This window comes from Lissotriton vulgaris, chromosome 10 (genome assembly GCF_964263255.1).
Source record: "Lissotriton vulgaris chromosome 10, aLisVul1.2, whole genome shotgun sequence".
NCBI classification, from domain to species: domain Eukaryota; kingdom Metazoa; phylum Chordata; class Amphibia; order Caudata; family Salamandridae; genus Lissotriton; species Lissotriton vulgaris.
Window position 1 is genome coordinate 13,281,059 of NC_141698.1, and position 288,358 is coordinate 13,569,416.

Sequence of the window (288,358 nt, forward strand, 5' to 3'; positions counted from 1 at the left end):
GGCTAAGGAGTGAATATATGACTGAGGCCTGGACTCACGCACTGGGGCTAAGGAGTGAATATATGAGTGAGGCCTGGACTCACCACAGGGGCTAAGGAGTGAATATATGACTGAGGCCTGGACTCACGCACAGGGGCTAAGGAGTGAATATATGAGTGTGGCCTGGACTCACGCACAGGGGCTAAGGAGTGAATATATGAGTGAGGCCTGGACTCACGCACAGGGGCTAAGGAGTGAATATATGACTGAGGCTTGGACTCACGCACAGGGGTAAGGAGTGAATATATAACTGAAGCCTGGACTCACGCACCAGGGCTAAGGAGTGAATATATGAGTGAGGCCTGGACTCACGCACAGGGGCTAAGGAGTGAATATATGAGTGAGACCTGGACTCACGCACAAGGGCCCGGTAGTGAATATATGATTGAGGCCTGGACTCACGCACAGGGGCTAAGGAGTGAATATATGACTGAGGCTTGGACTCACGCACAGGGGTAAGGAGTGAATATATGAATGAGGCCTGGACTCACGCACAGGGGCTAAGGAGTGAATATATGAGTGAGGCCTGGACTCACGCACAGGGGCTAAGGAGTGAATATATGAGTGAGGCCTGGACTAACGCACAAGGGCTAAGGAGTGAATATATGAGCGAGGCCTGGACTCACGCACAGGGGCTAAGGAGTGAATATATGACTGAGGCCTGGACTCACACACAGAGGCTAAGGAGTGAATATATGAGTGAGGCCTGGACTCACGCACAGGGGCTAAGGAGTGAATATATGACTGAGGCCTGGACTCACGCACAGGGGCTAAGGAGTGAATATATGAGTGAGGCCTGGACTCACGCACAGGGGCTAAGGAGTGAATATATGAGTGAGGCCTGGACTCACGCACAGGGGCTAAGGAGTGAATATATGACTGAGGCCTGGACTCACGCACAGGGGCTAAGGAGTGAATATATAACTGAAGCCTGGACTCACGCACCAGGGCTAAGGAGTGAATATATGAATGAGGCCTGGACTCACGCACAGGGGCTAAGGAGTGAATATATGAGTGAGGCCTGGACTCACGCACAGGGGCTAAGGAGTGAATATATGAGTGAGGCCTGGACTCACGCACAAGGGCTAAGGAGTGAATATATGAGTGAGGCCTGGACTCACGCACAGGGGCTAAGGAGTGAATATATGACGAGGCCTGGACTCACACACAGAGGCTAAGGAGTGAATATATGAGTGAGGCCTGGACTCACGCACAGGGGCTAAGGAGTGAATATATGACTGAGGCCTGGACTCACGCACAGGGGCTAAGGAGTGAATATATGAGTGAGGCCTGGACTCACGCACAGGGGCTAAGGAGTGAATATATGAGTGAGGCCTGGACTCACGCACAGGGGCTAAGGAGTGAATATATGACTGAGGCCAGGACTCACGCACAGGGGCTAAGGAGTGAATATATGACTGGAGCCTGGACTCACGCACAGGGGCTAAGGAGTGAATATATGAGTAAGGCCTGGACTCACGCACAGGGGCTAAGGAGTGAATATATGACTGAGGCCTGGACTCACGCACTGGGGCTAAGGAGTGAATATATGAGTGAGGCCTGGACTCACGCACAGGGGCTAAGGAGTGAATATATGACTGAGGCCTGGACTCACGCACAGGGGCTAAGGAGTGAATATATGAGTGTGGCCTGGACTCACGCACAGGGGCTAAGGAGTGAATATATGACTGAGGCTTGGACTCACGCACAGGGGTAAGGAGTGAATATATAACTGAAGCCTGGACTCACGCACCAGGGCTAAGGAGTGAATATATGAGTGAGGCCTGGACTCACGCACAGGGGCTAAGGAGTGAATATATGAGTGAGGCCTGGACTCACGCACAGGGGCTTAGGAGTGAATATATGAGTGAGGCCTGGGCTCACGCACAAGGGCCCGGTAGTGAATATATGAGTGAGGCCTGGACTCACGCACAGGGGCTAAGGAGTGAATATATGACTGAGGCTTGGACTCACGCACAGGGGTAAGGAGTGAATATATAACTGAAGCCTGGACTCACGCACCAGGGCTAAGGAGTGAATATATATGAGTGAGGCCTGGACTCACGCACAGGGGCTAAGGAGTGAATATATGAGTGAGGCCTGGACTCACGCACAAGGGCTAAGGAGTGAATATATGAGTGAGGCTTGGACTCACGCACAGGGGCTAAGGAGGGAATATATGACTGAGGCCTGGACTCACGCACAGAGGCTAAGGAGTGAATATATGACTGAGGCCTGGACTCACACACAGGGGCTAAGGAGTGAATATATGACTGAGGCCTGGACTCACGCACAGGGGCTAAGGAGTGAATATATGAGTGAGGCCTGGACTCACGCACAGGGGCTAAGGAGTGAATATATGAGTGAGGCCTGGACTCACGCACAGGGGCTAAGGAGTGAATATATGAGTGAGGCCTGGACTCACGCACAGGGGCTAAGGAGTGAATATATGACTGAGGCCTGGACTCACGCACAAGGGCCCGGTAGTGAATATATGAGTGAGGCCTGGACTCACGCACAGGGGCTAAGGAGTGAATATATGACTGAGGCTTGGACTCTCGCACAGGGGTAAGGAGTGAATATATAACTGAAGCCTGGACTCACGCACCAGGGCTAAGGAGTGAATATATGAGTGAGGCCTGGACTCACGCACAGGGGCTAAGGAGTGAATATATGAGTGAGGCCTGGACTTACGCACAAGGGCTAAGGAGTGAATATATGAGTGAGGCTTGGACTCACGCACAGGGGCTAAGGAGTGAATATATGAGTGAGGCCTGGACTCACGCACAAGGGCTAAGTAGTGAATATATGACTGAGGCCTGGACTCACGCACAGGGGCTAAGGAGTGAATATATGACTGGAGCCTGGACTCACGCACAGGGGCTAAGGAGTGAATATATGAGTGAGGCCTGGACTCACGCACAGGGGCTAAGGAGTGAATATATGACTGAGGCCTGGACTCACGCACAGGGGCTAAGGAGTGAATATATGAGTGAGGCCTGGAATCACGCACAGGGGCTAAGGAGTGAATATATGACTGAGGCCTGGACTCACGCACAGGGGCTAAGGAGTGAATATATGAGTGAGGCCTGGACTCACGCACAGGGGCTAAGGAGTGAATATATGACTGAGGCCTAGACTCATGCACAGGGGCTGAGGGGTGAATATGACTGAGGCCTGGACTCATGCACAGGGGCTAAGGAGTGAATATATGACTGAGGCCTGGACTCACGCACAGGGGTAAGGAGTGAATATATAACTGAAGCCTGGACTCACGCACCAGGGCTAAGGAGTGAATATATGAGTGAGGCCTGGACTCACGCACAGGGGCTAAGGAGTGAATATATGAGTGAGGCCTGGACTCACGCACAGGGGCTAAGGAGTGAATATATGAGTGAGGCCTGGACTCACGCACAGGGGCTAAGGAGTGAATATATGACTGAGGCCTGGACTCATGCACAGGGGCTGAGGGGTGAATATGACTGAGGCCTGGACTCATGCACAGGGGCTGAGGGGTGAATATATGAGTGAGGCCTGGACTCACGCACAGGGGCTAAGGAGTGAATATATGACTGAGGCCTGGACTCACGCACAGGGGCTAAGGAGTGAATATATGAGTGAGGCCTGGACTCACGCACAGGGGCTAAGGAGTGAATATATGACTGAGGCCTGGACTCACGCACAGGGGCTAAGGAGTGAATATATGAGTGAGGCCTGGACTCACGCACAGGGGCTAAGGAGTGAATATATGACTGAGGCCAGGACTCACGCACAGGGGCTAAGGAGTGAATATATGAGTGAGGCCTGGACTCACGCACAGGGGCTAAGGAGTGAATATATGACTGAGGCCTGGACTCACGCACAGGGGCTAAGGAGTGAATATATGAGTGAGGCCTGGACTCACGCACAGGGGCTAAGGAGTGAATATATGAGTGAGGCCTGGACTAACGCACAGGGGCTAAGGAGTGAATATGAGAGAGGACTGGACTCGCACAGGGGCCGGGGAGTGAATATGAGAGAGGACTGGACTCACGCACAGGGCCGGCGAGTGAATATGACTGATGCCTGGACTCACGCACAGGGCCGGTCCTGTCGAGGCGGGGTGTGCAGCTTAAGTGCTCCTCCGCTGCTAAGAGTTTCCACGAAGCAATAAACGCCATTAGCAGAGCGCGGAGGCGTGAGTGGAAGTGCCCTGGGGAGATGGGGTGGGGCGGGAGGGGGCAATCTTGGCAGGGAGGGGCAAGAGCGCTAAATTTAGGACATTACCTATGTCCTGGCAGAGTGATCTCACCTCTGAGAGCCCATCGATCGGCTTCTGAGAGGGACACGTCAGTGATGTCACCCTGAGTACGGGCGCATCCCCCCTCCCCCACCCCTGAGTAGGCCCCCCCCCCCCCCCCCCCCCCACACTCGACCCCCCTCCCCAGTACCTCGTGCCTGAGTCTTACATTAACTGTTTCAGAGATTGAAACATTGGCCCTGCAGGTCAGGAAATGTCGTATTTTACGAAAAGCGAAGCTAGGAATGCGTCTGTGTTTGACGTGTGCGTGAAGCGTCAGGGGTCAAGTGTCAGAGACTTCAGTGCACTGAAGAGGGGTCAAGGTTTAGGTCTCAGAGCTTTGGCAGGGGTCAGAGGTCAATGACCGGAGGCTACTGCGGCCAAAGAGTTAAAGATGACAGATAGAGGAAGGTACAGAGTGAAAGGCCAAGCGCCTCGAGACCCTCTCGGGTGACTTGCAGCGCTTTATAATTACCTGATTGATGGACATGCGCCAAATATTGGCGGCAGGGCTGTTACAGGGTGAGAGGTCAAATACAGCAGATTATGGCTGAAGATTCAGTAGTTCGCGCTATATAAAACTTTATAAATAAATAAATAAAACATAAAGGGTTTGGGGATTTTAGGGCTTCTCAAGGACCAGAGTTTAGGGCGGGTGAAAGGTCATTGGCCACGGATCAGAGACAGAGGAAGAGAAGAGGTCAGAGGGCAAGCACAAATACAGGTATATATTTGTATTACTGTTGTGAATAGGCCTCTTGGTGGCAGAAGAAGGGGCGTGCCCCCTCTATTGGGGGTCACTGTCAGTCAGAAAAGAATGAGCACTCCTTTTTCGTCAGCTGCTCTGAATGCCGCATGGCGAGCGCCTCGTGTTGAATGAATGGATAAATGGATCACGCATGCACAACTTCTAGGTATCCATGGGTCTTTGCCCTCAGCTGTGCCCTCAGGGCACCACTTTCTTCCATTCACAATTACTACCTTGCAACCCTTCTTAACAATACTTCGGGAATTTATAACTTTCACCAAAATATTCCAGGCTGCAGTTTGAACACAAAATAATTCTCCTGGAATATTTGAGGGTGAATTCCGCTTTCCCAGATAATCCAGGTCGGGACTAAGAATAGTAATCTTGACCTCCAGGTCCACCACGCCCACTGCTGCCCTGAGGGGGAGGTTCAGGGCAAGTAACCCAAACAAGCCGACTGCTATAGGGCCTTTGGGTTTCGGATAGATGGGTCGGTAGCATGGCAGTGCCCTCTGAAAGGGGCGGGGCAGGGTTTAGTGTGAATGGTCACTAGGACTCTGTTCCATAGGCGAGGGCCCCACTCTGAGATGGCTGCGCCTCCTTTTGAGTCTCACTGTGTGTAGTGGGGGAGGGGCAGGTGTTGATTGAAAACAGCAGGAGTCAAAGGGGTGGTCCTGGTACTGATGGAGGCTGAGCAGGAGGTCGGCAGGCACCCTCTTAGCGCCAAAGAGCGGGACTTCATTTATTTACCTGGAGTCTGAGCTGCTCCTCACCACCCATTGGTGGTAGATCCAGAGCGGCTCATGTCCACACCGCGGTGATGCGTCGTCATGGTGGATGCTGTCCGGCAAGGGGCGCACCCTCACCCGTCTCTTGGTGCTGGCGCCGGTGCTATTCTTACTCAAGGGATGGAGCCCCCTGGACCCTGAGGCTAGGATTGGTCGAGGAGCTTCTGCTCACACGACTGAAGAAGTCCTTCCCTGATGCTCTGGGCCGGTATCAGATGTTGAGATTGAAACAGACCTGGTCCTATTCCAGACCCCAGGGACAGCTGTCAGTGGGGGCCTGGTGATGTCACAGGCGGGCGTCCTTTTGCCTCTCCTTGCATCTCAGGGTCTACCCCGGGGGGGGGGGATGGATCTGCCATTCATCCTTAATTATTTATTTGATGTATTTATCTTATTTATAAAGACTTGTGTAGCGCGAACATGACCCAAGAGGGTATGAGAGCGCGTACAAGATGCCAGGAAGGAAGAAACAGTAAAACAAACAACAAAACCACGAGCTAAACAAGATGTGGGGGGTCCCAAAAAGAAGCCGGAGGCCTCCAACGGGACCAGTCACCACAGAATATGCAAGATGATAAGGGTCCAGAACTATACACGGGTATCACAAGTAGACCATTGTGTAAGGCTACCGAGGTGCAAGAACCTTGGAGCAAGGGCTGGTTCATTAGTATTGCTTTGACTTCCTTTTTGAAGGACACAGGCGAGGGGTTCAGTCTGATTTCAGGGGCAGGGAGTTCCAGATCTTGGCTTCAAATGGGATCCAGTTTAGGGCCAATCGATCAGGAGGGATGTGGTTGTGTCTTTTTGGTCCTGTGATGAGCCTAGCAGCAGAGTTAAAAGAGGCCCTTAAAGAGGCCAGCGTAGTTCCAGGTAGGCCACAGAGGGTTGAGCTTCCATAGTCCAACCTGGAAATCATTAGGGCTTGAACCACTGCTTGAAGTCGTCGAAGGGGAGGAAAGGTTTGATGTTCCTTCTGATTTTCACTTGGAAGTTGTCTCGTTTGGTGACGGAGTGATGTGCTCCTGCATGTTCAGGTTCTTGTCAGCGTTTATTCCAAGTGACCTTGCGGAATCTATGATGTGTGGCAAGTAGTGAAGAGCTGTTAGTTGCTTCATCCATTCTCTGAAATCAGTGGACGGTTAGGATAGGGCAATTAAGAGAAATTCCTTATTTAGTGCATTTAGTTTGAAGTGGATGCATGTAAGCCAGTTTTGAGTTTTTTTGGAGAGTAGAGTTAAGAGATCAGGGAACGAGATTTTCAAGTACAGTTGGGTGTCCTCGGAGTGCATGTGATAGTAAATGTTGGATTGCTTCAGGATTTCTGTTAGTGGCTCCATGAACAGGTTCAAGAGGGTGGGCACGAGCATTGGTCCCCCTGAAGGCAGAGTGCTTGGTTTTGTGTGAGAGGGTGCCCTAGCATGAGCTGAGCCCATCTGCAGCTTTCAGAACCATCTCCTTATAGTTGTTCTATGATATAGCCATACCATATACTCTTAAGTGCATTATAACTCTCGCTGTGAATGCTAACTTTGGTTTGGCTTTATCAAAACATGTCGTGTAAGGTGTCAAACACTTTGGAATACTACCCCCTCACCAGTTCTGGCGACGGGGGTAGCATTCCACCCTTCTAGAGGGAGAAGACATGTAGTTACTGGTACACCCAGTTAAAGTTAAACAGAGTCTCAGCATCACAAAATGGATGCTGCTGCCACAGACACGAGTCCGCCCTCCTGCAGTTGGATGAAGCTCCGGCATGGGAGGCCTGGACAATAGGTTTCCTGTGAAGGGAGGTGCTAGCACCTCCCCAGACAGGCTTTAGTGTATTGGGGCAGGGAGGGCTGGATTCAGTGAATGCTTCTAGACACTGCCTGGGGCACACAAGGTGCTCCATGCATAGCCCAGTTCAAACCGGTTGCTGAAGCACTCATCCCCAGCTCTGCCCCAAAACTGGACAAAGGGGAAGGGGTGTAACCACCCCCTCCCCAGGTCCACCCATAGGAGGGACCTTAAAGGTAGTCCAGCCCCTTAACTTAGTATAAGTATAGAACCCCAGTCCCTAGGACTTTAGATTACCCTGGACGAAACTCTGAAACATATATCCTGGACCTTCAACGTTCCATTTCGACTGGAAGATGGAAGACATTTCCCTTGTGGTCAAGGAGAGACCACCCTGTGCAAACAGGCACCACAAGCATCTTTGCTGGTCTGCATTGTTGAGGCTCTCGCTGGATCCCAATGACTCTGCGACACAGGACATGGACTTCCAGATATCTCTGATGCTGCTTAACGTTCCCAGCAAAGCTTTGTTGTGATGGAGTAATCTATTAAAAACTCCTTTTTGGAATAAATCCAGTTTTTCAGGTAGTTGCTTTATTGTATTTGAAAAATATATCTCACTGATTAATTCTACAGAGTAGATTAATTCAAAACACTCATTGAACAATGAAAAATTTATAACTGTGAGCGCATCATTTATTGATTTAATGAACAATTTCGGTTTGGACCATTGTTTTTTCTGATATTAACGTTCCCAGCAAAGCTGAGACCCGTGGTGGACACGAGAGACGTGGCACTGGAACTCCTGGACATCCTGTATTTTGCTAACTGCATTGATTCCCAAAGTTTCTCGCAGTTGTGCAATGGGGTGCTTGAAGCTCCAGCTCCAAGCCATACTTGCACTGAAGATCAGGCACCCACACTGCCCGAGTGTCCAGTGGGCCCCGCTTTTGCAGTTCAGCTTGATGTGTCTTCCCGGTTCCTTGCCCGTTGGCTAGAGAGCACCTGGAAGACTTCCTTTTGAATTTAACTTGCTTTCCTGGTTGCTCCAGGCTTCCTCCAGCTTCTCTACAAAGGAGAAGCACCACAGACCTTGCTGGTCTGCACCGAAGCCAATCTCGACATCTTGCGTGGATTGCGTTTGCCAAGGCTTGTTGGGTCCAATCCGGATACCAACACTGCAGCCAACTAGATCCTTTGTGAGAAAGCTGAAATCCAGCTCCTGGTTGTCGTCGACGCCTCCTGGACCTCGTAGCTGAAGAGACAAGCTTCACCTTCTTCACCTGAAATCACCCAACATCGCCTGGATCCTTCCTGGTTCCTTCCTGGTCACTGGCTAGTTACCCAGCCTCTGTCTCCTCTGCTTTCAGGTTCTTCAGTTCTTTGATCCATCCTTGGATCCACTCAGGCACTGTTCCTCTGGTCACCTGCAGCAGTTCTTCGCAGCCCTCCATTGGAATCGATGACGAAGCCCGACACGAAAAGACACCTAGGCACCCGACTTCCGTGGGTGAGGTAACTCGAGTACTCCAGTGCTCCCGTGGGTATTGACTCTCCAAGTGTCCTAGCATCACCACACCCCACCCAAAAGAATGACTTCGCTGCAGCTTTCCCAGAGCACCTGCCTATAGACACCGCAACGAGGGTGCGAGGGTCATGAGGAACTGAGTCTGACAGTCGATATTTATTTTTAAAATCTCTGCCAGAGAGAAATCAGTAACATGAAAAAATGTGATGGTAAAACTGTTCTGGCCTGCTTAATAATTCACAAACTGACTGCTTTTAAAAATATCTGAGGCAGAATCTCTGAGTACAAAGCATGTGCAGGTTGTAATAACAATAGAATAATCTGTATACAATCTAGACACAGGTTTGACTCATCATCCGAGGCAGAAAATAGTTAATAACAACTAGTAAAGGTTATATAAAGAGTTATTGATTTAATTACTTATATGGGTGGATATATATGTCTTTCGCACCCTGCATGCATATCTCTTAAATACAGAGCTTGGAAAACTCGAAAACCTGCCTCCAAGTCAAAGTTTGTGTCAGGTACTTGTGATGTAACACACGTTGGGTGTCAAAGTGTGAACGCTCCACCTAGCTGCCACCCATGATAATGCTGGAACAAAAGTGGTGCTGATTGTCCTTTAAGTGAGGCATTTGTGTTGGACCCAGCTGAACCTGAAGGCATCAGACCTCCCTCACCTCCTGTAGGTTGCTGCTCTGACCACAAGAGCTGGAAAGTGCAGGCGTTGCTGGCTTTGTCCCAGTGTCTGCTAATAATTTAACTGAGTCCGCACATTCCACTGAGGGCTACCGGATCCGGTGTATGGCTCATCGCTTCCCATTGGCTTTGTGGTTTGTAACTCACATTAGCTTGCATTCTATTTGCCTGCTATATTTGTTTTATTCTGTCCAGCTTGAGTTAGTCCCCCCATGGTGCTTATTCCTTCTCAAGTGCATGTTTCTGCATACAGGCCTTTCAATACTGCTCTTAACTTGTCTCACTTGCTGTGCATTCTGAGACAGAGGTCAAATGTCAGGCTCTGTCTTGCGAAGGAGCTTGGTGTTTACTTTTCTTTCTCAGACTTCAAAGTGAGGTTTTCTGTGATAATCTTGCTGTGAAAGGAAATACTTTTTTTTCTGATCACACAACCACATTTAAATGTCTGTAAATGAACTGTGCAGATATTTCAGAATATATTAGAATTAAAAAAGCACAAATGAAGCAATTTTTTTCTAATTCTGAAGTGTGGTGGAAACAAATGTTTTAATACGATCAAAACAAATCAATGCACTGGGTGATGACATTTCCACACATTAACACGTGTGCGCTGTGCACTTTCATCAGTAAAACTGTCTAGGAGCGCACATGTAATGGGCATTTCAATTGAAAATGTGTTGCCTGTAATAACAGTTTACTACTACACCATGCCAACTCCACACAACACCAGTCCACTCTACGCCTTTCCATTCTACAACACTCTACTACACACTACGCCCCTCCACTCTATGGCACTCTAATCCCCTCTACAACACTCCACAACACAACACTCCATTCTATGCCACTCCACTCTACAACACTCAACAACACACCACTCCATTCTATGCCACTCCACTCTACAACACTCAACAACACACCACTCCATTCAATGCCACTCCACTCTACAACACTCAACAACACACCACTCCATTCTATGCCACTCCACTCTACAACACTCAACAACACACCACTCCATTCTATGCCACTCCACTCTACAACACTCCACAACACACCACTCCATTCAATGCCACTCCACTCTACAACACTCAACAACACACCGCTCCATTCCATGCCACTCCACTCTACAACACTCAACAACACACCACTCCATTCTATGCCACTCCACTCTACAACACTCAACAACACACCACTCCATTCAATGCCACTCCACTCTACAACACTCAACAACACATAACTCCATTCAATGCCACTCCCCTCTACAATACTCAACAACACACCACTCCATTCAATGCCACTCCACTCTACAACACTCAACAACACATAACTCCATTCAATGCCACTCCCCTCTACAATACTCAACAACACACCACTCCATTCAATGCCACTCCACTCTACAACACTCAACAACACATAACTCCATTCAATGCCACTCCCCTCTACAATACTCAACAACACATAACTCCATTCAATGCCACTCCACTCTACAACACTCAACAACACACCACTCCATTCTATGCCACTCCACTCTACAACACTCAACAACACACCACTCCATTCAATGCCACTCCACTCTACAACACTCCACTCTAAGACTATCCACTCCCCAACACTCCAATCTACCCCACTCCACAACATGCCCCTCTATGACACACCATGCCCTTCCACAGGCCTGCTCCCATCTGCCAGGTACGCTTTCACCACACAGGCATTGGGTATCAGGGCTCCCACTTGCCCCCCTCCTTGCTAGGCCATCCGGACGGACCTCTAGAAGGAACCCTCTCAGTCTCACTAAGACCTGGGGGGTCTCTGACCCATGCAGGGCTCATAGCCTCTTTGGCGAGTATGGGCCCCACCCATAATCCCTGTTGGTGGGGAAGGATAGAAGCCACATGACCACGAGAAGTAACCACCCAGAGCATGGTCTATTCCCAACATGGATGTAGGAAACCACCATCCTGGAAGTGACAGAGACAGGCCTGACCCCCCCAGAAACACCCCACCCTATCTCCTCCCGCCCTGAAATCCCTCTCAACATGCAAAACATGGACATTTCTGGCTTTCCAATAAAGTAGTGAGATGGAAACAGAATGGTGCGCAACTGTCGTTTCCAAGTGCATGTGTCACTGAGCCGTGCTCGCTGAAGCCCACTTGCTATGTTCGCTCTCAGAAAACCCTCACCATGTACTCCAGATCCAATGGCCGAACACAGACAGTGCTTCATTTGAGACACTGGTTTCTGGTGCTCGGCACCGGCATTTAATTGTCAACACCGGTGCTTGTGACAGTCTGCCACAAGGTGGCGCTGTCTGGCTAATTTAGAGATGAACACAAAAGCCGTTAATTATTAATTCAATTGATATTAAAAATGACTACTATCTGCCGCCCAAGCCATTCTTATAGGTTTGGGGGCCTGAAATTGTCTGAATTGTCACACTTGTAGGAGTGTGACGGTTAGTAGCTGTGTTGTGGTAGGATGGAAGCTAGAATCTTGTAGGAGTCAGACAGGGTAACAGTGGAGAAGTGTGGCTCACTGGTCAGAGGAGGCAGACCTGGAAGCAGAGGTCAGCCCGGGACCAGGGTTCAATTCCAGGCTCGGCGGGGTCTTGAGTCCTAAAATGTCCATGGACTTGACAATTCTCGCTCCGGTGCCCACTCTAATCACGGGTTCACACTCTGCGACTCTGGGCAATAGCTTGCTTAATCTCCACAACGGCCCCTCGCGGCGGGATGCCTGGCTTTCACCTTGCGGATACCCTGCCGGGGTTATCTCACAGGGGAATACCAGGACGGGTTCCCTAAGCAAGTGCTTAGAAACTACTTGGTGATTTGCGCTATATAAATTCCTGTACATTTACATAACATGGCTTCGCTGATCCCCTTCCGTCTCCGATACTCGCCTTTTCTCCCAGCATGTCCGGAAGACAGGTTTCAAAGATCCCGAATGGCCCTGAAGAAGGACCTGTTTCGACCGATGTGCGGACACCATCCTTACCGGATGTTGTTCCATGGTCCGCCTGCTGCAATCTCGATGTTTTTGTCATTTGCATCACATTTACCTTTTCACTCCGGAAACCCTCCCCCTTTTCCCAGCACCCGCTGATAATGTACAAAAACATTTTAAAAAATCAATACAGATAAGGAAAGAAGAGAAGAGAACAGTCTTTCCAGAGAGTGCAAAGTACAGAGAGAAACTTTGAACTGCCTGATATGTGCAGACAAGTAATTTCAGTGTAGTTGATTCTCAAACTGTCTCTACCACGGTGTAATCACGCGGCAGGGTGTGAGCTATGTGTGAAGAAGCAAGCTGGAACATAAAGGAATACAGTCCCATGCATATTGATACATGCATTGCGGCTGGATAGGCCTTACATAGTAAAGTAAAGAGCATAGACTGAATCTGTACAGTAAGAACAAACCTCAGCGCAGAATCATAATATAGGTATTTTAAAATAGGTGAGAGCAGAATGTGCTTTTCACTGTCAGGATAAGTTGGAGTGAGGACAGTGTTCCTGCGGCTGTTCCAGAGGTTGGTGACCTACACTAAGTTTTGGGGGAGTGGTTCTGGTATAAGAACCGCCTGCAGATTTGCCAACTCACACGGTGCCACCGTGTGTCACACGATGCTGACTCCCTTCACATGGTCACCCGGCGAAGAGCTGATGACACACGCTGTTGACATAGAGAGCAGGTTTCCGGGTCACTGTGTGAAGGGTTGGTCAGCCGACATCCTCCAGGGGTTCAGGACCCCGGTCAGCCCTGGGAGCCTCTGTAGTCTGTGGTTTTTGGGAGGAGGGTCTCCTTGGGCAGCTCTGGGCTTGAAGTCCCACCGACTGCAGATTTTAAGTGAAGAGTTTTTACAGCAGACCCACGTGTGTCACACACTAGAGCTGTCAAACTAGTAAAAAAAGGTTAAAAAATGTGGCATTCTTCAGTTTTCTGGGCGCTCTCAGGAGCAAAAACTCTTTCACTTGGAGTGTAGTAAATATTTGCACCTTTCCTGAATGAAATTCAAAGGTCTATGCATGCGATGAAGACGAGATAAATAACCCCATTGGAGGACTACTGACCTTTAAATAGAGGATTGTAGAATAGTTTCTGTGAAACATCCTTGAAGTGATTATTCTCCATCTTGGATTGGGCAAAAAAAAAAAGTTAATAGTAGTTTAGAGTGAGCAAAAAGACTTCACAACAGTACCCACCTATGGCCACAAGATGTCCTCATTATTCTGAAAACACGTTTGGAAATAAAACACGAGCATGCCCTCTGGCGTCCAGGAAATACAATTCCAGGAAGGATGAGTGACGTGTCAAAAGAAAAAGCATCACATTTACCAAGAAACCAAGGACAAAGTGTGGGCAGAATCCTGCATTGATGTCTGTGCATCTGCATATTAGAGGTCAGAGGTGCAAGGAGAGACACATTTCGGAGGGGGTATGAAAAAATTAGGGGGAGGGGCTAATTCTTCAAGCAATATGCAGAGTGGAGATGTGGGGCTCTAAGAAGGGGTGAAAGAACAACAAAGCCTCATTAACAAGCAAATGGTCTTTCAAAGACCTGTGAAATGCTCGGGTGCGGCTGTGTGTGTGCCCGGGAAGCTGTTACAATCCGGGCTGCCACACACATGGGGGGGGGGGGGTGTGGAGGGGGGGCGGAAGCCCTTTGAGCCCAATGGGCGTTGCGCGCCTGTTACTGGCCAAGGTCTGAGAGCTGCCAAACAAAATCCGCCTGTGTATCTCGGAGATCTCGCCAAGGAGTGTTGCCACTTGCCTGTTTTTTACCAGCATGACCAGTAACTTAATGTCACAGCCAGAACGACAAGCATTGGCAAAGTAAATAGGTCTAGCTTATGTGAGAGCTATTGTCTTTGCCAATGTCTTTTAGCCATGTTCTACAGCAGCATGGCTTCCGTTCAGAAGGTCTAAAATTTAGTGGCGTGGTAGAGAGTGGAGTGACGTAGAGGAGAGTGGCGTGGAGTGAAGTGGCATAGGATGTGGAGTAGAGTGGAGTGGCATAGACTGGAGTGGGTGGAATTAAGTAGAGTGGTTGGAGTTCATTGGCATGAAGTAGAGTGGAGTGGCAAAAGTGGAGTGGCGAGAGTAGATTTGAGCAGAGTGGCATAGAATAGAGTGGGTGGAATTAAGTAGAGTGGTTGGAGTTCATTGGCACGAAGTAGAGTGGAGTGGCAAAGGTTAGAGTGGCATAGGGTGAAGTGGTGTAGAGGAGAGTGGCGTAGAGAGGCATAGAGAGGTGTAGAGTGGAGTGGCTTAGAGTAGAGTGGCGTAGCGTGGAATGGCGTGGTGTGGAGTGACGGACAGTGGAGACGAGCGGCGTAGAGTAGAGTGCTGTAGATTGGTCTAGAGTAGAGGGGTGCAGAGAGGAGTTGTCTGGCGTAGAGTGGAGTGGCTAAGAGTAAAGTAGAGCGGCGTAGAGTAGAGTGGCATAGCAAGGAGTGGTGTACAGTGGAGTGGCGTAGGATGGAGAAGAATGGAGTGGTGTAGAGTCTTGTGGCGTAGAGTGGGGTGAGGTAGAGTTGGGTGGAGTAGAGTGGGGTGGTGTTGGTTGGAGTGGCAGAGAGTACAGTGTCCTATAGTGAAGTGGGATGGCATAGAATGGTGTAGAGTGGAGTGACGTAGAGCGCTATAGAGTGGCACTGTGTGGAGTGGCATACAGTAGAGTGGTGTAGAGTAGAATGGCATAGAGTGCAGCGGTGAAGAGTGGTGAGTGGTGTGGAGAAGAGTTGCCTAGAGTAGAGTGGAGTGGTGTAGAATAGAATGGCATAGGGTGCAGTGGTGAAGAGTGGTGAGTGGTGTGGAGAAGAGTTGCCTAGAGTAGAGTGGAGTGGTGTAGAGTGGACTGACATAGGGTGGAGTGGCTTTGAGTGCTGTAGAGGGGAGTAAGGTGGAGTGGCATAGAGTAGAGTGGTGTAGGTTGGAAGGGCATAGAGTGGTGTAGAGTAGTGTTGAGTAGAGTGGAGTAGAGTAGTGTGGTGTAAAGTGGAGTGGTATAGTGTTGAGTAGCATAGAGTGGAGTGGCTTAAAATGGCATAGAGTACAGTGGAGTAGCGTAGAGTGGAGTACAGTGAGGCGGTGCAGATTAGAGTGGCATAGAGTGGGGTGAAGTTGCGTGGAGTAGAATCGAATGGCGTGGCGTGGAGTGGCATAGAGGAGAGTGGAGTGGCTCAGAGTGGAGTAGCCTAAAGTAGAGTGGTGTAGAATAGTACGGTTGTGCGTAAGTAACTAAAGGGTCAAAGAAGACTGCAGATTGTGTTGAAGCTAAATAAATAAGATATTGAATGCCAGTGTTAAAAGTAGAAAACCGCATTGCATGTCCAGGAATAATATCAAAATGCTTATTAAAAAAAGAGTGCATTGAAAAACAAAAGTGGAAGAACAAAGATGAGAAATAACATGTACTTGGTCCATGCTCCAGGGAGAAGCTAACGCAAGAAATGAAGGGAAGCTAAGCAATCAAAAGACCGCACATGAGAGCGACAATGAAAACAACTATTGGATGCTGTGGGCAGGTTTGAAACTCACTGAATTTTAAACAATACGTCTCATGGCACAGCACATGCGCTGCGCAGGCGAGACCAGACAATTAGGAAAATCACCTAAATCCTGTTGTTTTCCCTTTAATCAGTGCATTCGCACAACAGCACTTATACGAATTAGAAATATGTTCTAGAGCTGCAATAAAGACGCCTGACTAATGATTAAAGGAAAAAAGACAGAAAGGCTGTGTGAGAAATGGAAACAGACAACTTTATTTAAAGTTCTGACTAAGTATCTTGTCCGGGCCTTTGCTGTAACTTAATTTTTCTCTGGAAAAGCTGGCACCTCTAGGGCTGAGACAGACCTCTGAAGACCAGCTCCTGGCAGGAGTCAGGGGAAATAGATCCTAAAGGTTCCCACAAGACGAGGATAAGAAAGAGCGCTAGGTTTGCGTCTGGAGCTCACCGTAGAATACCAGAGCCAGCTATATTAGGGAAAAAAGAACACACGGGGGACCTTCAAAGATCTCTGGCTGGACTAAGTGTGTCTTTTTGGGAGCAGATTAAGGAGAGAGCTGGTGTTGACTGGAAAGCACCCTTCTGTCATACTAGACAGCACATCCCCAAAACCAGAACTGCTGGGATTCCTTTCCATATTAATTCTCTTATATGGCGAAATGTATAGAATATTTATTATGTTTACAGTCATTTCCCTGTGCTATAGTCAAGACCACTGGAATTATGCTGCATGGGAGGACCAAATTATGGATCAGGGTTGACTAAATTATGCGGCAAGAAGAGGCAAATTATTCGGCATAATGTGCCACATTTTGTGGTCGTTTTACTTCACTATGTTATTTTTTTTTCTCATGCTAACAAGATCTGGTATATGTTTCCCCTCATTGGTACCTTTTAACAACCAGATGCAGAAATAAGCAACTAAAGGACGACTAGTCAACTTTTGCGAACTTCCTTTGCAAAAGTTGACTAGCATTGTGTCAACTCCCTTGGATCTGTACAACAATGGTACATTCTGCCTCATACTAAACGGCCTGCTCGGGAAGACCTGTGGCCCCGTTTTTAGTAACTTTTTTATCCACTTGAGCTAAAAATATTTCAGGTTCAAATTTGCAGATTATGCGGCAGATGATGGATTATGTGGCAAATGCAGGAAATCCTTAATTATGTGGAAAACGTCACAGCAGCAGGACCACAGAAGTCCAGTGGCCCTGGGTATCGCCCCTCCATTCCACCCCATCCTTTGCCTTGGTTTACTCTGGCTTCCAGTATGCCCCCCCCCCCCACCAGTGGAATGCTGGTGTGCTTGTATGTGAAGAGTCTCCCACCTGCAGAGAGCCCGGGGCACACGCGTGGCATTGCATTGGCGGTGGTACCCACCAATCCACCTATCCAAGCTTTCCTTCGTGCTCACACTCTTTATTCATTATATGTAACACGAGCTGTTCAAGCCCCCCCCCACCCCCCTATTTTTAATTCACACCTTGATCTTCATTATGAGTTACCAGGACTTTGCTTTAAGGGTTCTGATATTTCTGGTTCTGAGTTGTTGCCGTGCACAACATCGAGCTCTTCTGATTTCCACCCTCTTAATAGGAAGCAGATATAACAGCTCAGAACTGACAATGCAGGGTCCTTTATGCAGTAGTTTATCTCCCAGACCGCCGGGGATGCCTGGTCTCACCCTGGAGATACCCATTAAGGGACCATCTCTCAGGGAAGCCAGGAAGGGTTTCGCAGCGGTCGAAGCGCCTTGGGACCCTACGGGTAAGTAGTGCGCTATATAAATGCCTATACATTACATTACATTACAGTTCAGGGTAAAAAGCATTGGTAAAGTCAATAGGTCGCATGTGAGACCTATTGGCTTTGTCAGCCTCTTTTAGCCATGTTTTCCCACCACTTGAGTGCTGTGAAGCATGGCTGAGAGTTAGAAAAAACCTAACTATGAAACGGCCAGCTTTATAGTGCTTGTTTTTTATGGCGGGACAGGCAGGAACATACAGCAACGTGGGAGAGGGGGGAGGCAAACAACAAAACAGGAGGGAGGTTGAGGAATGGAACCAGCAGCAACGCTGGAGGAGCGTGGGGGGACGGGGCAAGCAACATTGCAGGAGGAGCCGGGGGACGGGGCAAGCAACAATGCAGGAGGAGCGTGGGGGGACGGGGCAAACAACAATGCAGGAGGAGCCGGGGGACGGGGCAAGCAACAATGCAGGAGGAGCGTGGGGGGACGGGGCAAACAACAATGCAGGAGGAGCCGGGGGACGGGGCAAGCAACAATGGAGGAGGAGCGTGGGGGGGACGGGGCAAGCAACATTGCAGGAGGAGCCTGGAGGGACGGGGCAAACAACAATGCAGGAGGAGCCGGGGGACGGGGCAAGCAACAATGCAGGAGGAGCGTGGGGGGACGGGGCAAACAACAATGCAGGAGGAGCCGGGGGACGGGGCAAGCAACAATGCAGGAGGAGCGTGGGGGGACGGGGCAAACAACAATGCAGGAGGAGCCGGGGGACGGGGCAAGCAACAATGCAGGAGGAGCGTGGGGGGACGGGGCAAACAACAATGCAGGAGGAGCCGGGGGACGGGGCAAACAACAATGCAAGAGGAGACTGAGGGGGACAGGGCAAACAACAATGCAGGAGGAGCCGGGGGACGGGGCAAGCAACAATGCCGGAGGAGCGTGGGGAGACGGGGCAAACAACAATGCAGGAGGTGCCGGGGACGGGGCAAACAACAATGCAGGAGGAGCCGGGGGACGGGGCAAGCAACAATGCAGGAGAAGCCAGGGGATGGGGCAAGCAACAATGCAGGAGGAGCGAGGGGGGATGGGGCAAGCAACGATGCAGGAGGAGCGAGGGGGGATGGGGCAAGCAACAATGCAGGAGGAGCCGGGGGCGACGGGGCAAACAACAATGCAGGAGGAGCCTGGGGGGACGGGGCAAGCAGCAATGCAGGAGGAGCCGGGGATGGGGCAAGCAACAATGCAGGAGAAGCCGGGGATGGGGCAAGCAACAATGCAGGAGGAGCGTGGGGGGACGGGGCAAGCAACAATGCAGGAGGAGCGAGGGGGGACGGGGCAAACAACAATGCAGGAGGAGCCTGGGTGGGATGGGGCAAGCAACAATGCAGGAAGAGCCGGGGGATGGGGCAAACAACAATGCAGGAGGAGCCGGGGGATGGGGCAAACAACAAAGCAGGAGGAGCCGGGGACGGGGCAAACAACAATGCAGGAGGAGCCGGGGACGGGGAAAGCAATGATGCAGGAGCCAGGGGATGGGGCAAACAACAATGCAGGAGGAGCGTGGGGGGGACGGGGCAAACAACAATGCAGGAGGAGCCGGGGACAGGGCAAGCAACAATGCAGGAGGAGCCGGGGGACGGGGCAAACAACAATGCAGGAGGAGCCGGGGACAGGGCAAGCAACAATGTAGGAGGAGCCGGGGGACGGGGCAAACAACAATGGAGGAGGAGTGTGAGGGGACAGGGCAAGCAACAATGCTGGAGGAGCCGGGGGGACGGGGCAAACAACAATGGAGGAGGAGTGTGAGGGGACGGGGCAAGCAACAATGCAGGAGGAGCGTGGGGGGACGGGGCAAACAACAATACAGGAGGTGCCGGGGACGGGGCAAACAACAATTCAGGAGGAGCCGGGGGACGGGGCAAGCAACAATGCAGGAGAAGCCGGGGGTGGGGCAAGCAACAATGCAAGAGGAGCGATGGGGGATGGGGCAAGCAACGATGCAGGAGGAGCGAGGGGGGATGGGGCAAGCAACAATGCAGGAGGAGCCGGGGGCGATGGGGCAAACAACAATGCAGGAGGAGCCTAGGGGGAAGGGGCAAGCAACAATGCAGGAGGAGCCGGGGATGGGGCAAGCAACAATGCAGGAGAAGCTGGGGAAGGGGCAAGCAACAATGCAGGAGGAGCCGGGGACGGGGCAAACAACAATGCAGGAGGAGCTGGGGACGGGGCAAGCAACAATGCAGGAGGAGCCGGGTACGGGGCAAACAACAATGCAGGACGAGCCGGGGACGAGGCAAACAACAATGCAGGAGGTGCCGGGGACGGGGCAAACAACAATGCAGGAGGAGCGTGGGGGGACGGGGCAAGCAACAATGCAGGAGGAGCCAGGGGACTTGGCAAACAACAATGCAGGAGGAGCCGGGGACGGGGCAAGCAACAATGCAGGAGGAGCTTCGGGGGGACGGGCAAACAACAATGCAGGAGGAGCCGGGGACGGGGCAAATAACAATGCAGGAGGAGCCGGGGACGGGGCAAGCAACAATGCAGGAAGAGCCTGGGGGGACGGGGCAAACAACAATGCAGGAGGAGCGTGGGGGGACGGGGCAAACAACAATCCAGGAGGAGCGTGGGGGGACGGGGCAAACAACAATGCAGGAGGAGCCGGGGGACGGGGCAAGCAACAATGCAGGAGGAGCCGGGGGACGGGGCAAGCAACAATGCAGGAGGAGCGTGGGGGGACGGGGCAAACAACAATGCAGGAGGAGCCGGGGATGGGGCAAGCCACAATGCAGGAGAAGCTAGGGATAGGGCAAGCAACAATGCAGGAGGAGCCGGGGATGGGGCAAACAACAATGCAGGAGGAGCCGGGGATGGGGCAAACAACAATGCAGGAGGAGCCAAGGGACGGGGCAAACAACAATGCAGAGGAAGCCGGGGATGAGGCCAACAACAATGCAGGAGGAGCCTGGGGACGGGGCAAGCAACAATGCAGGAGAAGCCGGGGATGAGGCAAGCAACAATGCAGGAGAAGCACGGATGGGGCAAGCAACAATGCAGGAGAAGCCGGGGGGACAGGGCAAGCAACAATGCAGGAGGAGCAAGGGGGGACAGGGCAAGCAATAATGCAGGTGGAGCCGGGGGACGGGGCAAGCAACAATGCAGGAGAAGCCGGACGATGGGGCAAGCGACAATGCAGGAGGTGCGGCGGGGGATGGGGCAAGCAACAATGCAGGAGGAGCCAGGGATGGGGCAAGCAACAATGCAGGAGGAGCCAGGGATGGGGCAAGCAACAATGCAGGAGAAGCCGGGGATGGGGCAAGCAACAATGCAGGAGAAGCCGGGGGGGACAGGGCAAGCAACAATGCAGGAGGAGCAAGGGGGACAGGGCAAGCAATAATGCAGGAGGAGCCGGGGGACGGGGCAAGCAACAATGCAGGAGAAGCCGGGGGATGGGGCAAGTGACAATGCAGGAGGAGCGAGGGGGGATTGGGCAAGCAACAATGCAGGAGGAGCCGGGGGGGACGGGGCAAGCAACAATGCAGGAGGAGCGATGGGGGACAGGGGAAAGCAACAATGCAGAGGAGCCTGGGGGGGACGGGGCAAACAACAATGCAGGAGGTACCGGGGACGGGGCAAACAACAATGCAGGAGGATCGTGGGGGGACGGGGCAAGCAACAATGCAGGAGGAGCCGGGGACGAGGCAAACAACAATGCAGGAGGTACCGGGGACGGGGCAAACAACAATGCAGGAGGATCGTGGGGGGACGGGGCAAGCAACAATGCAGGAGGAGCCGGGGACGAGGCAAACAACAATGCAGGAGGTACCGGGGACGGGGCAAACAACAATGCAGGAGGATCGTGGGGGGACGGGGCAAGCAACAATGCAGGAGGAGCCGGGGACGAGGCAAACAACAATGCAGGAGGTACCGGGGACGGGGCAAACAACAATGCAGGAGGAGCGAGGGGGGACAGGACAAGCAACAATGCAGGAGGAGCCGGGGACGGGGCAAACAACAATGCAGGAGGAGCCGGGGACGAGGCAAACAACAATGCAGGAGGTACCGGGGACGGGGCAAACAACAATGCAGGAGGATCGTGGGGGGACGGGGCAAGCAACAATGCAGGAGGAGCCGGGGGTGACGGGGCAAACAACAATGCAGGAGGAGCCTGGGTGGACGGGGCAAGCAAAAATGCAGGAGGAGCCGGGGATGGGGCAAGCAACAATGCAGGAGAAGCTAGGGATGGGGCAAGCAACAATGCAGGAGGAGCCGGGGACGGGGCAAGCAACAATGCAGGAGGAGCCGGGGATGGGGCAAGCAACAATGCAGGAGGATCGTGGGGGGACGGGGCAAGCAACAATGCAGGAGGAGCTTCGGGGGGACGGGGCAAACAACAATGCAGGAGTTGCCGGGGACGGGGCAAACAACAATGCAGGAGGAGCCGGGGACGGGGCAAACAACAATGGAGGAGAAGTATGAGGGGACAGGGCAAGCAACAATGCAGGAGGAGCCGGGGAACGGGGCAAACAACAATGCAGGACGAGCCGGGGATGGGGCAAACAACAATGCAGGAGGAGCCAAGGGACGGGGCAAACAACAATGCAGGAGGAGCCGGGGGGACGGGGCAAGCAACAATGCAGGAGGAGCGAGGGGGGACAGGGGAAAGCAACAACGCAGAGAAGCCTGGAGGGGGACGGGGCAAGCAACAATGCAGGAGGAGCCGGGGGGACGGGGCAAGCAACAATGCAGGAGGAGCGAGGGGGGACAGGGGAAAGCAACAACGCAGAGGAGCCTGGAGGGGGACGGGGCAAGCAACAATGCAGGAGGAGCCTGGGGGGACGGGGCAAACAACAATGCAGGAGGAGCGTGGGGGGGGCGGGGCAAACAACAATGCAGGAGGAGCGTGGGGGGACGGGGCAAACAACAATGCAGGTGGAGCCGGGGGACGAGGCAAGGAACAATGCAGGAGGAGCGTGGGGGGATGGGGCAAACAACAATGCAGGAGGAGCCGGGGGACGGGGCAAGCAACAATGCAGGAGGAGCGTGGGGGGACGGGGCAAACAACAATGCAGGAGGAGCCGGGGGACGGGGCAAACAACAATGCAGGAGGAGCTGGGGGACGGGGCAAGCAACAATGCAGGAGGAGCGTGGGGGGACGGGGCAAACAACAATGCAGGAGGTGCCGGGGACGGGGCAAACAACAATGCAGGACTAGCCGGGGGATGGGGCAAGCAACAATGCAGGAGAAGCCGGGGGATGGGGCAAGCAACAATGCAGGAGGAGCGAGGGGGGATGGGGCAAGCAACGATGCAGGAGGAGCGAGGGGGGATGGGGCAAGCAACAATGCAGGAGGAGCCTGGGGGGACGGGGCAAACAACAATGCAGGAGGAGCGTGGGGGGGGCGGGGCAAACAACAATGCAGGAGGAGCGTGGGGGGACGGGGCAAACAACAATGCAGGTGGAGCCGGGGGACGAGGCAAGGAACAATGCAGGAGGAGCGTGGGGGGATGGGGCAAACAACAATGCAGGAGGAGCCGGGGGACGGGGCAAGCAACAATGCAGGAGGAGCGTGGGGGGACGGGGCAAACAACAATGCAGGAGGAGCCGGGGGACGGGGCAAACAACAATGCAGGAGGAGCTGGGGGACGGGGCAAGCAACAATGCAGGAGGAGCGTGGGGGGACGGGGCAAACAACAATGCAGGAGGTGCCGGGGACGGGGCAAACAACAATGCAGGACTAGCCGGGGGATGGGGCAAGCAACAATGCAGGAGAAGCCGGGGGATGGGGCAAGCAACAATGCAGGAGGAGCGAGGGGGGATGGGGCAAGCAACGATGCAGGAGGAGCGAGGGGGGATGGGGCAAGCAACAATGCAGGAGGAGCCGGGGGTGACGGGGCAAACAACAATGCAGGAGGAGCCTGGGGGGACGGGGCAAGCAACAATGCAGGAGGAGCCGGGGATGGGGCAAGCCACAATGCAGGAGAAGCTAGGGATAGGGCAAGCAACAATGCAGGAGGAGCCGGGGACGGGGCAAGCAACAATGCAGGAGGAGCCGGGGACGGGCAAACAACAATGCAGGAGGAGCCGGGGACGAGGCAAACAACAATGCAGGAGGTGCCGGGGACGGGGCAAACAACAATGCAGGGGAAGCGTGGGGGGACGGGGCAAGCAACAATGCAGGAGGAGCATCGGGGGGACGGGGCAAACAACAATGCAGGAGGAGCCGGGGACGGGGCAAACAACAATGCAGGAGGAGCCGGGGATGGGGCAAACAACAATGGAGGAGGAGCCGGGGACGGGGCAAACAACAATGGAGGAGGAGCGTGGGGGGGATGGGACAAGCAACAATGCAGGAGGAGCCGGGGACGGGGCAAACAACAATGCAGGAGGAGCCGGGGACGGGGCAAACAACAATGGAGGAGGAGTGTGAGGGGACGGGGCAAACAATAATGCTGGAGGAGCCGGCGGACGGGGCAAGCAACAATGCTGGAGGAGCCGGGGGATGGGGCAAACAACAATGGAGGAGGAGTGTGAGGGGACGGGGCAAGCAACAATGCAGGAGGAGCCGGGGACAGGGCTAACAACAATGGAGGAGGAGTGTGAGGGGACGGGGCAAACAACAGTGCTGGAGGAGCCGGCGGATGGGGCAAGCAACAATGCTGGAGGAGCCGGGGGATGGGGCAAACAACAATGGAGGAGGAGTGTGAGGGGACGTGGCAAGCAACAATGCAGGAGGAGCCGGGGGATGGGGCAAGCAACAATGCAGGAGGAGCGAGGGGGGACAGGGCAAGCAACAATGCAGGAGGAGCCTGGGGACGGGGCAAACAACAATGCAGGAGGAGCAGGGGACGGGGCAAACAACAATGCATGAGGTGCCGGGGATGGGACAAACAACAATGCAGGAGGAGCGTGGGGGCACGGGGCAAACAACAATGCAGGAGGAGCCGGGGGATGGGGCAAACAACAATGCAGGAAGGGCGAGGGGGGATGGGGCAAGCAACAATGCAGGAGGTGCCGGGGGATGGGACAAACAACAATGGAGGAGGAGCGTGGGGGGGATGGGGCAAGCAACAATGCAGGAGGAGCCGGGGACGGGGCAAACAACAATGCAGGAGGAGCCGGGGATGGGGCATAAAACAATGGAGGAGGAGTGTGAGGGGACGGGGCAAACAACAATGCTGGAGGAGCCGGCCGACGGGGCAAGCAACAATGCTGAAGGAGCCGGGGGATGGGGCAAACAACAATGGAGGAGAAGTGTGAGGGGACGGGGCAAGCAACAATGCAGGAGGAGCCGGGGACGGGGCAAACAACAATGGAGGAGGAGTGTGAGGGGACGGGGCAAACAACAATGCTGGAGGAGCCGGCGGACGGGGCAAGCAACAATGCTGGAGGAGCCGGAGGATGGGGCAAACAACAATGGAGGAGGAGTGTGAGGGGACGGGGCAGGCAACAATGCAGGAGGAGCAGGGGGATGGGGCAAGCAACAATGCAGGAGGAGCGAGGAGGGACAGGGCAAGCAACAATGCAGGAGGAGCCTGGGGACGGGGCAAACAACAATGCAGGAGGAGCAGGGGACGGGGCAAACTATAATGCAAGAGGTACCGGGGATGGGGCAAACAACAATGCAGGAGGAGCGTGGGGGGACGGGGCAAACAACAATGCAGGAGGAGCCGGGGATGGGGCAAACAACAATACAGGAAGGGCGAGGGGGGATGGGGCAAGCAACAATGCAGGAGGTGCCGGGGACGGCGCAAGAAACAATGCAGGAGGAGCCGAGGGACGGGCAAGCAACAATGCAGGAGGAGCGAGGGGGGATGGGGAAAGCAACAATGCAGGAGGAGGCGGGGGGACGGGGTAAGCAACAATGCAGGAGGAGCCGGGGGATGGGGCAAGCAACAATGCATGTCTGTTGCCTCTTTCTGCACCTCATGTGCTTCTTTCTGCACTCGTCTCCCCTCTTTCTGTACCTTTCCTGCCTGTTTTTGCATCTCACTTGCCTCTTTCTGCACTTTTCTTGCTTCTCTCTACACCTCTGTTGCTTCTTTCAGCAATTCTCTTGCCTTTTTCCACACTTCTCTTGCTTGTTTCTGCACCTCTTTTGCAAATTTCTGTATCCGTCTTGCCTCTATCTGCACCCACTTCCCTATTTATCCACCTCTTTTGCTTCTTTCTGCACTTCTCTTGCTTCTTTCAGCACTGCTCTTGCTTCTTTCTACACCTCTGTTCCTTCTTTCAACAATTCTCTTGCCTCTTTCTGCACTTGCCTTCCTTTTTTTTGCACCCCTCTTGCCTCTTTTTGCACCTCTGTTGGTTCATTCTGCACTGTTCTTGCTTCTTTCTGCACGTCAATTGCCTCTCTCTACACCTCTGTTGCTTCTTTCACAATTCTCATGCCTATTTCTGCACCTCTTTTGCAAATTTCTGTTTCCCTCTTTCCTATTTCTGCACCTTTGACTTAGAGGTAGTTTAAATCACCCTGCCCTATTATGTACTAGGGCCTTACAGGGGAGGTCAAGCCAATCACAGGGGTACCCCAACCCATATAATACCCTAGTGTATGTAGGTGTTTCTCTTTTACAAACGGCTAAGTTTACCTTTGTGAATTGTGTCAGGTTTGTCCTCCCAAAATGTCACAAAGGCTGCTTACTTGGCTGTGGCAAACATCACAGCACTTGTAATTGTGATCCCTGTGCAAACAGGTGTTTGTGAAAACATCACAATTTAATTGTTCACTTGTAAAAAAAACTGTTAGTCTGCTAGGAATGCACTACCAATTATGACTGCATTTTTTTGAGCAAAAGTACAAAGTGCAGTGAATTTGTTAATCACTGGAACTGCAATGTGTGTGCAAGCTTCCAGGACCTACACGTGAGATTTTGAAAAGTCAATCTGACTTTATGTAGATATGACTCAATGGAGAGTGTAGAGCACATTTTCAAAATGGAGGACTCTGAACACAAATGAGATGTTACAAGTACCTTTATTGTATGGCTGTAAACAAATATAGAGGTTTCACATCTCTTTACCTCCAGCAAACCCTTCACGGTATCACACACGCACGCGCACACACACACACAAACACTCACACACAAACACTCACACATGTGCACACACTCACAACATAGTAATATTGGCCCAAGCGATGCTAGAAGCGGAGGTGAACTTTGCACAGGGCGGCACATGTTCACAAGGAGGTGTACTTTTCACAAGATGGAGACTGGTGCTCCTTCAGCAGTGCACTTTCGTGTACACGCACTAGGAGATCCTCTTCCACAGATGGATACTATCACGAGGAAGAGCACTTGTTCACCAGAAGGGCTGTTCGCACACTTATGCGAGGGAAGGCACAGTTTTACACAGCGATACGCACACCTGCCCACCTTAACCCTGATTGGACAACCATACCTAGTCCTTCTACACACCACCAATATCCCTCAGGATGGCTATTGTGCAGCCAATCAGAACCCCCCTTTGTACCCATGCTTCCCACTGTGTGTGGTCTTCCAATGGATACTTCATGGGTCTTCCACTTGACGCAGATGTTCAAAAGGTGGAGATGGCCCAAACCAGTTCTAACAGGACAAGCTACTGCGAAGATCTGAATAAAAACATGGAGGCTGGTGTGTCAGTTCCTTAGAGCAGCTTATCACAAGCAGTTCCCTCTGAGTGACCTTTCACAGCATACAAGGACTGTTCATGCCATTCAGTATTGATCTTGCCAGTTGTGGGCCATGGGCCCCAAATTACATCTTACGTTCGAATCCTTTTGGCAGGAAAGGTGTGCATTTTATAAAACAAAAAGAACATGACATGGCTTGCTCTCCCACCCCACCTGCTTGGGCATCTGGTCCTTCTCTCCTAAAGATCCCCCAATATCTGAGAGGATGAGCGAGGGCTGCCGTCGGATGTCACCCCACAAGAAGCCCCTTCAGATGGAAGCCGTGGAGACGTTCTTCTGTGCAGTCTCTTTCATGCATCAGGACCTACACCTCTTAAAGAGGAACCCCACAAAGAGGGTGGGAGGCAGAGGTGGGGAGAGAAGCCACAGGTAGGGAGAGAAGAGCTGGTACACAGAATGGGAGCCAGTGAGGGCGGGGTTGGCCAAGCTTCGCCGGCCGTAGACAGCATGCAGACAGGTGTCACCACGAGCTCATGCATGAACATAGCGTCTGACAGGGAGCCCTCAAGGCAGGACTTCTCCATTGTCAAGTCTTCTTCTTCCTCCTGTCGGGGAAGACAAAAATAAGGATTAGCAAGTCCTTCCTGTGTTAGTTAATAAAGAACCAAGGTGGAACCCCACAAAGCCCCAAAACCACCCGTGCCCCTTAGGAACGGAGCAGGAATTGTACAATGACTCCACAGAATCACTAAATCTTAATACCACAAAGCGCCAAGCACCCTCCTCCAGCTGAAGCAAAATGAAAACACGCAGGGGAACCCGCGGCAAATAAAATCACAACTGCTTCCAGATGAGACTACATGTTGTATAGTACCAGCACAATCAAAACAAGCCTGAAAGCCCCCGCAGGAACAGTACGAAACACCCCACTAGTTTCAGCATGGAATGAACCAACACTTAACAAAGTGATCTCCCAACCGCTCCCCAGACAGTTAAACAATGAGATGCCCCATTGATGGCAACACTGAACACAGTAATTCCCCAACCCCTCCTCAGACAGGTAAACAATGGAATATTCCATTGATGTCATCATGGAATGTACCAACACTGATTGACATGACTGCTCAACCCCCATCAGAATGGCAAACAATGAGATACACAAGAGGTATCCTCATTGCATGAATCAAGACTGAACTGACTTGTCAACCTCCACAGCCCTTGAGAGAGGCAAACAATGAGATGCCCCATTGATGTCATCATGAAATGAACCAACACTGAACACAGAAATTCCCCAACCCCTCCTCAGACAGGTAAACAATGGAATATTCCATTGATGTCATCATGGAATGTACCAACACTGAGCCACATGATTCCTCAACTTCCCACAGAGAAGCAAACACTGCCATGCCCTAGACGTGTCCTCATGGACTGAACTAACACGGACCACCATGACTTCTCAACCTCTGCAGCACCCCAAAAAGGCGAACAGGGGAATGTTCCACTGGTGTCACCATAGACTGAACCAACACTGAATGACATGACTCCTCAACCTTCCCTAGAGAAGCAAACCATGAGATATCCTAGAGTTGTCATCATGGTATGAATTAATACTGAACAATATGACTTTTCAGCCCCCCAGACAGGTAAACAATGAGTCACCCATTGATGTTATGTCATGGAATACACCAACACTGAACATAGTGATTCCTCAACCTCACCCTAAGACAAGTACAAAATGGAACACCCCATTGATGTCATTATGGAATGTACCAACATTGAACACAGTGATTCCCCAACCTCTCCCCCAGACAGGAAAGCAGTGGAATGCCCCATTGATGTCATTATGGAATGCACCAACACTGAGCCACATAACTCCTCATACTCCTACAGAGGCACAACCAATGAAATGCCGTAGAAGAGTCATCATGGACTGTACTAACACTTGATGAAGGGAAACAATAGGAATACATTTTAAAGACAAATATCCACAAATATAAAATGTCAAACCCCAATACACACAATACACACATTTCCGATGAGAGATAGTTTTAAACCTATGTAAGTAGTGAACCGGCCTAGGCTAATGTCTGGATGTGCTGAGAAGATAACTGGGTTTTTCAGAAATACATAGGTCACAGTGTACATTAGTTTTGGGAAATACACATAAAATGTTGTACCGTCAATTTACTTGTGCTGAAACACATAAGTAGATTACATTTCTTTGCCGACTCAAACTTGACAGGACTTCAATAATCAAATCAGATGTCACAGAAAAGGTCACCACATCTCTATTTGTTAAAAAAACACCACGAGAGGCCGACAGTAGAAAATAGTTTTGCATTGTCATCGAGCATTGAGCACAGAGTGTAAACAAGGGTGGATTCTGCCTTAGCCAAGCCTGTCGAGAGTATGCTAAAGTCCGATAGGCTAAGCCCAATGACGTCAAACTCGTTTTGCAGAAAAACAAAAATGTGTTTCTATGTTATCACACCCTTATTCTGAGAACTAACCCACAAGAGGGGGCTCCTGCTAAACTTGGACACGTATACAATTCTTGGAAATATTTACAAGGGGCCCGATTCACAGAACTAACTTAAGGCAAAATCCTAAACTTACTACATTTGGTATTCACAGAAGTTAGGATTTTGTCTTAAGTTTGTTTTAAGACAGACTTAAGACAAAATCCTAACTTAAGTCTGTCTTAAGACAAACTTAAGACAAAATCCTAACTTCTGTGAATACCAAAAGTAGTAAGTTTAGTATTTTATCTTAAGTTAGTTCTATGAATCGGACCCTACGTATGTTGGCAAGATCATATCTGCCCAGCTTGCTATTTGCGTCATATAAAAATTTGTAAACCATGTTTTTGGGGCTTTTACAGTATATATACCACTTTGATCTCAGACTGTACCATTTTGTTCTTATTTCTTTTTAGCTTTATTTGCTAAGACACGTCTCCACATGGTCTCCATTGAGCTACTCTGGAGTTACCTGTCTTTAAACTGTACTGAGACCTCCTGCTAACTCAAGGGGGATGAAGCGGATAGAAGCAAGCCCATGCTAAATCCAATATGGAACTACCAAGACCCTGCCCTCATGGTCCCAGCACCTCCCATCACCGCCTGAAACATATCCCAAGATCCTATTAATACAACTCTTTACCACCAGTCAGTGCCAGGAACCCCAAGTCCAACCAATCACGTGTCAACGCAGCCGAGCCTTCTGTGCCACCCCTCCTGTCAACGAGGAAAGAGCATGTGACCCAACTGCGTGGCACAGACTGAGAACATCAACTTTAAATCGGAATTCACAGGCAACAATTTATGTGGAGGACTACAGGAGCAAAGAGCAGACCTATATGCAGCTGCAATGAGGAGGGGCCATCCAAAGAGGCCCCCTTTAGACTGATGCTCTCTGTGCCCCCTGACCTTGCTCCTGTAGTCTCCCTTGTTTCCTACCACCAGGTGACAAGTGTCAAACTCTCAAACTACCTTCACCTGGAGGTCACCCCACATTTGAGTCTCTTACTACTTGAAAGAAAATGACCATGTTGTTGATATGATCCATCCAGATGTGCATCCGGTGCAGGCTGAATTGCAGCAGAGTGTTCTAGCTGGAGGTACTTTCATGGAGAGGAGCCTCCTTAAACCTTTGATGTGTAGGGAGCAGTGCCAGAGACCAGCTCCGGACGAGCTCCCTGCGGCTACCTTCTCTGCCATCCCAGACCGGGGGTCACAGTGTTCTCACAGAGTGATGACGCGCACTCTTGTGAGAGAGTGAGGAAACTTTGTGGAATCACAACCCCCAGCATGTCTCTGCCTCACTGGTTGGTGTTTGTCTGCCATAGAGTATCCACATACCTCTCCTTCCACCAAGCAGACGGCTGCAGACTCTCCATCAGACGAGCACTTGTTTCTTCTCCAAAGCTGCTGCACCGCACATCTGAGGAGTCGCTCTGTGGGAGACGCTGAAGGGGAGATTCCACCCAATCCACCTGTTGGGTGATTGTTGTTCCACCACCAAAAATGGGCGCCCAGATTCTAGTGTCCCTTACACGTCTGAACTGTTTTGCAGCACTTTAGTGACTCTGCACTTTCCATGGTGATCTTTCACAGAGGGAGCTCTGCCACAGGAACCCGGCACCGGACCCCGCAGTGCGTAGAGGAGGCTCCCCTGTGGGTTGGCACAGCAGGTGGGTAGAGTGAGTTCTCCTGGAGGAAGATGCACCATCCATTTCACACTACACGGGGCATGTGCGTGGCCGGAGTCATGGATGGACAAGCAGACGCCCATCACCACATCCCACCATCCTCTAAAGCAGGTGATGAATGATTGAAGGAACGAAGCACAGTGAATGCCAGAGGCGTCTTGGCGCTGTCATCAGTTCCATCAAGGAACAATCCATCAATCAAGGGGCTTGTAAAGCGTGACTACTCACCCGCAAGGGTCTCAAGGCGCTGTGTCACTCCTTGCCAGCCAGAGCAGAGGGCACCTACAGCAATGCCAGTCCTCTTGCTGATAGTAACCTCCTCGTTGAGAGGCCAACAGAAGACTGAGTTCCACTCTGAGACCCCTTCGATGTTGACTCAGTTTGCGACAGGAGGGCATACGAACAAACACAGGAAGTACTCACCTCCCATCAACGTCTCGTGTGCTACTCTCCTGTAGACGCCTCCGCCGGCGCCTCCTCGACATCCGCGCTGTGGCCCATCTTGGAAATATGGCGTAAGAATGACGTGGCGTTGAAGGCGCGCTGCAACAAAGAAAGGAAAGATATTCAGGGGATTGTCCTTGTTACAGTTGGACTGACAGGCAGTGTGAGTACTTTGAGGTGGCTTTTGGGTTGCTGACCACCTTCCCAAGATTGCCTCTCCGACATAGGAATGTAGAAACATTGTGCATGCACTAGAGGGTGGAAGTCCTGGTGCAGGCGCCAAGTGTGACTATCTCTGTGCCGCTGCTAGGCAGCCAGGCTGTCTCTTTCTGCCCTTCCTGCTGAGGTCTGTGTTGCAGAAGTCTGTGTTCTAGTGTTGGGCTGACATCGCATAGAGAGGCGTCATCGAGCTATTGTGAGTTGGGGCTTCTTGAGCTGTGAGGTACAGTTTTATAAAGGGACGGGAGGGGGAGGAGTCTTCCTAAGTGACCTCTTGCGACAGAGACAGCGTCAGCCTTCCTTCCGTGAGACGTCTGAGAATACCCGTGCTCACTTTGCCACTGGATGCAAGCTAGCCTGGCTGATGAGGGGTGTTACCCTGAAACCGGTCCCAGGATGCTTATTTCTGGTCCAGGGAATACTTGGTTTGGCAGTTCGGGCTGGGCTGTTCCCATGAGACACGAGGTAAGACTAATTCGCATATGGCTGGGTCTGAACTGGGGTGGTAAAGTGGGCTAAAGAACGATGATGGATTCAACCCAGATCTGTGACTGGTGGTGAGTGTTTGCTACTTTCAACACTCCATCCATCATCTCCTTGTATTTGCTTTGTTCGCCCTAAGTTGGCAGGGTTTGCCCAGACGTGGGCCCCTTGCTCACTTTGCCACTGGATTCAAGCAAGCCGGGCTGATGAGGGTTGTTACCCCGAAACCAATCCCAGGATGGTTATTTCTAGTCCAGGGATGACTTGGCAGTTCGGACTCGACTAATCCCGTGAGACACAGGGTCATGACTGATTTGCATATTGCTGTGGCTGAACTTGGGTGGCAAAGTGAGCTAATGAACAATGACGTTTCAACCCAAATCTGTGACTCGGGTGAGTGTCTGAAAAGTTTCAGTGATCCGTCCGTCATCCCCTTGTGTTTGCTTAATACATAAATATATTCGTACCATCTCAATATGTTGGTTGTCAGTATTTTTGCGGTGTTATTATGGTAACATGATATTAAAGCCCGAGTGTTCTGTCATTTAATGATCCACAGGACAGGTTACCTTCCTTCCACCCTCTAAAGAGAGCAAACCTCCTTGGATCAATATTACACATTTTGGTCATATTTATCTGGAACATCATTGTTGTCTCCTAGAGCGCTTGGAAGCCTTCATTGCCTTCCTCTCTCATTTCAGGTCTCAGCTGACTTGGGATAAGGGCCCCTAGAATGCTCTGGGGACCCTAACTTTTCACATCTCCCTCCAACCAGGAGACTTTACTCAAAATAAGCGACAAACAGTCTTCAGCAATGGTCATCATTTGGCAATGGTTACAGAGACAGCGTGGCCATCACTCATTTTACACACAAGAGGGTAGGTGGCCCTTCCACCACCTCCACAACCTTCCGGATCCTTCAGTGGGTCATCAAGAGCAGACATAGAGCGTCCATTAGGGCCCCAGCCACGTATACCACTGGGGGTGATGTCCAGGAACCAAGAGATCACGGTACCCACGCCCCCTGGCACTTCTACGCTGCTCACCCACCTACCTTCCCCTGTCCCTCATGCAACTCCCTTTCACACTCACCTTCCACTGGGTCCGTGCGAAGTTCTTCTGGATCTGTTCACTGACGGATCCGTGGATGTCCCTCTCGAGAGCGGTGTCACCAGAGATCCTGTGGAGAGAGAGGTGAAAGGGCAGAATCATGCCAACCATTTGTGCCCAGGTGCAGGGCAGTGCCCTCTGCACCTGCAGGAGGACAACACCTGAATCCATCTCACCAAACTACCAGATCATAATGGATTATAAAAGGAAAGCGCATCCTGGAGCAAGATGCCTCCAGCGGCTGAGACTCCTCTTTTCCCATTAGCGATGCCTTTGAGGTCTCGCCTGTGATCACTTGGCGCTATCAATGCTTTTATGCCTCGGTCTTTAGTAATACTGTGTGTACTCCTATAAGAATCATGATTAGGGCTCCCGGTTTTATGGTGTTTTTTTCTTTTTTTTACATTTCCGTCTGTATTTATCCATATTTATTTTTTGACAATTTTATCTGTATTTCTCCATATTTATTATGGGTTTTGTGAAAAAAATAAAATTGAAACTGGTATATATTCCCATATTTATTTAACCAATAAATATGCAGTCAAGCTTGAATGCATGCCAGGTTTCAGTGATATGAACACCTGCAGAAGATAAATGAATGCACTTATATAAAAATATGGAAAATTTCGGTATCAGCCTTGCGCATATCTACTGCTGTTTAAACCTCTTTACTAAAATTCCTTTATTTTTTAACCCCCTTATCTATCAACTCCACACAGTTATTGACCTGGCAGCCAGGGCAAAGTGTATTTAGAATCACACAAAAATCACCCAATTTCCGTTTTTATCCACATTTAAAAAAAATACAGGCAAGAAAATAAATGGATTTCTGTCTGTATTTATCTGTAAAAATCACAGAAAACAGGAAGCCTTAATCATGATTAAGCCTGATTTGTGGTGCATGAGGCGTGATGGTAGAGGGGCGCTTATGGTATTATGGATTCAACAACATAAATTTAGAGACCCCTCTCCCCGGGTCTCGCATCTCAATTCTTTGGATGGACCAGGGGGCGTCCTCAATTGGAAGGAAGCGTGTATGATGGGGACACAGGTAGTGGAGAGAACCTGACCCCTGGTCCATCCATAGAGGTGAAATGCTAGACCCGAGAAAGATGGGTCTTCGGGCATGCAGATCTACACACCTGACCACTAGTTAGAAATCCAGTATATTTATAAGCTTCACACATCTCTGATCAATACTTTGCTGCCCCTTGGTATTAGAGAGGTCTATACAGTCCTGATGAATGTCAAAACGCTTCGATAGAGGGTGCTTGCTGGGCAGAAACGTGTCGAACTCTCTGCGAGGGTAGAATTAATCCCACCTTCCATTAACATACCAGTGGGGATGTAAGAAAACGTTTTCTTTGTCTTAAACTATATCCGCTCCCCTCCTCACTACACCCCCTAACAGAATACCCAGTATTGCTCTCCAGGAAGCACCCACTCTGCTACCACCCTTGATAAGTCCTCATATGCTCCCCTGCAGCTACTCTAACTCGCACCAGGATCGACCGGTGACAGGAGGGGCCCGATGACGAAGCACGCCACCAAAAGGTTACTGAGCACTTCTCGTCCTATAAATAAAAGTCCCTATATTTATTTTCATCTGCTGTCATGTCTCTGCGGACCCCCAAGTCCTGAGCAAGGGGTATTTTTCTGGTCACTTTCTAACCATTGAGACATTTGTATCCGCCGACCACTAACCACCTCTATTTGATTTTTTCAAATTTACTACTTTGAAGATGTCCTGTACTTCATAGTACCGACAACAGATTAATTCATTTTAGCACATTTATACAGGACCTATGTGCTGGTTTTTGGATCCTAAACTTTTTAAACCATATTTTGGATATGACACCAAACTGAAGGAGATTATAGAAAAGATAAACATGATACTCGACTATCTATAAAATGACTTCTTGTCTCTCTCTTTTGCAGTGTGAGACCCTCGCTTAGAAGAGTGTGGTAATGCGGCATCCACAGGAAGACGTCAGATTTCCTGTCTGTCTCCCTGTGTGTTCTCGAATCAATCTGAGAGTAGGGTCAAGGAGTGGTCCTGAAGGTAGAGTATTTACTGGCTCGGGCAGGGATGCAAAGCTGGTGAAAAAAGGTTGCATGCTAGGCTGCCACGTGGTGGTCTGTACACATGTTCAGGTCTCGCCTTTTCCATTGGAAAATGGCAAGAATTCAAGTGCTCAAAATACTCTTGAAACCAAGGGTTTTTTGGTGCGGTTTTCTTTGAGTTCACGTGAATCACGTGACCAAACAAGCACGCGCATCAGCCTCCCTCCCTCCCTCCTAATTGCATTTTTTCACGGCCGCCACCACATCAAAGGGCTTCTCCCAGTGCCTGCCAGGACACAGAGATAAGAAGCCCCGGGCAGCTGACAAAATGATTTCGCTTCGAACAAAGGACGACAGTCTGTAAACGTTTGTAAACCGAAATAAAACATTGCTGTTAATTCCTGTACAGAAAACAAGGTTTCACGCATCTCTTAAACACACTGAAGTACCACGGCAGACACTGACACGTGTAATGATGACATCAAGTTCCCCTCTGCGTATTCTAATTTCAACATTATAGTTTATTAGGCAGTTTAATACCACCACAACATCGGTATGCCCCTCTTAACATATAAAATTGTTATTAAACTTATATTCGTTAAAACATTCACTTTAATACATTCAATAACAAGAACCTTTTTTTTTATTTTACTTATTTTGTGTGGCTTTATTCTTTTTCTCATGCCTGTGAAAAAGACATAAAGTGATAAATAGAACAAACCAAACCGAGCGTATGCACACAAAAATACACTGAGCGCTGCAATTGTATATCTGGCTTAAGCAGGGGTTTCTACTATTTATTCTTAGGGAATTGGAAATGAGGACATTACAGGGAAGACAGATGCAAATATACAAGTTTAAAAGAAGGCGAAGGGGCGCCTGCGGTTGCGCATACACCCATATCGTTAGACCGGTGACGTAGGCACAAATAATCGAAGTGATGCCAAACTAAGTGCATGTAAACGGAAGCGGTTGCAATTTCAAAGAAGAGGCACTGAGAACATTTCAATGAAGTTCACCCAGGACTTCAAAGGAGCAGGCGCTTTCTACAAAAAAAAAAGCGTGCGTGGAGGGCACAGATAGGCAAATGTTTGATGCTGCTGAAAAGGGGTGCGGAGGGCGTCGTGCATTTGACAGGCATGTGCTCATTGTCATGCCCGTGCCTGCTGCCCCTGGATGCAGGTGAAGCGCCCCGGACTTCCTGTGATGTGGGGTCTTCCCGTGGGAGCGCGGGCCTTGCATGCGCTGCCCCTCCCCGGCAGCGCGCTGTATTGTCATGCTCTCCGCGCGCCTCCTGTGAGGAGGTGACACCTCTGATAGCGGCCGGGTGTGTAGGAGGGGAGGCGCCAGCGAGTCTCACCTGTATTGGCATGCAGCAGTCGGGCGCCTCCTACAGAAGCAGGGTTTGGCACCTCTGCGCCTGCTGGCAAACAGTGAGAAAGCGGGTGCGTTGAAACACCGGTGTGTGATACATTGTCATTTAGAAATCGAGGCTGACGTATCTCTGGAGCGCCTCCGTTGCATAACGAAGAGAAAGGCAACAGTGCCATCTAGCGGGCATGCATCTTATTAACTATTAACATGCAGGTAGAAAGCATCATTGTTTGGAGCGCACCTTTCAGTTGACAGCTTCTTTCGGGCATACATGACTTGCTGCACTTTTGGGGTAATTTGCAGGCCACAAGCGTGACATTCTGCAAATCCAGATCAGCCTTCAATACACTGGTCTACTCAGTACCATCACAACGACTAAAGCAAACTTCTAGTTGCAAAGCTCTCTGGTACTAAAAAGACAATTTGTTAATAAGTGAAGGAAGTGCCAAGGAGATTAAATGAATTCCCCATTTGTGACAGAGCAGATCGATATCTGAGGCGGCAGGATAGCTTACAGAGATGAATACCCTCTTCTGAAACACGCAGAAACGTTCAGGTTACAAGCTCGAATCCGGAGGGGAGTAGAGTAGCTGCCATTAAATTGGGGCGCGCTATAAACCAAGTTATTTTACCAGTAGCGAAGCGTGCTTGGTGGATGGCGCTGTTATAAGCCTGTAAGGACCACAGCCTCCTTGGATTTTAAGTGATCTTGAATGACAGCTCAGCGAGTTTACTCATTTAAATACAACCTGCAATCTTCGAGTGCTGGTTTTTAGGTCTCGCCTTTTCCATTCCGAAGGAATGGAAAATGGCGAGAATTCAAGTGCTCAAAATACTCATGAAACCAAGGGTTTTTTGGTGCGGTTTTCTTTGAGTTCACGTGAATCACGTGACCAAACAAGCACGCGCATCACCCTCCCTCCCTCCCTCCTAATTGCATTTTTTCACGGCCGCCACCACATCAAAGGGCTTCTCCCAGCGTGTGCTCTGCGGCTTCTCCTCCCCTAATTATTCATGGCTGGCCGGCTGTACTTTCAGTTTCCCGGCCGCTCTTGTTAAAAGTAGGAATGCAGGCTTTCTGCCCACCTTCCCTCTAAACCTTCTTTCTTAAGCTCTTGTTGTCTATCTTTATCAGTGCCTGTCAGTGTCCATGTTGTAGTTACCCACTCCATAAATAACTATTCTAGTAAGAACCTCCTCGATTACTGTGCCACTCCCGAGAATGTAAATTACAAAAGGCGAAAGCTCAGACTTCGTAGTTATATAATTTCCTGTATAGAGCACAAGTTCCGCATTCTTTTAAAAAACGCCCAAAACAAGCCGCTTCCCACATAACAACAAGGACTGATTAAACATGCTTTGCATAGTGTCCTGCCCGAAAAATGTGCTGCTTCTGTCATTGTATCTAGATAAATAATACAACGAGTAACAATCCACATACAACAAGCCTGGACTATTAGCTTTGGCATTTTTTCTTAGCTGCTTAAGCTAAATAAGCCACAACTGTGGCTTTGTTGTACATAACATTGAAAATGGTTCAGTTCTGGTTTTAATCTTTTAGGCACTTAACGTGGTGGCAGAACTTGTAAGTGCCAGAGGATCTGAAGGCGCACATAAAACAGAAATAAATACATGTAACTAAAAACATGTTTTCAAGCGTTTCCCAACATATATTATGATTCAGAACTCCTCTGAAGTCTGTGATGAGGTTATTACAGACTACGAGGATAGGTATAGAAAATAGATACCTCCCCTTCGGGGACAAGAATAAACAAAAGATTAATAAATACATTGTTCTATATTGCCCATTTAGTTATTGGATCTGACATGTCCAAGTAGATTTCAAATGAATAAGTGGCAATAGTAACATATTTGTTTAGTATGAACAATGTTTCAGATTGCCAAGTTATTGAGCATATTTATGGCCATAAGATACGGCCATTGGCTACATATTTTTTTGCGGCTTGCATTCTTTTTTTCTACTATTCAGGGGTGCTGTAATTGTATTAACTAGGGCTGTGAATCTGAATTCTGTCTACAGCTGAGCGATGATCATAACTTTGCAAACCTGGCAGAATTTTAAACACAGTTTGTGGAAACATTTCTAGCAAAATCTAGTTCTCCCTCAACAAATCTCTTCAGTGCTAATCTTTTCTCAAGCAAAGCTTGTGCTTTGCAAGTTTTTCACCTACTTTTGACTTTTATTAAGCCAAAAATACAATCCTGAAGAATGTGTAGGAAATGTTCCCTGACTTCCTCAGCCCCTCGTAAATGTTGCAAAACAAATGGGCCGGCCCACACTTCTGCTTCATTAAATATCTGAAGGCTGGCTGGTCTATTCGACGAAAGAGCTCCAGAGAATGCAATGCTCCCTGAGGGGTGGAGTAAAATAAACGGATTGGTTAGTGATGAAGAAGGTAATGGGTGCGCAGACGATGCATTTTGTGCAGCAACAAAAGCTACTCTCCAGACCAACGCGCTGTCAACATGCATAACAAAAGGAGCAGCTACTTCTAGGACCACTGTGTAAGTACGTTTAGGCCTTCGTGGAGGAAAGCACAATTCAAATGCTACAACACCCATTTTTTTTTTTTGCGGCTCGCTCGCTCCGTCCCCCTTTCCTCTTTTTGGCGGGATTTGAAGCTAGGGTAACGCCTCCCTGGGACACATGGGGTGGAAACGTGCCAGTGGGTCTGTTATTTGGTTTAAATACATATCCCCTGGATCGCCTTCATTTGCATCAAAAAGTAACAAGTGTGCAACGGGGGAGGGGTTAAGGTAAACCCCCACCGATATCTAGAGGGAGGGGAGTGAGGTTAGAAGAAGGGGAATGCCACTGCAGAAAGGTCTAACTGAAAATAAAGCATCAGACAGCTAGCGGCATTACCTCTGGACAGCCATTCCCACTTGTTTCTTTTTGGCTACTTTTGAACGGGGAAATATATATATATTTGACCCAGGTACTAAAAAAAATATATAGAGTTCTCTCTCTCCGTCCCCACACGTTTTCCATTGACAGTTGGCTGCTTCTCTTAAAGACCTGGGGGAGGGCAGACTGAAGTCGTTAAGCAAAGAAAACAAGCACTGGAGTTACCAATAGGTTTCGCATTTGGAAAGTTGGAGCTATTGGTTTTGTAAATGACATTTTATATTTATATATTGTTATTGACAATGCCAATAACGATATATAAATATAAAATGTCATTTACAAAACCAATAGCTCCAACTTTCCTACTGCGAGACCTATTGGCTACGCCAGTGCTTGTTTTTTTTATAACCTCTGTGACAGACCTCCATGTAATTCAGGGTGGTATCTGATGGCGCTGAAGAGAAGTGTCCCCACCAGGCTGGGTGGCCTCTCCTCCCAAGAACACTTGTAATCACATTTGATCTGGGGGCATTCAAGGCGATGAACCTAAGGGTGACAAGAAGAAGGGATGCTGTAATGGGGAGGAGAGATTGTGGCAAAGTGAATTGAAAAGGAGAAGGAGTCAAGGGGTTGGGGGCAAAGGTGAGGTAGGGGATGGGTCCTCGGCTACCAAAGAGAGCTTCTCATCTACCCAAGACATCCCTTGCTGTACTGGAAGAGAAGCACTGCTGTAACTGGGGTAAATGCAAAGGGATGTAGTCTGTCTGCCACTGCTGTAGCAGAAGTGGTTTCTCTCAACCTGTTCACATGGAATGCATCTCCCTAAGTTGCCTCCCCTATGTTTCTCATAAGGGACAACCCACCTTCCTAAATAATATACTCAGAAACGTGGCTAGGTTGCACTTTGCGCAAAACCAATATATAGATAACAGGAACTCTCTCAAAAGGTGCTCCAGGGAGCAATATAGGAACGGCCACCCACATCCCAAACAGCCTCTGAGATCAAGGGACACTGAGTATACACAATATAGAAGATTATCGCTTCCGAGCAAAAGACCATTTAACATTCACAAGTAAACCATATCAGGTCAGTCCAATAAATTCCCAAACACAAAATTTACTCAAGATAAGTGTTCCTCTTTATTTTCTTATTTTATTTTTTGGTTCTTGTCAACGCTGTAGTTACATTGTACAGGCATTCACAGTAAGTAATTTGTTGTAGGTGACATCGCCAAAAATAACCAGTAGCCGACACGTGTTTCGTCTCGGGGAAATTCACCCGACGACTTCCTCAGGGATAGCACAAAATCTCTGAAAGCAAGTGCACCACTTTCCAGGTAATACCTGTGTGTGGTCCCGTATAATATGGGTCTAAAAAAAAATGTAAACAGAACATATCCTGCAGCCTTCTGACGGTCTCCATAGCTGAGATATCTTGACCGGACTCGCAATATGGTCCAAATAGATATATGTAAAGTAATTTTCAGGAAAAGGAGAGTACTCCCGCCATCAGCGTGGGTTCTAATATCAGTGGGAAAAAAAGCCTCCTTCCTGTACGGAGCACCATCCAAACGCACCATGTCAGAGCCGTGACCTACTATGCTGCACCCACGTACTCTTAAAGCAGCCCGGACTCCCAATGAAGTTGGCTGCCCTTGAGATGATTCCATGTTGGGCCGTTAAACACTGCCCTGTTCATGTTGTTTTGATAGAACGCAAACACCTCCTCCAAGATGCCAATTTCTGGCAGTGAATCACCTGTTAGAGCAACACAAGTCTGAATGAGTCTGGACTCGCCATCTATGGAACCCCATATGGAGAAGAAGTCAGTATTTTGGAGGGAGAGAAGAATCCCCTATCTTTGAGTTGACCTTCCCCACCATGGTTACCCTGAAGCACTGGTCCTAATAACAGCCTCTGCCACAGTTACCCCGAAGCGCTGGTCTCAAGCACAGCATCCACCACGGTTACCCCGAAGTGCTGCTACTAAGGACAAGCACCTCACCAGCACTTCACCCGTGCTCGGCACCTCCCTGAGGTTCACTGGTTCTGGGGCTTCCTGGGAGGATGGGATTTGCACGTTGCTGCCATTTAAGATTAATTCTAGTTGCACTGACCCTAGGCTGCTAGCCATACTGTCCACACTCTGAGAGGGCCTATAGACACATGCATGTGTACAATGCCCAATGAGACCCACCACCATCAGCAGAGACATGCCCAGGCAGTTTTCCAAAGTTGCTTTGAACAATAGCTAGTCATGAGTCTAGAACTCTTAGGAAACAAGACCCAACATGTCCTCTCAGGCCGGTGACTCCTGAACAGCCATGCCAGTGTGACCAAGAGATGTCTATTCAGGACGCCCATGAGACAGCAGTGTGAACTCACCATGGGTGCTGTAAAGCTTGCTCGCACGTCAGCCTCTTCTCCGGGTCTCGCTCCAGTAGGTGTCGAATGAAATCTTTGGCTAGAAAAAGAAAGACAAAACTCATCTTAGGATGTTCTGATTTGGGGATAGAATATACCCTCTTCCCTCTGGAACTGCAGTAGAGTCAGCATCCTCCTCACTGCCTCCGAGGAGTGACCTCCCTCCAGCCTCCAGTACAGCTAGGATTCTCACCAGGGCAGGACTGGTCACCCAAAGCAGCCCTCGCAATTTTTTTCAGACCATCCCCTGTACGGTGTGTAGCGAGCGAGCGAGGCTGACCACTACAAGGACAGTCTTGAGGGGCTTTCCCCCTACAAGAATGTTTGAGAGAAAAATGGCGCATTCTACAGCACATTTTTCAGTATATATTCAATTGCATTAGCTTTTAAAGTGTAGTAAACAATGACCTTACAGTGCACCAGGATACCCAGTCATACCCACAGACATTCTTACAGAAAAAAATACATCAAGCATGAAACATGAATTTTAATATAACATAAGTGCACACATTCAAAGTTAAGCACAGCCAAGAAACTGAAATCACAATGAAAGACCATTTGGAGGGATATTAGCATCCATCCCCTGATAAGCGGCCCAGCAGGTCTGGCTTTAGCGTTCCTGGTGCACGGTGTGACAATATTTTTGGGGTGCCCCCCCATGACATCTTCTTCCACAGATTCCATCACTATCACTCTCCAGCAGTGCCCCTCATCACTCCATAGGGGAAATAACCTTTACAACGCAACTTTTACACCGCACTACCAAATACAACGAAACTTTTACAACACAACATCCATTACAACGCATGCATTTACAACGCAACCATTACAACGCATGACACTACAACGCACACCACTACAATGCATGCCATTACAACGCAGTCATTACAACGCATACCATTACAACGCATAGCATTACAACACATAGTACCCTTACACTATCCAACACTTACCCTACTGTTGCACCCCCTGGAGTTAAAATAGTAATTTTTACCCCTACACTATCCAACACTTACCCTACTGTTACACCCCTGGACTTAGAATAGTAATTTTTACCCCTACACTATCCAACACTTACCCTACTGTTACACCCACTGGAGTTAGAATAGTAATTGTAACCCTTACACTATCCAACACTTACCTTACATGCAATGTAATGTTATGCTTTGTAATGGTATGCGTTGTATATGTAGTATGCGTTGTAGAGGAATGCGTTGTAAAGGTAATTTCAAAGAATTTGTTGTAATGGCATGCATTGTAATGGTATGCGTTGTAATGGATGTTGCGGTGTAAAAATTGCGTTGTAAAGGTAGGCGTTGTAAAAGTATGCGTTGCAACGTCATACATCCCTCCATAGAGCCTCTCACATGTATTTAATTTGTTTTATAGCACCTCCCATATCAGTTTAGGGTGTCGGAGCACTTTACTTCACACACACAGAGGCAACGACTCCTACGTGTGTAAATCAGTGTATAGAAAATGCTACATACGGCACAGGGGACTACAAGGTGTAGGATTCAAATATCATCCACACTGATAGGCATTTAAGAGTGCTTGGTCTGGAGACGGAGAAACTCAGGATTCAAAACCTAACACAGTTTTAGGGTTGGCTTTACTAATAATAATGTATTTCTACCCAAACTCAAAACACAAAAAAAACTGTAGTAATCTCCTAGGGCCAGATGTACGACCCACCAATTTGCAATTTTCAAATTGCGCTGCATTTGCGACTCGCAAATTGGGATGCACAATAGTGTCTCAGACACTATTTGCAATTCCTAATGGGGTCGCAAATTGCATGCCTCATTAATGTTAATGAGACAGGTGCAATTTGCGACATCATAAGGAATGGCTAGCACTCACAGGGATGGTGGCCTGGTGGGGTCAGCAGACCATCATGTCTGTGACTGCTTTTTAGGTCTCGAGTATTCTATTACGTAATTGATTAATAGACGTGTGTATAGAGGGCAAACCGAGCTCTGAAACCACCAGGCGGATTACGCCGAGTGCATGTGCCCGTGCACGCGCTGCCGTTTGCTCCCCGAGCCGCCTCGCATCATCGCATTCATCAGCCCTCCTCCAAAGACTTGTTTACGGTGCTGCCAGCCTCTCGCGTGCCCGCTGCATCTGCCGCTTCCCCGCCCGCCGCATCAGTCGTCAAAGAAATGCTCCCCGCCCCCCACCACAGCAATGCCGAGAGCTTCTTTGGCGCTGCTCCACCACCCCCCCCCACAGCAATGCCGAGAGCTTGTTTAGTAACTCAACCGTCGTCTGCAATCTCGCCAGTCTCTCTCCTGTCTCCCAGACCATCAGTCCCTGGACTCTTTCCTTTCTAGTGTCCCAAATGTCTTCAGTCTCTTATCGCTCTCTCTCTGTCTTCTCAATGTTTCTCTCTTCTCTACCTCTGTGGTCTCTCGCTACTTCTCACCTCAAATGCCGCCCCCCCTGTGCGCCGGTCCCTCTTCACCCCTTCAACCTGAGTCTATTTCTAGTCAGGGTATTTTAACACTCTCCCGTCCCTCTGATCCCACCTCACGCTCTACTTTGCGACCAGCTTACCTGCACACGCACACGCACAAGCACGCAAAGCACAGCACTTTTTTCGTCACGCATGCACACAACACACGTTTTTTTTACAATTATTTTTTTTCGCGGCCCGGCCGCGCGGTTGATGCTTGTTAAATGCGCCATCAACATGTGAAAAGCGCGCGCTTAATATGGAGCTTCCTCTTCCGTGGCACGCGTTGCTTTCCTCTGCAGCTGTCGCGTCCGAGGCATCAGGCCGTTTATGTGCTGGCAGAGGTAAATATTTCTGAATATGGATGCACCCGTGAGTGTGTCTGGTATCCGCAGTGTCCCGGGACCGCTGCTGTGAAGCCGATGGTTGCCAGGTCTGATTCCGCTCTGTCCCTTCCTCTTAGCTTGTCTATCAGTAACTTGGCCCATGAGCTCGAGTGATTGGCAGTCAATATTAATCTTGACCTGTAAGGCCGTGTGAAGGCACGCAGTCTATTTTAGCTTCTGCCGCTCACAATTTCCTCGGCCAGGAGTGTACTGTCAATGTTTGCATTCCTTCACATCGAACACCAAAGATGACCATTAAAGCATTGAGCTAGACGGCAGTCGTTCGTTCCAATTATGTGTCACTCTTAAGGCTGAGACGCAATTTGTTCCGAACCTGTCTTGTTTCCTTTACGTTTGGTCTATGTTTCTTTAATTCTCAATTGGATTATTCTTATGGTGGGATTCAGCATGACTTTTATTGTTTATATGGGGTTAAAGGATATATATTTCAGCACGGACATTCCGGGCTCTGTTCCTTTCCATTGCTTTGATGTCTTCTTTTCCTCCGCCCGCCCTACCTCCCTCCCGTTGTCCTTGTCTTTCACTCCCCCCACCTCCTCTGTCCCTGCGTGTGTCCATGCCTTTCACTCCCCCATCCCTCCCGTTTCCGTCATTCCCCACACCCTCCAGTTCAAACACATACAGAATCACAGGAAGGATTAACACCACTCCAGACTTATTGTTTTTCTCGACTTATTTGCTAAATGTGATCCTTCCATTGATTTTCTTTGTTTTGCTAAGTTTAATCTTCTTCTTGCTTTTCTTTCTTTTTGTTTACCATCTTTCTGTTTCTACAAACTACGTGTCACTTGTTGCACTATTTTCTCATCTTCGGTGGAGAAATATGAACTCTTAAGTTCAGCGCTATCTGCTCCTTCTGCTGTTTTTATTTATATTTCTTGGACTTCTGTGATTAATCTTCTTCTGTATTCTGGAAGTGTTGCTGCCTCCCTTGATAGCACAAGTCATCTGTTCCTAACTGATGGACTAATACCTTTTGTAGGCCTCCTATGCTATCTCTTCTCTGCGTTTCAAATGCAGCTGGCATGCTCTCGGTGTCTGCTGTCAGACTGAAGCCAACCCATTCCATTTACCCGTCTCTGTTGACACTTCACTTAGAACCTGCGTCAAAACGATGGTTTTCCATCAGTAGCTGTGACCTACTTGTGGAAAGTCGGAGGCAATTAGGAAAGTGTTCCCTTTTTGAAGACAAAACATGTTAATTGGGCCCCTTCTACTACAGTCTTACGACTATGATTTATTTTACTGCAACAATTTCCATAACATCAACATAACCTGAAAATAGATTGTATTGTAATTGCATTTCTATAGCTATTGCTAGCCCTAATGAGGCATTGAAGTGATTGTTGTATAGAAAGCACACATTTATCTATCTATCTATCTATCTATCTATCTATCTATCTATCTATCTATCTATCTATCTATCTATCTATCTATCTATCTATCTGTCTGTCTGTCTGTCTGTCTGTCTGTCTGTCTGTCTGTCTGTCTGTCTGTCTGTCTGTCTGTCTGTCTGTCTGTCTGTCTGTCTATCTATCTATCTATCTATCTATCTATCTATCTATCTATCTAGCTATCTATCTATCTATCTATCTATCTATCTATCTAGCTATCTATCTATCTATCTATCTATCTATCTATCTATCTATCTATCTATCTATCTATCTAATTCTAAACAATTCCTAACCTGAGCAATTCTAGGTAAAAAGTACAAAAGTTCCAATCAAAATACTGATTCTTCAATTAAGTGATTTTCAAGATATTTTCTTCTTTATTTCTTCACAGTTCATATGCAGTCACAGTTCTTCCAATCATTTCCTTAACGTATAATTCATTGCCAACACGTGTTTCGTCCGGCTAATAAGCCTAAGGACTTCGTCAGGGCAATTGAGAAAGGTCTCTGTGGGGTAGTATCTAATGGGGTTGTTCTTTTAGTAACGAAAGAAACCTTCACTTTATTTAAGGAGTCACCAAAAAACGGGCACTCTCATTTATGGTCAAAAATGTCCTCTTCGGGGAGGAACTTCGCGGGCGAGCAAGATGGCCGCGTAAGCTCGGAGCTCCGCGGACCCTCCGACCCTCCGCAAATATCCTGCCGGCTATCCTGTTCCACGTTAGTGGATTTCGATTGGTGAGAGGTAGCGGACTCTGGAACTGCTTTCCGCTTTCAAATCTGTTGTTCCTAGACGAAGTTACGTCGAGCTGAACTTTGTGCCAGGGATGCGCCATTGTCCCATGAGTGGCTGATGATCGTGCCGACGCTCCGCATGATTGGAATGCGAAGTGGAGGTCTCCGATCCCTGCTTGCGGAGTGCCTGTAGCTGCGGAGTCGCCTGCTGTCGGCCTGGATTACTTGCTTGCTTCGCCTTTGCTTTGCACCTTTGCTTCCCTTGTCCGGGCTGTGTAGCCCTTTGTTCTCCTTGGGTTCATCATGGCCGGCAGAGGAGACCCCGACAATAGAGGCGTTCGGAGGACAACTCAGACACAGTTGAACAAGATCGACCGGTATGCCCAGCAACGGACCTCGCCCTCTGTGGTGGCCCCTTCTAAGGACTCGCAACGCGCGGGCTCGCCTGATGGCTCTGAGCCCACTTTGAGTGATATCATGGGGGCCATCGCGGGCATTAGGACTGACATGCAACAGCAACATGAGGTCCTGACTCATAAGGTGGACACCTTGGCCATTGATCTCAACTTGATCAGGGCCGACCTGGGAAAGACCAATGATAGGGTGAAATCCCTAGATATTAAGACCTCCAGCTTGACTACCGATGTCTCAGACCTGCAAGCGGAGGTCCGGACCCTACGATCGGTTAACGACCAATTCTCCAAACGGCTGGAGGATTTCGAAGGGCGTGCAAGGCGGCAGAACGTTCGCATCATCGGTATACCGGAGGGAGCGGAAGAGGCGGCTGTGGACCTTTTTGTGGAGGACTTGATACAGACACATCTCGCACCATCTGGACTGAGTAACTTCTTTTCCGTGGAACGGGCTCATAGGATACCTGGCGGCCCTCCGAAGTCGGGTGTTGCACCTTGACCCATCATGGCCCGGCTCTTCAACTTTAGGGACCGGGATGTGATCCTTCAAGCCTCCAGTAGACATGGGCCACTTAAATTTCAGAACTCAGAGGTGCACTTCTACCCGGACTTCACTAGGGCTGTTCAGAGACAACGTCAGAGCTTTGCGGGGGTGAAACGGCACCTTAGAGACATGGGGCCTGATTCACAGAACCAACTTAAGACAAAATCCTAAACTTACTACTTTTGATATTCACAGAAGTTAGGATTTTGTCTTAAGTTTGTTTTAAGACAGACTTAAGACAGACTTAAGACAAAATCCTAACTTAAGTCTGTCTTAAGACAAACTTAGGACAAAATCCTAACTTCTGTGAATACCAAAAGTAGTAAGTTTAGGATTTTGTCTTAAGTTAGTTCTGTGAATCGGGCCCATGGGTTTTAAGTACTCTATGCTGTTCCCTGCTAAATTACGGATTGAGTACGAGGGCCGAGGCCTGTTCTTCGATGTGCCAGAGAATGCGAGCGATTGGTTGGATACTTTGCCGCAACGTCGAGAGGAGCACGACGAGCGCTCCGGAGGCGCAACTGGTGGCCTTGATCTCCAGGACTAGGTTCTGCTGTGCCGATTATGGCGGTTGGTGTTCCTGACGTCTGTGACTGCTAATACCAAAGCTTTTCCGTTCTTGTTGTTTCTTCTGTTTTTTACAGGGAGGGTGGCGGGAGGGGGTTGCGGAGATTCCTCACTCCTCTAGGGTCTTTTTGTAGATTAGTTTATGGGTCGACAGGCACACTGCTGGTTGGGGGGCTTTTTAGTCTGCTGCAGGGGTGCAGGGTGGGGGGTGGTGGTGGGGAAGTTTGCTTGTTCTTTCTTTATTCTCTCTTTCTATCTCTTAGGCAATGGATTGTGTGTACTGATCTGTTTCACTTGTTGTTGAAGCTTTCTGGGGTGGGGCGGGGCCTGGGTCACGACGATGGGGGGTAGGAAACTGCGAGTTCTCAGTTGGAATGTTAACGGGTTGGGTGACCGTATTAAGAGAGGGGTTGTGCTTCAATTGATTAAACGACATATGCCGGATGTTGTTCTCCTGCAGGAGACACACCTGGTTGGCAACACATGTAAGGCGCTTAATAGTAAAGGGTACAAAATGGTGGCCCATTCAGGGTTCTCTTCAGGATCTCGGGGGGCGGGTGTCCTTGTTCGTACGTCCCTTCCGCTTGAGATTGACACTACTGTGATTGATGAGAGGGGGCGGTACGCTGCCGTGGCGGGACGATGGGAAGGGCGTGCCCTGACATTACTTTCAGTTTACGTCCCCCCGGGCCTACAGTCTAGCACCTTCCAGGACCTTGGTGGCGCCATTTTAAATTTGCCCGCTGGGTTGTTGATTGTGGGGGGTGATTTCAACTCGGTTTGCTCCGGCTCCTTGGACCGCCATCCGCCTAGAGACCTCCGTAGCTCCCAATTGTGGCTGCCAACTTTTCTTGAGACGCTGGGGTTGGTAGATAGTTGGCGGCTTTTGCATCCCACACAATGTCACTATTCCTTCCACTCTGGTGCCCACAGTAGTCTTTCTAGAATCGACTACGTCCTCACATTGGCGGCTCATGCACCTGCTGTTTCTGAGGCGCGTTTTATGGCACGGGGTGTTTCTGACCATTCCCCGCTGTGGGTCTCCTTTGACTTTGATATTGTTATGTCGGAACGGCCGGTGGTTGTTAACCCGTGGTACTTCCGAAATCCCAAAACTCGTAATCTCCTAGCCAAGGCCATCGATCTCTATTTCACTGAAAATGAGGGGTCGGTTAAGTCGGCCGCAACTTTATGGGAGGCATTTAAGACAGTTTTGAGGGGCGAGGCTTTTGCTCTTATAGCGGAAGCCCGTAGAGTTAGAGATGCTGATTTGGTACGCATTGAGGCGGAGATCATGGAGATGGACTCCCAGTTGGAGGCTGAGCCCGATCCCGCTCTCCTACATGATCTCTCACTCAAACAGTCGGAGTACCGTGATCTTGCTACTAACGCTGCCCTCGTCCTAGCTAAAGAGCAGCAGGGTCGGAGTTACGACGTCGGCGACAAGGCCGGGAAGTTGCTGGCCTGGCTGGATAGGAGAGAGAGGGCTAGCCGTGTTGTGCCTGAGATATTGGGGGAGGACGGAGTTGTTGTCACTGATCCAAGTGCCATTGCTGAGTCCTTTGCTGACTACTTCCGGGGCGTCTACACCTCTGTCTCGGACCGGTCTGAGACTGATTCGACAGTATTTCTCTCAACTGTCGATCTCCCGTGCCTGTCGGACGAAGAACGCAATGACCTGGACAGGGACGTCTCTGTAGATGAAGTCGCACTTGCGATCCGCTCACTGCGATCGGGCAAAGCACCTGGCCCCAATGGTATCCCAGTTGAGTTGTATAAGATCAGGCCGGATGTGGTATCCCCACACCTGCGCAACATGTTCCTGGAGGCACGGGAGAATGGCCTACTTCCCCTTGACCAGAGGTTGGCCACTGTCGTGGTCATCCATAAGGAAGGGAAGCCGAGGGATTTGTGCCGGTCATACTGTCCCATCTCCCTCCTGAATGCTGAGCCTAAGATTCTCGCCAAGGTACTCGCCAATCGTCTGGTTGGTGTTATCGGCGACTTAGTGCATCCGGACCAGTCAGGCTTTATTCCACACCGCAACACTGCCCTTAACTTGCGTAGACTTCACGGCGCCCTGGCTAGGGCCCATACCCTTGAGGAGCCGGCTGTCCTCGCGTCCTTAGACGCCACGATGGCTTTTGACTCTCTCGAATGGAGTTACCTGTGGGCAGTGTTGGCGAAGCTCGGTTTTGGCGCGGTGTTTGTGGGATGGGTTAAGCTCTTGTACGCTGATGGGCTGGCTAACGTTGCTGTTAATGGCCGTGTTTCGGCGACTTTTGCTCTTCATAGGGGCACCAGGCAGGGTTGCCCCTTGTCGCCTCTTTTGTTTGCGCTCGCACTCGAGCCACTCGCGGCCTTGTTGCGGACTCACCCGGATCTACATGGTATCAGCTGGGCCCCTGGTTTCGAGGACAGAGTCTCTCTCTACGCGGATGATATTCTGCTTTACCTCACTTCCCCCTGCACGTCACTTATTGTGGCGTGTGACGTACTGAGGCTTTTTGGCCGATACTCTGGCCTTGTTATTAACTGGGCCAAGTCTTCTCTGTACGTACTGAAAGGGGACACACCGCGCCTCCCCAGAGGCTGCGGCATCCAGGTAGCCAGCCAGGGCTTTAAGTACTTGGGGATCTATATTTCTTGCAATGCGAAGGCGCGCTATGAACACAATCTGCTTCCCCCTCTTCTCCGCCTCCGGCGAGACGTGGAGGGTTGGCGCAAACTTCCGCTTTCCTTACTTGGGCGCGCGGCATTATTTAAAATGATGTCCCTGCCCAGGTTCTTGTACGCCCTGCAGAATACTCAAGATCCGGTTCCCGCCCGATACTTTCGGGAGATCGAAGGCCTTCAACGTGCCCTGCTTTGGGATGGCCGGCCCCGCATCGCTGTCACGAAGCTTACGCTTCCGTGGTACGATGGGGGAATAGCGCTACCGGACGTGCGTAGATACTACTGGGCCTCCCAGTTGGCGGCCATCAACCACGGTTTCTATGGTCCGGAAAATAACCCTGGATACGTGATAGATAAGTGGCTCTTGAGTGGCGGTAATTATTACAGGGCGCTTTACTCGAGGTCTCTAGACAGGCGGATGTCGGGCCCAACGAAAACTGCGGTCCATATTTGGAGGGCTATCACCAAGGCGCAGGGCTGGCAAGGCAAGCTCATTAGATTTACCCCGCTATACGATTCAGACATCTTGGGCAAGTTGTGGCACACCAAAGGTTTCGACAAGTGGGACCTTATAGGTATCTCCAGGGTGGAGGATATGTTATTGAGGGGTGAGATTAAGACCTTTTCCCAGCTGTAGGATGGATATCAGCTGGGTACCTCGGAATTTTTCCGGTATGCCCAGTTGCGCCACGCATTGCTTTCTGCCAAACCGGAGGAGGGGGCGATCCCGGAAAGCTCCCCGTTGGAAGATAGAGTGCTGGACGGCCACATGCCGGACAGCGCCATTTCACTGTCCTATAAGAAGCTTATTAATGTTCGCACTGACCTCCTTCTGGGTGTACGGGATCAGTGGGCGCGAGATGGGTTGGAAATCGATGATGAGGACTGGCAAAATGCGGTGTCCTCCCCTAAGGAGGTTGCCATCTCTTCCCGTCTCAGGCTGGTGCAGCTTAAGATCCTGCATAGGGTGTACGTCACTGGCCCCCGGCTTGTGCATATGGGCTATTCGGCCGATGGACTTTGTCGCCGCGGCTGTGGTGCCCTTGCCACTTTTATGCACATCCTCTGGGAATGCCCCGCCATAGCCTCCTACTGGAGACGTGTGCACCGGATTATGGGTGAGGTGACTGGGGTAGTGGTGGATGCGGAAGCTAGGAGGTGCCTCCTCAACATATGGGGACCGACGGACCACAATGTGGCTCAGACGCAGTGGGTGACCCTTGGCAACATGGTGGCTAAACGTGATATTGCTCAGAAGTGGGGAGCTTCAGTGGCTCCCATGGTGGTGCAGTGGAAAGCCAACATGGATTGGTGTATGTTCAGGGAGAAGACGGTCTATGTTGCCAGGGGTAAGCCCAAAAAGTGGCTGAAATTGTGGGTGGCCTGGAATGCGTACAGGGGAGACATTTGTGTACCCCCGGAACCTGTCTCACTGGAGGAACATCTGTCGCCATAGCCTGTGACACCAACTGTACCATGTTGTAAACATTATCCTGTTTCTTCCTCTCTCCCCTCCTTTCTCCTGGCCTTCTCTCCTGTTTCCGTGCTTGTGCTCCCTATGCTCCCCCCTGCCCCTCTAACAACGCTTCGCTGGTTTCTTGTATTCCGTTGCCACTCTCTTTGCGCCTTTTCTGGCGCTCTTTTTCTTTTTCTTTCTCTATGTTCCTCTATGAAACGAAAAAATAAAATCAACCTTCACTGTACTGTGACATTGATTCTTGCACAATTGTTCTCCTGCTTAGTTATGCTGCCTTGCCTCCGGGATGTTAGGCTGAATAGCTGTGTGCATTTTTTTCAAATAAAGGTTTTAAAATTTAAAAAAATAAATAAATGTCCTCTTCTTATATGCCCGTTTTAGTATGTCTTGTGCGGTATCAGGGATCCATGGTAGCTAGGCGTCTAGCCTGACGCCGAGCTACCATGGATCCCTGATACGTCAGGCACAGGAAACACGAAGGTCACGGCGGAAGACTGGTTACCCACAAGACTGCCAGAGGAATGCACAGAACCCGAGTCCAGACAGTGAGGACACCCAGATAACGACACCACCCTCATAGGCTACATGAGCGACTTGGCTGTGAACCCATTGGCAGTTCCTCAGAGATGCCTTTGTGCTGCTCACGCGAAGCCCTGCACAGGCAAAAGGTCCCATGACAGCCAGCAAGGAAAGCCATCCAAGAGTCTCCAGTGGCAGAGGAGTCCAAGCGAGAGAGGCAAGTCGAACGTCGCTCAGCAGTCAGGAGTAAGGAGGGTCACCGAGCACGCCACCCTCACAGGAAGGCCTCCCTCTCAGAGATTGTCTCCGAATCCAAAGTGGATTTCACCACAGCTCCAAATGCATCGACACTGAACTTTTATACCTAAACTTCTACACCGTGAGACCAGGCCGGTCTAAAGAACATCGCCAAGGCGACTAAAGGCATCCTGACCATGCGGTCCGAAGCTCCAGCGCTGCCTGGCTGACGGCCTGTATAGACTCATTTGGTGCTACGTGTTATTTGTGTGTTTTATTCCAGGTTGGACTCTTGTTTTTTTTCATTAAAGTTTGGGAGGGATGTAGTATCCGGCTGGATACATTCTAGTGTTCCACCAGGATTTGACATACACTCTACACCCACCCACCACAGGCGTCACCAGTCAGGTGACCCTGTCAATAAAAGAGGGCGGGCACACGTGCCCTGGGCCAGACATCGCACCAAACTATGTAGTATCAGTGTTGTCATTTCTCAGCATGTGGCCGGAGGCCCAACATTACAGATGGCACACGTGTGCCTGTCTAGAGCATGGATATAATGCCATGGCTGGGCTGCTCCAAATAACAATCACCTCCTAGGTCATGGCTGCTTCTCAATATGTGAAAAAACAAGGAATCAGAACAAATGCCACCAATTTATAAGTGACCACAGCCATTCATTTTGCTCGCATTTCACAACTAAATATTCATATTTCATCTGAAAATGATCACTACATTGAATAAAGTCTACAATCACACCCAGGAACTTCTCTCCAAACCTCATCAGCAGTAGGGGTGGCTGGAGTTCGCTGAGTTGCTAAAAAACTCTGTGGAATACCGCAGAGTTCTGCTCCACCCTAGTAATATGGTCTCCAATGACGACTTAGAAAAAAACTAAAATAAAAGAGTTTCTCCAATACCTTCTATTTCGATGGCTAAGGCCAGGCTGGCTGAGGTATACTTGTTGGCAGTAGAGTCGCAGACCTGGCTGGTGGCGCACAGCGCGCTTGACAGGGAGGGTTCCTCCCCTTCCCCTGACCCCCTGACTGCCCCCACCTCTCCACCGGCGTACCTCCTGTCCTTCACCCACCCTCTTGGCCGGTCTAGGTGCTGCTCTGCGCCGGGCACGGTGCTGCCACCTCTCCTGCTTCGGAGGCGGTGATCTGATGTGTTTCTTCTGCAATTATGTAACTCCTTCAGGACTCGCAAGGACTGTGCATGCACGCGAATGGAGAGTGGCGGGTGGGTTGGTCTCCACTCTCCATGTTCGTGCATGCGCAGTCCTTGTGAGTCCTGCAGCAAAGAGGTTACATCATTACAAAAGAAACACTGCGGATCACTGCCACGGCAGCAGGAGGGGTGGCAGCACCGTGCCCGGTGTGCAGACAGAGCAGCACCAAGACCAGCCGAGAGACTGGGTTAAGGCAAGTAGGGGTGGGTGGAGGGGGCAAACTCCGCCACGTAGCGGAATCAGAGATTTTTGCCGAACTCCGCACTCCCAGCGAAGTGCAGAGTTGGGAAAACTCTGCAAACTCCGCTGGTGGGGTGGAGTTCGCCACCCACTCCTGATCAGCAGGACCGCTCAGTCAATATTGCCTAGTTACAGAACACACAATTGTTTTCACCAGCATCATTTTCAAAACTGGGCATTCAACGTTTGCACTGGTGATAGGGAGCATAGGGCCCGATTCACAGAACTAACTTAAGACAAAATCCTAACTTCTGTGAATACCAAAAGTAATAAGAATAGGATTTTGTCTTAAGTTAGTTCTGTGAATCGGGCCCATTGAAAGTAAAGCCATCCTTGAGTGTGTGTGTCTGTGCAACGGAAAGAGAGAGAAAGAGAAAGTGCTTGTGATAAAATTGGTGAGAAACAGAAGCATACGCACAAGAGAAGGCACAAATAAGGGAGGTGGCATGAGAAAAGGCGAAGTAAGTGGGGTTTGAGAGACAAATTGGGATTTGAAAGAGGAAATGTGTATGTGTGTTTGTGAGAGGAGAATTTCACTGAGAAGTGAGAGTTGCAGAGTACATATGAGTGAGAATGGGACAGTAACAGAAGCGCGTGGGACTGAAAGGATCATAAAGTAAAGGCGTGAGAAGGCAAGACTAGAAGACACCTGCTGTGTGGGAAAGCAGAACTTGCATGGCCACTACCTGTTTTTTTTAAATCTCCTGTAATGATAAAAGCTTGTGCAGCGGGTGACCCAACTGCACCTGTCCTCTGAAGGAGGGACGCGTGCGGTGTTTGTTTCTGCCCAGGGCTCACCTGTCCTCTGAAGGAGGGACGCGTGCAGTGTTTCTGCCCAGGGCTCACCTGTCCTCTGAAGGAGGGACGCGTGCAGTGTTTCTTCCCAGGGCTCACCTGTCCTCTGAAGGAGGGACACGTGCGGTGTTTGTTTCTGCCCAGGGCTCACCTGTCCTCTGAAGGAGGGACGCGTGCAGTGTTTCTGCCCAGGGCTCACCTGTCCTCTGAAGGAGGGACGCGTGCAGTGTTTCTTCCCAGGGCTCACCTGTCCTCTGAAGGAGGGACACGTGCGGTGTTTGTTTCTGCCCAGGGCTCACCTGTCCTCTGAAGGAGGGACGCGTGCAGAGTTTCTGCCCAGGGCTCACCTGTCCTCTGAAGGAGGTACGCGTGCAGTGTTTCTGCCCAGGGCTCACCTGTCCTCTGAAGGAGGGACGCGTGCAGAGTTTCTGCCCAGGGCTCACCTGTCCTCTGAAGGAGGGAAGCGTGCAGTGTTTCTGCCCAGGGCTCACCTGTCCTCCGAAGGAGGGACGCCTGCAGTGTTTCTGCCCAGGGCTCACCTGTCCTCTGAAGGAGGGACGCGTGCAGAGTTTCTGCCCAGGGCTCACCTGTCCTCTGAAGGAGGTACGCGTGCAGTGTTTCTGCCCAGGGCTCACCTGTCCTCTGAAGGAGGGACGCATGCAGAGTTTCTGCCCAGGGCTCACCTGTCCTCTGAAGGAGGGACGCGTGCAGAGTTTCTGCCCAGGGCTCACCTGTCCTCTGAAGGAGGTACGCGTGCAGTGTTTCTGCCCAGGGCTCACCTGTCCTCTGAAGGAGGGACGCGTGCAGAGTTTCTGCCCAGGGCTCACCTGTCCTCTGAAGGAGGGAAGCGTGCAGTGTTTCTGCCCAGGGCTCACCTGTCCTCTGAAGGAGGGACGCGTGCAGTGTTTCTGCCCAGGGCTCACCTGTCCTCTGAAGGAGGGAAGCGTGCAGTGTTTCTGCCCAGGGCTCACCTGTCCTCTGAAGGAGGGACGCGTGCAGTGTTTCTTCCCAGGGCTCACCTGTCCTCTGAAGGAGGGACACGTGCGGTGTTTGTTTCTGCCCAGGGCTCACCTGTCCTCTGAAGGAGGGGCGCGTGCAGTGTTTCTGCCCAGGGCTCACCTGTCCTCTGAAGGAGGGACGCGTGCAGTGTTTGTTTCTGCCCAGGGTGCACCTGTTCTATGAAGAAGGATTGTTTCCACTGCTGTTGGCTTGGCTTATTAAAACGAAGAACATTATGCCCTCTGAATCAGGGGCTATTTCACAATATTTGATGTGAGATAACGAGACGTATAATCCAGACGAAGGCACCTGCCCCCTCAGGCGCATTATTTGAGCGCAGAAAGATATAGACGGAAAAGATCAAATCAAAGGGGACTTATAACGAGCGCAGCTTCTGCAAGATTCTACAGGTTCGTTAACCGCTGCTTTCGCCAGAAGGGGATATAAATGATCTAAAAGGCAGAGTTAAAAAGCCAGGTTTTCAGACTATGCTTTAAAGAGCTTGCATCGTTAGTGGCCAAGAGGAAACAGCTATACATTGCGGGTCGAGCCTTGTGTGCCATATACCTGCAAGCTTAACTATGCATGCCTCCCTTTACCACGTATATGGCTTAACCAAGCATATGCGTGGTTAAGGCAGTGCATGGTCTAGATGCTGGGATGGGCGGGCCAAGGAACAGGAAGGATCGGGAGAGGACGCGGTGAGGTAAGTGGGGCTTGGGTATTGTTTTCGGGGGTAGTTTTTAAAGTTTTTAGAGCTCGGGGTTTGGGTAGCTTTTAGGGCTCAGGGGGATCCGGTACAGGTTAAGGCTCAGGCGATCGGGTAGTGTTTAGGGCACGGGGAGCAGGGTAGTATTTAGGGCTCAGGTCAGGAAGTCGGGTGTGACTTTACCACACACCCGTTTACCAGTCGTGCATTTACCATGAAATTGCGTGGTAAAGGCATGCGTGGTAAAGGAATGCGTTGTTCAGATGCATTCATTGTTGTGGACGCATGGTAGAGGTACACATGGTTTAGCCATGTGTACCTCTGTCATACATCTATCGCACAGAGGTACAGGGAAAGAGCATTCCAGCTAATTGCTGTTCGCGCAGAAAAGGAGGTACCTCCCCATTTCTTCCTCCTCGTCTGAGGCTCTACTACCAGCAGTGCCTGAGCAGAACGTAGAGTTCTAGATGGATGATAGTGAGGAAGTTGCTAAGTTAGATATTTAAGGCTTAGTCCATAGAAAGCTCTATGGGCTGGCAGCAGTCCCTTAAACTTCACTCTTGCCCAGACGGGACCGGAACTGAGGTATTCCTTGGGATATCCATTAGGAGCTGGGCTGCGGCATTGTGCACCACCTGGAGTCTCTTAAGTAGCTATAAAGAAAGACCCCGGTATAGCGCATTGCTGTAGTCCAGCCAAGATGTTATAAAGGCATACCTTTATAAGAGCATAGTTGGGACCTTTTTGGCCTTCTTCGGTTCTTGAGGAAGTTCTTGTTCCTTCTTCCGACTGCTTTACCGTCTTCTGGCAAAGTAGCCGGAAGAAGGAACAAGAACTTCCTCAAGAGCCGAAGAAGACCAAAAAGGTCCCAACTACGCTCTGCACTGGTGGTTTGAAGGACAAATTGTTGTCAAACTTCACTCCAAGGATCTTAGCCACTGCAATGGGGGATGGAGGAGATGGCACAGAGCCTAGGCCAAACCTCACCACCCCACAGAGGGGCGAGGGAACCAAAATGCAGTATCTCCGTCTTACTTATGTTGCACTGGAGGTTGTTCCAGCACATCCACTGGAACACTACTGACAGGCACGCTTCAAATCCACTTTGGGCACTAGAGATGTTTCTGTCCCAAGCTAGAATGATTTGTGTGCCGACAGCGCAAGAGACGACATGCACTCCAAAGGATTCCACAAGGATTGCCAAGGAAGACCTGTGGACAATAAACAATGTCGGGCTCAAGGCAGAACCTTGGGGAACCCTGTACTCAATGTATTTAGAGTGAAACGCAAATGGCTGCATCCACACCGACGGACATCTGTTCGATAGAAAGGAAGAGCGCCAAGTCAAGGTGGTCCCACCTATCCGGAAGTCCCGCAAGAGTTGGCAGCACGATAGGATGGGAAAATGTATCAAACGGCGTTGAGAGGTCCAGTAGCAGCAAGGCTGCTTTCCCCCGCTGTCCACAGCCATTTTAATAACATCAGAGACCTCTACCAGAGCAGATTCAGTACTGTATCCAGCGCGGAAGCCCGATTGCGAAGGAGGCAGCAACTGATTAGCATCAAGATAATTGGAAGGTAGGGAGTTGACTGATTTGTTGAGAATATTAGAAAATGCAGGAAGCAAGGAGATTGGCCTGTAATTGGCCAGGATGGTCTGGTCTGCTGAGGGTTTTTTAAGCGGAGGAATCGACCTATCGTTCTTCCAGCAGCGAGGAACAACGGCCTGACGCAAAGAGTTGCTCATTAGTGCATCCATGGGGGGGGGGGTTTATAGAGTTCGCTTTAGCGGCCAGAATATGGAGGGGGGTGGGCAGGGGTCGTCAGGGGAACCGGACCTACAGGCTCTACAGGCTTGCTCTGAATCCTCCAAAGAAATGGAGGAAAACTCTCCTAGAGAGCACAAATGTGAAGCAGATCTCCAGACTGGTTGAACTCAGTAGCAGTTGATGCCTTTAGGTCATCTTACCCATGAGAGTCAAAACTGTTAAGGACTCAACAATGCCCAGGATCTTGTTCTCAAAAAAATCAGAGAGTTGAGAACAGAGTTTTCAAGAGGCTTCCAGGGAGTGAGAGAGGGCAGACGGGTTGACAAACTTCTTATTGATTTTAAAAACCTCTTTAGGTTTGTTTTTGGACCCATTGATTTAATTAGCGAAGTCCTTTGCTTGGGCTTTTTTATACCTTGGTGATAGATGGATTGCTCCATTCTGTAGGGCTCTTTGTCCTTGGGCAGATAGAACTTACACCACACTTTTTTGAGCTTTTTACTCTTCTGCGGCATAGATTTAAGCTCCTCATCAAACCATGAAGCTGATAGTCGTCTCGGACCACCCGTACCTGATCTAATGGGTGCCACCTGGTCAGCCATGCTACGGTTTGCTACCTAACCAGGCATTAGCTGCCAGTACAGCTGCTACAGTGGTGCCAGAATACACCGGGACACTGCTATTCAGAAAAGCTGTCATTTCTTCTGTCTTAACCTTGGCCCAGTTACGGTGCGGGAGAGAAGAGTCCAGCCCTCTACACCTGGGGCCTTGCTCTAATATCCAGCAAATGTAGCCGGGCCAGGAGGGCGGTAGATCAAAAATCCAGGCATGGATTCTTTTGGCTGAAAGAGGAAGGCAGAAACCTGACAATTTAGTCCCATAAAGTGTTGGAATTTTAAAAGAAGTCCATTTCAAGGAGCGTTTTAAGATTACAGCAATGCTCCCACCTCTCTTTCCACTCAATCATGATGAACGATCGAGTATCTCACGGGGACAGCAAGCGCGTTATCTGGCGCCGAGCTGTCGCTCATCCATGTTTCAGTAAGAACCAGGATATCCAGGTTTTCCTCCCTAAGAAGCCCACGGATATGTAAATCATTTCTGTGAAGGGATCAGATGTTTATCAAAAGCTGCCTGAATCCTTGGCACGTTGGCGTGATGGTTACTAGCCTTCAGGAGTCAATTTACCCAGGGGACATTAGCCAACGACAGTTTAAAGGAGAACAAAGGACAAGTGAACGGTAAGGCTGGGATGGACAAGCCAAACTTCCCTGCACATGAGTCACCAGGATTCAAAGAAGGAATGCCAGAGGAAGAGTAACTTCAGCAAAGGCCCAGCTAAGTAGAAATTTGAGCAACGTGGCTGGCGCTGAGCGCAGAACGAGCACAGACGGGCTTACCTGAGGCATGCTGACTACGCACGTCCACGCACTGGTCCCACCTATGCCCTCACCCCATGTGACAACTAGGCCGCAACTACCAAAAATGGCGGCCCTAAGCAGCCCAAGCTGCAAGTATTGACCCAAACGCACTAGGCACGGCATTCTCAGGGTGCCAGGTGAGCCGTGAAAAGACAAGGCTCAGCATATTGAAAACAGTCATGGAAGTGTTATACAAAGCAGCCACACAATGAAATAAAGTCCTCCCCAGTAAAAACAGAATCAACAGACCAACGAGAAGCAGGGTCATTTGCTTGACCCCCTTGTTTCTAATCTTGTAGGAGGTGGACAACAGAAAAAAACATTTAGCTCACCCACACACAATTTTAATATAGGTCTGACAGTGCAGACAACGCAGAAGTATCCGGCAATCAAATGACCTGGGTTATTTCAAGACTTGGCCTCAGTTACCTCATAGAACCTGAAAACTGCCCCGGAATGGGATGTACTTACCAGACTCAGAGATGTCGTCCCAGTAGGGCGAGTCAAATTCATATTCTGCCTTCAGGATCTGGTTAAAGAGCTCTGAATCGTTCTCGTCGTAGAACGGCGGGTAACCGCAGAGCCTGCAAGGCGACCAAGAGTTAAAAGGGTGATGAGGGTGTGCACCATGCCAGATTGTGAAGACACAACCCCAAAAACTGACTAGCATTACAAACTCCCTGAAAATTGATCACACAGCGCAGTGGTGAGATACCCACAGAATGTAAGAGATGACGCCCAGTGCCCAGACATCCACAGCTTTACCGTAGGCCTTCTGTTCCAGGAGCTCAGGAGCTGAAAGAGGAAGAGATTGACACATGATGAAAGAGCAGGGCATGAAGGGCTGGGGAGCAGGGAGCAAGGAGGGAGAGACAAAGGGGTTTATAAGACATTATCTGCATGATCTTACAACACCACAGGGCCTCTTCTCAATTATTGAATTTATCCAACTCTTCTGACATGTCACTCATGCCACATAAAGGCTGCTCCTAAATGCATATATACAAAGGAGGGTGACGGGTTACAAAACATCATTTGTTTACTTAGCATCTGTACCTCATACCTTGTTATGTCTTATCATAAGCATAGTTTTAACTCCTAGATATATATACATTACTTCATTATCCTGTGGCTCGAGGGTACCAGCTTTAGAAATAGCAGCATGTGTATTTACACAAAGCTCTGGATTCTGCAAATTCATGCCACTGGTGGTGAACTGGTGACTGGTCACAGGTGTTCACTATTTCATAAAGTGTGTATGACAAAGCAGGTGAAGATGGAGGGATTTCTGCAGCTTGGGGCTTTGCAGAAAGAAGATTCTGTCACCCGCACATTCATGCTTCATGGGGAGATCCTTTTGGGTACCTGTCCAAGGCACTCAAGCTTCAGTTGTACAATTGATGGGGTCAAGCAAGGTCCTAATTCCACCATCAATCAGTTTCCTGTTGTGCGTCAGCACCCAGGATGTCTGGGACATACCATTAAGTGCCTGAAATTTCACCTGATGCTCATAGTTCATTTTCAAGGTGCCTTAGCTTACAGCATATAACAACGCTGGTCACATTTGGAAGAAACCTTCTGCAGTAGTCAAGTAGACCCAGATATGATGTGTATTGTATTACATTTATTTTTGTGGTTACCTAGGCCCGGATCTCGTCTTGTCTTTGACAGATATATATGAAAACAATTTTAGCATGAGCCGAAAAGTTGTATATTTTGAGAAAAGTGCATTCAAAATGTGATGCATATATTGTAGTTTATCTTGGAATTTGCCCTAAAATGTTTCAGATCGTGGACATGTCATCTAAGAAATACTGGGCAGGAGGAAGGCTAAATAATACTGAACCCATTGTGCGCAGCCATGGTGCATTTGGCGACCTAGTCCTGTGGCATTGGTATATCCCTTCCTAAAAATTCATCAGCAGTAGAGGTCGCTTATCAGAATTTACCACCAGCTGCATAGTTAATTCAGGTCAGTCTTAGAGAATGTCTTTCCATTGATAAAGATAAAAGCAATCTTTCCACCCTCACCAAGGAGTACTGATTGGTCTTTGCTGGATGTCTACATTCATTCCAAAATTGGCCCACACTCTATTGTACCCCAATTTTGTTTTTGCAACTACTATAGGTGAGGTCATATCAGTTAGGCCCGCCTTTAAGATGATCTTTAAATCGCTGTAATTTGGCCACAACTCTGTCATATAGCTAATTCTAACTGAGTTTCACAATTTCTTCTTTCTGCAGTCTGGGTAAACATATTTGCTAACTTTCTCTTTAGTTGCGACACCCACAGGTTGGGTGTTTGCCTTTGTCTGCACAGCAGGACGTCCTCTATGTCAATTCTACAAGGTCAAATTCAAATACTATGTAAGAGTGGTGGGCCCCCTATTCTACCATTTCCGTTTTTCCATGCTGCTCTTTTCTTGATATTATACTTCAATCCAAACACATTTTAGAGCCTAATGAAACAGCCAGTGTGGGTGATTAAAAAGATCACAGTCACTGAAATGATAATTTTCAGATTACCCTTTATAAACCATTGCAGTCTTCCTACTGATAATGTCAACTCTGTGAACACACCTACAATACCTATTGTTTTTGGTGAACTTCACGTATGACCACTTACTACGGTCTGAAGGAAAACAAATGGTAGAACAGCTGCATGTCATGTGATTTTGGTAGCCCACTCCATGTCCTCATTGTCTGCATAGTTTATGGATGAGTGGTCTCCATCCTTTGTGACCCCTCACTGGACACCCAATCCATGGCTACAACTCTTCATGATCCATCTGGGTGTGTGAATGAACCACATTTTAAACTTGTGCTTGCAGATTTATGTTCTGTGGTAAGTGGGATATTGACCCTGTTACCCCTGTTTGCTGAGGTGAAACATTGTGGTTGTTTTGTTCATTTGAATCTGCATTGTTTTTCCCTTAAGATGTTTCGGGAAGGCCCGCAGTGCCAACAAAACTGCCTTGAACGCCACTATGTTTATGGATTTTTACTGCCTCTTCCAGGTTTCACAGGCCCATGATTATTATTAAGTTTCCTCATGTGAGTCCTCCACCCGTTGTGGTATGCGTCTGTAGTGATGGCCACTGAGGGACGCGGATGCTTGAAAGGCCTGCCCAATCTTTTTTGAGCGCCTTCACCGTATCGCTCTCAGGGCCTTCTCTGTGACGACCACTAGACCTTCCCAACTCCTAGTTGACTGCGATGGATTAGGATCCTGCCCCAGCACACACCTGGCTCTGTCACCCCATTTAGAGATGGGGAGATCTCTGGTGGGCTCCTGCGGAGGGTTACACTCAGGCCCCTTAGGAGTCCCACAGCAGTGTCCTGTACCCTGAAAGTGCTAAAAACATAAAATACTGCTTCCCTTCAAACTGGGGCTTCCACAGGACAAGGGATGGAGCTTGTTATCAATATTATGTTACGGATTTATGGTCACTTTGAGAGGTAGTCTTTGGATCTGAAAAAAAATATACAAGTTGTTAAGTCAATGTTTTAGCGCTGCAGTGTCATGTCATGTAACCTTCTCAGCGCTATGGTAATGCCTGTCTGTAGTACTCTTGCCACCAGAGGTCCCACATTCAGAGACCTTTCTTCTCTTGCTTCCCCAAGATGCCCCTGGTCCCACCCTGGCGTGCACCAGGGCACACAGCGCCACAACAACTTACCCACATAGCCTGGGGTCCCACAGGCCGTGGCCATCACCCCGCCATCTTCAAACTTGGAGAGGCCAAAGTCACTGATCATGATTTTGGAGTCCTCGAAAGGGGTGGCGTAGAGGAGGTTCTCTGGCTGTGGGATGACAAGAAGGGGGAGGCTTAAAATGAGCATTACTTATCCCGCACACCTCACTTTTTAAACAGCACTTACAACCTTGAGGCTTCGTAACACTATAAAAGACTGTGTCCGTTGCTCGACTCCTTGTCCTTATTGGTGTCGAAAGGATGAAGGGGAATTACATTTTTTAAGAAATAACTGAAATTAACCAAAATTAACTGAAGTCAGCTCTGTCATTATAGGAACTTGGGACCTTCGCGTTGTGCACACATTTCTGCAACAGCCAGCCACCTAAGCAGTCTAACTGACTGATGCTGCACTAAATTCGATTTTGATTGGATACTGAAAACAGCCAATAAAGAATGAAAATGTTACAGGAACAATACAACGAGGCAGATAAGGGAAGGAAGGAAAGATTGTTTTGATTCAGAATGTTTGGGAGGGTCGCAGCTATGTCAGTGGGAGGCATGAAGGCATTTAGCGTTCAAAGGAAATTCCACTGACCGAGCTTGCAGTTCCCCTTGCCCATTCAGTTTGTGGCATCACTGCTGGGTTTATGATGATAGTGCCTCAAAACCACCCTCAGAAACCTTTGACCGGTGGCCCATACACCACAGGAATGCTGGTTCACAGGAGCATCAGCCTCGCCCTATTTCGTGCAGGGTAACCTCAATAGGGTAAGTGTTGGACTTGACCCTTTTTGCAGGGTCATCCCAGAACTTTTTGCCTTCCTCCTGTTTTTTTTCTGACCTGTTGTTGGTGGTTTTATGACTCTGATCACTTTATCACTGCTGATCGGTGCTAAAGTGCATGTGCTCTCTGTTATAAACTTGGTAAGATTGATTTACACCTGTTTGGCATATTTAATTTACCTGTAAGTCACTTGTACAGTGGTATCTCATATACCCAGGGTCTGTAAATGAAATGCTACTGGTGGGCTTGCGATGCTGCTTGCGCCACCCACCTAAGTAGCCTTTCAAACCTGTCTCAGGCCTCTGCCGCTACAGGGCCTGCACACACAGTTTACTGCTGCTGCGACGTGCCATATTAAATGGTTGCCACGTCTGCCAACATCCCCTTTTACTACATATCAGTCACCCCTAAGGTAGGCCCTAACTAGCTCTATGGGCAGGGTGCCGTGTAGGTAAAAGGTAGGACATGTGCCTTAACTGTGTGGAATGTTGTGGTAGTGACCAACAGCCTATTTGGTTTCTCACTGCTTTCAGGCTGCTCTCTAATAGGTTTTCATTGGGGATAACCTGATATGTGCTTTAGTGGCAATTCCGGACATAAGAGGGGTAGCGCAACCATGTCTGGTATGTTTGGAATAGTTGTGATAAATCCTGCTTATTGGTGAACGCGGATTTATTATTACTATTTTAGAAATGCCACTTTTAGAAGTGGGTATTTCTTTGTGCTGATGTGTCTGTGTGCCTGCCTGATGTTTATTGACCGCCTGGTTCTGAATGACAGGAGAGAGGGGATGTGCATTCACTCCAGCCAGTACCTGAGGGGGTTGAGGTGTGTCCTGCCCTTCCTGGGTGACTCAGTGCAAGGCTGAATAGACCTTGGCTGAATTCAGAGTAGTGGGAGGAGTTTCCCTTGCACCTGAATAGGCCCGGTCTGCATTTGGAGTGGTGGGAGGAGTAGCGCCTGCGCCTGGATAGGGCTGTGCCTGCCTTGCACAATGATGGCTCCACCCGCCTGTGGTGTCTGGGGCCAAGGCTGACCGTGTGAATGGGGGGGTTGTTGTGCACTTGTAAATGTGTTTTACAGTGCCCCCCAGAACAAAGACACTAGGACTATAAGTAAAGGGACTGTGACACCGTGTAAAGAAGAAGAAGACATGGGGTGGACTAGTACCCGGAAGGCTGCTGGACTGCCAGGAGGAACTGCCTGGGGACTTGATTATTCCGGGGTGCTGACCTGATGCCTGTTGGCTGTAATAAGGACTGCCACTTTGCACACAGGACCCTTGTGCTAGTCTGTCTGCCTGCACCGTTCTGGGGGCCCCAGTGCTCTCCCAAGGGTGCTGCTATGCCCCTGGTCTTTGAAACCCCGACCGCTTTAATTTCTTTGGGCTCTTGGCTCAGAAACCTACGTGGGGCGCGCTGCGCCCTGTGTATTTGAGCCCCAGGTGTGGGCTCATGCTACTGTAAAGCACCTGGTGAGCATTACCTCCGCGAAGTGTGTGTGAGGAGCAGCTACCTCTTTGGAATTCTAGGCCCGCTGCTGATTTGTCGGCAAGAGTGTGAGGATAAGCCGCAGCATAGCACCAGCAGGTCACTGCAGCGACGAGGGAGCCACGAAGGAGTCTGGTCCCGCCCCCGGGGTTGCCAGGGCGACCTTTGAGTCAGCCAAAGTTCATGCGCCAACCACTGGACTGCGCATCACTGCGAAGAGACGGCAACAGAGAGACCCTGCAAACCAGTGTGGGGAGTCGCCTGGAGTTACTCCAATGAACCATGCCAGCGAGGGTATACTCCGGACATTCCTCCTTGGTGGACCGGGCGGCTGAGGTCCTCTTGGCTGTTTTCCTTGGTTGGCTAGACCTGCAGGGGGGACCCAGGAAGGTCTCCCTGCTGCCCATTGCCGCTTGGGTGTCCCTATCCCAAGGGCAGAAAAGAGCAGGCCGGTCTGTTGCCTGCCAGCCGGATTAGATGGGCCCCGCAGGCAAGAGCAGGGAAAGTGGCATGAGTGCTTCCCTGAGCGGGAAACTGTGTCTCACCACAGCGCCTGGGGTCCGCACTCAGGAAGAATACTGCGACTGCTTCACCTAGAGTGAAGCCATGTGTGCCTACTCGGTGGCGTGAGTCATGCACAACGTTGCATGCTTTGGGAGCACCAAGAGGTGTTCACAATACGTGACGAGGGGCATCGTGACCTCTGCAGTGTGGTGATAAGGGCCCAGTGGCCCCGGGCACTTAGGAGATGGTGGCTTAATGTGTTTACAAATGACAAGGTGATGTCCTCATCCCATGTTGATAACATGTGCAATCCTACCAGTAATGTTAGGCCTCAAGTTTTCAGTGTGGTGTTCACTTATGAGTATTCACTCGAGTGCACTAACTGGGTGATTTATGGCAATTGTGCACTTGGCAAAAGTGATGTTATGACAAAGTGCCTGGTGGCACAGAGATGTATGTGATTATGGTGTAATGTGTGTTATGTGTAATATAAAGGTTATTTTGATACAACCTTGTGTGGAGTTTCATTTATGGTGTGCCTGGTGTGTCACTGGGTCACTGGTGTGTGTCTGTGATCAAATGGTCAGTTTTGTATCTGAAACTAGCCTGCCAGGGACAGTGATATTTAGTGTGCAGAGAGACCCCCCCCCCCCCGCCCCCCGAAATATGGGATGTGGGAGGGGCCGGGGGGGGGGCATTGAGTAGTTTCCGCCATGTCGGCGAAGCCACTTTGGATATAAAATAAACGCCCCGTGTGATGTTCGAAGATGAGTTTCAGTTCCCCCTCTGATCCTTGAATTTCACTTGGCTCCCCAAACATTCTAACAGACCAAATACTCGCGTTTTTTAAGATAAAATAGGCTTTATTTAGCGGCCTTTCCATCAATCTATGTCATTGGGGAAAATGTAGTCCCCAACTTTTTTTTCCAAACCTCCCTCTTTCGTGTATGCCGTCCACTCCTCTCACAACCTCTCCCCACTCATGAACTCTCACTTCCTCGCGGGAATTAAAGGGCGCGTGACACGGCCTGCACTGAACTGACACTTCCTTTGGTATCACAAGGAGCCTGTGAATGAGCTGCAGCAGCTTTCCCACACAACAGCAGTATTCAAAGAGCACCGCTAGAGGGCGCTGTCGGCCCATGGTATGCGGGATGTTTGTGACAACGCTGCCGTCATCTTGTTGGCGCCACCTGCTCGGGCAGATATTGTGTTCACAGCCATAGGAGGGGGGCAGGAACAATGTGTGTGTGTGTGTGTGTGAGGGGGCGGGGGCTTCAGGCAGTATTACATTTACATTTTTCAAAAACACAATGTGGACAGTGGACCACTTTTACCACCCTACAAGCACCAATCCAACTATTTCCAATATTTGCATTTAAATTGTTTTTCAAAATCGTGTGCAATATTCAGAATACTCCCTGTCCAGAGAGTATAACCCAGCAGCTTTGGGTAAACACGAGATTTGCAACAAGTTCCGAAATGCACCACTTTGACAGTCAAAATTACACCATATGTCGGTGAAAAAGTCTATATTTGAAAGAAGATAATCCAAATAAAGGAGCGCTGAGTCCAAAATTTACAAGCAAGTGTTCAGGATTCTTTTAATTATCAGATCGAAATGCCAGCCAACGCGTTTCGTTCCTTCAAAGGGAACTTCTTCAGGGCAGTATCGATTGGGACCCCCACAGGTAACTACCTGAATGTGACTACATCGCCAGAGTCGATTAGGGATTTCCAAATTGGAACAAGTGACAGTGAATAATACGAACTTTCAAAATATTTAAAGGTATAATTCAGCAAGAAACTTTACAGCTCATTGATACTAATGATGAAGAAATGAAAAATAAGAAACAATAGAGATAATTGAAATATCTGCAGGAAGGCTTTCACAAGGTGTATTCCTTTTGGAAGATATAAGGCAACTATCTTTCTGAAATTGATATCTGGTGACCCTACCTACTCGTCGACATTCAGACATAGGATATATATAACTATGGTTAATCTTTGATCTCGGCTCAGGAAATCCCCATACTTGTCATCTATCATTACTGCCCTGAAGAAGTTCCCTTTGAAGGAACGAAACGCGTTGGCTGGCATTTCGATCTGAAAATTAAAAGAATCCTGAACACTTGCTTGTAAATTTTGGACTCAGCGCTCCTTTATTTGGATTATCTTCTTTCAAATATAGACTTTTTCACCGACATATGGTGTAATTTTGACTGTCAAAGTATTACATTTACAGACAGAACATGCTCTGTTGAAATTCCCACTCTAGCCCCTCCTCATTTATGGGAATTTGGCGTGGGGCAGCAATTTGCAGCGCTGCCCGATGCCAAAGTGAGAGGGCAGGGATGCATCAATATATCCAATATGGTGCGTTCCTGTCCTTTCCCCTGCGCTGGCGCACTTTCGGCAGCCTAGCGCCAACGCTGGCGCCCTAGCACCCTAGTCGGCAGGAGTGTTTTTGTGCAGGATGGGGCACTCAACTGCACAAAACAATCCAGAAAGGTGTTTTTCTACACCAATGGAGGAATAAACAAGGAGAAATAAAATTCTTTCTCCTTGTTTTGCCTCACTTTGGGAGAACAGCAAAACACACAAGGTGATGGACGGAATGTTGCACATTGGCAAAACATTCACCCCCAGTCAACTGATCTGGGTTGAATCCATCACCGTTCTTTAGCTCACTCTGCCACCCCAGTTCAGACATGGCCATATGCAAATCAGCCTTGACCCTGTGCCTCATGGGAACAGTCCAGCCCGAACTGCCAAGCCATGTCTTCCCTGGACCGGAACAAGCTTCCGAGGACCGGTTTCTGGCATTTCAGCCGTCTTCAGCCCGGCTTGCTTGAATCCCTCGGCAAAGTGAGCAAGGGACTCACGTCTGAGCATACCCTGCCACACTTATGGCGGCCAAAAGCGGTACAAAAGGGGGTGGTGATGGACGGAGCATCTGAATCAATCAAACACTCACACCCAGTCAAAAGATTTGGGTTTAATCCATCACCGTTCTTTAGCCCACTCTGCCACCCCAGTTCAGACATGGCTATATGCAAATCAGTCTGACCCTGTGCCTCATGGGAACAGTCCAGCCCGAACTGCCAAGCCATGTCTTCCCTGGACCGGAAACAAGCTTCCGAGGACCGGTTTCTGGCATTCCACCCTTCATCAGCCAGGATAGCTTGACTCCAGTGGCGTGGAGAGCCTGGGACTCACGTCTAAGCATTCCCATCCCACTCGGGGTGAACAGCAAAACACACAAGATAATGGACGGAATGTTGCACATTGGCAAAACATTCACCCCCAGTCACAGATCTGTCCATCAATTGTTATTTTTGCATTTGTCACCTCAGGAGGCGTAAGACTATGGAGGAGCAAGGCGTTCATAAATGCGCCCCTACGTTTTCACAGAAATACAGATTTACTGATAAACGTAAACAGCGCATGTGACACCCACTCTAGTGGGACCCGCCCCTCTGCTTCGCAGGTCGCTCATTCTTTATGATGTGTCATTTTTAAGGACTGAAGAGAGTGCCAGGAGTGTAGAGTTCACTCCATAACCAACCTTGGACCCCAGATTGGTAGAAGTTCTGGAACCAGTTCTACTCAAAATCAGATAATAATTCTGGAGACTCAGCTGCTCTGGTAGAAAAGTTGCCTCTTACCACTGCTAGTCAACCTCCAGCTGCAGCTGGTCTCTGGAAGTAACTGGCAGAGGAGGTACCATTGCTGGCACCAATCTGGTCTGTCACTTTGGGTCAGAGGTGGACTGTCCTACACTGAGGAAAGGCAGACTAACCTTTAGAGGGCCGAGGCGGGTTGTCCCCCAGGAGCACAAAGAAACTGCATTCTGAGGGTAAGGACAAAGTGGCCTATAGGGGACCGGTATAGACTGTCCTGACTGGTGCAGGGTGCAACGGTTGGACTGGCCTTTAGCAAGGTCCAGTTACAGAAGGTCCACAAGGGTAGGCCTGGGCAGTGAACTTTGCTCCGTTCGCGGAGTTTTCTGCACTTTGCATTCAGTGAAGCTCGCGGAGTGCAGAAAACGCCGCTTCGCGATGTGCAGCAGAGTTTTTTCCCCGCTCGTGATCGCGAATGGTAAGTTTGCGATTGCGAGCTGCCGCTTGGGTCGAATTTCTACCCGAGAGGCAGAAATACCAGCAAAACTGCACTTCGCACTGCACTCCGCCACGCGCAGAACTTTGCAGAGCTTTTTTGTAACTGTGCGGAGTTCCGCATAGCCAAACTCTGTGAACTACGCCCAGGGTTACACAAGGGGCAGTGAATATAAGGTCAACAATATGTTTCTGTTTATGATTCTGTGTCTAGTGAATTCACAATGATTTTGAGGTGACTGACTTTCAAAGCACCAACCTTCAGATCTCTGTGTACGATACCCATGTTGTGCAGGTAGAGCACTGCGTCCAGCACCTGCTGGATGAGCTGGCTCGCGTCCTTCTCCGTATAGTAGCCGCGCTCAATGATCCGGTCGAAGAGCTCCCCTCCCGTCACCCTGTAGAGAGAGGGGTACATCAGGGTATCAATGACATCATCTATCAAGTACCCCAGAACCTCCCAAGCACGGTCAGACCGAGATCCCCGCACTATCTCACTCACGCTTTCACGAGACCTCTCCACCTCTCATCTTCAGGAAATAGGGGTACCTCCACCAGCACTGTCAAAAGTGACTCAGAACTCTCACTTACACCTTTATCTCCAACGTGTCTCACTCACTCTCGCGGCAGAGTGCTTTAGACACTATCTCACTCGCACTCCCTCCAGAGTGCATCAGACACTATCTCACTCACTCTCTCTTCAAAGTGCATCAAATACTATCTCACTCACACTCCGCAGAGACTGTAATACACTATCTCACTCGCACTCCCTCCAGAGTGCATCAGATACTATCTCACTCACTCTCTCTTCAAAGTGCATCAGATACTATCTCACTCACTCTCTCTTCAAAGTGCATCAAATACTATCTCACTCACACTCCGCAGAGACTGTAATACACTATCTCACTCGCACTCCCTCCAGAGTGCATCAGATACTATCTCACTCACTCTCTCTTCAAAGTGCATCAGATACTATCTCACTCACTCTCTCTTCAAAGTGCATCAAATACTATCTCACTCACACTCCGCAGAGACTGTAATACACTATCTCACTCGCACTCCCTCCAGAGTGCATCAGATACTATCTCACTCACTCTCTCTTCAAAGTGCATCAGATACTATCTCACTCACTCTCTCTTCAAAGTGCATCAAATACTATCTCACTCACATTCCCTCCAGAGTGCCTCATACAGTATTTCACTCATGCTCTCTCCAGAGTGCCTCATGCATGATTTCACTCGCTCTCTCTCCAGGGTGCATCAGATATTATCTCACTCACACCATTGTCTTATACATTATTGCACTCACTCTCTCTCCAGAGTGCATCAGATACTGTCTCACACTCCCTCCAGAGTGCCTCATAGAGTATTTCACTCATGCTCTCTCCAGAGTGCCTCATGCATGATTTCACTCGCTCTCTCTCCAGGGTGCATCAGATATTATCTCACTCACACCATTGTCTTATACATTATTGCACTCACTCTCTCTCCAGAGTGCATCAGATACTGTCTCACACTCCCTCCAGAGTGCCTCATAGAGTATTTCACTCATGCTCTCTCCAGAGTGCCTCATGCATGATTTCACTCGCTCTCTCTCCAGGGTGCATCAGATATTATCTCACTCACACCATTGTCTTATACATTATTGCACTCACTCTCTCTCCAGAGTGCATCAGATACTGTCTCACACTCCCTCCAGAGTGCCTCATAGAGTATTTCACTCATGCTCTCTCCAGAATGCCTCATGCATGATTTCACTCGCACTCCCTCCAGAGTGCATCAGATACTATCTCACTCACTCTCTCTTCAAAGTGCCTCAGATACGATCTCACTCACACTCCCTCCAGAGTGCCTGGGACACTATCTCACTCAAGCCCTGTTCAAACTTCCACAAGCAATGACATCCACACCAGCACACTCACTCACACACCCATCATTACACCAACCATGATATATTTGTCACCCTCCCTGAGCTCTCAAATGAGGTTTTGTTTACACTTCTATCATTACACCCAAATGAGTATTTTGCACTTTTGTAAACAAGCACTGAAAGGTGCATTACACAATCCTAAACATACACATGCTGCACTAATATAGCAATATGTAGGTCAGTACGATACACTGTCATGATACACACATGAATGTGCTACACTTTTAGAGCCATGCACAGGAGGGTGTGCTACACCTCTACAGGTTTCGAAGTGTACGTTTGTCACATTTCTAGAGCAATGCAGCAGTGGTCGTGTTACACCTCTACAGGTTTCGAAGTGTACGTTTGTCACATTTCTAAAGCAATGCAGCAGTGGTCGTGTCACACCTCTACAGGTTTCAACGTGTAAGATTGTTACACTTCTAGAGCCATGCAGCGGTGTGCGTGTTACACCTCTAAAGGTTTCCACATGTAAGTGTGCTGCACTTCTACAGCCGTGCAGCGGTGGGCATGTCACACCTCTACAGGTTTCGAAGTGTACGTTTGTCACATTTCTAAAGCAATGCAGCAGTGGTCGTGTTACACCTCTACAGGTTTCGAAGTGTACGTTTGTCACATTTCTAAAGCAATGCAGCAGTGGTCGTGTTACACCTCTACAGGTTTCGAAGTGTACGTTTGTCACATTTCTAGAGCAATGCAGCAGTGGTCGTGTCACACCTCTACAGGTTTCGAAGTGTACGTTTGTCACATTTCTAGAGCAATGCAGCAGTGGTCGTGTTACACCTCTACAGGTTTCGAAGTGTACATTTGTCACATTTCTAAAGCAATGCAGCAGTGGTCGTGTCACACCTCTACAGGTTTCAATGTGTAACATTGTTACACTTCTAGAGCCATGCAGCGGTGTGCGTGTTACACCTCTAAAGGTTTCCACATGTAAGTGGGTTTCGAAGTGTACGTTTGTCACATTTCTAGAGCAATGCAGTAGTGGTCGTGTTACACCTCTACAGGTTTCGAAGTGTACGTTTGTCACATTTCTAGAGCAATGCAGCAGTGGTCGTGTTACACCTCTACAGGTTTCAAAGTGTACGTTTGTCACATTTCTAAAGCAATGCAGCAGTGGTCGTGTCACACCTCTACAGGTTTCAACCTGTAAGATTGTTACACTTCTAGAGCCATGCAGCGGTGTGCGTGTTACACCTCTAAAGGTTTCCACATGTAAGTGTGCTGCACTTCTACAGCCGTGCAGCGGTGGGCATGTCACACCTCTACAGGTTTCAACGTGTACGTTTGTTACACTTCTAGAGCCATGCAGCGGAGGGCGCATTACACCTCTACAGGTTCCCACATGTAAGGGTGTTGCACTTCTAGAGCCATGCAGCGCTGGTCGCATTACACCTCTACAGGATTCCACATGTAAGTCTGTGAAACTTCTATGGTCATGCAGCGGTGGGCGTGTTACACCTCTACGGGTTTCTACAAGTTGTGTGTTACACTTCTACTGCTGTTCACAAGTCGGTGTGTTATTCTTCTATAGCAATGCACAAATGTGGGTATTACACTGCTATATGACTACACATAAAGGTGTGTTTCACATCTACAATCATACACAGATGGGTGTATTACACTTCCATATTAAGAGCAAATGTTACACTTATATATCCATGTACAGGTGTGTGTGACACTTCTATAGCGATACACACCTGACAGATGTGAGACTGCTGCACTTCTACAGACATGTGTCGGTGACTGTGACCGTTTTATGTGTAGTTTTGCACATGTGAGAGCATTACAGTGCATGCAGCACACCCAGGAGAGTGTGTTACACACCCACCACCATAGACACTATTACAACATACACAGTTGGCTCTGTCACGCCCTCGTATTCATGCAAGATGCTGCATCCTCCTCAACGTTCGCTCCTGACACAGACATGCAGTGGAAATCTGGGACCTCCTCAACACCCTCTCACCTGGCATCGCCTTCCTTACAGAGACCTGGAACAACGCCAGCTCTGCTCCCGACATCACAATCACTATCCCCAACGGTTACAAGATCCAGAGGAAAGAAAGCCCCAATCAACCTGGAGGCGGACTCGCCATCGCACACAAAAACTCCCTCAGACTCACAACGACCAGCTTCAACGAAGCCTGCCCCCATGGAACACCTCCACTTCCAGATCCAGACCAACCACAGACCGACTCTACACGGAACCCTCGCCTACAGATCTCCCAGACCCGCAACTTTTGCCAGTACCATCACAGACCTCATCGCACACCAAGCCCTCGCCTCCACAGACTACGCACTGCTTGGAGACCTGAATTTTCACCTCAACAACCTTAGAGACCCCAACTCCACCACCCTCCTAGACAACCTCGCCAACATTGGACTGCAGCAGCTCGTCACCGCCCCCACCCACTAGGCAGGACACAACCATGACCCCATCTTCACAGGAGGAAACAACATCTGCTTCAGCAACACCACGCAACCCCTCTGGACGGACCACCTCTGAGTCCACTTCTCCCTCTCAAAACCCACCGCACACAAGCCTACAGCATGCTCCCATGCAGAAACTGGAGCAAGACCACCAAAGAGCACCTCAACTCCGCCCTCAGCAGCACTCCTCCTCCCACCACAACCAATGCCAAATCTGCAGCCAACCAACTCCACAGATGGCGCACCAACTGCGCAAGCACGCTCGCCCCCCTCCAGAACTCCGACAGACAACACACATCGAAGGCCTCCTGGTTCCGAGAATCCAAGCACATGTGCCAACGACTGGAGAAAGCATAGAGGAACAGCTAAACTTCGAAAGCACGCACCACCTACAAGACAGCCATGACAGAACACCACCACCTCATCAGGTCCACGAAGAGGAACTTCATCCCGGACAAAATCCAATCCAACTCCCACAGCTCCAAGGAACTCTTCAGCATCATACAAGAATTCACCAAACCCCGCAGTGAAACCTCGGACGTCCCTTCCTCCCAGGATCTCTGCGACAAACTCGGCTCCTTCTTCCATCACAAGATCAAGAGTCTTTACGACAACTTAAACTAACAGAACTAAGACACAGACACCACCCCAGCCACCAGCAACGTCACCCAGCCGGCCATCACTACCTGGAACCCGGTCACCACAGAAGACACCGCAAAGACCATGAGGAGCATTAACTCAGGAGCCCCCACTGACCCCTGCCAGCAACACATCCTCTACAGAGCTGCCTCTTCCATAGCACCTGAACTACGATGTATGATCAACTGCTCCCTCGAAACTGGTGGTTGCCAATGGCTTTGCACGCTGGAGCTTCTGAGCCCAGACTTAGAACATTGAAAGGAACCAGGGGGCCCAGAATCAGACACGCCCTTAGATGGAAGGACCGGATTGGCTGATGGCGTCGCACAGGTCACGGGGTCACCCGAAAGCTCAGCGAGGTCATACTTACAGCTCCATGGACAGGTAGAGGTGGGTGGGGCTCTCGTGGATGTCCTCCAAGGCCACGATGTTTTTGTGTTTTATTCTAAAAAGTGAGGAAACGAGAAACACAAGGGTGAAAGAGAAGCGGCGCGAGAGCACAGTGCACATGTCTCAACAGTGACCTCTGAACCCCACTTCCGAGCTCCTGCGCTGCCCCCCTCAGGTGGGGGTGACTGCCCCCCCCCCCCCCCCCCCCCCCCCCCTGCTCTTTTGTGCTTTGCACTTTGGTACCTCAGGTCCGGCTTTCATTCCAGGGATCGTAAAGCGCCGTCACCAGGCCTCGGGAGCTGCCCACGTCTACTCAGGGTCCACGCATGCGAGTGGGAGGGTGTCCCCACAGATGCACTGGGCGGGCGCCCCCAGCCCCCGCCAGTGTGTGGCAAAGGGCATCTGTGCCAGCTTCGAAGGAATCACACTCCACCAGAAGGAGAAAAGTCTCCCGTGGCAGCCTGGGGGGTCGCCCCGCTCACCATCTCTGCAGTGCCAAAACCTACCCCCTTGAAGCCCCTGGCAGCCGTGCCAGGGGGGCCCCGCACCCCGCAGACGCGGTGCCACAAGCCCACCTCCTGGAGCGCAGGGCCTGCTCCGCGTCAGAGCCACAACGTGCGGTCCCTGGCGCTGATGACGCACGGAGAGTGCCCCCCTTTAAATCACCACCTTCCCGCTGCAGATGGCTGTGGAAAGAAGGCCACAGGGGGGGGGGGGGGGGGCGTTCACAATACAGATGTCTGTGGAAAGAGGGCCATCCGTGGAGAGGGGGGGGGGGGCGCGTTCACAATACACCTGGCTGTGAGCTTTGGAAAGGAGGCCATTGCTGGGGTGGTGGTGGTGGTGGGGGGGGGGTCGTTTGGAGGTGTAGGGGGCGCTGCTGCTTCCTTCTTGGGAGGTGGCAGGGAAGCAGAGATGGGCACGCCCGCCCTGCGGACACGTGCGCTGAGGGGCAGGGGGGGCAGAGGGCGCTGGGGGGCAGGAGGGGGCAGAGGGCGATGCATAGAGTGTGTGGGGTCACCTTTAGTTGGAGTGCGTGGCAGGGCTTTAAGTGGGCCGGGTCTGAGTTGGAGTCAAGCTATCCTTGCTGATGAGGGCTGAAAGCCCAAAACTGGTCCTAGGATGCTCGTTTCAGGTCCAGGGAAGGCATGGCTTAGCAGTTCGGGCTGGACTGCTCTCATGAGGCACAGGGTCAAGATTGATTTGCATATGGCCATGTCTGAACTGGGGTAGTGTGGAGTGAAAACAATGATGGATTTAGGCCCAGATCTCTGTACTGGGGTGAATGTATGACATTGTTCTGCAGTCTGTCCATCAACTGTACTTGTTGTATTTGTCACCCTGGCGCGCCACCAGCTCTAAAAAGCCGGCGGTCCTAGGATGCTCGTTTCCAGTCCAGGAAGGACCTGACCTGGCAGTTCGGGGTGGACTCCCTCTGGTGTATGGCTAGAGCTCCCGATGGGCGGTTTGCACTCCCTCTGGTGGCTAGAGCTCCCTGGTGGGTGGCATGATCACCCTCTGGTAGGTGGTCAGAGCACCTGGTGTGTGGTTTGACCCTCCTCTGGTGAGTGGTTAGAGCCCCCACTGGTGAGTGTGCACCCCCACTGGTGGGTGGTTAGAGCTCCCGATGGGCGGTTTGCACTGGTTAGAGCACCTGGTGGGGGTGTGCACTCCCTCTGGTGAGTGGTTAGAGCACCTGGTGGGTGGTGTGAACTCCCTCTGGTGGGTGGTTACAGCTCCTGATGGGTGGTTTGCACTCCCTCTGATGAGTGGTTAAAGCTCCCGATGGGTGGTGTGAACTCCCTCTGGTGGTTGGTTAGATCACCCCGGTGGGTGGTGTAAATGTCCTCTGGTGGGTGGTAAGAGCTCCCGCTGGGTGATGTTACTCCCTCTGTGGGTGGTTAGATCTCCCGCTGGGTGATGTTACTCCCTCTGTGGGTGTTTAGATCTCCCGTAGGGTGATGTTACTCCCTCTGGTGGGTGGTAAGATCTCCCGCTGGGTGATGTTATTCCCTCTGGTGGGTGGTAAGAGCTCTCGCTGGGTGATGTTACTCCCTCTGTGGGTGGTTAGAGCTCCCGCTGGGTGATGTTACTCCCTCTGTGGGTGGTAAGAGCTCCCGCTGGGTGATGTTACTCACTCTGTGGGTGGTAAGAGCTCCCTTAGGGTGATGTTACTCCCTCTGGTGGGTGGTTAGAGCTCGCTTAGGGTGATGTTACTCCCTCTGTGGGTGGTTAGAGCTCCCGCTGGGTGATGTTACTCCGTCTGTGGGAGTTAGAGCTCCCGCTGGGTGATGTTACTCCCTCTGGTGGGTGGTAAGAGCTCCCGCTGGGTGATGTTACTCCCTATGTGGGTGGTTAGAGCTCCCGCTGGGTGATGTTACTCCCTCTGTGGGTGGTAAGAGCTCCCGCTGGGTGATGTTACTCCCTCTGGTGGGTGGTAAGAGCTCCCGCTGGGTGATGTTACTCCCTCTGTGGGTGGTATGAGCTCCCGCTGGGTGATGTTACTCCCTCTGGTGGGTGGTAAGAGCTCCCGTTGGGTGATGTTACTCCCTCTGGTGGGTGGCAAGAGCTCCCGCTGAGTGATGTTACTCCCTCTGTGGGTGGTAAGAGCTCCCGCTGGGTGATGTTACTCCCTCTGTGCGTGGTAAGAGCTCTCGCTGGGTGATGTTACTCCCTCTGTGGGTGTTAAGAGCTCCCGCTGGGTGATGTTCCTCCCTCTGTGCGTGGTTAGAGCTCCCTGCCCTATCATTGTTGAGTCCCTGTCTGCTGTATGTTTAGAGTTCCCTGGTGGGTGGTTAAAGCCCCTTCTGGTGGGTGTTTAGAGATCTCCTCTGACGTGGCACCCCGCACTCTGTTATGCCACCCAACCTCAGCTGTTCCATCCACACCCTTTTGTGCTATCCCCATCCCCACCCCTGTTGCTCCACCCACGCTCCTTTGCCCCATCCCACATCCTGGCATCTAACACTGGTGTGCCACCCACCGTCTGCAGTGCCATCTCACACCCTGCTGTGCTGTCCCACATCCTGCTCAGCCACCCACACCCTCTGTGGCTTCTCATATCCCGCTGTGCCCTCCCACCCTCTGCCATGCCATCTCACACACTTCAGTGCTGTCCCACGTCCTGCTCCACCATCCTCCACTCTATTGAGTGTCACACACCCTGTCATGCCACCCTAAGCTGTGCCACTGTGCCCTCTGCTGTGCCATGCCACCCAGGCCCAACCGCCCCACTTACTTCTTCAGCACTGCGATCTCATTCTCCACCACCGCCTCCTTGCCTCGCAGCGCCTTCTTGGGGATGCACTTCAGCGCCACCAACCTCTTGGAGTTTCGTTCCTGTGCCAGCACCACCTCAGAGAATGCCCCCCTGAGAAGAAAGTAGAAAGAGGCACTCTGTTATTGTGGCACTCCTAAACAGATTTACACCAAATCACAAAAAGTAAGCTTTTAAGACCAATATCGCGCTCCTTGCCCCATTTGATGTGATATCGTGCAGCCGTTTTTGCGATAGCACTATTCAAAAAAGTCTAGGGAAAATGCTCTTTTACTTGGCCCCGCTTGATGCATCATCCCAAAACATTCCATGTACATACAACAGAAAAAGTAGCACTTTTTTTTTAAAGTTGTGTGAAGATTCACCAAAGGGCACCAAAGTTATTAGCAAAACAAAAAGGCATTTCCTAAGAAACACTGACCTAAGGGATGAGATATCTATCTATCTATCTATCTATCTATCTATCTATCTATCTATCTATCTATCTATCTATCTATCTATCTATCTATCTATCTATCTATCTATCTATCTGTCTGTCTGTCTGTCTGTCTGTCTGTCTGTCTGTCTGTCTGTCTGTCTTTCTATCTATATGTGTATATATATATTTTTTTAAATATATTTACATATATATATGTGTTGCAGCAACACAAACTTGAATAAAATGTTTTCAAATGTCTGCTGATACAGTCAGAGGGAACAAAGAGCAAAAAAAAATATTTGATGATGATACAGTAATTCTTCGCAAGGAAATGTGAGCACTGATAAAAAAATGTGTGCCAAGGATGTGATCTAATGGTTACATTGAGAAAGCTGGACAAATTATCCCAAAATGAGCTAACAAAATGGTGGGAAAGTAAATCCCTACACAGATATGTGGAAGTGGAGAGAATCCCAAGAGGGTTGCGGATACTAGTAGTGCCCAGTTTTGAAAATCTACATCCAGAGATTTTAAAGGAATGGGTGCAAAGCAATATGGAAGCATCCTAGCGGTTGGTACACATCTTAATAAACTATGCAGATATTGATAACAAACAATCATGGAAGAGGTAGAAAAAATAGTTGCTAAAATATTGAAGAATTAGATCAAGAAAAGGTAAATAAGTTTGTGACTGCAATGAAGGAGCGATTAAATAAACATAAATAAACTAATCAGCGGAAAAGAGCAGAAATTTCTACGTACCAAATTGGATTATGCGAAGAGGCAAATATTTACCTTTGCATGAAGGTTTGACACATCAGGAGGCAAAGATTATCTGATAGTAATAGACAGAGACAAGAATTTTTTCAAAGTGAAACAGGTTCGGAATTGAGCTCTGAAGTCGTGACGGATATGGAGGAGGAATAACCATAACCCGCCCTGTACCAGCAGTAGTTGACAAGTTACAGTTTTTATGGATTGAAAGAACTCAGAAATTGAGACCCAGAAAGAAAGGTGCCAAACCAAAAAGGAGGAGGAACAGAAAAAAAATCATGCACAGGAAATATAACTTACATGGAAAAACAAGAAATAAGTGGGGATACCAAAGCTGTTATCAACTTATCTGATATTAATCTGACCAAGGCTGAAGAACAAATCCGAACATTGGGCTTGTCCTTTTGGCCAGAAAGATCTATTAGCGAGACACAAACATGAGTGGGCGTCTATAAATTGATCAGAAAACTAAAATTTAAAAAATACTATGCAACAAAAGTAAGACGAGACACACATCAAGGAACGCTGTACGATAAATACAAAATTGAAAAAATATCTGACATGAAATTAATGATATAACTAAAGGGTGAAATACAGGAAGAAAGAAGTGAACAAGCAATAATCACAGAGATGGACTTAGACACATTTGGTGAAGCAGCAACCCTTATAAATCCAGATTCTACTTTTGTCCCCATATTACCAAGAGATGGTTTGGATATATATGCAGAGTTAATTACCCAGGAATTTAAATGTAAGTGGTAAACGAAGAGCATATCACAATCTGATAAGAAAATTAAATGCTAACAAGCATGTTGCAGTTAGAAATGCAGAGAAAGGAGGAAACATTATGTTCAGGCCTTTAAGAACATATATGGAAGAAGCATTGAAACAATTGAGAACAATGAATGCTACATGAAAACAACTGATCCGATCAAGCAGCAACTGCAGTTAAGATAGAGTGCCACAGTGAATTAACCGAATGGCGCAATGAAGGTCTTCTAAACCAGGAGGAATACATGTTTTTGTGAAACGATAATCGAAAGATGACAATCTTTTTCTCATTTTCTAAGATTCACAAAAAATTGTCAAAACCGCTTAGTCATCCTATATCAGCAATGGAAAGACTCTTTGAAAACACCCCAAAGTATAGAAATTATTTATTTAAAGGATTATGCGAAGAACTTACAGTTTTATATACAGGACACTGGTGATTTTTTTAAAGTGTGTATTACATCCCATGGGATGTGAAATATGTATTAAATTTAATGGATGTGACATCATTATATACAAGTAGAAGTCATAGTGATGGTTTGAGAGTTTTGTAACATGTTTTTAAGTGCAAGACATCTAGCATTGTTAAAACATACTCAAATGTTGATTAAGATGACTAAACTGAGGCTTGATGACAAGTATTTCATGTTTAATAATAAAGCATACAAACAACTTTGGGTACGGCGATGGGCACCTGCTTCGCCCCAGCTATGCAAATTAGTATATGGGCTGGTGGGAGGAATGGATGCTTCAAGCAGAATTTGAACAGACATAGAATGAACAGGAGATTTTGTGGGTCAGGTTTATAGATGACCTATTTATTATATGGAAATGCTCAGAAAAGAGTGCATAAAAGGTTGTTACATAACTCAGTAATAATAGTCTGAACCTAACTTCACTTGTTCCATCAGCAAAATGAAAGTGGCATTTTTAGATTTGACAATATACATCAGAAACAACAAGTTAGAGACATAAACATATAGAAAACCTACAACAGGCAGCATGATTCTGCATGGGATACCCACAGTGCTCTTTTTGCTTCTGGTGATGTGTCCAGACAGCTGCAGTGCTGCTGATGAGGCCTGCAGTCAGATGCAGTGTACCTGTTGAGGCCTCCAGGTGGCTGCAGTGTACCTGTTGAGGCCTCCAGATGGATGCAGTGCACCTGATGAACCCTCCAGTTAGCTGCAGTGCAACTGATGAGGCCTCTAGATGGCTGCAGTGCAGCTGGTGAGGCCTCTAGACGGCTGCAGTGTGCCTGATGAGGCCTCTTGGTGATTGTAGTGCACCTGATGAGGCCTCCAGTAAGCTGCAGTGCAGCTGATGAGGCCTCCGGACTGCTTCAATGCACCTGATGAGGCCTGCAGACAGATGCAGTGCACCTGATGAGGCCTCCAGACGGCTGCAATGCACCTGATGAGGCCTGCAGACAGCTGCAGTGCACCTGATGAGGCCTCCAGACGGCTGCAGTGCAGCTGATGAGGCCTGCAGAGAGATGCAGTGCACCTGATGAGGCCTTCAGATGGCTGCAGTGCAGCGGATGAGGCCTGCAGACAGCTGCAGTGCACCCAATGAGGCCTCCAGGCGGCTGCAATGCACCTGATGAGTCCTGCAGACAGATGCAGTGCAACTGATGAGGCCTCTAGATGGCAGCAGTGCAGCGGATGAGGCTCGCAGACAGCTGCAGTGCTGCTGATGAGGCCTCTAGATGGCTGCAGTGCAGCTGATGAGGCCCGTAGACAGCTGCAGTGCGCCTGATGAGACCACCAGACGGCTGCAATGCACCTGATGAGGCCTGCAGACAGATGCAGTGCACCTGATGAGGCCTCCAGACGGCTGCAATGCACCTGGTGAGGCCTGCAGACAGATGCAGTGCACCTGATGAGGCCTGCAGACAGATGCAGTGCACCTGATGAGGCCTCCAGACAGATGCAGTGCACTTGATGAGGCCTGCAGACAGATGCAGTGCACCTGATGATTCCTCCAGACAACTGCAATGCACCTGATGAGGCCTGTAGACAGATGCGGATGAGGCCTCCAGACTGCTGCAATGCAGCGGATGAGGCCTCCAGATGGCTGCAGTGCAGCGGATGAGGCACGCAGACAGCTGCAGTGCACCTGATGAGGCCTCTCAATGGCTGCAGTGCACCTGATGAGGCCTCCAGACGGCTCAGTGCACCTGATGAGGCCTCTAGATGGCTGCAGTGCAGCGGATGAGGCTCGCAGACAGCTGCAGTGCAGCTGATGAGGTCTCTAGATGGCTGCAAGTGCACCTGATGAGACCTCCAGACAGATGCAGTACACCTGATGAGGCCTCCAGACGGCTGCAGTGCAGCTGATGACGCCTGCAGAGAGATGCAGTGCACCTGATGAGGCCTTCAGATGGCTGCAGTGCAGCGGATGAGGCCCGCAGACAGCTGCAGTGCACCCGATGAGGCCTCCAGACGGCTGCAATGCACCTGATGAGGTGCAGTGCAACTGATGAGGCCTCTAGATGGCTGCAGTGCAGCGGATGAGGCTCGCAGACAGCTGCAGTGCAGCTGATGAGGCCTCTAGATGGCTGCAGTGCAGCTGATGAGGCCCGCAGACAGATGCAGTGCACCTGATGAGGCCTCCAGACGGCTGCAATGCACCTGATGAGGCCTGCAGACAGATGCAGTGCACCTGATGAGGCCTCCAGATGGCTACAATGCACCTGATGAGGCCTGCAGACAGATGCAATGCAGCGGATGAAGCCTACAGATGGCTGCAGTGCAGCGGATGAGGCCTCCAGATGGCTGCAATGCACCTGATGAGGCCTGCAGACAGATGCAGTGCACCTGATGAGGCCTGCAGACAGATGCAGTGCACCTGATGAGGCCTCCAGACGGCTGCAATGCACCTGATGAGGCCTGCAGACAGATGCAGTGCGCCTGATGAGACCTCCATACGGCTGCAATTCACCTGATGAGGCCTCCAGACGGCTGCAGTGCACCTGATGAGGCCTGCAGACAGATGCAGTGCACCTGATGAGACCTCCAGACGGCTGCAATGCACCTGATGAGGCCTGTAGACAGATGCAGTGCAGCGGATGGGCCTCCAAACTGCTGCAGTGCACCTGATGAGGCCTCCAGACAGCTGCAGTGCGCCTGATGTGACCTCCAGACTTCTGCAGTGCACCTGATGAGGCCTGTAGACAGATGCAGTGCAGCGGATGAGGCCTCCAGACTGCTGCAGTGCACCTGATGAGGCCTGTAGACAGATGCAGTGCAGAGGATGAGGCCTCCAGACTGCTGCAGTGCACCTGATGAGGCCTGTAGACAGATGCAGTGCAGTGGATGAGGCCTGCAGACAGATGCAGTGCACCTGATGAGACCTCCAGACTGCTGCAGTGCACCTGATGAGGCCTCCAGACGGCTGCAATGCACCTGATGAGGCCTCCAGACGGCTGCAATGCACCTGATGAGGTCTCCAGACGGCTGCAGTGCACCTGATGAGGCCTGTAGACAGATGCAGTGCGGCGGATGAGGCCTCCAGACTGCTGCAGTGCACCTGATGAGGCCTGTAGACAGATGCAGTGCACCTGATGAGACCTCCAGACTGCTGCAGTGCACCTGATGAGGCCTCCAGACGGCTGCAGTGCAGCTGATGAGGCCTCCAGACGGCTGCAATGCACCTGATGAGGCCTGCAGACAGCTGCAGTGCACCTGATGAGGCCTCTCAATGGCTGCAGTGCTCCTGGTGAGGCCTCCAGACGGCTGCAGTGCACCTGATGAGGCCTCCAGACGGCTGCAGCGCAGCGGATGAGGCCTCTAGATGGCTGCAGTGCTCCTGATGAGGCCTCTAGATGCCTGCAGAGCCCCTGATGAGGCCTCCAGATGGCTGCAGTGCCCCTGATGAGGCCTCTAGATGGCTGCAGTGCCCCTGATGAGGCCTCCAGATGGCTGCAGTGCCCCTGATGAGGCCTCTAGATGGCTGCAGTGCCCCTGATGAGGCCTCCAGATGGCTGCAGTGCCCCTCATGAGGCCTCTCAATGGCTGCAGTGCGCCTGATGAGGCCTCTTTGTGATAGCAGTGCAGCGGATGAGGCCTGCAGACAGATGCAGTGCCGCTGATGAGGCCTCTCCAGGGCGGGGTGGGGCGCTGGTGTAGTGTTAACACCGGCTCCCCCTCCTCTCTCTCTGTCTGCGCGGCGCGCGGGAGGAAGTCTCGCCTCTACGGTCTTTATTCCCTCCATGAAGATGAAAGCCCCCCCGCCTCGCGGCCCTCGTTACACGTGTTCACGTCTCTCTCGCTCTGACGCACCGTCTTCTCCTCGGCACGTCCCTCGCCCACGCAGCGGCCTCGGCACCGGCTCTAACGAGCCCGCACCGCACCTCGTTATCGGGCCCGAGGTGCCGTGTCAGGCCGCCCCCGGGGAGGAGGGCAGCGCCCCCGCCCCCGCACCTGCGCGCGGGCTGCCAGAGGAGGGGGGGGGGGGGGGGGGGGCACGGGGGGCAGGATAATGAGGGGCGGCAGGGGGACGGGGGCAGCGGAGCTGTACATAGAGAGATGAAGGGAGACTGGGGGGGGGGGGCTGTAGGGAGAGAGAGATGTAGAGGAGACTGCAGACAGGCTGATGGGGCTGCAGGGAGAGAGATGTAGTGGACACTAGACAGGCTGGGTGGGTGGGGGCCTATGATAGGGCTATTGGGGCAGACCTAAAAGGGACAGTGAGAGGGGGGTGACGCTGAAGACAGAAATAAGAGGCCACTGTGGATTGGCTGAGAGTGGAGGTTTAGGGGCAGAGATAAGGGGGCAGAAGCAGACAGGCGGGGTGTAGGGTCAATTTTCATTTAAGCTCACTCTCTGCTTGGGTTTCAGTGTAGTAGTGTGTGGCTCGTAACTGGACTGCACCGCAGCCACCCTTTTGTTATATTTTGTTGTGTGTGTAAGGGTCTACAGACTACAGCCACAGCAATATTAGATAGGACAAACATAATTGTCCTTTCAGTGTTTTTAACTCATATGTTTTATCTATAAAGAATATTTGTTTTATTGCATCAATTCATCTTGTATACAAAATTTAATTGTAAAAATTAATCCTTTTTAATTAAAACAAATCGTTTTTGATATCAAGTTCATTGTTGTGTTATAGTTTATGCTTATTTTGGAACAGAATTTTGTCTGGACATAGCTAGTGTTTTGCTTGCAAGATAGCCTGGGTTGATACCTTCACATTGTAAGGGTCTACAGACCTGGTGCACCATAACCCCCCCCCCCCACCCCCCACTCAGATCCCTTCACACACGGGTCCCAGTGAGTGGGTCACACGGTGCCCATTCGGCGCCAGATCTCAGGGTCTCTCGACCTGCCTTGGCTCTGAGAACCCAAGATGCCCCCGGCTCCATCCTCAGAGCAGGGATCCTTGATATTGGGGTAACAGTAATGGGGGGGACAATATCTGCCCTCCCCCTTCTCTGCTGCTTGGTAAACTCTCCAAGACTCTACCAGAGTAGAGAGCCTGGAAGGGGGGTCTGTGAGCCGCCATCCTGGACTTGAACCTCATTGGTAAGAAGGTGCTCCTTCCAGGGACACAGACTAACTCTGCTGTCCCTCAAAGGTTCAGCACTCCCCCACAATAAACAATAACAGTGATAATCAAAATAATGATTTAAGGAATCCGTTCAGTAGGACTTAAAACATTTTCTTTTATTCAAAATCTTCATACAGAGCGTAGCCAACGCGTTTCGTCCAGAGGACTTCTTCAGGGCGAAAAATATGGAGACTATGTCGAATATGTTCCGGAAATATATTATTCCAAACTTCCAGTAGGTGTGACAACAATCACCTTATTCATCCACAATTCGAAGCCGACATCGGGGTTGGGGTGACGCGCTGCTCAAATACAAGCGAATACAGACGCCACAGTGATTGGATGTGAATATTGGCACCATTCAAATTTATCCTTCCTGATTACTAACAAAGATGAATATTTACATTTGAAGGATTGGCCTGTTCTATTAAAATAAGGTGATTATTGTCACACATACTGGAAGTTTGGAATATTATATTTCCGGAACATATTCAACATAGTCTCCGTATTTTTCACCCTGAAGAAGTCTTCTGGACGAAACGCGTTGGCTACGCTCTGAATGAAGATTTTGAATAAAAGAAAATTTGAAGTCCTACTGAACGGATTCCTTAAATCATTATTTTGATTATCACTGTTATTGTTTATTGTGGGGGAGTGCTGAACCATTGTGTTTTGTTGTAAAGTTTTTGGGCGTTGCCCTTGGGAGTCTAGGGGTATGTGACTTCAGGTTCCTGGCACTCAAAACTCTCTAAAATAAGTAGACCATAAACATTGTATAAAGTGCAGCCCTTTTTTGCCCTATACCCCTGTTGCTTTAGTGTTGTTAGTTAACTCTGCTGTCCCTGTTTTACAGGTCAGCACCAAGCCCCGCCCTGGGCACTGTGAGCCCTTGCACTCGTGAGCTGCCTTCTCATATGCACACTCACTCACTATAGTGAACACAGAAAAAAGCACTGGCAGTTCTCGATTATCGTCTGAGAGGACAGGACCGCACATCCCAGCAGAGGACGTGCAAAGGTGCAAAGGTGTTTTTTTCAGCAACAGAGTTTCGTATAGTTCCAGATTTTCGCATTTTGCGAAAAATTCTGAAGTTTCACGTGTCACCTTCCTTGAACAAAGGTTTTTTTCTCCACAACGAGAGACAATTTCTACCACATAACAGATCATATTTACTCTAATCAAACCTAGCCAAGCTATAAACATTTCCCCGGCACTACTGCGTGTTTTACTTCGGTTTGAGACGCAAACTTGGAATATTGTTTTTTTTCACTTTGCAAACTTTGTGGGGTGAAAACCTCACAAATTTTGAGTGGGAAAACTGCCAGGTCTGCCCGGTAACGAAGCTCAGGTTTTAATCCTGATATGGGAGCAAACTCTCCTTGGCACCCAAGTCAAGATCACTGACACGGACTGCAGGATTTGTGTGGCAGACATTGCTGCAAAGTCATGGCTTTCACACACATGTAGAAGAGGGAAGAACTGCAATCCTGAGAATTCACAGAGATTTCCAAAGAACATTTCCAAGGTGTCAAACATACTTTGTTATTTCACATGCACAGAAAATCCTTGCACTGACTTCAGGACAAAGACTGTGTTCTCTTCAAGCCTACTATAGAGCTCTCCTGTTCACCACAAGGAATGAGATTTTGCTGGTGCATACATGCCTAAAACGTAGCCTACTGCAGTGCCTGAGCTTCAGAGAACCCTCTCTTCCTTCATTTCATGATTTTAAATTTACTTTTCTAATGGGTCGTTTTTTACTTATTCTTTTAGCCACCCTATATACCCATCTTCAGATGGCGGCACTTTTACTTTTTAGAACGTTTAAGCTTTTAACGTAAACTAACTACATAAGTAAATACAGTCAAGGTTTGCAAATACCAGATCTATTGGTGTTGCCAATGCTTGTTTTGATATGATGTGAATCTGTTTGTGTAGTGGATTCATTCATCAGTCCCACCGACCCCTATAGAATAGAGCTGAAGATGCAGCTCTTTAAACAAAATACCATCCCCATACAATAAAAGTCCATATCACCCTCAGGACCCAGCCCTTCCAGCCTCTCACTGGCTGCCTCCGCCTCTGACCCTGTACATCGCTGCGAGGCCCTCTGGCTTGGTTTGTGCTGCGCAAATAGCACATACATACATACATACATACATATATACATGCATACGTGCGTACATACATGTAGCGTGTACATCTTTGAAACTACATGAGAAGACAGCACATTCTGAAGGTAGCCCCCCTCCTCCCCTCTGCATCCCTGTCTTTAAAGAGGGTCGCCTTGTTCACTGGGCTCAAAAACACTTCTTTTCCTTGGAGACCTGCACCCCTCTCACATATGCTGCTTCCTGCAGGACCTGTGGGTCTGCTGCCTGGCCTGTGGGGCTGAATGCACGCACACCCCTCTCCACCCAGCTGGCGAGCAACTCGTTTTTGGCTTCCAAACTTAAGGGAAAAGGCAATGAATTTGGATAAAACCCAGGTTTATTCCAGACAAACTGTTGAAAGATGTACTAGCCCTGAATGAAAACTGCAACCCTGTCCAGCTTCCCAAAACCACGCGTGTGCTGAGCTCTCCCCAGCATGGTGCCAGGCAAACTCCTCCTGAGAGAGTGATGCTTCTGCGCAGTGGCCAGCTCTCCTCCAAGGGGGCCAAGTCGAGCAAAATGATGCCCAACAGACTGCCCGCTGCTGCCCGCCCTGGTGAAAGAAGCTGCATAAGACGCCTCAGCATCAGGACCCGGTCCGGTGCCCAGGACCCCTCCCCCCACCCCCTCTGCCCCAGACAGTGAGGATCACTGCTTAATTTGTAAAATATGAAGTGCCAGGGCTCTGACCAGGAGGCCACTGCAGCTTGCACCACCCATCACCCTTCACCCCTGTCATCACTGCCAAAACAACCACTAACCATCTCTTGTGCATGCAAATACAACAGTTCAGATTATTCCAGACCCCCAAAGGAATGGCTGGGGAGGCAGGGATTAGCACTATTTTAATGTATATTTTATTCCTAAACAACCGTTGTTCTGCTCATCATCTGCGCACACTTCTCAGTAAAAATTTTAGCAGCGGAGAACAAATCCAGGGAGATTTTCTCTATTGTTCAGGACCTGGCCTATTCTGACAGGGCCACCCTCAAGCCCCCCCCCTTCTCAGTCCCTTTGTGATTCTTTGAGTTTTTATTTTTTAGAAAAAATTGCCAACATTAAAGCTAACATTTCACTTCCTTCCCCTACCTTCACTGAGCCTTCACCCCCGACTGTTCACAGCCGTCTTTCTTCTATCCCGCCGCTCACTGAAGAAGTGTTCTGTACAATACTCCCCAAAGTTAAGTCTGGTTCTCCGGCGGACATCTGTCCAGCCCATATTTTGCAACAGATTTACTCTGCTTGTCCCAAACCCCCAATTTCCCTTCTCAACAACTCGCTGGCTCAGGGGGTGGTAATTCCAGCTCTTAAATCTGCCACCATAGTCCCCATCCTTATGAAGCCTGGCGCTGACCCCTCTGCTCCAGCTAATTATCGTCCCATCTCTCTCCTGCCCTACTTGGGCAAGGTGCGGGAGCGACATGTCACATCGGTCCTCAGTGCCCATGTGGAAGCCAATGGAGGCCTAGCGTCCCGCCAGGCAGGCTTCCGGCCCAGGCACTCCACCGAGTCTGTCGTGGTGTCGGTCCTGAATAATCTCAGGGAGGGCATGGACCAAAACAACCACCAGGCTCTGGTGCTCCTCGATCTCTCCGCCGCCTTCGACACGGTGCATCATTCCATCTTACTTTCCCGTGTCGGAGCGGCGGGGATCGAGGGTTCAGCCCTGGTCTGGCTTTCGTCCTTCCTGAGGGACCGCACCCAGGCGGTCCGGCTGGGAGACTTTTCGGCCACCCAACTCAAAGTCACTTGTGGTGTTCCTCAGGGTTCTTCTCTTTCCCCCCTTCTGTTTAATCTCTATATCTATCCTTTGATCTTTGCACTTCAGCAACTGGAGGTCACTGTTTTCAACTATGCAGATGACCTCCAGCTTATCTTTAATCTGTCTTTTTCCCCTCACTCTATTTCTAATTTTCAGTCTACTATGATTTTTATCAGGGACTGGATGAACCACAACCATCTGAAGTTGAACCCTGACAAAACAGAATTGGTCCTTACGGGTGGTTCCTCCAGTCCCTGGAACTCTTCCTTCTGGCCTTCTTCTTTAGGATCCCCCCCCACACCTTCTTCATCAGTTAAGACTTTGGGCATTAAACTCAATAATCATCTCACCCTTCACTCACAAATTAGTTCTGTCGTTTCTTCCTGTTTTCTTGTTCTTCGAACTATCCGCTCTGTTTCTCGTTTCTTTTCTCCCCTTGCACTTAAGTTAATCATGTCCGCACTGGTTGTCTCCCGGCTGGACTACGCCAATGCCCTTTACAACGGCATCCCAGCGTATTGCCTGCGTAAGCTCCAGCTGGTTCAAAACCAGGCGGCCAGATTGGTGTATGGCTTCCCCCGTTCCCATCATTCTACTCCCTTACTAAAGGAACTGCATTGGCTACCTGTCAGGGAGCGATCCCTGTTCAAAACCGGTTGCATGGTTTTTCAGGCGCGCCAGGGGACTGCCCCTGCTTTTATCTCTTCTTTGCTAAAAGAGTACATCCCTGCCCGTGAGCTTCGCTCATCCTCACAATCTCTCCTTCAGGTCCCCCGGTACAGACGCAAGAAATGGGGCGGAGTCAACTTCTCAGTCCTAGCACCATCTTTTTGGAACTCCCTCCCTGATCACTTGCGTCTGGCTAAACCTTACTCCCTTTTTCGTAAAGATCTTAAGACCTTTCTCTTTACCCAGGCTTTTTCTTAATGGGATCTGACCCTAATTTTCTTTTCTCCATTAGTTTTTTTGTTCTGCTACTAAATTTGCCTCCACAGCGCCAAGAAACCGTATGGTGAATGCTGCGCTATAGAAATATTTTAAATTCAAATTCAATTCATCTCTAAATTAGATGAGCAGCGCCACCATGGGGTAGACAGTCAACATCATTCTTAGAACAGTTAGGTGCCGGTGCCGAGCACTGGAAAGCACTGTTTCAAATTAAGCACTGGTGAGGATACTGGCCAATAAACAATGCCTGCATTAAAGCCTGATCAGATCGCTTCAAAATGACAACCATGTAAGTCCTAAAATAGGCAAATTCCAAATATTGCAATACGCAGATGACCGGGCAGTGATGGACCGTACCAAAATTGGCCTCCAAAGGGGACTAAATGGTCTTAAAACTTACAGCGAGACCAACAAGCTGGTCATAAATTCACACAAGACTAAAGTGATGATCTTTGGGCACTGTGCGAAAAAAGCATCACTCAAATGGAAGGTGGGCAACGAAACGATTTCCACCACAAGATCCTATAAGTAACTTGGAGCATGGCTTAGCGACTCTGGGAAAGCAACTTTACATTTACAATCCTACCCAGACACTGAACTGCCTCTCAACAATCCAAACCAGACACTGAACTACCTCTCAACAATCCAAACCAGACACTGAACTACCTCTCATCAATCCTAACCAGGCACTGAACTACCTCTCATCAATCCTAACCAGACACTGAACTACCTCTCATCAATCCTAACCAGACACTGAACTACCTCTTATCAATCCTAACCAGACACTGAACTACCTCTTATCAATCCTAACCAGACACAGAACTACCTCTCATCAATCCTAACCAGACACTGAACTACCTCTCAACAATCCTAACCAGACACTGAACTACCTCTTATCAATCCTAACCAGACACGGAACTACCTCTCATCAATCCTAACCAGACACTGAACTACCTCTTATCAATCCTAACCAGACACGGAACTACCTCTCATCAATCCTAACCAGACACTGAACTACCTCTCAACAATCCAAACCAGACACTGAACTACCTCTCAACAATCCAAACCAGACACTGAACTACCTCTCAACAATCCTAACCAGACACGGAACTACCTCTCATCAATCCTAACCAGACACTGAACTACCTCTTATCAATCCTAACCAGACACGGAACTACCTCTCATCAATCCTAACCAGACACTGAACTACCTCTCAACAATCCTAACCAGACACTGAACTACCTCTCATCAATCCTAACCAGACACTGAACTACCTCTTTTCAATCCTAACCAGACACTGAACTGCCTCTCATCAATCCTAACCAGACACTGAACTACCTCTCAACAATCCTAACCAGACACTGAACTACCTCTCATCAATCCCAACCAGACACTGAACTACCTCTCACCAATCCTAACCAGACACTGAACTACCTCTCAACAATCCTAACCAGACACTGAACTACCTCTTATCAATCCTAACCAGACACTGAACTACCTCTCATCAATCCTAACCAGACACTGAACTACCTCTTATCAATCCTAACCAGACACTGAACTGCCTCTCATCAATCCTAACCAGACACTGAACTACCTCTAAACAATCCTAACCAGACACTGAACTACCTCTCATCAATCCTAACCAGACACTGAACTACCTCTCACCAATCCTAACCAGAAACTGAACTACCTCTCACCAATCCTAACCAGACACTGAACTACCTCTTATCAATCCTAACCAGACACTGAACTACCTCTTATCAATCCTAACCAGACACTGAACTACCTCTCAACAATCCTAACCAGACACTGAACTACCTCTCATCAATCCTAACCAGACACTGAACTACCTCTTATCAATCCTAACCAGACGCTGAACTACCTCTTATCAATCCTAACCAGACACTGAACTACCTCTCAACAATCCTAACCAGACACTGAACTACCTCTCATCAATCCTAACCAGACACTGAACTACCTCTTATCAATCCTAACCAGACACTGAACTACCTCTCAACAATCCTAACCAGACACTGAACTACCTCTCATCAATCCTAACCAAATACTGAACAACCGCTCACCAATCCTAACCAAATACTGAACAACCGCTCACCAATCCTAACCAGACACTGAACTACCTCTCAACAATCCTAACCAGACACTGAACTGCCTCTCATCAATCCTAACCAGACACTGAACTACCTCTCAACAATCCTAACCAGACACTGAACTACCTCTTATCAATCCTAACCAGACACTGAACTACCTCTTAACAATCCTAACCAGACACTGAACTACCTCTTATCAATCCTAACCAGACACTGACCTACCTCTCAACAATCCTAACCAGACACTGAACTACCGCTCAACAATCATAAACAGACACTGAACTACCTCTCACCAATCCTAACCAGACACTGAACTACCTCTCAACAATCCTAACCAGACACTGAACTACCGCTCAACAATCATAAACAGACACTGAACTACCTCTTATCAATCCTAACCAGACACTGAACTACCTCTCATCAATCCTAACCAGACACTGAACTACCTCTCACCAATCCTAACTAGAAACTGAACTACCGATCACCAATCCTAACCAGAAACTGAACTACCTCCTATCAATCCTAACTAGACACTGAACTACCTCTCACCAATCCTAACCAGACACTGAACTACCTCTCACCAATCCTAACCAGAAACTGAACTACTGATCACCAATCCTAACCAGACACTGAACTACCTCTCACCAATCCTAACCAGACACTGAACTACCTCTCACCAATCCTAACCAGACACTGAACTACCTCTCACCAATCCTAACCAGACACTGAACTACCTCTCACCAATCCTAACCAGAAACTGAACTACCGATCACCAATCCTAACCAGACACTGAACTACCTCTCAACAATCCTAACCAGACACTGAAATACCACTCACCAATCCTAACCAGACACTGAACTACCTCTCACCAATCCTAACCAGACACTGAACTACCTCTTATCAATCCTAACCAGACACTGAACTACCTCTTATCAATCCTAACCAGACACTGAACTACCTCTTATCAATCCTAACCCAATACTGAACAACCGCTCACCAATCCTAACCAAATACTGAACAACCGCTCACCAATCCTAACCAGACACTGAACTACCTCTCAACAATCCTAACCAGACACTGAACTGCCTCTCATCAATCCTAACCAGACACTGAACTACCTCTCAACAATCCTAACCAGACACTGAACTACCTCTCATCAATCCTAACCAGACACTGAACTACCTCTTAACAATCCTAACCAGACACTGAACTACCTCTTATCAATCCTAACCAGACACTGACCTACCTCTCAACAATCCTAACCAGACACTGAACTACCTCTCATCAATCCTAACCAGACACTGAACTACCTTTCAACAATCGTAACCAGACACTGAACTACCTCTCAACAATCCTAACCAGACACTGAACTACCTCTTATCAATCCTAACCAGAAACTGAACTACCTCTTATCAATCCTAACCAGACACTGAACTACCTCTTATCAATCCTAACCAGACACTGAACTACCTCTTATCAATTCTAACCAGACACTGAACTACCTCTTATCAATCCTAACCAGACACTGAACTACCTCTTATCAATCCTAACCAGACACTGAACTACCTCTCAACAATCCTAACCAGACACTGAACTACCTCTCATCAATCCTAACTAGACACTGAACTACCTCTCAACAATCGTAACCAGACACTGAACTACCTCTTATCAATCCTAACCAGACACTGAACTACCTCTGATCAATCCTAACCAGACACTGAACTACCTCCTATCAATCCTAACCAGACACTGAACTACCTCTCAACAATCCTAACCAGACACTGAACTACCTCTTATCAATCCTAACCAGACACTGAACAACCTCTCATCAATCCTAACCAGACACTGAACTACCTCTCACCAATCCTAATCAGACACTGAACTACCTCTCACCAATCCTAACCAGACACTGAACTACCTCTCATCAATCCTAACCAGACACTGAACTACCTCTCAACAATCCTAACCTGACACTGAACTACCTCTTATCAATCCTAACCTGACACTGAACTACCTCTCAACAATCCTAACCAGACACTGAACTACCTCTCATCAATCCTAACCAGACACTGAACTACCTCTTATCAATCCCAACCAGACACCGAACTACCTCTCATCAATCCTAACCAGACACTGAACTACCTCTCATCAATCCTAACCAGACACTGAAATACCTCTTATCAATCCCAACCAGACACGGAACTACCTCTCATCAATCCTAACCAGACACTGAAATACCTCTTATCAATCCCAACCAGACACTGAACTACCTCTTATCAATCCTAACCAGACACTGAACTACCTCCCACCAATCCTAACCAGAAACTGAACTACCGATCACCAATCCTAACCAGACACTGAACTACCGATCACCAATCCTAACCAGACACTGAACTACCGATCACCAATCCGAACCAGAAACTGAACTACCTCTCACCAATCCTAACCAGACACTGAACTACCTCTCACCAATCCTAACCAGACACTGAACTACCTCTCATCATCCATGAAAAGACACTGAACTACCTCTCACCAATCCTAACCAGAAACTGAACTACCGATCACTAATCCTAACCAGACACTGAACTACCTCTCACCAATCCTAACCAGACACTGAACTACCTCTCATCATCCATGAAAAGACACTGAACTACCTCTCACCAGTCCTAACCAGACACTGAACTACCGCTCACCAATCCTAACCAGACACTGAACTACCTCTCATCATCCATGAAAAGACACTGAACTACCTCTCATGAATCCTAACCAGACACTGAACTACCTCTCATCAATAACGAACAGATCATGAAATACCTCTCATGAATCCTGAGCCGATCCCAGCAGTACACAGGCGACCCTTCCTTTAACGTACAAAGGCCAGCAGTACACAGGCGACCCTTACTTTAACTTACAAAGGCCAGCAGTACACAGGCGACCCTTACTTTAACGTACAAAGTACAGCAATGCAAAGGCTACCCTTACTTTAACATACAAAGCACAGCAGTATACAGGCGACCCTTACTTTAACGTACAAAGCACAGCAGTACACAGGCTACCTTTACTTAAACGTACAAAGCACAGCAGTACACAGGCTACCCTTACTTTAACGTACAAAGCACAGCAGTACACAGGCGACCCTTACTTTAACGTACAAAGCACAGCAGTACACAGGCTACCCTTACTTTAACGTACAAAGCACAGCAGTACACAGGCGACCCTTACTTTAATGTACAAAGGCCAGCAGTACACAGGCAACGCTTACTATATCGTACAAAGCACAGCAGTACGCGTTGTTGGTGTGCGCCAGAGCCTCTCTTTCACCCTGTTCTCCCTCTCTGAAATGGATGTTCTGAGAGTGGAGAGCAGGGCTCCCTCAAGAGAGTGTCTTGAAGAGTGAGTAAGTGGAAGCTCTTTCATGAATATAAATATTGCCATTATCCTCTGGAGGTAGAAGCATATATGCTCCAGGTGGTAGGCAGTGGTGTAACGAAAGTTGAGGCCCCCCGCAAGGTACACAGAGGGGCCCTTGCTCCAGGTTTAATCAGGAATTCTCTGCCATGAGTACAGGGCTGAGAGGCCCCTGCAGCTCGTCCCCTCCCCCTGCCGCACTGCTGGGGATGCTGGGGCCTGTGTTGTGCCCCTGGTGGTAGGAATTAGCAATCCTTTACGACGCCATGACCGTACCAGGTTATAACTGATGTTCAGGGGCAGTGGAAGAGGTGTGACAGACTGTTAGAGTCCAGAGAAGCTGGAAGGGCAGAGGGTGAGGTCTGACAGACTGTTAGAGTCCAGAGAAGCTGGAAGGGCAGAGGGTGAGGTGTGACAGACTGTTAGAGTCCTGGGAAGCTGGAAGGGCAGAGGATGAGGTGTGACAGACTGTTAGAGTCCTGGGAAGCTGGAAGGGCAGAGGGTGAGGTGTGACAGACTGTTAGAGTCCTGAGAAGCTGGAAGGGCAGAGGATGAGGTGTGACAGACTGTTAGAGTCCTGGGAAGCTGGAAGGGCAGAGGATGAGGTGTGACAGACTGTTAGAGTCCTGAGAAGCTGGAAGGGGAGAGGATGAGTGTGACAGACTGTTAGAGTCCTGAGAAGCTGGAAGGGCAGAGGATTAGGTGTGACAGACTGTTAGAGTCCTGAGAAGCTGGAAGGGCAGAGGATGAGGTGTGACAGACTGTTAGAGTCCTGGGAAGCTGGAAGGGCAGAGGATGAGGTGTGACAGACTGTTAGAGTCCTGAGAAGCTGGAAGGGGAGAGGATGAGGTGTGACAGACTGTTAGAGCCTGAGAAGCTGGAAGGGCAGAGGATGAGGTGTGACAGACTGTTAGAGTCCTGAGAAGCTGGAAGGGCAGAGGATGAGGTGTGACAGACTGTTAGACTCCTGCGAAGCTGGAGGGGCAGTGGATGAGGTGTGACGGACTGTTACAGTTCTGAGGAGCTGGAAGGGCAGAGGAGGAGGTGGGACAGACTGTTAGAGTCCAGAGAAGCTGGAAGGGCAGAGGATGGGGTGGGACAGACTGTTACAGTCCAGAGAAGCTGGAAGGGCAGAGGATGAGGTGTGACAGATTGTTACAATCCAGAGAAGCTGGAAGGGCAGAGGATGAGGTGTGACAGATTGTTAGAGTCCAGAGAAGCTGGAAGGGCAGAGGATGAGGTGTGACAGATTGTTAGAGTCCAGAGAAGCTGGAAGGGCAGAGGATGAGGTGTGACAGATTGTTACAGTCCAGGGAAGCTGGAAGGGCAGAGGATGAAGTGTGACAGATTGTTACAGTCCAGAGAAGCTGGAAGGGCAGAGGATGAGGTGTGACAGATAGTTAGAGTCTAGAGAAGCTGGAAGGGCAGAGGATGAGGTGTGACAGATTGTTAGAGTCCAGAGAAGCTGGAAGGACAGAGGATGAAGTGTGACAGATTGTTACAGTCCTGAGTAGCTGGAAGGGCAGAGGATGAAGTGTGACAGATTGTTACAGTCCTGAGAAGCTGGAAGGACAGAGGATGAAATGTGACAGACTGTTAGAGTCCTGAGAAGCTGGAAGGGCAGAGGATGAGGTGTGACAGATAGTTAGAGTCTAGAGAAGCTGGAAGGGCAGAGGATGAGGTGTGACAGATTGTTAGAGTCCAGAGAAGCTGGAAGGACAGAGGATGAAGTGTGACAGATTGTTACAGTCCTGAGTAGCTGGAAGGGCAGAGGATGAAGTGTGACAGATTGTTACAGTCCTGAGAAGCTGGAAGGACAGAGGATGAAATGTGACAGACTGTTAGAGTCCTGAGAAGCTGGAAGGGGATAACCCACTATGATTACATAACGTTGTATGTAATAAAATAAACCTGCAGCAGTTTCTTCCCAATCTAACACTGGTGTCTAATGTGTTATTTGCGGGATGCATGCTAAGTCTGGGGTGGGGGGTCCTGTTGCCATGATGTGTCTATGATCCGCATCCTTGGCTGCGAGGACCCAGCACCCTCTGAAGAGTCAGGGGGCACAGAGACTCCTTGGCATCTGTGCAACCACCTGTGCTCGGGGTCCTGGAGCTGGGAGAATCCACTCATGCACAATGCCACGGAAGCTGCTGGAAATCTCTGATGGTAGTAAGGAGATGTGAGGGCCTACAACCCCGACCCTGAAGCACAGTAGTAAGGGGGCATCTCACGAGACACCGAGTGCCCGATTACGATGCGGTTAGGGACATAGGCTCCCATTGAAGTCAATAGGAGTCCAACCAAATCGAATCTGGAAGCATCTGGATGCATCGTTCTCGGTCGGTCAGACTCTCCCGATCCGAGTGGGTCATAAACCATTCCCAAAAAGATTTCCTAACCGCATCGTAATCAGGCGCCAAGTTGTGGGCCCTGGCGAGTCGGTCCTCGAGGCCATGAGCACTGAGAAGTGAGAGAAGACAGTTGAGGTCAGGCTTCTGCTTCAGTGTCACTGGAAACACAAACTATGGGGCCGATTATGATGGCGGACGGACCAGAGTCTGGTCCGTCCGCCACCATGGAGTAGGAGGGACCGTTTGCAGGGGCTGCGGAGGTCCCTCCGTGCAGATTAGGATGTGACCGCCAGGGTGGCGGTCACATCCTCAATCTTTAACATTGCGGCGGGTGCAGCTTCAAGCTGCACCCGCCGCAATGTTAAAAAAGCATGCACGGCATTTGCGTGCACAAAGCAGCAGGCACCGCGCGGTGCCTGCCGCTTTGTCCACGCAAATGCAGGGGGGTACCATAGGTACCCCCCATGTGCACCCCCCCCCCCACCCCACCCCCCCCGTCACCAAGGAGGCCTGCAACGGGCCCCCGAAGGCAATCTCCGTATGCTTTTCCACAGCGGAAAAGCATATGTTTTCCGCTATCCTAATATGGCTGGCGGTGTCTGACAGACACCGCCAGCCATGTTAGAGCTTTTCCGCCCCGGTCGGAAGGCGACTGCGGCGGAAAAACAACGGACGGATTTTGAGACCCACCGCCATCCTAATTTGGCGGTGGGTCTTCTGTGCCTCCGCAGCGGTTTTCCCGCATCCTCTGGGCCGGCGGTGGCTTCCGCTGGCCCGCAGGATGCGGGAAAACAGCGATCCTAATCAAGCCCTATATGTGAAACTACCCCCGGCATGCAGAGGGTGGCAGAGTGAGGCAGGGCAGTGCCAACCAGCAGGAGCTGGGAAGAGAGGAGGATAGCACAAGCGCAAGAGAACAAAAGAGTCGAGGCGCTAGAAGAGAAGAAACAGACAGCCCTAGTGCGGATGAGGAGTGAGAGAGGACACTTGACAAAGGCAAGCACTGGCAAAGCCAATAGGTCTTTCCTTGCGTTTGTCAATGGCGTTAGCTGTGCAACATGGTTAATAAACTAGATACAAAGCCTACGCTGCCGGCTGCATCATTTTGTAGCGCTGCATCAAGTGTGCACGTACGTATAAAATAGTGCTTTTTTTTATTTTTCCTTAATAAGTAAAATGTAGCGCGGAATCACAGAGGGTGGGGGAGCTGAGTGTGGGGAAAGCAACCCAGGTGTGCGTAGGGGAAAGAACACCGAGGGCGCGGGTGTGGGAAAGCAACACCAAAGACACGGAGAGGGAAGCAAGTGGAGACAGACTGGCGTGGAAGGGGTTGGGGTGGAATCAAACGAGGAAGAAAGAGAGCAGAGCAGAGTTAAGTGCGTGGGAAAGTGCCTCGAAGGGCAGAGCTGTAGAAAAGGGAAAACAGATGTAGCAGCGGTTAGAAGGACCACGTCGTGGAAAATGAAATTTGATCTGAGATGCTTGAAGAAGTAAATGCAGTTCATATTGTTTGTTGTTTGCCCCACAATGTGGGTATTTTTATGACTCTGCGATTGACCTTTCAGTCTCGGATAACCACTGACTCGGCCTCCTGCCGCAGCTGACGTGACCCGGTTTGACTCGAGTCTTACCCGGGTCTCACCTGCCAGGTACAGCTCCTAGAAGGTGGTGCCTGTGTTCACGTCCCTCTTGATATGCGGATCACGTCACACTGACGCACACACATTCACACATTTTACCCCAGCTCGGTTCCATTTTAGCACACCTCAGAGGAGTTAGATACACACTTCCAGAGACATGACTCATAATATTTTATATTTTCACATTACTTTGAAAATTGACGCTTTTTCTTCCCACGGACGAGGCATCCTCTTGCTGAGCAAGAAAGCACCTGGGCTTGAAATTCAGAACATCCCGACACTGAACCCCGGTTATGAATATGATGTCTCTGTCTATGGATGGCGCGTGGGAGTCGAACGCGTCACTGCTGGGCGGTCGAACAGTCACTGCTGAAATGGGACAATGTCCCCAATCCAGCACTCATAAGCCAGGAGCCCCCAGTTAACTATTAAATCCAAGCCTCATTTTGGACGGACGTTTTGGAATGAATTCTGTTTTTTGGTATTTATTACCAGACTCCACCGAGGGCCCGCACTCTTTAATGTAATATTGAGAGCAGGAATCCCGCTGTATGGGAAGAATCCAGACAACAAGCAAACCCGCCCATCTTCATACTTAGGCAGGGCTTGAAGAGGGATAAAAAAAACTGGGGGGGTCTCTCATGGGGGCGTGGCCAATGAAATTAAGGGCGAGGTTTAAACCACGCAAGCTAAAAAGCTGTGCTTGGCAGTGTGTGCCGCCCGACTTGTATGTTGCTGTTTCTGTCATTGCATCCAGATATATGATAAAACAAGTAACTTCATACCTACAACAAGTCAGGACTATTGGCTTTGTCAATGGTTGTTAGTTGCATAAGATAAATAGGCATCAACTATGGCTTGTATATGATATTGGAAAAGCTTCCACTTAAAGCCCTGGTGACACCACGACAATGTTGCTGCTCCTGAGTTTAAAAAAGAGAAGGGAAATCCAGAGAGAAAACGAGTCTCTTTAAAGGATTTCCCTTCCCCTTCAACCCTCACCTGGCATGACGTCATGCCGTAACTTTTCCACTAGTGAGAAGTGAGCAGTGTAGGTAGCGCACACCGATGTGCCTGCTGTCACTGCAGTCTGGAAAAAACACGGACTGCCTGTGCCAGGGCAAAAAACAGAACCCGATAGAGACTTGTTTTGAGGCCCCATTTAAAAAACTGCCGGTGCTCAGACCCGGTGAGACCCGGTCCACTTAAAGCCCTGTACTTAGGCATTAAAAGTTGACTCTACATGGCTCGGTGAACCTTCAATTGACGTTCTAATTCCTCTTAGACCGTGGATTATGATGGACTCTAAGGTTGGGTGTATGTCTCAACTTTTAATTGTATAGGAATGTATGCTATTTGTGATAAATGTTGTATAATTTTATACTTATGATTTGCATATAATCATGTCTTATGCAGCCCTGAAGAAGGTCATTGAACAAAACACGTTGGCTGTATGCAGTTCTAAGTAGGGGTTGGTGGCACTCACAGAGTTTTACTCTGTGGATATCTGCGAAGTTACATAAAAGCTCAGCGAGATTCCACGGAGTTCTGCCCACCTTGCTGATCCCGTCAGACCTGTGATGTTCAGCTAGGCAGGGTGCGTACAAGGACAGAGTTGTGCTGCAAGAAAGCATAGTTACCGCATATTTGAAGAGCGGGGGCCTTCTGCCCTGTTTACGGGAGTGGGGTTGAGTTGGTGGGCAACTGCGGCATGGGCAAGGAACGAGATGGGTGCCGACTTCTCATTATCGGTCTGTGGTAAGTAGGTATGAGCGGATTTTGCGGATTGGCAATCCGCAAATTGGCGGATTTGCGAATTTGCGGATTGCCAAAATCCGCAAAATCCGCGAATCCGCGCAGATTTTTTTTTTTTATGTTCGCACGGGTTTCTGCAAGTTCGCGAGGGTTTTGTACAATTTCGCAAATTGCGAAATTGTACAAAACGCGTGCGAACTTGCAGCAACCCGTGCGAACACAATTATAAGAGAAAGAAGCTCCTGGTCACAGGAACAGCACAAGGATTGCGCTCATGAAAGGCAAGGATGCAAAGGCCTCTACTCAGCATCACAGCTGATTTTCCACAGTAGATTTGGGAAGAGGCACACCTGTCCAGCCTTGAAGACGCTCATGATTGTTTTTGGGCTAATGAATGAGTCACTGAATTTGAGCATCAACTAGTTCGAGTGACCATGTGTGTGTTACTATGCAATCGCCCAGAAGGGCGCAGGGGTCCCTTGAGTGACCTGTGTAAGGCTGCAACTATTTTACAATGGCGCCAGCAAGCTGCCAGCGCCGTTGTAAAATAGTTACAAAGTTAGCTTGCACAGGAAGCACTTAGATAAAATAAAGCAGCACCTGCTTCGTTTTATCTAGTGGTTCCTGTGCAAGCTAACTTTGTAACTATTTTACAACGGCGCTGGCAGCTTGCTGGCGCCATTGTAAAATAGTTGCATGAGTGGGGGTTCAACTTTTGAACCCGTTACGTTCGCAGATTTTTTTTGCGGATTTTGCGGGAAATCCGCAAAATTCGTGGATTGCGGATGTCCCAAAAATCCGCAAAATCCGCGAGCGTAACGGATTTCCCGCTCATGCTTAGTGGTAAGCAGATGCGTGCTCCCGGGTGTACGGTTTACGAGGTTTAGCAATAAGTAACTACTGAGGATGCATATTCAGAGCTCGTCTAACCCCCACTGTCTGTTCCAGCCTTGTCTTATCTTTAGTAGACTTTTGGAAAAACAGGGGACCCCTACTAATAATGCGTTCGCTACACATAGGGAGTAGTAATCATTTGAGAAAAGGGAACTGTAGCAAGCAAATTATGTCTTATACGCCATTTCCTATAAGGTGGACTTCTGTATCAACACAATGTACACAACAACATGAAAAAGCAGACAATAGCTAACTAGTTTTTATAAAAATATTTTCTGTTTATTTGTTTTTTCTTAATTTGCCTTCATTTAAATATATTTGATATCATTTTAAACTAAATGTGATCAACAATAAATAAAGAAAAACCATACAGAAAGAAACATAAATCAATATCAAATGACAAGTTGGTTAAAGGGCTATTGAAGCTGGCAATGCGGTGAGTTGGAACACTACACGCGTTTCGGCTACTGCCTTCATCAGGAGACCGTCATTTGCGACAAAACAAAACAAGGTCTGCTGAACCGAGAAGTGTGAAACCTGTGGGCGTGGCATGACATACTGATGGTAAAGCTAGGGAGGTTATGCTGTGGGCGAACAATCAACTGATGTGTAGTCTACTGTGTGGGAGAGGTGACTTATAAGACAAGACGGAGGGAAGAGAGAGAAGGGGAGGGGGGAGGAGAAATGCGACGCGGCAGGCAGGGGAGGGGGCGGAGCGGGGAGAGGGAACAGACGGCGGGAAGGCAGATAAGGGGAGGGGGGAGGAGAAATGCGACACGGCGGGCAGGGGAGGGGGCGGAGCGGGGGCCTGGAGTGCGGCTGAGGGAACTGATGTGCACGCGCTTTTAAGCTCAATGCGCATGCGCAATGAGCTTAAACGTCACGGGCACTGCAAGGAATCGCCACGATTCCTTGCAAGTCAGTTAAAGAGTGGTTAAGCCCCCATAGTCTCGCAAGCTCGATGCGCATGCGCATCGACAGGCGAGACCTAAAAAGGGAAACATTTATGTGTTTAGAGGGGAAGTCTTTGTATTCCTATGTATATTGAATATACATGTGACAAGTGTGGGGATAGTATATGCCCCATTAATATTGATATCAAAAAGGTTTTTTTTAATTAAAAAAAGAAGATGATTTTATATGTGTATCTTGTATACATGATGAATTGATGCAATAAAAAAGATATTTTTAAGAATAAAACATTTAGGTTAAAAACACTCAAGGGACAATATTGTTGTCCTATATATTATTGCTGCGGCTGTAGTCTGTCAACGCGTTTCAACACGTCGCGGTGTCTTCATCAGGACAATTTATTTTGCAGCCAATTTCTCTTTTTATCAAGATTTCACCGCTCTCTTCTCACTCTTTGTGTTTTGGATTTTGTGACTTCTACTTCTCTTAGGAGACCAGTACTCTCTGCGCTTTGTAATTTGTTTTCATTGTGAAGCGGTACAGGATGTGATGCCGGTAGTTGGTGATGATGGAAGCACTCAGAACGCTACGGTTTAAGCAGATATTCCTTTTCTATCCCTTTTGAGATTCTTCTACAGAAGGTGATTTGTCAGAGGTTGCGTTTCTAATGCGGGACTCTCGCGATGTAAAACAGTCCTTCTTTTCGCGTGTTGCTGTTTTAGCGTCACAGTGCATAGACGTTCCACAAAGCGTGGTTTTTTCTATAAAAATCTGCGAGGTATCTTCTGTTCTCGTATTTCCATCGAGTACCGGCTCGTTTGTAAAAAAGTAGGCGTTCTGAGTGCTTCCATCATCACCAACTACCGGCATCACATCCTGTACCGCTTCACAATGAAAACAGCCTCTTCGTACTGCAGTGAGGGACTAAAGAGCAGGGCGTGTCCACTCTGTGGGCACTGCGGCTCCATCCCTGCCTTGTGTGGATAATCTTCTTTCTCCAGATGGACCACAAACCTGCAGATCAACTGGCCACGAGAAGCATCACCCCACAGCTACTGACTACATCTCCTTGCACAGGTGGGATGCAGCTCTGAAAGACAGGGCTGGGATGTCCTATGTGACGCGGAGGGATCTGCAGACCCTCTCAAGCAGGGCCGGACTGGGAACCAGAACCGGCCCTGGCAAAGTGCTCGGCCGGCCCCCTCCCCCTCTCCGGGAGGAGGGGGAGGTGTGGCCGCGCTCTGTGCCAGGGCCGGTTTTCGGCCGTTTTTGTTACAGGGCCGTTTTTGCAGCATAACGGCCCTGTAACAAAAACGGCCCCCAGGAGGCCAAAACCGGCCCCCAACCATGCGGCCCACCGGGGGATTGCCCGGTGCCCGTAACGGCCAGTCCGGGCCTGCTCTCAAGCAGGGAGGAGCTGCTGCCACTCTGGAGTCTCATTTGAGGAGCTGAGCCGTGAGGATGGAAGTACAGTGTTCCTGTTGGAGCCAATAGAACTCTCTGACTTTCCCATTTTTAGGTCCAACCTAGCGATGCAGCGCATGCGCTGGACGCCTTGGCTAGACCTATAGTAGTCGGTTTTGCTAGTGAAGGGGGACAGGACATGGCACGCGCCTGGATAGGCGATGTGCACGCGCCTGGACTCCTCTTTGCTATGCCTTCACACACCCACAAAAGAGATATGCATGTGATTGCTGTGCGAGCACGGCACTTCGGCGCGCTTTCACTTTCTTTACGGCGTTTCCTAAGTTTCCTAGGCGTTGGCTAGTCCTGTCGGCCGCCGTTCCCTCGCACTGAATGGCCTGAAAGAGCCTGGTTTGCTTCTAGCCTGAGCAGCCTCCCATCCCTCATGCCTGCCTGAGTGAAAGGTTCACAGACCGTTTCAACCCCGCTCTTACGGTTGTAGCGCCCAGAAAGAGTATAATTGACGTACATAATTGAGACCTGGAAGGTGGCGTCAGTGTTCCTCCAGAAGTGTCAAAAATAACTTTTCACGAATGCTCTAGCATATTTTTTCTGCCATTTTTCCAAGTATGACAGAAATGTTACCTTTTTATATTTAACAAAGCTGCATCTGTGCTCTATTTTATTTTCGAGAATGACAATTATTTGAATGCACCGAATTGTGATTTCTTAGCTTACCATTTTTTCCCCATTCTTACGATGTCTGATTTTTAATTATATAATTGTTTCAGAAGTACGTTTTCTGTTTTTGATTTGGCACATACGAAATAAATAGCGATTTTACAAAGACCATCGATTCTTGTATTTTGTAACACGAGTGAAGGCATATTTTTTATGTGCAATATAAATATTTTGTGTCCCCGTCCACTTTACTTTAGCTTTTAGGAGGGGAACACATTTTGAAATCGATCGACCAGTAAAAATCTCTTCGAGTTACAGGCCTGAAATGGCCTTTCTCTTGTATGGCTTTTGAATTTTAAAGTCGGAAATCGTCAAATAAAGCAGTTAACTTGTTTACTTTCTAACCAAAATTAGAAAACACTTACAGAGTAATCACGTCTTAATCTGCACAAGAAGGATCACTGAAATAATATCGAGGGACAAAATATCGACTTGCAAAAATATCGTGGACAAAATATCGACAGTCAAAATATCGAGTTTGTATCTGCAAACAGGTAAGTACAAAAATATCGAGTACAAAATATCGTTTACAATAATATAGTTGTAAAAAATATCGACTTTATTAAAAAGAGTGTTAAATTAAATTAATATTAAAAGTTAATTACTAAAATATACTTAAAAATACTTAAATTAACTTATAATAATTAAATAATAAATGAAATTAATAAAAATAATATTTTACAATCATATTTGTTAAAACATATATATATAGTAACATACTATAATTAAATAAGATACTATTATATTACCGTACGATACCAGAAGTGTAAAAAATACTATTCCCACTCCAAAGAGTGCAACAGTAGGAAAAGCATTGGATAGCGTAGGGGTTAAAATTACTATTCCCACTCCAGAGAGTGCAACAGTAGGAAAAGCGTTGGATAGCGTAGGGGTTAAAATTACTATTCCCACTCCAGTGAGTGCAACAGTAGGGAAAGCGTTGGATAGCGTAGGGGTAAAAAATACTATTCCCACTCCAGAGAGTGCAACAGTAGGAAAAGCGTTGGATAGCGTAGGGGTAAAAATTACTGTTCCCACTCCAGAGAGTGCAACAGTAGGGAAAGCGTTGGATAGCGTAGGGGTTAAAATTACTATTCCCACTCCAGTGGGTGCAACAGTAGGGAAAGTGTTGGATAGCGTAGGGGTTAAAATTACTATTCCCACTCCAGTGGGTGCAACAGTAGTGAAAGCGTTGGAAAGCGTATTTTTAATAATTAAATTTGTAAAAATCACATATTAACAAATTAATCAATTAATATAAAATTATTAACAATTACTATTTAATTAATTAACACATATAAATTAATTTACAATTAATTTTAAATTAATATCAATTAATTAATTTACATATTTAATTAATTATAATTAAATTACTTCCCACCCTATTCCCCTATAAACCCACAACCCGCTACAGAATTCCATTACGCAATTATTATAAAAACAAAATTAATTTAATAAAATTATTTATAACATTAATACACACTTTTCACACATATTATTACATAAAAATACACTATAAAATATTATATATTAATAAAAATTCGATATTTTTGCTATCTATACTTTATACAGTCGATATTACTTCACTTACCTCGATATTTTGTCCAGTCTATATTTAAAAGTCGATATTATGTCCAGTCGATATTTTGGAGTCGATATTTTGTCTGTGCACCGCACAAGAACACCAATTTCTGCCATTATTGGTTTTGGAAATAGTGTGTTGCTTTCAGCATGGCGCATCTTTGAAGTGAAGATATAACGTGCTCTTTTTAGAGTTGCTTGGTTTTATAGTGGGAGGTGAAAACCTGGTAGCAATAGGAGTACAGTGAAATGAGCTTGCACTGATGTAGGAAGTTAATGACTTCTTTTTAATTTTTTTCCTCTTTGGCGAAACGTGTAGCGTTACCTTAGAATAAAATACTGTATGGCAAAGTTTAACCCCTGAGTGCGCATTTGTTTGCAAGCAACTTGTGGATTTGGAAAATATATATATATATATATATATATATATATATATATATATATATATATATATATATATATATATATATATATATATATCAGGCTGCCAGACAAACTCCCCATACATAGCCGACGCGTTTCGGATTTGACATCCTTCTTCATAGGCACTTCAGAAATGACAGCAGACCACACAAGCACTGGCGTAATTCCTCTTTTATTTCAAACCTGACTCCCAGGGCATTATGGGACCAGTAGTGCGTAATATACATCACCAATGTGTGCCGTCACTTTCCTTTTAAACAATCACCCGGCGTTACTTGTCAGCAAGTCTGTTAATTCATCAGGTCGTCTCCTGTTTCACTCAAGCTGTCACAATCCCGACAGCGAGTAAACCCACATTGCAGCAGCAGTGGGATTCCCCCGTAGTGTCCCAATCAATCCGTGGTGCACGGACTCCTGCAGCTTCGTGGTGGCGCCCACCGTGACCAAGGGCGGGCCACTAGTATGTCTCTCCAGGTTTCCCATATGAGGCAGGCACACCCAGGACTGCTCCTTTCCACTCAGGCTGCCAGACAAACTCCCCATACATAGCCGACGCGTTTCGGATTTGACATCCTTCTTCATAGGCACTTCAGAAATGACGGCAGACCACACAAGCACTGGCGTAATCCCTCTTTTATTTCAAACCTGACTCCCAGGGCATTATGGGACCAGTAGTGCGTAATATACATCACCAATGTGTGCCGTCACTTTCCTTTTAAACAATCACCCGGCGTTACTTGTCAGCAAGTCTGTTAATTCATCAGGTCGTCTCCTGTTTCACTCAAGCTGTCACAATCCCGACAGCGAGTAAACCCACATTGCAGCAGCAGTGGGATTCCCCCGTAGTGTCCCAATCAATCCGTGGTGCACGGACTCCTGCAGCTTCGTGGTGGCGCCCACCGTGACCAAGGGCGGGCCACTAGTATGTCTCTCCAGGTTTCCCATATGAGGCAGGCACACCCAGGACTGCTCCTTTCCACTCAGGCTGCCAGACAAACTCCCCATACATAGCCGACGCGTTTCGGATTTGACATCCTTCTTCATAGGCACTTCAGAAATGACGGCAGACCACACAAGCACTGGCGTAATCCCTCTTTTATTTCAAACCTGACTCCCAGGGCATTATGGGACCAGTAGTGCGTAATGTACATCACCAATGTGTGCCATCACTTTCCTTTTAAACAATCACCCGGGGTTACTTGTCAGCATTTTTTTCCTCTTTGGCGAAACGCGTAGCGTTACCTTAGAATAAAATACTGTATGGCAAAGTTTAACCCCTGAGTGCGCATTTGCTTGCAAGCAACTTGTGGATTTGGAAAATACATACATATATATATATATATATATATATATATATATATATATATATATATATATATATATATGATGATAAATGATTAAACTTTTGGTGTGAGCACTGCAATCTTTTGGTTTCCACGAGTGCGGTTCTTTGGAGAGTACAATTCCGAGGCTGAGCTGTATACTATTGCGGGTACCCATTACCGCAAACTGCACCCGCTCGCGAGTGCCCTGACTCTACAGTGGGACAGGGAGCATCATATATATATATATATATATATATATATATATATATATATATATATATAGCGAATGTGACCCGAAAGTATCACAGTTCTTTATATAAGCACCAGTTGCATTACAGAAGGACACATTCATTTTTGTCAGGCACGGGAGATGGTGATTGTCCCAGAATCACAGGGTGTTGAGCGTCCCTGCCAAGACTCGAACCCTGTTACCCAGCTCCGAGTTCGACGCTCTAGCCCTTTGGCCACATCCTCTCCTCAGGATGGAATCACAAAGTAACACTTTAGTAAGATTTGTTTGTCTATGATTTTTTGGGACGCGATTTTAATTTCGACCTTTACCGTCTTTATAACTCGTGTTTCACAATAAGTTTTTTAAAAAGTCTCATATTAGAGGAAGTAAAAGATGCCGCTGTAAACCAATTTACAAAGCAGTGCAGTGTGTTTGTTTGTGTTGTGGAACCAACATGGAGCTTCACACACCTGGCAAAGATCATGTAAAGCACCGATCAACCTTTTAGTGCCCGTCTAGAGCTCCTCTAAATATGGCCCATGTACAGCATTGGCTGATGGCTCTGGGGGAAAGCATGCGAGCCTCGCATTGCACTTCAGTTCTCAAATCAAACATGGGTTTGTGACTGACATGTCTTTGGCCAATTATCTGGCAGCAGGAGCCGCATTAGAAACTATATTCTACGGAAATAAAATGCTTTCTATATATATCCTGTTGGATATATAGCCTCAACAAAATGATGGTTTTATATTGAACCTGAGATGGCAGGGGCTCCTAAAAACACAAGCTTGTGCAATGCAATAGGTCTCGCATTTACGCAAGTTTAAGCTATTGGCATTGTAAAGGACAATGACTTTTATTTATGTTTTAAAAACCGATACCAAAATAAAAGGCAAAGCCATTTTCAATGCCAATAGCTCAAACTTGCGTAACTGCGAGAGCTATTGCATTGCAAATGCTTGTTATTTCCTGGATCAGTATTTTTCTGCTTTGCTCTGAGCAGAGGCTACACAGGAAGGAACCAGTTCTAAGATACCACTAGACCGTGGCTGGTCGGAGAGCTGCAGAAGTGCTCCACCTTTCAACGTCCTGGAGAGTAACTGCCTTAAGAGGTGTTGATGACACTCCCCCGGCACTGGTTGGAAATCTTTGGTGTTCACCCGTTTAGTCCAGGGGCGAGGTTTACCATCGCCGGAAACATCACACATTGTATAAACTCAATCTCCCTCCGCAGTGTGTGAGAGTGTCTGTGTGTATCCGGGTGTCTGGGAGTTATGCCTGGTTTGAACCCTGTATCCATTCTGTCCATCAACTGTGTTTTTTGCAATTTTCACCCCAAGCGTGCTGGGTATACTCAGACGTGAGTCCCAGGCTCTCCACACCACTGGAGTCAAGCTATCCAGGCTGATGAAGGCTGATAGCCAGAAACCGGTCCTTGGATGCTTGATTCCGGTCCAGGGAGGACCTGGCCTGGCAGTTCTGGTTGGACTGTTCCCGTGAGGCACAGGGTCAAGGCTGATTTGCCTATGGCCATGTCTGAACTGGGGTGGTGTGGAGTGCAAAAAAACGATGGATTTAGGCCCAGACCTTTGTACTGGGGTGAATGTATGACATTGTTCTGCAGTCTGCCCATCAACTGTTGTTTTGCATTTGCCACCCAGAAGTGCCACCCCCTCCCCTGTGTGTCCTTTCATAGAGTGGGCATCCATGGATGCGACTGGGATCACGAAAAGCCTGTCGGATCCTGGTGGCCCCCTCCCCTCCCCCACACCCTGCGCCATGATGGATCTGAAACCCTCCTGCCTGGCATGGAGGCTGAAACACACGCACAGCCCTGCAAGGATCGCAGTCATTTTTGGAGTTCAAGGGACAATCCATCATATGTGTGTTGACCCCCTAGTGACCTCCCTCAAGAATGTTAGAAAGCACAACAAACCTGTTTAAAATCCTAACCAGCCTCTGTAGTTTTCCCAGTTATTGTCAACATTGGTTTCTCAGGTTAAAATATTCTATTAGGCACAAGTGGCAAAGACGTTCACCAGCTGCATTTGAAGGTTATTGAATCACTGCAGAAGCGGCGCTAGTAAAGGAGCTGTGTTTGTGTGGATGTGGTACTGGTACAGAAGCGTTATTCGTGCATAAGCGGTACTCATGTAAAAGTGATGTTTGTACTGAAGCAGTACCTGTGCAGAAGTTGTATTAGTGTGTAAGTGGTACTAGTGCAGAAGCGGTATTTATATGGAAGTGGTACTAGTGAAGGAGCTGTATTTGAGCTGACGCGCTACTGGTGAGAAGTGTTATTCATGCACAAGCGGTACTAGTGTAAAAGTGATGTTTGTACTGAAGCAGTACCTGTGCAGAAGTTGTATTAGTGTGTAAGTGGTACTAGTGCAGAAGCAGTATTTATATGGAAGTGGTACTAGTAAAGGAGCTGTATTTGAGCTGACGCGCTACTGGTGAGAAGTGTTATTCATGCACAAGCGGTACTAGTATAAAAGTGATGTTTGTACTGAAGCAGGACCTGTGCAGAAGTTATATAGTGTGTAAATGGTACTAGTGCAGAAGTAGTATTTGAGCTGACGCGCTACGGGTGCAGAAGCGTTATTAATGCACAAGCAGTACTAGTGTAAAAGTGATGTTTGTACTGAAGCAGTACCTGTGCAGAAGTTGTATTAGTGTGTAAGTGGTACTAGTGCAGAAGCAGTATTTATATAGAAGTGGTACTAGTAAAGGAGCTGTATTTGAGCTGACGCGCTACTGGTGAGAAGCGTTATTCATGCATAAGCGGTACTAGTGTAAAAGTGATGTTTGTATTTATGCAGTACCAGTGCCCAGTGCAGAAGTTGTATTAGTGTGTAAGTGGTACTAGTGCAGAAGCAGTATTTATATGGAAGTGGTACTAGTGAAGGAGCTGTATTTGAGCTGACGCTCTACTGGTGAGAAGCGTTATTCATGCATAAGCGGTACTAGTGTAAAAGTGATGTTTGTACTGATACAGTACCAGTGCAAACGTTGTATTAGTGTGTAAGTGGTACTAGTGCAGACGCAGTATTTATATGGAAGTGGTACTAGTGAAGGAGCTGTATTTGAGCTGACGCGCTACTGGTGAGAAGCGTTATTCATGCACAAGCGGTACTAGTGTAAAAGTGATGTTTGTACTGAAGCAGTACCTGTGCAGAAGTTGTATTAGTGTGTAAGTGGTACTAGTGCAGAAGCAGTATTTATATGGAAGTGGTACTAGTAAAGGAGCTGTATATGAGCTGACGCGCTACTGGTGAGAAGCGTTATTCATGCATAAGCGGTATTAGTGTAAAAGTGATGTTTGTACTGATGCATTACCAGTGCAGAAGTTGTATTAGTGTGTAAGTGGTACTAGTGCAGAAGCAGTATTTATATGGAAGTGGTACTAGTAAAGGAGCTGTATATGAGCTGACGCGCTACTGGTGAGAAGCGTTATTCATGCATAAGCGGTATTAGTGTAAAAGTGATGTTTGTACTGATGCATTACCAGTGCAGAAGTTGTATTAGTGTGTAAGTGGTACTAGTGCAGTAGCAGTATTTATATGGAAGTGGTACTAGTGAAGGAGCTGTATTTGAGCTGACACTCTACTGGTGAGAAGCGTTATTCATGCATAAGCGGTACTAGTGTAAAAGTGATGTTTGTACTGATGCAGTACCAGTGCAAACGTTGTATTAGTGTGTAAGTGGTACTAGTGCAGACGCAGTATTTATATGGAAGTGGTACTAGTGAAGGAGCTGTATTTGAGCTGACGCGCTACTGGTGAGAAGCGTTATTCATGCACAAGCGGTACTAGTGTAAAAGTGATGTTTGTACTGAAGCAGGACCAGTGCAGAAGTTATATAGTGTGTAAGTGGTACTAGTGCAGAAGCAGTATTTATATGGAAGTGGTACTAGTAAAGGAGCTGTATTTGAACTGATGCGCTACTGGTGAGAAGGGTTATTCATGCACAAGCGGTACTAGTGTAAAAGTGATGTTTGTATTAAAGCAGTGAGAAACAAGAAGTACCGGGCTGTTCCTAAATGGAGTGAAGGTTGGATGTTGGTGACTACTTTATGTTGTGGATGAACGAGTGGGTATCCACTGTGTTGGATATAATGGCCTCACACACCCTTGCAGGTGTCATGCTTCATCATCGGCAATGCTCCTCGTTGGGTCGGCGGTGCAATACCCAACGGGCAACACCTCAAAGAGGGGGTCTTTGGCGGAGATCTTTTTCCAACTGCCGTATGGGTGAAGTGTGGGTGAGGGGCCAGTAGTGTGTAGACGTGGTGAAGAAGTTAAAATTGGAGTAAAGGGTACCAGGATCAGGTTTATTCTAGCGGTCTCTTATTCCAAATTAAAATTAGAGAAATAGAATAGGCTCGTAGGGAATTAATGTCCCCTAGTGCGAGACAAGACTACAGGGTGTATCAATCGGTCGACATGTTTCTCGCTATTCGTCCTCTGACAAGCGATTCCTCAGGATCAAGAAATACAAAAAGTTTTGTGATTTGTTAACTGTATACATGGTGCCCTTACCTAGCTAGAAGACTTTTTCTAATCAGTGTCAAGGGTCAAAAGTAATACCTGTGTTGTGCTGCAATTGCCTATCTTGGTTGGGTGAGCCACAACAACAGCACCCGGCAGGTAGAGCTGTGGGTATAACCTCTCAGTTTTCAGGTTGTATTTCGCCGCGCTCCCTCTCATAGACCTACCCCTCTCTGCCGGGACTGTATTAAAGCAGTACCTGTGCAGAAGTTGTATTAGTGTGTAAGTGGTACTAGTGCAGAAGCAGTATTTGAGCTGACGCGCTACAGGTGCAGAAGCGTTATTTATGCATAAGCGATACTAGTGTAAAAGTGATGTTTGTATTGAAGCAGTACCAGTGCAGAAGTTGTATTAGTGTGTAAGTGGTACTAGTGCAGACGCAGTATTTATATGGAAGTGGTACTAGTGAAGGAGCTGTATTTGAGCTGACGCGCTACTGGTGAGAAGCGTTATTCATGCACAAGCGGTACTAGTGTAAAAGTGATGTTTGTACTGAAGCAGTACCAGTGCAGAAGTTGTATTAGTGTGTAAGTGGTACTAGTGCAGAAGCAGTATTTGAGCGGACGCGCTACTGGTGCAGAAGCGTTTTTCATGCACAAGCAGTACTAGTGTAAAAGTGATGTTTGTACTGAAGCAGTACCTGTGCAGAAGTTGTATTAGTGTGTAAGTGGTACTAGTGCAGAAGCAGTATTTGAGATGACGCGCTACAGGTGCAGAAGCGTTATTTATGCATAAGCGATACTAGTGTAAAAGTGATGTTTGTACTGAAGCAGTACCAGTGCAGAAGTTGTATTAGTGTGTAAGTGGTACTAGTGCAGACGCAGTATTTATATGGAAGTGGTACTAGTGAAGGAGCTGTATTTGAGCTGACGCGCTACTGGTGAGAAGCGTTATTCATGCACAAGCGGTACTAGTGTAAAAGTGATGTTTGTACTGAAGCAGTACCAGTGCAGAAGTTGTATTAGTGTGTAAGTGGTACTAGTGCAGAAGCAGTATTTGAGCTGACGCGCTACTGGTGCAGAAGCGTTTTTCATGCACAAGCAGTACTAGTGTAAAAGTGATGTTTGTACTGAAGCAGGACCAGTGCAGAGTGATACTAGCGCAGAACTGTATTCACATGGAAGTGATACAAGTGCAGAACCGGTATTCATTTGGAAGTATTGTTAGTGCAGAAGTTATATTCATGTGGAAGCCGAACTAGTGCAGAGATAGTATTTGTGTAGAAGTGGTAGTAGTGTGTGGAAGAGGTACTAGTGAAGAAGTTAAGTTCACACTGAAGCGGTACTACTGCAGAGACAGTATTTGCATGGAAGTGGTACTAGTGCAGAAGTGGTATTTGAATGGAACCAGTTCTAGTGCAGAGATAGTATTCGTGTGGAAGCAGTATGAGTGAATAAGTGAAATTCGCATGGAAGCGGTACTAGTGCAGAGACAGTATTCACATGGAAATGGTACTAGTGCAGAGACCGTATTTGCATAGAAGTGGTACTAGTGCAGAGTTAGTATTTGCATAGAAGTTCTACTAGTGCAGAGATAGTATTTGCATAGAAGTGGTAATAGTGTGCAAAAGAGGTACTAGTGCAGAGGTTACGTTTGTATGGAAGTGGTATTATTGCAGACAGTATTTGCTTGGAAGTGGTGCTAGTGCAGAGACAGTATTTGCATAGAAGTGGTACTAGTGCAGAGACAGTATTTGCATAGAAGTGGTACTAGTGCAGAGACAGTATTTGCATGGAAGTGGTACTAGTGAAGAGGCTGTATTTGCATAGAAGTGGTACTAGTGCAGAGATAGTATTTGCATGGAAGGGGTACTAGTGAAGAGACTGTATTTGCATATAAGTGGTACTAGTGCAGAGATAGTATTTGCGTAGAAGTGGTAATAGTGTGCAGAAGAGGTACTAGTGCAGAGGTTACGTTCGTATGGAAGTGGTACTAGTGCAGACAGCATTTGCGTAGAAGTGGTGCTAGTGCAGAGACAGTATTTGCATAGAGGTGGTGCTAGTGCAGAGACAGTATTTGCATAGAAGTGGTACTAGTGCAGAGACAGTATTTGCATAGAAGTGGTACTAGTGCAGAGACAGTATTTGCATAGAAGTAGTACTAGTGCAGACAGTGTTTGCATGGAAGTGGTGCTAGTGCAGAGACAGTATTTGCATAGAAGTGGTACTAGTGCAGACAGTTTTTGCATGGAAGTGGTGCTAGTGCAGAGACAGTATTTGCATGGAAGTGGTACTAGTGCAGACAGTGTTTGCATGGAAGTGGTGCTAGTGCAGAGACAATATTCGCATGGAAGCGGTACTAGTGCAGACAGTGTTTGCATGGAAGTGGTACTAGTGCAGAGACAGTATTCGCATGGAAGCGGTACTAGTACAGAGATAGTATTCGTGTAGAAGTGTTACTAGTGTGCAGAAGCGGTACTAGTGCAGACGTTACGTTCATATGCAGTGATGTTACTTGATGCAGAAAAAGCATTTGATCGGGTCTCCTGGGGCTACCTTTGGTATGCCTTAGCAAGAACAGGTATTAAACAAGGTTATATTAAAGCCTTACAAACTCTCTATCTAAAACCGGTAGCAACTCTACGAGTGAATGGTGGAAATACGGGCCAATTCCAAATAAAAAGAGGGACTAGACAAGGGTGCCCTTGCTCACCGTTATTGTTTGCCATATATATGGACCCATTAATACGCAGAATAGAAACATCTGAGATGATAGCACCATTAACAACACTCATCGGGCAGTGCAAAATCTTAGCTTACGCAGATGACATTGCTGTAATCTCTCCAAATCCCTCTGAATCTATAGAACACCTTGAACTTGAGGCGATGAAATTTGGAAAGATATCGGGGTATAAATTAAATACATCTAAAACACAGATAATAAAAAATTCATTTACCCCGTGTATAGATAATCGAGTGGTGCAGGAAGGTACTTATTTAGGGGTCATCATAATGCCAGACCTGGATATCTTAGTAGAAAAGAATATCAATCCTCTGATTAAGAAAGTAGAAAAAGACTTAGATAGGTGGGATAAGTTGCATATGTCAATAGTGTGGCGGACGAATATAGTAAAAATGTTGATACTCCCAAAATTTGTATATTTATTTAGAGCAATACCTTTATTATTTGATGGAAAAAAATTTAAAAAACTGGAGTGTATAATAAATAGATTTATTTGGGCAAAGGGGAAAACGAGAAGAACCCTTAGATTCTTGACACTGCCGAGAGAAAGGGGAGGCTGGGGAGTTCCAGACTTAAAATCTTATTATTGGGCGGGGGCTCTACAGAATATGATTGGTATGTTGGGAGGGGAAGAATCAGAGGAGTGGAGCAAATTTGGATCACTAGCAATCTATGGATTAATTCTGGGAATGGAAGTGAAGGATGTTTTCCTAAAATTTACAGAGGCTAGCTATTATAAGAGGACAAAGTTTAAGACGCTTATAGCAGCATATGAAATCTGGAAAAGCTTTGCTAGAAAAATAGGCTTGGGGAAATATAACTCGTACACTAGACTCTCATATAATCTAAATCTCCCACAAGATATCTTCTCGGGACCTATATTTGCAGAGTGGGAAATCAGGGGAATTAGAACTATAGGGGATGTAAAGGGGGACCAGGGAATCCTTCAATTCTCAGATTTACAAGCTAGATTTAATCTAGAAACTAGGCAATTCTTCAAATATCTACAAGTCAGGAGTTTTCTTCTGAACAAAAAAGGAGGCGTTTTGGGATTTAGGCGCAACTCAATTATGGAGATAATTCAAGGGGGGCAAGATTTCACAAATAAAAGGCTATATGCTGAACTGATAAAATCAAAACGTGATGACTACCAAAAATGGAGCAAAAAATGGAAGGATAATCTTAATATCAGTTCCGAAAGCTTTGGTATCTCCCTAGAAAAGGGTTATTCTTTATTATGTTCAGCACCATTGCAGGCGCAACATTATAAAACGATATATCATTTGTACTTTACACCCGCTAAAATATCACAATGGGGAGGTACAGTGGGTATTAAGTGCTATAGGTGTGGAAGCTTAGATGCCGATTTAAAACATGTATTTGCTACGTGTCCTCATCTAGATTTACTAAAAAAAGACATTGAACGCTTCATAAACAATATTTTAGGAACTGACATTGTGTTAACTCCTGGAACTATATTATTAGGAGTCAATGTTGAGGATGTACGACCATTTCATGGGAGGGAATTTCTATTTGTTGCAATGTCTGTTATGAGATTATGTATAGCCTCTGCATGGATTGACCCCACACCACCTACCTTTCACAAATGGCTGGCTAAGTTATTAACAACGCATAATGTGGAGAAAGAGATTTACGCAAGGAAGGGAAAAAGGGGAAGGAAGCTGGGCAAGATAATATGGGATCCTATAACGCAGTGGAAAGATGATTTAACAGTTTAAAATTGAGGTTTGTCTGAAATTTGGTTAAATGAGCTTCATATATGAGATATAAATGGGTATGTTGGTTATAATGGGAGATATTTATTCGATTGTGTGGAAACATTAGGAAAGGATAATTCTGCTTGACTACACTCAGGTTATACAATTTGGAATAACATTTTGGATCAAACTATCTCACTCCTTTGCTTTAACTGGATGTTGATTTCTTTATTTCGCCTGTTGATGTTTTATTGGTTGTTTTTCCTCAATGTCATGCTCTTATTTTTCTTTTTCTCATTAATTTTGTCGTGCCCTGTATATAATGGCAAAATATCTTAATAAAAATATTAAAAAAAAAAAAAAAAAAACGTTCATATGGAAGCGGTACTAGCGCAGAAGCGGTATTTCAGCGGAAGTGGTACTAGTGCCGAGACAGTATTTGCATGGAAGTGGTAGTAGTGCAGACAGTGTTTGCATGGAAGTGGTACTAGTGCAGAGACAGTATTCGCATGGAAGCGGTACTAGTGCAGACAGTGTTTGCATGGAAGTGGTACTAGTGCAGAGACAGTATTCGCATGGAAGCGGTACTAGTGCAGACAGTGTTTGCATGGAAGTGGTACTAGTGCAGAGACAGTATTCGCATGGAAGCGGTACTAGTGCAGACAGTGTTTGCATGGAAGTGGTACTAGTGCAGAGACAGTATTCGCATGGAAGCGGTACTAGTGCAGAGATAGTATTCGTGTAGAAATGTTACTAGTGTGCAGAAGCGGTACTAGTGCAGACGTTACGTTCATATGGAAGTGGTACTAGCGCAGAAGCGGTATTTCAGCGGAAGTAATACTAGTGCAGAGACAGTATTTGTGTAGAAGTGTTACTAGTGTGCAGAAGCGGTACTAGTGCGGAAGTTACGTTCATATGGAAGCGGTACTAGCGCAGAAGCGGTATTTCAGCGGAAGTGGTACTCACGCGCCCAGTTTCTCCTTGATGTGATACACAGAAGAGATGTCCTCTATCCTCTTCTTCCAGTTCTTTCCAAGAGGCATGGTGGAGTCTGGGGGTGGGGGCTCCCCTGGGGTCCCGTGAGCAGTAGAGGTGGATCAGGGGAGCTTGTGAATCTTTGTGGTGCTGCTCAGGGGTCCTGATGCGACAGCTGAGGCGTGGAAGGAGTCCTCGTGGTAGCAAAGAGTCTGAGTAGGTGTCCTTGTGTTACGGCAGAGTCTGGCCAGGAGTCCTCGTGCTACAACAGACGCTGGTCAGTTGTCCTTGCGTTAGAGTAGGCGATGATCAGGGGTTCTCGGGGGTCCTCGTGGTACAGCAGAGTCTGCTCTGTGGTGGTACAGCAGAGTCTGCTAAGGGGCCCTCGGGGGTCCTCGTGGTACAGCAGAGTCTGGTCAGGGGCCCTCGGGGGTCCTCGTGGTACAGCAGAGTCTGGTCAGGGGCCCTCGGGGGTCCTGGTGGCACAGCAGAGTCTGTTCAGGGGGGTCCTGGTGGTAGAGCAGAGTCTGGTCAGGGGCCCTCGTGGTACAGCAGAGTCTGGTCAGGGGTCCTGGTGGCACAGCAGAGTCTGGTCAGGGGGTCCTTTTGGTGCTGTTGTCACAGGCCTGGCCTCACTGGCTGCAGTGCTGTCCCATCAGCAGTCTGTAAAGAGAGAAGAGGGGAGGAGAGAGCACAGATTATCTTGGGCTCCCAGGCTCCTGCAGGAAGTGGCCTCTTAGACACATTCTTCATCGCCCCCCAGGGGTGAGGGCCCAGTGCTGGGGGTGGGGTCTATCCAGACCAGTGGCGGCAGTGCATTAAAAGAAGTATGGGAACTGTTATGCTGCATGCAATGGGGCGGGGTCAGTGAGCGGGGGGGGGCGGGGTCAGTGAGCGTGGGGGCGGAGTAAAGCTGTGGATAAAAACAACAACAAAGTCTGTCTTTTTTTATCTTTCACCATCAGGTGACTACAAATAAAACAGCTCACCGCGTAAGCGAGAAATACCTTTAAAAAGTTCAGTTAATGAAGGGTTAATGCACCATAGCGCCTTATGAAACCTCTAGAAATGAATCCACTCCAGATGTCTGGGAGTCACCAGAGAGCAACAGAGTGCAATGTTGGTTGTTGCAGTGGCGAATAGTGAGCTTTGTATTTTTAGTGCTACGAGGTCACAGCCTGTGACAGAAAGCGCTGTGAATATGTAAGTAATTATTTTAGACTTGCTTTACACGCACTTTAAGATAGACTGCTACACAATGCGCAGAGGTTTAAGATGAAATGGTGCTTCCAAAATATAGATTGTAGTAATACCCAGACTGCATGTAATGCGTTTTGTTTATATATTTGTAGCTGAAAAGCAAGCACTTCACAGCTCAGCCGGTAACTTCCTTGCACTTTCACTCAAAAAGAACACATCTTTGTCATCACAAAGCTTCAAGTGCATCCATCCATTGACGCTGGTCTGACTCTCGAGCCCCTTTACATTGGCAGGTTAACAGTGGCGCACATTTGCATTGCGTCAGGCACGTGGGCACCCTGCAGAGAGGGCTTGCTTATGTTTAGCTGTCTGTCCGCCTTCGATTCCACAGCACAGAAGACTCGCTGCCCTACATTTCAGCTGAAGAGTTTAAACTATCAGAATTAACCATCCCAGGGCCTCGTCTTTTCACAAAAAGTAGAGGAAGGTTTCTCATGAATTAAAGTATGGGGACGTGGTTCTCCTCTGATCCCGCCCACTTCGACCACTGATTCAGACACATAACAAGTGGGGGGGGGGGGGGGGGGGGGGGCTCCTAAAGACAAAGCAGGAGGCCAGGCCCCCTCCGTCTGGCCCTATTCCGCCTACTATCCACTCACCCCTGCAGGGTGTCCAGCTGCACAACAAAGGAACCTCACGAAGACGCTGTAGGGGTCCACCCTGTCAGTGAGAGAAGCCCCCTGTCTCTGTTGTGTGCAGACACACTGAAGCACCCTCGGGAGCTGGGGGGGGGGGGTTGTTGATGAGAGAAGCCCCCTGTCTCTGAGTGGTTCTGTGCAGGTCCCAGCTCCTGCCTCTTTTGTGTGCGGACACTGCTCAGTAGGGTTTCGTTTCGTACCTGGTTGGTTTCTCGGCTTCCTGCCTCTCGGGTGCGGGCGTTGCACTGCCGCCCACCTCTGAGCTTGGAGAGGTGTTAGGGCAGTGCCCGTTCATTTATGGGCAGTGTCCTGGCCCGGAAACCCCCACCGGAATAAATAATAGTGAGCCGCTTTGTTTTGTAGCGCTTCTGTTGCACAGCTTTAGCTTCTAAGCTCTGTAATTACCTCAGAGTTGCTAATTTCATGGATTTTAGAAGGATGCCCGAGTGCATCTTCCCAGCGTGAGTTCTGTCCTGTGCCCTCACGTAGAGCCCTGCAGCAGGTTCATTAACCCACTCTTCCTTCCCACCTGGCTGACTCAGTGTGCTGGATGCCAGCCCGTGTTTATTGTGGGGGCTGGAAGGCGCGGCACGTGCGGGTGCGTGCTCCCGGACAGCGCCTCGGAGCCCTGCCGCAGTTACCCGGACTGCGGAGCTTCGCGGTTGCCATGGCGACGAGGATGGAGGCGCAAGGCGTTGCTGCATCCTTGAGAGATGCGAGGGACCAGCGTGCAGGCGCGCCTGGCTCGTCTCTTCGGGGCAGGGAGGGGATGTTACTGCTCACAGAGGGGGAGGCGGAAGGTACACAAGGGGTAGAGTACGCCCTCCCCCCGCCCTACGTCACCAGGGTAATGCAAAGCACCGCATCCATCTGGCAGCAGCAGGGAGCCCGGCTCATATCACTTCCAGGTGGCTTGAAAGAGAATATTCTGTCGTGAAGTTACGAAAAAAACTCCATTTACGCCTGCCAGGAATTCACAAGGTTATTCTTGGCAGGAGTAAATCCATTTACGCACGAGGATGCCTGCACTGCGAGTGCACGCACTTCTGCAGACTTTCTCCAAAGGGGAAAACAAATTCCCCCAACAAGAAAAAAATGTTTGTTTACACAGGAGGTCCAACCCCCGCGCGAACTTCTATTCTAATTGGCTCTCGACATAGCGGGGGAGGAGTCTGAGGGAACAGTCACGTGGAATTCACAGGAAACGCCTGGAAATGTGAGCTTCGCGGAGCTTTCGAGGGGCACGAACCGGGAATGTTGGTGAATGCAGGACGCAGGTCGCGGCCAACACACCTGGAAAGAGCTTCCTTTCTGGCACTCTTAAAGCAGCAGGACCAGAAACACTCTGGAAGCTCCAGGGCATCCAGGCCAGACGCGTCCTAGGTCTGGCCCGACAGCGCCTCTGCCTCCTGACCTCTTGTTATCAACAGAGCAAGGGCTTTGGGGGCTGCTGAGAGAGGGGCTTTGGCGGAGCGCAGTTTTTACTGGGCAGATGTTGTGTGCTTGAGGGCCTGTGTTTCACATTTACCTCGTGAGAAAACCCTTGCTTAACACACAATAACTGAGCTGGTTGTGGTGACAAACTAATCAAGAAGGTTATAGTCCTGATCTGTTTATTATGTAAAACTAACAGCAAAGATGCTAGGCCTGGCGTATTGCTTGTGAAAAGCACGCTAAAGACAATAGGCCTTGTCTCTGCACTGTGTTGAAGCTTGTAAGCAGGCATGGTGCTGCTGGGAATCTCACACTAAACCATAGTAAGCGAGGGTCTTGGTGTTTGTTACCACCTGTGACAAACAAGGTCTCCCCTGGAGGGTTCTGTTCTTGACTCAAGGTCTCAGCTGTTAGAATTTGGGCCATTTTAAAGACCTGGCCTGGAGTAATTTGTAAATTTCTCATAGTCTAACTGGAGTCTTTTGTCAGGTTCTCTGGTTCTCACATGTAGTATTTTTTCCATTTCTTGGGGTCTGACACTGAGTATTTTTTCCATTTCACAAGGTCTCACATTGAGTATTTTGGCAATTCCTCAGGTGGCACATTGAGTATTCCGGCCATTCCTAAGGAGTCACATTGAGTATTTCGGCCATTCCTAAGGTGCCACATTGAGTATTTCGGCCATTCCTAAGGTGCCGCATTAAGTATTTCGGCCATTCCTAAGGTGCCACATTGAGTATTTTGGCCATTCCTCAGGTGGCACATTAACTATTTCATCTATCCCTGAGGTGGTACATTGAGTATTTCGGCCATTCCTAAGGTGCCACATTGAGTATTTTGGCCATTCCTAAGGTGGCACATTGACTATTTCGTCTATCCCTAAGGTGGAGTATTTCGGCCATTCCTAAGGTGGCACATTGACTATTTCGTCTATCTCTAAGATGGTACATTGAGTATTTCGGCCAATCCTAAGGTGCCACGTTGAGTATTTTGGCCATTCCTAAGGTGGCACATTGACTATTTCGTCTATCCCTAAGATGGCACATTGAGTATTTCGGCCAATCCTAAGGTGCCACGTTGAGTATTTTGGCCATTCCTAAGGTGGCACATTGACTATTTCGTCTATCCCTAAGATGGCACATTGAGTATTTCGGCCAATCCTAAGGTGCCACGTTGAGTATTTTGGCTACTTCACAAGCTGTCTCCTGGAGTTTTGTGTTCATTTCTCAAGTACTCACACTGACTGTATTGTCCATTTCACAAGGTCTCACATTGAATATTTTGGCCATATGTGAAGGTGTTACATGGAGTATTAATGCTATTTCACCGGGTCTAACATTGAACATTGTGTCCATATCTCAAGGTGTAACATGAAGTATTAATGCTATTTCACCGGGTCTTTCATTCAACGTTGTGTCCATTTCTCAAGGTTTAACATGGAGTACATCAGACACTCCTCAATGGTGTCACCTGCAGCTTTTTTGGCTTTTTCACAAGCTCTCTCCTGGAGTGTTGTGTCTATTTCTCAAGTACTCGCGTTGAGCACTTTGGCTGTTTTTCAATCTCCATCACTTGTGGCATTTTGTCCATTTCTTAGGGTCTCTGTTGAGTATTTTGCTTATTTCACAAGGTCTCACTGTAGCCTTTTGGCCAATTTTTCAAGGTCCCGCATGGAATACTCTGATCTCTTCATAAGACCTCACCTGCAGTACTCTGGCTATCTCAAAGGTCTCGCTGTCGTATTGTGTCTGGAAATAGGCACATTGCGCTGCTTGCGCTGTGATTTAGCACCAGGAGCTTGTTCTGTGATGAAAAATCTGTGCGAATGACACCGCGCGGTGCGCCAGCGGGCGCTGCTTCACGAGTTCATTTTGCTACCGCACGAGTAGATTTTCTACTTGAGCGGCAGCTTTCTGACCTCGAGCGGTCGCACCCGCACGCGTTGGAGAAATCTTCCTGGGTGTCCTCCTATTGACCAAAAATCACTCTAGGGATTGTCAAATCTTGCTTGCACTCGCCAACTTACCGTTAGCAAGCCGTATGTAAGAAAAAACTCTGCCACGGGGGGTGTTGGCGGAATTTAGACAGAGCTCCATTTTACTAGCATAACACAGAGTGCCCAAAATTCCCCCAATTCTGCCGGCGGAGCAGACTATATCGCCCACCCCTCCTTCAAACGATGGATGAAAGACGCTTGAAGCGACCACCAGAAGTAACATTAACCCCTTCGATGCTGATGACGAGCTCAGCTCGTCATGTAACGCGAGTTTTTGAAAAATCCAGCACACAGCGGGAAAACCGCTAGTGCGCAAGGGGTTAAAAACCACCCCAGACAGCTGCTGAGTAACAGAGGCGGGTCACTTTCTTGGGCACTGTGTTACCCGCACATGTGACAACTGTAAATGTAAATCCAGTACTTGTATAGCGCACAAATCACCCCTTAAGAGGTATCCCGGCGCTGGGGGCCGTTGGGGAGATTAAGCGCGCTATTGCCCAGAGCCGCATGGTGCTAGGCAGACCCCTGCTGCCGGAGCCGCAGCTCGAACCGTGAGCCCCAGCGTACAGCGTCAGTCGCCCTGGCCGCGGCGCCACACCTCTTCTCTTTGTTCAGTGTAGGGAGGTTGGTGGTAAAATGTTGCGTTGCGTGTTTATGCCCACTTGACTTGCCTTAATGCTCCAAATGTGGCATTCTGTGTGGAGATTTACTAGCATCTAAAGCCACGCAAACCCGAGCGCCAACTCCTACTAGGCGCTTATGCCAAGACAGGCCCCCTTGTCACCCCTACTGCCTGCATCTACAAGGCCTTAGAATCCATGGCATGGCAGCAGGAGGGATGGGCTGACGTCACATCCCTCCATATGTCAGACTGAAGGCTCCAGTGAGTTATAAGACACTGAGCTCGGAAGGAATAACACCTCCTTGCTCCCTGTCTGAGGCCACAGATCACGGAGGCGGAGAGGGGGCGCTGTCTCCTCTCCTGCTGGGCCTCGGCTCTACAGCAGCCTCCTCTCCCAGGCACAGGCACAGCGCTCAGATAAATATTTCACTCACTGCCTGCAAACATTGTCAGCGTCTGACTGCTCACTTCACCGAGGCCTTTCATGTGCCAGGGCTGAGCCTGACGCGCCTGCCAAGGGAGGGATGCGGGCGGTAGATGGAGGAGGGGAGGTGAAAGTGAGGCGGGGGTGGGGGGGACGCAGGTTACTGAGGACAGAGCCTGAGAAAGAAAGAGAGCGAAAGGTAGAAACAGAACAGGAGTGAAAGAGACAGGGAGAGAAAGAAACGGAGAGGGGGAGAAAGCTAAGAGTAAAGAGCGAGTGTGGATGATGGAGAGAGAGTGGACGAGAAATAAAGGTGGAGACAGAGGAGGAAAGAAGAAAGGGAGTGTGGAAGCAAACTAGAGGGATTGGCGGGAGAGAGAATAGATACGAAAGAGGAAAGCAATCTCAGACCAGATGGGCGCATTATACGCTCTAATTAAGACAGACTCAGAGAGGGTTGATTAAAAAGACATTTCCCACAATCTGGTATACATTGCTCTTGCTAAAGCTCCTAGAAGTTGCTGTACGCTGTAAGGAAAGGTGTTTGCAAGCGGGATGCCACGCCAGGTAAACACCTCCTGGCAGCTTCAGCCAGGAGGCCCTGGGCTCGGGGGCAGCGGCGGCCCACCGTCCCTCCTGCCCCTACAGGACAGGCCTACAACATGGCGTCAGCATCCTACCCTACGAAGCCACCCCTGCGGCTGCCCGCGGCGTACGCAGTGGGCCCCTGTAAGAGGTCGGCCCTCTAAGTGCTGCATTAGGCAGATCCCCACGCACCAGTCGCTGGGACCTCTTCGCACGGGAGTCCCTCCTACGTCCGGCGCCTCTGCGGCGTCGTTTCCGGCGCACAGTGGGTTGGCGACCGGTATGTATACCTCCCTCCACCCATTGGCCGTTCCCTTTGTGCCCCGCTGGACATAGGGCGATCCAGAGGCTGATTGGTACACAGGGGTACTCTCTACAGGAGCACAATTGGGGTGCCCTAAGCCAAACCCCAGGTGTCTTTACAGCAGGGCCCTGGATGAAAACATCGGGGCCCCGCTAGTCCTTCGGGCCATTGTAAGCCTGAGGAACCGGGGGCTTGCCACGCAACGCTCCGCCCCTAAAAAGGCGTGAGTAAAGGGATGGACTGGTGGTCTACGGTATGTAAGGGGGATAATCCCCAAAATAATGGGTGCACTGATTGGGTTGCCCACGGTGCAGTTTGGCTCATCAGGCGGGCTGGGCAGGTTAGGTCAGTCACCGCTGCCTGCCCTTGGATCGCCCGTAAGTTAACCCACCACGTTGGCATACTCCTTGTATGAAATAAACCTGCAGCAAACTGTTTTCCAGCAAAATGTGTGTGGTCTGATTATTTTTGTAGCGTAACCAGTTACCGCAAAGTAGGAGAGTTGCCGATATCGGCGCTATGGTGCCAGACATACATTAAGCAAAAGTTAAGGCCTTCCAGAACAAATCCAGAGTTCAACCCATCAGGAAGGGAACAAAAATGAACAGCACGACCGGCAAAGAAGCCGTGCTGAAGGCTAAGGGCGTGTGTGACCTTTGCTGTGACGTGGCCCCCCACTGATGCTGTAAGGCAGCTGCCTTACCTTGCCCATGGCACTGCCAGGGTGTTCTGTGCTGTGTGGGCTGAGCTGAACCTTCCTGGAGCCACCTTGGGAAAAGTGCTGGCAAATGCTTCTAGTGCAATGTCCTACCACTCTTGGAAGCAGGAGGCCACTCCTGTTAATTAACAGTGAGAAACAGAGCCCAGAGGAGGCAGAGCTGGGAGCACAGTACACAAGCCTGTCCTCCAAGGAAAATAAACAGAACTCTTCACTCCAGCACAGAGAGGAACATGAAAAACCAAAAACACCAGAGAGAGCCCTCCTCGCACAGCACATTGATCACTGTGAAGGATTATAAACACAGACAAGAGATGACAAAGTACAGAGTCACAGGCACACCCCTGAGGTCCAAAGAGGTACACACCCCACAGACAAGGATGCAAGAAACTCCTACTGGGGGGAGGCGAGAGGGCGGGGGAAGGGGGAAGAGAAAGGTGGAGAGACAGAGAGAGAGAGAGGGAGAGACAGAGAGAGGGGCAGAGACAGAGAGAGAGAGAGACTGAGAGAGGGGGAGAGACAGAGAGAGAGAGAGAGACTCTGAGAGAGAGAGAGAGAGAGAGAGAGACGAAGAGATAGAGACAGAGATAGGAGAGAGAGGGAGAGACAGAGAGAGGGAGTTACAGAAAAAAAGAGAGGGGGAGAGAAAGAGAGAAAGAGCAAGAGAGACTGAGAGAGAGAGTGAGAGAGATGGAGAGAGAGATGGAGAGACAGAGAGAGGGGGAGAGAGAGAGAGAGAGAGAGATATAGAGAGAGAGAGGGAGAGACAGAGAGAGAGAGAGAGAAACAGTGAGAGAGAGAGAGAGAGAGAGAGATAGAGAGACGAAGAGAGATAGAAACAGAGATAGGGAGAGAAAGTGAGAGATAGAGAGAGGGAGTTAGAGAAAAAAAGAGAGGGGGAGAGAAAGAGAGCAAGAGAGACTGAGAGAGACAGTGAGAGAGATGGAGAGAGAGAGGGAGAGACAGAGAGAGGGGGAGAGACAGAGAAAGAGACAGAGAGAGAGAGAGATAGAGAGATGAAGAGAGATAGAGACAGAGATAGGGAGAGAGCGGGAGAGACAGAGAGAGGAAGTTAGAGATAAAAAGAGAGGGGGAGAGCAAGAGAGACTGAGAGAGAGAGTGAGAGAGATGGAGAGAGATGGAGAGAGAGTGACTGAGAGAGAGCGGTGGAGAGATAGAGAGGGAGGAGAGACAGAGAGAAAGAAATGGGAGAGGGGGACAGGGACAGGTTAAGGATTTCAGGGGCCACGGGCCAAACATAATTTGGGTGCCCCTGTTTGGAACAGCTCTGAATGTATTATCCAAAGTTAGCTCTTTCATAACACTTTGTCCAGGTCATTGACAGTGCACAGGCACACTTGTCCAAATTCTAAATGTGTTTACATCTAACGTTCAAGGATAGTGACATGTTTTCAATATTGTAACACAGCAGGAGCTCAGCTGCAAATCATCTTTTTGACCCCATCCCATTTCATATACGCAAGGTTTTGTTTTGCCCGGAAGGAAGCCGTGTTTATGGAGTTGGCGTCTCTGTTAGATGAAGAGTGCAAGAGAGAGAGAGAGAGTGTGTTAGAATGTGTGAGAGTATCTGAGAATGTGAGAGAGCACGTGAGAGTATCTGAGAAACTGAGGGCCATATTTATAAGCAAATAGCGCAGTGCGCTGCAGGAAGCCATTTGGCTGCGCCCCACTGTGTTACCTCCGAAGGAAAGGGATGCGTCATATTTACAATATGACCCACCCCTGAGCTCTCCCTTGCACTGGCACGCAATTAGCTGCCGTGTGCCGACGCAGGCTCCCTCGCACCATGGTGCCTGCGTTGCAGGGATGATTGTTTATGTTCAGGAAGAGGCATCTTTGTGCGCAAACACAATCACAAGAGGTGTGTTACTCTTTCTATGTATGCAGCAGAATGAAGCACACATGGAAAGAGGGAAAAACGAGGAGAAATACAACTATTTCTGATCATTGCGACTCCTTACGCCTCCTCTGGGGAGGCGTAGGGTTCTGACGCATTTCCAGGTTTACGAAACGTTGTAAATCTGGGAATGTGGGAGAATCCATGGGTGTTGTGTGGGAACACTTACAGCAATATCCCTGGACCGCCCATTTCACGCCAAGTGATGCGTGAAAAGAATTCGTGTTTGCTAGGACACAAAAAGCCACGCAGGGCGGCTTTACGTGACCTTGGAAATATGGAGCACCTCAATGCACCGCCGGCGCAACTCAAAAAAGTGACGCACTGGCAGCGCAAGGAGCTTGTGAATATGACCCTGAGAGTATGAGTGAGTGTGTGTGACAATGTGCATGAGGCAATCTGAGAGTGTGAGGAGCATCTGAGAGAGTTTGAGAAACTGAGTCTGAGAGTGTTTGAGAATCTGAGTCTGACAGTGTGTGTGAAAATGTGTGAAAGTGTTTGAGAAATTGGGAGTATGAGTGAGTGTGTGTGTGTGGGAGTGACTGTGGGCCAGATGTAGCAAGTGTTTTTCTCGTTTGCGAATGGGAAAATGCCTTTTGGGAAGTCATTCGCAAAATAGGACATCGCAAAAATTGTGATTCCCTATTTTGCGAATGCATTTAAGGAATCGCAATTTGCGATTTCTTAAATGAAATGCAGGAATTAAAAATAAATTTTCAACCAGTCTTCAAGGAATTGCAAATTACTGCCAACTTCAAGTTGGTGGTAATATGCGAATTCCATAAAAAAAATGCACTTTTTTGCATTTTTCAAGGTGCCATGTGGCGTACACACATGCCTCTAGGCTCATAGGAATGAATGGGAAGCCATTCCTTATTTGCGACCCACAATTTGCAAGTCGTAAATAAGGAATGTGTAGGAATCAGAATTATTATTGCGAAACCTACATACATTGCATTTTGCAATTCCATAATAGCGAATCAGTAAAATTTGCTATTATGGAATCGCAAAATTCTATATCGATACATCTGGCCCATTGTGAGTCTGAGAGTGAGTGTGTGAGAATCCGTGTGAGGGAGCGTATGTGAGAGTATGCACAAGCACATATGAGGAAGTGTGCGTGTGACAGTGTGAGCATATGAGAGTTCTGATGGTGCTGGTGCTTGTGAGTGTGTGTGTGTGTGCCACACTTGTGAGTGCAGTCCTGGCACACTGAAGGCCATTCTTGGTTTATGGGGGGGCACACATGGCACATGGGGGGACACACATGGCACATGGGGGGGGCGGCACACATGGCACATGGGTGGGGGGTTTGTTTACCTGTTCGCCTCCTTGCGGGCTGAAGACTTGTTGCTGGTGGGGAGAGAGTTTCGCCCCCACAAAGGTCCAGGCAATAGTGGGGCTGTGGAGTCTTTGCTGCAGGACACCTGTGAAAGAAGTTTCGAAATTCATTAGATTTATTTCACCAGCATATTGTGGATTTCACCTGGGCCTCATTTTTAACAGAACCCTCGCCACAGGCCCTTCTTATTAACAAAGGAAAAATATTTTGAGACTGCTTCCGTGAAGAGTTTTGCTTTTACTTATTGTCACAATTTTAAAAGTTCTAACTTGGATTTCTAGATAAAGATGGTGAATGAATTCCAAGTTTGTTTTATGCCAACGGCGTCCTGGGGAAGCTTAGAAGAAAGGAGGGGGTGGACCCCCGAGAGTGTGCAGGAGTGCACCCTTTGCAACACTTGAATAAAAGGAGAACTGCTATTATAAAGCGCCTCGAAACAAACATAGATAGGTTTTTGAATAATGTCCGTTTGTGCGCCGGGAGCCCTGGTGTTCCTTCAGGGGGCTGGTGAGAGGCCACATTGTTTGTTGGTGCCCCCCAATGCCCACTGCTGCATCAGATGGCCTCATTACCACGCTCACGACCACCCTTCAACAGCGCCCCTCCAGTCTCCATACCCAGTCTCTCAGATTCATTGAGGTTTATAGCGCCACTCTTACCAGTGTGAGGCGTCAGAGCACTTTACATCATAAACACATTTAACAGATACAGACACACGTGTAAATCGGTGAATAAGAAATGATACATAGGACAGAGGATTAGAAGATGTACGAGTGACACGTCATCCACACTGGTAGGCAGTGTGGTTTAAGAGTCCTTGGTCTGGAAAAGCACACATTCAGAATTTAAAACATAACACTAATTGTCAGGGGTTCACTTTACTAATAATAATTAATTTCTACCCAAATGAGCCCTTTTTGCAAGAATAGGTTAAGGAAAAACCAGGCAAAAAAACATGTAGGTCTAATATACACCTTGCAGTTTGCATGCAGCTCTTTGATGACAGTTAATAGCTCATTGGTCTATACTAGGATTTTAACTTTAAACTGCAAGTAACAAAAAGATCTCTCTGACAAAAGCAGTAACCCACTGACCTATTAACACGATATGCTCTTTGTGATCTGCATGGCACACGTTTTTAGCAGCAGGCACATTATTCCTCTGAGCTACCTTACGAGGAGTCAAACTTCCACTGGACACAACTCCATCTCTCTTCTCCAGGAAGAACATTAATCACTGGAGTTATCTCAACATTTTTATTGATGTTTAGAAAGTGCTGGAGGCAGGGAATGTGGCAGCAGGGGGTTTTCAAGACATAATATGTTTGCAAACAGGGCGCCCCCACCCCAAGTCAACGCCCGGTGCAGTGGCACCGATCGCACCGCCCTAGAGCCGGCCCTGGTGAGAGGGGTTCTGCAAGGAAGTTTGTGCAGGAACTGAACGGCAGCGTTTTGCCCTGATCCACATTTTGGGGGGGGGGGGGGGGGGGGGAGGGGATTTACGGTGTAGATTTCCACCTCATAGAATCATGAGTGGACTGGTGTGGAAATGCTGTACGTGACTTTAACAGCTGGAAACTCACGCCTTTAAAATGGCGTCAGGACCTGGACTGCATTACCCCTCGTCCGTCTTCCCTGACCCACTGCTTACATGTGAGATGTATCTCCAAACTGCAGAACATATTCCCATGTCAACAAAAAAGAGTTCCCCTAAGATGGCCGCCATTACCCATCCATCGCATAAAGGCGAACATGTAACATCACTTCCTGTTGAAATACCAAGCAGAAAACAAACCCAAGAGAAAGCGAAACATAATCAATGAACCTCCAGGAGAAAGGATGGGAACCAGTCTTACTTCAGGGAAGACCAGTAGTCGGAGTAATGAAGGTTACCGGTAACTAACCATGACATTGCAGCTCGGGCCCGTCTCTGGACACCGAGCAACTTTTTGTCGAGGCATGAGGGACCATGAAATGCCAGCCGACCTCCTTCCCCCGCTGTCCACCAGTCTCTCCCCCCATACCCACCCACCCACCCACACAGGAGTCCTTTCAGACATTTACTGCCAGGGGTGGCTCCACCGAAATGGCGTAGGAGCGTTGCCTCACTGGCGCAGAGCCAGCAGCTGAAAAATAAAATCATGTTTTACTATTATTTTGTTTTTAAGGCTCGGCTCAACCATGTGTATGAAGGGAGGGGCAGGGCTGAGCCATGGGAGGGAAGAGGAATACGGTGCTGTGTGCACTTGTAAATGCGCATGTCTGTTTGGCCAGACGTCTTAGGCCAGCCAATCAGCTCTGCATTTGGGTTTCTCCACTCAGCTGTATTCTGAAGCTAGGTAAAGAAACGGAACAGATTTGCTGTGCCTGAGCAGAGCATCGAACCATCCCGCTCAGGCCAATCTCGGCGCAGCTCTCATTGTATAAGACCAGTGTCCGGATTGGATGCGGAGTCTGTCCCAGGGACTGCCGGGAGCAGCAGGAGAACTGAGGAGCACCGAAGCGCGAGGCGGCCAGCAGAATTAGATATGTTTTTACTTATTTTTTATTAATTCAACCCTCCACCTCTTGCCCCCCCATCGCCGCCGCCACTTTTGCTGCCCTTCCTCCTCCCACCAATGCATGTTGGCTGCAGCTGCCAATGTTTAATACCTGCTTAGACCAGAAAACACATGCCTGCGTTAACCCCGGTATAATCTGAAAAAAACACGTGGTATTCAAGCAGGTAAACACTGATCTGCACAGTTATTCCCCATTCCAAGAGATCTAATTCGGGATATCAGGAATTCAAGTGAGATTCCCGCTGGTGTAGATTTTCCAGGCTGCCTGTAACCTCTGCATAGAATTCCTCACATCCGGAATTGGGTCTTAGGCCCTATTAAAGGGTGATTCTGAGGAGCCATTTTAACTGTTTGCGTTTTACTCGCCGCCCTCGCACCCGGGCATTAACCCGTTTGCCGCGGCCGCGATTTCCCGGCAGTGCGACACTACCGCAAAACGGACGGGGCCGCGTCGTCCGTTGGACGTTCGCAGCACCAGCGAGGTAGTGCTTGCGACGTCCAACGGCCGACAGCAGCATGCAAGGGGTTAATGGACTTGTTCCTGTCACATCGTCAGCTTGCACGATGTTAGCACCCACTTTCAACTCCACCTTATAAGAGGCTCCTGCAATCATTCTCGTTCATGCTAACATTGCATCCGAGTGTGTTATTTATTTATTTATTTATATATTCATCAGTACACAACATAGCATTTCAACAAGAAATGCTATGATGTCACACCAATAAAGTCACAGCTGAAGGCGGTAACACCACACAGCACTTTACCATTCACCGTACAGAACACCGGGAGGAACGCACACAACACGCACACAACATGCACACAACACGCACTCACAACAAACACACACACACTACCAGCGGCAGTCACCGCTGGTTAGTTGTAGTTATGATTGTGTTTCTAAAATGCCTTTTTTGTGTTACTAATAACTTTGGCACCGTTTGACGAATCTCCACAAACCTTTCCAAAAAAGTCCTACCCGTGTGATCCATTAAGCTGGGGCTGAAAAAAAGGGGGTTCCAGAAAGCTTTTTCCCATCAGAACATTAGACACAGCTGCAGCCCAAACTGCTGAACAGATTACACTAAATTTGACAGAAAGCTAGCTTGTGGTCCAGAAACAGTGCTTTTTTTGAATTTTGGTGTAAATCCATTCAGCAATTTCTGAGCATTTAAAGCTTAAATATGGTATATCTAGGGGTGCAGAGCCTCCACAGATCTAACAGACCTCCTTCTGAGATCTGATTGTCGGCCACCACCTCAACCAGGAAGTGGTAGGAGCCATTCTGCGTCTTGGGACACATTCCAGAGTTCTAAGAAAAATGCAAAAAAAGACATAAGTGGGCAGGGTACAGATACTCTGACCCCTAGGCCTGGGCCAAGAATGTTTCTTTAAAAACTTTTTCCACCAAAGTCGCACATTTTAAAAAAAAGAAACTGGGGGTCCTCGGGGGAAGGCGTGGCATTTTTTATAAGGGGGATCGAGGCACATGGCCCCCTTCACCATGCCTCTATGGGGCTCCAGGGACCCCATCCTAAGGAGCTGATCATTTTATAAGGGGGGAAGAGCTGTGCATTCCCTCTCCCCAAGCCCCCACGAGGCCCCATCCCGGGGACTGAGGCTTCACTGAAGGGGAGGGGTGCTGCGCAGCCCCCATTCCCAGGCCAGGAGAGGCCCTGGAGAGCCCTTTAATTTAATAATGTAACTAAAGGAGGGGGAGGCCATGCAGCCCCCTCTCCAAACCATAGAATGACCCTGGGGACCCCCATCCCCAGGGCTGATAACTTAATTACACTCTGAGTTACAAAATGAAATACTAACCTTTCACAAAGTGACTAAACCCAAGCAAACGGTTTGGTTACTAGCATGGGAACGCAATAGAGTTTGTTTAAATAACCCTCGCCCACCAAAAGGTCCCTTGTTGGCATGCTTCATCATCGGGGTCTTCCCGCCCCGCTGCGGGACCGGGCGTGCAACAACCGAGGGATACGTGGGAGCACTTTGAAGTGAAGTAGAGTTATGTCTTTGGTGTGCGAGTGCAAGGGTCAGGAATGAGTGAATTAAAAAATACCTGACTTTATGCAAAAACGAAACTTTAATGCTCCTTGTAGCTGGCTACCTATCCACGGGTCTCCCAGTGCCGAGAAGAACAACACCAGAAGACTCGAAACACGAACCCTCAAACAGCCACATCTTGAGCAGGTTCCTAAAAGTGACTTCATCCAATGGCCTTCGAAGAATAAATGACAGGGAATTCCGTCATTTAGAAGCGCGAAAGGGAAAAGACTGACCACCACTTTCACTTTTCTGGATTCTGGGAATCATTGCCAGGTGTGAGCTTGAAGGTCTGAAAGCAGATGTGGCCCGTGCAGGTATGAGCAGTGGGGGCGGTGGGGGGAGGGGGGGGGGGGTTATTTCGATGGACGATGACGAGGGGAAATTAATTATTTATTTAATTTTTCCTTGTCATCGTCTGACAAAATCACTCCCACCCCTGAACGACCCCCCCCCACTCCCCACCCAGGCCCCACCACACCACTTCTCCACCGCTCTCACCTGCACAGACTGCGGCTGTCTCAAAGATCTTGCTGGCATCTACGGTTGTACTAGATGTCGCAACAATCTCAGACGCATACTTTTTTAAAGTCGAAATACAATTCATAGTGCATTAAATTGGATCAGTTTTTAATAGGGAGCCTGATCAGAGACGCTGACACGGATTGATGTTTCAGCCCCGTCAACAAGAGGCTCGCTGCAGGGTTCTGAACAACCTGCCCTCTACCCAACATGCAAATTGAGGGATCCCCAAATACAGCAAATTTCCATAGTTGAGGCACGAAGTTACTAAGACCTGAGCTACAATCCTCTGGGTAGATACTGGAAAACTCTCCAGAACCTTTCTGATGATCTCAACATGCCAAAGCAACCTGCAGCCAGTTTCAAAGGACAGCTTGTTATTTATCCAAATTCCTAAATTCTTAGCAACAGATTTCGGTTGGGACTGAGACCCAAAGGTTTCAGGACAAAATTCCTGAGTCCAATAGCATTGATTGCTTCCTAATCTCGACTTCTATAACTTCAGTTTTGTCACCATTAAGTTTAAAACAGCAATTAGCCACCCACTTAGCTACTGTTATAAGACAGGATTTCAATTAGACTACTTCTGAAGGCTGTTCTGCGTTCAGAGATATGATCCCCTGTGTGTCATCCGCATAGGAGACCAGCGGAAGACCAAAAGATTGACGTTCATCTGCCTGCGGGCGAGAGTGGGGCTTTATGAAGACCCTTGAGGCACTCCATACTCGAGAGCCAAGGAGTGCGAATAAAAGGGGTGATCATAAACCTGAGAACACCGATCATCCAGGCAGGATGAAAGCCATTTTCCAGGTAATCTGAGTCATGCCTGCACCATCTAACCTCTCAGGCAAGATTGCGTATGATGCTATGTCAAACGCGGCACTGGGATCTAGCAGAATGAAGGCAGCAGACGTGCCTTGATCCAGTCTCATGTTGAGGTCCACGGCCACCGCTAAGACGCCTGCCTTGATCCGGTCTCATGCTGAGGTCCACGGCCACGGCTAAGACGCCTGCCTTGATCCAGTCTCATGTTGAGGTCCAAAGCCACCTCTAAGACGCCTGCCTTGATCCGGTCTCATGTTGAGGTCCACGGCCACCTTTAAGACGCCTGCCTTGATCCAGTCTCATGTTGAGGTCCTCAACCTACGCTAAGATGCCTGCCTTGATCCGGTTTCATGTTAAGGTCCACGGCCACCTCTAAGACGCCTGCCTCGATCCGGTCTCATGTTGAGGTCCTCAACCAACGCTAAGATGCCTGCCTTGATCCAGTTTCATGTTGAGGTCCACGGCCACCTCTAAGATGCCTGCCTTGATCCGGTCACATGTTGAGGTCCTCAACCAACGCTTAGATGCCTGCCTTGATCCAGTTTCATGTTGAGGTCCACGGCCACCTCTAAGACGCATGCCTTGATCCGGTCTTATGTTGTGGTCCTCAACCAACGCTAAGATGCCTGCCTTGATCCAGTTTCATGTTGAGGTCCATGGCCACCTCTAAGACGCCTGCCTTGATCCGGTCTCATGTTGAGGTCCTCAACCAACGCTAAGATGCCTGCCTTGATCCAGTTTCATGTTAAGGTCCACGGCCACCTCTAAGACACCTGCCTTGATCCGGTCTCATGTTGTGGTCCACGGCCACCTCTAAGACGCCTGCCTTGATCCAGTTTCATGTTGAGGTGCATGGCCACCTCTAAGATGCCTGCCTTGATCCGGTCTCATGTTGAGGTCCTCAACCAATGCTAAGACGCCTGCCTTGATCCAGTTTCATGTTGAGGTCCACGGCCACCTCTAAGATGCCTGCCTTGATCTGGTCTCATGTTGAGGTCCTCAACCAACGCTAAGATGCCTGCCTTGCTCCAGTTTCATGTTGAGGTCCACGGCCACCGCTAAGATGCCTGCCTTGATTTAGGCTCATGTTGAGGTCCACTGCCACCTCTAAGACTCCTGCCTTGATCCGGTCTCATGTTGAGATTCTCAACCAACGCTAAGATGCCTGCCTTGATCCAGTTTCATGTTGAGGTCCACGGCCACCTCTAAGACGCCTGCCTTGATCCGGTCTCATGTTGAGGTCCTCAACCAACGCTAAGATGCCTGCCTTGATTCAGTTTCATGCTGAGGTCCACGGCCACCTCTAAGACGCCTGCCTTGATCCGGTCTCATATTGAGGTCCTCAACCAACGCTAAGATGCCTGCCTTGATCCAGTTTCATATTGAGGTCCACGGCCACCTCTAAGACGCCTGCCTCGATCCAGTTTCATGTTGAGGTCCACGACACCTTCTAAGACGCCTGCCTTGATTAGGTCTCAAGTTGAGGTCCTCAACCATCGCTAAGATGCCTGCCTTGATCCAGTTTACTGTTGAGGTCCATGGCCACCTCTAAGACGCCAGCCTTGATCTGGTCTCATGTTGAGGCCTTCAACTAAAGCTAAGATGCCTGCCTTGATCCGGTCTCATGTTGAGGTCCTCAACCAACGCTAAGATGCCTGCCTTGATCCAGTTTCATGTTGAGGTCCACGGCCACCTCTAAGACGCCTGCCTTGATCCGGTCTCATGTTGAGGTCCTCAACCACCGCTAAGACTCTTTACTCAATACTGTGGCCTGGCCAGAAGTCTGCTTGAGAGGGGGAACGAATACTGTTTCTTTAAAAAAAAGTAGATAATAGTTTGTTAGCATGCTTCTTTACATTCATCCCCAAGAAAGGAAGTAAGCAAATAGGTCTATAATTTTCCATTTGTAACTGATCCAAGAGGTGTAACCACAGCATGTTTCCGGGCTTTAGGTACCACACCGCTCATCGGGGAGCAATCCAAACTCTCAACTAGAGCAGGATATATCATCTCTGCTGCAAGACTAGAGATGTGTAGGGATGCGGCATGCGACACGAGCCCGAATTCACAGCAGGTTGAGTCATTCGCTCTTATAGGCTACAAGGCTGGAGGAAATTGATTCGGGGCATCAGATTGAATATATATTTCATACAAAGGAGGAAAACTGTTCCCTGGTCAGGGAAAGACGTGTAAATAACTGATATTTTCTTGAAAACAAAATTGGCTAGTTCATCACGGCGGGAACCTGAGGGCTTCACTACCGGATACTTCCCTGCTGGATCAATCATGGTCTTAACTATGGAAAACACTTATTTTACTGCAATGGCAGTGTTATCAATTTCCTGAGTTAAGAAGGCAGCCTGATTTCTTCTAACAGCGTGGTGGTAATTCTCAGTTGTTTTTCTGTATTCCCTTTTACTAGCACTATCATATGTCTTTTTCGCATTTCTTTATAGTATTTAGCAGTTCTTTTTTAACAGTTTGATCTAATGAGGTGGTACTCTAAACTCAAAAGCTTCGACCTGCATCTATGATGTTGCTACTTAACTCTGGTTTTGTACTCAAAAGTAAATGCTTACATTCTGCAGCGTTCTCTACTTGACACCTCAGCTGGACTGCTAAGGCCTTGTGAGTGTTTATGTCAGAGGGAGTGAGGGGCTGCTCTAGTTTCCTGCCTGGGATGGTCACTTCCTCTCAAAGGGTAGGTGCTGATATGATAGGTTGACTGAAAGTGGGCAGCAGCAGTGAAAATAACTAACTTTAGTGGTTGTGGGACATACCCCTCGTTACCCAGCGGCAGCTGGGTTAATGTCCATCTACTTGAAATCCAAGGCTAAGACTTGGAAAGGGATTTAACTAAGAGAAGCAGTTCACGGCTGGCGCTGCTACCCATGATAACGTATGGCATACAGCACAGCTTTAAGTTAGCCCATCACCCTAATCTAGTATCACCCTCAATAGAATGGTCCCGTTGAATGACTTAACAGATGGCGAGGGATCAGGTCCCTCCAAATGTATAAGTGACATTGAGAGAATAAATCAATTTTCCCATGAAATTCCCAGCCAAATCCAGTGACTTCCAAGGAAATGCCCAGATTTAGTCACTACTAGACTGGGTGCAAGTTCCGTTTTCCATCCCAGCTGTATGCGAGTGCACAATAATCAAAAAGTGTCACCTGTCCTAACTGTGAGGAGCGTATGACGATGCCTACATTATTTCAAGACTGTCCGTGATCGCCCTAGTTGCCTCTCGCAGAAGCAGAAGTGATGGAACAAATCACTTTCTATTAGCCAAGGCAGGAGTTTGCGCTGTTCGTCCTGATTTCAGGACAGGATGCAGGGATGTTGAACGGCCCACGTCAGGTGGATAAGAAAGTCAACAACTCTAAGTAAATGCTTGCACCGCAGGGCATTTGTTCAGGGGTTCAGGACTCAGGCAGCGCTGGTCTATCATTCTGCCTGAAATGAGAAGGGGTGACAAATGCAAAAACCACAGTTGATGGACAGAATGCAGAACAATGTCATACATTCACCCTAGTACAGAGATCTGGGCCTAAATCCATCGTTTTTTTGCACTCCACACCACCCCAGTTCAGACATGGCCATATGCAAATCAGTCTGACCCTGTGCCTCATGGGAACAGTCCAGCCCGAACTGCCAAGCCATGCCTTCCCTGGCCTGGAAACAAGCTTCCGAGGACCGGTTTCTGGCATTCCAGAAAGGAGAAGGGGGGCCTGGACGCTAGGGCCAACACAAAGAAGGTGGGCATTCTGGGACCACTTAGTAGTTTTTGAGCCCAAACAAAGATGGCTACCTTCACAACATTATGTGGAGCACGTGATGAATTGCAAATCCAAGATGGCGTTTCTACTTCCTGTGCCCCATTTCCTGTTCCTGTTCTCGTGTCCTGCCTTTCACTGTTTTAGACTCTGACTTTCACTCATTGCTGTGTCACAACAGTGGTGAGGTATTTTTTGGCGCAATGTGGTATTAGTTCCAGCTCACCTTAGTTTTCTTGGCTGTGGATTCTCTGGTGGACTCGCCTGATTTTCCCAGGTCCTGTCAGCTCTGCATTCGGGGGTGTTTAGTGCCAGGAGCTCACCTGTGGAAACCTCGGGCTCAACCTTGAGCCCACCTTGCCCTGGGGGTATCTTTTGTACAAAGGCGTTTCCCTTCTAGCGCCTCTTTTTAGGAGACACCTGCCCCTTCCATGCTTGTTTCTGCCCGTGAAAAGCCACAGAGGTTCTTGGAGGCATCACCTGTTCCCTGGGCAACAACACTACCAGGTACAGGAGTCGCTTCTGCACCCAGCACTTGGCACGCGCCCACACTACTTTCCATAATTATCTAATGTTCATAAGTCCCCAATGGATGGAAAAAACAATGTCTTTACCTGCCTCCAGGTCTTGGGCTGGACGGTCACACCCACACCAGTCCTGGCACCTCCTTCATTCTCAGCAATCCCAGCTCACCCAGTGTCAGACTTGTGAACTGAGGCACTTTATTTTGTATGGTTTGTATCAATCGGACACATCTGACACTCACACCTAGTAAAACAGTCTGAACATGTAAGATGTAGTGTCACGGGCCACTTCCCATTCACCTGCCAGGTAGGCGCTGTCTCTGCTCTTGCACTGCTGGGCGAGGTCTGTTCTGGGGTTTAACTCATGTTCCGAGCTCACACCTCACTTCCGGGAGTCCTGACTCAACCCATCCCCTTGACTGACTGCTTGTCCTGCCAGACCCAGGCAGTGTTAGTCAGGTGTGTCCTCTCTGGGCCCCTCACCTGGCCCGCTCGACAAGCGCTGCGAGGCCGCGCCAGGAGCTGCCTTAGCCCCATCTGCTCTGGTCACCTTAGTTATTTGTTTCCGGTACGAGTCTGCTGATTTTCACGGCCTGGTGAAGCTGAACGAAGATGGGCACTGTCCTGGTGAAAAGTTGGACACCGTCCTAGTGAAAAGACCGCCGCAGTCCTGGTGAAAAGATGGACACCGTCCTAGTGAAAAGATGGACAACGTCCTAGTGAAAAGATGGACACCATCCTGGTGAAAAGGTGGACACCGTCCTAGTGAAAAGACGTCCGCAGTCCTGGTGAAAAGATGGGCACCGTCCTAGTGAAAAGACGTCCGCAGTCCTGGTGAAAAGATGGGCACCGTCCTAGTGAAAAGACGTCCGCAGTCCTGGTGAAAAGATGGACACCGTCCTAGTGAAAAGATGGACACCGTCCTAGTGAAAAGATGGACAACGTCCTGGTGAAAAGATGGACACTGTCCTAGTGAAAAGATGGACACCGTCCTGGTGAAAAGATGGCGACAGTCCTAGTGAAAAGATGGCTGCAGTCCTGGTGAAAAGATGGCCGCAGTCCTGGTGAAAAGATGGACACCATCCTAGTGAAAAGATGGCCGCAGTTCTGGAGAAAAGATGGACACCGTCCTAGTGAAAAGACGACCGCAGTCCTGGCGAAAGATGGACACCGTCCTAGTGAAAAGATGGACACCGTCCTGGTGAAAAGATGGCGACAGTCCTAGTGAAAAGATGGCTGCAGTCCTGGTGAAAAGATGGCCGCAGTCCTGGTGAAAAGATGGACACCGTCCTAGTGAAAAGATGGCCGCAGTTCTGGAGAAAAGATGGACACCGTCCTAGTGAAAAGACGACCGCAGTCCTGGCGAAAGATGGACACCGTCCTAGTGAAAAGATGGCCGCAGTCCTGGTGAAAAAGTGATTGTCATCTTAATCAAAATTAAGGCTCCCTGTTTTCTGTTGTTACTGATTTTTACAGATAAACAGACAGAAAACTTTATTTTCTTGTCTGTATATATTTTTAAATGTGAATAAAAAAAGGAAATTGGGTGCTTTTTGAGTGATTCTAATTCACTTTGCCATGACTGCCAGGCCAACAACCATGTAGATTGATAGGTAAGGGAGTTAAAAAAGAAAGTTTTAGTAAAGAGGCAGGAGATATGCACAAGACTTTTACTGTAATGTGCATAGTTTCACATAAGTGCTTTCACAGCACTGAACCCTGGCAGGCATTCAAGCTCGAGTCCATGTTTATTGGTTAAATAAATGTGGAAATATACTCATTTCAGCTGAATATTCCCACAAAACACATAATAAATATCGATGAATACAGATAAAGTAGAAAAAACAAAATATGGATAAATACAGACGGAAATGTAAAAAAAAAAAAGTACCATAAAACTGGGAGCCCTAATTAAAATACAGCCGACATCCAAGAGAAGAAAGTTGTCCTAATAAAAAGACGGCCGTGGTCCACTTAGGAGAGTGAAACATAAGGCCATGAGTGCACCCCACAATCCTCTGCAGTGTAGCTGGGCTTGATTACAGCCCCCCCCCCCCCCCCCCCCCCCACGGCAGCTTGTGGGCATCAGAACACACGCAGATTCCCGCCCCGACCGTAAACACTTAAGTACTTCTAGGAAGGGGAGTGAGTTCATTCTGAGATTATCACAGTTATAAACATCCTGTGACCCCAGCAGCAAACACAGCTGCAGCCCTCCAGCCTCAAGTGCACGCGCCACACGCTACCGCTCACCCCACAGACAAACACCCACTTACCACCACTCAAAATACATGTATATTTACTGCAGGCCACGATAAGCGCTGTGCAACCCAAGGGCGCCTGGGTAATCGGAGATATGCACAAGGAAACACAAGGGCTGAGCTGCAGATGAGAGGAGCAGGGGCTTGTCATTAGTTCTCCGTAGACGCGTCACTGGTGCCAGTGGTTTGTGGGGTGTTTGGACCTCAGAAGAGGTGTGTGGCAGCTATAGCTACAGTTTTATAAGATACCAATCAAACATTGAATATTCATGGTCCACGTGAATTTTAATCTGCCCATACGTCAAAGATGAGCTACTAAAACCACCAAATAAAGACAAGTTGCCAATTCCTACATTGCTTGAAGGCCCCCTGGCATCATCTTTCTGAGAACACCCTTGACATGCTAGTGCTGGATTCTCAATTTAAGCTCAATATGGCTATCATAAGGGGGAGCAAGAACTGATTGCCGAAGTCCAGCATCCCCTTCATGCGATGCAAGATGTCTGCAAACAAGATAGTAGGGGCTTGGGAGAGACAGCTCGGTGGCCTCTCTGTTTCTTCAGTGTCCATATTACGCACCATTCTCTTCTGATAAGTACGGACAGCTGGAGAATGTGTGGCTGAACTCTGTCAGCTTCCCACATAGACCCTTCTTCTTGGACTTAGAGCTCTGGCATGAAGTAGTACAAGTTCCTCACAGCAGAGTTATCCCTGAACTACTTAATTAGACCGGAGATGACCTCTTTGCACTCCATATGCTGCTCCAAGTACTGATTAACACTGTCTGCTTGGCTATTGGTTTGCGGATGGTAACCAGAAGAAAGGTTATACCTAATAATACCCAAGGGGTTACCGGAAGCAAGAAACATATAGTTTTCCTCCATCTAAAATAATAGTCTGTAACAAGCGGTATAGCAGATAGATGTTAGTAATGCTTAATTGCATCGTGACAGTTGCAGAAGGTATGTAGGCGTGGGCGGAAAATCCGTTCCGCTCGCGGATTTTGCGGATTTTCGGGAAATCCGCAATCCGCGAGATTTGCGAATTTCCCGCAAAATCCGCAAATCCGCGAGCAGCGGATTTTGCTCGCACTGCTCGCACTGTTCGCGTGAGTTCGCGCCCCGCGAATAAGTGCAAAATTGCAGAAATACGATCTTAGCAAAACTGAAAGTAACTACTTACCAGGTTCAAAAGTTCAGGCTCATCATTAGTAGCCATTTCCTGGAGTGCTTCCTGAGGGGCCCCTCCAGAGTTCAGTTGCCAGTTGAAACTAGTATGTGACCCTGCTCTGAACCTCAGAATAGTTACACATATGCCACAAAGGTCCTGAATTACAGCTAAGGGAGACAAGCAGGAGCCAGGCTGGAAGTTAAAATCCATTAATCAGCCCCTAATTCATTATTGTCAGTTGGGGCAGGGCAGGTGTTGTAACTAATTTTGCAACAATGAAAGCACTTAGCAAGTGCAAAAGATCACTAATCAGGGCGCACTAAGGAAGCAGGTGCCAGCTAAAAAAATATTCTGTGACACATGAATCAGCCCCAAATTAATTCAGGTCACTTGAGGCAGGGAAGGTGTGCTTTGCTTTGCCGAAAATAATGTACACTGGACAACCAGAGGGTGTGGTGATGAAACAGAGGGTGGCATGGGTGGGCCAGAGGGTGGCATGAGTAGTCAGAGAGTGGCAGTGGTGACAGAGAGTGGCAGTGATGAAGAAGAGTGTCCCAAACAGGCTGGACACGTAGAAACAAAGAGTTCGCGAAACTTGCGACCCGACAGGTAAGTTCGCAATTTGCGAAAGTGTACAAAACCCTCGCGAACTGGCAGAAACACGGGCGAACACAAAAAAAAAAAAAATCCGCAAATTCGCGGGAATTCGCGGATTTTGCGGATTGCGAATCCGCAAATCCGCAAAATTCGCGAACGCGAGATCCGCAAAATTCGCTCATGTTGTCTTAAAGGGAGAAAAATTAGCCTTCTTTTAAAAAGTACCACGATAGCCACGCTAAAGAAATCGCCTGAAGGAGGTAATTTAACAATAAAATCTGTAGAACGGGTATGTCAAGGTTCAGTGTCGACAGCCAATTGACTTACTTTATCACAGAGCTTTGCAAGTACTGCCTTTCTATGGACACAGACTGGACATACAGAAACATATTTCTCTCTTCAATTTGGACTAAAGGTCATCAAAAAACAGATGAGTACATTTAACAAAGCTGACTGAATCATGATGACTGAATCATGACATATATATACAACTTCTTTGTTGAAGCTCCAAGGTTGGTACAATAAGGTTAGTTGGAGGAAGTAGCGATTGTGAAGTAGTATCAGAGGTGTCTTTCCAACCATTTCGTATATACCATCGGCGCTTGAACATTAAAAATTCTTCATTAGAAAGATGGTATTACATCTGTGACCTGGTGTGGAAGCTCAAAGGTAGGTTCAAGATGTTTATCTACTTATGATGAAGTAATAATGCATCTCGCTCTATTCTCTAATGACCGTGTATATGTGTAACGCTGAAGTCATGTTGGGCAAAAAAGAAGGCTCACGGGGCTTGGATTCTATTGTAACACAGAACATTTTGAATAAACACTAGGTTTCTGTGTTCATTTCTGACTTCAAACGGTTCATGGTCCCCACGAGTGGGTGTCATCACTCAGAGTGTGCACGTTTCGCTCCCCATTGGGATGCACGGTGTCAGCACAGGGGACACATAGATAATGGGATGCTGCAAACCAGTGGTTCTTAACCTGTGGTCCGGGGACCCAGGGGGGTCCACAAAGCCTATTCAGAGGGTCCGCGACTGCTTACAGAATTAGTAATATTAACACATTATTAAAGTCCAACAGCCTCGTTAACTCTTTCAAAATCCCAAAGAAACGAGCGTGGACCCAGCTAATCTGCAAGATGTTCATTGCGACCAATTCAGTCCGCCACGACGCGTTTCGGCAAAGTGTACATGATTAAAGAAATAACATGTGAAGATGAACATTTTACAACATTCTGTATAAGTGAAAGAATTTGAAATTGGAGGCTAAAAATGAAGTTAGTATCCCCAGATATATTTTTAGGAGCAGTGCTAGTGCATCAAAGAGATGATAGTAAGGCCAATGAGTGGCCTACATTCAATTTAGGAAAGCTCCAACCTTCTCATTTAAATAATTTTTATGTCTATTTGTTTGTGAATTAAATAAAATAAATGGTTGTTTCTGGTTTTTGGTGCATTTTGTTGTTGTTCAAATCATCGAAAATGCCTAGACCAGCGTCCCCCGCTTCCAGTTATGACTCAGTGGGGTTCCCCGGATTCCAATAATGATTAGGTGGGGGTCCACAGAGGTCAAGAGGTTAAGAACCACTGCTGTAAACCATCCTCCTGTTGGTACTGTGGAAGTACTGCCCTGACGCCTCTTTCTAGGGCATCTGTCTCTATTGTAAAGCATATTGTGGGGCACGCTGGTGTCAGTACAGCCACGCGCATGAAGGCACTTCCTTCCTGCAAAGCCAGCTTAGCTTGTTCAGTCCAACACAACTCGTTTTGATGATTCTATTTCTTGAGGGTCTGAGAAAAGTGAAAAGTCTTGTGGACAAAGTTCTTGATAAACTGCTGATAAATGTTTCCCCTTTCCGAAAAGGACTAAGTCTCAATGTGACTGGGTAACACAACATGGCTGCAATCTTTTGTTGATCCACGGAAATGCTGTGTCTGTTATTCTCAATCCAAGCAAACACAAGGAGATGATGGACGGAGCGCTGAAACTTTTCAGACACTCACCTCCGTCACATATCTGGGTTGAATGCATCATCGTTCTTTATCTCACTTAACCACCCCAGTTTAGACTCAGCCATATGCAAATCAGTCATGACCCTGTGCCTCATGGGAACAGTCCAGACCGAACTGCCAAGCCATGTCTTCCCTGGACCGAAAACAAGCATCCTGGGACGGGTTTCTGGGTAACACCCTTCATCAGCCAGGGTAGCTTGAATCCAGTGGCAAAGTGAGCAAGGGACCCACGTCTGGGCATACCCTGCCAAGCTAGGGCGAACAAAGAAAACTCAAGGAGATGATGGACGGAGCGCTGAAACTTTTCAGACACTCACCCCCAGTCACAGATCTCGGTTGAATCCATCATCATTCTTTAGCTCACTTCGCCACCCCAGTTCAGACCTAGCCATATGCAAATCAGTCTTGACCCTGTGCACAATGGGAACAGTCCAGACCGAACTGCCAAGCCATGTCTTCCCTGGACCGGAAACAAGCATCCTGGGACCGGTTTCGGGGTAACACCCCTCATCAGCCAGGAGAGCTTGAATCCAGTGGCGCAGTGAGCAAGGGACCCACATCTGGGCACACCCAACGCACTTCAGGCTCCTCAATGCCATCCTTTCCAGAGTCACCCCCTTCAGGCTTCCATGATATTTGATGTTGATTTGGTCCTAACTGCATACTTGTAGAAACAGGACTCCGATGGGGAATGTGACGGACACAACAATCTGATGGATTTCTACCTAGCACATCAGACGGAGCTTCTGGACTCTGTGCTTCAGTGACAGAAAGACATGAGCCCCAGTCCTCTCATCCCTGCACTGAGGGTCTAAGGAGTCTGCATGGGGTCTTCAGGCCCTTCCCTGTGACTCCTGAACCCCTTCTTGTTGAGGGTCAGAGGCCTCATTCACTTCTTGCTTCCTCTCCTAGTGTCTGAATCCTATGCATCCTTCGTCTTTGCTGCTTGGCCTGGAATTTACCTCTATTTACTTGCCTTTTTCTGCCTTCGTGTTATTTAATTTGAATTTATATTTGCATATTCACCCTAATCATGCTAATTTTGTTTGCAATGTATTCCCCGTTCACGGTCTTTATATACAGATCCCCACTTCCCTTCAGTTAAGGGATTAGATTGAAATCATATAATTAAAAGTGAAAAAAGAAGGAGCAATGTTTCCAGCTACACTGGATGTCTTTAATTAATTGCTGTTTGAACTTTTTCTGTGCAATGGTGTTGTGTCATCTTTTGTTTTACACATGTCTGTTCAAGTGCTTAACATATTTATAATTTTATACCAGAGTATAAAAGTAGTATTTCAGACACTAACGCTTCAGTGCACTTCTGGACCTGTGGATAATCTGCCACGAAGAAGGACTGCTGCGCTGCTACAAGGACTGCCACTCTGCTCCGAAGGAACTGCTGCCCGCTGTGCCAATCTGCTGCCCTCTTGCCTGGGGAACAAGGACTGGACTGGAAACTTCACTTTTAACCCAGGATGCCAGAGTGACTCAAAGAGCTAGTCTTCTGACCTCCTGACCTGAGCTTCAGGGACATAAAAGCTCCCCAGCCACCTCCTTACCCCAGCTGCAGTGATTCCCTGACCCCCAAGAGGTGCTCCTCAGATCCTGGACCCTCGACGTGGCTCAGAGAGTTGAAATCAAGCTTTTGAGCTCTTAGTGACCGCGAACGGGCCCATTTGCACTGATACTGCACCACTCGCATCAAAAATCAGGGCGAGCCGTCGCCAGCCCGTCTCTTCACAACGCAGTATTGAACACCCACGGAGGGCTGGCAACATGAAGCTCCAGCCTGCCCGTCCATGACACACGGCCCGCTCCTCGAGCCATGCTCTTCTTGATCCTCGTGGCCTGAACTTTTGACTTTGACCCAATCCAGCATGACCAGATAGCCACAGTTGGCGCTTTGAGCTTTTAGGTGCTATTTTCCACTTTATTCTTTAAAAATTCATAACTCCGGTTCGGCAGATTTGATTCTGTCCAGTTTTATTTATTAGATTCTGCTCTATATTTCTAACCAGGTGTGGGATCTTTTTTGTGTTTTCCCTGTTTTATTGTTTGAAGTGTTGCACAAATACTTTACACACTGACTCTAAATTAAGCCTGACTGCTCTGTGCTAAGCTACCAGGGGTTGAGCACAGATTACTTAGGAGTTTGCTTGTGCTTTAACCTGACTAGGACTTCTGCTGCTGCTTGATCAGGGCTCGCTCCGCAGTCAATCAACAACCACAATTTCTCACAGTTTGCAAAAAGGGTTTGTAATGTCTGCAATCCTCTGTGTCACCACAAAAAGTATACCTTACTTGAGAGCAGAGGTGCCCAGGTAGGCCTTCCGGCCTGAATCCATGACTGGATTTTTGGGCAACCTCAATGTAAATCATTTCCATTTAGGTTCATTCTAGGTAAGTTTAGGCGGATATCCTGAAAATCAGGCATGGATCAGGCCTCCTAAAACCACACTGGGGAACTCCACTCAACACTGTCTATAAGGTAGAAATGCATAATTCTTTCACAGGCTCAAACTCCTCCAATTTCAGGGTTGCTAGAATTTGTTTAGAGTTCAGAATTTACAGATACGTTTCCATCTTTGTGTACAAACATGTCCAGGCCATCCACCGCCGGGCTACTGAACACAGCACAGAGGGCTCATGAAGTCGAAATGTACACTATATAATGTAACGAAGCCGAAGGCACAATGTGGGGGTTTTCAGAGAGGGCGAATGAAGTGGGGGTTACCAGTATGTGGCAATGTTCAGTGTGTCTCTAAATTCCTGGACCATATCTGTGCCATGGAGAGCCCGGTTCACCAAATATTCACAGAGATAAATAAATCCAATATTGAGGTCTGTGACCCACAGACCTAGACAACCAGAGCTTGAACTGTGTCCCTGGGATGCAGAGACAGGTTCGGGATTCCTAAGATCTTGGACATCAGAAGCGATCTCTTTGGAAGTAAGAGCGGTGGTCCTCATATCGTGAGATCAAGAGACCTGAGATCTTCCGAAGGGGGGGATAAGTCCCTGAGTTCCTGAGACTGGAGGTCCCTGAGGTGCGTTTTTTAAAATAATTTTTTATTAGGAAATAAAAGGGGAAAGCGTGAAAGGAAGAGCGGAGAATCACCAGACCACTGCAGTTCTCACGGTGCACGTGGACAGCATGCGGTACTGTACATTGTGTGTTGGTACAAAGATGTCTCCTTCAAAGATAGACTCATCTTTTGATCTGAGTCAAAAGCTCTGTCCATGAAATCTTGAGATCTTGAAGGTAGACACATGTCCCTGTGATCTTCACAATCTTGAGATCTGAAGGCAACTGATGTGCCCCTTATATCGTATGCTCTACAGTAAAAAGTCCCTAAAATCTTGAGATCTAGAAGCTGGAAGCATGATCCTGAAATCTGTGTAAGTAGGGGACGTGCCTCGAATAGCTTGGGGTTTAGAGACAATATCAGTGACCATGAGATTTTATTACCTATAGTAAGAATTTGGTGTGGGCGGAATTTGCGTAGTCGCGTTACACAAAGTTCTGCGAAACGGTAACAAATCTCAGCAAGCTACGCAAAAATCTGCAAGCACGCGGAATTGCGTGTTCCGCCCGTTCACGATGCATTTTTCCTGTTCGGGGACACTGTTTGCGTGCTCGGGGGAAATATCTCACGAATTTGCCCATGCGATCACCAATTGGCGTGGCCATCTTGTTTCACTTGTCTCGCCTGCTCGCGATGAGTATTTCCTGTTCGTGAACACAGATGCTCGATGGCGTGTCCAAATGACGTGTTCGGAATCGCACAATCTCGTGGGATCGCGCGGGCGGCTAGCAAAATCTTGCGGTGCACCCAAACGGATAGGAAAACTTGTCGGCGAATGCAGGGATCCTGGTAAGTCACTTCCGCACGCGCAAATACGCATTTTGAAAGCACGAACAAGGAAAAAATTCTGCTACGCCTCTGATCGTGGAATTTACAGCCCAGTCCTAGTAAGAATCCCCTAAAATCTTGAGACCTAGCAGCTGCAAGTATGTCCCTGAGATCCTTGGAAGCAGGGGGTGTGCCCCAGAGAGCTTGAGATCTAGAGGCAGTAGCCATGGCCCTGACATCATGTGATCTTGAGGAAAAAGTCTATAAAATCTTGAGATCTAGAGACTGGAAGATTGTCCCTGGGGTCGTCAGAAGCAAGGGCTGTGCTCCCGAGAGCTTGCAATCTACAAGTACAAATGGTCCTCCTGAGATGTTGAGATGTAGAGGGTGGAGTTTCCTCCCTGAGATCTTTGGAAGCAGGGCTGTGCTCCTGAGGTCTTGAGACCTACAGCCAAGAGGAGTTCTCCTGAGATCTAGAGGCAACCACTGTTCCCTTGACATCTTATAATGTAGAGGCAGGAGGCTTGTCCCTGAGATCTCAGGAATCAGGGGAGTGCCCCGGAGAGCTTTCAATCTAGGAGCATGAAATGTACCCTAAACTCTTGAGATTTAGAGGTGTGAGTTGTGCCCCTGAGAGTTTGTGTTCTAGTGGCTTGAACTATATTTCTGACAGATTCTGAAGCAGGGGCGATATCTCTCTGAAGATAAGATCTCGAACCAAGAGCTGTGACCCTGAGATTGTTAGCTCTACAGACAAGGTTTGGGCCCTGAGAGTTTGAGCCCTAGAGGCTGGAACAATGCCCCTGAGATCTTTAGAACCAGAGGTATAACCTGTGCCCCTGAGATCTTGAGAAGCAGAGGTAAGACCTGTGTCCCTGAGATCTGAGGCAGAGGTGAGACCAGTGCCCCTGAGATCTGAGATCAGAAAGCGAGGGGAAGTTTGACTCTGAGTCACGCTGTTCTGACAAGGATGAGAGCTCTAAGTTTACTCACCCAGTGAGTAATTGCAGAATAAAGTTTGTTTTAAAGAAATGTGTACACAATACTCTGACAAAACGAATCTTGAAACGTAAACTATAACAAGGGCAAGAAATAACAAAATCCCTAGCCAGACCCATCAAGAGAAGAGAAGAAACAAGAGAGAGATGAGCAGGCCTGAGCCTCGACTAAATGTACTCAGACCCTGGTCAGAGAAGAACAGTCCGCCCAGGCTACCACAAGTCAATCAATCAGTGGTTTAGAGAGCGCGCTCCTCACCCTTGAGGTGCGGAGGGTCAGTTGAAGAGCCAGGTCTTGAGGTCCTTCCTGAATGTGTGGAGGGTTGAGGAGCGTCTGATGTTGACCGGGAGCTCGTTCCAGGTCTTGAAGCTCTTTCTGAAGGTGTGCAGAGTGGGGGAGCGTCTGATGTTGACTGGGAGCTTGTTCCAGGTCTTGAGGCTCTTCCTGAAGGGGTGCAGAGTGGGGGAGCCTCTGATGCTGACTGGGAGCTCGTTCCAGGTCTGGAGGCTCTTCCTGAAGGGGTGCAGCATGGGGGAGCGTCTGATGTTGACTGGGAGCTCGTTCCAGGTCTTGAGGCTCTTCCTGAAGGTGTGCAGGGTCGGGGAGCGTCTGATGTTGACTGGGAGCTCGTTCCAGGTCTTGAGGTCCTTCCTGAATGTGTGGAGGGTTGAGGAGCGTCTGATGTTGACCGGGAGCTCGTTCCAGGTCTTGAAGCTCTTTCTGAAGGTGTGCAGAGTGGGGGAGCGTCTGATGTTGACCCGCAGCTCGTTCCTGGTCTTGAGGCTCTTCCTGAAGGTGTGCAGAGTGGGGGAGCGTCTGATGTCGACCGGGAGCTCGTTCCAGGTCTTGAGGTCCTTCCTGAAGGTGCCCAGAGTGGGGGAGCGTCTGATGTTGACTGGGAGCTCGTTCCAGGTCTTGAGGCTCTTCCTGAGGGTGCCCAGAGTGGGGGAGCGTCTGATGTTGACTGGGAGCTCGTTCCAGGTCTTGAGGCTCTTCCTGAAGGTGCCCAGAGTGGGGGAGCGTCTGATGTCGACTGGGAGCTCGTTCCAGGTCTTGAGGCTCTTCCTGAAGGTGCCGAGAGTGAGGGAGCGTCTGATGTCGACTGGGAGCTCGTTCCAGGTCTTGAGGCTCTTCCTGAAGGTGTGCAGAGTGGGGGAGCGTCTGATGTTGACTGGGAGCTCGTTCCAGGTCTTGAAGCTCTTCCTGACGGTGTGCAGAGTGGGGGAGCGTCTGATGTTGACCGGGAGCTCGTTCCAGGTCTTGAGGTCCTTCCTGAATGTGTGGAGGGTCGAGGAGCGTCTGATGTTGACTGGGAGCTCGTTCCAGGTCTTGAAGCTCTTCCTGACGGTGTGCAGAGTGGGGGAGCGTCTGATGTTGACTGGGAGCTCGTTCCAGGTCTTGAAGCTCTTCCTGACGGTGTGCAGAGTGGGGGAGCGTCTGATGTCGACCGGGAGCTCGTTCCAGGTCTTGAGGTCCTTCCTGAAGGTGTGCAGGGTGGGGGAGCGTCTGATGTTGACTGGGAGCTCGTTCCAGGTCTTGAGGCTCTTCCTGAAGAGGTGCAGAGTGGGGGAGCGTCTGATGTTGACTGGGAGCTCGTTCCAGGTCTTGAGGCTCTTCCTGAAGAGGTGCAGAGTGGGGGAGCGTCTGATGTTGACTGGGAGCTCGTTCCAGGTCTTGAGGCTCTTCCTGAAGAGGTGCAGAGTGGGGGAGCGTCTGATGTTGACTGGGAGCTCGTTCCAGGTCCTGAGGTCCTTCCTGAAGAGGTGCAGAGTGGGGGAGCGTCTGATGTTGACTGGGAGCTCGTTCCAGGTCCTGAGGTCCTTCCTGAAGAGGTGCAGAGTGGGGGAGCGTCTGATGTTGAATGGGAGCTCGTTCCAGGTCTTGAGGCTCTTCCTGAAGAGGTGCAGAGTGGGGGAGCGTCTGATGTTGACTGGGAGCTCGTTCCAGGTCTTGAGGCTCTTCCTGAAGAGGTGCAGAGTGGGGGAGCGTCTGATGTTGACTGGGAGCTCGTTCCAGGTCTTGAGGCTCTTCCTGAAGAGGTGCAGAGTGGGGGAGCGTCTGATGTTGACTGGGAGCTCGTTCCAGGTCTTGAGGCTCTTCCTGAAGAGGTGCAGAGTGGGGGAGCGTCTGATGTTGACTGGGAGCTCGTTCCAGGTCTTGAGGCTCTTCCTGAAGAGGTGCAGACTGGGGGACCCTCCGATGCTGACTGGGAGCTCGTTCCAGGTCTTGAGGCTCTTCCTGAAGAGGTGCAGAGTGGGGGAGCGTCTGATGTTGACTGGGAGCTCGTTCCAGGTCTTGAGGCTCTTCCTGAAGAGGTGCAGAGTGGGGGAGCGTCTGATGTTGACTGGGAGCTCGTTCCAGGTCTTGAGGCTCTTCCTGAAGGTGTGCAGAGTGGGGGAGCGTCTGATGGTCACGGGGAGCTCGTTCCAGATCTTGAGGTCCTTCCTGAAGGTGTGGAGGGTCGAGGAGCGTCTGATGTTGACCGGGAGCTCGTTCCAGGTTTTGGCTGCGATGTAGGAGAAAATGCATCCAGGAGCCGCCACTTGGAGGCACAGCCCTGGCCTGACCATCGCAAAGCAGCTTAGAGCACACTCAACTATCCGAACAATTAGAAAAGGACCTGTTTAGTATAAATGTTACTATGGAATCAGAAGGAAATCTGTCAAAAATGACAGACAACAGTCAGATAAGGTGTCTTAAAAAGCTTTTCCAGCATGCCTGAAGCTGTGCCTGAAGACGGCCGGCTTGTGCCTACAGCCACGTACAAGGCCAGCTCCTGGTGCCTGTCGTGAATCTGCGGGTGAAGTCGATGTTCACCTGCGATGGAAAGGGACCTCAAGGACCGATGAGTTGGGCAGAGGCCGCATTGGAAGTGGAGGCATTGGTGAGGTGCAAGAGATGGCACCCCCATCAATTCCGCAAAATGGACTCCAAAATGGCAGCCAGCGCTCTTCTACAGTGGGGAATCGTGGGGTTCACGAGTGGCTAAAGAATTTGGTGTTTGGGAAAGAAGTGCCAGGATGGTGAACTTCTGACTTCACTCTCTACAATTTACATCTCATCCAGACCCCTCCGAAAACCCTGTTCATTGGGAAAATGGTGACCCAAGTGCCAACATCCTGCCATATGGCCCGCCTCTTGACTGGATCCATCTAGCTATCAATGTGTTCTTGGTTGCACTGATCTACATCCTCACACCCTCACAACCTTGAAGCCTGCAGTATACGCTCTTGTAGATTACAGCCCCTAAGTCCGGAAGGCAGCTATGGATAGGCAAAATGTCGCATACCGCCTCTCCAGACCTGAAGGCGCTATGCTCTTTGGTCCTGGGCATGGTGGCTCTGCAGACCTTCTATCTACATGCCCTCAACGAGAACAAGGTAGACGGAAGGGTAAGAGGGGCCTGGGTGCAGAAGTACGACAATGACAAAAACAAGACTAGTGCCTCTCAAACTGAGAAACGAATTAACCCCTTCAGTGCGGCGGCTATTCCGCCACAGTGCTAAGGGGGCGGGGCATCCGCGCGGCGGGTCCATGCTGGTGACGGAACCGCTCCGTCACCAGCCGCGGTTGCGCTGTGCTCATGACGGAGCGGTTCCGTCACGGCTCCGCCCGCTCAATAGAACGCTCAGCGCAGGCGCGGAATCCGCGCCACGCAGGCGTGCCGAGCGGGCCGTGACGGAACCACTCCGTCATCAGCACAGCGCGACCGCGGCTGATGACGGAGTGGTTCCGTCACCAGCAGGGAAGGGATTAATGGTAAAGTAGCAACAGTCAATATTGTTAGATAAATCTTCTAAGACCACACTGCAGAAACAGGGCTCATATCAGCCTCATACATGAAGCAGAACACAATGGTGGACATACGTGTAAAACAGCGTCGTGCAGCAACATAAGGGAATGTGCATGAAATGGATTTAGCAAAAAACTTTTAAGAAAATGGCTGTTGAATCTGGCACATGGGACCCGGAGAATATATAATTCAAATTAGTCAAACAAGTGTTAAGCCACTTTAAAAGGTGTTCGCATTTTGGCCCTATAGTGTCAATCAAAGGGTCTTCACCTGGACAAGTTCAAAGCATCTGCTAGAAGAAGAAATTCAGGATTGAGTAGATTCCAATGAAAACAAGTAAGCAAGAAAAAATGGTCAATAGATTAGCAGGACGATGGATCAATAAGTATCCTTTCATAATGACGGCAAAGGGTTCCGCATTTTAGAAAAAACTTGTCTGATGGTCAAGGGGCCTAATCAATTGACAATTGTCCAACCCGTGTGTATGTCTGAAATTAGCAGAGACATTTTGGGTTTTCTTAAATTGTATTTAATATATTTGCCTATAGGGGGGGGGGGGCTTTCAGCCTGCCCTCTTCATCCATTGGTCTGTTATTGTGTCATTTACTTTTTTCTTCCGCCCACTACATCATATAGCATTGGGCAATGGTTATCACACTTCAGCTATTGGCTACCTTCAGAGTGACGCCATTCTGCTCTTTCACAAGCAGCAAATCCATACACCAAGATGTTCTCTTAAGTGCCATGGACTATTATGGCAGTGTGTGCTTTTGACAGCAAAAATAGTTTTGCTCCCAAGCAATGTTGAATGATGATGGCCTGGCAGCTTTTCCCTAACACTAAAGTGTTGCTAAAACCAAATGAAAACATTAACAAATCCGCAAGGCTGGAGCCACATGCCAGACCTGCTGGTTTTGCCAATGCTTGTTTGCACTCTGGTCTACCAGACTCTGGTTTTTGTCTCTTAGCAGAGGCTTTTAGCTTTCCTCCTGTCTTGGCTGGACTGAGAACATGTTTGTATCTTGGCCCCAAGACTTTCCAGTGTTTGAGAGCAGCTGTTCCTTGATAAACACCCAGCCCTGGGCTCCGCAGCCCCCACGTCACTTCAAAGAGCAGCTCACGAGGCCGAAATGCAAAGTTTAGGCAAATCACTGGCCACCTTCTAGCCACATAGAGGGGCTTGGGGAGTTATAGCTCTTGCATGCGCTTGGATTGAGCGCTATGGGAACCCAAGGGTGCATCGTCATAGAGTCCACGACTGGCATAATGACATGCACAGCTGGATTTCACAGCAGCCCGCACGTGCTGCTGGTTCTAATTAACATCTGTGCTTGCTGAGTGCCTGATGCAGCCTCCCTAAAGTGATGCCAATGCTGTGCCACGTGCAGCGTTTTATCAACACTGAGCACATCACCCTTTGGGTGTCCAGATCTGAGGGGGTCACTGGGCTCTCAGCGATCCTCTCCAAAACTGGTGAGGGTCGACGTGCCCGGACCACCAGCCCCGGCCGCTCCCTCCATCCTGCGCTCCTTTGTAAGGGAGACATTGCGACTCTTCGGACCTGCATCTTCCAGGAGGCACGTGCGGGCTCCGGGTCAAACATCTCACGTGGACTCCAATTGGCATGAATTAAACATAGTGCCAATAGGCATCCCGCACCCATTCACCGGTAATTGGTCGCGCTGCACAAATGGTCAGTCCACACAAATGATGTTGGAAAACAGTTTGCTGCGGGCTTAGTTCATACAAGGATCCAAGGGCCGGCAGCGGTGACTAACCTAAGCTGCCCTGCCCGCCTGATGAGCCAAACTGCACCGTGCCAGCCCAATCGGTGGTACCATTTATATGAGGATTATCCCCCTTAAATACTATATACCACAAATCCATGTAATGACTCGCGCCTTTTTAGGGGCGGAGCGTTGTAAGGCAAGCCCCCGGTTGCTCCGGCTTACAACCGCCCAATGTATTAGCCGGGCGCCGACGTTTCATCCAGGGTCCTGCCATAAAGACGCCTGGGGTTTGGCATAAGGCACCCCTATTATGATCCTGAAAAGGGTACCCCTATGTAACAATCAGCCTCCGGAACGCCCTGTAACTCCGCCAACGCCCTGGATGTGGCCACCGTCACATCCTGCCCCCAACCCCACCATGGCAGGCTCCGTAACCTCCAGCAACCTGCAGTTACCAGCTCTTCTGGCTGGGCAATTCCCTCTCTACCTCTGGCAGGAGCGCCCCTCCCTATCAAGGTACGAATGAGGCCACGCCTAATTCACCAAGCCCGTCTCATTTTATTTTATTTTGAATTTGCGTTGAACCGAGCCCACTGGTTGGTGGGCTTGTACGTGGCTTTATTTACACTTCTGAGCAATGTTTGATGCCCTTCCCGGAAGTTGGGAACTACTGTTCTCCTCTTTAACCACAGCTCTGAGTGATGCCCCTCTGGTGCCCTCTGTGTCGATTTGGCCCTTCTGATTAGGGGTTGGCTGAGCCCTGTATTTACCCCTCACTGCCCAGGCCCCGAATTCAGGATTCGCTGGTAAGCATTGTGGGGTTTGCCTCCAGGGCCCTGAGTAGACTTGTTAATAAGTTATTACTTGTGGCCACACAATACCCTTATCTCTCCCCGCTGACCTTCAATTGTATGGGAGTACAGCGCCGGCAGGAAACAGGACCCCCTGGGGATTAAAACTACAGCTCTCTTCGTAATCTCAGTTTTGTGTGATATGATCCGCTGTGCAAATGTGTGCCTTTGCATTTGGGTTTGACTAAACCCTTGACTACCCTTCCTACTTCGCGAGTCCCGACTGTGAGAGTTGAAACTGATACTTCCCAACGTGCGCTGCACCAGCAAGCGAAATAGGGACCCCCTGGAGAGGGTCATTGGGCGGGGACAGGGTGGATTTGTGACCGATGGTATCCCCCCCCCCTTGAGCTAGCACCGTAGGCGTGGCCAACTGACCCATAGGAGCCATATGACATGTATTGACTTCCTTACGAGGACGCCAGGTGATCCTCTCCCACCTAAACCAAGACAAAGATGGATCTAAAACCATGGGGTGAGGCCTGGAGTACCCCAAGTGTTCTCCAAATATTCTGCTATGTATCATGTCCCTATTGCCTGCGAGATCCATCAGTCTGACTGTGATCTACAGCGGCTGTGTCGCTGCGCTGGTGTCCCCGCCCCGGCGCATGTAGCCCATAAGCAGACTTTTGCTAGAGGTACACCAGGGCGTCGGAAAGATGCCAATGCTTTTGGGTGGAGAGACCTGGAGTTTAACATATGAACGCATTCGCCTGCACCTTCTAAAATAAGAATGCAAAATGTGTTCTGGCGATTGTCAGCATTTGTGCTCCAAACCTTTATTTCTCAGCACTATTGAAGCCACAGCACACTTTTTGGAATGACAAACTAACGCAACCCACCTGGCTGAAGGGCTGCGGGGGTTTCAGCTTACATGCCAGAACCCTTTCCCCACTCAGTATTCCGCTTCATGTCATCGTTGCCTGCAAGCACGTCACGTCTGCTGTGATGTTTGGATGCTGAGTTACCCCGTGATGTCCCCACTCTAGAGGGAGTACCCAGTGCCAAACTTCTGCTAATGCATTCCAGCATGCAGACCAGTGGATGGAAACGCTTCTGGGATGGTGAGAACAGGAGAACAGTATGCACAGAATCCAACCCCAGTACAACTGCGGAAATGTGAATGACTTTACTACACTTTATCAGCCATTGTCCTCTATGCACGTGTTCCCAACACCTTCAGAACCCTCCCCTCTTTCCTGGGTAATCACTCCTACACCATCTGTCTGTACCGGCCATAGGGCAGGCCGTCTCTAACTGTAAGTGAAGCGCCCTGTGGCACACACAGGTTTTGCTGAGAGCACATTGCAGTTAACTGGCCGCTAAGTTTTATTGAAGCATCTCTAATGATGCATCACCAAGTTAATCCCTCGCTTTGATTAACCGTATTAGAATCTTCATCATCGACACTTTCTTTTCTTTCTCCGACTGCACCATGAAAGGAGTTTGGGGCACCACTCCCAGTGTTGAAATTAATTGAAATTTAAATCAGTATTTGTCTGGTGGCATGACCTCCCTTTCGACCTCTACAGCTGGGATCCCTAAAGTGATCTGCTGGCTGGGATCCCTAAAGTGATCTGCTGGCTGGGATCCTAAATTGATCTTCTAGCTGGGATATCTAAGTTGCTTCCTCTGGTGGTAGTTTGTAGTAAATCCATGACGTCACCATTGAGGGCCGTGCTGCATGAAAACCCATCACGTGCCAATGGTTCCTCTTGCGACACCTCTGCCAGCTGGGCAAACCCATCTGCTCCCTGTCAGTTGAACTTAAACAATCCGCTTGGTGTGGATGGGCCGCCCAAGATGCCGGGCTGTGGTGCAATACCTTTGCCCAAGCGACTCCCGACAAGAGGTGCCAGTGATGGCAGAAGTAGGAGTTATATCCAGCCAGCCTCACTTTCCTCTCTTCCAGTTATCTGTGTACAGTGCTTGTTGGAACATACCATAACAATTGTGTATTTGAGAAGCGCACGTGCTCCCGTAGGCATGTTGGCGCTGGATAACAGATGTTTATTGTTACCCCACTCACTGATACTCATTTTACCAACCTCAGAAGGATGAAAGGCTGATTGAACCCAACAAGGTCTGCTCCTATGACCATGAGGTCAAACCCACCACCAGACCCAGCATGTAGATCAGTCCTGCGACTTCGGGTAACACCTGTGTTGATTGACAGCTCAGAGCAAACAAACAAACACTTGTCTTCAGCATTTCTACACTATAGAGACTCCAGTTCATATAAAGTGTGTGTCGCTGCCATGACAAGTCAGACACCACAGCCCGTTCTGAGTTGGTGACTATCTCACTAGGGTGTGTGACGCTCAACTTCAGATGAGCTTGGGAGTTTGAGACATGAGCAACGGGGCTCCTTATATATTTATTTTTAGAGTTTTATATAGCATGAACTAGATCCGAGACATCGGGTATCAAAGTGCTACGACGGATACATTCATTTTTGTAGGCACTGGGAGATAAGGTGATTTGCCCAGAATCACAGGATGTTGAGCGTCGTTTCCGAGACTGGAACCCGGTTCCCCAGCTTCGGGGTCGACCGCTCTAGCCTTAAAGCTACATCCTCTCCTTATGTTCCAATTTCTTACAGGAGTTTGCACGTGAGGTTTAATCTGTGAGGTTTTGCCCCCAATCTTCCCGGCTGCTTAACTGTTGACAATGTAAGCGGTTGCTGACAATAATGGGGGAGGGGGGGGGGGGTCTAATAGTTGTAATTTCACTTCTTTATACCGCTCACCTTAATGTGCTTTGTTGTACGTAATTAGATACTTGCTTTAATTTATATTTCTCCCCCAGAAAAGTTTCAACAATCCGCTTAGATCATGACAACATTACTAAACTCAAAATGCAACCATGGACATGCCTCGTAGGGGCAGATTTACAAGCCCCTTGTGCCACGTTTACGCCGCCTTGTGTGACGCAACAGTGGCGTGAACATGGTGCATCCCTGCGAGGCATTTACAATGTGACGCATCTAGGGAGATGCGTCACGTTTTAAAGCCCAGCGCCACAATGGGGGCGTTCCCACGCAGGATGGGCGTTCCGGCGCCTGTGCGCCTCGCAAAAGTGCCTACGTGAAATCTCGCAGGCACTTCCGCGACGCTGCTACGTCAATTCCTTACGCCTGCTTCGAGCAGGCGTAAGGACTGGCGCAGCATGTTAAGTATTGGGCGGCCCTGAGCATTGCTGGAGTTGCGTCGCTCTTGCGACGCGACTCCAGTGATGCGCCGCCCTTATGTCACGAGATGCGTCACGCATCTTCCTACCCTTGCGCCACGGCGCACCGCATTAAAAATGCGGCGCATCTGCCGTGACGCAAGGGTAGTTTTGCGTGACGCATTTGTTCTGGAGTATCTCTGCTGATATGCAGAGATGCGCCAGAACTCATAAATATGCCCCTAAATGTCTCTGAGCTGGGGCAGCTGAAGGGTACAAGCCCGGGGCAGTGTGCGAGGTCAGAATGGCTTTACTCGACCATAGTGACCAGATACACACATCTAACCTGCAGAGACCCCTTTGAGGGGTGCTAACCTGCCCCACAATCTGCTTCCACCTGCCCCTAAACTGGGAACTTCTCTCGTGGAAGTGACAACCCCTCAGCCTCTGAAACTCATGAGGTCTGCCGGCTGAAGCTGCGATTAAAGTGCCTTCCCATTGAGTGCCCAGGCCTCTTGAAAGTGCAGTTTGATTCCAGTCTGAGGTATGGGTGCCCCCTGGAGTGACGGCACCTCCCAGGAGCCCCCACTGGAACGCTGGACCAGTGTTGCAGGATACGCGGGCAGGAGACCTGAGGTGGAGAGGCAGGGCTTCTATGCCAGCCCCCGCGTAGCTGTTGGCCACTACTGATGGAAACTTGCCCCCTAAGTAGCCGGGGTTGCTCCAGTGGCGGCCCTGCGAGCCTTGCACCCGAAGGACTTACGCACCCTCAAACCTGAGGCCATGTGGCTCTCGACTCCAGAACTTCCAAGGTAACTTTACTTACTTTTTTTTTTTTTACTCTGCCCCAATAAGGTAACAGACTAAAGTGTTTCGAGTAATTTCATAGTGCTGGACCTGGTGGAACGTTATTCTTGAAAGTTGGGTCCGAGGGAAGCCCAACACTGCTGCCTTGCGCTGCCGCCCCCGCGGACTGAGGGCAGCGGAAGAGCATCCATTCTTTCAAACTAGGCACTATATGGAAATACCTGCGCTTCGCACGTAACCGGAGGATGAACCCCCTATTTGCCCTGCGGCTTCTTTACTACCCTTACTTTTAACAGAATTGCACCCCACCTCCTTCAGCTCCGCTTTACTATCAGAAGAGCTCTGCCGTCCTTTGCTGTGCGGGGCCGGGAGATATTCAATTAATGTGAAATTGCTTGAAATTGAATGTAAGGGTCTCAGACCAGTCCCTTGGAATCTCCTGACAGGGGTCATAACCCCAACAGTGAGAGATTAAACTAAACTTGCTGGAACGGGCAAACCTGACCCGCCAGCAGTAGCAACATCCATGCCACTCTTTCGTTTATTCCTTCAAGTGAGTGAAAACAGGGTGCGACCGCCAGTGGGGCACACAAGAACTAGGCCTGGGCGTAGTTAGCGGATTTTGCTATGCAGAACTTCGCGAAGTTACAAGAAAACTCTGCGAAGTTCCGCGAGTGGCGGAGAGCAGTGCGAACTGCAGTTTGTGTTGTTATTCCTGCTGCTCGGGTAGAAATTCTACCCGAGCGGCAGCTCGCATGCGCACACTTGCTGTTCACGATCGCGAACTGACTGTTGCGATTGCGAGTGGGCAGAAACTCTGCTGCACATCATGAAACTCTGCAAGCTCCGCGAACGGAGCGATCTTCACCACCCAGGCTGAACAAGAACCTTGTTGGCCATGCCACAACATCTCTAAGCCAGGGTGCCCATAGCTTGCTATCAATTACGTGTTTGATGGATAACTGCACATTATGCAATGTTTACATTGTTAATATTATCAGAGCTGACACTTGTATGCATAATTGTGCAAACATGACATTCCGCGGGGCCGCCCAAATATTTTATTGCACCAGAGAGGAGGCGTGGCATGAAACCACCGATTACAGGCAGCTAGCAGTAATCAGGAAGGCAGAGCCACACAACTGCACACACACACACACACACACAGCCACACAGGGCGGTGCATCACACACGCTGCTACACAGAGAATTTCACATCCAAACACACGAAATCACAAATCCACACAGCGAGTCATGAAAACACTTCGCAGACATACAGGTGTCACAGATACACACAAACAGATGCCATGGGGACGTCACAGAAACACGGCCACACACCGGAAATGGCAGATACACAAAACAAAAGCAAGGACACGCTGGGATCCGCAGATACACACGCGCGTGTGCTGAGCAGAGACACACCAACGCACACGTGACAGGCAGAAACAAGGCACAAAAAATACACAACTGCAGGCACATGATGTGTGTTACCAGACAGCACACACAGGTGCAGCGCCCAGCCACAACCATCGAGAGGAGCGGTCACGCACACACGGAGGCGAGCACAACCACTCAATGGATGGACAGACAGAGTCACAGTGAGAAACACAACATAGTGTCAAAGACAGACACACCCCAGAAGCACACACAGGACCGACACCGAAATACACACAACACACACAGCAGCAGACTCTAAGCTTATGACACAGACACAGGTGTATAATTAAAGACGCACACTGTGCGCATCAGCTTCACAAACATTGACAATCCCTCACAGCTATAAACACACGCACCCTGCTTCCGCAGCCACGCACACGCACAGCACCGCACCACGAGCATCGCAGCAGGGGGGCACGCACAATAACACACAGGCAGGTCCGCAGGGCACATGGGCACCGGCGGATGCAGACGTGTGCCCCGCACTGACGCGCAGTCATTGACGCACGAATGTACACACCCCACGCACAAAAGCACGCGGTGTGTGCATAGGTGCGACCTTCACACGGCGCCCGGGGAGGGGAGGGGGGGGGGGCTGCGCTGCCAAGAAGAAGCCTCACAAATCAGCTTCAACGCAAGACGCACACAGACACGCACACGCCGTGGCGTGGGGCGGGCATCACGAGCAGGAAATGGAGCTCCCCCTCCACTGGGTGGGCAGTAAAGACCCATCACTCCTAGGGTGCCGCGGGAGGGTGTCCTGCCCCCCCCTGGCTCCCTGCCCGCTGGTTTGGTAGTAAAGACCCGTCACTCCTAGGGTGCAGCGGGGGGGGGGGGGGGGGGGGGGTGTCCTGCCCCCCCTGGCTCCCTGCCCGCTGGTTTGGCAGTAAAGACCCGTCACTCCTAGGGTGCAGCGGGTCTCATGTCCCCCCGGGCTCCCTGCCCGCTGGTTGGGCAGTAAAGACCCATCACTCCTAGGGTGGAGCAAGTCTCCTGCCCCTCCGGGCTCCCTGCCCGCTGGTTGGGCAGTAAAGACCCATCACTCCTAGGGTGCAGCGGGTCTCCTGCACCCCCCGGCCCCTGCCCGCTGGTTGGGCAGTAAAGACCCATCACTCCTAGGGTGCAGCAAGTCTCCTGCCCCTCCGGGCTCCCTGCCCGCTGTTTGGGCAGTAAAGACCCATCACTCCTAGGGTGCAGTGGGTCTCCTGCAGCCCCCGGCCCCTGCCCGCTGGTTGGGCAGTAAAGACCCATCACTCCTAGGCTGCAGCGGGTGTCCTGCACCCCCGGGCTCCCTGCTCCCTGGTTGGGCAGTAAAGACCCATCACTCCTAGGGAGCAACGGGTCTCTCCCCCCCCCCCGGGCTCCCTGCCCTCTGGTTGGGCAGTAAAGACCCATCATTCCTAGGGTGCAGCGGGTCTCCTGCTCCCCCCCCCCCCCGGGCTCCCTGCCCACTGCTTGGGCAGTAAAGACCCGTCACTCCTAGGGTGCAGCGGGTCTCCTGCCCCCCGGGCTCCCTGCCCGCTGGTTGGGCAGTAAAGAACCATCACTCCTAGGGTGCAGCGGGTCTCCTGCCCCCAGGCTCCCTGCCCGCTGGTTGGGCAGTAAAGACCCATCACTCCTATGGTGCAGCAGGTCCCCTGCACCCCTGGGCTCCCTGCCCGCTGGTTGGGCAGTAAAGACCCATCACTCTTAGGGTGCAGCGGGTCTCCTGCCCCCCGGGCACACTGCCCGCTGGTTGGGCAGTAAAGACCCATCACTCCTAGGGTGCAGCGGGTCTCCCGCCCCACCAGGCTCCCTGCCCGCTGGTTGGGCAGTAAAGACCCATCACTCCTAGGGTGCCGCGGGTCTCCTGCACCCCGCCCCCCTGCCCGCTGGTCGGGCAGTAAAGACCCATCACTCCTAGGGTGCAGCGGGTCTCCTGCCCCCCGGGCACACTGCCCGCTGGTTGGGCAGTAAAGACCCATCACTCCTAGGCTGCAGCGGGTCTCCTGCCCCCAACGGGCTCCCTGCCCACAGGTTGGGCAGTAAAGACCCATCACTCCTAGGTTGCAGCGGGTCTCCTGCCCCCCCGGGCTCCCTGCCCACGGGTTGAGCAGTAAAGACCCATCACACCTAGGGTGCAGCGGGTCACCTGCACCCCCAGGCTCCCTGCCCGCTGGTTTGACAGTAAAGACCCATCACTCCTAGGGTGCAGCGGGAAGGTCTCCTGCGCTACTGGGCCCATGCCCGCTGTTTGGGCAGTAAAGACCAATCACTCCTAGGGTGCAGCGGAAAGGTCTCCTGCACCCCCGGGCCCCTGCCTGCTGGTTGGGCAGTAAAGACCCATCACTCCTAGGGTGCAGTAGGTCTCCTGCACCCCCCGGCCCCTGCCCGCTGGTTGGGCAGTAAAGACTCATCACTCCTAGGGTGCAGCGGAAGGGTGTCTCCCGCCCCCCCCTCCCTGCCCGCTGGTTGGGCAGTAAAGACCCATCACTCCTAGGATGCAGCGAGTCTCCTGCCCCCCCTGGCTCCCTGCCCGCTGCTTGGGCAGTAAAGACCCATCACTCCTAGGGTGCAGCGAGTCTCCTGCACCCCTGGGCTCCCTGCTTGCTGGTTGGGCAGTAAAGACCCATCACTCCTAGGGAGCAACGGGTCTCTCCCCCCCCCGGGCCCCCTGCCCGCTGGTTGAGCAGTAAAGACCCATCACTCCTAGAGCAGCAGGAGGGTCTCCTTCCCCCTGGGCTCCCTGCCCTCTGGTTGGGCAGTAAAGACCCATCATTCCTAGGGTGCAGTGGGAGGGTCTCCTGCCCCCCGGGCTCCCTGCCCACTGTTTTGGCAGTAAAGACCCGTCACTCCTAGGGTGCAGCGGGTCTCATGGCCCCGGCTCCCTGCCTGCTGGTTGGGCAGTAAAGACCCATCACTCCTAGGGTGCAACGGGTCTCCTGCACCCCCGCCCCCCTGCCCGCTGGTCGGGCAGTAAAGACCCATCACTCCTAGGGTGCAGCGGGTCTCCTGCCCCCCAGGGCACACTGCCCGCTGGTTGGGCAGTAAAGACCCATCACTCCTAGGCTGCAGCGGGTCTCCTGCCCCCAACGGGCTCCCTGCCCGCAGGTTGGGCAGTAAAGACCCATCACTCCTAGGGTGCAGCGGGTCTCCTGCACCCCCCAGCCCCTGCCCGCTGGTTGGGCAGTAAAGACCCATCACTCCTAGGGTGCAGCGGGTCTCCTTCACCCCTGGGCCCCCTGCCCACTGGTTGGGCAGTAAAGAACAATCACTCCTACGGTGCAGCGGGTCTCCTGCCCCCCCTGGGCTCCCTGCCCGCTGGATGGGCAGTAAAGACCCAGCACTCCTAGGGTGCAGCGGGTCTCCTGCACCCTGGGGCCACCTGCCCGCTGGTCAGGCATTAAAGACCCATCACTCCTAGGGTGCAACGGGTCTCCTTCACCCCTGGGCCCCCTTCCCACTGGTTGGGCAGTAAAGAACCATCACTCCTAGGGTGCAGCGGGTCTCCTGCCCCCCCGGGCTCCCTGCCCACGGGTTGAGCAGTAAAGACCCATCACTCCTAGGGTGCAACGGAAAGGTCTCCTGCACCCTCGGGCCCCTGCCTGCTGGTTGGGCAGTAAAGACCCATCACTCCTAGGCTGCAGCGGGTCTCCTGCCCCCAACGGGCTCCCTGCCCGCAGGTTGGGCAGTAAAGACCCATCACTCCTAGGGTGATGCTGGTCTCCTGCACCCCCCGGCCCCTGCCCGCTGGTTGGGCAGTAAAGACCCATCACTCCTAGGTTGCAGCGGGTCTCTGCCCCCCCGGGCTCCCTGCCCACGGGTTGAGCAGTAAAGACCGATCACACCTAGGGTGCAGCGGGTCACCTGCACCCCCAGGCTCCCTGCCCGATGGTTTGGGCAGTATAGACCCATCACTCCTAGGGTGCAGCGGGTCTCCTGCCCCCCGGGCACACTGCCCGCTGGTTGGGCAGTAAAGACCCATCACTCCTAGGGTGCAGCGGGTCTCCTGCCCCCAACGGGCTCCCTGCCCGCTGGTTGGGCAGTAAAGACCCATCACTCCTAGGGTGCAGCGGGTCTCCTGCCCCCGGGCACACTGCCCGCTGGTTGGGCAGTAAAGACCCATCACTCCTAGGGTGCAGCGGGTCTCCTGCCCCCAACGGGCTCCCTGCCCGCTGGTTGGGCAGGAAAGACCCAGCACTCCTAGGGTGCAGCGGGTCTCCTGCCCCCAACGGGCTCCCTGCCCGCTGGTTGGGCAGTAAAGACCCATCACTCCTAGGGTGCAGCGGGTCTCCTGCACCCCCGGGCTCCTGCCTGCTGGTTGAGCAGTAAAGACCCATCACTCCTAGGGTGCAGCGGGTCACCTGCACCCCCAGGCTCCCTGCCCGCTGGTTTGACAGTAAAGACCCATCACTCCTAGGGTGCAGCGGGAAGGTCTCCTGCGCTCCCGGGTCCCTGCCCGCTTTTTGGGCAGTAAAGACCAATCACTCCTAGAATGCAGCGGAAAGGTCTCCTGCACCCCTGGGCTCCTGCCTGCTGGTTGGGCAGTAAAGACCCATCACTCCTAGGGTGCAGCGGGTCTCCTGCCCCTCCGGGCTCCCTGCCCGCTGGTTGGGCAGTAAAGACCCATCACTCCTAGGGTGCAGCGGGTCTCCTGCACCCCCCGGCCCCTGTCGCTGGTTGGGCATAAAGACCCATCACTCCTAGTGCAGCAGGAGGGTCTCCTTCACCCCTGGGCCCCCTGCCCACTGGTTGGGCAGTAAAGAACAATCACTCCTACGGTGCAGCGGCTCTCCTGCTCCCCCCCCGGGCACCCTGCCCGCTGGATGGGCAGTAAAGACCCAGCACTCCTAGGGTGCAGCGGGTCTCCTGCCCCCCCCGCCCCCCGGGCTCCCTGCCTGCTGGTCAGGCAGTAAAGACCCATCACTCCCAGGGTGCAGCGGGTCTCCTGCCCCCCCCCCCGGGCTCCCTGCCTGCTGGTCAGGCAGTAAAGACCCATCACTCCTAGGGTGCAGCGGGAAGGTCTCCTGCACCCTGGGGCCCCCTGCCCGCTGGTCGGGCATTAAAGACCCATCACTCCCAGGGTGCAGCGGGTCTCCTGCCCCTCCGGGCTCCCTGCCCGCTGGTTGGGCAGTAAAGACCCATCACTCCTAGGGTGCAGCGGGTCTCCTGCCCCTCCGGGCTCCCTGCCCGCTGGTTGGGCAGTAAAGACCCATCACTCCTAGGGTGCAGCGGGTCTCCTGCCCCTCCGGGCTCCCTGCCCGCTGGTTGGGCAGTAAAGACCCATCACTCCTAGGGTGCAGCGGGTGTCCTGCACCCCCGGGCTCCCTGCCCGCTGGTTGGGCAGTATAAGGCCCATCACTTCTAGGGTGCAGCGGGTCTCCTGCTCCTCCGGGCTCCCTGCCCGTTGGTTGGGCAGTAAAGACCCATCACTCCTAGGGTGCAGCAGGTGTCCTGCACCCCCGGGCTCCCTGCCCGCTGGTTGGGCAGTATAAGGCCCATCACTCCTAGGGTGCAGCGGGTCTCCTGCCCCTCCGGGCTCCCTGCCCGCTGGTTGGGCAGTAAAGACCCATCACTCCTAGGGTGCAGCGGGTCTCCTGCCCCTCCGGGCTCCCTGCCCGCTGGTTGGGCAGTAAAGACCCATCACTCCTAGGGTGCAGCGGGTCTCCTGCCCCTCCGGGCTCCCTGCCCGCTGGTTGGGCAGTATAAGGCCCATCACTCCTAGGGTGCAGCGGGTCTCCTGCCCCTCCGGGCTCCCTGCCCGCTGGTTGGGCAGTAAAGACCCATCACTCCTAGGGTGCAGCGGGTCTCCTGCCCCTCCGGGCTCCCTGCCCGCTGGTTGGGCAGTAAAGACCCATCACTCCTAGGGTGCAGCGGGTCTCCTGCCCCTCCGGGCTCCCTGCCCGCTGGTTGGGCAGTAAAGACCCATCACTCCTAGGGTGCAGCGGGTCTCCTGCCCCCCCCGGGCTCCCTGCCCGCTGGTTGGGCAGTAAAGACCCATCACTCCTAGGGTGCAGCGGGTCTCCTGCACCCCCCGGCCCCTGCCCGCTGGTTGGGCAGTAAAGACCTATCACTCCTAGTGTACAGCGGGTCTCCTGCCCCCCCGCCCCCTGCCCGCTGGTTGGGCAGTATAAGGCCGTCATACGTGGGCTAGAGCTGGCCTCGCACGCATGGCCGCAGCGCCACCGCAACCCTACTCCCCCGCACACGCACGCACCACATGACGTCATTGTCATGCTGCTCATGTAGACACACGCACTCGTTCACGTAGACGGATAGATACAGACACAAACGCACGCTCAGACACACAGACATGCAGGCAGACAGAGAGACACGTGCGCGGACACACCCAGACACACAGAGGGAGACACGCGCACAGGGATGCAGACACACGGGTGCACCGACGGACATACGCATACATGGACACAATGAGAGACACAGACACGTGCAGCAACCCTGCAGTGTGCATCCCCTCGAAGAAAACTCTTCACTCAATCGGTACTTACTGTTAGTCACCCCCCCCCCCCATCACCCCCGAGATTACACGCCCCTCACCTCCCCTGGTGCTGCAACTTGTGTATGTTGTAACATGCCTGCGCCCCGTGCCCCTGCTGTAACATGCCTGCGCCCCTGTCCATCTGCTGTAACATGCCTGCGCCCCTGTCCATCTGCTGTAACATGCCTGCGCCCCTGGATGTGTTATACCTTCAGTGTCTCTGTGTCCCTGTGTCTGTCCACCTCTCTTGCACACGTCGTTGTCCTCATGACCCCGCGTGTCTCGTGGGAGGTGCCGCTGTGGCCCCCTTTGGTCAGCGTGGCTGTGTCTTTCCTACACACAACGTTGTCTTTGGTGACACGTGTCGCTGCTTCCTTTACAGCCAGTTCCCGCGTCTTTCCTGTTGTGCTGTTTTGTCTCTCTTGTGCTCGTTGCTCACTCTATCATGTAACATGTTGCGGTGTCTTTCCAGTGTGTGCTGCAGTGTCTCTCCTGTGTGTGCTGCAGTGTCTCTCCTGTGTGTGCTGCAGTGTCTCTCCTGTGTGTGCTGCAGTGTCTCTCATATTTGTGCTGCAGTGTCTCTCATATTTGTGCTGCAGTGTCTCTCCTGTGTGTGCTGCAGTGTCTCTCCTGTGTGTGCTGCAGTGTCTCTTCTGTGTGTGCTGCAGTGTCTCTTCTGTGTGTGCTGCAGTGTCTCTTCTGTGTGTGCTGCAGTGTCTCTCCTGAGTGTGCTGCAGTGTCTCTCCTGTGTGTGCTGCAGTGTCTCTCCTGTGTGTGCTGCCGTGTCTCTCCTGTGTGTGCTGCAGTGTCTCTTCTGTGTGTGCTGCAGTGTCTCTCCTGAGTGTGCTGCAGTGTCTCTCCTGTGTGTGCTGCAGTGTCTCTCCTGTGTGTGCTGCAGTGTCTCTCCTGTGTGTGCTGCAGTGTCACTCCTGTGTGTGCTGCCGTGCTGCCGTGTCTCTCCTGTGTGTGCTGCAGTGTCTCTTCTGTGTGTGCTGCAGTGTCTCTCCTGAGTGTGCTGCCGTGTCTCTCCTGTGTGTGCTGCAGTGTCTCTCCTGTGTGTGCTGCAGTGTCTCCTGTGTGTGCTGCAGTGTCTCTCATGTTTGTGCTGCAGTGTCTCTCCTGTGTGTGCTGCAGTGTCTCTCCTGTGTGGCTGGTTCAGTGTCTCTCCTGTGTGTGCTGCAGTGTCTCTCCTGTGTGTGCTGCCGTGTCTCTCCTGTGTGTGCTGCAGTGTCTCTCCTGTGTGTGCTGCAGTGTCTCTTCTGTGTGTGCTGCAGTGTCTCTCATATTTGTGCTGCAGTGTCTCTCCTGTGTGTGCTGCAGTGTCTCTCCTGTGTGTGCTGCAGTGTCTCTCCTGAGTGTGCTGCAGTGTCTCTCCTGTGTGTGCTGCAGTGTCTCTCCTGTGTGTGCTGCCGTGTCTCTCCTGTGTGTGCTGCAGTGTCTCTCATATTTGTGCTGCAGTGTCTCTCATGTTTGTGCTGCAGTGTCTCTCCTGTGTGTGCTGCAGTGTCTCTCCTGTGTGTGCTGCAGTGTCTCTCATATTTGTGCTGCAGTGTCTCTCATATTTGTGCTGCAGTGTCTCTCCTGTGTGTGCTGCAGTGTCTCTCCTGTGTGTGCTGCAGTGTCTCTTCTGTGTGTGCTGCAGTGTCTCTTCTGTGTGTGCTGCAGTGTCTCTTCTGTGTGTGCTGCAGTGTCTCTCCTGAGTGTGCTGCAGTGTCTCTCCTGTGTGTGCTGCAGTGTCTCTCCTGTGTGTGCTGCCGTGTCTCTCCTGTGTGTGCTGCAGTGTCTCTTCTGTGTGTGCTGCAGTGTCTCTCCTGAGTGTGCTGCAGTGTCTCTCCTGTGTGTGCTGCAGTGTCTCTCCTGTGTGTGCTGCAGTGTCTCTCCTGTGTGTGCTGCAGTGTCTCTCCTGTGTGTGCTGCCGTGTCTCTCCTGTGTGTGCTGCAGTGTCTCTTCTGTGTGTGCTGCAGTGTCTCTCCTGAGTGTGCTGCCGTGTCTCTCCTGTGTGTGCTGCAGTGTCTCTCCTGTGTGTGCTGCAGTGTCTCCTGTGTGTGCTGCAGTGTCTCTCATGTTTGTGCTGCAGTGTCTCTCCTGTGTGTGCTGCAGTGTCTCTCCTGTGTGGCTGGTTCAGTGTCTCTCCTGTGTGTGCTGCAGTGTCTCTCCTGTGTGTGCTGCCGTGTCTCTCCTGTGTGTGCTGCAGTGTCTCTCCTGTGTGTGCTGCAGTGTCTCTTCTGTGTGTGCTGCAGTGTCTCTCATATTTGTGCTGCAGTGTCTCTCCTGTGTGTGCTGCAGTGTCTCTCCTGTGTGTGCTGCAGTGTCTCTCCTGTGTGTGCTGCAGTGTCTCTCCTGTGTGTGCTGCAGTGTCTCTCCTGTGTGTGCTGCAGTGTCTCTTCTGTGTGTGCTGCAGTGTCTCTCATATTTGTGCTGCAGTGTCTCTCATATTTGTGCTGCAGTGTCTCTCCTGTGTGTGCTGCAGTGTCTCTCCTGTGTGTGCTGCAGTGTCTCTTCTGTGTGTGCTGCAGTGTCTCTTCTGTGTGTGCTGCAGTGTCTTTCCTGTGTGTGCTGCAGTGTCTCTCCTGTGTGTGCTGCAGTGTCTCTCCTGTGTGTGCTGCAGTGTCTCTTCTGTGTGTGCTGCAGTGTCTCTTCTGTGTGTGCTGCAGTGTCTCTCCTGAGTGTGCTGCAGTGTCTCTCCTGTGTGTGCTGCAGTGTCTCTCCTGTGTGTGCTGCCGTGTCTCTCCTGTGTGTGCTGCAGTGTCTCTCCTGTGTGTGCTGCAGTGTCTCTTCTGTGTGTGCTGCAGTGTCTCTCATATTTGTGCTGCAGTGTCTCTCATATTTGTGCTGCAGTGTCTCTCCTGTGTGTGCTGCAGTGTCTCTCCTGTGTGTGCTGCCGTGTCTCTCCTGTGTGTGCTGCAGTGTCTCTCCTGTGTGTGCTGCAGTGTCTCTCCTGTGTGTGCTGCAGTGTCTCTCCTGTGTGTGCTGCAGTGTCTCTTCTGTGTGTGCTGCAGTGTCTCTTCTGTGTGTGCTGCAGTGTCTCTCCTGTGTGTGCTGCAGTGTCTCTCCTGTGTGTGCTGCAGTGTCTCTTCTGTGTGTGCTGCAGTGTCTCTCATATTTGTGCTGCAGTGTCTCTCATATTTGTGCTGCAGTGTCTCTCCTGTGTGTGCTGCAGTGTCTCTCCTGTGTGTGCTGCAGTGTCTCTTCTGTGTGTGCTGCAGTGTCTCTTCTGTGTGTGCTGCAGTGTCTTTCCTGTGTGTGCTGCAGTGTCTCTCCTGTGTGTGCTGCAGTGTCTCTTCTGTGTGTGCTGCAGTGTCTCTTCTGTGTGTGCTGCAGTGTCTCTCCTGAGTGTGCTGCAGTGTCTCTCCTGTGTGTGCTGCAGTGTCTCTCCTGTGTGTGCTGCCGTGTCTCTCCTGTGTGTGCTGCAGTGTCTCTCCTGTGTGTGCTGCAGTGTCTCTTCTGTGTGTGCTGCAGTGTCTCATATTTGTGCTGCAGTGTCTCTCATATTTGTGCTGCAGTGTCTCTCCTGTGTGTGCTGCAGTGTCTCTCCTGTGTGTGCTGCAGTGTCTCTTCTGTGTGTGCTGCAGTGTCTCTTCTGTGTGTGCTGCAGTGTCTCTCCTGAGTGTGCTGCAGTGTCTCTCCTGTGTGTGCTGCAGTGTCTCTCCTGTGTGTGCTGCCGTGTCTCTCCTGTGTGTGCTGCAGTGTCTCTCCTGTGTGTGCTGCAGTGTCTCTCCTGTGTGTGCTGCAGTGTCTCTTCTGTGTGTGCTGCAGTGTCTCTCCTGTGTGTGCTGCAGTGTCTCTTCTGTGTGTGCTGCAGTGTCTCTCCTGTGTGTGCTGCAGTGTCTCTCCTGTGTGTGCTGCAGTGTGCCTGACACTCACAGGTTGTGTGCTGCTGTCTCCCTTGTGAGCGTTGTTCACTCTACCCTATTACACGTTTTTGTGTCTTTCCTGTGTGTGCTGCAGTGTCTCTCATGTTTGTGCTGCAGTGTCTCTCCTGTGTGGCTGGTTCAGTGTCTCTCCTGTGTGTGCTGCAGTGTCTCTCCTGTGTGTGCTGCAGTGTCTCGTCTGTGTGTGCTGCAGTGTCTCTCCTGTTTGTGCTGCAGTGTCTCTTCTGTGTGTGCTGCAGTGTCTCCTGTGTGTGCTGCAGTGTCTCTCCTGTGTGTGCTGCAGTGTCTCTCCTGTGTGTGCTACAGTGTCTCTCCTGTGTGTGCTGCAGTGTCTCCTGTGTGTGCTGCAGTGTCTCTCCTGTGTGTGCTGCAGTGTCTCTCCTGTGTGTGCTGCAGTGTCTCTCCTGTGTGTGCTGCAGTGTCTTTCCTGTGTGTGCTGCAGTGTCTCTCATGTTTGTGCTGCAGTGTCTCTCCTGTGTGTGCTGCAGTGTCTCTCATGTTTGTGCTGCAGTGTCTCTCCTGTGTGTGCTGCCGTGTATCTCATGTTTGTGCTGCAGTGTCTCTCCTGTGTGTGCTGCAGTGTCTCTCCTGTGTGTGCTGCAGTGTCTCTCCTGTGTGTGCTGCAGTGTCTCTCCTGTGTGTGCTGCAGTGTCTCTCCTGTGTGTGCTGCAGTGTCTCTCCTGTGTGTGCTGCAGTGTCTCTCATGTTTGTGCTGCAGTGTCTCTCCTGTGTGTGCTGCCGTGTATCTCATGTTTGTGCTGCAGTGTCTCTCCTGTGTGTGCTGCAGTGTCTCTCCTGTGTGTGCTGCAGTGTCTCTCCTGTGTGTGCTGCAGTGTCTCTCCTGTGTGTGCTGCAGTGTCTCTCCTGTGTGTGCTGCAGTGTCTCTCATGTTTGTGCTGCAGTGTCTCTCCTGTGTGTGCTGCCGTGTATCTCATGTTTGTGCTGCAGTGTCTCTCCTGTGTGTGCTGCAGTGTCTCTCCTGTGTGTGCTGCAGTGTCTCTCCTGTGTGTGCTGCAGTGTCTCTCCTGTGTGTGCTGCAGTGTCTCTCCTGTGTGTGCTGCCGTGTATCTCATGTTTGTGCTGCAGTGTCTCTCCTGTGTGTGCTGCAGTGTCTCTCCTGTGTGTGCTGCAGTGTCTCTCCTGTGTGTGCTGCAGTGTCTCTTCTGTGTGTGCTGCAGTGTCTCTCCTGTGTGTGCTGCAGTGTCTCTCCTGTGTGTGCTGCAGTGTCTCTTCTGTGTGTGCTGCAGTGTCTCTCCTGTGTGTGCTGCAGTGTCTCTCCTGTGTGTGCTGCAGTGTCTCTCCTGTGTGTGCTGCAGTGTCTCTCCTGTGTGTGCTGCAGTGTCTCTTCTGTGTGTGCTGCAGTGTCTCTCCTGTGTGTGCTGCAGTGTCTCTCCTGTGTGTGCTGCAGTGTCTCTTCTGTGTGTGCTGCAGTGTCTCTTCTGTGTGTGCTGCAGTGTCTCTCCTGTGTGTGCTGCCGTGTATCTCATGTTTGTGCTGCAGTGTCTCTCCTGTGTGTGCTGCAGTGTCTCTCCTGTGTGTGCTGCAGTGTCTCTCCTGTGTGTGCTGCAGTGTCTTTCCTGTGTGTGCTGCAGTGTCTCTCATGTTTGTGCTGCAGTGTCTCTCCTGTGTGTGCTGCCGTGTATCTCATGTTTGTGCTGCAGTGTCTCTCCTGTGTGTGCTGCAGTGTCTCTCCTGTGTGTGCTGCAGTGTCTCTCCTGTGTGTGCTGCAGTGTCTCTCCTGTGTGTGCTGCAGTGTCTCTCCTGTGTGTGCTGCAGTGTCTCTTCTGTGTGTGCTGCAGTGTCTCTTCTGTGTGTGCTGCAGTGTCTCTCCTGTGTGTGCTGCAGTGTCTCTCCTGTGTGTGCTGCAGTGTGCCTGACACTCACAGGTTGTGTGCTGCTGTCTCCCTTGTGAGCGTTGTTCACTCTACCCTATTACACGTTTTTGTGTCTTTCCTGTGTGTGCTGCAGTGTCTCTCATGTTTGTGCTGCAGTGTCTCTCCTGTGTGTGCTGCCGTGTATCTCATGTTTGTGCTGCAGTGTCTCTCCTGTGTGTGCTGCAGTGTCTCTCCTGTGTGTGCTGCAGTGTCTCTCCTGTGTGTGCTGCAGTGTCTCTCCTGTGTGTGCTGCAGTGTCTCTCCTGTGTGTGCTGCAGTGTCTCTCCTGTGTGTGCTGCAGTGTTTCTCATGTTTGTGCTGCAGTGTCTCTCCTGTGTGTGCTGCCGTGTATCTCATGTTTGTGCTGCAGTGTCTCTCCTGTGTGTGCTGCAGTGTCTCTCCTGTGTGTGCTGCAGTGTCTCTCCTGTGTGTGCTGCAGTGTCTCTCCTGTGTGTGCTGCAGTGTCTCTCCTGTGTGTGCTGCAGTGTCTCTCCTGTGTGTGCTGCCGTGTATCTCATGTTTGTGCTGCAGTGTCTCTCCTGTGTGTGCTGCAGTGTCTCTCCTGTGTGTGCTGCAGTGTCTCTCCTGTGTGTGCTGCAGTGTCTCTTCTGTGTGTGCTGCAGTGTCTCTTCTGTGTGTGCTGCAGTGTCTCTCCTGTGTGTGCTGCAGTGTCTCTCCTGTGTGTGCTGCAGTGTCTCTCCTGTGTGTGCTGCAGTGTCTTTCCTGTGTGTGCTGCAGTGTCTCTCATGTTTGTGCTGCAGTGTCTCTCCTGTGTGTGCTGCCGTGTATCTCATGTTTGTGCTGCAGTGTCTCTCCTGTGTGTGCTGCAGTGTCTCTCCTGTGTGTGCTGCAGTGTCTCTCCTGTGTGTGCTGCAGTGTCTCTCCTGTGTGTGCTGCAGTGTCTCTCCTGTGTGTGCTGCAGTGTCTCTTCTGTGTGTGCTGCAGTGTCTCTTCTGTGTGTGCTCTCTTCTGTGTGTGCTGCAGTGTCTCTTCTGTGTGTGCTGCAGTGTCTCTCCTGTGTGTGCTGCAGTGTCTCTCCTGTGTGTGCTGCAGTGTCTCTCCTGTGTGTGCTGCAGTGTCTCTCCTGTGTGTGCTGCCGTGTATCTCATGTTTGTGCTGCAGTGTCTCTCCTGTGTGTGCTGCAGTGTCTCTCCTGTGTGTGCTGCCGTGTATCTCATGTTTGTGCTGCAGTGTCTCTCATATTTGTGCTGCAGTGTCTCTTCTGTGTGTGCTGCAGTGTCTTTCCTGTGTGTGCTGCAGTGTCTCTCATATTTGTGCTGCAGTGTCTCTTCTGTGTGTGCTGCAGTGTCTCTCCTGTGTGTGCTGCCGTGTCTCTCCTGTGTGTGCTGCAGTGTCTCTTCTGTGTGTGCTGCAGTGTCTCTCCTGTGTGTGCTGCAGTGTCTCTCCTGTGTGTGCTGCAGTGTCTTTCCTGTGTGTGCTGCAGTGTCTCTCATGTTTGTGCTGCAGTGTCTCTCCTGTGTGTGCTGCCGTGTATCTCATGTTTGTGCTGCAGTGTCTCTCCTGTGTGTGCTGCAGTGTCTCTCCTGTGTGTGCTGCAGTGTCTCTCCTGTGTGTGCTGCAGTGTCTCTCCTGTGTGTGCTGCAGTGTCTCTCCTGTGTGTGCTGCAGTGTCTCTTCTGTGTGTGCTGCAGTGTCTCTTCTGTGTGTGCTGCAGTGTCTCTCCTGTGTGTGCTGCAGTGTCTCTCCTGTGTGTGCTGCAGTGTGCCTGACACTCACAGGTTGTGTGCTGCTGTCTCCCTTGTGAGCGTTGTTCACTCTACCCTATTACACGTTTTTGTGTCTTTCCTGTGTGTGCTGCAGTGTCTCTCATGTTTGTGCTGCAGTGTCTCTCCTGTGTGTGCTGCCGTGTATCTCATGTTTGTGCTGCAGTGTCTCTCCTGTGTGTGCTGCAGTGTCTCTCCTGTGTGTGCTGCAGTGTCTCTCCTGTGTGTGCTGCAGTGTCTCTCCTGTGTGTGCTGCAGTGTCTCTCCTGTGTGTGCTGCAGTGTCTCTCCTGTGTGTGCTGCAGTGTTTCTCATGTTTGTGCTGCAGTGTCTCTCCTGTGTGTGCTGCCGTGTATCTCATGTTTGTGCTGCAGTGTCTCTCCTGTGTGTGCTGCAGTGTCTCTCCTGTGTGTGCTGCAGTGTCTCTCCTGTGTGTGCTGCAGTGTCTCTCCTGTGTGTGCTGCAGTGTCTCTCCTGTGTGTGCTGCAGTGTCTCTCCTGTGTGTGCTGCCGTGTATCTCATGTTTGTGCTGCAGTGTCTCTCCTGTGTGTGCTGCAGTGTCTCTCCTGTGTGTGCTGCAGTGTCTCTCCTGTGTGTGCTGCAGTGTCTCTTCTGTGTGTGCTGCAGTGTCTCTTCTGTGTGTGCTGCAGTGTCTCTCCTGTGTGTGCTGCAGTGTCTCTCCTGTGTGTGCTGCAGTGTCTCTCCTGTGTGTGCTGCAGTGTCTTTCCTGTGTGTGCTGCAGTGTCTCTCATGTTTGTGCTGCAGTGTCTCTCCTGTGTGTGCTGCCGTGTATCTCATGTTTGTGCTGCAGTGTCTCTCCTGTGTGTGCTGCAGTGTCTCTCCTGTGTGTGCTGCAGTGTCTCTCCTGTGTGTGCTGCAGTGTCTCTCCTGTGTGTGCTGCAGTGTCTCTCCTGTGTGTGCTGCAGTGTCTCTTCTGTGTGTGCTGCAGTGTCTCTTCTGTGTGTGCTCTCTTCTGTGTGTGCTGCAGTGTCTCTTCTGTGTGTGCTGCAGTGTCTCTCCTGTGTGTGCTGCAGTGTCTCTCCTGTGTGTGCTGCAGTGTCTCTCCTGTGTGTGCTGCCGTGTATCTCATGTTTGTGCTGCAGTGTCTCTCCTGTGTGTGCTGCAGTGTCTCTCCTGTGTGTGCTGCCGTGTATCTCATGTTTGTGCTGCAGTGTCTCTCATATTTGTGCTGCAGTGTCTCTTCTGTGTGTGCTGCAGTGTCTTTCCTGTGTGTGCTGCAGTGTCTCTCATATTTGTGCTGCAGTGTCTCTTCTGTGTGTGCTGCAGTGTCTCTCCTGTGTGTGCTGCCGTGTCTCTCCTGTGTGTGCTGCAGTGTCTCTTCTGTGTGTGCTGCAGTGTCTCTCCTGTGTGTGCTGCAGTGTCTCTCCTGTGTGTGCTGCAGTGTCTTTCCTGTGTGTGCTGCAGTGTCTCTCCTGTGTGTGTTGCAGTGTCTCTCCTGTGTGTGCTGCAGTGTCTCTTCTGTGTGTCCTGCAGTGTCTCTCCTGTGTGTGCTGCAGTGTCTCTTCTGTGTGTCCTGCAGTGTCTCTCCTGTGTGTGCTGCAGTGTCTCTCCTGTGTGTGCTGCAGTGTCTCTCCTGTGTGTGCTGCATGCTCTTTCCTGTGTTGCCAGTACTTTGTGTCTCCTGTACAGTGTTGCGCCCCTGAAGTGTGGCTCAGTGTCTCCTGTTGTACAGGCTCTGTTCCTGTGCCTCTCTGCTCTGACAATCCTATAGCACTGAACCCTGTGAGCACCGTTCTTCCCTGTAGCTCCCGGCTTTGCTGTCCTATACACACCCCAGACCTATAGGCTGTAGCACTGCTCCAGTACACACCCCAGACCTATAGGCTGAGGCACTTCTCCTGTATACACCATAGACATGTAGACTGTCGGCACTACTCCAGTACACACCATAGACATGTAGACAGTTGGCACTGCTCCTGTACACTCCCAGCACTATAGGCTGCCCGCACTGCTCCTGGACATAACCCAGACCTATAGGCTGCCAGCACTGCTCAAGTACACACCCCATACCTATAGGCTGCCAGGACTGCTCAAGTACACACCCCAGACCTATAGGCTGCCCGCACTGCTCCTGTACACACCCCAGACCTATAGGCTGCCAGCACTGCTCAAGTACACACCCCAGACCTACAGGCTGAGGCACTGCTCAAGTAAACACCCCAGACCTACAGGCTGAGGCACTGCTCCCGTACACACCCGAGACCTATAGGCTGAGGCACGGCTCAAGTACACACCCCAGACCTATAGGCTGAGGCACTGCTCCTGTACACACCCAGACCTATAGGCTGAGGCACTGCTCCTGTACACACCCCAGACCTACAGGCTGTGGCACTGCTCCCGTACACACCCCAGACCTATAGGCTGAGGCACTGCTCAAGTACACACCCCAGACCTATAGGCTGAGGCACTGCTCCTGTACACACCCCAGACCTATAGGCTGAGGCACTGCTCCTGTACACACCCCAGACCTATAGGCTGAGGCACTGCTCCTGTACACACCCAGATCTATAGGCTGAGGCACTGTTCCTGTACACACCCAGACCTATAGGCTGCTAGCACTGCTCCAGTACACACCCCAGACCTATAGGCTGAGGCACTGCTCCTGTACACACCCCAGACCTATAGGCTGAGGCACTGCTCAAGTACACACCCCAGACCTATAGGCCGAGGCACTGCTCCTGTACACACCCCAGACCTATAGGCTGCCCGCACTGCCCCTGTACGTACCCCAGACCTATAGGCTGCCAGCACTGCCCCTGTACGTACCCCAGACCTATAGGCTGCCAGCACTGCCCCTGTATGTACCCCAGACCTATAGGCTGAGGCACTGCTCAAGTACACACCCCAGACCTATAGGCTGCCCGCACTGCCCCTGTACGTACCCCAGACCTATAGGCTGCCCGCACTGCCCCTGTACGTACCCCAGACCTATAGGCTGTGGCACTGCTCCTGTACACACCCTAGACCTACAGGCTGAGGCACTGCTCCTGTACACACCCCAGACCTGTAGGCTGAGGCACTGCTCCTGTACACACCCCAGACCTATAGGCTGAGGCACTGCTTCTGTACACATCCCAAACCTGTAGGCTGAGGCACTGCTCCTGTACAAAACCCGTCTAGTCTACAGAATCCGCCTCTACTTACAGGCTGCGCCTCCGCGAGGTGGCTGCTCCGTCCTCAGGGGTCGCCCCTGCCTCAGGGGTCACGGTATCTCCGCCTCAGGGGGCGTGGTTCCTCGTGCCTCGGGGCGCTCCGGTGGTTCAGTTTTGGAGAGAGGGCGTGAGGGGTCCTTTCTGGCGGCGTCGGGGGGCTGTGGATGCTGCTGCTGTCTCGGGGTCTTTGATTCTGGTGTCTCAGGGGTCGCGGATACCTTCGCCTCAGGGGGTCTTTGATGCTAGTGCCTCTGGGACCCTGAATACCTCCTCGTCGGGGGATCCTGGACACCTCCGCCTCAGGGGGTCGTGGATATCTCCGCCTCAGGGGTCGTCTCGCCTCCTGCCTCAGGGCGCTCGAGTGGTCCTGTTTCGGGTGGTCGCGGATACCCTCTTTTCAAGAGTCGCGGATTCCTCCGTCTTAGGGGGTCTTTGATGCTGGTGTCTCAGGGGGTCTTTGATGTTGGTGTCTCAGGGGGTCTTTGATGCTGCTGTCTCAGGGGTGGTCTCTCCTCCCCTCGGGGCACCCTAGTGGTCCTGCCTCGGGTGGTCGCAGGCTCCTGGACGCGATGCTGCTGCCCCTGTCTCTTCCGTGCTGTGCCATGCTATTTAAAACATGCCTTTCCCCCTACAGTTCACAGCAGTCCAGGCGCCCCGTCTGCTCCCCCCTCCCGCTCCCCTCTCCCTCCTCCCCGCCCCCTCCCATCCTTAAAGGAGTCCAGCTCTCCTTGTAAGGAGATGGCAGGGCTGACCCCCCCTCGGGCGGGCCAGGGCACAAGGCGCTCACCAGGAAAACTGCCCTTCCGGGGTGTGCCGGTGGGGGGGGGGGGGGGGGGGGGGGTAGCATTCCTGCGAGAAGGATGGGGGGGGGGGGGGGCTCCTGGGCAGGAATATGGGTGTCAAAACAACAGGATGGGGGGAGGGAGGGTCACGAGACAGGCATGAAGGCAGGCAGTGATGGTGGAAATGTGGGCGCCGGGGGGGGGGGGGGGAGGGGGGCGGGTACTGAGGGGTGATGGGGTACCACAGTGCCAGGAAGGGGAGTACGGATATTAACGCAGCAGTGGTATCGGAGAGCCACACGGGCGGAAACAGGTGCGTTCATTCATAGATTCATACAGCGCCTACTACCCCTGGCAAACCCGGCGTTCGGGCAGCAGGTGGGCGGGGGGGGGGGGGGGGGGGGTAGTTATCTAATACTATTTTGCTTTGCGTTGCAGGCGGAGTTACAGGGCGATCCAGCGCTGGAAGGTACAGAAGGGTACCCTCCACAGGAGCACAGGAAGGGTGCGAGAGCCAATTATCCCCAGGGAGATCCTCGGTTGGATCCTGGAGGAGCGACGGCGCCCCGTTAGTCCTTCGGGCGGTTGTGGACCCGAGCAACCGGGGGGTTGCCTGCAACGCTCCGCCCCCCGTAGTGGGGAGGGGCGCGAGTAAGGGGTGGACTGGAGGTCCGCCAGGCGGAGGGGCTAGCCCTTCCCCCAAATTTGACAACACCCCGCGGTTAACACCACAGGGGGTTTATGGCTCAACGGGTGGGCAGGTGGCGAGGGGCGGCCTGACCCTGGATCGCCCGTAAGATAACCCAACATGTTGGCATAATGTTAATGCAAATAAAGCTGCAACAACTTTCTCCAACAAAACATTGTGTGGTGTCTGTTATTATGAGAAATTGTTGTAAGCGGGCTGGGGTATGGGCCGATGTTGGCACTATACCCGTGGTGAGGCGTTGAGGCGCTTTGATGCTGGGCAGCACGTTACTCCGAGGAGCCCGGAGTTAGTGCCTAGCGCTAGTAGCAAGGGCTGCAGTGACCCGCGCATTATTAGAGATTAAAAACCGATTAGTGGGGCGTGGCCAAGATGGCGGGGTGAGCGGACGCTTCCTCCCGTAGCTCCTCCGGCCCAGCTCAGCTCGAGCCCCGATTCCTGCGCTTCTCTCCCCCCGCGGCTGCACTGCGGGCGCGAGAACTGTGCCGGAGTTCTGGGGGCACATTTTGATACCACTTTGACTTCTGTTGCCCCGGGGGAAGTCCCCGAAAAGTTTGCTCAACGATCGCTCCGAGGAGTGGAGCCTGGGTCGCCCCGAGGAGAAGGGCCTGGAGGCGGAGCATACTGCGGCGCTGTCCGCGCGCCTCGGCTGGGCCGAGTGCTGAAAGCTGAAGATCCCGAGGGAGCGGACTAGACGGACTCCGCGGAGTGTGGAGGCTTCTTGGCCGGCGCCCTTGTGGCAAGAACCATCGCTGGACGACAGACCCCAGCCCTGCGACGGCGATCCACCCCCCTGCCATGGGTGTCGGTGTGTGACGCCTTGCGGACCCCGAGCCTGGAAGTGAAGGACGGCGGAGCCTGAGCGGTGCCCGGACCGGGCGTACTAGCCGGTGTTAATGGGAGGCATTGGTTTCGCACTTTCCCGACCCATTGCTGTTTGAGGGTCGCCCATAGACTTGCTGGCCTAGGCTGCCCTCCTGGGTTCCGCCCTCCCGCCATCTTGTCTTTGTGGAGCTGAAACTGGTGGCCCTCGCCCGCGCCCTTGTCATACGGGCGCCTTGGTTCATCCTGGTGCCTACACATCTGCTATCCTCCCTTTGAGCACACGGCTGAAAGCCTCCGTTTTGAACATTGCTGACCGCCCTGACTGGCCCGATGGTCGTCTCGCCCTGACCCGGGCCGCCATTTTGTCGCCTGTGATGCACTACCCTTGTCCTCGGTGAGGACTTCACATCTGGTGCCCACGAGCAGCTGGGCACGTCCACAGCGGCTGGCTCTAGGCCTCATCCACCGCGGAGGCCAAGATGACTGGGAGACGAGGCGCGGCACGGGGAGATCGCACTTTGCCGGAAATGCTCGGCAGGGCCCAGCAACTACGCGACAGGACGCAGCCGTCCCCGGGGTCCTCCCGGGCCTCAACGGATGCCACCGGAGGCGAACCACGAGTCACGAGGTCCTTCATGGAGGACTTATTCAGCTCCCTCAAGGAGGAATTCCAGACTCTCAAGACCGAGGTGGCCGGAGAGGTCCGTGAAGTGCGTAGAGAAATCGAAGGCCTGGGCGAGCGGGTCGACACTGTGGAAACGGCGGCCCAGCGTCGCGACGAAGAGATAGTCCACCTCCAGCAGGACGTCCTCCGCCTACGGGAGCAGTGTGTCGAGCTCCAGGCCCACTCGGAGGACCTCGAGAACAGGTCCAGGTGGAATAACATCCGGGTGCGAGGCGTTCCGTCCGCGGATGAGGGTGCGGACCTAGTGGCCTATCTGCAGGACCTGTTCCGCGACATCTTGGAAGAAGGAGCGGACTTCCCGATCCGCATCGACAGAGCACACAGGGTGGGCCGCCAGCGCCAGTCATCGGCGCCCCCGCCTGATATCCTGGCATTCCTGCCGGATTTCCCCCTAAAAGAGCGCATTATGACGGAGGCCCGCAGGAAGCAGCCGCTGTCCTTCCGAGAACGACCCGTGGCGCTCTATCAAGACCTGTCCGCCATCACACTGCAGAAGCGCAGGTCTTTCCGCATCGCTACAGACTTTCTACGGGAGCATGAGACGGCCTATTCCTGGGGTCACCCCTTCCGTCTTATCTTTCGATGGAATGGGGTGCTACATCAGCTGCGCTCCTTACAGGATGTCTGTGGGGTGCTGGGACTCACAGCTACAGAGGAAGAAGGGGCTACACCCGCATGGAGGTGCCCCGAGCGGCGAGGCCGACGGAGATCGAGGAGGCGCCAATCGTCGGCGACAGTGAGTCGCCCTGACTCCCCTACCATCAGGGCGGATATGGCGGAGGCCCTGAGGACTGCGGCCAGGAACTTGCCTGAATCTAATGGCGTGGCCCAGACGGCCTAACTTTACTCCGGGGGGAGAGACTCTTAGCTTCTACGATGCTGGGTTGGGGCTGGGGGTTGGGGGGGAGAGGTTGGAGGTGTGTGGCTGGACGTCCACTTGACTGTTTTCTGCAGACTCGCCCACTTGGGCTAGACTGAGACAATGGGGTGTTTTTTCTTGTTTTTGGTTTTGGCTGGTTGCCATGGGTTGGTTTTGGGGGGGTTTAAGAACTGGTTTGGTGTTGGGGGGGGGTCCCGTCCGATACTGTCCGAACACATGCGAAGCCGACTCTGGCCTTCCCTGCGCCCCTGCCCCGCGCGCCCCTTCCACTGATCCCTCGCTTGCTGCATAGCGCTTTGCTTCCCTGGGAGCGATGCCGCCCCTGAAAGTAGTGACCCTTAACGTTAAGGGTCTGAATAACCCTGTGAAGCGTAGGGCGATCCTTTCCCTGCTAGAGGGGTCGCAGGCGGATATTTGCCTCCTGCAGGAAACCCATTTACTCTCTAAAGATTGCCATAGGTTGCGCTCTGCCAAGTTCCCCACGCAACTCTTTTCCTCGGCTGCGACTAAGACTGCAGGGGTGGCCATTCTTCTAGCCAGCTCCTTCAGGGGTGAGGTGTTGTATAAACATGCCGAGCAGAAGGGGAGGCTTCTAGTGTATCGCATGCGTCTGGGAGGTGGTTCCGTATACAGCCCAAATGACCACCAGGATCGTTTCCTGGAATCTGTGTTGGTAGACGTTACTGCCTCGCCCGATCGCCATATCATCTTGGGGGGAGACCTGAACATGGTCTTCGACTCCACCCTGGATAGGTCTGCCCAGCGCTTTCCGCAGACGGGGGAGCTTTCTAGGGCGGTACAAGACCAGATTGCAGAGATGGATCTGCATGACCTCTGGCGCACCATGCACCCCACCGATAGGGACTACTCATATTTCTCCCACGCACACGACACTTATTCGCGGTTGGATTACCTCTTGGTGAGCGGACCGCTTCGCTCGGCCGCCACGGCGGCAGACATCGGGGTCTTGTCCCTGTCCGACCATGCGCCGGTTTCCGGAGTCTTTGCTTGGCCGGCGGCCCCCCCCTCCAGAGGGATGTGGCGGCTTCGGGACACGCTTCTCCATAAGAAATCGGTGGTGAAGCGAGTGGAGGAGGTCATCCAGGAGTACCTGACCCACAATAACAACTCCGACACGTCCCTGGCAACGCAGTGGGCGGCTTTGAAAACGGTCATCAGAGGGGAGTTTATCTCCATTTCCTCGGCGGAGAACAAGGAGCGCCAATGCAAGAGGGAGGAACTAACGGCGCAGGTCAGGGAACTTGAACAGGTTCACCGCCGGACGGGGGCTCCTCGTGTTTGGAGGCAGCTGAAGGCGGCGCGGAAACTCCTCTCTGCGTTGGACCTGGACCGGGCGGAGTATGCGGCGTTGCGCCTGAAGCATGCCTTTTACACCGGCGGAGATAGATGCGGTAAGGTCCTGGCCCACCGGCTCAGGGCTGCGCAGCAACGCAACGTAGTAAAAGAGCTAGTGGGAGTGGATGGGGTCCCGGTTTCCGGTGACGCGGAGGTGGCGGATTCCTTTCGTGCCTTTTACGAGGCGCTGTACGCTGCAGAGCCCTCCCCACCGGGAGAGGCTGAGGCCTATTTGGACTCCGTAACCCTCCCGGCCCTGGATCCCGCCCAGGCGGACCACCTGGAGAGGGATATTCACGTGGAGGAAGTCATCTCCGCTATTGCACGGCTAAAGCACGGCAAGGCCCCGGGCCCGGATGGCTATACGGCCTTGTTTTACAAGACCTTCTGTCCCACTGTCGCGCCTCTCCTGGCTCGCTTATTCAATTCCTTCTCCGAACCGGGAGCCATCCCACCGGACCTTCTCTCGGCGACTGTGTCGGTTATCCCGAAACCGGGAAAGGACCGGACTCTGTGCGGCTCGTATCGGCCCATCTCGCTTCTAAATGTGGACCTCAAGCTTTACACGGGGATCTTGGCGGCCAGACTGGGTCTACACCTACCAGGTTTGGTGGAGGCGGACCAGGCCGGTTTTGTACCCGGTAGGCAGACGGTCGACAACACCAAGAGGGTGACGCACGTGCTAGAAAAGGCCTCACGCGTCCCGGGGGAGCGGATGCTGCTATCGGTCGATGCGGAGAAGGCCTTTGATAGGGTTCATTGGCCGTACCTCGAGCTGGTTCTTGGGAAACTGGGGATCGGCGAGAAGTTCTGCACTATGGTCTTTAATTGTTATAGGAGACCGTCAGCATCTGTGCGTGTCAATGGACACAGCTCCAGCAGCTTTGCCATTGAACGCGGCACGAGACAGGGTTGCCCCCTTTCGCCGCTCCTGTTTGCCCTCTATATGGAGCCGTTTGCCCAGAGGATTCGCGATAACCCGGACGCTATTGGGGTGAAGATGGGGCAATACACGCATACTGTCAGCTTATATGCGGACGATGTCTTGCTGACCCTGGATGACCCCAAGCGGTCGCTCCCTGCCTGCGTCCAGGAACTGAGCTCCTTTGCCCGCGTGGCGGGCTTTAAAATGAATATGACTAAGTCGGCTGCCCTGGACGTGTCGCTCTCTGTCGACACCAGGCGGGACCTCCAGCGTCTTTTTCCTCTGCAATGGTCCTCCTCCACGGTGCCTTACCTGGGAATTTTGCTTGCACCCTCCCTGCCTGCAATGGTCGCAGCTAACTAGTCCTCTCTGGGCAAAAAGATCAAAGAGGAACTCGGCCGATGGAACAAAGGCCTGCTCTCGTGGCTGGGCCGTATCGCAGCGGTGAAGATGACGATACTGCCTCAGATCCTGTATCTTTTTCGCGCTCTACCTCTCCAGCCCCCTGTAGGTTGGATACGGCAGACGCAGGCAGACATCTCCCGCTTTGTGTGGCAGGGCCGTAAGCCTCGGATGAAGCGGGTCCTCTCCATGCTTGCCCCGGAGGCGGGGGGTCTCGGGGTCCCGGACCTCCGGAAGTACTTTCAGGCGGCGCAACTTCGGTATTTGGTGGAGTGGAGCCGGTGGGAATCGGACAAGCACTGGCTCTTTCAAGACCAGGCAGTTGCGGGCCGTACCCTCCAGGAAGTCCCGTTCCTGCGGCGCACTCACCGCCCGCCTAATCTCTACGCCTCTTTTATCACCCGGGTTCCGCTGAGAGTGTGGGACGCGGTGTGTGAGCTTCGTGAACTCACCACTTTTCCATCGCCATTCACTCCCATTGCTGGCAATCCAGACTTCACTCCGGGTCTGGAACCGGGAGCCTTTTCCCACTGGGTGAGCGCGGGTTGCAGGGCGCTTTTCCAGATTTACGGGCCGGAGGGTGTGCTCCCCTTCCAGCAGCTCCGACAGGAGTTTGGCCTGACGGAGGGGGACAGACTGCGTTATATGCAAGTCCGCCACTGGGCTCTTCAACCCCCAGTGCGCGACGTCGCTGCCCGTTCGATTACGCCCTATGAGCGATGGCTGGTAACCCGGACTTCGGATGCCAAGCTTATCACCGACTTGTACAAGTTTCTCCAACCCCCGCCGTTTCATTACCATAACCCGGGGAGGGAGCGTTGGCACAGGGAATTGGGCAGGACCTTGAGCCACAAGGAGTGGGACAGGATTGCGTATCGGGCGAGGCACTCTGCGTACCACACTGGGCTGACGGAGACCTTTACTAAGGTGTCCACCTATTGGTATTACACCCCGGAGAGGCTCTACGAGATGCGCAAAATCGGCGATAAAGGTTGCTGGCGCGGCTGCGGACAGGAGGGCACCCTCACGCACATTCTCTGGGAGTGCCCGGTGCTGTCGGCCTATTGGAAGGAGGTCCTGGATGAGGTGGATAGGCATTTTGAGATCGAGCTCCCGCGCTTCCCTGTGTATGTCTTGCTAGGCCTCCCCAATGACCTGATGTACCCGCTGAAGTCCCGCAGGGGTAGGCAGATTGCGATTGCGCTAGGCTCCGCGGTTCAAAACATCCTTGTACTCTGGCGTACCCCCACTGCCCCCTCTATCACTGGTTGGCTACACAGGCTCTGGCAGGTACTGGGTATGGAGAAGATGTCGCTAACGGTGGCTGGGAATGTTGACCAGTTTGAAGAGCTCTGGCACCCCTTTTTGGCACTGCTGTCCACGGAATTTCGCGAGCTCACATGTCCACGGTACCTGCGACTCCTTAGGCTGACGCCGCCGGCGGCTACAGCGGAGTGAATGTGCGGGATCAGGGGTCTGGGGCTGGGGGGCGGAGTTATATGCTTCTAATGCTGACCTTCGGACGGGGATGTTGGGGTATTGTTTTCTTCCTTTTCCTCCTTTGCTTCTCTTTCTTCTCTTTTTCCGGGGACGGGGGGTTGGAGGGATGGTGTGCTTTCTTTTTTACTGTGTTGCGGGACGCTATTCCAGCTCGGCCTTGCTCAGGGAGTGGGGGTCTACTGGGGGGTCATTCACAATGCCTTATTGCCTTATGACTTATGCCTTGTTACCCTCTGGGGCTTCCTGCCTCCCTACTTTCCTTCTGAACCGCTGCAACGTTCCGCTTCTTGTACTGTATGTTCGCTTGACCTCCTATTCCCTTCCCCATGTTCTTTTTGTACCTTAATAAAATACTTTAAACCTAAAAACCGATTAGTTGCAGGCAGATACTAGTCATGGGGAAGTTGCCGCTGGTTATGGTTGTTTTTGTTACAAATGCCCTAGTTATGTTCCCATGTCCTGTGTGATTAAAGACGGGGGAGGGCACGCGGCGTAGGGTGTGCATTGCTCCACTCTGTCAGTGCCAGTCTACAGTTTGTTATTGGGAGGCGGTAGTGTGTTACTACTCGACACTACATGTACGCGTGACCCGGGAATGGTGTAGTAGTGTGGGACAGAGGGAGGTGCGGCCTGGCATGTGTATAGTTAGTGGTGGCAGGAAGTAGCTGTTATGCAAGTCATGCAGGCTCTGGTGATTGCTGGCGTGCTGCGTCATCTATGTCAGGAGGCATCATCTATGTCAGGAGTGGAAATAGAAGAGACGTTTTGGTGAATTTTTCTAGTAATTTTAGATTTGTCTTCTTCAGAGGATTTGAGCTCTGAAAGTTATCAGAATTTCCTCGATGCTGTTTGGATCTGTGTCGATCTACGGGATAGCTCACAGATGTAACATGGTATTCCATATCCACGTCATCATCTTTTTTTCTGTAACTTGCCATAAAAGGAGACAAGAATAAATACATACAAGTGGAATAAAATCAATCAAAATATTAATCATGTAGCAGCATAATTCACAAACTGAGAAAGTTTAACAATGATAATCAAATGCTGCATATAACCAAAGTTTAACCATCGCCACCTTATAAAAGTGACCCATCGCTACATGCAGGGGTCGCCAATGTTTAAAGGTGAGCCATCACTACCTGCAGGGGCCGCCACCTTATAAAGGTGACCCATCGCTACATGCAGGGGTCGCCACCTAATAAAGGTGACCCATCGCTATCTGCAGGGGTTGCCACCTTATAAAGTTGACCCATCACTACATGCAGGGGTTGCCACCTTATAAAATTGACCCATCGCTACATGCAGTGGTCGCCACCTTATAAAGTTGACCCATCGCTACTAGCAGTGGTCATCACCTTATAAAGCTGAGCCATCGCCACTAGCAGGGGTCGCCACCTTATAAAGTTGACCCATTGCTACTTACAGGGGTCGCCACCTTATAAAGTTGACCCATTGCTACATGCAGGGCAGGGGTCGCCACCTTATAAGGTTGACCCATCGCTACAAGCAGAGGTCACCACCTTATATAAGTGACCCATCACTACTTGCAGGGGTCACCACCTTATAAAGCTAACCCATTGCTACTAGCAGGTGTCGCCACCTAATAAAGTTGACCCATTGCTACCAGCAGGGGTCACCACCCTATAAAGTAGAACCATTGCTAATTGCAGGGGTGGCCACCTTATAAAGTTGTCCCATTGCTACTTGCAGGGGTCACCACCTTTTAAAGTTGACTCATCACTACAAGCAGGGGTTGCCACTTTATAAAGTTGACCCATTGCTACTTGCAGGGGTTGCCACCTTATAAAGTTGACCCATTACTACTAGCAGGGGTCACCACCTTATAAAGTTGACCCATTGCCACTTGCAGGGGTCGCCACCTTATAAAGTTGACCCATCGCTACATGCAGGGGTCGCCACTTTATAAAGGTGACCCATCACTACATGCAGGGGTCGCCACCTTATAAAGTTGACCCATTGCTACTTGCAGGGGTTTACACCTTATAAAGTTGACCCATTGCTACTAGCAGGGGTTGCCACTTTATAAAGTTGACCCATTGCTACTTGCATGGGTCGCCACCTTATATAGTTGACCCATTGCTACTAGCAGGGGTTGCCACCATATAAAATTGACCCATTGCTACTAGCAGGGGTTGCCACGTTGAAAAATTGACCCATTGCTACTTGCAGGGGTCGCCACCTTATAAAGTTGACCCATCGCTACTTGCAGGGCTCGCCACCTTATATAGGTGACCCATCGCTACATGCAGTGATCGCCACCTTTTAAAGTTGACCCATTGCTACTTGCAGTGGTCGCCACCTTATAAAGTTGACCCATTGCTACTAGCAGGGGTCGCCACCTTATAAAGTTGGCCCATTGCTACTTGCAGGGGTCGCCACTTTATAAAGTTGACCCATTGCTACTTGCAGGGGTCGCCACTTTATAAAGTTGACCCATTGCTACTAGCAGGGGTCGCCACCTTATAAAGTTGACCCATTGCTATCTGCAGAGATCCCCACCTTATATAAGTGACCGATCGCTACTTGCAGGGGTCGCCACCTTATAAAGTTGACCCATTGCTACTAGCAGGTGTCGCCACCTAATAAAGTTGACCCATTGCTACCAGCAAGGGTCGCCACCTTATAAAGTTGACCCATTGCTATTTGCAGGGGTCGCCACCTTATAAAGTTGACCCATTGCTACTTGCAGGGGTCGCCACCTTTTGAAGTTGACCCATCGCAACATGCAAGGGTTGCCACCTTATAAAGGTGACCCATTGCTACTCGCAGGGGTTGCCACCTTATAAAGTTGACCCATCGCTACATGCAGGGGTCGCCACCTTATAAAGGTGACCCATCACTACATGCAGGGGTTGCCAAGTTATAAAGTTGACCCATTGCTACTTGCAGGGGTTTCCACCTTATAAAGTTGACCCATTGCTACTAGCAGAGGTTGCCACTTTATAAAGTTAACCCATTGCTACTTGCAGGGGTCGCCATCTTAAAAAGTTGACCCATCGCTACATGCAGGGGTCGCCCTTTATATGGTTGACCCATTGCTACTACCAGGGGTTGCCACCTTATCAAGTTGACCCATTGCTACCTGCAGGGGTCGCCACCTTATTAAGGTGATCCATCGCTACCTGCAGGGGTCGCCATCTTATAAAGGTGACCCATTGCTACCTGCATTGGTCGCCACCTTATAAAGTTGACCCATTGCTACTAGCAGGGGTTGCCACCTTATAAAATTGACCCATTGCTACTTGCAGGGGTCGCCATCTTAAAAAGTTGACCCATCGCTACATGCAGGGGTCGCCCCTTATATAGTTGACCCATTGCTACTACCAGGGGTTGCCACCTTATCAAGTTGACCCATTGCTACTTGCAGGGGTCGCCACCTTATAAAGTTGACCCATCGCTACCTGCAGGGGTCGCCACCTTATAAAGGTGACCCATTGCTACCTGCAGGGGTCGCCACCTTATAAAGGTGACCCATTGCTACTTGCAGGGGTCGCCACCTTATAACGGTGACCCATTGCTACTTGCAGGGATCACCACCTGAGGACGTTTCAGCAGGCAGGCACTTTGTGACAGTTTCCAGCAGAAAGGTGTGACGTATCAGGAAAGCTTCACCGAGGGATCACAACAGTTCGTCAAAATTCACTGTTCAAAGACAAAAAGGAGAGTAGAATCCAGGATACCAGTTTCACTAGCAGTCAAGGGGGTGCTCGCACCCTTTATCATGCAGAGGACACTACTGTTTACAGAGTGTCAGACCAAGAACAGAACCTACTAAGAAAACTGCTGGGGTGAGAAACAAAGATGCAAGGAGGAGACTGGGGGTGAACCAGAGGGGGTGGGGGCTGGAACAAACCACCCTGCTGCAAGCCCGGAGCCATGGGTGACACTCTCAAGTGCTGTCTCTTCTACTTGTGTCCCGGAACAGGAACTTGGAGCCCCTGGGTTTCGGTTAGCACTCTACAGGAGATATTCCACTCTGCGGTGGGCGTGCAAGGGCCAAGCTCCCTAATCTAGATCCTAGATCAGTGGTTCTTCATCTCTTCACTTCTGTGGACCCCGCTTAATGATTACTAGAATCCGGGGACCCCCACTGAGTCAATATTAGAATCCAGGGACCCCCGTTGAATCATTACTAGAATCTGGGGACCCCCACAGAGTCATATTGGAATCCTGGGACCCACACTTTACCGATATCAGTGACCCCCATTGAGTCATTACTGGAATCCGGGGACCCCCACTAAGTCATTAATAGAATCCAGGGACCCCCGTTGAATCATTACAAGAATCTGGGGACCCCCACAAAGACATATTGGAATCCAGGGACCCACACTTTACCGAAATCAGTGACCCCCATTGAGTCATTACTGGAATCCGGGGACCCCCACTTAGTCGTTACTGGAAACCGGGGACCCCCACAGAATCATTATTGGAACCCGGGGACCCACATTTGGGGCTAGATGTAGGTAACGTACATTTACCAATTCTAAAATACAGAATTTTACCAATTCAGTATTTTAGAATCGGTAAATGCTATGTAGGGAAAAATTTGGTAAGTATTACCGAATCGTTAAGATTTGGTATTTACCGAATCAGTATTCACCGATTCGGTAATTCACATTCATTCCTATGGGCCTGGAGGCCGAATGTGAATTACAGAATCGGTAAATACCGATTCGGTGAAATAGGGAAAGAGTCAAGGGAGGCAGGGTGTCACACTGACACCCTGTTGCACCCCTGAATAGTGCTTGTGTGCACATGTGGCACAAATACATGCCCGTATGTCTGCCACATGGCACTGGTGTAAATGCACAGATTTACATTTACAGAGGTATTCGGTATTTACCATCAACTAATAGTTGGTGGTAAATAACGAATCCTTAAAGCACAGAAGCACTCTTCAAAGTGCTTCCTACATGTCATTTACCGATTCGGTAAATACCGAAACGGTAAACGATGATTCGTTAAATACAGAATCAGTAAATACAGATTCGGAATCTCCCCTACATAGCAAATGGCTCAATACCGGTCGGTAAACCTGAAATTTACCGATTTTCGGGTTTACCGACCGGTAATGGGCCACCTACATCGGGCCCTTGATCATTTACGGAACCAAGAACCCCCACTGAGCCATTACTGGAATCTTGGGGACCCCCACAGAATGATTATTGGAATCCAGGGACCTCCGCTGAGTCATAAATGGAAGTCAGGGCTCCCGGGTAAATTAAGTTGATGATTTGAACCTTCAAACAATACACAAAGATATAGAAACAAACCTTCATCACACAAACACACACATTACGAAATATTTTATTTATTACACAAACAACTATAAAAAAAGTCACATTTTAATTTAAATGGGAAAGACAGGTCTTTTTTAAAGTCAGCCAAGGCCACCCGTTGTCCATGCTGTATTCTGTTTAATCGATCAGCACCGCTCCCCGAATCCATCGGCGGACTCCAACTCCATGTTTAGCCTCCAGTATCAAATTGCTACACATGTATGGAACATTTTAAAATTTCCAATGTTGCTTCTTCATTTATATACACTTTACTAAGCTGTTAATAGTTGTTACTTTTCTGAGGAGTCCAGGGCCCCCTGAGTAGGCCAAGGGGTCCCCAAACCCCAGGTTCAGCACCTCTGTGCCAGTGTATGGGACACCCAGCGCAGGTGTGATGCTTGTTTTGTGTTCCTCCCATTCAAACTTCACCCTGTCACAACTAACCCTGGGCAAAGCACTACGCTACACTCGCGTACTTTGCGAAGTTTGCGCTACTTCGCACTACACGAACTGCACATAGCACAGTGCAAACACGCGTAGCGTAGTGCAGCGGTCATTTTTTGCTTGCTCACCGTCCTCAACGTCAAGTTGGTGACCGCGAGCAAGCAAAACGACATCCCGGCGAGACTTTTTCCTCATTCGCGTTCAGCAACATCAAGTTGCCGATCGCAAGCGTAGAAAATAAACCTCCCGGCGAGATTCTCAACGTGGGGAGGTCAGGTTACTTATTGCGAGTGGTCGCTTATGCTCGCGCCCGCTCGCGATGAGAAACTACCAGTCCACGTTGAGAAAGCTGCTGCTCGAGTACAAATCTACTCGAGCGGCAGAAAATGACTGCTTGCACTGTGCAAGATGCCGTTTTCAATGATTGCACAGTGCCGGATGCCTGTCCGCACTGTGCAATCATTGAAAACAGCATCTTGCACAGTGCGAACAGGGTACTACGCAGTTCGCATAGTGCTACGTGTAGCTCGTGTAGTGGGAAGTGCACTTTGCGTAGCTACACGTAGTGCTACTTCGCGAACTACGCCCAGGGTTAGTCACAACTCCACCCTGCGGTTGTGTCGTGCCCAGAGAGGAGAGCAGGGGGACTTAACAATCGTGACCACAAGAACCAGTAACGCAAGGTGTCTGAAGACCATATCTACAACAAGGGAGCCACACAGAAGACCCTTGCTGCCCAGATGGCTTGACCCAGGAGAAGGCAGTTCAATGAAATCCCCTCTCCCTTCAGTAAAGAAGTTTTTCACTACTTTAGATAACTTACCTGTTGTACAAAGAAGAGATTCCTACCTCTCTGACCCCTTTTTTAGCATTTTGTATTGGCATATTTGCATGAAAAACATATTGCAATGATTCTTCTACACAATGACAAAACAGTGTTAGAAAGTTGAAAACCTATACAAGTGCACCGGAGGTCAATGTCCACATATTTGTCATGGAAGCCAACAGACTGGATACTCCAAGATAATGTCAATTGCTCTGGCTCCTATTCGGGTAGAGACGTTTCGTATGCGCGAGTCGAAAGCTCCATTTTAATATCGACAATGGGGCCCTTATTGGTTTCAATCAACCAATCAATCAATCAGTAGATTTGTAGAGCGCTACTTGCCACCCTTGACGGTATCCAGGCGCGGGTTCATAATAGAGGTGCGTCTGGGAATGTAAGTGATGGGCCAGGGGTGGGTCCTGAGCACAGGCAGTGCAGACAAACATGCAGAGGAGAAGGGAAAGGAAAGAAGAAGAAAGAGATCAAAGAGGAAAGAAGCACAAGGTATCCGAAAGAATGAGAGGAACAATAATAAAACACAAGAAAGGATAAGAGACAAGGAAAACAAATCCTCAGGAGTCGATGTGCTCCCAATACACAAGTCGTCCTGCACAGTTTCCAAAACCACAAACACACACATCTAACCAACTAGAGGGCTGATTTTTCCCACATTAAAAGTGATGCACCGGTGGCGTGAGGGGCTTGTAGATAAGCCCATACTTATACAGGGCAGTAGCGGTAGCAAGGTCTGGTAGATAGTGAAAGGAGGAGCCGCTGTATAGTCAAATAGACATAGGACGCCTTGGTATCATGGATGGGTGATGAAGTGGTGGGCATATCTTCGATAATATTCAAACTTCTGTATCCTTCAGTGATTGGGTGCTTAATACCCTGGACACCCTCATGGGTGATTAGCCGCGCTCTACAAATTCACATAACATAACAATACCCGACTAGGGGTTACCTGGAAAGCGACATTCACAGGGAAAAGGTGCACATATAAGCACACCGTGCCCTGCTCAGCTTAGGTGGGACTATCAATGAAGAAACACGTCTGCATTGTTCTGCCGCTTACATATGAGCCATCCATCGGACGCAGTTTCATACATTTGCGTCAAACATTCATTGGGTCTTAAGGCTCACATCAAAGTCGCAGAATGCATATCTTAGAAGCAGCGGCGGCGTTTGCCAGTAGCTCCTCTATGACACATTGTGGTTGGTCAATTAGCAAAAGTAGTTTTTTTTTAGCTGAATGGGGTAAAGTTGGGGTCCTACTTAGGGTAATCTTGTCTGAGGACCAAAACTGCACATCTGGGCACATGTGTAGGATGTGAGGTGTATCATTGCAATACCATTGAGGTGGGTAACAATAAACACCTGCTATTCAGCGCTAAAACACCCTACTGGGTGCACGACTCTTTACAAATACATGTTGTGTTATGCTATCACTCCTGGCAGACTGTGGCTATTCTTGTCTTATGTTTGATATTATATTGTAAATATTGTATGTTTTGGTAAATTTTGTAGCTTTCTTATCTAGTGCACCCCTTCTCCCCACGAATGCTTGCATGTTGTATGATTGTGATATGATTGATATGACGAATGATACCCCCCTATTGTGACTTTTTTGATAAATATGTTGTACATGTTTGTGTTTTGAATATGAAAAAAAGTATCTTTTGATAAAATCAAAAATAAGAATAAAAGCTATCGACTAGCCTCCAGTCTTGAATATTTTCTCAAGTACTGTGTTCGAATTCATGTTACTGCGGTGTTATCAGTACTGGCAATCTCTTTTTGTTATGTTGTATCACTCCTGGCTGGGCACACCTCCGACAGGTGGTGCAGGAGGGCTGTATGATTTGTTTCCGGTGAGTCTAGGGCCAATCCTGAAGGGATCTGAAAAGATTACCCTTCATCCTGGATTGCCTGACACCCCCCCCCCCCCCTTCCGTCCAGTCTCCCTCTGAGCAGTAAATGTGTAGTAGTCTTTGTCACCTGATTTTTAAGTGTAGTAGGAGGGGCTGGGAGTGTAGGTGAGGCTCTATCACATGATAGAACTCAGAGATAGCCCCCTAAAGGGATCACGCTTTCAAGAGTTGCAGTATGGGGCGGGTTCCCAACTTCCCCTGGTGATGCGCCTAGTCGGCTTTCAAGGTAAAGTTTCGGTTGTTGATGCTTCCATTTCTGCCACTGGGGTGGGCTAATTTCTGCTCATGGTGTTTACAACAAGTTTATTTATTTATTTATAAAGTGTTATATTGCGCGAACCTGACCACCGGGGGCATCAGAGCGCTTTACAATATATGTGGCAAGAGGGTACATGTAAACTACCAAGAGTAACCAAAGAGAGGGAATCATATACATAAAAGTGAGTCACGGTGCGCATGCGTGCGCCCCTCCAGGTACGAAACCTACCTGCGAGGGGTGCACGAGGGTGGGAATCGCCTCCTCGAGTCGGGTTGCCAAGCTCGCTGGTAGAATCGTCTGTTCACATAGCATCATTTCAAGAATTTTGTGCAACAAGTGTTACCTTAAATTACCAAAATGTTGCCAGATTACCCCAGCGTGACATACATTTCACCCAGGCCTGATATCTACCCAACACATTTCAAGTAAAATAACACCCTGGGCCAGATGTATCAAGGCTTTTGCGACTCGCAAACGGCCGTTCTGCAAATTTTGCGATTCCTTAAATGATATGTATGACACATTTTGAAATTGCGATTTTAAGTAAAGGAATCGCAAATTACCACCAACTTGTACTTGGTGGTAATTTGCGATTTCTTTTAAAAATGCCCTATTTGGCATTTGTGAGGGTGGCATGTGACACACATACATGCCCATAGGGCATGTATGTGTGCCACATGCACACACATGTAGATTTCAGGGGTACAGCAGGGTGTCTTTGAGACACCCCTGCACCCTTGAAATAATTCTCAAATTGCGATTAGCAAATTGCGAATTCGCAATTTGAGAATTATTGCACTATCATTCCTATGGGCCTCCTGGCCCATAGGAATGCATTGGAAATTATTCTTTATTTGCAAATTCGCAAAATGCGAAATCGCAAATAAAGAATGATAAGGAATCGCAAAAAAATTGCGATTTTGTACATACATACCGTTTTGCGAATTCTAAATAGCGATTCGCAAAAAATCGCTATTTAGGATTCGCAAAACGGAATCTTGATACATCTGGCCCTACGTTACCTCCTGGAGTCCATTGAACTTGAAAATATTCTACTGATTAATTGCCCTCGCTCATCACATCTACAACAGGCATTCGACCGATAGGGGTACATCTTATCGACGGCTCTAGGCGTAAAGAAAACCCTGGAAACATGTTTCCACTGAATAACTAGAAAACAAGCAATGCTACAACATTCAGTATTAGAACATTGTAATGTTGGGAGGTACATTGCAGACAATGGAGTGCTCCGGGCTTCTACGGGCCAGTAAAGCCCCGCGGAGCAACACTCCAAGGCCTCTCGGAGCTCGAGGGGATTTAAAAAAAAAGGCAGGTTAAGGCAGCACTTCATGGTGCTGTAATGACCGAATATGTTTGGGCCAATATAGCACCGAATGGCTATTATGTGTCCTCAGCACTCCGGCTGTTCTTGAAAGACATAATATTCAGATGCGAATGGAGCCAGATAGCCTGGGAGTGTACTCGCGACTGGCTGGCCTTAATCATTAATACTGCCAAACGCTTGTCAGACGTGCTGATTATCAGGATTACCATCGCGAAAATGCAGTAAAAACAGGAATAAGTATCTCAGCTTTCAAGCCATGCGTGGAAGATGATTAACGCAGAAATTATTGAGCATAAGGTTTACATCACGCATCAGGAAATATCAAAACTACACAATGACATCAGGAAATAAGATAAAGAAAACATATTCCCATTCACCAAAGAAGATTTCCAACCGCCTGGAAGAGATTTATCCTCTGAGGTTGACGCAACATCATCTCGCAAGTCGTATCACTCTTCTAATAGTGAATCGAGTAATGACAGATGGGGAAATAATAACGGCCAGCAACGAATCGTCCGACCACCTCCAATGTATGGATATCATGCGCCCCCTTTTGCAGGTCCTACACCGATATGATACACAAGGTTCTCTGGACCACAGCAACTATTTCAACCGTTCTTTCAACACCCCGCCCCTCAATCTTTTTGGGGCAGAGGCCGGGTCAGGGGCAGAGGAAGAAGAAGAGGAGATCAAAAACAAGTTCATTTGCAAGAGACAGAAACCCAACAGCAAACCAGGAGCCAGACTGCCAAAAAACCTGATTGTGAATCTTGCGTAGAGAACTCTCATGGATGATGAAGAAGCGATTCTACAAAAAGACCTGGGTTTCGTCCCGACCCCAAGAGAAGTTCAATTTAGACTCACGGGGAAACTACAGAAAATTGTCCAGGAAAATTTGACTGCGATCTTTCTTCCGAAACAAGGAAACACTAGATTGTCGGGATTCTGTATTGAGAACACCTTCAAAAGTTACCCCCTACTGCAGCGATGACACTGAGTGAGACCCTTGCATTTGAAAACGCTTTACTGAAAGAAACCAGAAGACTGGGATCATCGAGACCCTACAACAACGTGGATACCCGTGGATAACTTAGGAACCAGGATATCTACACCAGGAAAACCGGGTGCATAGGTGTGAAGTGGCGTCGGAAACTGCCGTCAAACTCAACGGAGGACTTCAGGAGGCTGCCGCTGCTGGAGAAGGCAAAAGTGTCCAGTGGAATTCAAAGGTGGTTTCAGGATGAGAAGTGCCTGCAAGCAGAGGGGACAGAGTTCACGCACTTAGGAGTGACAAGGAGGCACGGAAGAGGAATGCCCACAGACGTTAAGGGTTGCAGGAGAGTTGACTGTGAACTTGGAGCTGCAGCTGTGAGAACCAGGCGATGCTGTGGAAGAACAGGAGCTGTTCATGAGTGGTCCCACATCGGATGTCGAGAGGTGAGGGGTCGGTTTTTATCGATAGCACCAACAAGCCTTGGCAACTTCAAACAATGTGGACAGCAAACAAGGTGCAGTGTCAGGACCAGCAAGGTCCGGGTGACTAACAACAAGCCGAGGAGTCAGGGCAAGCCCAGAGCAATCAGAGGAGCCTGAAGAAATCAAGGAAGACCCTCAAGAGGACCCACAGGCCGGCGGCACTGGAGTCACAAGAGTACCTCGAGCAGCTCACCAGAGATGCAGGTCCACGGTGCACGTGATGTGGTGAGGACAAAGATCTTGGTTGCAGAAGATGCTTGAGGTAGAGGCTACTTGGAGCCCAAAGATATAAATCTTGATGGAAGATAGCCAACAAGCCTTTTCAAAGAGCAAGTCAATGCAGTGCACAGGGGTTCGGTTCCTGCGGCTCCGTCAAGGGATACTGACCTCAAACTTGGTGATAGGACAGGGCAGACCTCAAGGGGTGAGTAGAACCACCACCTGTGTTGCTGAGCCTTTCGGAGTCCGTGGTAGCCCAGGATCAGCAGACCTGTCAGCTCAGTTGAGGTGTCTGCAGATGCAGGGAAGTGACTCCTTCACTTCAAGGGTGATTCCTTCGTGTATCTTGGATGCCCACAGGCCTTGGAAGGTTCCTGTATGGAACACAGGCACGGACGTTGCAGCAGATGAGCAGGGCGACTAGACCAGGAGCTGCAGGAGTCTTCCCAGTTGCAGCCTTGATGCCCAGAGCGGTCCAGTGTACCCAGACTGTTGAAGAATAAGTGGTGTCTGAAATTAATCTTGCCCCATGACTCATCTTGGAACCCACCCTCAGGTAAACCCTTAAGTACCCTAAGGAAAGGGTTCGGACGATTCAGGGTTTCCTCCCACAGAAGGGGCTGGACAGAGGGGAGGATACTGCCTTGTCCTTTGTCTAGTTTCATGCCAGAGTGGGAGCCAACGGCTCCCTGAGCTGATTTGAACTGGATAATACAAAGAGGCACCAAATGTGCTCATTGTCAGGATTGGACCCAGGGCAGGCAGTTCTTCGCAGATTTCCTCCATCAGCAAGTATTCCCCCCCATCCCTTAACTGGACATTACTAGTGGCGAGTTATCGTTTCGCCTTGGAACATCCACTTCCTTGTTGCCAGTGTCAGGGGACCAGTTAGCGTTCTAGTGTTTTCCTTAGAACGCCGTCTCTGTGACTTGGAGCGCGAGCGTTCGAAAAACGGCGCACTTCAACGGCATTATCCCTGAGAGGCGAACGTATTCTTTCGCGCTCTCTCTCATAGTATAGATTCATAGTTTTTGTGAGTAGTTCAGTCAGGATAGGTGTTTCCGTAGTTCCTTTCACCTTCCTGTGTATTTTCCTAGAGCCCGGCGGCATTTCCCGTCTGCCCCCTTTTTCTCACGTTATATTTGCTTGAGCCTCTCGGACTTTAACGAGGCTTCTCCCTTTCCCTCAGCCTAGCTTGCAGCTCTCCGCCCCTTTGCTCCCACTCTTCGATTTTGGTCTCTTCACTGGGGCGCCTGGAGCGACTTCGTCATTCTTCAGTCAGCTGTACTCGAGCGCTGAGTACTCCAGAGATCAGAACCCGCTGAGCCTTCACAAGCGGCTAGCAGCCTCATGTCGGTGAGCTCGAACCTGTTTGGTTATTTCTAGAACTGTATTCCTGTTGCAGATTCACAGTGTTCTTGAGCTTATTTGAAGACTTGCACAAATAGACAGCCATAAACTTTCTTGCCTTCTTGGAACTCCCCTGTTTGAACTTTCGGTGAAATATATGTCAGGAGCTGCTAACTCAATTCAAGGACAATTACTTCATGTAGATGAAAATATATATATATATATATTCTTGTGTACCTCCAATTTCTCCGGTGCAGTTGGACACTTCACTACCTTCTACTTCTCCTGGTCAACTGCTCAGTTCATCTATCATCATCTAAATAGTAGAGAAACGAGGCCTATAGAGAGCAGCTAAAGCTCACACTCACACAGGTAATAAAGGTCAGGTTTCCTAGGAGAGAGTTTAGGAACTAGGGTATTGAGGGGTCAGAACTTAGTAATGTTGTCCTTATGTTTTACAGAATAATCTACACCATTCCTTGAGCGGGAGAAGATTTATGTGTGAGCAGTCTCTCTGTGTGTTATCCACTTCCCCTTTCCCTGTTATCACTGTTGCAAGAGAAATCCGGCACAGTGGTGAAAGGGAATTGGGAGCTTAGCATCTCCTTGGGTCTGATACTCCAGCGGAGCCGGAATCTTCAGGTACCTTCTGACAGATTGAAGTGCCAGCTGAAAATTCCGCTTGGGTGTCATGGCCGAAGGACTCGACCTAAAAGCTTTGGGATCCATTTTAGAAGATTTACAAAAACAGTTGATAGAAACCAGAGAGGAGGTTAGGAAATCCAATCAGGAGACTAGTTTTCTTCGTCAAAAGATAAATGAACTCACGGTTAGTCCCAGTCCTGATTTAGGGGGTTCTAAGTCACAAACCTTTAATCCTTCGCCTGCCACCAGTGAGTTTTCCACACAGGTAGTGCATGCCATGTCCCCCACCATTCCATTAGCCCCTCCCGAGAGATTTCTGGGTGACCCAAATAAGGCACAGGTTTTTGTCACTCAGTGTTCTTTGCACTATCTCTGCAAGCCAATAATTTTCAAAGAAGATCAGTCCAAGGTGGCGTTCATGCTGTCATACCTGAGTGGAGATGCCGCTTCTTGGTCATTGCCTTTGGTGTCTACAAATGATCCGGTGCTGTACAATTTTCAGGAATTCAAGGCAGAATTCTTACGAATTTTTGATAGGAGAGCAATCTCTCAAACCACAGACAATGAGTTACTGGATTTAAAGCAAGGAAATCGAGAGTTGGTGGCCTACTTAGCGCAGTACAATAAGCTTATTGTGGAGACTAATTGGCCTTCAGAAAAAAGAGCAGCAATTTTCTACAGAGGCCTACGTGATGAACTGAAGGATGGACTCTCCCAGATTCCCAAGAGACCCACCGACGTCTCAGAACTCATAGACTTAGTACTTCAAATTGACCAGAGACAATCGGAGAGGCGTCAGGAGCGACGAAAAGAAACTCGGACCTTTCCTCCAAGATTTGATCGCATGCGGCCTGAGAGTGTTAAGTCCAAGGAAGAAGTCACAGTAGAGGAACCAATGCAAATTGGAACTGTCCGGGGACCGCTTAGTACGGAGGAACGGGAAAAGAGAAGACAAGGCAAGTTATGTATGTACTGTGGAGGTTCTGGGCATTTCGTCAAGGAGTGTCCACGCAGACCCAAGACTTCGACGTGGGTAAAAGACAAGCTTCACCAGTAGACGGGGTTGCCCTGGTGGAAGCCGAATGTAAGACAACTCCCTTAATTCAGTCATTGTCAAACACCATGCAGTTATCGGCACCTCATCTCATCCTATCTTGTCAAATAATATTTGGAAAAGAACAAAGTGCCAATGTAGCAATCATGATTGATTCTGGAGCTACCGGAAATGTTTGCGATATTCTGTTTGCAAAAAGATTGGGCATTAATTTTGTTAGGAAGGAAAAGCCGGAACCTGTGCGAGCTGTGGATGGAACCCCTTTATCTTCCGGCCCGATAGCTTTCGATACTGAAACCATCTCAGTGATTGGCCCTGGAGAGCATAAGAGTTATCTTCGATTCAGTTTAATTGATGCTCCTCAATTCCAACTGATTTTGGGTCTGCCTTGGTTAACAGAGCATAATCCGAAAATTGACTGGACTAGGGGAACTGTAGATTTGACCTCTGATTTTTGTCTGGAACATTGTTTCCACTCCCATCCTGTGAAGACGGAGTCGAGTGAAACGTACTGTTTGGCCAATCAACCACAAGTAATCTGTTTGGTGGAACTCCCCGAAATTCCTGCACAGTATCAAGATTTAAAAGCCGTTTTTGATGAACGAGGGGCGCAGAGACTTCCTCCCCATCGGGAATATGACTGCAAAATTGAGTTGGAACCAGGAGCCTCGCTTCCTTGTAGTCGCATATATGCTCTTTCGGAATCTGAAAATCTGCATTTGAAAGAATACCTAGACGAAAATTTGGCTAAAGGATTCATCAGGCCCTCTCAATCCCCGGTTTCCTCTCCCCTTTTCTTTATTCCGAAAAAGGACAAAAGTCTGAGGACTTGTATAGACTATAGGGCCTTGAATCTGGTGACCAAGAAGAATCGATACCCATTGCCACTTATCTCAGAACTTTTGGATCAGGTAAAGGAGGCCCAGATCTACACTAAATTGGATTTGAGGGGGGCTTACCACTTGGTTCGGATGGCAGAAGGAGACGAGTGGAAAACGGCTTTCAGAACTCGTTATGGGCTTTTTGAATACCAGGTCATGCCTTTTGGGTTGTGCAATGCCCCAGCGGCATTTCAAAATTTTGTGAATGACATCCTTCGTGAATTTTTGGACCGCTTCGCAGTGGTGTATATTGACGATATTCTTATTTTTTCCAAAAGTACCGAGGAACATATCCAGCATGTACGTACCATTTTGGAATGTTTGTTGGAGAATCAACTCTTTGTGAAGTTGGAGAAATGTGTGTTTCATGCAACCAAGGTGGAGTTTTTGGGATACATACTCTCTCCAGAGGGAGTTTCCATGGATGAATCCAAACTCAAGGCGATCCGAGATTGGCCAGCTCCAAGTTCAGTGAAAGAAATCCAGAGTTTTTTAGGGTTCGCTAATTTTTATCGGCGATTCATCCAGAATTTTTCAGAAAAGGTGAGTCCCATTACTCGCTTGCTGCGGAAGAACGAAAAGTTTGTATGGGGAACTGAGGCAGAAGGCGCTTTTCAATTCCTCAAAGAATCCTTTGTCTCGGCACCCATCTTGCAACACCCGGATCCGTTGGAACCATTTTTTGTGGAGGCAGATGCCTCCAATCTGGCCATTGGGGGAGTTTTGTCCCAACGCCATAAGAAGACGGGGCAACTTCATCCAGTCGCCTTTTACTCCCGAAAACTTACTGCAGCCGAAATAAACTATGCTATAGCTGACAAGGAGTTGCTGGCAGTGGAGGTGGCGTTTCTTGAGTGGCGACATTATTTGTTGGGAGCTCGGCATGTGGTAACTGTGTTTACAGACCATAGGAATTTGCAGTTTCTTAAGTCAGCGCGAACCTTGACCCCGAGGCAGCTTCGATGGTCTTTATTCTTTGCTGATTATGATTTTGTTCTCACATACAAGCCAGGAGTGACCAATGGAAAGGCTGATGCCCTCTCTCGACTAAATGTGGGAGAGAATTCTGAGGAGAAAATTGAGAAATTCCTCATCCCTGCGGATAAGATCGTTGCAGTAACTGTAGAGGACGAGATGGAAGAGAAAATAGTCTTGGAATTCAAAAAAGATGAATACATGAATTGGGAGAATAAGGGTCCGGATCGTCTAGTGGAAAATGGGAAACCTTATTTTCAAGGGAAAATGTTTGTCCCTGGAGAGAAACTACAAGAAGAGACCATTCGAATGTTCCATGATCAGCCCTTGGCGGGCCACAAGGGAGTTTTGAAGACTTTGGAGCTGGTAAAACGAAATTTTCTTTGGCCAGGCATGGAAGCTCAGGTTCGACAGTATGTAGCCACTTGTGAACTGTGTTTGAAAGGGAAAAGTCTCAGGCAATCCCCACAAGGCCTTTTAATGCCATTACCAGTCCCACCTTATCCTTGGCACACCGTCTCCATGGACTTTATTGTTGAGTTACCATCTAGTCAAGGGATGTCTGTCATTTGGGTGGTGGTAGATCAATTTTCCAAGATGAGTCATTTCATTCCTCTCAAGGGTCTCCCTAATGCAACTGATTTGGCCGCCCTGTTTGTTCAACACATAGTCAAATTGCATGGAATCCCAAAAGTAGTGATCTCAGATAGGGGGTCCCAGTTTGTGTCCCGATTTTGGAGATCTTTCCTTAGAGGTCTGGGGGTGGATTCTCGTTTGTCAACTGGTTATCATCCCGAGACCGATGGACAGACGGAGAGAGTAAACCAAGATTTAGAACAGTACCTGCGTCTGTATTTGCTGGACCAGGAAGGAGATTGGCCATCTTTACTAGCTCCAGCGGAATTTGCCTATAATAACTCAGTGCATACCGCCACGGGGTTTTCTCCCTTTTTCTTGAATTCAGGTAGACATCCCAATATGTTGGTGGGCAGAGTTGTAGGGGATGTTCCAGCTGCTGAGGAAGTTATCCATAAGTTACAGATTGCCCTGCAGTCAGCAACTGCAAATTTGGTCAAGGCTAAGGCAGCTTTTAAGCAGCAAGCAGATAAGGGTCGCAAGGCAAATCCAGTTTATCTGCCGGGGGAGAAGGTTTGGGTTTCCACGCGCCATATGCGCTTGCGGGGAAATCGGAAGTTTCAACCCAGGTATGTGGGACCCTATTCAGTGGACAGAATGATAAATCCTGTTAGTGTGAGACTCCATTTGCCAAAAACTTTGAAAATTCATCCAACATTCCATGTATCTTTGATTCGGAAAAATCCACCAAATCTTCGTAAGGTTCTTCCACCCGTTCCAGTTCAGGTAGACTCAGTGGAGGAATATGAAGTTAAGAGAATTCTAGACTCTAAGATCAGGAAGGGTCAGCTTTTCTATTTAGTGGACTGGAAAGGTTTTGGTCCTGAAGAACAATCCTGGGAACCCAGCTCTAATGTTCATGCAGCCAGACTAGTGAGAGAGTTTCACAAAACTTATCCACACAAGCCTAGGAAGGGGGTTTTGGTGGGGGGTACTGTCAGGATTGGACCCAGGGCAGGCAGTTCTTCGCAGATTTCCTCCATCAGCAAGTATTCCCCCCCATCCCTTAACTGGACATTACTAGTGGCGAGTTATCGTTTCGCCTTGGAACATCCACTTCCTTGTTGCCAGTGTCAGGGGACCAGTTAGCGTTCTAGTGTTTTCCTTAGAACGCCGTCTCTGTGACTTGGAGCGCGAGCGTTCGAAAAACGGCGCACTTCAACGGCATTATCCCTGAGAGGCGAACGTATTCTTTCGCGCTCTCTCTCATAGTATAGATTCATAGTTTTTGTGAGTAGTTCAGTCAGGATAGGTGTTTCCGTAGTTCCTTTCACCTTCCTGTGTATTTTCCTAGAGCCCGGCGGCATTTCCCGTCTGCCCCCTTTTTCTCACGTTATATTTGCTTGAGCCTCTCGGACTTTAACGAGGCTTCTCCCTTTCCCTCAGCCTAGCTTGCAGCTCTCCGCCCCTTTGCCCCCACTCTTCGATTTTGGTCTCTTCACTGGGGCGCCTGGAGCGACTTCGTCATTCTTCAGTCAGCTGTACTCGAGCGCTGAGTACTCCAGAGATCAGATCCCGCTGAGCCTTCACAAGCGGCTAGCAGCCTCATGTCGGTGAGCTCGAACCTGTTTGGTTATTTCTAGAACTGTATTCCTGTTGCAGATTCACAGTGTTCTTGAGCTTATTTGAAGACTTGCACAAATAGACAGCCATAAACTTTCTTGCCTTCTTGGAACTCCCCTGTTTGAACTTTCGGTGAAATATATGTCAAGAGCTGCTAACTCAATTCAAGGACAATTACTTCATGTAGATGAAAATATATATATATATATATATTCTTGTGTACCTCCAATTTCTCCGGTGCAGTTGGACACTTCACTACCTTCTACTTCTCCTGGTCAACTGGTCAGTTCATCTATCATCATCTAAATAGTAGAGAAACGAGGCCTATAGAGAGCAGCTAAAGCTCACACTCACACAGGTAATAAAGGTCAGGTTTCCTAGGAGAGAGTTTAGGAACTAGGGTATTGAGGGGTCAGAACTTAGTAATGTTGTCCTTATGTTTTACAGAATAATCTACACCATTCCTTGAGCGGGAGAAGATTTATGTGTGAGCAGTCTCTCTGTTTGTTATCCACTTCCCCTTTCCCTGTTATCACTGTTGCAAGAGAAATCCGGCACAGTGGTGAAAGGGAATTGGGAGCTTAGCATCTCCTTGGGTCTGATACTCCAGCGGAGCCGGAATCTTCAGGTACCTTCTGACACTCATCAAGAAGACTAGGTGGTGCTGGCAAGCGCTCCCACCCTGCCCCAATACACTAAACCCTGTCTGGGAGGGGGTCACTCCTCCCTGTGACAGGAAACCTATTGTTCTGCCTTCCCCTGCTTGAGCTTGGCTCAGCAGCAGGAGGGTATAAACCGTGTCTCTGGTCGGCAGCAGCCATAGTTTCCTGTCCGAGTCTAGAGGACTGGTACCGGGAGCACTGAGGGCCTCCCAGAGGAGCTTTACAATGCATGGACTCATACCTCCCACACCGTTTACAGTGTGAGGGTATGATTCCTACATGTTTGATACCAAACATGACAGGGTTTGTTACAGCCAGTTTAGCGATGGGCATTGCGTAATGATACATGGCCACTTTATGTATCTTAATGGCTGATGCACTTATAACACGGGAGAATGGACGGTTGCAGGGTGTCCTGCTCATGCAGGGGCACTGTCGCACTTAGAAGCGAGCACCCTGCCTTCAGTATTGAAAGACCTGCTTTGTAGTGACTTATAGGTTTTAAGTGCAGTGACCTTAGATATAGGGAAACCTACAACTTTCATAAGTGGTGCTAGCACCAGTTTACACAGGCTGCAACGGCAGGCCTGGAGGTACAGTTTGAGTGGTCCCTCATGGGTGGCATAATACATGCTTCAGCCCATGGGGGACCCCTGTTGTACCTATGCTCTGGGTACCTTAGTACCATATACTAGGGACTGACAAGGGTGCACCAGTGTCCAATCTGGGATGTACTTAAGTACTTACCATACCAATTTAGGGGAGAAAGCACAGAGACGGGGGTCCTGATTAGCAGGGTCCCAGTAAGACCAGTCAGAAACAGCATTGCGCCAGGCAAAAAGTGGGGGTGACCATAAAAACAGATCCTACTTTCCTACACATACCCTCATTCTTGAACAACACCAGGAATGTCCTGCACTGGATCGCCAACATGGTCAACCAGCAGGAGATCAACTCCTCGATGACCCTCGATGTAGAAGCATTGTACACAAACATTCCCCAAGACGGCACGATTGAAGGGAAACCACACATGCCTCAAAGCAGCTGCTCTAACGACTGTTACACCTGTCCACTTTGCCATGGAATGTGCTACACTGGCCCTAAAAAATAACTTCTTTCAATACAAAACCCAGCCGTACCATCAAACGCAAGGGACATCAATGGGCAGAACCTTTGCCCCAAGTCTGGCCTGCCTTTATATGGCCCATTTCGGAACAACACATATTGCCACCTTCCAATCCCTACCGGGCGAACATTACCACATTGAAGCAATACATACATAGAGGATATTCTTATTTTCTGGTAAGGTGATGAAACCAGCAGTCACGAATTTGGTGAATGAATCAAATTCTCTGAATCTCTTGATCTCCATCAATCAAGGTCAACTCTACATGAAGACTTTTAAGAAAAATACTGACTGTAACAGTCTACTCCCATTGGACAGCCCCCATCCCAAAGCTCCAGGAGCGAACCTCTTCGACTGAAAATTCCTGTGTTTACCTAGGAATTGTAGCCCCTTGGGGGATTATGACGCACAAGACAAAACCTTGAGTAGGAACATCCCTCAAGAAACTAAACGTCCCAAGTGATTAGACTGGCTGAGAAAAGATCCTGCAACAACAATCGGGGTGCTCTTGTTGAAACCACCACAGGGCCATCTGAGGACGTTATCACATGTGTGACCACTTTCACTCCAGAGTCCAACAGTGTCAAGACTATTATCATGAAATATTGGGATATCCTTAAGAAAGGCTGCATGCACATGGCACGTCCCCGGTTTGCTTTTAACAAAACTAGGCCTGGGCTGTGAACTTTGTTCCATTTGTGGAGTTTGCAGAGTTTTCAGCACTCCGCACTCCGCGGAGCTCGCGGAGTGCGGAAAACTCTGAATCTCGATGTGCAGCGGAGTTTTTTCCCTGCTTGCGATTGCGAATGGTAAGTTTGTGATCGGTAAGTTAGCGTGCGTGAGCTGCCACTCTGTAAGAATTTCTACCCAAGCAGCAGGAATACCATCACAAACTGCAGTTCACACTCGCTCTGCCACTTGCGGAACTTTGCAGAGTTTTTTTGGTAACTTCGCGGAGTTCTGTGTAGGAAAACTCCACGAACTATGCACAAATCTGGTACACACCAGACCGCGCACCAGAAAGGTCCCACACAAAATCTCTACAGGCACTTCCTTCTGTAACTGGCTATATGCCCTGTGAGTCCCTCAACAAGTGCCCCTCTACCCAACAATTAAAAGAACTGAAGTTGGGCACCAATTTCACTTGGTTACAGAAACAACACACAAACTGTAATATGAAGAACTGCACGTATCTTGTAACATGCCCTTGCAACCTCTACTACGTGAGAATGGCGATCAGGATAGGGGAACACAAGAGCACTGTCCGATGTGGGTGCAGCACAACCAGAGTGTGCATCCACTTCAACGAGCTAAAACACTCACCAAAGGATTTAAAGTGGACTACTTTGGAAGCCAACCCACAGTGGAACCATGCCTTACTCTTCAGAAGGGAACAACGCTGGACTTTTCATCTTCATACCAACAATAAGGGCTTAAACGATTAAGTACCCTGGTGTGAGGTGTAACTCAGTGATAGTGAATGTCTCATGACCCCAGATCTCTTATCCCACTAGTGAGTCATCCCACTGGCATAATCATGTCACATTAGATTCTACTATTTTTATTTTTTTTAATTAGTTTTATATAGCACAAACTCGACCCGAAGATATCAGGTATCAGAGCGCTTTACATGAGCACCAGTTTTGTTGCAGATGGACACATTCATTTTTGTTAGCCGCGGGGAGATTAAGTGATTTGCCCAGAATCACAAGATGTTGAGCGTCGTTGCCGAGACTCGAACCGGTTCCCCAGCTTCGAGGTCGACCACTCTAGCCGCAAGGCTACACCCCCTCTCATCCTACTATTTGCAGATAAGACTCTTCTCCATGAGAGTAATTATGCTCCCAGTTAGGGCGTACGTCCTTTGGCACCATGAGGGCTTGTAATACATCTAGCCTACTCAATACCCGACAAGGCACATCGAGTGAGACATACTACCACTATGCTCACATTATATCTTGAAATAAGCAGCTGAACACTACCTAATAAATACGTGTCTTCGCACCATCGCTTTAGATGACAAGATGACATTGGATATTAGTACTTTTCTAACAATTGTTTTTCTACGATCGGGGGCCCACGCCAACAAAGGGCTCCCCCGCCTCCCCGAGAGCAGCACACATTACCTTTATACTTTACTCTATATGGAATATGGAACAGGGGTGGCTCTGGGCGCATGGTGGCCCTGGGTAGGGAGCGTAGGTATGGGGCCCTGGAAGAGGAGGAACGCAGGCGCGGTGGCCAGTGAGGGGGGGGAACCGGGGTCAGGGTGTTTGGAAGTGGAACAGAGCCGGAGGCCGCTAAATCCCTGCCAGGGGCCACCACACAAATATGTATCCATCCTCAGAGTATTATTATATTAAGGATATATATTGGCGTGGTGGCCCCTGGGGGTTGGAGGCCCTGTGCAGGTGCACATCTTGCACATGCCTAAGGCCGCCCCTGTATGGAACGGGTGATTATAGATTACTCACGCTACCGTACTAGCATGCCTCAATCTACCTATTAACACGTGGTCAGGCGCACAACACCCATTGGGCTCACAGGGCTTCAGCAGCACCCCCCCCCCTGTCGGGGCTTCAGCCCCCCCGTAGTGTGTGTCAGCCCAGGCTGACACAGCTTCACGGGCTGGCGAGCATCTAATTGAAGCTGCAACCGAGTACTTCACAGGTCTTTAAAAGACCATTTAGTTGTAAATGAGGCTTTTGGTGTGTGTTCACCCCTTCTTACAGCCACTCTGTCTAAGTTCGGAACAATTAGCCCCCCCCCAAAATATTTTTCAGCCCCCCCCCCGAAATTTGGCTCTAGTTGCCCGCTTGCACGTGGTTATATGAAGGCGGTGTATGTAAAGTGCATCACTCACGTTAATATTTGCACGCGGAACTGAACAGGTCAAAAAACGATTCTCCCCGGCCAAACATCACAGGGCATTAATGGATCTAACTGACTTAGGACCGTCAGAGTGGTCCCCCTGACAACTGTGATATCACAAAATGCTAAAGTATAACACCACAAATTGGCACTTGATGTATATTCTCATTATATGTCTGTTGTGTGTTTGTGTCTACGTCTGGCATCGGATGAATACTGCAGTCTACAGGTATGTTACACTTACAACACAACTTTTATGTCGGAATGCTGTTACAACGCAGCTATTACAACGCAGGATCCATTACATCGGATGCCATTACAACGCATGGCATTACATAGCAGATGCTATTACAACGCATACCATTACATCGTAAGTATTGGTAAGTATATAATTTTTTTTAATTTAATATTATATAATTGATTTAATTATTATTAATTATAAATAAAAATATTTATTTATGTTTTTAAATATTATAAATTAAATATATTAATTTAAGTAATTTTTTAAATAAGTATGAGTATAGGAGTATATGTTTTGGGGTACCGAGGTATATGTTTTGGGGTGTTTGGGTATTTTTAGGTTTTAGGGCAGGTTTTGGGTTTTGGGGTATAGGGGTGTTTTTAGGTTTTAGGGCAGGGTTTTGGGTTTTGGGGTACAGGGGTGTTTTTAGGTTTTAGGGCAGGGTTTGGGTTTTGGGGTACAGGGGTGTTTTTAGGTTTTAGGGCAGGGTTTGGGTTTTGGGGTACAGGGGTGTTTTTAGGTTTTAGGGCAGGGTTTGGGTTTTGGGGTACAGGGGTGTTTTTAGGTTTTAGGGCAGGGTTTGGGTTTTGGGGTACAGGGGTGTTTTTAGGTTTTAGGGCAGGGTTTTGGGTTTTGGGGTACAGGGGTGTTTTTAGGTTTTAGGGCAGGGTTTGGGCTTTGGGGTACAGGGGTGTTTTTAGGTTTTAGGGCAGGGTTTGGGCTTGGGGTACAGGGGTGTTTTTAGGTTTTAGGGCAGGGTTTGGGTTTTGGGGTACAGGGGTGTTTTTAGGTTTTAGGGCAGGGTTTTGGATTTTGGGGTACAGGGGTGTTTTTAGGTTTTAGGGCAGGGTTTGGGTTTTGGGGTACAGGGGTGTTTTTAGGTTTTAGGGCAGGGTTTGGGTTTTGGGGTACAGGGGTATTGTAGGGTTCAGGGGTAGGTTTGTGTTTAGGGATAATTAAATTATATTTACCATTTTTAAATTAATTAAAATATATTTAATAAATTAAATTAATTTTATTACATTAATTACATTTTTAAATTAAAGTAATTAAATTAAATAAATTATTTCAATTAATTTAATTTAATTTCAATTATAAAAATATGTACATTAAATTAATTTCATTATTTTAATTAAATTAAATTATTTCCATTTTTTATTAAAATTACATTTATTAAATAGATATTATTTTATCAAATTAAATTAATGGCTATTTTTAAATGTATTTTAATTAAATTAATTAAATTAAATTAATTAAATTAACTTAATACCATTTTTTTAAAAAAGGTATACTTACCTATACTTACGATGTAATGCCATGCATTGTAATAGCATCTGCTATGTAATGCCATGCGTTGTAATGGCATCCGATGTAATGGATCCTGCGTTGTAAAAATTCCGATGTAACGGAATGCGTTGTAAAAATCCGCGTTGTACTGACACCAATCCCAGTCTACAAATAGGGGCTCTCTGGTTTATAAGGGTCTCCTATGCCAGAAACATGATCATCTTCATGCTGTTACTGGGAGTGCCCATGGGGCATTGAAGCACCGGCCCCACGAGGCGCACCCGCCCGATGATGAAGCATGACATCCCTAGGGGTGTGTGAGGGCAACAAGAGACAGTGCTGGTGACCGTCCTTAATGTCATGTCTAAAACTTAGATATCTCTTTTGTGTCTCTCTCCTTTGGGAACAATTCCCCCTCATTTGATTTGAATATAGTTTCGGAGCACGGGTACTGGACCTGTTTATTTACTCCTAGTCGCCTCCTCTTCTTCCTTTTTTAAATTTTTGTATCTCTTTTATTAAGTTTGTGCACTTTTATCTGTTGTTACATGTATACATGGTGTCACATTAATACAGATGCAGAGAAGAACATGCCAACAGTTCAACTGAACATTTGTGGAATACTGGCATAGAATTGTCGGCTTAGTCTCTGTGGCTGCAGTCCGAATTGCCAGAACATCAACTACGAAGTTGGGAACATTTGTTTGCATAACCATTAGCTGTTGTTCGCTTCATGTAACAGGTAAGTAACATACATGTAACATACATAGATCGGTGTTTGTAGGTACAGGTACAGCCAACTTCAACTTATGGCAGAATTCTTTCGGTTTTAGCAAATATTACAAAAGGGCAAAATAAAACCTAAAGAAAAAACATTGACCCTCCCGCAGCCCCTCCCGCCTCACCATATACACACTTGTGCATTGCTGCTCTGTTAGCACATTACTCGCCTACACCCGATTACGTCGCGCTAACTTGTGTAAATCGTGAGGGGCATTTATTTGCTAGGTTGGGAAAATGGAACATACGCACATATTACGCCTGCGCGCGCCAGTGACCCGTGCGGTTCTCAGATTGTGGAGTCCCCCGAGTCCTACTCATATGCTGTTGAAGTTCGGCTAAGCATTTGTTCCAGTGCGTGGCTATGGTGATTCGTCTCAGACCCAATGTTTCCTCACGCCTGATAGCAAGGCCTTCCGCCTTATCCCACACAGGCATTGAGTGTCCCCATGCCTGCACATGGGGCGGATCTGCTGCTTTCCATCTTTTCGTGAGCAATCTCTTGGCCACTACTATCCGCAAGTCTAGGAACTTGGAAGTCACTTTGGTGGCCACCGTTCTCTGGAATTTATGTAATAGATATACTGGCCAGGCGAAGGGTAGTTCGCGCCCTGTGCAGGCGTGCAATAGACAGGCTACTGCGCTCCAATACGCGACAATCCAGGGGCAACTCCACAACATGCGCGTTATGTCTGCTCCCACCTCAGCACATCTAGGACACGCCGCATCTGTTCTACTAAAGCATCGATTGATGTTGGCAGGTGTAAGGTAGGCCCTGTGTATTATGTACAGTTGTATTTGTCTGAACCCCATGTTTCTGGGTATTTCTGGCGTCTGTGCCCATTCTATGTCAGTCAGTGGACGTCCCAGGTCTGGGTCCCATTTTTTGCTGAGGGTGTCTAAACTTATCGCTGAATGAACTCTGAATGACGCAGCGAGCCAACGTATAAGATGCCTACCACGCCCCATAACGTGCAGACATTGGACCATAAGGTGTGTCTGCAGTTCTGTAGTCATGTCTCCCCGCTTGGTTGCTAGTGTGGCTATCAGTGAGCGATGCGCAAGAAACTGCCCTGGGGGAAACCCCTCTTCCTCTACAAGGTCATGTACGGTAGGAGCGCTCCTTCTCGGTATAGGTCCCCAAAGGTCTGGACGCCTTTCTCCTGCCATACCTCGATTGCTTGCGTTGCCAGTACTACTTGGCCACTAGGGGACCCCACCAATGGTATTGCTGGTGCATAGGGGGTCACGGCCCGTGTGATATATAAACTTCTACGGAAACATTTGTATGCCACGGCTAGCATCAATGGCCTGGGTGTCTTCGCCTTCGCACTGGGATGAAAAAGCCCTATGGTTTGACTCAGTGTATATGGAGGCTGCGTAGTTGCCGTATCTGCGCGGAGTCTATTAGCGCCACCGGGCTATCCCCTGCACTTGAGCAGCGCCCTCTTCTTGCTTTGAAATGTCTCTAATTAGTCATGCCATGTGAGGAAGAGATCAATCGATACCATTCATTAAAAATATTTTTGAGAAATTTGAAAAGAGGCCTGGAGGGATCGAAGCAGCGTGGTTGTTCCGTCATTTAATTAGAGCTATTCATTTCATCGTCATCGTCATTAGCGAGAGGGCGGCCCAGATTGAGAGCGCGTTTCTTAGTCCCTGAAGGACCCACTTCATGGTCAATGTGTCGGTGCCACTAGGGTCATCCACTGCCCCTCCAGCCCCCGGCCAGGGAGGTCTAGCCCAGGGTTTCCATAGTTGAGGTAAGAAACCAGGCTATTGGGTGGGGAGGCTGAGAGTCCTACCCAAGTAATACGTCTCAAATTCCTTCTGCTGGAAGCTAAAGTACCACTTAGCAAGTAGCACTTGATTCTCTCAGAGTAGCGAGGCAGAGCAGTCCAAGGGCTACTCAGGGGAGGTGGTGAGGGCTTGTACCCCAGCCTGCTGATACGCAACGACAGCACGCAACCAATCATGGTAGAGACAGTGCTTTTACTTTGGAATAGCACTGTATTAGCACACATCAATGAATACTGTGCATTAACGTGCAAATGTATACATCGGTGGATGGAAATACCTTTGCTGGCCTCGCACCCTCTACTGATCAACCTCCCCCCAGCAAGCCCTGAACCATTCGAAAACCATTATAACTCCTAAATATAGGCTTTAACACCGTATAAAGTGGTGCATGTTAATAGGTCAGAGGAAAGTCAGGGTGTCACCACATTTATAAAAGAATCGCTATCACTCATTACTGACAAAGCACTGTTTTCAAAACGAAGCCATGCGTGGGCAGTTACCAATTCCTTTTCTAGTCCCTATTCACTGTACTTAAAACGCAGTTTCATCACTAATGCCCCCCTGGTGTCGCGTGGAGGAGGACACAACTTGCAGAGGGTGTGGCGAAGTAGCAGAAACGCTACTGCATGTGGTCTGCATCTGTCCCGCCTTCGACCTCCAACGCAGGGTGAAGCTGAGGGGGGAAAGGAATCGGCTGGGTGTACGGACCTGTAGGCAAGCCATTATTGCAGCACTGAGCCCAGATAATACAGACTTAAACATAAGACTGACAAATCTGATTCACAGGCTTATCGTAATTTTAAACAAAAATAGGCTGTCACTGCTTTACCCCTACCTGCTTTAAATTAATCAAAGTATTCTAAATAACCCCAAAGTTCTGGGCAAACAATGCTAACAACGGTTTAAATAGTAGTTCACGTGCATGGGGTTGTTTTATGTATGGACTCGTAGCTCAGGGGAGCAGTTTTTAACAATTGATTGCTTGTACCGTTTTATTGTTATGAATAATGTGAACCTGAAATTCTCTTTTAAAGATGTTTGTTTTATATCTAAATAAAGATATTTACACACCATATAAAAGAATAACCATGAAATTAAAAGCTCAATGCATACCACCTTAAAAGTCCACTTTAAGAATGACAGTGAACATGACTCTTTCTTTCACTTTCACTGCTGCCAAATCCCCTACAAAACCAACCAACCAGGACCCTGACACTCCACGTGTCTACAGAACAGAAGCCCAGACTGCAGACGTGCTTAACAATCCTTGAAAAAGCCTTCCCAGGTCACGTGTAAAATGACTGGAGAGACTCAGGGTGACATTTGGGTACAAAGCTCATGAGGGGGCTTTCTGTGGGGGCTGCTGCACCTCCTGCAGCCCCCAGAATGATTTTGTAAGCATAGATGGCGCCCTGTCCACTCACCATAGGAGAAATACGCACATTTTATAGCACACACCAGAGCCTTGTGGTGTTACCTCTTGCTGATATCAAACAAAAAGGAGGGAAGAGGATAAAGAGTCCATTTGTTTCCCCTTAACTAGTAACTGATCATCAAAAGAGAACGATGTCTGCCTAAACCCAGTGAACATACTTTTGTGACAATGATTTCATTGATTTCTTTCACAGCTTGGAAATTCCATTGTGTGATCTTCACCATACACATAAAGGGTGTATGTGCTATACATATCTATTTTTGTTTGTAAGTTTTTTTGTTTATGTCCTGACGAAAGCTCCACTGACCCTCTGTGGGCACGACGAGCTGAAACATGTCGACTTTTTTCAATAATGATATGGTAGTTTAGTAACTCAACTACCCCAATATCTCAATTTCGTTTTTAATAGTAGTGACCAGTCAATTTTAATTAAATTATTTCCATTTTTTATTAAAATTACATTTATTAAATAGATATTATTTTATCAAATTAAATGAATGGCTATTTTTAAATGTATTTTAATTAAATTAATTAAATTAAATTAATTAAATTAACTTAATACCATTTTTTTAAAAAAGGTATACTTACCTATACTTACGATGTAATGCCATGCATTGTAATAGCATCTGCTATGTAATGCCATGCGTTGTAATGGCATCCGATGTAATGGATCCTGCGTTGTAAAAATTCCGATGTAACGGAATGCATTGTAAAAATCCGCGTTGTACTGACACCAATCCCAGTCTACAAATAGGGGCTCTCTGGTTTATAAGGGTCTCCTATGCCAGAAACATGATCATCTTCATGCTGTTACTGGGAGTGCCCATGGGGCATTGAAGCACCGGCCCAACGAGGCGCACCCGCCCGATGATGAAGCATGACATCCCTAGGGGTGTGTGAGGGCAACAAGAGACAGTGCTGGTGACCGTCCTTAATGTCATGTCTAAAACTTAGATATCTCTTTTGTGTCTCTCTCCTTTGGGAACAATTCCCCCTCATTTGATTTGAATATAGTTTCGGAGCACGGGTACTGGACCTGTTTATTTACTCCTAGTCGCCTCCTCTTCTTCCTTTTTTAAATTTTTGTATCTCTTTTATTAAGTTTGTGCACTTTTATCTGTTGTTACATGTATACATGGTGTCACATTAATACAGATGCAGAGAAGAACATGCCAACAGTTCAACTGAACATTTGTGGAATACTGGCATAGAATTGTCGGCTTAGTCTCTGCGGCTGCAGTCCGAATTGCCAGAACATCAACTACGAAGTTGGGAACATTTGTTTGCATAACCATTAGCTGTTGTTCGCTTGATGTAACAGGTAAGTAACATACATGTAACATACATAGATCGGTGTTTGTAGGTACAGGTACAGCCAACTTCAACTTATGGCAGAATTCTTTCGGTTTTAGCAAATATTACAAAAGGGCAAAATAAAACCTAAAGAAAAAACATTGACCCTCCCGCAGCCCCTCCCGCCTCACCATATACACACTTGTGCATTGCTGCTCTGTTAGCACATTACTCCCCTACACCCGATTACGTCGCGCTAACTTGTGTAAATCGTGAGGGGCATTTATTTGCTAGGTTGGGAAAATGGAACATACGCACATATTACGCCTGCGCGCGCCAGTGACCCGTGCGGTTCTCAGATTGTGGAGTCCCCCGAGTCCTACTCATATGCTGTTGAAGTTCGGCTAAGCATTTGTTCCAGTGCGTGGCTATGGTGATTCGTCTCAGACCCAATGTTTCCTCACGCCTGATAGCAAGGCCTTCCGCCTTATCCCACACAGGCATTGAGTGTCCCCATGCCTGCACATGGGGCGGATCTGCTGCTTTCCATCTTTTCGTGAGCAATCTCTTGGCCACTACTATCCGCAAGTCTAGGAACTTGGAAGTCACTTTGGTGGCCACCGTTCTCTGGAATTTATGTAATAGATATACTGGCCAGGCGAAGGGTAGTTCGCGCCCTGTGCAGGCGTGCAATAGACAGGCTACTGCGCTCCAATACGCGACAATCCAGGGGCAACTCCACAACATGCGCGTTATGGCTGCTCCCACCTCAGCACATCTAGGACACGCCGCATCTGTTCTACTAAAGCATCGATTGATGTTGGCAGGTGTAAGGTAGGCCCTGTGTATTATGTACAGTTGTATTTGTCTGAACCACATGTTTCTAGGTATTTCTGGCGTCTGTGCCCATTCTATGTCAGTCAGTGGACGTCCCAGGTCTGGGTCCCATTTTTTGCTGAGGGTGTCTAAACTTATCGCTGAATGAACTCTGAATGACGCAGCGAGCCAACGTATAAGATGCCTACCACGCCCCATAACGTGCAGACATTGGACCATAAGGTGTGTCTGCAGTTCTGTAGTCATGTCTCCCCGCTTGGTTGCTAGTGTGGCTATCAGTGAGCGATGCGCAAGAAACTGCCCTGGGGGAAACCCCTCTTCCTCTACAAGGTCATGTACGGTAGGAGCGCTCCTTCTCGGTATAGGTCCCCAAAGGTCTGGACGCCTTTCTCCTGCCATACCTCGATTGCTTGCGTTGCCAGTACTACTTGGCCACTAGGGGACCCCACCAATGGTATTGCTGGTGCATAGGGGGTCACGGCCCGTGTGATATATAAACTTCTACGGAAACATTTGTATGCCACGGCTAGCAACAATGGCCTGGGTGTCTTCGCCTTCGCACTGGGATGAAAAATCCCTATGGTTTGACTCAGTGTATATGGAGGCTGCGTAGTTGCCGTATCTGCGCGGAGTCTATTAGCGCCACCGGGCTATCCCCTGCACTTGAGCAGCGCCCTCTTCTTGCTTTGAAATGTCTCTAATTAGTCATGCCATGTGAGGAAGAGATCAATCGATACCATTCATTAAAAATATTTTTGAGAAATTTGAAAAGAGGCCTGGAGGGATCGAAGCAGCGTGGTCGTTCCGTCATTTAATTAGAGCTATTCATTTCATCGTCATCGTCATTAGCGAGAGGGCGGCCCAGATTGAGAGCGCGTTTCTTAGTCCCTGAAGGACCCACTTCATGGTCAATGTGTCGGTGCCACTAGGGTCATCCACTGCCCCTCCAGCCCCCGGCCAGGGAGGTCTAGCCCAGGGTTTCCATAGTTGAGGTAAGAAACCAGGCTATTGGGTGGGGAGGCTGAGAGTCCTACCCAAGTAATACGTCTCAAATTCCTTCTGCTGGAAACTAAAGTACCACTTAGCAAGTAGCACTTGATTCTCTCAGAGTAGCGAGGCAGAGCAGTCCAAAGGCTACTCAGGGGAGGTGGTGAGGGCTTGTACCCCAGCCTGCTGATACGCAACGACAGCACGCAACCAATCATGGTAGAGACAGTGCTTTTACTTTGGAATAGCACTGTATTAGCACACATCAATGAATACTGTGCATTAACGTGCAAATGTATACATCGGTGGATGGAAATACCTTTGCTGGCCTCGCACCCTCTACTGATCAACCTCCCCCCAGCAAGCCCTGAACCATTCGAAAACCATTATAACTCCTAAATATAGGCTTTAACGCCGTATAAAGTGGTGCATGTTAATAGGTCAGAGGAAAGTCAGGGTGTCACCACATTTATAAAAGAATCGCTATCACTCATTACTGACAAAGCACTGTTTTCAAAACGAAGCCATGCGTGGGCAGTTACCAATTCCTTTTCCAGTCCCTATTCACTGTACTTAAAACGCAGTTTCATCACTAATGCCCCCCTGGTGTCGCGTGGAGGAGGACACAACTTGCAGAGGGTGTGGCGAAGTAGCAGAAACGCTACTGCATGTGGTCTGCATCTGTCCCGCCTTCGACCTCCAACGCAGGGTGAAGCTGAGGGGGGAATGGAATCGGCTGGGTGTACGGACCTGTAGGCAAGCCATTATTGCAGCACTGAGCCCAGATAATACAGACTTAAACATAAGACTGACAAATCTGATTCACAGGCTTATCGTAATTTTAAACAAAAATAGGCTGTTACTGCTTTACCCCTACCTGTTTTAAATTAATCAATGTATTTTAAATAACCCCAAAGTTCTGGGCAAACAATGCTAACAACGGTTTAAATAGTAGTTCACGTGCATGGGGTTGTTTTATGTATGGACTCGTAGCTCAGGGGAGCAGTTTTTAACAATTGATTGCTTGTACCGTTTTATTGTTATGAATAATGTGAACCTGAAATTCTCTTTTAAAGATATTTGTTTTATATCTAAATAAAGATATTTACACACCATATAAAAGAATAACCATGAAATTAAAAGCTCAATGCATACCACCTTAAAAGTCCACTTTAAGAATGACAGTGAACATGACTCTTTCTTTCACTTTCACTGCTGCCAAATCCCCTACAAAACCAACCAACCAGGACCCTGACACTCCACGTGTCTACAGAACAGAAGCCCAGACTGCAGACGTGCTTAACAATCCTTGAAAAAGCCTTCCCAGGTCACGTGTAAAATGACTGGAGAGACTCAGGGTGACATTTGGGTACAAAGCTCATGAGGGGGCTTTCTGTGGGGGCTGCTGCACCTCCTGCAGCCCCCAGAATGATTTTGTAAGCATAGATGGCGCCCTGTCCACTCACCATAGGAGAAATACGCACATTTTATAGCACACACCAGAGCCTTGTGGTGTTACCTCTTGCTGATATCAAACAAAAAGGAGGGAAGAGGATAAAGAGTCCATTTGTTTCCCCTTAACTAGTAACTGATCATCAAAAGAGAACGATGTCTGCCTAAACCCAGTGAACATACTTTTGTGACAATGATTTCATTGATTTCTTTCACAGCTTGGAAATTCCATTGTGTGATCTTCACCATACACATAAAGGGTGTATGTGCTATACATATCTATTTTTGTTTGTAAGTTTTTTTGTTTATGTCCTGACGAAAGCTCCACTGACCCTCTGTGGGCACGACGAGCTGAAACATGTCGACTTTTTTCAATAATGATATGGTAGTTTAGTAACTCAACTACCCCAATATCTCAATTTCGTTTTTAATAGTAGTGACCAGTCAATTTTTTATATTAAAAGCCAAGTTCCTCTGGCTGAGTCATTATATTTTAGATTTCCTTTTTTCATTTCTGGACACTTCTGCATTCACCAGAAGTAGCCTCGGGTGAGGCAGGCATACTGCACGTTAATCGTTGACCCTATGACGATGCCAAGACTCCTGATGGGGCGGATGAAAAGATATACCGCTATAACAACTCCAGGATGTCTATGAGGGTTTTCGATAAAAACTAATGGTTTTTTGCAGATACCAGTGTCCGTTCTCTTTTGATGATCAGTTACCTCTTGCTGGTCAATTTCAGGCCATGGGAACTTATGGGGTAGCCTGGGCTGAACTCGAGGAGTTCCTCTCCACGGAGTTCCCCAAAACTCTGCGAGATTCCGCAAGTGGTGGAGTTGCAGTACGTTGCGCTACTATTGCTGATTTTTAGTGCCGGGAGCTTGTCCCACACTGTACAATCACCAGGAATGGCACCAGCAGCGTGCCAGAGGGTGCTGCTTCTGCCTGCGGCTCAATGAAATCTTGGACTCGAGTGGCAACTTCAACACTACGAGTGGGAAGTTTCTCAGCACGAGCTGTAGTGACCTGCCGAGGCTGCCTGTTGAAAAAAATTACGGCGGGAGATAGCCTAGAGCTGGATTTTCTCACTCCTCATCTCATCGTTGGTGAGCTGCATGCGGGGAAAATCTTTGCCATGCGTGGTTGGTGGAGTTTTTCTGACACTCCATGCTCCAAGCAGGGCGCGGAGTGTGCAAAATTCTCCAAACTCCACCGAAGGAGCGTAGTTTCCCTCCCACCCCTACTTATTGGGCGACCCCCTCCCCTGTAGCCATGTCTTCTTTTGTTTTTTGTTGGTAAAGTGATGCAGCCTTGATCCATGTCTCAGGAGTGGCTCTCTGTTGAGCCTCCAATGTGGCTGGAGAAGCTTCCTTGGCTAATCCAGGGTGGGGTGTGATCCAGGGTGGGGTGTGATCCAGGGTGGGGTGTGATCTAAGGGCTTGGCCTCTCCAGGAGCAGAGTTATACATTTCTCAGTAGCCCTCCTTGTTCTTTTGGGGCCCCTATGACCTGCCCCTAGGAAGTGGGGGCACCTAGGTGCATCAGGCATGGTTGAGGCATTGTTGCTTGTGGGGACCCCTGGGGCCCTGGCCCTTGCCAGCGGTGATGATGGAGACTGTCGCAGAGCGCTAAGCTCTCCATCTCCCGCTCTGCGCCCCTGGTGAACCAACCTCCTCCAGCCCATTTCTCTGGCCCGTTGGTCTGATTTGGACCCCTCTTCTGTCACTTTGCTCCCTGTGTCCTGCTCTAGTCCCCTGGAGCATTGCCTTCAGGCTCCCTTGCTTCTTACTATCACTTTTCTTGTTGGAGCTTGATTTTCCATTCATCTCCATCCGATGACTAAGAGCTCAGGACCTGCCCCTTAGCTCCTGGCACTGGGCCTGCCCCTTAGCTCCTGGCACTGGGCCTGCCCCTTAGCTCCTGGCACTGGGCCTGCCCCTTAGCTCCTGGCACTGGGCCTGCCCCTTAGCTCCTGGCACTGGGCCTGCCCCTTAGCTCCTGGCACTGGGCCTGCCCCTTAGCTCCTAGCACTGGGCCTGCCCCTTAGCTCCTGGCACTGGACCTGCCCCTTAGCTCCTGGCACTGGACCTGCCCCTTAGCTCCTGGCACTGGACCTGCCCCTTAGCTCCTGGCACTGGGCCTGCCCCTTAGCTCCTGGCACTGGGCCTGCCCCTTAGCTCCTGGCACTGGGCCTGCCCCTCAGCTCCTGGCACTGGGTCTGCCCCTCAGCTCCTGGCACTGGACCTGCTCCTCAGCTCCTGGCACTGGACCTGCCCCTCAGCTCCTGGCACTGGGCCTGCCCCTCAGCTCCTGGCACTGGGTCTGCCCCTCAGCTCCTGGCACTGGACCTGCCCCTTAGCTCCTGGCACTGGACCTGCCCCTTAGCTCCTGGCACTGGGCCTGCCCCTTAGCTTCTGGCACTGGGCCTGCCCCTTAGCTCCTGGCACTGGCCCTGCCCCTTAGCTCTTGGCACTGGGCCTGCCCCTTAGCTCCTGGCACTGGGCCTGCCCCTTAGCTCTTGGCACTGGGCCTGCCCCTTAGCTCCTGGCACTGGGCCTGCCCCTTAGCTCCTGGCACTGGGCCTGCCCCTCAGCTCCTGGCACTGGGTCTGCCCCTTAGCTCCTGGCACTGGGCCTGCCCCTTAGCTCCTAGCACTGGGCCTGCCCCTTAGCTCCTAGCACTGGGCCTGCCCCTTAGCTCCTAGCACTGGGCCTGCCCCTTAGCTCCTGGAACTGGACCTGCCCCTTAGCTCCTGGCACTGGGCCTGCCCCTTAGCTCCTGGAACTGGACCTGCCCCTTAGCTCCTGGCACTGGGCCTGCCCCTTAGCTCCTGGCACTGGGCCTGCCCCTTAGCTCCTAGCACTGGGCCTGCCCCTTAGCTCCTGGCACTGGGCCTGCCCCTCAGCTCCTGGCACTGGGCCTGCCTGTGCATGGGAGCTTCACCTGCAGCCCTTCTGAAGCATGCCAGCAGAGCGCGCTCCCTGCCACGCTTGCCAGTGCAGGGCAACTGTGTGTCAGCAGCTGTGTCTGTGGCCCATTCCTGATGGCGGTTGCCCATCTGAAGGACCGGTTCAAAGCCGTCCTGGCCTCTTGACTATGGAATAATGTTGCTTTCCCTTCCTTTCCCCCTAGACTTACTGTCAGTTCCCAAATCACCTAAAACGTGGCTTTGCAGACTTTAAGTTATGAACAAGGCAGCTCGTGATTGGAGCCTCCTCTGTCAGTGCCAGGGGGTCGTCTAGGTAATAGTTTACACTTAACAAATTAAATTAATATTAAATTACTAATAGGAAGATCCTGGGACCCCTCTAGAGTGCTCCCACCCAGCAGGTCTTTCCTGCTACCTTCTCCCAGAGAGTGTAGGGGGTCCAGTGCCACTGGAGAAGCAGATCCCAGTCCCTGGTGCCAACTGAAGTTAGACCTCCTTGGACCCATTCTTGCGGAAGGTGTTTCTTCTCCCAGCTGTGCATTCCTCTGACGTCATTGCTCTCAGGTTCTAAACGTGTTCTCTCTGTTCTTCCTGGAGATGGGGTTTTAGGCATGAGTGGGGACTTCGAAAACACAGTGATCTCTGTCTAGGCATGGGCTGACACCTCATCATTCCCCTCCTGCCCAGCAGCTCCTGCACAACATTCCTGGGCATTCGAAGAGGATGGTTGAAGTGGTCTGTGGAAAGACCTTCTCTGAGGGCCTAACCCCAACCCTAATACTACAGGAGCCTCTTCTCTTTCCTCTGGGGAGGCTCTCTGTGATTGGATCCAGAGTTTGGCTTCCCTCCTTTGTTTCTACTCAGAGGGTCTCTTCCCAGTCCAGGTGAAGTGTGAGAGGCAATTAGTGCATGCAAATTCTGTCTCCACCCTTTTCCTTTTCCGGGAACAAGCCCAAGCACTGGTAATGGTTCTGTTGTGTAGAGAGGCCTCGATCCTGGTTCTGTTGTGTAGAGAGGCCTCGATCCTGGTTCTGTTGTGTAGAGAGGCCTCGATCCTGGTTCTGTTGTGTAGAGAGGCCTCGATCCTGGTTCTGTTGTGTAGAGAGGCCTCGATCCTGGTTCTGTTGTGTAGAGAGGCCTCGATCCTGGTTCTGTTGTGTAGAGAGGCCTCGATCCTGGTTCTGTTGTGTAGAGAGGCCTTGATCCTGGTTCTGTTGTGTAGAGAGGCCTCGATCCTGGTTCTGTTGTGTAGAGAGGCCTTGATCCTGGTTCTGTTGTGTAGAGAGGCCTAGATCCTGGTTCTGTTGTGTAGAGAGGCCTCGATCCTGGTTCTGTTGTGTAGAGAGGCCTAGATCCTGGTTCTGTTGTGTAGAGAGGCCTCGATCCTGGTTCTGTTGTGTAGAGAGGCCTCGATCCTGGTTCTGTTGTGTAGAGAGGCCTAGATCCTGGTTCTGTTGTGTAGAGAGGCCTCGATCCTGGTTCTGTTGTGTAGAGAGGCCTCGATCCTGGTTCTGTTGTGTAGAGAGGCCTAGATCCTGGTTCTGTTGTGTAGAGAGGCCTCGATCCTGGTTCTGTTGTGTAGAGAGGCCTCGATCCTGGTTCTGTTGTGTAGAGAGGCCTCGATCCTGGTTCTGTTGTGTAGAGAGGCCTAGATCCTGGTTCTGTTGTGTAGAGAGGCCTCGATCCTGGTTCTGTTGTGTAGAGAGGCCTAGATCCTGGTTCTGTTGTGTAGAGAGGCCTCGATCCTGGTTCTGTTGTGTAGAGAGGCCTAGATCCTGGTTCTGTTGTGTAGAGAGGCCTCGATCCTGGTTCTGTTGTGTAGAGAGGCCTCGATCCTGGTTCTGTTGTGTAGAGAGGCCTAGATCCTGGTTCTGTTGTGTAGAGAGGCCTAGATCCTGGTTCTGTTGTGTAGAGAGGCCTCGATCCTGGTTCTGTTGTGTAGAGAGGCGTAGATCCTCCAGCTGCTAGAAGAGTTATTGACTTGGACCAGGAGGGGGAACAAAGGCCTGGAATCCCCTTATGAGCTGAGTCAGAGAAATATAACTAATACTACTTGCCAGAATTATTGCAGATGTCACAAATATGCCCTTGGGGAACATTTTTACCCTAAGGTTGGTACCTCCCCTGAATCTCTAGGCCTAAGTAGGGCAAAACTGTACTTTGGTTCAGACTTTGCCCCTAATGTATGATTCTGTAAAGCAGTCATTCGTTCCAGTGAAGCACAACAGGCTTAGAGCATGAATGCACCCTCACAACACAGGGCGTACCCCAGGTCACCCCCAGGAGGGTCTCCTCTGCAATAAGCTACCTGTGTGCAGATACCGGGGTGTGGTGGATGGTGGTCCCACACACTCAGTACGCGCATGTGCGCCCACTCGGGTGTGTTCACGTTCAACCAACCCCGAGACTCGTATCCCAGCAATGCAGGAACAGACCTTTCAAACCGCGGACACTGGCGGCGGGCACTCTCAGCCCATTTACAGCCAGTGAGGCTTCCTTACTGTGAATATATAAAGCCAGGGACCCAAAAGCAACAACTCCAATGGGTTCAACGGCCGGAAATGACTTCCCTACAGGAAGCGCCTTGGATTTAGCAGCATTAACCCGAAGTGCAGGCACTTCCTCCAGCCTCCAAGGGACACCTGACATATATAGCATGGACCAGTGCAGACCCCTCCAGGAAGACACGCGCTCATCCGCATACAGGAACCCAAGAGCATCACCCCCACCTCCCACGCTCTATTGCTTCATGTCTCTATGGAAGATCTTTGAGATGGAGCCCCTGGTCAGGAAGAACAGACGTGGGGCTAATGGGCACCCCTGGCTGACCCCCCTCTTTAAAACCCATCTCTCGAAGACTTCCTTGGTGGTCTTTACTCTTGCGGAAGAAACACTATACAGCAACCTCATCCTTCTAATGAATGTTGGATCCAAATTAGACTTTGCCAACCTCATAAGCAGGTACTCCCACCCTATCACACCAAAAGCCTTCCCAGCATCCAAGGCAGGGGGCGCTGTCCTGGTCAGTCCATTTCTGATCGTGTTGATTATAGGCCTGCATCCTTGCGGACCCAATAGCGTTCTTGCGTGGAGTGAGCCCAGAGTGGTTGGGAGAGATTTTAAGATTAACTTTACTCATTAACAATGTTCTGAAGGACGCGCAGTCCAAGGGGTCCTTGGCGGGCTCCGGGACAATGGCTATTGTGGAATCTGTCAGAGACGTAAGGGGCCAGCCCCTTTCTAGGACTTCAATGCAAACCTGAAGGAAGTGATATAACTGGACATCTAAGGCTGCCATATACAATTCATTTATGATGCCATCTACTTCAGGAGTCTTACGGCCACATGCATCATTGTTGCCGTTTGCGATTTTTTAATTGTGAAAATTAAGGAATCGCAATAAAGAAATCGCAAACGGCTATGCACCAAGAAATCGCAATTTTTTTTGTGATTTCTTAAATTTCCTTAATTGCGATTGACAATTTGCGAATCGCAATTAAGGAATCCCTTCCCATTTATTCCTATGGGCCTAGAGGCCCATAGCAACGAATGGGAAGTCATTTTCAATTTGCGATTAGCAATTTGCGGATCGCAAATTGAAAATGCAATTTCAAGGGTGCAGGGGGGTCCAAAGGACCCCCCCTGCACCCCTGAAATATAACTTTAAGTAAATTATTCACACACACATGCCCCAAGGGCATGTGTGTGTAAAATGAAACTTTCAAAAATGCACTTTTGTGCATTTTTGAAAGTTTTCGCAAATTACCATGAAGGTCAACTTCATGGTAATTTACCTCTCCCTATTTGCGAATTCGAAAATTTAAAATGTTCATGCATTGCATTTAAGAAATCTCGAATTGCGATTTCTTAAATGCAATCGCAATTTTAGAAATCGCAACGTAATTGCGATTTCTAAAATTGCGAAAAACATGATGCTTCCCAATTTTGTAAATTGCATTCGCAAACGGCCGAAAATTGCGATTCGCACCGTTTGCGAATGCAATTTACTTTGATGCATGTGGGCATTTGTGCTAGGTGTTTCCTTAAGAGAATCTATCACCTTTTCTTGCTTCAGACGTGGGTTTAAGTTTTGCTTTTGACCTTCTGTCAGATATTAGAGCTCAAAACTCTCTAAAAATTCCTGAATTAAACGCTTAGTTAGGGGACCTATCATCAACCATAGATGTTTAACAAAGACCTTAAAATCGTTTTTGATGTCCAACTGTGTCCAACAGAGTAGTCATTGTGTAGGTCTCATCTGTAGGACGGTTTCCCAGGCAGACCCTCTCTCTGCATCACCTTAGACAACAGCCTACTCTCTTTGTCACCGTCTCCGTGCAGTCAGTGTGTCTAGTACACGAGCGCATGTCCCAGGCGACGTGCAGGTCCCCGCACTTACATCTCTAGTCAATCAAACCCTGTTGACATTTATGCATTACACTGTCCTTTCTTCCATCGTCGCAATGTCTTCTACCTCATTTATATTCATCTCCATCTGCACACCCACTCCATATATCTTCCCGCTGTACACACCCCTCAAGGTCACTTTAAAGGCATCCCATTCCATTGATCAGAAGGAGGTCACACCTGCGTGTGTGTCGGAGTAATTTCTCAGTTCCTTCCATATTGCTTGTCTGAACTGGTCATCTAAACTGAGTCTGCACGTGGATCCAGTTAGCCATGATCGGACTCAGACAGAAAGTAGGCTTGAGGGTAAAATAAAAGTGGCTCCATTAGCAAATTGGAAGACAAAAAAGTGGACCACATTGCCGCTAGTGAGTCGCTTGAGGTTGGTGCTGCGTGGCTGGGTAGTGGCTGTGGGAGGGCCCACTCACATGTTCTCTCTCCATGCAAACGATGCCTTGATTAGGCCTGGGTGGTTAATTCAGTTTTGCTTGCGAAATTTACAGAATTTGGGTAATTTTGCATTCCATAGAGAACGCGGAATTGCCAAAAATTCCACAATCTGCAGTTTCGCAGAATTTTTTGCTTGTTTGAACTTTCAAAATGCGTGTTTGTGAGATATTTCTCCCCGAGCACACAAACAGTGTTCGCGAACAAGAAAAAAGCATTGCGAACCGGCATAACAAGCTATTCCTTGTGTTCTTGGAACTCTTGCATGCTCGCGGTGATTTTTTACCGTTTTGCAGAGCTTTGCGTGGCGCGACTACGCACATTCCGCCCACCTCTAGCCTTGATATAGTTACGGCTGCCGAAGTATTCTGTTCCTATTTTATTGACAGCATTGGAGGAGTTCAGGGAGCTCTCTGGGCTCAATGTTAACCCCGCCATATCAAAATTGTTTCAAGTAGGTGCTCTGGGACAGGCCCATAAACATCAGCTACCGCGCTTACTGCTACTGTAGAAGACTGTGAGCACGCGATATTTCGGTATATGAATTGCACAACAGGTGGAGAGGATATATTCCTGAATATAGGGAGAGTCCTGGATGGTCTTTAGCCCTCAGTTACATTTTGGAACACTCTACGCTTGTCCTTAATGGGTAAGGTGACGCTAGTAAAAATTGTGGTTCTGCCCCCGCTGCCTGTCCGTATTCCGTGCGTTATGATATTTCCAGAAAGTACTTTCTCGAAGTCTGCAAGCTTATAGTTGAATTACTTTGGCCATCTTGGAGGAAAAAATTGTTCGTCTACCCTAAAAAGGCCTTGGAACCGAGGGGGGCTGGAACTACCCGACCTGAAACTCCATTATCTTGCAGCCCTGTTACAATATGCTGTGCGCTGGTTTGACAAGGGGGACGATTGGGAAAAAAGCTTACTTTGAGATTCTTATGGGGACGCTCCTTTTCTGGAGCTTCTAATCCTGGAGGCAAGAGTCTTGAAAACTGCTCCTTATTTGATTAGTCAGGTCTGTAGGGAATGTGTAGGAAACCGCCTCTGTGCAGTCTGCAAAATGAAGTACTCTACAGAGAGAGTGTGAGAGATACCCCAGAAGGCATGTAGAGGCAAAAGTAGATAATACTAACTCTCTTTTTGTTGTAGTGTGGGTGAGTAGTTAGACCTTTCCGAGGGCGGTGTTAAGTATTTGTTGTACTCACAGGGGCAATAAATGAGACACACTCTCAAGAATAAATCAGAGACAAATTTGTAAAAATACCATCGATTTTTATTTAACTTTAAGACCATAGACACAGTTCTAAGGTAAGTACTTTCAGAATTGCGATTTTTTAAAGTTCAGAAAATATATCACTTCTATGCGCAATTATGCACTATAGGAAACAATGGGGAAAAGCAGAAAATGCATACAAATTCAGGCAATGCTTTCATGAAGATCCCCTTCTCATTTTAGATCAATGTTGGGACAAGGTCCAAAGTTCCAGCAGGAGAAGTTTGGGAGCACCTCGGATCGGCAGGGAGCAGAGTGCTGAGGTCTTAGAAGCTGGTGCGCAAACACGAAGGGGGCCACTTGAAGAAGCACTGCACAGGGGGGCTTACAGGTAAGCTCTGTGGGTCTCCTTGGAGGGAGGAGGTCCCAAGTGCCTGGGGCTGGTTGTCAGTTCTCGGGTTCTTAGGGAGTCTGGTGTGGGCTCTACTTCTTGGTTTTTACCACTGGGGGTCCGCTGCCCCGGGAATTGGCATGCTGTGGCTTCGGTAGGTCCTGGTGCCTCCAAATTTGGTGGGGAGGCAGATCTGTCCCTCTGGAGCTATTGCACCTCTTCTACCTACAGTGCAGCATCAAGGTCACCAGGGAGCAGCAAGTTGACCAACCGGACTTCACAGGATCGGTGCCTGCGGTGTTCAGGGGAATGATACCTTTACTTCAAGTGAGTTTCAAGGTGATTTCTTGAAGCCTGGAGGTGTTACCGGGTTCTTGGAATCCTTTCAGGTTTCAGGACCACACCACAGCAGTGATTGTCGAGTCCTAGGAGGAGCTGACAGGGTTTGGTGACTTCTTCTGCAGCAGGGCTTCAGTTCTCGTGCAACGGGTCTTCGGTGTCCTGGCCTTCTCTTGTACATTGAATCTGATGTTCAGGTCTTGGGGAGCAACCCAAGTACGGAATTTAGGGGTGTTACAAGGGGAGACCGGTAGTAGCCAATGGACTTCTTGCCTTTAGGGTGTCTACACCCTCTAGTGCCTACTTCCTGTGGGAAGATGCACTGCCCGGGCCCTGATAGGAGATTTCTCCGCCATTCCAGGATGGTGTTATTTCAGGAGAGGGTTTCACATCACCTACCCCACTCTCGGAGTGATTTATGCTAAGTGGGGACCCGCCTCCTCATCTAACTAATTTTCCAGCCTTCTCTCCCACCAACATTGGGACAGGAAAGGGAGCTTGCTTCCCCCACTATCTGGAGGTTCCTGAGTTGGGTTTCAAAAGCTGCATTGCCTTTGATGCTTCCCACCCAGGAAGGCCATCCTGTCCTCGAGGAGGTGTGAAGCACCCCCGCCAAGAGCAGGCTTTGTCTCTGTCCTCTGAGAGCGCTGGCCGAAACCAATGAGGTCAGAAACATGTCTGGTAGTGGCAGGCTGGGTAAACAAGTCAGGCAGCACCCCAGTGCATGGTAGTTTTCAGGGCACCCTCTAAAAGGGTCTCCTGTGTGAATTTATTAATAAATCCATCACTGGCATCAGTGAGGTTAATTTAAGACAAGATGTTTGGTACCAAACATCTCAGAAATCAGTGAGGCCATCATGGAGCACAGAAACTCGGGTTGACTGAGCGCCGCCATTCAATTTACTTCCTGAATTGAAGACGATTCACTCCTTCACCGTGCGAGTCTTAGGACAAGCTTGAAGATTACCGATCTCCTTGACGCCGAAGTGGACGTTCCCATGCCACCCCACGGCCTTTTGCCCTGTTGGACCACTCGCTACTGCAGGATCCTGCTGTTCTCCACGTGCAACCTGGATCAGGATCACTACTGACTTGACTCCAATTGAATCCCCTCTTACTGGTCAGATATTCACTGAACCACGCACTGTACCCAGCCCACCATGTCCTGAAGATGATCCTCATTCACATGGATCGAAACGCCGTCGACCAAACAGCTAGACTCTAGGCGCCCCTTCACAGTGGTTCTCCATATGAACATTGAACTAAGACACTATTACTGAATCGGAAACCACTGTGTACCTTCACTGTATATACTTGCACCTTGCACCTTGCGCCGTTCACGCTGTATTCTTTGTCACTTGCGCTGCCGTAGTGTCACAACCCACTGCACTCGTGCACCTTGTACAACCTCTTTGGGCTGATATTTGTTATTTGTTTATTTGTTCATACAGTGTTGTAACCATTTGTATTTATCCTTTTTCCCCCCTCCCCTCTCTTTGAATTATGAAATGATGCTTTTCAGGGATCACTGAAAAAATATCGACTGCCAAAATATCGACCTGCAAGAATATCGTGTAAAAAATATCGACTGACAAAATATCGAGTTTCTATCTACAAACAGGTAAGTACAAAAATATTGAGTTTAAAATATCGTTTACAAAAATATAGTTTTAAAAAATATCGACTTTACTAAAAACACTATTAAATTAAATTAATATTAAAAACTAAGTACTAAAATATACTTAAGAATACTTAAATTAACTAATGATAATTAAATAATTAATGAAAGTAAAAAAATAAAAATTATTTAATCATATTTCTTAAAACTTATATATATATAGTAACAAAATATAATTAAATAATAGCCAATATTATTAACATACAATAACAAAAGAATAAAAATTACTATTCCCACTCCAGTGGGTGCAACAGTAGGGAAAGCGTTGGATAGCGTAGGGGTAAAAATTACTATTCCCACTCCAGTGGGTGCAACAGTAGGGAAAGCGTTGGATAGCGTAGGGGTAAAAATTACTATTCCCACTCCAGTGGGTGCAACAGTAGGGCAAGCGTTGGATAGCGTAGGGGTAAAAATTACTATTCCCACTCCAGTGGGTGCAACAGTAGGGCAAGCGTTGGATAGCGTAGGGGTTTAAATTACTATTCCCACTCCAGTGGGTGCAACAGTAGGGAAAGCGTTGGATAGCGTAGAGGTTAAAATTACTATTCCCACTCCAGTGGGTGCAACAGTAGGGAAAGCGTTGGATAGCGTAGGGGTTTAAATTACTATTCCCACTCCAGTGGGTGCAACAGTAGGGAAAGCGTTGGATAGCGTAGAGGTTAAAATTACTATTCCCACTCCAGTGGGTGCAACAGTAGGGAAAGCGTTGGATAGCGGAGGGTAAAAATTACTATTCCCACTTCAGTGGGTGCACCAGTAGGGAAAGCGTTGGATAGCGTAGGGTAAAAATTACTATTCCCACTTCAGTGGGTGCACCAGTAGGGAAAGCGTTGGATAGCGTAGGGGTTAAAATTACTATTCCCACTCCAGTGGGTGCTACAGTAGGGAAAGCGTTGGATAGCGTAGGGGTAAAAATTACTATTCCCACTCCTGGAAGTGCAACAGTAGGGAAAGGGTTGGATAGCATAGGGGTAAACATTACTATTCCCACTCCAGTGGGTGCTACAGTAGGGAAAGCGTTGGATAGCGTAGGGGTAAAAATTACTATTCCCACTCCTGGAAGTGCAACAGTAGGGAAAGCGTTGGATAGCGGAGGGTAAAAATTACTATTCCCACTCCTGGAAGTGCAACAGTAGGGAAAGCATTGGATAGCGTAGGGGTAAAAATTACTATTCCCACTCCAGTGGGTGCAACAGTAGGGAAAGCGTTGGATAGCGTAGGGGTAAAAATTACTATTCCCACTCCAGAGAGTGCAACAGTAGGGAAAGCGTTGGATAGCGTAGGGGTAAAAATTACTATTCCCACTCCAGTGGGTGCAACAGTAGGGAAAGCGTTGGATAGCGGAGGGTAAAAATTACTATTCCCACTCCAGTGGGTGCAACAGTAGGGAAAGCGTTGGATAGCGTAGGGTAAAAATTACTATTCCCACTTCAGTGGGTGCACCAGTAGGGAAAGCGTTGGATAGCGTAGGGGTTAAAATTACTATTCCCACTCCAGTGGGTGCTACAGTAGGGAAAGCGTTGGATAGCGTAGGGGTAAAAATTACTATTCCCACTCCTGGAAGTGCAACAGTAGGGAAAGGGTTGGATAGCATAGGGGTAAACATTACTATTCCCACTCCAGTGGGTGCTACAGTAGGGAAAGCGTTGGATAGCGTAGGGGTAAAAATTACTATTCCCACTCCTGGAAGTGCAACAGTAGGGAAAGCGTTGGATAGCGGAGGGTAAAAATTACTATTCCCACTCCTGGAAGTGCAACAGTAGGGAAAGCATTGGATAGCGTAGGGGTAAAAATTACTATTCTCACTCCAGGGGGTGCAACAGTAGGGAAAGCGTTGGATAGCGTAGGGGTAAAAATTACTATTCCCACTCCAGAGGGTGCAACAGTAGGGAAAGCGTTGGATAGCGTAGGGGTAAAAATTACTATTCCCACTCCAGTGAGTGCAACAGTAGGGAAAGCGTTGGATAGCGTAGGGGTAAAAATTACTATTCCCACTCCAGGGGGTGCAACAGTAGGGAAAGCGTTGGATAGCGTTGGGGTAAAAATTACTATTCCCACTCCAGTGGGTGCAACAGTAGGGAAAGTGTTGGATAGCGTAGGGGTAAAAATTACTATTCCCACTCCAGGGGGTGCAACAGTAGGGAAAGCGTTGGATAGTGTAGGGGTAAAAATTACTATTCCCACTCCAGAGGGTGCAACAGTAGGGAAAGCGTTGGATAGCATAGGGGTTAAAATTACTATTCCCACTCCAGTGGGTGCTACAGTAGGGAAAGCGTTGGATAGCGTAGGGGTTAAAATGACTATTCCCACTCCAGTGGGTGCAACAGTAGGGAAAGCGTTGGATAGCGTAGGGGTAAAAATTACTATTCCCACTCCAGTGAGTGCAACAGTAGGGAAAGCGTTGGATAGCGTAGGGGTTAAAATTACTATTCCCACTCCAGTGGGTGCAACAGTAGGGAAAGTGTTGGATAGCGTAGGGGTAAAAATTACTATTCCCACTCCAGTGGGTGCAATAGTAGGGAAAGCGTTGGATAGCGTAGGGGTTAAAATGACTATTCCCACTCCAGTGGGTGCAACAGTAGGGAAAGCGTTGGATAGCGTAGGGGTTAAAATTACTATTCCCACTCCAGAGAATACAACATTAGGGAAAGTAAATAATTCATATATTATTCAAAAATCTACAAAAAAATATCTATTAATATTTAATTTTTAAAAAATTACCAATAATTAAATAAATTAATCACCTATTAAAACTAATTAAGTAAACATTAACAAAAAATATTTTATAACCTAAACAAATATAACAATTGTTTCCAAATAAATAAATTATAATTAGTTTTATTTTTTAATTAATAATTAATAATTTAATTTCCACCCTATGTCCCTATAAACCCACTACCCGCTACATAAATTAAATTTGTTACATCTACATAATTATCAATTAATATAAATTAATTAACAATTTTAAATTAATTAATAATTATAAATTAATTAACAATTAATTACTATTTACTATCAATAAATAAATGTACATATTTAATTAATTATAAATAAATTACTTCCCACCCTATTTCCCTATAAACCCACAACCCGCTACAGAATTAAATTAATTTAATTTACATAATTAACAATTAATCTATTACTCTAAATTAATTAACAATTTTATTTAAATTAATTAACAAATATAAATAATTAGCAATTAATTACTAATTACTATCAATAAATAAATGTACATATTTAATTAATTATAATTAAATTACTTCCCACCCTATTCCCCTATAAACCCACAACCCGCTACAGATTATAATTACGCAAAAATTGTTAAAACAAAATTCGTTAAATATAATTATTTATAACATAAATACACAATGTTCACACATATGATAACATAAAAATACACTATAAAAAATTATATATTATTAAAAATTCGATATATTGTACTATCTATATTATATACTACGATATTTTAACTATCTACATTTTTTACAGTCGATATTACTTCACTTACCTTAAAAACAATATTTTTGTAGTCGATATTCTGTCCTGTCGATATTTTGTCCACTCGATATTAAATACACGATATTATGTCCAAACGATAATTTGGACTCGATATTATGTCTGTGCACCGCTTTTCAGCACTACCATGAACAAAATTACTGACTCCTTGATCCTTTTAGGATAACACTGTACAGATATCCTGACTAGATATTGCTTACTAATCTGTTCATTTATACCCCTTGGGATATTGTTTTGTTTATACTTCCTTAGACCCCAATCCCAATAGGTTGATGGGTTCATACTCCTGTTATTCCGTATATATTTACCTATACCTCATGCGTTGTTTGGGAGGCCTGCACACAGGGCTGTGTGCCATGTCGCCTCTTCAGATTTCTCTGCACCAAGACACACGGCCTGCAGTAGCAGAGTGCATAAGCTTGGTTAGGGGTCCCTGGGGTGGCACAACCAGTGCAACAGCCCCAGAAGACCATTCTCAGTACCCGTGCCCTGGGTACCAGGGGTCCCATTTATTAGGGACTTGACTTATAGGGGCACTGAAGCTCTGACAATCGTGGTACAGGTTTAGGGAATGAGATTTGGCACTGGGGACCTGGTTATCAGGGCCCAGTGCACTTACAGTTCGAAATTACAGCAGGGAAAAAGTGGGGGCTAATCATGTCAAAAGAGGCACTTTCGTATAGACTGGGAATCGACTGTGACGCAAGTGATTGGGCGCACCCCTTATGCACCAGATACGCGCAAATGATCCCTGCAGCCATTCTTTCAGATCACGAGGAGAATGGTGATGGATAGATGATGAGCGAGGGGCTGCACTACACTTTGAGATCATTATAATGATACAGAATGCAGTGATGACATTTCAGCTGGGCCAAGGGCAGGTCTTGCAGTTCGCTAAGATGGTGGCCACTGCTCGCAGCATACGGCCCACGTTTCCTGTGGCTCCTCGGGAGTCTAATGCACTTGTCACGTTGTTGAAAATGGCGGGAGGCAGGTGATTAATCTCCCTCCTATACAGGGTGCGCCGAGAGGACGTTCCTAATGGAATGTTACAGGTGCAGGATAAATGTCAGGACGTGTTGAGAGAACAAATAACAGAAAAGAAGTGGGATTCAGTGCATGCGGCAGTGCAAAAAAAACACAGCTCTTGTGAGGTTTAACTTGTTGCAGTACAATGTCATTCACCGAGTATATTTGACCCAAGGGGTCCCAGCTATATTGCATGTAATATACCCAGAAAGGACCTGTGCTTCCCCCTGCTGCTCCGTGGAGCCGGCGGACTTTCTTTATATGCTACGTGGAAGCCGGGCTTTAGATGTGTACTGGCAGGCCGTAATGAACGACTGAATTCAGCCACAGATTGGGTGGTCCCGAGGGACCCTAAGCAATGCTTTTGGGCCAACTTTCCATCTGTAAAAGAAAAAGACGCTGAGTAGGAAATTCCTGGTATTTTGGTTAGTCCTGCTGAGAGTCGGCTTGGGATCACAATTTGGCCTGGGCACTGACGAAGAAAGATGCCCACATTCACGGGGCATGAGCCACATTCGCGGGAGCGCCCTTTCATGAACTACACAAGGAATGTAAGTGGGAGGATATTGTTCTTGGGAACGACACAAGGCAAGGTGACGATGTCCTACAAGGTGAGCAACTGAAAAACAGTGAGGCCCCTTTCTGTTGCAAAAATATTCCCCTGTTTTCCAGCGCAGGAGCACCCGAAAAACAGCGAGACCCCTTTATATTACAAAATTATTCCCCAGCCCTCCAGCGCAAGAGCACCTGTAAACAGCGAGGCCCCTTTCTATTACAAAATGTTTCCCCTGCCCTCCAGCGCAGGAGCACCTGAAAAACAGCGAGACCCCTTTATATTACAAAATGTTTCCCCAGCCCTCCAGCGCAGGAGCACCTGAAAAACAGCGAGACCCCTTTCTATTACAAAATTATTCCCCAGCCCTCCAGCGCAAGAGCACCTGAAAACAGCGAGGCCCCAGCTATTGGTAAATAACTCAGCCCCCCCAGCCCTTCACTGCCTCAGGGCAATGGCCCGGCAGGAGAGAAGATAAAGCATAAAACACAGCTGCTGGGCCATCAATTTGGGTTCGGGGCTAAGGTGACGATGGTGCGAGTTCCCCACTTCACCTGGCCCCCATAGTGAGGCCCATTCTTCCTCCCCACTATGCCCTGAATGAGAAGGATTGTGGGCGAGGCGTTAATGCAAGCACTGTTTCAGGGCTGCGTGGGCCCCAGGGGGGGCAGAGGTGAAAATGCCTTAATGGCCTGAGCAACACCTGGCCCCCTGGGAGGCCGATTCTGGCCACAATCACCCCTCCCCATGCCACCATCAGCGTTTTTGCTTGGCAGGGCAGGGGGTGAAGGGGAGGCCACAGCTGATCATCACTGAGCAGCCGCAGTGAAGCTGCTCTCCTCTCCCTGTAAGGGCTCTCTGTGGACTGGGAAAGGGGGGAAAAACTGGCCCACAGAGAAAACTGAGACACTGGCCCTTCTGCCCATGCCCGAGTGCCCACAGTGCCAATCTGCCCCTGATTATCCTTGTGAAAAGACTAGTCGCTGTTCATTGGCTGACCCTGTCTCCCCCAAGGGTACGAACGTGGTTGAAAGATGTGTCAGAGTGGCTGTGGCTAAGGAGAGGCGTGGCTGAGGAGGGCCGTGGCTAAGGAGTGGTGTGGCTGAGGAAAGGTGTGGCTGAGGAGGGGTGTGGCTGAGGAGGGGTGTGGCTGAGGAAATGCATGGCTGAGGAGGGGCGTGGCTGAGAAGGGGCGTGGCTTAGGAGGGCATGGCTGAGGAGGGGTGTGGCTTAGGAGAAGGCATGGCTGAGGAGGGGCGTGGCTTAGGAGGCCCGTGGCTGAGGAGGGCTGAGAAGGGGCGTGGCTTAGGAGGGCATGGCTGAGGAGGGGCGTGGCTTATGAGGCCCATGGCTGAGAAGGGCTGAGGAGGGGTGTGGCTGTGGAGGGACATAGGTGTAAATGTAAAAGGGATACAAAGCTTGGAGGTGATCTGCGGGCAGGGGCTTCAATGCTGGCTGAGTTACTCAACCCACCCGATACTAGACCACCCTAGATTGTTGCTGTTTGTGCTCCAACACTGCCATGGCATAATGTGCCAGACTTCGGATATTATGATAACTGCATTAAGTGTTTGTCGGGAGCCCAAGAACCTAGACGTCTACAGAAGGCCCAATCATCCACATGAAGTTATGAATCAAACTTTCGATTGCTCACCGGTGACACAGATATGTAGAGCGAGGGTGGGGTACGTGTGGCAGAGGGTATTATCTGCATTGCCATTAACATGCCTGTTTCCCAGAGATGTGTTGTGCCAATAAAGATTATACAACCCAAAAAGTGGCCCACATTTGCAAATTCGGGCAATGCTGGACTTGTAAAGCCAGGCTCTTCCAGTATTTTGCAAGGTATGGGAGGCTGCAAGGATGTGTGTTTGCTGCAGGCAATGTTTGTTTTAATATCAGAGAATTCAACAGTAAAACCTTGCCCATCAGACCATAAAACAGGCCCACAAAGAGCCAGACAGCCGACCCACACACTGACCTGTCTGACCAGCGCTTGTCCTTTAGGCCAGTCCAACCCTGCTGAACCGGCCATACCTGATGTAAGTGGGAGATGATCCGATGCTGTCCTATGTGGACACTCCCAGCTAACGTGTCACTAACAAAGATGGAATCTAGTCTGCTGCGTGCCTCACGGTGGGGTGTAGAGTGCCACCCGGCCTCTACCACACATTGTGTGAAGCACCGAGCCAGAGGGGGGGCTTGGCCCGATAGCATAAATAGATGCTGGCTAGTCTCTCGGGGTCCCTCGGGGTCCAGCATCCAGTGTCTGTGAAGGTTATTGCCAGTAGTGTGAGTGTGGGGCCTACGAATGACCTGTCATCCCCAGCTGTGCCCTGTACAAGGGGTGCAGGGCGGTGGGGGGCATTAAACCAGCAAGTGCCACAGTCTCAAGATAACAATGAAGTCAACCCACAAGTAGATCACACCTACCCTCCAGGTTGAGCTCCACACTTTAACCTGTTTACTGCGGCCCCGATTTTCCCGCAGTGCGGCACTTCCGCAAAACGGGCGGGCCGCGTCGGCTATTGGCCGACGGCAGCACTGGGGAGGTAGTGCTGCCGTTGTCCAATGGCCGATGGCAGCAAGGAAGGGGTTAACCCAGCTATGCTATCGCGGGGTAAAGGGGCGGAAACTATGAGCCTGAGTTATAAGTCGGCAGAGCCCGTCGCATTACAATCCCATTCTATCCTAGGGGGGTCGCGTCGGCTATTGGCCGACGGCAGCACTGGGGAGGTAGTGCTGCCGTTGTCCAATGGCCGATGGCAGCAAGGAAGGGGTTAACCCAGCTATGCTATCGCGGGGTAAAGGGGCGGAAACTATGAGCCTGAGTTATAAGTCGGCAGAGCCCGTCGCATTACAATCCCATTCTATCCTAGGGGGGTCGTAATACGGTGGATGGGCTGTCCGTCATGTTTGTAACGGAGTATTACCTCCACCAACTTCTAATTAAGGTCCTAGTTCGATCCTAGACCTGCTTTGAAACAAGAACCTTGTGGAGCACAGAGACCTGTCTGTAGTGAGACCCCCCAGGAGGGAATGTTCAACTGATACCCCTCTGACCTCCTCACTAGTGAGACCCCCCTGGAGGTTGTGTTTTACCGATGCTCCTGTGAGCTCCTCAGTAGTGAGACCCCAGGAGGGGGTGTTTTCACTAATTACCCTCTGAGCCTCTCAGCAGTTAGAGTCTGAGGGGGTGTTTCACGGAGGATTGGTGTCACTACAACGCATGCTTTTACATCGCATGCCTTTACAACGCGGTTTTTACCACGCAGTCCATTACAACGCATAATGCTTTTAGGCGCTGGCTAGTGAATTATTTAATTTACTATTCCAACTCCAGTCCCCGTGGATAGCAGGGAAGGTGTTGGATAGTAAATTAAATATATTCCCTATCCTAGAGCGCCCCCCAGCGCAATGCGTTGTAATGGTATGCGTTGTAATGGTTGCGATGTAATGGTAGTGCGTTGTAAAAAATGCGTTGTAAGTGATGTTCCCCTTCACGGATGCCCCTTCTGACTCTCCGAGTAGGGAGACTCCGGGAGCGGATATTTTGGCAACATCCCTGGATCACGTGGGTAGTGAGACCCCAAGGGGTGTTTCACTGATGATCCCTTCTTGAACCCCTGCACAGTGACACCCCACCAGGGTCTGGTGACCGGGACCGCACCTGACCTCACAAAACACAAACAGAGAGAGATGTTTCTCTAAAAAATGTATGAGCAAAGACAGACGATGGTTGGAGATGTTTGCCAAACACTGCAGAGTTTCTTAAACACGGACAGACATAAATAAAATCTGTCTTTCAGCCTGCTGGAGGCCTGCCATTGGCCCCGCCGACGGTGTCCAGCCAAGGGCTCGATTCCCATCTTGTTTGGAAAGCAAACCGCACGACTTGTGTCCGGAATGCTTTCCATACGACTCGTGTCAGGGGAGTCCGACCGAACAAGTATGATGCATTTGAATGCATCCGGATACGATTCGGTTGGACTCCTTTTGACTTCAATCGGAGCCTGTGTACGGAACGAGTACACAGGCTCCCATCGACAAAAGGGGTGATTGGGGATCAACATGCACCCTGAGTCGGGCACCCCTTGGTGCCTGCCACACTGTGCATGGTCTGAAAGGGGGGACCCATGGGTACCCCCACAGGCACAAGTCGAGGGCCCCTGGTGAAGGGGGCCTGCTACAGGTCCCCAAAGACCGATTCCAGCAGCCTTGTCGATCTGGGCAAAAGGAATCGTAAAGGCTGTCCGAATCGTTTATCGTACTTGCTCGCTTGGAAATCCTACTCCTTAGAGCTGTACGATTCGGCTCTGGAGGGCTCTATCTCGCCGTATGCCTTCCAGAAACGATTCGGTCCGCGCTAAGGGTTTCCAGGCAACCTTATTTGGTATTTCGGAATTGGGAACGAATCGGGAGGAAACAAGGGCTCCGAGTCGGTTTAGGTAAAGCCAAATCCAATTCGGAGTCCTTCCAACTGAGATCGGAATCAGGCCCTATGTTCAAATCCTTTGCTTATTTTGAATAACGTGTTTCTTTGTTTGGCGAATGCAAACAGGAGAACGGTTAAATAAAATGCGGTGTTTTTCTTTAAAATGGGAATAAAATGTATACACAAATGAAGCTTACCTAAAAAAAGACGAACTAGGGAGTGAAAACAAAACAAATTAATTTAATGCTATAGAAGAGGCAAAAAAATAACATTATAAAAAAATGAATGAAAATATAGTACTGTAGAATAGTTTGGGATACAACAGAATACAACCGATCTTTACTAACGTGTCAATTTGTATTATGTATATATTTATGCGGGCTTATACAGTGTGAACCAAGCTATAAAGTAACCTATCACTGAACAGAAGGACCCGACCTTATTTTGAAACGTGTTCTGTTTCAAAGGTTTGCCAGTCTCGCTAGTGTGATGTTTGATATCAGAGGGCACAGCGCTCCCTGGTGGCCATAGAACAGAATGCATTTTTGACTAAGATCTCTTTCCCTCCATGGGCCGTGGTGATAGAGAAACAAGCAATTTGATAAAAGAAATTAAAGATAACAGGAAGCCACCGGATGTCCCTGGTAGGGTATTTCTTGTCTCAGAAATGGCATCCTGATTTAAATGATGTCAAAAGACCACTTGACTTTCTTTTTATATATTGCTTCACACCAAACGTCTGTCGTCTCTCATCACTGTCAATATCAGGTGTTACCATTACCTAATTTGAACACGCATTTCAATGCCAATAGGCCTGGGGTCAAATGAATATTGTATGGGAATGTACCAGTAAATAGCATGGGAATGGGTGTGTATTGGTGTGGTAGCAAAGAACTGAAAAATAATATTGGTATAGTTTAAAGGGTCCAGTGACAGTTCTACTGTCAAGCCAGACCTAAACATGCATGTACGTTTATTTTGAAAGTTTTATAGAGCGAGAACGAGATCCTTACGGATATCCAGGTTAGTGACTGTCCACCTCCCATCCATGCTGCTGCCAGAAAAAAATGCCATAACGTATCTAGGTATCTAATACACTTCGGTAGCACTGCAATGCCATGTCTATGCCCCTGAACATTCAAGCTCAGGAAGCTGGGTAAAAAAAAAACACAGCTGCGTGGAGGGCAAGCACTTTTTTTCTGGAAGCACACAACTTCTACCCAATCAAAGCATGTACTCCTGACTCCCAACATGTGGGCGGAGCCAAAGCCCCTCTCTAGTGTGGCGGCAATGTGCTGTGAAGCCAGATCATAACAAGTCTCACAATGTGAGCTTCTGAAACCTGAGATCATTATGTAACAGATAAACTGTGAAATGCACAGCTAGACAATCCTCAGTGCAGTGGGAGCGCTGAAAGGGAGAACGGGCCACTGAGGTCAAGTTTCACAACATGGTAGAGACGGGTGCTGGATTGGTGGAGTACCTCCTGAACACGTTTTTAGAGCCACTCTATTAATCCTGGGGATCAATTGATAGGCATCCTCCTCTAAGAGATGTTTTGTGATGTTTAGAAAATGCTGACACCTTCAAGAACTGCAAAGCTTCTAAACTTTACAAAGCATCACCAACGGTATTTAAAGTTCATCCACGTTTGCCCATCCTTGACTAGCATTTGTAAATAATAGTATCTAGTTGTAGGAGAGTAGGGTCTGCAATCCTATGATCACCCAGATTTTTTGCTTTTGTTTCACTGGTTTACGACTTTCTCTGGCTGTGGGCCTGCTAATCAGACCCACAGCCTAGCTGTTCTCTCACTAAATTACAACGTGTACCTTAGGTGCATTTACCAATTGGTACTGGGCCACCTTTTCAGACCCTGTAACTCAGGGCATAGGTGTACCCAGGGCCTACCAGGGGCTGCAGCATGTATTATGACACCCCTGGCTGGCCATCTAAATCTGACACAACTGGCTGCACGACAGCTGGGGCAAGGTGGTGTAATCACCCTTTGCTTTAGATATAGTATACCTATATCTAACCCTAAAATGGACACACAGATTCCTATCAGTCACTCCTATGGCAGGCCTTGACAATCCTGAAGGCAGAGTGCTTGGAATCGTGTGAGATGGTGCTCTGGCATGAGCTGAGCCCGTTTGCAGCTTGCGGAACCAAGTCCTAATAGCTGTTCCATGATAACGCATACCATATACTCTTAAGTGCATTATAATCCTCGCGGTTAAATGCCAACTCTGGTATCGCTTTATCAAAACATGTCGAGTAACGTGTCATACGAATTGGAATACTAACCCCTCCCCAATTCTGTCGACGGGGTTAGCATTCCACCCTTCTAGAGGGACACGACATGTATGTAACTGTGAACCCCGGTTAAAGTTAACTCAAGCCTCAGCATCACAAAATGGATGCTGCCACCACAGACACAAGTCTGACCCCCTGCAGCTGGGAGTCCTTCCAGCGAGGGGAGCTTGGAAAAAGGGTTTCCTGTCAGGGGCGGTGCTAGCACCATCCCAGACAGGGTTTTGTGTATCCTGGGTAGGCAGGGCTTTAGAGGAAGGTGACTGCAAGTGGCACCCCGGTGCTCACTACGCATCTGCCGGCTAGAACCAGTTCCAGGGGCACACCAGCCCCTGGGCTGGGGAAAGTCCGGCATGGGAGAGGGGTGTAGCCACCCCCCTTCCTGGTCCCACCCCTAGGGCAGGACCTAGTCGCGTACCCACCCCTTTCTTTAGGATAAAGGCAGGAGCGGGGACCCTTCCAAATTAGATCATCTTTGAATCAAGAAACTACTTTCTACGAAAGGAACTCTCGACTTCTTCTCAAGATTTCTCCCTTGTGACTAAGGAGTAGTCACCCTGCACCCGCAGGCACCATCTAAGAACACTGCGGTTTGCTGCACGTCCTTCCTCCGGAATCCGACCGACCAGCACGACGAGACCCGGCTTCCCTGGCACCTCTGACCTCTACCTACCTCTACAGCTAAGCTGAGAACCGTAGGTGCGACGAGACCTCGAGGGACCGGCCATCATCAGAACTGCACGACTTCTATCCAGCACGACCGCCGAGGGATCCTCGTGTGAGTGCTTTGGGGTCCGAGAAGCCCCAACCCTGAGCAGCTCCAGCACGGAAGTCCAGCCCTCCAGCATCCACCAGATCTGCGTGGGGCCCTTCTGCTTTTTGCTGCTCACCGCGTTGTCTGGCTACTAGCCCGCTGGCTTGTGGCCTTCCCGACGACGACCGACGACATCACCACTGCTAGTCTGGTTGCTCCAGACTGGCCCTTGCTCCCTTCCAAAAGAGGAGCACCCCGGACCCTCCTGGTCCACTCCAGACACCATTTTGAGTCCACCACGTGGGCTTGAATTTGCCAAGACTTGTTGCCCCAATCCTGGGTCCAGCAACGTCGACAGCAGCAAGCATTGTGGGACAGCTTGCACCTCCATCCTGGTCACCGACAATGCCTCCTGGTCCGTGAGACTGCAGAGCCCAGCGTCGCCCACTCACCTGGTCGAGGTGACTCCATCCGGTGCCATCCTGGTGCCCATCTAATCACTGGCTAGTGATTCAGAACTTGGTCCCCTCTGCTTACAGGTGTCTTCCATCTTCGATCCAGGCTTGGATCCACCGAACAATCTTCACTGGTCGCCTGCCAGGAACTTCTTCTTTGAGGCTCAATAGACTGCAACAAGGATTCCCGACGTCTTTCCAGACCTATGCAGCCGCAGCCCCTGGGCTAGGTAACTTCGGCATTTCGGTGCCCCAGCATAGCCTCACTATCCAAGGGTCCAGATCCTTTTTCGTTTTCAGCCTAACTAGTCGGGTTCGCCCGAGAACACTAACTTTGCTTTTACTAGCCTCCATAGACTTTGTCCCGCATCCCGCGTGAGAGTGCACACTCTGCACCCGAGTCCCCTAGGCCTCCTACTAGTAATCTGAAGGTTCAGTAACGTAGTCCTAGCGATTCCAAAGCCTATTAGTCCAGTACTTACCTGCTAGTAATTTTGCATTCCACTTTTGTAGTATATGGTTTTTCGTGCCCCTCGGGCATTTGTGTAAATTGTGCAACTTGAAGTATTTTCATAAGAGTTTTGTTGTGTGCTTAGTACCCTGTCCTCATAAAGAGTACAGGGCTGTTGTGATCTAAATAAATACACTGTTTATTTTCATAACACTTGTGTGGTGTCCTTTCACTTGGTGTTCAAGGGGTATATGTGATGGTATAACAGCTGGCTTAACACGCCCTCTAGAGTTTAGCCCGAAGACTGCTCGTATCCATGCTACTAGGATAGCTGGTCTATAAGGTTGACCTACAACCAATCATCAATACGGGTTGTTTGGACTGATGCAAAGTGTTCACTAGAATAGTGAACACTATATATCAGGCCAACTTCTCACACTAGTATCCTTCTTCAGTGTGGGGGGCGAGGAGTTCCATCTCTGAACTTGCTCTCTGTATTCAACCAACCTCAGGACCTGGAGAAAAAAACCTGACAAAGCCCTTCAATGAAATGATAAATACAAAAACACAATAGAACAATATCTTAACATTCTCATCCACCAGTCGATTCCCACACATCACCCCCTCTAGTGACGTTTGAGGGGGTGAAGATCAATCACGCATGTTCAATCTTGCCTCAGACACATTGAGCCCCGCTCTCTTCATGAGCACTTCTCAGGTCATTCATCCTGGGCTTTCATGCAACATGTGAATCATACGAGATAAAACAAAAGCAAGCTGATAAAGTCAGCATTTTAGTCAAACCCTGGCAAAAATATACCTGTTGCTCGCTTTACAGATGAGCAGAGAGGGGTGGGAGGAAATCGGAACACACAAGGGTGTGATTTGAGGAGGAAGCAGCACATGGGGGTGTAGAGGAATCTGAAAGATAAAAGTAGGATATAAGTCATCTGATCAAAAGAATGGCTTTGCCTTTATGCTCCAAGAGGGGTACAAACACAAGAAGATACAAAAAATCCATCAAATAGCAAGCAAACAAATGAAACTGACAAGAAAATCAACAAATGATAAGCCATGGGCTGGACCAAAGCCACTCTATGGAGGATATTTATAATAAAATGTCGGAGTGTGGTGTTACGCCAAAATTGGTAACACCGCGCTCCAACATTTTTTAAATGCAGGGATGTGCCGTATTTACAAAAATATGCACACTCCTGCATTTCTCCTAGCACCAGCGCTAAAACAGCTGCCTAGCGCAAGTGCAGGTACCCTTACGGCATTTTGCAAGGGTGCGTGCCCTGCAGGGGGGATTGTTGACGTGCAGGAAGGGTCACCTTCATGCACATAAACAATCTTTACAGGAGATTTGCTGTTTCTATGTGTGCTGCAGAGTGCAGCAAACACAGAAAGAGCAAAATACGAGGAGAAATAATAATTTCTCCTCGTATCGCCCTCTGAAGACCAGATTTTGCTTGGTCTTAGTTTTTGCCACTGCCCCACCCTAGTAAATATGAGTCAGCCTCAGAAAGCAATGGGTGTTGCGGCGGAACGCCCCCTGCAGCACCGATTGCACACCCCTTTCAGGCTTAGTAAAGAGTGAAAAGGGGACTTATTTACAAGGCGGAGTTAAGCCACGTTATGTGAATAAGGAGAAGCGCCTTATAACTTATAACTAAAAGCGATGCTCTGGTGGCGATATCTCCATGCAAATATGCCGGTGTTGCTACGGAACATAATAGGTCTTCAACAACAGAAGTGAGACCTAGAAGGGACTTTTAAAGAGATCCCTAGAAGATTTTCTGCTCCTGTCCTTAACTTTAGAAGTGTTGATTACACTGTAGGGCATGTTAGGCACAGGAATGCCCTGTATCGTGGAAAAACAAGTTTCCAGTATAAGGGTCCGAGCGGTGTTGTTTTCTGGGCTGATATGTGAGAATGAAGCGGTGGTAAATCAAGCTTACTTTAGAAATCTAATATTCCTATTTCTGGGAAAATGTCCAAGGAAAAAACATGGATAAAAGATTATGCGTGGAAGTATCCAACCTTGCTTTTGTTACATCTTTGGCAAAGCTTTCTGTTTACCAAAACTCGTTGACATGCTGTTTGTCGCCGGGCTGTTATGTGATTCGTACACTATTCGTCTTTCCATTAATTGCAAGGATGCTTTTTATGAGCACAATGTATTAGTTATTTATTTAATATATAAATATTTATTTTAATGAAAGAGAGGGTTCATAATACTATACTCAACTGTAACGTCTCTCTAACTTGATTTTTTTTCCAAGTTTGATGTTGGGGGGTTTAGACCACAGTCAGCCAACACCCCAGATGTGGTCAATACAAAGCAGCCTCCCATCCATATGCAGCTTGCTGCCCGTGCCCCCTTGCCCTGCCATCTCCATCTTCGTACCTCGAGCTCCCCCGTCCTTTGTGGTTACTATTCTTGCCATGCCGGCCTACCCTGAATAGTCAGCTTGCTTCCCCTGCCCCCTCCCACCTGCCCTACATTCTGTGTGTCTGCGGAGCTGCGCTCTGCCTCCTGCCCTACATGGTCCGTTGGGCTGCCTGTGCTGACCTGCCCTCCCTGGTCATCTTTCTGCCCCTGCCCCTTCCCTCCATTCTCCATGTGTGTGCTTCTGGTCCCCCCCCTCCTACCCTCTGTGGTCCATTGTGCTTCCTCTGCCTATGCCAGCCTGCCCTTTAAGTTCAGCTTGATGCCACTGAGTCCCCTTAGTCCTCAGGTATTCATTTTAGGGGCCATGCCCCCTCATGCTTGCTCTCCGTGTTCAGCTTACTGCCCCTGCAGTACCGATTCTGTAAAAATGTGCCCCTACATGCCAATCTTGTTTACCGGTCGGTAACGGCCGAAAATACCGATTTTCGTCCGTTACCGACCGACCTACATCTGGCCCCAAGTTATCTATCAAAAAAGCAACAAAAAAACAACAACTATTCAAACAGTATTCAGAATGTAAAATGTGCAATAAAGAATCATAAAAAATTCTCGTTGACTTTAGTAAACCTAAATGCATAGAAGGAAACCATCCTATCTCCCAAGAATGGACTGACAAACTGGCAAATGATTACACAACCAAAGCAGACATGTTGGATTCCTATTTAAACCAAATGAAAACCACCAGTACCAACCTCTTTCCAACAATCCTCCCCAAGTGTAACTTAACCCAGCCTCTGAATTCCTTCAAACAACTCTCAGAAACTGAATTTATGGATCTGGTCAGAGCAAGCAGGCCAGCTGGCAAGCCCTTGACACTTGTCCAACACAAACCTTCAAGAACATCCTTTTAACAACCTCTGCCGCCACTCCAGTCAGAACAATCATCAATCATTCCTTGACAACATGAGTGTTTGCCGAAGACTTTAAAAAGATATACATATGTCCATTATTAAAGAAAACAAACCTGGACCCTCAAGACCTAAACAACTACAGACATATTGCAAACAGACCATTCCTCGGCAAACTAATAGAAAGAACAGCATTCGCCCAGATGTCTCAATTTATTGTAGATAACTCTATACTTTCCGACTTCCAAACAGGATTCCGTCCAGGAAGAGGCGCAGAATCTGCCCTCATCACCATCTGGGATGAACTTAAAACACAGTAGACCTCAATTGGGTCACTGCACTACCTCTCTTGGACCTTTCAGATACTCATGAAACTACTCCAGTCGCTCATGACACTGCAATCCAAAGGCTTCACAAAGCCGGCAAAGAGAGGACTCTTTTCGACCGGATCACATCCTACCTTCAAAACAGAACAAATGCCATCCGTACTCCATACTCAAGGCTCTATCATCGCAGCCATGCTTTTTAATATCTAAGTGAAGTCATTTCCAGCAACGATCAATGAATTGCAGCTCACCTACTACAACTACTCAGATAACACACAAATACTCCTTAAACTGGAAAGCCCCAAAGACATTGGAAACTCTTTTTTCTTAATCTTTATCTGGTTCATAAATACAAACCATAAAAGCACATACACATTGAAAACAGTTGAAAATTGCTGAAAATATGAGACAAAAAGTCCATAAATATAAAACTTAAGTCAGACACAGAAAAGCTGCACTTTTCAAGCAAACACGAAGAAGCCCAAAATCTGCATAGTTCACAGTGATAATCAAAACAGCTGCAGTGTTACTGTTTGCGTTCGCCGGAGGGCATGTTTAAGAAAAGGAACCACACCTAAGCATAACTCCAGAGTGGGGAGATGCTGCAGAGATTGAAGTAACAGAATGGGTCTAAAACAGAGGCACCTTTAAGGAGCAAAATTAAAAACCTTCTAGTAAAACTGCGATAACACCTGCAAAAAATGTTTACAAATCGCCAGTGTCTGCAGTGAATGCTCTTCACAGGGACAGACCAGGAGTAATCTGGGGTCAAACTGGCCCAATGGGAACAAAACCTGTCTCCTGATCTCACCCAGTCTAGATCTAGTCAATAAGACCCTGTTCCGGGTTCTGGACGCCATCTCCAGATAAGACTCCAACCAGAGAGTGGTTCTAACTTACAAGTACCCCCTGTTTGCAGGTTTCTTCAACTCAAGCAGTTCTCTTTCTCCGTCTATATTCTCTGAAGCTTGTATTGATCCAGCTTGTGTCCCTCGTGGTAGAATTAGCTGGTAAGGAAAAGACATCAGGTCTGCCTAACTTGTTACAGGTATCCTTCATGCACAGTAACCAGGGAATATGGGGATCCTTGTCGCAGGAAAGGTAATCCAGAATAATCTCCTTATTCGGACAGGCTTCTGGATTGCGCCAAATGGAGACCACAGCATCCGCAGGGCCAAATTAATGCCATCTGCAAGATAAGGTTAATCCCAGTTTCTCCTGAGCAGCGTACGTCGGCGACCATGGCAAAACGCCATGGACACACCTACAAACTCTATTCTCCTCATCCTGCAGATGTTTCGGTGCATGATATACCCACAGACCAGATCCATACGTTAAAGCCTGTAGGCACTTCACTTTAAAAATATCCACAATACGAGCAATAGGCTTATTCCCAATTTTGGAGCCCTTGCTGAATAGATAGACAATCGAATTACAGAATTTAAGTCTCCTCTGTTTCAAAAAGGGGGCCCAGGAGTGACCCCCAAACAAAGAAATTCATGGGTTCTAGCAATGGAAATTCCCCAAAGTGCAAAACTTTGCAGTTTCAATTTTTTGTGGCCACAGAAATAACAGAGGTTTTTGCTGAATTCATGGCCAAGCGTAGACCAGCCATAAAACTCACAAAAGTGTCTAACCTTGGCTGGAGGCCGCTGGGTATCTAGACAATAAAATGGACTCATCTGGTTACAGAAGGACTGGGACACTTTGCCCATTCACAATTGGCATGTCCTGCCCCGTACCAGCCAAAAAACAATCCAAGTCATTAATATACAAAGTAAAAGACATTGGTAGCAAAGCACATCCCTGCTGAATGCCTCAGGCAAGGCCAGAGCTCTCGGTGCATTCACTATTCTCCCTGAATCTAAAGGAGGAATTAAAATCCAAGTGAAGGGCGAGTAAAAAAGACACCAGGCCAGGGTCCAACCCTTTTAATTCTAGCCCTTCCTGAAGATTGGTTCTGAATATGCTAGCAAAAGCACATGCCTGATGCATAAAGGCTAAAGAGACAGGGCCACTTTTAGCAAGGGTATATTTGTTAATTTACAAATATAAGTTAAGGCACTGCACTTGAGTGCACAAGCCTGGTCTAAAGCCGTATTGGAGATCAGCTATAATATGATTGTCAGGGGTTCATGAAATCCTTTTATTAAGGATGACTTTGCCAATAACCTTCACCGTAGAGACCAGAAAGTAAATGGGTCTATAGCAGCTGGGGGATGCCATGTTACCTTTTTTTGAAAATAGGCGCGATGATGTCGGAATGCCATGACCCAGGGATGCCGCTCATTGCAAACTCAAAAATCTTCAGTTGCCTCAGAGCCGTTGATCAGTGGGTAAGCAAAAGACACACAATTGATGGACGGAATGCAGAACAAATCAAAACCTTCACTCCCAGTCAAGAGATCTGGGTTAAATCCATCATTCTTTAGCTCACTCCGCCACCCCAGTTCAGACATGGCCGTATGCAAATCAGTCTAGACCCTGTGCCTCATGGGAATAGTCCAGCCCGAACTGCCAAGCCAGGACCTCCCTGGACCGGAAACAAGCATCCTAGAACCGGTATCGGGCAGTTCAGGCTAGACTGTTCACATGAGGCATCCACCCCCACCCCCTGCGTCTAAGGTATTCTTGCCCTCGGTGTCATTCTTTCATTGAGCCCATGCCCCTCACATTTAAGCATGAGCGAATTTTGCGGATCTTGCGTTCGCGAATTTTGCGGATTTGCGGATTCGCAATCCGCAAAATCCGCGAATTCCCGCGAATTTGCGGATTTTTTATTTTTTTGTGTTCGCCCGTGTTTCTGCCAGTTCGCGAGGGTTTTTCACAATTTCGCAATTTGCGAACTTACCTGTCGGGTCGCAAGTTTTGCGAACTTGTTGTTTCTACGTGTCCAGCCTGTTTGGGACACTCTTCTTCATCACTGCCACTCTCTGTCACCACTGCCACTCTCTGACTACTCATGCCACCCTCTGGCCCACCCATGCCACCCTCTGTTTCATCACCACACCCTCTGGTTGTCCAGTGTACATTATTTTCGGCAAAGCAAAGCACACCTTCCCTGCCTCAAGTGACCTGAATTAATTTGGGGCTGATTAATGTGTCACAGAATATTTTTTTAGCTGGCACCTGCTTCCTTAGTGCGCCCTGATTAGTGATCTTTTGCACTTGCTAAGTGCTTTCATTGTTGCAAAATTAGTTACAACACCTGCCCTGCCCCAACTGACAATAATGAATTAGGGGCTGATTAATGGATTTTAACTTCCAGCCTGGCTCCTGCTTGTCTCCCTTAGCTGTAATTCAGGACCTTTGTGGCATATGTGTAACTATTCTGAGGTTCAGAGCAGGGTCACATAATAGTTTCAACTGGCAACTGAACTCTGGAGGGGCCCCTCAGGAAGCACTACAGGAAATGGCTACTAATGATGAGCCTGAACTTTTGAACCTGGTAAGTAGTTACTTTCAGTTTTGCTAAGATCGTATTTCTGCAATTTTGCACTTATTCGCGGGGCGCGAACTCACGCGAACTCACGCGAACAGTGCGAGCAGTGCGAGCAAAATCCGCTGCTCGCGGATTTGCGGATTTTGCGGGAGATTCGCGAATCTCGCGGATTGCAGATTTCCCGAAAATCCGCAAAATCCGCGAGCGGAACGGATTTTCCGCCCATGCCTACTCACATTCCTTGTCAGGATAGTGTATTTACCCGGTAAAGCCACCTTTGGTGTTGTGTATCAAGGTGGGTGGGTGTGGCCATTATATACCCAAGTGGATAGAACGCCGTCAGCCAGGTAAGACTCAAATAACGAACTATACCATTCCCCAACTCCCCCTCCCCAGGGCACTAGGACGTGCGTCTCCTGCCCAGCAACTATATAAAGAATCTGTAGGTCGTACTCCCCGCCGTTATAACACTGGAGTAGGCGGGGCGTTAAGTGTTCCGTGTGCCTGTAGGGTGGTATGGCCGGCCCTCGCATCCATGTGGTCATCAGTTGCAGTAAGGCTGTGATTGTTTACAGTCCAGTGGGGCGCTGAGTGCAGTAGTATCCCATGATGTCCCATGGGGCATTGGTATCCCTCCATCCACGCCATCACCCTGAACCTGGTATCAGAGGTCGTCAATAGATCTGAGAGTCATCTTGGGTCTGGAATGTTCCTCGCCACTAGAAGGGTCCTTTCTAGTCACAAGTCATTCCGACAGTCACTTGATGATTGGGGGGTGGGCGAGGCTCCGGAGAGACACCGCTACTTTGACAGCATCCGCCTGAGACCGCGCAGCGTGCTTCCATGTGTGGCACCGGTCAGACGAATTGTTCCATCGTCGACGTTTGCGTCGCTGTGGGGGGCGACTGCCGTCCACACTCCGTACCGGGTTTGTAGTGTGCTAGATCCAGTCCCATGCTTCCGCTGGGGTATCAAAGAAGTGGGTGCACTCGTCTACCGTTACTTTGAGCCGTGCAGGGAAGAGCAGCATATATTGGATACCAACTTCTCTCAATTCCCTCTACATCTCCAGGAATGAGGATCATTGTCTTTGCGCTGCGATGGTATAATCTGGGTAGAGGTGGATTAGGCTGTTTCCCACCTGGAGGTTTGACCTGCGCATGCTTCCCGTAGGATCAGCTCTTTGTCTTTGTAGCGGAGGAATCGAGGACCTACCAGCCGAGGCAATGGCCACGGTGGTTTACTTTCCTATAATACAACATATCTGTCACAATGTGTACATACGATTATAGCAATTGACTCTATAAGTACCTTACTTCTAAAATATTGAGGGACAAAAAAAAGCTACATTTACAGAAAAAACATAAATTCTGAGTTTGTAAATATCTATCCATGCATGTACATATGGGTCTTTATCCAGTAAAGTTTTGAATCTCCTGCTTTTTTCCCATATGTATATCATGTTAAAATCTCTATGAATGTATACCTATTATGTGTGGTCTTGTATATACATATGTATATATTTCCCTCCCACTGCAGAAAAAGATTCTCTCCTCACGAAGCTTTCAAGTCTTACAACAGTCACACCCATGTAAGGGTATCCCCTGCCTCAAGGCGTCCCGCAGGAATCAATTCTGAGCCCCACGTTATTAAATCTGTACGTGGGACCGCTGGCTGAGCGAGTGGAAGATCATAATGTGACCATTGCGTCATATGCTGACGACACTCAGCGGATTGTGACGCTGTCTCAAAGCAGTGAACAAACGGCAATCCAATTCTCCAAGTGTCTGGAGGAGGTAGAGCACGGATGTCCAACCATTGCTTGAAGCTCAACAGGAACAAAACAGAGGTGAGGATTGTGGGCAAGGCCCCAACTATTGGGTCATCAGCTTGGTGGCCTGAGTTGTTGTTGGGCCAACTACTTACCCCGAAACCAGAAGTGAAAAACCTTGGAGTGTGGTTTGACTCTAAACTGGCATTTGACAGCCAAATTCGGAAAGTAGCGGGGAAATGCTTTGGGACCCTGAAAATCCTGAGAAAGCTCCTCAACCTACTACCATAGTGCATGCCTTGGTAGCCCCCCTCATGGACTATGGCAGTGTCCTATATCTAGGTGGGGCTAAAAAAGGGCTGACTAAACTTCAGTCGGTGCAAAACGTGGCCGCCCTGTTGGTGCTAAGCCTCCCTAGAAGAACTTCCACAAAGAAAGCCCTGACGGAAATGCACTGACTGCCGGTGGAGAGGAGAATCTTGTTCAAGGCAATGTGCTACTGTCACTAAATCCTGTCAAAAAAGGTCCAAGGTATCTACAACCCCTGATAACACAATACACACCAAGCCGGAACCTAAGATCGAAAGGTAGGGCATTGGTGACTGTGCCGAGAATATATAAAGCAAGAACGGGTGCACACTCCTTCAGATACCTCGCAGCTAAAACGTGGAACACACTACCGGCAGACCTAAGAACAGATCCTTGTGAAACTAGATTTCGCAAACATTTGAAGACATGGTTATTCTCAACAGCACGCTAGAGTCAATGTGAGGGACCAGGGGCTGCTAAGTGAGAATTGTTCTTCGCTTCCTTTCAGAGTGTCTGCTTTTAGGGCGGGACACACGGGTGGTAAACCCATGTGGTCTTAAAATGGATAAATAAATAAATAATCACTCCAACTCTCATCAAATGACCACTGTATGACTCATCCTATTCGTCTTCCAAAGTATGCGGTACGTCCAGTCTGACTCCTCCCATATCTCTTTTACTACTACGGGCTCCCAAGTAATCCTTTCCAAACTCCTCCCTCCTCTATCCTCCCGTTATCCTATTCATCCAACTAACAGGTTCACATGTCGACCACTTCCAATAACAATTTATATTTCCATCTACTAATCCACCAGTAATCCACCCGTGGCTTACAGAGTAGCGTGCTACTCACCGAAAAGTGCTTCAACGCCACGTCAGGGGTAGTAAGTGCTACATAAATACAATTACAATAGTCCTGCAATATAATCTGATGCACATGTTTGTTTATCATTAATATACAACCGTGGTAGGTTGCACAGACAAGCTCTTGAGGTTAGGGGATGCAGTTGTGCAAAATGTAGGTGTAGTTCATGCAAATACGAACTGCTTCCAGAAGTCTTTTGCACCCGACGTGCAGGTGTCAGCTGGGCGTGGATTGTGTAATAATGAAGCAAGGATTCCTCAGGCACAGGAAAGAATATGTTCATTTGATTTGTAAGATTTTGATGTTACTTTGAGTCAGATGGGATTCTGCGCTTTCTCTCACGCTGCTGGGTAGAAGGGTGTAGGTGCGTTTCTGTTACTACTGTAGTAAGGTGAGGAGTAATCAGGGCTTCATCATCCTTGCGGCTGTCAGAGACCCCCGCAGGGGGCCACTAAAGAGGGCAGCCCTCTAGTGCCATCTGGGCACCCCACCCCCCGTAGGGGCGGGGACTCGGGGAGGAGTCCCCTAGCCTTGTTGCAGTGCGCTAGACGAGATTCACTTCAGGGGCGTGAGGACAGGGAGGGGGGATATATAGGCCCCCCCCCCACCATCTTGTTGTCTTCTTTCGCGTGCCCGGACATGACGTCTCCCACCTACCGCTTACCCAGCGTGGTTTGTGGCAGGATGGAGGCAGAGAATGTTGTAATGTTATATTTTTTCATTGCCGGTGAAGTTACAGGGCGATCTGGAAGCAGTGCGGTACAGAAGGGTTCCTCTGCGCGGCACCATAGGGGTACCAGAGCCAAATCCCAGGAGCCTCATGGGTGCTTTCTGGTAACCGTGTCGGCGCCCAGTTAGTCCTTCGGGCTTTTGTGGGCCTGAACAACCAGGGGCTTGCTAAGCTACGCTCCACCCCGAAAGGGGGCGTGAGTAAGGTCCCAACGGTCACATGATCCGGGAAGGGGATCACCAGAAGGGGCAGCACAGATGGGGTTCACCCCAGTGCTGCTTGGCTCATCAGGCGGGCAGGTGGCCCAGATGGTTGCCTGCCCTTGGATCCGCCGTAAGATAACCCCCCATATTACATAACGTGGATGTAATAAACCTGCAGCAATTTTACTCAAACAAGAAATGAGCTGTGTGTTTATTTATTAGCATGCATGTTACGTTGGAGGGGTGGGGAACGTTGCCAATGCTGGTACTATACTTCCAGGTGGTTGTGGTTGACTGATGGCTCGTGTCCCTGCCGGGGTGAACTGAAGACCTCCGGGGCTCCGACTTACAATGAAGCCCATGGCTTTCTTCTTGCAGTGTTGGATGAATAGTTGTGCACCTGATGTAGGTTCCGGGGTCCTTTTCTTAGAGCGTCTCTTGAGCGTTGTGTAAATTGAAACTGGGCCATCAGTTATTGTATGTGACGCGGAGTGAAAGCCTTTTCAAAGGAGGTCTTGTAGCAGCAGGAAGCCATTGAATGGCTTTCGGGACAGGGCAGATGCGGTCCCTTTACTTGCAGAAGTGGTCTTCTCACTGTGTTTTGAATTATTTTACCTCCTCTCAGGGTTGTGAGAGGTACTTTACATACCCCAGACGGTAGAGGTACAGGGCAGGAGGTGCAAGGGGCGCAAGAGAGAGAAAATATATCTCAGGAGAAGCAAGCTACCATCTCCCTTGTTCCGTCCAAACTCGATTATGCCAATAGCCTCTACCACAGATCACCTTTAACGACCATGAAAAGACTACAACGGATTCAGAACTTGGCTGTCAGACTACTCTTACCGCAAGACCACATCTCCGCAGCCTTGAAAGCCCTGCATTGGTTACCGGTTGCCAGAAGATCCACGTTCAAGCTGCTTTGTATCACCCACAAAGCAACACATGGAACGGGACCGCTCTTCATCAGGAATAAAATCACCAAACACATTCAACAAGGAACCTCCGCTCTAAAGGAGCATTTCGCCGCAAAATCCCACCATAAAAGAAAAAAAACATGGGTGGCACATCCTTCTCTGTTCAAGCAGTCAAACTTTGGAACTCTTTACCCCCCAACATAAGGTCCACCGACAACCACCTTATCTACCTTATACTACTCAAGATTTTGCTCTTCCCCACATAAGCACCTTACGCAAACAGAACTTTACAGCATATCCCTCTGTATACAAGCATTTTTTTTTCACTGTAAATATGTACAGATCTTTGTGTATTACTTTGTATAAACATGTAAAATAATTATGTTGTTGAGAGAAAAAATAATATTAAGAAATAAATAAAAACCATCTTTGGTCTACATGTTCTTGCTTCCATTGTGCATCTATGTACCTTCCATGTACTTGGATCTGTGTGTCTGTTACTTTTCTCCTGAAAAAGCATATCCAATGCACTACCCTATTTCTCATCCTGTGCCTCTATCAATATATTTAATCTACATATACTTACCTCCTTTATGTGTCTATATACTTTCAATGTACTTATGGATCTAAATATTTATCACTTTCTTCTAATTTAGTATTTCCAATGCACTACCCTATTTCTCAGCCTACACTTCGCTCAATATATCTTCTAGCCCAACCTTCTGAGTCATCTCAAACTTCTTCTACACTCCTTCCAATGCACTACCCTATATCTCATCCTATACATCTATCAATATATCCTCTACATCCACTCTCTCATTTATCCCAAACCCCATACCACTACTATGATCGCCAAAATTACCCTTTCTAGACTCTCTCCTACTCTATCCCTCCTTGCATCATCTGACACCTCTTTTACTATACCGATCCCCTGAAACAAACCTTTCTAAACTCTTTCCTCTGACCCCTCCCCTCCAAAACTCATTTTTACTAATCCAAAAGCCTCCTCCTATTGCTAAGACCTAAAAAAAATCCTTCACTCTTTTATCCCTCCACTATCCTTTTCAAACGAAATTAACAGACTAACATGTTCACTTCTCAAATTCCATATTAAACTATACTAATATACTAGCCAAATAACTGAACAACATATCTACTACTTAAATTATTTCATATTTATACTATTCTAATTTTCAACACTAATCCTTTATGGGTTCCGGAGTGGCGTGCTACTCGCCAGAAAAGCGCTTCAACACGCATCAGGGGTAACAAGTGCTATATGAATGCAAATCTTTGTTCCCCTTTTATCCCTCCGCTATCCTTCTCACTCCAAATAACTGACTAGGGAAACATCACTTACAACGCAACTTTTACAACGACATACCATTACAACGGAACTTTTACAACGCAAAAACTTTTACAACGCATGTATTTACAACGCATGTATTTACAACGCAGGTACCTTTACAACGCATACCATTACAACTTAAGTATTGGTAAGTATATAATTATATTTTAAATGTTATATGTTTGGGGTAAAGGGGTATTTTTAGGGTTCAGGGTCAGTTTTGGGTTTTTGGGTAAAGGGGTATTTTTGGGGTTCAGGGTCAGTTTTTAGTTTTTGGGTAAAGGGGTATTTTTGGGGTTCAGGGTCAGTTTTTAGTTTTTGGGTAAAGGGGTATTTTTGGGGTTCAGGGTCAGTTTTGGGTTTTTTGGTAAAGGGGTATTTTTAGGGTTCAGGGTCAGTTTTGGGTTTTAGGGTAAAGGGGTATTTTTGGGGTTCAGGGTCAGTTTTTAGTTTTTGGGTAAAGGGGTATTTTTGGGGTTCAGGGTCAGTTTTGGGTTTTTGGGTAAAGGGGTATTTTTGGGGTTGAGGGTCAGTTTTGGGTTTTTGGGGTACAGGGGTACAGGGTAAAAATAAATTAAAATTAAATTTAAATTAAATTACATTAAATTATATTTTTTTTAATTAATTTACGATTATAAAATTAATATATATTTACCAATACTTACGTTGTAATGGTATACGTTGTAAAGGTACCTGCGTTGTAAAAACATTCATTGTAAATACATGCGTTGCAAAAGTTTTTGCGTTGTAAAAAATGCGATGTAAAAGCATGCGTTGTAATAACATGCGTTGTATCATCATATATCCAACTGACTAATATCCACCACTCAAATTACTTCATATTTCACCATATTAATTCACCACTAATCCTTTATAGGCTCCCTGAATAGCATGCGTCAACAAGCGAGCGATAAATAAATAAATACTAACCTTTGTCCTACTCTATCCTTCTGCTATCATTCCAAATCCAAATAACTGACTAACCTATCCACCACTTAAAACGTACTTGCATGTTTCACTATACTAATTTAACACTAATCCTCTATGGGAGTAGCGTGCTGCTCGCCGAAAAAGCGCTTCGATGCCTCGTCAGGGGTAGTAAGCGCTATATAAATGCAATTACAATACAATACAATACAAGAGAAGCATCCCCAAGGGGTATAAGAACTGTAAAGGAGAAAGAAGGGGCGTGAGCGGCATTACTTGCCCAGGGATGTATGGACAATACAGCAGGGGGCGTGGCCTACATCAGCGAGAAGGACGTGCAGGAAACCCTGCGGCAGTGACTTGGCTGTCATGACTCATGTTTCATTACCATGCTCATCTCTGTGAACAAGCTGTAATCTCCACTGTGCCAGCAGAGGGCGCTCCTGCTCCGTCCTACTGCAGACAGCACGCTTTGGGTGTTACAGACAGCGCACATTGTTATGCAGATGCAAGGCGGCTTTAACTCTAATTCGATTCTACATTATTTGTGTAATTATGGTGCCGTGAAGACTAAGAGTACTGAATCACAAAGAATTTGCATTGTGTTGCTTAGGGAGTGTGCTCAACAGACTGCAAATTAGTAGTTTTCAAATACTGGAAACGCGAACTTCTTGTGAGCTTCTGTTCCAGGTCATTCCTCGAAACACAAAAAACGCAATAACTTAAGTCTGGCAATGGTAGCTCCTCGTGGACGTCATTCCTGGCTTTCGACGTTCACCTTGCGACCACTGACTTTCCCGTTCGACATCTGTCTTGCCTTTGGGACATTCTGGCCTCAGGAATGGCAAAACCAGGACCCTTGTGAGCGCTGGGGCTGAACCCCCATTTTTCCAAGGAATTTTTAGGTTTCGCCTCTTGGAGAGCTGCGCACTGCGCAGCTTTTCGGCGCAGGCGAAATCTAATGTTAGAACAGTGTGGCTTGGGAATACGCCCTCTGTTCCATTGGCTAGCTCCATAAATGGAGGCTAGCCATTGGAACAGAGATCTGTCCGTCATGGCCGGACCAGATTCGTGGGCGTTCCCGCAATTTCTTCCCTCTTCACCCTTTTTGCATCGTCATCGCGGCCGTGGGCGGGGTTTATTTTTTGTTGTTGTCCAGGTTTGTTTTGGCCATTCCGCAGCCGACCGCCAACGGAGGAAGGCTTCCCGACCCCCCTCCCGCTGTCCGTTCCCGCCCCCCCCCTGTCCGTGTGCTTCATGTTTTTCCTGCGGCCAGGAGGATCAATACAGACGGAGCCTGAAGGGCTCTCAGAGCGCACATTACCGTGTATTCTACTGGCCCTGGCAGCCTGCACGGAATGCCACTGGCTGCACAGTTTGCAAGGCCACTTGTCTGCACTGAGAGGAACGTACATCACTCATACAGGCCCCCCCGCCTCCCGCTGTTCGTGTCCCCGTTCCAGCCCCCCTCCCGCTGTCCGTTCCCACCCCCCTCCCGCTGTCTGTGTGCCTGCCCGCCCCCCTCCCGCTGTCCGTGTGCCTGCCCGCCACCCTCCCGCTGGAAGAGCCTCCTGTTGTTTTAAAAGAAAATAGACTTATAACGCATCTCGTGACTGTGATACTCATGTTATCTAGCCCTGAAGGATGAAAGGCTGAGTCGTCATGTGTGACTCACACGCTGTGACACAAACAACTAAAGTGTGTTAAACCACCAAGCTTTCCGCATCCCGTGGTCCGAGAAATCAAATGAGTATTTTGTGCTTGAGATAATTAAAGCTGAGAAAACAACTGGAAATGAAAAATTATGTGTAGTAAGAACACTGCATTGGTCACGAATACGTCAGAATTATCAGGTATGTTTGGGCAATGCAGAGTGCATAGGGAGTGCAGAGTGCATAGGGAGTGCAGAGTGCATAGGGAGTGCAGAGTGCATAGAGAGTGCAGAGTGCATAGGGAGTGCAGAGTGCATAGGGAGTGCAGAGTGCATAGGGAGTGCAGAGTGCATAGAGAGTGCAGAGTGCATAGAGAGTGCAGAGTGCATAGGGAGTGCAGAGTGCATAGGGAGTGCAGAGTGCAAAGGGAGTGCAGAGTGCAGAGTGCATAGGGAGTGCAGAGTGCATAGGGAGTGCAGAGTGCATAGAGAGTGCAGAGCGCATAGGGAGTGCAGAGTGCAGAGTGCATAGGGAGTGCAGAGTGCATAGGGAGTGCAGAGTGCAGAGTGCATAGGGAGTGCAGAGTGCAGAGTGCATAGGGAGTGCAGAGTGCATAGGGAGTGCAGAGTGCATAGGGAGTGCAGAGTGCAGAGTGCAGAGTGCAGAGTCCATAGGGAATGCAGAGTGCATAGGGAGTGCACAGTGCATAGGGAGTGCACAGTGCATAGGGAGTGCAGGGTGCAGAGTGCATAGGGAGTGCAGAGTGCAGAGTGCATAGGGAGTGCAGAGTGCATAGGGAGTTCAGAGTGCATAGGGAGTGCAAAGTGCATAGGGAGTGCAGAGTGCATAGGGAGCGCAGAGTGCAGAGTGCATAGGGAGTTCAGAGTGCAGAGTGCATAGGGAGTGCAAAGTGCATAGGGAGTGCAGAGTGCATAGGGAGCGCAGAGCGCAGAGTGCATAGGGAGTGCAGAGTGCAGAGTGCATAGGGAGTTCAGAGTGCAAAGTGCATAGGGAGTGCAAAGTGCATAGGGAGTGCAGAGTGCATAGGGAGCGCAGAGTGCAGAGTGCAGAGTGCATAGGGAGTGCAGAGTGCATAGGGAGTGCAGAGTGCATAGGAAGTGCAGAGTGCAGAGTGCATAGGGAGTGCAGAGTGCAGAGTGCATAGGGAGTGCAGAGTGCATAGGGAGTGCAGAGTGCATAGGGAGTGCAGAGTGCAGAGTGCATAGGGAGTGCAGAGTGCATAGGGAGTGCAGAGTGCATAGGGAGTGCAGAGTGCATAGGGAGTGCAGAATGCAGAGTGCATAGGGAGTGCAGTACTGTGGGTGATGTCTCTTGTGCACCTAAAAACAAACCAGCAAGAAAAAAATCAGTGAAAGGTAGCATTGTTGCAGTTCAAGTAGTAGTACAAACAATATAATTTAGTGTGGGGACCTAGCAATAATACGGTCTAACTATCCATTCGTAAAACCACACCAACAAACTTTCATTGTGTGCAGTACACTCAGGAAGGGTCAGAAAGAGCCACAAAACAACATACAGATGTAACTTTTTGCTTCATGTGCATCACGTTGAGATGTGGCACTCAGGGAGGTGCAGGTGACAAAAGAATAATCCTCAGACAATGAATGCTGCTGTGCAGTGCACCTACTTCAGTCATGGGGTTGATGCCAGATGTTAGAAAAATCGGAATATTTTTAGATCATAATAAAAATATTAAAATTCGAAAATAACAAAAAATACACCCAAAAGGTAAATAAAAAATTAAAATACATTTGTTTTAAATATATACTTGTTTTACAAAAATTAAAATGAAAAAACAGAAAAATTTAATAAAAAAATGTAACAAACAAAAATTAAAATAAAAACATCTAAAATTAAAAAATCTACATAAAAAATTAGGGATAAGTGAAAATATCTGCAAGCATATTAACGTATTCAACTGATATCATTGTCAACCATCCATGCAAGCCTATGGCAAAGGACCTCACTGGCTGACGCACAAAATGTCTGCCAGCCAGTGCAACATGGCCATCAACAACTAACACTGGGCAATGAGGCATGGTCACAATTTCAGAGAAGATATGCAGGCCTATGGCAAAGCACACTTTCTGGTTACACAAAATGGCCACCAGCCACATGGTCAGAACAACAACAACCAGGAGGAAGGCATGGCCACAAACAGAGAAGACATGCAGTCCTATGAATGAATGAATGAATAACCATTTTATATAGTGATAAAAAAACACCTGAAGGCGTCAAGGCAGAATGGCCGATAGCCACATGCTCACAACAACCAGCAAGGAGGCATGGCCCCAACAAAGAAGACGTGCAGGCCTATGTCAAAAAGCACACTGGCAGGCTACACAAAATGGTCTCCAACCACATGTTCACAATAACAACCAGCAAGGAGGTATGATCACAATTTCAGAGAAGACATGTAGGCCTATTGCAAAAGCACCCTGGCTGGCTACACAGAATGGCCACCAGCCACATGGTTACAACAACAAGCAGGAGTTCTGGAAAACAAAGAACACATGTAGGCCTAGGGTGGACACTGACTATACAGAATGGCCCCAGGAGACATGGCATGATGAACAACAAAGGCAAATGGTGGCCTATGGCAAACACATAGACACACACACTGTCCGGTCAAAAGAGGCTTCTTAAAACAGAGAACACAGCATTAATTCAGCAATGCCAAAAACGAAAATTAACAGGGCTAAAAATGTTTACAACAGCACACATCCTCCATAGCCATTACTTCACCTATACACAGTTTGCAGGGGAAAAAAGATAAATACCACTAAAAAAACACATTTTGTATTTTAGTCCAATGTCATCCATGGCCTAAATGATGTTTCAATTCAACAGCCACCACAAAAACAGTGTTTTAATGCACCCATGAATAGTACATGCTTACTGGCTGGAAGGCCCATTGGCAGACTAAACCGCAAAATAAATTAAAACAATAGGACACATTTATTTAAAAAGCAGGGAGAGAATGGAGTAAACTGGATGCCAGATTGGTACTGTCACGTTCAAAAGCCAAGCAAGTGAGCATAAAGTCTCGCGGGAGCTTGGTAGTGGTGTGAGAAGTGTTGCGTGTGCTCACAAGCAGCCAGAGAGTTTTGGAGCTCGCAGTTGAGGGCCAAAAGAAAACTCAGGTGCGCGAACGGAAGGCAAAACTCCGCTTTGAGCCTTATTGGCTGAATTCAGAAATTCCATGTTCCTGTGTGAAGCGCGGAGTGCCCAAATTTCATAATCTCAATAGGCGGAGTGGAGTTTACCACATGGGCTTACTCTAAACCCAGCAAGCGGACCTTGAATTAGGCATGGCTGGTGCTCTGTCGTCGTTGCAACGGAGTACCCTCGCCACCAAACTCTAAATCAGCCGCTATGGAAAGGAAAACTTTAGAAGTTTTGGTAGCTTTTTGCCAGCAAGTCTCAGGGGCCAGTCCATCCATTTAGGTGTTGAAAAGATTGTCAAACAATTTGGAAAGATTTGCAAATGGCAAATCATTCACAAAGTGCCCGAATATCATTTGTATATCTGAGGTATATTCTACATATCTGTGGAAATTGTTCTGGGCATGCGCACTCCTGGATAAACATTGTTTCCCGGCTTATGTGCACAGGGCATCATTTTGTGACAGGGCTAGAGTCTCATATAATATGCAGTCTCCCTTCTTTCTCTCTACTACACACAGCTCTTACACACGCCACAATACCCGCAGTCCTGCAGACCTAGAAGGAAGTGTCACAAAACATAACCTCTCCAATGCAGTATAAATAGCACCAGCCACCCCATGGCTTCCTCTTTTTTGCAGCTGAGATAAGATTTGCTGTGGGGTGTTGTGAGGCATTTCTTTAGAAAAAGCCAGATTGTGATCTGTAGCTGTTGTTGATTTACTGCTGAGTAGCATGGGTCACTCAGAGAACACGTTCTCCTTGTGGAGGATTGTTTTGTAGCAGTTATTTTGTTGGGAATGAGCGTTGCGATTAAGCGTGTGCCGTATTGATTGTTACTTTATTGCTATTAACAAGCTTGCAAAGGTGTCCTTTGTAGGCATGGTGGATACAAAGTATCTGTTAGTGTTTTCTTTACTGAACTAAGGGTTCGCGCATGCCCTGTGCATTGTTACTTAGGGCCTGATTTAGACTTTCGGGGAGAGGCAACTCCATCACAATAGCGACAGACAGGGGCGGTTCCTCCTTAAGAGTGTAGGGGCTTTGACCTCATTCTGAGTGTAGCCACGAGCGTATCATTTTTAAAATACCCAAGTCTGTGCGCTCTAAAGGGCTGGGCTCAGCCTGGCTGCTGTGTTAGTTCGTCAGGGATGGATCCACAGTGGGCCCAATCCCGATGATTGGTATTGGCATCAGGCTGAGCTCCAGTGCGCATGTGGGGTTGGACAGATTTCTGACTGTGTCCAACCGGACATGCGCACCTTAAAGCTCTCAAATCCACTTTCTTTTAGAACATCTGGGAAACCCAGCACAGGCCCCCAGTCTCAGTTGGAGCACTGGGTTCACCCGCACACACCAATCCTGACATTGTTCTCAAGATTTTTCTACTTGAAGCTGCATGAGAGCAAACTCTGGATTGGTTGTGGTGAGCTTTGCCTGTCACCGCGGTCCCGCACTTGTGACAGTGTGGGCTAGATGGTTGAAGAATATAACCAATCACAGTGCAGCTTTATTATCAATCCACACAGGGATTGGTTATGTATCTTTAAGAGTGACGCAATGCTTTTCCCATCAGGCACAGTGATGGTGATGGCATTATGCATGCTGGGATCGCATTTTATCATGGCGACTTCTGTGCAGTAAGTGGTGTTTGGCAGCCAGGCCAGGTCTTCTCAGGACAGGAAACAAGCATCCTGGGACCGGTTTCGGGGTAACAACCTTCATCAGCCAGGCTAGCTTGAATCCAGTGGCAAAGTGAGCCAGGGACCCAGGTCTGGGCATAACCTGCCAACTTAGGGTGAACAAAGCAAACAGAAGGAGATGATGAACGGAGAGCTGAAACTTTTCAGACACTCACCCCCTAGTCACAGGTCTGGGTTGAATCCATCACGGTTCTTTAGCTCACCTCGCCACCCCAGTTCAGACACAGCAATATGCAAATCAATCTTGACCCCATGCCTCATGGGAACAGTCCATCCGAACTGCCAAGCCAGGTCTTCCTTGGACCGGAAACGTGACGAGCACTGTCCCACTGCACACTGGAGCCCTTGTCTCTCCGATGCTGCTGGATGCAGTCACTGAGTCACTGCCTGCACCGCAATTTGAGGGCACTGCACGCCACACCGCTCCACTTCACACCGCAGCCCCAATGTCTGTTGACCTTCGGCACTCCTGACCCCAAGTTCGATTTGCAACACGTGTGATTTCAAGGGCCCGATGACTCCTGCACTGCCCTTCGGAACCAACAGCGCCGCTTCTTCAGAGCTCATCGCAAGGTCCACAACGCCCTGCATTTCCAAGGAACTTTTTGCGGGTTTTCCCGACACCGTAGCTGGCATGCAAGCCCACAGTCATCCTTAACTGTTGGATTTGTTTGTTCACGACATCGTGATTGCCCTGGTTGGAGATATTGACTTCAAAGAACTGTATTTTAAATCTATGTCTGAAATATTCTTATTTTGATTACTGTATGTTGAATCTTTATAGTTTTTGCCTTGTTTTACCCAGATACATATTGACTATTTTTTCTGAAACTGGCGTGTTGCCCTTTCATAGTGTTTTCACTGTATTACTGTGTGTTAGGTGCAAATGCTTTACACTCTGCCTCTGAGATAAGCCTGACTGCTCGTGCCAAGCTACCAAGGGGGTGAGCAGGAGTTATTTTAGTCATGTAATCCCCCTTACCCCGACTAGAAGGAAGGGTCCCTCCTTGGACAAAGTGCAACCTCTGCCAACTAGAGAACCCATTTATAACAGCCAAGTTACCACCTGCAAAGGGAAAGGCAGATGAGCATCTTCAAACAGCCAGTCCAAAGTTGGTGACTGCCCTTGGGGGCAGCGCGTTAACTATAATAGGATGCACTAACCAGGGACATCTGCAGACCAGGGCAATATGACTTACGTATAATAAAGCTCCAGATGAGGATACGGGTCAGATGTATTATAACACTGGTCGCAAAAGCTAGTAGTAGCAATTTGCAAAGATTATTTTTTATTTGTTAACTAGCTTACCCATCGCGCGTTGCTGCGATCTCAGAAGAAAGGAAATTTAAGGAAACTTGTTATGATAACATTCAATTTACATTGTGTCATTTTTATTGAAACATATTCATTTTAATATGGAAAACATTTTAAACTGTTGTTTTAATTCTGTTTATTTATTCGAGTGCTTGTGGATACACAGTTTTTTTTTTTTGTCTGGTGCGTACACGAATAAATCAGAAGGTTTCCCAACGCGTGAGCTGGCCACATACAGTTGTCCATGTGAGAAGCACGGATTCTCCAAAGTCCACACACTTGCAGCGATTGTCCTTGTGCTTTGTTGATGGTCATTGCAAAAGCGAGTCGCACCGTAAACTGTAAACGTTCAGTATTGGAAAGATTATGGGGGCCCTGGGGAGCCTGGGGGGTCCGATAATTAACTAATATTTCTTTTCTTTTTTTGCCAGAAACCTTAGCGGGAGTGTAGTTAACATCTTTTAACACATTTTTTATTTTATTTATTTATTTATCTATATTTTTTTGCCAGAAACCTTCGCGGGAGTGTACTGAACAACTTCCCAAAGTTTCATGGCGATCGGATGAATGGTGTAGTAATGCTTAAATGACAAACAGACATACTTTCGTTTTTATATATATAGATTTGTTAATTGACCTATGAACCAATAGGTAATTTCACAAAATTCTGATTCTGACTGAGTCACAATTCAACCTACCTTATTGATATTAATGAGGATGATTGCAAATTGTGAGTCACTCTTCTTGGACAGGCATGGTGTCCTGCAAGGGTCAGAATATGCCATGTTTGTAATTGCGTTATTGTGTTGTAATAAAGAATATTTTTTTTATGTAACCTATTTTCTTTGAGGGAAAAGGACTATTTTTTTATTTCACTGAAAGTTGGAAGTGGTACTGTGGACCTCTGCATCCTCTCCTGAAAGATTTTATCAACATCCAGGAAGGGCAAAGGGCCCAGTGGGGATTCCTTCCCTTTTACAAATGGCCTCCCACCCAAACTTGGGAGTTTTTCAATTTGGTATTTGAAAGAGACGCCCACAACACACTCCAGCATGTGCCCGCCGAAGACCTGCTCAACAGGAGAACTGTAACACCAAGCCTGTGCTGCCACCGCTCTGGCATTGCTTCCCTCATCAAAGAGAGGTAATCCTGCTGAGACAGTGGGCCTCATCCTCTGTGTCAAGACCATGAAACCCAACACTGTCTCAGTCGATATATCTTCTAAATGTCCATCCTAAGACTGCGACAGAATGACCACTAAACAGTAACCATAGGAAATCAATTATGCGAGGGAGCCCCTCTGCAGGTCCCTGAGACTTGGAATGTGGGTGCTAAGAGTGTGTCCCGTATTATAGATAGGCTCCCAGGGTCTTGCCTTCGTGGCAGTGCTTATTTTGAGCCGGAGCTTTCCGGTGCTCGGCACCGGCACCTAACTGACCACAACCCACAATCACCCTCATCCCACTCTACAAAGAAACTGGAATAAAATCACCATCGACCAGATCTCCTCATCGCTTCTTCAAAACCCCCCGGCCCACTCATCGAATGCCAATCAAGCAGCCATTAACCTCACTCAATGACTAACCAACAGCGCAGACAACCTAGCACCTCTGAAAAAACGTCAATCCAAACTAGGCAGCAAAAAGGCCCCCTGGTTCAACGATGAGCTTAAGAAATCCAAGAAACTCTGTCGCTCCCTTGAGAAGGCCTGGAAAAAAGACCCAAACACCAGCACCAAGGACGCCTTCAAAAACGCCACCCGCCTACACCACCAATTGATCCGAACCGCCAAGAAAGCTGCATTCAAAGACCGACTTGACAACAACGCCCACAACAGCAAGGAACTATTCAACATCGTCAAAGAATTTACCAACCCCACTGCCAACTCCAACGACATCACTCCCTCTCAAACCCTTTGCGACTCCCTAGCTTCGTTCTTCCACGACAAAATCGCAGACATCCACAACAGTTTCGACAACCATCCCGAAGACCAACCCACCCAACCTTCCGCCGCACCTTCACCCCCCTTGAACATCCTTAATGACTGGAACCCTATCTCCACTGAGGACACCATTCGACTGATGAACTCCATCCACTCAGGATCCCCCACAGACCCATGTCCTCACCACATCTTCAACAAAGCAGATTCCATCATAGCACCACACCTCCGAGACGTCATCAACTGCTCCCTCAACTCCGCCACCTTCCCGGAAAGCTGGAAACACGCCGAACTCAGCGCCCTCCTGAAAAAACCCACAGCTGATCCCACCGAACTCAAAAACTACCGCCCCATTTCGCTCCTACCATTCCCGGCCAAAGTCATCGAGAAAGCAGTCAACACCCAGCTCGCCGCCTTCCTCGAAGCCAACAAATCCCTCAATCCATCACAATCCGGCTTCCGAGCCAAACACAGCACGGAGACCGCCCTCATCGAAGCAACAGATGACATTCGAACACTACTGGACAATGGAGACACAGTCGCCCTCATCCTCCTTGACCTCTCCGCAGCCTTCGACACAGTCTGCCACAGCACCCTTTTACAACGCCTCAACAACATCGGAATCCAAGGAAAAGCTCTGGACTGGATCACCTCGTTCCTCGCTGGAAGAACTCAGAGAGTCCGCCTCCCACCGTTCAAGTCGGAGTCCACCGAAGTCATCTGCGGCGTGCCACAAGGCTCTTCACTCAGCCCCACCCTCTTCAACGTATACATGAGCCCCCTCACGGACATCGCACGTCAACACAACCTCAACATCATCTCCTACGCTGATGACACTCAGCTGATCCTCTCCCTCACCAAAGATCCAGACACCGCTAAAACCAACCTACATGAAGGAATGAAAGAAGTAGCCGAGTGGATGAAGCACAGCCGTCTGAAACTGAACTCGGACAAAACAGAAGTCCTCATCTTAGGTACTTCCCCCTCCGCCTGGGACGACTCCTGGTGGCCAACGGCCCTAGGAAAAGCCCCCATACCGACGGATCACGCACGGAACCTGGGCGTCATCCTGGACTCCTCACTCTCGATGACCAGACAAGTCAACGCAGTTTCATCATCTTGCTTCAACATCCTACGCATGCTCAAAAAAACATTTCGCTGGATCCCCACCGAAACTAGAAAAACGGTCACCCACGCACTAGTTACAAGCCGCCTGGACTACGGAAACACCCTATACGCCGGTACCACCGCTAAACTTCAGAGAAAACTCCAACGCATCTAAAACGCATCAGCCAGACTCATACTAGACATCCCGCGTAAAGACCACATTTCAGGTCACCTAAAAGACCTCCACTGGCTCCCTGTTAATAAGAGGATAACGTTCCGCCTCCTCACCCACGCACACAAAGCACTCTACGAACTTGGACCAGAATGCCTCAACATGCGATTATCCTTCTACTCCCCCTCCCGCCAGCTACGTTCCTCCAACCAAGCCTTCGCCGCGGTTCCACGCATCAACAAATCCACCATGGGAGAAAGATCCTTCTCCTACCTAGCGGCTAAAACATGGAACTCCCTCCCCATTCACCTCCGCCTCACTCAAAACCACCCAGCCTTCAGAAAGCAGCTTAAAACCTGGATCTTCGACAATTAATTCCCCACCCTTCCTCAAGCGCCTTGAGACCCTCTGGGTATGTAGTGCGCTATATAAATTTTCTGACTTGACTTGACTTGACTAAGAATGATGTTGACTGTCTACCACATGGTGGCGCTGCTCATCTAATTTAGAGATGAGCAGAACAATGGTTGTTTATGAATACAATATGCATTAAAATAGTGCTAATACCTGCCTCGCCAGCCATTCCTTTAGCTTTGGGGGACTGGGATATTCTGAACTGTTGTATTTACTTGCGAGAGAGATGGTTAGTAGTTGTTTTGTCAGCGATGACAAGGGTGATGTGTGGTGCAAGCCTCAGTGGCCTCCTAGCCAGAGCCCTGGCACTTCATATTTTACAAATTAAGCACTGCTTCGTGGAGGTGAGTTCCCTCCTGCACCCCGAGGCGTTACCTGAAAACCACAATACAGTGTTGTGAAGGAACCTTTTACCTCCACCTCAATATGAAATCAAGGGTTGCTTCCCATTCTACTCAACCCTGCAGCCTTCAAAGTGGGTTCAAAATCAGACTCACTCACAAGTCCCGCCCCCTCTTCCCCTAGGAATTAGGTCCACCACCAGCAACCTTGCAATATTCACTAAATAAGGATCTAGCAGGTGATAATAGTGTTATTGAAGGTCATTTCTACATCTTCATTCACTGAGGCAGCCCTTTTCTGACAACATATTACTGCAAATTTGTCAAATCTGCAAAGCAGAAGAAATACGTCCCTCAGGGGTAGAAATTACCTGGAATGGTGAATGTTATAAAGTCTGTCCTCTGCAGCGTATGTGTGTGTGAGAGAGAAAGTCTTTTGGCAGGTGTAGGAAAGTGAGTTTCTGTTTCAGTAACCGCCCCCCCACCCCCACACACTTTTGACCAGATTTCCTATGCACTTTGACTGAGTGTGCCAGGGTCCCTGCCAATCAGGTCTCAGGGCCTGTGTTATTTCCCTAAACTGTACCATTTTCCGCAATTGGCACACATCTGGCCACATATAAGTCCTGTTTAAAAGGTACCAATGGTACCAAGAACACTGTGACCAGGGAGGCTCCCCTAGGGCTGCAGCATGTATTGTGCCAACCTAAAGGACCCGTCACCCAAACACATACACACTGCCTTTCCATGCTACATGTTTTTGTGTGACTAAACTAAAAAGAGTCGACATGGCACACCTACCTCGGTACCATACCTAGCCACCACTGCCTGTGGCATGGGTAAGTGCCTCCTCCAGCAGGCCTTACAGCCCAAAGGCAGTGTGCACTATTCCACAGGTGTGGGCACAGCTGCATGAGCGGTATTCCTCTACAGTGTCTTTGCCTTCACAGATATTGTAAGTGCAGTGAAGCCATTTTGAGTATGTGGGCTCGGAGTTTTGTCATTACAAACTCTACAGCTCTGTGATAGCTTTACTGAAGACTGGGAAGTTTGGTGTCAAATTTTCCAGCACATTAAACCAACACTGATGCCAGTGATGGATGTATTATAAAATGAACTCCAAAAAAAACAGTGTTACCATAAGCCAAATAAAGGGATCCATAAGTGATGGTGCTCACCCTTTTATATAACCTACCTTACTAACTACCACATTCCCTGGTGCCAGGCTGAACCGTAGCAAGAGTGCCTTGTGCCCTAATGTCACCAGCCATTTCAATCTACACCGCGAAGCTCAGCAGGCATAACAATGCCATTGGCCTCTGACTGGTAACAAAACAGTGAAACTAAAACAAAATTACACAAACACTGTTGTCTCAATTCAATATTGAATGCTTAATAACAACTGGGTGACTTCCCTAAACCAGAAAAATTGTGCGGCAGTGGTGTGTGCGTTACTGCCATTGTGAAAATGAAAACACACAAGGTGCGCTGAAATTAAATCTGAAACTGAAAGCGCACATGGCGCCCAATATATTAAAACAATAAGCGGACGCCGTTATTGCTCAAGGGCAGCATCCCGAGTGCTGAAAAAAAACACATGATTATTTAAAGCCCAAGGGAGAGAGGGTTGGAGGGGTGGATGACAGCTAAAGCCTGCTTTAAAGAGGAAGTGTTGGGTTGGGTTGCATATAATACAAGCGGCCGCCATTGCAATGCGCTCGCACAGCCTGTCGTGCCTGCTTCTGCAAGACTTTTATTAGGTAAAATGTTTTCCCTAACTGCTTTTGAAAGCTCACAAGTAAGGATACATGTAAGAGGAGCTGTCCTTATGGGAGGTAACAACAGGAGACAGGGAGGTACTAAGGAGGGACTACTAATCCTTTTGACAAATCAAAAGCCATAATTTACAAAGGACAGGAAGAGGAGCCAATTGTAAAGGTGGGCGGGAGATGGGCGGAGCTTAATGCCCATATCCTGCATACAGCATGTCTCGAAGAGACAGTGCAAGCGCTGCCTAGGCAAGACCTAAAAAGTAGGACCAGTTTAACACCCAAATAGAGAAATAAGCAACTAAAACAGGACTAATTAACCTTTGCAAAGCGCTTTCCACTCAGCAGCAACACATGTCACTGTGTTTTAGTAACTTTTGATCTGATTGACTTAGAAACGTTTTTTATTAAAATGTGCAGCAGATGATGGGTTATGTGGGGAATGCAGCAAATCCATAATTATGCAGTAGACGCTGCAGTTGCAGAATCACATCCTCTAAGTACATGTCATGTATTGGAAAGAGTGGGTCTTGCCAATAATCAGCCAGGCTGTCTGTAGCCAAGACCTCATGAGTCCTGTCAGTGAAGTGGTACAGTACTGTGTGTAAATGCGCCTGTGCAGAAGGACTCTCCTGTTTCTTCGGTTACACAGGACTGCACAGGTGTCCACTAACTGGCCTGAGGAGATTAATTAATTGCACATATATATTGTGTTGATGGTGCATGTACACGTCTGAGTGTCTCATGTTTAAACTAACACCCTTTGGAAGATGCTGAGAGCTGCATTTCACCCAAAGTTTCGAAACCTGTCGCTTTTCCCTAGAAGAGGGAACTTTCTAGGGGCATTGTCACCCCCCCCCCCCCCCCCCCCCACGCCTCTATTTTGCAGCCTCAGCGGGGGGTAGGGGGGCTCTTATGTCTGCATCTCGCCCGCAAACACTGACACATATGGCTACAAAGGAATAGAGAATCCATAGAAGTGTAAACTGGATCAAGGAAGAGCAAAAGATGGGTCAATAAAGAGGGAAACATGGAAGGAATATTGAATGAAAGAATGTATGGATGAGTGGGCGAATGAGTGGATGGATGAATATGTGGGCAGATGGATGAGTGGGTGAAAGGGTGAGGCAATGGGTAGGTGGATGGACAGGTGAAGGATGGCTGAGTAAAGGGATGGGTGGATGAGTGAGGAAAATGACAAATGACTGGATGGTAGAGTGGACGGATGGATGGGTGGATGAATGCATGATGGATGGATGCGACAAGGGGGCTCTTCGAGGGAGCTTACTTGGTGCCAGTAGAGGTTTAGTTAAAAAAATGTTTTTTGTTTTTTTTAATCTTCCGGCTACTCCCTTGCTTACCTCTGCCTATGAGTTCAGATTGGGCTCTCGAGATATCTGACCACATCTAGTAACAATGTGCACACACGTGGCCCCAAAGTGATCCTTAAAACATGCCCAAGCACCAAAGTCACATGCTGAGAAGATTTTTACTCAGGAGAGGAGACGTAATTTATACCTGGTACTCAGTGCTTAATTTGAGCCAGTGGTTTGTTGTCAACACCGGCACTTATGACACCTGCCACATGGTGGTACTGTTTGTAGGAGAGTAGGGTCTGCTTCCTATGGTCACCCCGGCCCTGCTAATCAGACCCACAGCCCAGCTGTTCTCTCTCTAAATTGATACCATGTACTTTAGGTACATAACCAAATAGGGAATAGGGTCACCTTTGTGAGCCCCTGTATAGTGTACCATAGGTACCCAGGGCATATGTGCATCCAAGGCCTACCAGGGGCTGCAGCATGTATTATGCCACCCGTGGCTGGCCATCCAAACTGACACCACAGGCTGATCACTCAGCTTGGGCAAGGTGGTGTAATCACCCCTTACTTAGATATAGTATACCTATATCTAACCTTATATATAGACACATATATACCTATACGTCACTCCTATGGCAGGCCTTAACAATCCTGAAGGCAGAGTGCTTGGTTTTATGTAAGAGGGTGCTCTAGCATGAATTGAGCCTGTCTGCAACTTTCGGAACCATGTCCTTATAGCTGTTCTATGATATGGCCATACCATATACTCTTAAGTGCATTTTAATCCTCGCTGTTAATGCTACCTTAGGTTTGGCTTTATCAAAACATGAAGTGTAAGGTGTCAAACACTTTGGAATACTACCCCCCCCCCTGCCAGTCCTGGCGGTGGGGGTAGCATTCCACCCTTCTAGAGGGAGAAGACATGTAGTTACTGCTTTACCCGGTTAAAGTTAAACAGAGCCCCAGCATCACAAAATGGATGCTGCTGCCAAAGACACGAGTCTGACCTCCTGCAGCTGGACGAAACTCCGGCAGGGGAGGCCTGGACAATATGTTTCCTGTCGAGGGAGGTGCTAGCACCTCCCCAGACAGCCTGTAGTGTATTGGGGCAGAGTGGGTTCAATGGAAAGATGCTTTTCCAGACGCTGCCTGGGGCACACAAGGTGCTCCACGCATAGCCTGGTTCAAACCAGTTGCTGGGGCACTCCAGCCCCGCTCTGGCGAAAACTGGACAAAGAGAAAGGGGTGTAACCACCCCCTTCCCAGGTTCCACCCATAGGAGGGACGTAGCAGGTAATCCAGCCCCTTAGTTTAGTATAAAGATAGGAGCTGTGTCTAGAGACATTAGATTATCCTGGAAAGAAACTCTGAAATGAAACTCTTGGACCTTCGATGTTCCATATCGACTGGAAGACTGAAGACATCTCCCTTGTGGTCAAGGAGAGACCACCCTGTGCAATCAGCCACCAACAGTAACTTGCCGGTTTGCTTTGCTGATGCTCCAGCCAGAAGCCGAAGACTCAGCGACTCAAGAACTGGACTTCCAGACTTCTCCGACTCCAATCCACATCCACAGCAAAGCTGAGACCCATGGCGGACACGAGAGACGTGGAACCGGACACCCTGGACTACCTGGTCTTTGCTAACCGTGCAGCTTCAGAGGTACCCTCGAAGTTGTACATTGGGGTTTGAGAAGCCCCAGACCCGAGCAGCATTTGCACCGAAGCTCAACCCTCCACACTCCACGAGTGCCACGTGGACCCTGCGCCTGCATTTCAGCTCAATGCATCTTCCTGGTTGCTAGCCCATTGGCTAGTTAGCCCCCTGAAGACATTCCTTTAAAACCAAACTGCTTTCCTGGTTGCTCCGGGCTTGCTCCAGCTTCCCTGCGAAGGAGAAGCTCCCCAGACCTTGCAGGTCTGACCTGAAGCCAATCTTCCTATCCTGTGTGGATTGCGTTTGCCAAGGCTTGTTGGGTCCAATCCGGATACCGACACCGCAGTCAACAAGATCCTTTGTGGGACAGCATGAATCCAGCTCCTGGTTGTTGTCAGGGCCTCCTGGTCCTCGTGGCTGCAGAGACAAGCTTCACCTCTTCACCTGATTGCATCTCGACATCGCCTGGTTCCTTCCTGGTTCCTTCCTGGTCACTGGCTAGTGACGCAGACTCCGTCCCCTCTGCTTTCAGGTTCTTCACTACTTCAATCCACCCTTGGATCCACCCGGACATTTTTCTCCTGGTCGCCTGCAGCACTTCTTTGCAGCTCTCCATAGTAAACAGCGACAAAACCCGACACGAAAAGACACCTATGCACCCGGCTTCCCTGGGTGAGGTAACTCGAGTACTTCGGTGCTCCCGTGGGTGTTGACTCTCGAAGTGTCCTAGTTTAAAAGGGTTTTACCGGAGTCCATCCGGAAGTGTCCAAAATGAACTACTTTGTAACTTTTACATTCCCAGTATAACTCTATGGTAACTCGTGTGTGTGTTTAGACACTGCACACGCCTCCCGTGGGCCTCCTACTTCCTAACCTTTGGTTGTTCAGTGTAGTCCCAGTAATTCCCCAGGCTCTAGGCCTACTCACTGTTCGTGCAGTGGTTCTTATACCACTTACTTAGTATATGGTTCGTGAGGCCCCTAGGGCAGACTTGTATTTTTGCAACTTATAGTATGCTTAATGAGTAACTTGTGACGTATCTCGAACTCTGACCTCATAAAGAGTGCAGAGGGGTTGTGTTAGAAATAAATACATATATATTTGATATATACCTTGTGTGGTGTCCTTTCATTTGGTATTCAAGGGATTATAATTGGTAAAACAGCTGGCTTCATATGCTCTCTGAAGTCTTAGCCTAAGACTGCTGGTCCATGCTACCACTAGGATAGCTTTCTATAAGGTTGACTTTGCAACCACCATCAATAAGGGTCCATTAGACTGGTGCAGGGTGCCCACTAGAATAGTGGACATCATAAGCCAGGCTAACTTCTCACACTGTTTATGCAATTAAAGATGAGGCGACAACAGGTGTTCATTCGTTCAGTACACATTGAAAACAAGGAGTCCAAGCCGAGCCCTTCCTGCAGCTTTCAGGGCCTCGAGCCCTCTGAATTGTCGCACCGGTGGCTCTCTGGTGCTTAGTGGTTGTGTAAGTGATGTCGACAGCGCTGGCAGGGGCAACCGCTGGGGCAACCGCTGGTGCACACTCTGGTGAGTTCCTGGCCAGGGCCCTGGCACTTCTATTTTTTATACAAATGAAGCACTGTCTGGGGTCTCCAGGGGCAAAGGGAACCCACATGAGAACACATCTCTTTTCAGATAAAACTCTTCTGTTCTGGGTTCAAAAGGAACCTTCTAGAAAGATTCCAGTCACCAGGGAAGCTGCAGACACGCGGAGGCATCTCTCACAGCAGAGAACCCTCACCGGAAGCGGAAGGGCTGACGTGTGCAGAGGATCACACGCGGCGGCGCCGCCTGGATCAAGCTTCAGCTGGTTCTCGTTTCCATCCTGGTGAGAGCAATGGGTGATCTCGGGCCTTTAATTGGGCTGGTGAATGAGTAACGCTGCGAGTTTAGTGTGTGCACTCGCTGCTCCTGTGAACAGGGCGGGGTCACGTGCAGGTCAAGGGCCAGGAGGGGCTAAGTCCAGAGCCTGGTGCAGGCCAGGGGCTTCCCACAGTGCTGGTAAATGTCAGTCTCTAATGCTCCCAGTATAGAGCGCAGGGGGGAGGGGAGGGGGGGGGGGGCTCAGAGCTCGGGGGCCTCTGATCTCTCTAATTGTGCCCCCCGCTGCCCCCGGTCTAGTGCTTAAAATACAGACATCATTTTGGTGCAGCGGGTCCCTAGTGCCCTCATTTCAGTGCAGCTGGCCCCTAGAACCATCATTTCGGTGCAGCGGGCCCCTAGAACGATTATTTCAGTGCAGCGGCCCCCTAGAGCAATCATTTTGGTGCAGCGGGCCCCTAGAACCATCATTTCGGTGCAGCGGGCTCCTAGAACCATCATTTCGGTGCAGCGGGCTCCTCAAACCTTTATTTCAGGGCAGCAGGCCCCTAGAACCATCATTTCGGTGCAGCGGGCTCCTCAAACCTTTATTTCAGGGCAGCGGGCCCCTAGAACCATCATTTCGGTGCAGCGGGCTCCTAGAACCATCATTTCGGTGTAGCGGGCTCCTCAAACCTTTATTTCAGGGCAGCGGGCCCTTAGAACCATCATTTCGGTGCAGCGGGCCCCTAGAACCATCATTTCGGTGCAGCGGGCTCCTCAAACCTTTATTTCAGGGCAGCGGGCCCCTAGAACCATCATTTCGGTGCAGCGGGCTCCTCAAACCTTTATTTCAGGGCAGCGGGCCCCTAGAACCATCATTTCGGTGCAGCGGGCTCCTCAAACCTTTATTTCAGGGCAGCGGGCCCCTAGAACCATCATTTCGGTGCAGCAGGCTCCTCAAACCTTTATTTCAGGGCAGCCGGCCCCTAGAACCATCATTTCGGTGCAGCGGGCTCCTCAAACCTTTATTTCAGGGCAGCAGGCCCCTAGAACCATCATTTCGGTGCAGCGGGCTCCTCAAACCATCATTTCGGTGCAGCGGGCCCCTAGAACCATCATTTTGGTGCAGCAGGCTCCTCGAACCATTATTTCAGGGTAGCGAGCCCCTAGAACCATCATTTTGGTGCAGCGGGCCCCTAGAACCATCATTTCGGTGCAGCGGGCTCCTCGAACCACCATTTCGGTGCAGCGGGCTCCTCGAACCACCATTTCGGTGCAGCGGGCTCCTCGAACCATAATTTTGGTACAGTGGGCATCTAGACCCATCATTTTGGTGCAGCGGGCCCCTAGAACCATCATTTTGGTGCAGCGGGCCCCTAGAACGATCATTTCGGTGCAGCGGACTCCTCGTACCATAATTTTGGTACAGTGGGCATCTAGAACCATCATTTTGGTGCAGCTAGCCCACTAAAATCATCATTTAGGTGCAGCGGGCCCCTAGAACCATCGTTTTGGTGCAGCGGCCCTCTAGCGCCATCATGGTGTTTTAGAAGGCCATAAGAGAGTCATTGATCGTCGGGCCCTTCCTGCATAAGGTTTTGTGGGCTATGCATAAAGATTTGAACTTTATTCTATCTGAGATTGGAAGCCAATGTAAGGTCTTCAAGGCTGGCATAGACGACTGAGTTCCAGGCGTACCAAGAAGTAGCCGAGCAGCACAATTCTGAACGACTTGGAGTTTCCTTATCGTCGAGTTAGGAGCTCCCAAATAGATGGAGTTCCCGTAGTCCAGGCGAGAGAGAACCAAGGCCTGGACCATGATTCTTCTTGCTCTCAAGGGAAGGAGGGGTAGGACGTTCCGTAGGAGTCTTAGAATGCCATAGCAGGCACCGCCTAGCATCACTGCTCAGTGGTCAAATTTAAAGGATTTGTCCAGTCAAACACCTAGGCTTTTGATTTTAGTATTAGGAGTACGAGCAGGGCCGAGGCAAGTTGCCAGGCTGGATTAAGATCCATACTCCGAGAGTTGCCCAGGAGCATTAGCTCTGTTTTTCCTCCTTTGAGTTTAAGACCGGAGTGGTTCATCCATGAGGCCACTTTCTCAAAGCACGCTTCCAGGTTTGATGGAGTGCTCTGACGGTGGTCGAGAGCAACCACCAGCTGTGTATCGTCAGCATGTGACGGTTTTGATCCCGTATGGCAAAATATTATCGGCAAGCGGTTTCAAGCAAACATTGAATATTGTGGGGCTCAGGGATGAGCCCTGAGGCACTCCTCAGCTGAGTGCTAGGCTCTTAGATACAGGGTCTTCTGGAATGATCTACCATCTAAGTAGGACCTGAGCCAGGTAATAGCACCACCAGAAACTCCGACCGTGCTAAATCTATTCAAGAGAATATCAAAATTGACTGTGTCGAATGCAGAGCTTAGATCGAGGAGGAAGACGGCTACGGCTCCTCCCTGGTCAAGCATTCTCTTGGATTCTTCAACCACGGCCAGCAGAGCAGTTTCTGTTCCATGTTGAGGACAGAACCCGGTCTGTGAATAGTGCAAGAGTTTGTGAGTTTCTAAGAAATCGGAGAGGATCGTATTGACGATCCCAGGGAGCAAGAAGATGGGACGGTTATTACCCAGGACATCGGGTTTATGCTTGGTTTTTTAAGCAGGGCCTTCAGCTTGGCATGATTCCAGGCAGCTGGGTCTAGGCCAGAGGAAATAGATAGGTTAACACCTCTTATAAGACTGGAAGCCCTACTTCTTTAACTTTGCGTAGGAAATGTGGGGACGCTGGGTCAAGAGGAGAGCCAGATTTTATTTGGGAGAAAATTTCTGATCGAGTATCCAAATTCATGGCAGGAAACTCCTCCAATGAGCGCTCAGTGGGAGAAGGGGTCTTATCCATTACTAGAAGATCAGTGGGTCATGGGGAACCAGAGAATGTATTATAGGTGTCCTGAATTTTTCCACAAAGGAAGCCTGCAAGTTCATTGCAGCGGGCAGACGAGACAACTTGTAGTGTGTCTGAGGGTGGAAGCTCTAGGAGGTTCTTCGCAATGCGAAAGATTTCCCGGGAGTGTTAGCTGCTGAATTAATTTTTACTTCACATTGTGCATTTTTTTTATTTCGGATTGGTAGATTTTTATAGATTCTCTATATTTTAGTTTATCAGTTCATTGTAATCTATCCTTCATTTCCTCTCCAGTCTTTTGCAAGTTTGTTTTAGTGATCGGAGTTTAGGCGAATACCATGGAGACATTCTCTCTCTCACCTTTTTGCACCTAGAAGTAACAGGAATGACTGCGTCGAGTGAAAACTCTATCCAGTGAGTAAAGTTTTTCGAGGCTATGACAGGGTTGCAATCTGATTTAGGCTTAGGGTTTTCAAGAGCAGTGACCCAGGATCCTACAGAAAGCTTGGACCATGGACAGTCTCTCCTATTCACGGGATCAGTAGTGGTGGGTTGAGATAACGTCTTCAGCGAGATGGGAATTAAAAAGTGATCAGACCAAGGCACAGGAAGAGGGTCGCCCACTGACAGCTCATCGTTGTTGGAGAAAACAGGATCTAAGGTATGGCCTTTGTTAGACCTGTCAGCCCTAGGGTGGTCTTTCCCTGTATTTTTTGCCCTTGCATCATTTTTCACACCTACTTTTTGTTGGCTTTAGGACTCTGGGCACCTTCCCATTGCTAATCAATGCCAGGGTGCAGGTGCTCTCTTCCCCCAATATGGCTGCCACTGACCCCTGCTACTGCAGCGTGGTCTGATTAGGCGCAATCTAGTAGCCAGGAGCTGGCTGGAACCCTTAAACAATGTTGCCATACCAGCCTGCCAGCCTTCCCATAGCTAGAATGAGGGAAGCTCCTGGAACCTTCCAGAATAGGGGAGGCACCAACTGCCACTGCCAACTGCCAAATGACACTATATAAGGAAAAGTAGGGAAACTTTCTAGTCAGTTGGGGCATCACTAACCTGGGGAACCCACACAGGAGTTTAGGCGGGAGGGCCTAGTGAGGAACCTATGCTACTGGGAGTGACAGGATTTAGGTGCTGCCTCTTAAGCTGGGTGAGGTGTCCTAAGCTAGCCCCCTTGATCTGGCCCAGTGGTAGGGAACCTCAGAGACCATCTGCAGTGACTGAAGAGAAATTCTTCAGGCCTTCAACTCATCACCCCCCCCCCCCCGCCCTCCCCAGTAACTTCAAGAAACGAGCAACCAAGGGCGCAGAGCCATCCAAGCGCCAAGAAAACTGCTTTCTGGGACCAGGTACTGGACTGTGCTGCCCTGCGCATCCCCTGCCTACAATTGGGCCATCCTGTATGTCTCTGACTGTTCTGTGGGCCAAGCGCTGTGAAGTAATTGACTCTGTCAAGCGCTATGAAGTAATTGCCCTTGTCGAGCGCTGTGAAGTAATTGACTCTGTCAAACGCTATGAAGTAAACTGCCCTTGTCAAGCGCTGTGAAGTAATCGACTCTGCCAAGCGCTGTGTAGTAACTGCCGTTGTCAAGCGCTGTGAAGTAATTGACTCTGCCAAGCGCTGTGAAGTAACTGCCCTTGTCAAGCGCTGTGAAGTAATTGACTCTGCCTAGCGCTGTGAAGTAACTGCCCCTGCCAAGCGGTGTGAAGTACTTGATTCTGTGAAGCGCTGTGAAGTAACTGCCCCCGTGAAGCGCTGTGAAGTACTTGACTCTGTGAAGCGCTGTGAAGTAATTGCCCCCGTGAAGCGCTGTGAAGTACTTGACTCTGTGAAGCGCTGTGAAGTAATTGACTCTGTGAATTGCTGTGACGTAATTGACCCTGCGAAGCGCTGCCGCCGTCATCGTGCTGTGGCCGCAAGCGCTAACTTCCCAGGCCAACTCACCGCTGCACCGAGTTCATCAGGCCACGCTAGGCCCGAAGCCAGCCTCCCCTCATCACGTGACGGGGGACACGAGCCGCAAAATCGGCCGCGTCCCCGCCTGACCAGCGCAGCAATTGGCTGCCATCCCCGTGCCTCTGCTTCAACCGGGGAAGCCCGGGAACGTCGCGGAGGGGGGCCGTGGAGCCTGAGACCCCCCTCCCGTTTGCCCCGCGTCACGGAACCGCCTTGCTCCAGCGCCAGTGCCTGCATCCCCAAAGCAGCGCTCCAGGCGGCAAGAGGTCCCCCCAGCCGGCGGAAGCTTCTCCCGCCGACTTCAGACAACGCAAGGGCCCCGGAGGGCTGAAGGTACCAGGTAACCCCCGGGGAGGAGGGCGGTAGGCCGAGTGTGGCCCGAGGTCGCCCCTAACCCCGGGGTGGATTGAGACTGGGCCCCGTTGGCCCCTTTCTGAATGTGCCTCCTGAGTTTGGAGGTTGGAGAGTTAAACACGTTCTCCTCTACCGTATTTACAAGCTGAAAATGTTCATGATGCGCCGTATTTACAAGCCTGACATGAGAGGGAGATTCACTTCACTGTATTGAATTTTCTTGCAGAGGTGGGCTTCCTTAGTGTTCTAATGATCTGTTCTAGGTCGCAAACCAACCGGAATTCATAAGAAAAGCTTGTCACAAATAACTAAAGGTTGTGTTCTTTGGAGTTCCTTGTTGGACTGATAAGTACTTGCTGATATGTTTTAGTACCTTGAGGGAAAAGCGTCCATGAGAGGTTTGATGTGATATTTAAACGCATTACTATAGTCGCTTCATGTAGGATCCTCCAGGTTAATACAGTTACCCCGTTGCCTGTCAGAAAGGCTGATACGACGGGCGGGGAAATCTAGTGTTTCACTGCTAGGTGAGCTGGTCATGATTGTAATGAAACGTTTACCCATTTATAGGAAATGTAACCTGAATGCGATTCATGAAATGTCTCAATGAAATTCTAAAGAGTTAACAATGCAACGCTCTATTTGAAAGCCTATATAAAAGATCTTGATTCTTTCAAATACAACTACTGGTGTGGTCTCCATTATTGCGCCACTGTGTCTTACATTGGATGTGTGCGTTAAGTAGCCGCTTTACGCACAAGCCCCTGGCTGCCTTCC

The 288,358-nt window shown here is 49.1% G+C and overlaps 1 protein-coding gene across 1 annotated transcript; it reads right to left on the reverse strand.

The window, feature by feature from the left end:
- Window positions 1–27,074: 27,074 nt before the first annotated feature.
- On the reverse strand, window positions 27,075–183,834 carry PNCK (pregnancy up-regulated nonubiquitous CaM kinase). Its single transcript, XM_086940215.1, has 13 exons — window positions 183,158–183,834; window positions 133,079–133,185; window positions 121,851–122,522; window positions 80,740–80,871; window positions 77,482–77,556; window positions 72,370–72,508; window positions 65,197–65,320; window positions 62,236–62,311; window positions 61,988–62,100; window positions 42,888–42,966; window positions 34,178–34,265; window positions 32,363–32,482; window positions 27,075–28,334 (listed from the first exon to the last, which is right to left on the reverse strand). Exons 3-12 carry the CDS (start codon window positions 121,925–121,927, stop codon window positions 32,384–32,386), a joined length of 1,002 nt encoding a protein of 333 aa, XP_086796341.1. The 5' UTR covers window positions 121,928–122,522; window positions 133,079–133,185; window positions 183,158–183,834; the 3' UTR covers window positions 27,075–28,334; window positions 32,363–32,383.
- Window positions 183,835–288,358: the final 104,524 nt, after the last annotated feature.

Coding starts and splice junctions, on each gene's coding strand:
- PNCK (XM_086940215.1), bottom strand. CDS start 121,927: ATGCCTCTTGGAAAGAACTGGAAGAAGAGGATAGAGGACATCTCTTCT. Junction 72,509..77,481: donor CTCTACCTGTCCATGGAGCT/GTAAGTATGACC, acceptor CTCTCTCTACAG/GGTGACGGGAGGGGAGCTCT. Junction 42,967..61,987: donor GGACGACATCTCTGAGTCTG/GTAAGTACATCC, acceptor TTCTTTTTCTAG/CCAAAGATTTCATTCGACAC.